We start from the raw sequence: 284,387 nt of genomic DNA on the forward strand, positions 1-284,387 counted from the left end.
ATCGGAGATCCGGGGCTGATCCACAGAGCAGTCTGAGTTGTAGACGGGAGTCTCCGTGTGTACGTTTAGTGATTTTGCTGTTTCCTCTTCATTTATGGCTCTCATATTAAATGAAAACATAACGGATATCTATGGCCGTGAGCTATCAAATGAATTAAAATATGTTTGCGTAATTACTGAAGGCTAAAATATGTTACTAGTTTTAGGTTTTCTCTCTCCACCTTTCTCAGAGTCAATTATTAATCGCCTTGCAGAACAATGAATTTATTTTTGTCGGTTTGCTAAAGAAATTTGGCTCTTATTAATCTTTTCTGCTGGGTCAGTCAATTTATTTGAAACGAAATGTTTGATTCCATATTATGGGCTAGTTTCAACTGTTCGCTGCGTTTCAAGTTTCAAAAGTGCATGTTTTCTACTTCTAGCACATATGGCATTATGCCATAATAAAGAACCAAACATGAGATAATACAGTACCGGTACTCAAGAAGATTTACATCCGAATCTAGACATACGAATGTGCACTTTAAGCCGAATTACGCATTTTAGTACGATTCACGAAATTACGATGTTATTGGAATATCGTGATCTCTTGTTTCTTTTATGACAAAGTGTAAGATCTTTTAATGTTTTACACCTACAAACATATGGGCTTCCTGCGTCATTGTAGCTGCGTAAGCACGGAGACGCCTGTTTCTGGCGCTCTCTGGAAACTACTGAAACGAGCATATTTCTAACAGGTCATGGGAAAATATTGCGAATGGTTGTTTGAAAAGTGTTACTTTCAAAGTAAATTTCCTTTTATGCAAGATGAATTATGAGCGGGAATGACGATGAATTTCTTAAATCGGAGAGCGTTTGACTCTCATTTAAAAATCACTTCTTTGTGGACGTACATTTAGAAAAATTTCGACCTCAGAAGATCAGACATTTATGTCTTTATTAAAAATTTTACTGACACATTTGTGTGATGTAGCTTAAAGTGTCACACGCGCAAAAAGAAATCAACATTATATGTGAAAGCTTAGCTTCTCTTACAGCTTTGTCATCTTCGAGGCCAATATTGTATGTGAAAGCTTTTCTTTTCTTGTAGTAACGCTGTGTATGTTAATTTAAACCATTAACTTTTCCTATTTGTGTGTACGCGCTACTTGACAGTAATATTGCTATTGGCTGACTACATCACGTATCCTACGCTAGAAGATCCGCTGTCATCGGCTGGCGAGATCACTTGACAAGCTATGACTGGCTGCAAAAGCGCATCGCAAACATCGATATCAATGCTTCGGAAAGTAACATGCAGCGTTTGGTGGAATTTAAATTTACACTTTCGTAATACGAAAATATGCAGTGTACATGATGCTGCACATCAAACATCTTTCGAAAACGTGTCCTCTTTTTTTTTTTTTTTTTTTTTTTTTTTTTTTTTTTTTTTTTTTTTTTTTTTTTTTTTTCCTGAATTTGGGTTTCTAAATGTCCTCAAGTTATACGCCGGTGTATGAAACCATAACCATTCAAAGGATTGATAAGTTTTACAGTTCCAAGGAAACGTATACTGTCACATAACATGGAAAAAGTGTATTTGCACCCGGGAGAAAGTGTAATTTGAACTGGGAAATCTGAGAATTTTTTTTTCTTATCCGCGTATACACCCTGAGTAACTGTGTGTACATAAAAAAGTTAATTACCAATATACACTGAAGTGACAAAAGTCATTCGACACCACCTCATATCACGTTGGACCTCCTTGTGCCCAGTGTAGTACAGCATCTTGACATGGAATAGACTCTACAAGTCATTAGAAGTCTCCATGCTGCCCCTATAGCCACCCCAAATTGTGAAAGTGTTTCTGGTGCAGGATTTTGTGCACGAACTGACCTTCCAATAGTGTCCCATAACTGTTTGACGGCATTCATGTGGAATGATCTGGGTGGCCAAATCATTCGTTTGAATTGTCCAGAATGTTCTTCTAATCAGTCACGAACAATTGGGGCCTCGGTGACATAGCACATTGTCATCCGTAAAAATTCCATCGTTGTTTGGGAATGTGAAGTCCGTGAATGGCTGCAGATGGTCTCTGAGCAGCCATAAATAACCATTTCCAATCAATGATTGGCTTAATTGGCCCAGAGGACTCGTGTAAACACAGACACCACCTTGCACCGTGCCTTATTGACAACTTGGATCCCCGACTTTGTGGGCTCTGCGCCACACTCAAACGCTACCATCAGCTCTTTCCAAATGGCCACAGTTAACCAGTCATCTAGGCTCCAACAGAAATACTGGACTTGCATTCAGGAGGACGACGGTTCAATCCTGCGTCCAGCCATCCTGATTTAGGTTTTCCGTGATTTCCCTAAATCTCTTCAGGTAAATGCCGGGATGGTTCCTTTGAAAAGGGCACGGCCGACTTCCTTCCCTAATTCGATGAGACCGATGACCTCGCTGTTTGGTCTCCTCCCCCAACACAACCCAATCCAACAGAAATGATCCCAAGCCCAGGAAAGGTGGTGCAGGCAATATCGTGCTGTTAGCAAAGGCACTCACTTCGATCGTATGCTGCTGTAGCCCATTAACAGAAAATTTTGCTTCACTGTTCTAATGTTTACATTAATCAAACATCCCACACTGATTTCTGCTGTGTTACTTGTCTGTTACCATTGTCAACTGTATATGTATGCCACTGCTCTTGGTTGTTAGGTGAAGGCTGGTGGCCCACTGCATTGTCTGTGGAGAGAGGTAATACCTAAAATTTGGTATTCTTCGCACACTCTTGATGCAGTGGACTGCAGAATATTGAATTTCCTAACGATTTCGAAATGGAGTGTTCCGTGTGTCTAGCCCCAATTACCAATCCATGTTCTAAATCTGTTAATTCCCATTGTGTCGCCGTAATCACCTGAGTACAAATGACAGCTCCATCAATGCACTGCCCTTACGTGGCTCGTATACATGATACTGCTGCCATCTGTATATGTGTATTGCTATCGCATGGCTTTTGTCATCTCAGTGTAGGTGTTGTAAATTAATGTAACAGTATTTATAGAAATGAGAGGATATCACCCAGACTATGGGAAGTCCTTCCCGTGGTAGGCAATCAAGCCAGTGATGAGCATGCAGCAGATAAAGAGGATGAACCAATGGAAAATCCAGGATGGAATGTAACAATATTATGAGAAGGAAAGTTGCTACTCACTATGTAGCAGAGATTATGAGTCACAGATAGGTCTGTCTACGACTCATCATCTCTGCTACATAGTGAGTAGCAACTTCCCTTCCCATAGTATAGATAAAGAAAATGCTGTGAGATCTTAGTTATTGTACAGTGGGCAGGGAGAAAGTTTTAAATGGTACTGTTTTTGCTTTGACTGTAACTGTTTTTATTGTGCTGCTGCAGTTTAAGCATATGGACCATTGTCTAGCCTCTACAAAAATATAATATGACATGTTAAGGAAAACACAGTAGGAGACTGACAGTATGGATAACAAATTTGTGGTTTGTTAACCATAACATATTTATAAGATTTGATGTCATATTACGGCCTAGAAATTTTAAACCTATTTCTATGCTGTAATATGAAATCAAATCATGTAAGTGTGTGAATGTTAACAGACTGCAAATTTGTTATACATAATGTTGTTCAACTGTTTCATTTATCTCAGTATGTTGTCTAATTTCTCTCACATTGTATTAGTCTCGGTCTTCTCGTGGTCCCTCGATGATGATTGTCATCCGGCTGTTAATGAATCTGATGAACTTGGGTCAAATAATGTACACCACACTGCAGTAACTGATTTTCGATCTCTCAATATTTATACTTGTTGAACCAGAACTCCACTGACAAACTTTCACAGTTGGCAGTACGGACCAAAACGTGGGATATAAAATGCACACCTCAAGCTCTGTGAGCAATTTTTCAGTGCAAGAGATGCTTCACAGTAGCAAATATGGCCCTTAAGGTATGCATGATAGAGCAATGTGTCGATAGAGTACATTTGTTGTGAACGAGCCTTAAATTTTTGTTTTGTTTCGTTGGTATGACATCTGTCAAAGATATTTAGTATAAATCAAGTCATGGAACAAACATCATCATATGTTTTCATTGTGTTAACAATGTCAAATTTTGTACTAGAAAGTGATGATTTGCGGAAAGTGTTAATTTTTTGTTTTCATTTGAAAAAAAAGTGCTGCGGAGTCGCATTGAATACTTGTCGAGGCATATGGTGCTCTATCAGAAGCAACATGCAAAAGATGGTCTCAACGGTTCAGAAATAATGATTTTGACGTAAGAAATGAACAACGTGGAAGACCACCAAAAAAGTTTGAAGACGATGAATTGCAAGCAATATTAAATGAAGATGACACTTTGAGTCAGAAGCAAATGGCTGCAATGCAAAATGTTGCACAACAAACAATTTCTGACCGTTTGAAAGCTACGGGAAAGATCCAAAAGTGTGGAAAATGGGTGCCACATGAATTGAATGAAAGACAGATGGAAAACTGAAAAACCATTTGTCAAATTTTGCTTCAAAGACATGAATTGTTACTGGCAATGAAAAATAGATTTATTTTAAGAATCCTAAAGAGGAAAAATCATGTGTTAATCCGGGACAACCATCAACATCGAGTGCAAAACCAGATTGATTCGGCAAGAAGCCAATGCTCTGTGTTTGGTGGGATCAGAAAGGTGTGGTGTATCATGAGCTTCTAAAACCCAGTGAAACTGTGACTACTAATTGCTACAGACAACAAATGATCAATTTGAACTATGCATTGATCGAAAAAAGACCAGAATTGGCCAGAAGACATGGCAAAGTAATTTATTTTTTTACACAACAATGGACCTGCACACAAAACAAAACTGGTTCAGGATACAATCAAAACACTTGGATGGGAGCTGCTACCCCACCCGCCGTATTCACCAGACTTGGCCCCTTCCGACTACCATTTGTTTTCATCAATGGAGCACGCATTGCCTGAGCAACACTTCGATTCCTACAAAGAAGTCGAAAATTGGGTGTCTGATTGGTTTGCTTTAAAAGACGAACATTTCTATTGGCGTGGTGTCCACAAATTGCCAGAAAGGTGGTCAAAGTGTATAGAAAGTAATGGTCAGTACTTTGAATAAAATGTTTTTACTTTCCAATTAAAAATTAGTGTTATTTTCACAAAAAACGCTCATTTCATACTGGTACACCTGATATATTGGAATCCCCCCCCCCCCCCCCCCCATACACACACACAAATATTACCACATCTCAAAACAAAATATGAAAAGTAAAGAGCTTTCAATAGAAGAGATGTACTTCACAGTACTGAAGATGAAAAAGTCCTCATAGCTCTAGAAGCATGCATTTTATAGCCGATGTTTGCTAGACTTTTTTCTTGTTTTGGTCCATGCTACCACATCTGAAAGGTTGTCAGTTGAGATCTGGCTCATGCTGTGTATATTCAATGTTACCTGCAGGGCAGTCATCTCGTCATGAACAGGAGTCTAAATACTTGAACCAAGCTGGCAAGTTACATTAATAAGTACTATATCACGAAGGTCTCTGGTAGCAGACTAACACCTGATCTTATACGATGCAGACGTGACTGCAGATATAGGTACCCAATTACAGACTGCCTACATGATATTGATGTAACGGCTGCTGAACATGTACTAACGTATAAAATAGTGACTTCATGCTGTTGACGTAACAAATGCTAAGAGTAACTAATAATTTACTCGCACGGATATTTACAATTTGACTGTCAGGCATCAACTGACTCTGGGTTTGTTGCCACACCTGTGTATAGATGGGTTTAATGTGAAAATTAACAATTTGTTAGAATAAAGAGCTGTTAATAAGTTTCCTTTAATTTATGTATATGGTCAAAATCTTTTTTGTTTAACAGATTACCGGTTTCGGTCTTTAATGACCATCATCAGATCTGTTTCATAAAAACAGAGCCCTAATGTACTGCAGCCATAGTGGCATTGTCAAATGGTAAATGCGGAATCAGCACCAGTGTAAAACTACTGTTTAAACAGCAGTTTTACTGACAACATGACTCGTGCATGTGATGTGATTTATATGTATTTGATGATGCTGGTGCTGATTCCACATTTAACATTTGACGGTGCCACTATGGCTGCACTAGATTAGGACTCTGTTTTTATGAAACAGATCTGATGATGGTCATTAAAGACAGAAACCGGTAATCTGTTAAACAAAAAAGATTGTGACCATAGACAAAAATTAAAGGAAACTTATTTCATATATGGGTCACTGTTTTTTCGCGACAATGTCGCATCTTGTGAAAGAGCTGTTACATGAGACGCCCTGTTAAACACGCAGGACAGGACAGGTAGTTTAAATTGTGGAAAGGGACCAAAATAAGGGGCTTTCAGTTACACTCGAACATACAACTTTATTATTTGATCAAACATTACAAGAGCCCCAACAAAATTTTATTTTAACACACACAGTTTTAATCTTTGGGACTTAATTACCAGCTTTAATTTAAAAATGGCTGAAGGCCAATAACTTAAAACGCAAGCATAATTCCGAAATTTAAAAGGCAAGCCTTATCTTACAACAGTTCTTTATTTAGGCTGAAAGCCCAACACTTAAAATTAGGCAGAAGGCCTAAAGAATGTTATGCCTTAAGGGCAAAACAACCTTAATTAAAACAAAAATGGCTAGATGCCATACAAGTGCCAACAACAAGAACAAATTTAAAAAAGGTAGTACACCTAAGGGTGCTAAGATGTTTGAGGGTTTGCCTGGAATTCAAACACTAAGACTTGCTTAGGTGAGAAACGCAGTCAATCTAACCATTGTCGATCGGACGACAACCCAACTGACAGGCAGTCAGCGGACCCACCAACAAGATAACGTCCGCTTCATCCGACCAGCACACAACAGGGAGTTCAATGGAACAACGTACAAGGTATTGGTGCCCACAACCAATTATACATCGAGCTGTCAAACTACACACACTACACTGTCCAAGTGACAACACGATGAGGAAAACACACTGCCTGAATTTACGTCAACGACCAGGGAAAGTAACCGGAACATTAGCGGCCACAAGGCAGAAGATTTTGCTGGTGCACTTCAATTCAAATAACCAAATACAGTTAAACTCCACGGAGGGTGGTTAAAATTTGCCAACTTGAAACACACATTGTTGCTCGTGGGAATATCCCAACAGCTGACAACAAACTCCAAACGACACAATTTGAACAGTCGTAACTTGCTGGTCGTGTAAGTCAAAACTCAACTTTCATGTCCAGGATCGATGTGCCATGAACCTCGTAGCAATGGGAACAGCGCCACACACTCCGACACGGCATAGAGACTGCCAGCGGGCCCAGGCCACACTACACTTTGCGGAGATTTCGTCGCTCCACACTAACTGACCAACTGCCCAGGCCCTACAACGGTGAAAGGACCAAGTATACATCTGCCGATGAGATGACCAACTGAACGACCAACCAACAGTTGTCCCGCTCCGATCTCCTTCTGTCGGACAGTTCATGTGTGTCGCCAGTGGTCGGTGAGCACTGGCCGACAATGCCTCACCAGCGCTCCGTCCCCCGACTTCACTGCCACTGCGTCCCGACTGCACTGCTGGTCCATCCTGAACTTATTGCCAGACACATGTTAACCCAGAAATACTATCCATCGCTCCGGAGATGGTACGACAGTGCACTTATCCATACACACTGCTGCTGTTGCTCATGAGCAAGTAAGGCAGGAAGTTAGTGACACCAGAAAATGGAATAAGAAAATGAGGCAGCGGTACAGTAATAGAAGATGACAAACAATAAATGGCATGAATACGAGCTGTGCACGGCTCATACACTATGAATATTAACATAAAATTCAGGAAAATAAAAAAAGAGACAAAAGACACAATAAGCAGTAATACAAATTTGTTTAATGGACATCGATATAACCGGGACATTCATATAACTAGCCTAACGTTCTCCGGACGACATCAAGAGAGAGTGTGGTGCTGGGGTGCAAGACTCGCACGTCCCTCAATCAGTTAACTTGCCCGTTATGTGTAGCAGATCCTCTTCTCTGGTTAATCCTCTACATCAGTCTCCCGACAGCTTCTCTCCGAAGATATGTTGCTGGTTAAGGGAATTTACTAACTACTTTTCTATTCTTGAAATAATTTGTGTACTCGTAGAATACTTTTCAATTCAATCACAATATATTTTCAACGTTCATAAACAATAACTTTGGCAAGCTAACTCATTCTTCGATCATTAGAATCATTTACACTTCTTCAAAATAGCTTACATGTGTCTCGCTTCAGTCATAACTGAGACGTGAAAAGTTTAAAAGTCTGTATTGTCATTCAAGTCCAACACATGAGTGTCCTCAGGAAACTACTTTCAGCTGTCCACTACTATTTTTACAATCATCATATACATTAAAGAACACATAATACTACATAAACTTGTCTTGTTCTTCTTTGCCCATACACGAAACTCTGTGGACTGTACAGCAAGTACTTGTCTGCAGCCGTTCGGCCCCCACGTCCATCTTTTTCCTCGTGGTTGTTCTTTTTTGACCTGCACATACAAATAAACTATTCACAGTCAGCTGATACGTTTCTTGTACTTATATCTAAAATATTGGCTGTTTGAAATGTTGGAAGGCCAAGTGATTCTACAATTACCTCTGAAATTCTTGAAGCACTACACTGGGGTCTCCAATAGCACACCAGAATGTTGTGAGAAAGTGAAATTATGTAATTTGAATAATTAACAAACTGACAAATTCTTTTAACGACTGTAGGCATTTTTGGAAGCAGAAAAAGCAGTGCTGCAAAACTATGGTACTGAATTTTGCGAATAATCTATGTTTAAGACTGGAACTTACCAGAACTTGTAAATTTTTGGAACAAATAACTTTTGACATACAAAATTTTTGGAAAAAATAAAACGTTTGCAGTAAGGAGGCGAATGAGGGCTTTTAAATGAGCTGTGCCAATTTAGAAATAAACTACTGCTTGCCCTGTTTCCAGATGAACCAATTATATTATTGTTATCAGTAATTGAAAATGATGCAGTGAATAACATTTTGGTAATCTTAACAAATAATGAAAACCACATCAGTTGTTCTGTTAAACATTTATTGTGATGCAGGCAGCTGGAAATTCAGAAGACAAAAAGCTGTCAATGATAATCTTTAAAAAAAAATCTCGATGAGCAGTGATATCCTGGCATATTAAGAAACAGCTGTCAGTGGTGTTATCCACAACTGAAGCAGAGTATATGGCCCTGAACTTATCATGTCAGGAGGCTCTGTTGCTTCAAAGATTAGACAGTCAAATATCTCCAAACTTCAAGAAGGATCTCATCAATCTACTGTGTGACAACAAGGCTGCAATTGATTTGTTGAATACTAATGGCTGAAAAATGAGACATCACTTTATGAGAGAAACATTTGAGTCAGACCAAGTAACTGTACAACATGTATCTTAAGACCCAAAAGTGGCACGCTTGATGACAAAACCTTTGGCAAAGCCTTTTCACTACAAATATGGGGGAATTGTGGATAGCATGAGTCACTTAAGCCAATATTAGATTAGATTAGATTAATACTTGTTCCATAGATCATGAATACAACACTTCGTAATGATGTGGAATGTGTCAGGTTAATGAAAGATGTCTGTACAAGATATTACATTACACAAAATATTGCACGACACTAATGTTTAAGTTAGTTTTTTTCCCTCCCTTAATTTATATCTAAAAATTCAACCAATGAGTAGAAGGAGTTGTCATCTAGAAATTCTTTTAATTTATTTTTAAATGTTGGTTGGCTATCTATCAGGCTTTTGATGCTGTTTGGTAGGTGACCAAAGACTTTTGTGGCAGCATAATTTACCCCTTTCTGTGCCAAAGTCAGATTTAACCCTGCATAGTGAAGATCATCCTTTCTCCTGGTGTTGTAGCTATGCACACTGCTATTACTTTTGAACTGGGTTGGATTATTAACAACAAATTTCATAAGTGAATATATATACTGTGAGGATCCCTAGATCCTTAAATAGATGTATGCAGGATGACCGTGGGAGGGCTCCAGCAATTATTCTGATTACACGTTTTTGAGCAAAGAATACTTTCCTACTCAACAATGAATTACCCCAGAATATGATGCCATACGAAAGCAGTGAATGAAAGTAGGCATAGTAAGCTAATTTACTGAGATTCTTATCACCAAAATTTGCAATAACCCTAATAGCATACATAGCTGAACTCAGACGTTTCAGCAGACCATCAATGAGTTGCTTCCAGTTTAACCTCTCATCAATGGACACACCTAAAAATTTTGAAAATCCTACCTTAGCTACAGACTTCTGTTCAAATTCTAAATTTATTACTGGAGTTGTGCCATTTACTATACGGAACTGTATATACTGTGTTTTATCAAAATTTAAAGAGAGTCCGTTTGCTGAGAACCACTTAATAATTTTGTGAAAAACTTCATTTACAATTACATCACTTAGTTCTTGGTTTTTGGATGTTATTACTATACTTGAATCATCAGCAAAAAGAACTAACCTTGCATCTTCATCAATATGGAATGGTAAGTCATTAATGTATATATTGGTATAAAACATTTTTTGTTGTTTTTGAAATGAGGTATAACTGCATAAAATCTTGATTTGAACATTTGTTTTGGTGTAAAATAGGAAAAAAAAAAGATTTCTAATTGAAGTGGCACAAAACAAGAAAAGATTTTCGGAGACTTACAATTTGAGATGTTGAAGGATGTGACAGGTAGTATCAGCTGTACAACAATATCTAGATTTTTAAATAAGAAAGTTGTTTCTGTGGTTCAAAAACAAAGTAATCTGTTTATATATCAAAAGTACAAGATAATAAAAACAAATAAAGAAGAAAGTTAACTAAAAAAACCTTTCAACTTGTGGTCAGTTGAACCTGATGTGCTGCATTAAACTTGTGCATTCAGGTTTACTGTAAGACAGTTTGGGATGCTTCTGCATGAAGTTTTGATAGAAATCTGTACCTGCCAGTCTGTTTTCTGTGTTAAATCTGTGAGTCAGTTTTAAATTTTCTGTCAAATCCAAAGCCAATTTTTTAAATACAATCTTAAGTAGCAGCATTGACCTGTAAAATAAATCTCTCGTGTGTGCTACAAACATTGCTTCACAATTTTCTTCAAATTTTAGTGTGTAATATCCAGCTAGATGTACAGTGATTTTTTACAACTGATTTTAATCTCCTTTACTGTGTAGTTCTAGGAACATCAACATGATTGGCAGCAGTCATTTCAGTTATTTCATCATCTGAAACACTTGAAACCGCTCACTTGATTGCTGTTTTGTATCATTCCCCTTGACTCTCAACATCAGGCTTCTTCTTGAATCTTGGCATTGTGCTTTAAAAACAAAAACAAAAAAGATTTACTTACGTGGGCCGTACTACGCAAACGATGTTGCTCATTAAACATGGCAGAAAAAGAAACCACTTTGAGAAAGTGAGATTTAGTTATTATCATGCAATCTACATTAGACTAATTAACTATTAATACTAATGTGATAATACACTTTAAATGCAAACATTTTATTTCTATAAATGAAACGGTGACTGGTAACAGTAAACTTGTTGTTTCATTTAGTGATAATACACTAAAATCTCGCTGTCTGGTGCCCAGCAATTTAGTCTCTCAGTAATCTGGCCCACATCAGGTACCTAGTTATTCAAGCAGAAATGATGCACACGATAATGACTGATCATGCGCAAGAATGTTAAACAGTGCTAAACCTATTGGAAATTGTGGCTCCCTTTGCAGTTTAGTGTCATGTTTTCTAAAAGGAAACACAATATGGTAGGCCTTAAGCAAGAACCCGAAATGTTGGATAAGTTTACCAGGTTCTTTGCAAGAAGCCATTGCTGCTAAATACAGTGTCAGATGAGCGACTGTTTATGACATCAAAAAGAAACAAAATGGTATTTGACAGTACTCGACGCAAATGGAGAGCGAGTTGGGAAAATGCTAGGTTATGTGAAAGAGAATGAGAAACTCGTTGAAGTTGTCTAAAGTATGAAGAAGTTGTTGCTAAGTGGCTGAATGAGGAAAACGGTGGGATAGACCAAACTTTAACAGATGAAGATATACTTAAAAGTGCGCAGAAAAAGTAATGATGAAAGTGATGAAGAAGACAGCGTAGGAGGAGAGAGCACAAAAATTTCTCACACAGCTGGTGCTGTAGCAGTAGACTTTTTCCTGGTCTACATTACACAACATGCAGCTCTGTTGTCAGTAATTATAAAGCAGTTACGCCCATAAAGCATGCCGCCATCATGTGTCATCATCGAGACAATTGAAAATTTGTGACATATTTCATAGTGAGTTGTACTACAGCATATGTACACACTGACAGATTAGGTTTTCTATGAAAATGAATGTTTCTTTGGATTGAATAAAGCATAGTCCCTAAGTGTTTAAACTAAATTTCAGACCCTCACAACAGTCTGGCGCATCCGCTAAATTGGTACCCGTCTGTGCAAGGAATGACCGGATAGGTGACAGTGTAGTGTATTACTTCTCACCTTTAACGTAAAAACCGAGGCTGAAAATCACACCATTCACTAGCTTTTACGCTCAAAAACAAAATTTGCTTACAACAAGAACTCAACAGCTCAGTCAGCTTCTAGCTAGTGGTGGAGTGATTTCTCCACTTTCTTCTAAGCACTGCACGCCTTGGCTGTTTAGCGACAAAGCCGATGAATGCCAAGTGCTCCAAACTGCCTGCCATTCCCCTACTATTTGTGGTTTTGTAGATATGATTCTAGAGGAGATGTGAGGTTTTTGTTCTGTGGCCTCATTTGTTAAAGAATATTTTGCATCCCTCAGATATAATTACAGACCTCTTAGTTTTTACTCTGTTTGATGTCTAACACCAGAAGTTTATGCTACAGTTTCTTTATCTTAATGTGTGTTCAATACCACCTGCAAATTACTCAGTAAACTATGAATTTATATCAACATTGTACAAAAGAATGTTCTTAGTGGTATGTAATTACTATTTAAAATTCATTTCAGTAACTGTACATGTCACTGTACATATGTGTTTACCACAATCGACAATTGTCGCCATGATATGTCTAGTAAAAGAACCATAAATGTTGGAAGAGGAATTCAGTCAGACGGTTGACATATTTAACCTGACCCAATAAGCATCCAATATTCCATTCTGGCTGACAAAAGCACCATATCACACCAAGACTGTTTGTGCAACATCTGCCCAATTTTGTGGAGAGAGTAGTAACAGTCCTCAATGTTATTTCACTGATGTAAAGGTTGTTTGGTGATTTGAAAGTAATCAAAAATTCACTTGCTGTGATGTAACTATTTGTTCCACTTTTCTCACTATCAGATGGAAGATGTTTGCATAAAAACGTTTTTTAGGTAGTTAGCAGGTAGAGAATATCCACTGTGCGCACTTCAATTTTTGTTTGTGCAGGGGCTATGAGAGAAGCGTGAGCACAGGACATTGGCAAGGTGTGATGCTGTCAAGAGTCTCTCTGGAGGTGGCATTTATACTTTCACGTCGTGGCTTGGCAGTGTTTTGGAAAGTGAAGAGAAAGCAGCTCTGCTTAAAATGTAAACACACAAAAAACAGTTGACAGAAGCTGTGGAAAAATGTCACTATATTATGTACTGTTCTGAGATTCACTTCAGAACTTAGTTACGGCCCATAACTAGGGACAGTATTAAAAAACTCCACTGCGCAAGCTAGTCACTTCCTTCTTGTTGACTCCTTTTGTTTATTCCTTGAAATTTTCATGTATGCATCAGAGAATTCCAACACTGGTAATACTTCAGAGTTCAAGTCATAGTTAATGAATATGACAGAATTGTCAGATGTTTAACTTTAATTAAGCTTAAACTAACCTAGCCATTGGACAATTATAACTGCAGATGCGTGAAATCATAACTACATGCAGTGCACATGTATTGAACGCAAATTCAAAAATTATAAAGTTTGAATGATGACATCCATCTGAAGTAAGATATTTAAATAGGTTATTATTGAACAAAAGTTAATTGTGATTGACGGTGTTAACAATTCACTGTGTTGTCATGTTTGTTCAGTATTTAAACTGTAGTGTTGGAAGTCAAATTAACTGCACAGAACAAACAAATTAAAATGACAAGATTAACATTGTGAGCACCCATGAGACATTATGAAAAGTTGTGAGTTACCACTGCCAACAATGTTTTGAATATTTTCTACTTCAGGATTTAGTATCTTCTATGCCATACCATTGTCTTGTAGGAGAATGAAGTATATTTCTAGACTCTTCACTTAATGCTGGTTGTCGAAACTTGGTAAGTAGGCTTTCAAGGGATAATCGGTGTGTGTCTGCAAGGTTTTTCAACATCATTCAGATCTAATAAGATTTTATAGTGGTGCAAATACTGGCAATGTGTATTAAAATTGTATGTTTTATGAGGCAAAAAACCTTGGTATTTTATGACTAAAATGTTGATGAGTCACAACTGAAGTCAGTCAACTCATACAAGTACCTACAAGATGCGATCAAAAAATACAGTGAATAATTTTGTTAGAAACAAAGTAATTAGCTTACATGGAATTTGATTTAATCTTCTTCAAAGTAGAAGTGCACTTATCCCATAATTGAATCAATGGCTGAAAGTATTTCTGGAAGGCTTCTTTTTCAAGAGCATTCAACTGCTCTGTTCTAGTACTCTCTGTGTCAGGAATGGTGCCAAAACATTTCCTTTAGGCACAGTTGTAATTTTGGGAAGAGCCAAAAATCGTACGGTGCTAAATCTGGTGGATGTGAACAGACAGGGACATTTTTTCTGGTCATAAACTCTTGAATCAAAAGCAAGGTGTGGCACAGTGCATTGTTGTGATGAAAAGGGATTGCTGATGTCTTCCTTTGTACATCGTTTCGTGAACATTGCAATACACCCTTGTAAAGTTTGGCATCTACAATTGTCCCCCTTTGATTGAACCCCGATCACAGTATAGCCTCAATATTGAAAAAAGCAGTGAGCATGACTCTCTTACTCGATTTTGACTGATGTGCCTTTCAGGGTGAGAATAATCAGTGATTTTCCATTAAGAAAAACCATAGACCCAAGTTTCATCTCTAATTACTAGTTTGGGCATGAAGTCTGGATCTAAATGAAGACAATGCATCAGCTCCGTGCAAACTGACACATGATTTTCCATCTGTTCAGCACTCAGAAGTCTTGGAACAATTTTGCATGCACTCAACTCATTTGCAAATTATCAGTTAATAAGCTGTGCAGGGACCTGTACAAGATATTAAGTTCTTCGGTAAGCCCTCAAATAGTTATTTGGCTGTTTGAATGAACAAGTGTTGCTACTTTTTGCACATTTTCTTCCATTTTTGTGGTTACCAAACATCTCATACATTGCTCTTCTTCTACCTACTCACTTCCACTTTTAAATCACTCAAGACGCTTCTAAATAGTCTTCAGAATTGCAGCATTATCGCCTTACACTAATTTCAACAGTTCATGAGTTTTTTTGCAACTTGTTCGAAATCTGTGATGTATGACACACACGGTAAACACAGCCTCACTCTAACATCTCTGACGTGTCTGAATGTGTTCATATGTCACACTGCCTGTCTCAGTGGATTAGGCTATCAGGCAAATTACATCACATGGTTGTAGTTTCAGCAGTTGTTGCCAAAAAATACATTAACTGCATTTTGTTTATTACACCTCATAGGTTTAACAATTCTTAGGATACGAATAGAATGATCACTTAGGCTTAGGCTCAATCATACCTGTGGTAGGTAGCACTCTTTGGTTCATTGGCAGTATCCTGGAACAAAGCAGTCAGTCTATAAAAACTACTTTGTGCAGAGCAGTTACGTGTTGTCCTGGAATATACACTCCTGGAAATTGAAATAAGAACACCGTGAATTCATTGTCCCAGGAAGGGGAAACTTTATTGACACATTCCTGGGGTCAGATACATCACATGATCACACTGACAGAACCACAGGCACATAGACACAGACAACAGAGCATGCACAATGTCGGCACTAGTACAGTGTATATCCACCTTTTGCAGCAATGCAGGCTGCTATTCTCCCATGGAGACGATCGTAGAGATGCTGGATGTAGTCCTGTGGAACGGCTTGCCATGCCATTTCCACCTGGCGCCTCAGTTGGACCAGCGTTCGTGCTGGACGTGCAGACCGCGTGAGACAACGCTTCATCCAGTCCCAAACATGCTCAATGGGGGACAGATCCGGAGATCTTGCTGGCCAGGGTAGTTGACTTACACCTTCTAGAGCACGTTGGGTGGCAGGGGATACATGCGGACGTGCATTGTCCTGTTGGAACAGCAAGTTCCCTTGCCGGTCTAGGAATGGTAGAACGATGGGTTCGATGACGGTTTGGATGTACCGTGCACTATTCATTGTCCCCTCGACGATCACCAAAGGTGTACGGCGAGTGTAGGAGATCGCTCCCCACACCATGATGCCGGGTGTTGGCCCTGTGTGCCTCGGTCGTATGCAGTCCTGATTGTGGCGCTCACCTGCACGGCGCCAAACACGCATACGACCATCATTGGCACCAAGGCAGAAGCGACTCTCATCGCTGAAGACGACACGTCTTCATTCATCCCTCCATTCATGCCTGTCGCGACACCACTGGAGGCGGGCTGCACGATGTTGGGGCATGAGCGGAAGACGGCCTAACGGTGTGCGGACAGTAGCCCAGCTTCATGGAGACGGCTGCGAATGGTCCTCGCCGATACCCCAGGAGCAACAGTGTCCCTAATTTGCTGGGAAGTGGCGGTGCGGTCCCCTATGGCACTGCGTAGGATCCTACGGTCTTGGCGTGCATCCGTGCATCGCTGCGGTCCGGTCCCAGGTCGACAGGCACGTGCACCTTCCGCCGACCACTGGCGACAACATCGATGTACTGTGGAGACCTCACGCCCCACGTGTTGAGCAATTCGGCGGTACGTCCACCCGGCCTCCCGCATGCCCACTATACGCCCTCGCTCAAAGTCCGTCAACTGCACATACGGTTCACGTCCACGCTGTCGCGGCATGCTACCAGTGTTAAAGACTGCGATGGAGCTCCGTATGCCATGGCAAACTGGCTGACACTGACGGCGGCGGTGCACAAATGCTGCGCAGCTAGCGCCATTCGACGGCCAACACTGCGCTTCCTGGTGTGTCCGCTGTGCCGTGCGTGTGATCATTGCTTGTACAGCCCTCTCGCAGTGTCCGGAGCAAGTATGGTGGGTCTGACACAACGGTGTTAATGTGTTCTTTTTTCCATTTCCAGGAGTGTAGCTGAAGTGTGTGGAACTTGCGTCCTTGGAGTCTGTTACTTACAAATCACTTGTGCTTCTTATCTTAGAGAATTCCTGACAGTGAGAGTATATTAATAAATCTGGTATAGTGGAGTAAGAGTGTTCTGTAAAAGTAAACACAGTAGAAGTGGGGCCCAGTCCCTGTTAAATGGTTAAAAATTAACTGGAGATGTGAAATGTGATAGCTTCCAATTGACACAGTTCTAAATACATCCCAGTTTTGTAGTAGTTCTGTGTGTGATAAGTAGGCCTCACTTACCATTAAACGTCAAACAGCATGATAATCACTACGTGGAACACATTTGAATGTGGCATCACCACTTTCAGACTTCTGATGTTTCATGCTCCGACTAGTAGCATATCACTATTTCATTGATTTTTCAAGTTTTTTTTATTTTCATGTTCTCTTTGGTAGTCCCTTTGTGGTGAGCTGAATGGGGAGGTTAATCTGGAATATTCTGCCAACTGAGTGATCATTATAGCACTTGTTCAATTACAGGTCATATTTCCTGTGAGTTTGTATGTTGCTGATTGTTTCTACCTTCAGGGACAGTTTCCCACCACAAGAGAAAGAATATATCCTGAGAATCTATCTGCTACTCCACCCTCTCTGACAAGCCTGTTGGCAGAAAGAATGTAGCCCTGTATTTCTGATGATTTTCATTCAAAATCTGAACAGTTGGTGAGACCGAACTCAGGACCTGAGACTTCTGGATTACTAGTCAAAGACACTACCCCTATCCCACTGTGACCTCGAGATCAAAAGCATCAGCAAAGATGGTGATGTACACAGGGTGGAAACCAGCCTTTGTGATGTTAAAGAGGGCGTGGTAAATGTGGGGTGAGAACATTGTCTTGTAGAATGATGGACTGAGTGCCACTTATACTGTAATCAGTACCGAATATGTTTAACAACTGAATGGCAATCGACTACCGTGCGACTGTTACAAGGAGAATTTGGCCTAAACCTTGTTGATTGGTAAGTACCTAATGTTGCTGAAATCCCCCAAAAAATTTATTTGTATACTAACAACAAATTATGACTAGTAGTAATGTACTTACACTGACAATTACGGGAATTATTTTTCGATTACTTTGTATTGTGTAATGTAGGAGGAAAAAGGTTACGTCAAATAAAGCCACTGCTAATCCTCATTACTCAGCTGCTGTTTGTATCTAATATTTCAAATAAAACATGTCTTTAACTTTACACAGATCAGTATCAGCTGAAAAAGCCAGGAGCTATCTAACACAAATATTAGATGCATAATTTACATTCCTGAATCAGAATATTCTGATAAATTGTAGGAGTGGCTAATGAGGTAGTCTTTTACTTTGTTTTTTGGTTTAGGACTCTTAAATTTCCTTTGTGCTTGCTACTGACCTGTCGCTACAGACTTGTTCACAATAATACAAAATCACAGATAGTAATAAGTAAAATAAGAGAGAAGCAACCACTCATATATAGCAGATCAGTGCGTGGAACACAAACACATAAAAAAAATAAAAATAAAAAAAAAGATCTACACTGTCTTTCGAGCACTAGCTCTTTTTCCAACAAAAGTACACATGTTCACACACACAACCACAGAGATGCCCAAATTGTACTCTCCTGTTTGTTATACAAAAGCCCAGATAGTGATGCATAATCCATATGAAAATTATTCTTACTTCTAACGTTGTAGTTGTGAATTGCAGAGTTCATCCTCAGTCCTCTTCTTTTTAACCACAAATACTGTTGATGAGAATGTGTATTGGTATGCAAGTGTAAGAATCCAAAAGTCTAGTTATCAATTTTAATCAACATTCTTACTGCACACTTTGTAGAATGAATACTGTTTTGACCTAAGCTGTGTTGCTCCAGAATATTGATGGAAGACTATTGAGCAAACATATGCTAACAATTGCATCTGCAGATCAACACAATACGAGAGATTCCTAATTGCACAATGGGAGACAGCTTTTTCGTTAACTTCACCACCCTAGTTTATTATCCATGTGGGTGTCCATTGACTGTATATGTGCAGCCTTGTCCACTGCATGCCCATTGATCTCTGCTTCTGGTACCTGCGAGTCACTTTTATTTCTTTGGAATTTCATGATATGAATCTTTGTGAATTTAAGGGTTAAGCTGTTTGCTATGAAGTTGTTGCGACCCTGTTCCATTGTTGTCTTTGCTGTATTTCAGCCCTTTCTTATTGTATATGTGTCAGCAGCAAACATTGCGGTTTGTAAAAAGTCCTCCAGTGTCCAGTCTGAGTCATGTATGTACATCAACATCAGAAGTGGACCATCCAGCAAACCTTAATGGTTACCATACTTAATGTTTCCTCATTCCAAATTTAATCTAATTCATGTCATATCATACAGCTAAAACTCCATTCATTAAAAGGGAATGTCTTTAATACCATCTCATTTTGTTTCCCAAGTACACAAGAAACTCATTTATCCAGACTTTGTGGGTTTGGATTTGTTCTGGACAACCGAAAATCTGGATAATCCAGACATATTATGCTAAATGCAAAAGCTCTAAATATGTTCTACAATATAAAAATATTTTATTTTGGCATTTAAACTGCATAGCAGTGGTCTCCAAATTAATAGACATTCAGGACCACAAATCCAGTTTTGAATTTCAATGGAGGCCAGATAACATGTTTTCTCAGAAATTAAAGAAGAAAGACATATAAAAAGTATTGTTGTTTGACACAGACACAATTTGTGAGAGATAGAAAATTTATGCTTTGAATCCAGAATTTTTCTTTAACTGTACCTCTAATTTAGTCTGTCGTATGAGTAAAGTATATCATAAATGTTCATAAGTCATGTTACTTCTGTATTTAGAGTGTGTAAATTTCAACAAAGAAAATATTTGTTCACACCTGTCACGGGTAGTGCCAAAAACAGATAACAAACCTCATGCGCAGCCTTTAATCTTGGGGCAGTCTTCTTCTGGCAGAAACTATAAAACTGAACATGGCTGGCTTATTTAAATGTGTGTTTTATGGTGTCATATGGTGCTTACAGATCAGTGACTTCCTCCTGCAGCACTGAGTGAACATCTTCCACTTTGCAAGAAAAGAACCTCTGGAAAATCTGGACCACTTTGGAATGAACATCTAAATCTGAGAACCTGGTAGAGAACTCTTTTTTCTGACCACCAAGAAATTCCATTACAGAAAAGAGTGGAAAATTTCACCAACTGACAATTCGCAAAGTGTGAGAAAATTTTTGTCTAATGTTGTGTAAAAAAGTATCAGTTTCTGTCTGAAAGCTTTAACATATGTCTAAAGGTCTCAGAATGTGGGTTGTTTTTCCAGTTCAAATGGAGAGCAAAATCAGATAAGAGAGCTAGTTTTCATAGCCATTTTTTGTATGATAGTACTTCCAGAAAACTGTTTTTCTGTTTCAAAAATATTTCAAAGATTAGTTGACAAAGATTCTACCTTTCCTAGGAAATACTTGAATTGATACTGCTTCTGTACATAACTGTGAATTAAATTCACAACAAAAATTTCAAACTTCACCAAACAGGACATATTCAGTGCTTTTGCTTTGTAATGAAGAGTAATGTATTGTCTGAGATTTGTTAACACCATTGGCTTCATGTTCCGTGTTTAGTCTTCCAACAAAACCTGCATAATTGCCACACACAGTTCTTCTCCTATCACTTGTAACATATTTCGGCCAATAAAGAGGAAAGTTGTACTTTTCAGCTAAAGTTAATTGTACCTCTTGAAATACATGTTCTCCTTTGTTGTGCCATGCTAGGAAATCAGATCTGTTATTTGTTTACCAACTTTGAGGTCTGTGTTGGTAATAAATGATTTTCTTGTAACTGATTTGATAAACACAGGCAATATCTTCAACTAAATGCACAACTATATTTTCTGAAAGAGTGACTCCTTTACATTGTAGTGTTTTGTTAGGAAACAGTTCTTTGGCTTAATTAAAATACACCTCTTTATGTAATTGCGTTATTTGGCAGCTTCATTGGCCTTTCGTGAACTTGCTTTCATAATAGCTTCACTTCCTGGAACACATTCCCAAAAATGTTTCGTTGAAAACAAATTCAACATTTCAATGCTTTGAGTTCACATTCACATAACTTGTTATCAAATTTATCGAACTGTGCATTGTGCTTCTTTTAGTAGTGGTCGTGAACCTCGTATTCCGTAAGAATAGCAATAAGTTTGTTATAGACAACACCGATTGGTTTGTTTTCATCTCTATAATGAAATATTTTGAGGCCCATGGTGTACGATATTCACTAACCATTTTTCTCTTTTCAGTTTCAGTACATATATTGCACATATTTGAGTGAAAACTCGAAATAACATCACAGCCAGAAAGTCGCTGTCAGCTGCAGAGAGAGTGCTCTCCTGGTGGCGTATCTGTTACTTAAGAAGAAGTGAAGGCAATTATCCGAGAGGCCTCTATAGAGTTTAATGAATGGAAGAATTGTGTGGTACTTAAATCATCTTTTGCTCAAACGCTGTCCAAATTAAATCCCTTCACAGGTTGGATGCAGCAGCCCGCAGATTCTACGAGGGTTGGAACTTAAATAGTGGCAACTATTTATTCACAATTGATACAAAAGAGTTACATGTTTGCATTTGTTACTGTCTTTCAAAGTAGTCACCACGGTTGTGTAGAATCTGTTGCCAGCGATGTGAAAGGCATAGTATTCCATTAGCAGAGCCTGTTCTGTTGATTGTGCGAATGTAGCAGTGTACTGCCTGTTGAATCTCTGGAACAGTTATGAAGTGAATGCCACAAAGTGGTTCTTCCATCTTCAGAAACAAAGTATGGTGGATGGTACAGTACTTCCCAGTCCCATCGACCAAACAGAGCAACCACAGCTTGCACCCGCGCTTTGTCGTGCAAAATGATGGGTGGGCTGTGCAGAAAGTGTCGCCGCTTCTTTTGCAAAGCTGGTCGCAGGTGATACTCCAAAAACGAACAGTAATACTGTGCACTAATGGTCTGCCGTGGAGGAACGTAATGCGTTAGGATAACACCGTCACAGTCGTACATGAGAATCACCATTAACTTTCACAATACTGGGGCTCCGAAGCACTTTCGATTTTTGCGGCGATCCATAATGATGCCATTTTTTGGATTGGCATTTCAGTTTTGGCTCATGTGATGTGGCCCATGTCTCATCCATTGTTACGATACGGCATAAGAAAGCCTCTCCTTCGTGCTCATAGCACTCCATGTGCATCTAAGCAGCGTCGTAACCCATCCATTTATGCATTTCCATCAAGTCATGATGCAATTTTTCACATGCCCAGGTGTTCCCTCAGGATGGGAAGTACAGTTGTATGCGCTAATCCGGTTTCGTGGGTGAGCTCACGAATCGTATGGCATCCATCACTGTCCACTAACCCGGCAATAGCATGTGCACTACTTCTTCAGAGGTGCTAGGAGAACCTGCCCGATGCATGTCTGCCACAGTTTGCTGACCTTCATTGAAGGCTTTTACCCAATGTGCCACTGTTCTGTATGGCAATGCTGATTCCCCGCAATCCTCTTGAAGATGTCGATGACACTCTCGTACTGTACGACCTCTGGCACATACAGTCTTGATCCAACTCCGTTGTTCCTGTTTTGAAAACATAATGACACCGTTACGTTAGACCGTTCACTCACAAGTGACTGTGTTACACTCGACTGTGTGCACGTTGGTTACGTGGGACGGGCGAGTCCATTTGCTCAAAGGTTATGTAGGTATGTCAACAACGTGTGTTATCAGAGACAACAGTAGATTCCATTGCATAGTGTCTCCACAGCAGTGTTGCAACTATTTAAGTTCCAACCTATATATTGTGGAGACCTGTGCTCTATAGTACTGTAGTCTACTCATTACTGAGATTGTGTGTAAGTTTCTTCTATTTCAAACTCATGTGGTGCTTGAGGGTGGCACTGTTGTGTAGACGTTTCACTAACATCAGATCATTGTGTACATTAATGATATCTCATCAGTTACACTGCCGGAAGCAGAGTTCATTTTGTTTGCAGATGACACAAGTATTGCAATAAATAGTATGTCGAGTGTAGTTCTAGAAAGATCTGCTAATGATATTTTCATGGCTATTAATAAATGGTTTAAAGCCAACTCACTGACATTAAACTTCGAAAAGACTCGCTATATGCAATTCAGAACCTGTAAGAGGTTTCCGCCCAGCATATGCATAAAGTACGAAGAAGAGCAGATAGAAGAGGTTGACAGTCTTAAATTCCTGGGATTACTACTTGATAATAAATTCAGTTGGGAGTAGCACATCACAGAACTGCAGAAACACCTTAACAAATCTGTATTTGTAATTCAAGTGTTAGCAGACATAGGCGACATAAAAGTGAAAACTTACAAACTATGCCTACTTTCATTCCATAATGTCATATGTTATAATATTTTGGGGTAACTTTTCAAGTCAAACAAAAGTTTTCAGAGTCCAAAAGCGTGTAATACGTATAATTTGTGGAGTAAATTTACGGACGTCCTGTAGAAACCTCTTCAAAGAACTGGGTATACTAACTACTGCCTCTCAGTATATTTACTCCTTAATGAAATTTGTCCTATATATATATAAATATATATAAATATAACAGAAAGAAACTTCCACATGGGAAAAACACATTAAAAACAAAGATTCCAAGACTTACCAAGCGGGAAAGCGCCGGCAGACAGGCACATGAACAAAACACACAAACACACACACAGAATTTGTCTGCTTGTGTCTGTGTATGTGCGGATGGATATGTGTGTGTGTGTGCGAGTGTACACCTGTCCTTTTTTTCCCCTAAGGGAAGTCTTTCCGCTCCCGGGATTGGAATGACTCCTTACCCTCTCCCTTAAAACCCACATCCTTTCATTTTTCCCTCTCCTTCCCTCTTTCCTGACGAAGCAACTGCCAGTTGCGAAAGCTTGTAATTCTGTGTGTGTGTTTGTGTGTTTTATTCATGTGCCTGTCTGCCGGCGCTTTCCCGCTTGGTAAGTCTTGGAATCTTTGTTTTTAATGTATATATATATATATATATATATATATATATATATATATATATATATATATATATATATATATAAACTTCCACATGGGAAAAATATATTAAAAACAAAGATTCCAAGACTTACCAAGCGGGAAAGCGCCGGCAGACAGGCACATGAACAAAACACACACACAGAATTACTAGCTTTCGCAACCGATGGTTGCTTCTTCAGGAAGGAGAAGGAAAGACGAAAGGATGTGGGTTTTAAGGGAGAGGGTAAGGAGTCATTCCAATCCCGGGAGCGGAAAGACTTCCCTTAGGGGAAGTCTGCTTGTGTCTGTGTATGTGTCTGTGTATGTGCGGATGGATATGTGTGTATGTGTGTGCGAGTGTACACCTGTCCTTTTTTTTCCCCTAAGGGAAGTCTTTCCGCTCCCGGGATTGGAATGACTCCTTACCCTCTCCCTTAAAACCCACATCCTTTCGTCTTTCCCTCTCCTTCCTGAAGAAGCAACCATCGGTTGCGAAAGATAGTAATTCTGTTTGTGTGTTTTGTTCATGTGCCTGTCTGCCGGCGCTTTCCCGCTTGGTAAGTCTTGGAATCTTTGTTATGGGAAAAATATATTAAAAACAAAGATTCCAAGACTTACCAAGCGGGAAAGCGCCGGCAGACAGGCACATGAACAAAACACACAAACACACACACAGAATTACGAGCTTTCGCAACTGGCAGTTGCTTCGTCAGGAAAGAGGGAAGGAGAGGGAAAAATGAAAGATCCTTTCATTTTTCCCTCTCCTTCCCTCTTTCCTGACGAAGCAACTGCCAGTTGCGAAAGCTCGTAATTCTGTGTGTGTGTTTGTGTGTTTTGTTCATGTGCCTGTCTGCCGGCGCTTTCCCGCTTGGTATATATATATATATCCAACAAAAAACTCAGTTCATACATACAATACCAGGAACAAAAATGATCTGCACAAGGACTTAAAAGCACTTACTTTGGTTCAAAAAGGGGTCCACTACTCAGGAATACTCATATTCAATAATTTGCCAGCAAACATAAAAAATTTAGTTACAAATAAAGATCAGTTTAAAAGGAGCCTGAAAGACTTACTAGTGGCCAACTCCTTCTACTCCATTGACGAATTTTTGTGTCATCTGCAAACAAAATGAACTCTGCTTCCGGCAGTGTAACTGATGAGAGATCATTAATGTACACAATGATCTGATGTTAGTGAAACGCCCACACAACAGTGCCACCCTCAAGCACCACATGAGTTTGAAATAGAAGAAACTTACACACAATCTCAGTAATGAGTAGACTACAGTACTATAGAGCACAGGTCTCCACAATATATAGGTTGGAACTTAAATAGTTGCAACACTGCTGTGGAGACACTATGCAATGGAATCTACTGTTGTCTCTGATAACACACGTTGTTGACATACCTACATAACCTTTGAGCAAATGGACTCGCCCGTCCCACGTAACCGACGTGCACACAGTCGAGTGTAACACAGTCACTTGTGAGTGAACGGTCTAACGTAACGGTGTCATTATGTTTTCAAAACAGGAACAATGGAGTTGGATCAAGACTGTATGTGCCAGAGGTCGTACAGTACGAGAGTGTCATCGACAAATGATGTATTGTATATAAAAACGTGACATGTTCCACACCCACGATGATCTCCTCAACACGGATCTATGGAACGAAAATCTAATCTAATCTAATCTAATCTGGAGTTGTTTCTAATTGAAATTCTAGGTAAACCATTAGGTTTTCCAGCAGTACTATTGCCTCTGCATGAGGCATTATTTCTTCAACTGAAATGCCGCTTTTATTGACCACTTTACTGTCCCTGTCATTCTCTGTAGTACAAAGGCCATTCAATAAGGAATGCAACACATTCTTTTTGTCGGCCAGCTTCATTTGAAAAAAAATGCAGAATTTGTTCTGGGACACCGTGGAATATTCATGCTTCGGCCCCTTTAGTTTCATGAAGCTATGATAGGTGGCACCACTGTAAATGCTCCTCAAAATGGCGTTTGTAATGGAGGTGTGTTACAGAGAACTGTCATAGCATTGCAGATATTCATAGGCGCTTGCAGAATGTCTTTGGAGACCTAGCAATGAGCAACAGCACAGTGAATTACTGGGTGAGGCACCTGTCTTCCCCGCAACAGCACAAACAGATCTTACCTTTGCTGCTCAAAACACTTCCCTGGCGGTCTTTGCAGAACTACCTTCCATCGTAAAGTTACTATCTGCATCAGCTGTCTCTGTCACAGATGATAGTGATGGCTCTTCATGCAAATTTGTACTGATATTTTCAAGATTCACGTCTCTCAAAGTATCTCTCCTTCTGTAATCGTGAAACTCTTTTCTAATATGATGTTACTCTCTAGTGATCACATCATACAGAGTTCTGTACAGATTCTCTAATTTCCCTCAAGTGACTACTACCTATCTGTACAACAAGCAGTCTGTTGAAAGAAACTATTCATAAATTGATTTACTGAATGTATTCAAATAGTCCTGTGAATCTAGGACTGTACAGTGTAGAAAAGATATTGGACAATTCCTTAATTTTTGTACACATTCCTTGACATTTTTGTACACATAGATCAGTTTATCAAAAGGCTTGTACACGATATTTTATTTTTCTAAACACTTTACAAATTGTAGTTAGTGCTGCAGTTTTGTTTTTCTAGACACTCCCTTACTGTACAGAAGTAATGCATCACCAAGTAATCCTTCACTGTTGATTTGAAATTGTTTCTGTCTGTTATTATTTTTGTGGATTTCAGTAATGGAGCATATAGGTTGATGCCAGGATGGAGTATGCTTTTCTGTAATAGTGCTGTGTTTGTCTGATGTACATGTACATCATTTATTTGCTTTGGGTGGTAGCTGTGTGCAGATTCGTTACGGGTGATGCATGTACAGCTAGTGTTAAATTTTAATTTTTATTTATTAAAGTTTATAGTATTTAAACAGTATCACATACAGAAATAAATGCAGTCTTGTCAAATTGTTTTCTCCAGTTGCACTTTCTTGCACACTACAGGTTTTGAAATTTAAGTATGTACTTTTTTAATTGTTCAAACATAATTTTTATTTATAATACTGAAAACACATGTCAGGTTCGAAAATGATATTTACATCTGTAATCATTAACCTGAGAGGAACTGTAGGGAGAAAATGTAGTCTATATTATTGTACATTGAACTGCAACATCATCCTCTTCGTGATGAAGTCTCGAACTGTGGAAAATACTGCTGACATGTTCTCAGTATCTGAAAGAAGCAGAAAATCATATTATGTAGCTCAACTCTGAGATACATATATGGCCGGTAAAGCAAGGTTAAAACTTTGTCAATTGCCTTTTTATTTTTTTAAAAAAATAAGTGTTTTTTTCACTCAAAATTGTTCTCTAAGGAATTCTATCAGTTGTTCAAATGCGACAGAAAAATTTTACTTATGAAGCACCAGTAGATGCAGTATCATTCCAAGAAGTGACTAACCTGTAGGCTAATGTTAAGTGCTGTAATTAATTTTATCAGATAAATTAAAGAAAGAAAAAAGGTTGAATATGTGGAAGAAGCCTGTAAACACCAGAATGTTTCCATCAGTTTTGTAATAGTAAGACACACTTCTTGACCTGATTTTGAAGTGCAAAATGCTTCCAGGAGCAGATGTGGATTCTAACCACAATTTATTGATTGTAAAATAGAGACTAAAACTAAGTAATTGGAGATTGCTTGGAAATTAGGGAAATGTGACATGGATAAACTGAAAGAGCCAGAAGTTGTTGAAAGTTTCAAAAGGATGATTAGACCATGATTGACTGAAACATGGGAAGTGTTACAATAGAAGATAAATAGGGAGTTTTGAAAGATGAAACAGAGAAGGTGGCAGAGATTTAAATAGACAAACAACAAGGTCCAATAAAAATCCTTGGAGAACACATGAGATGTTGAATTCAACTGAAGAAAGGAGACAATATAGAAATGAAGCAGGTGAATGGGAATATAGACGAAGCTATGGAATCATACATTTATATGAGAAAGATAGATGCTATCCATAGTAAAATTGAGTACCTGTTTCAAAACATTGTATCCCTAACTTTTCTAGAATGCTGGGTTTTTGCATATAAACATTGTATCCACTAAGAGTGAGGCATGTACAAAGTTATGTTGGCAAACATGTACAATAAGCACCTTCCTTCTTTTGTTACAATGCAGAAACTTCATGGCAATTGAGGAGGAAAGTCATGAGATGCTGTCAGAGTATGTGCAAAGATATAAACAAGGAGTGAAAATGTGAAATTAAGTATAATAAATGGAAGAGGAAGCAGAAGAAATACAAACATTATTCATGGCAACAATATTTGGCTCCCAGTAAAAAAACTGCTGGCTGGAGAAATTCCTGCTGAACAGGTGGGTGAAAATGTTGCGGCTCAATTTAACAAAATCATTGTGTTTAATGGGAGATTAATAAAAAAAATTTCAGCTGAAAGCATGAGGACATCATTTAAAAAACTTATAGATGCTGCAGATCCATATTACAAGATTGTAAGTAATTCGTAAGATAAACAGAATGTATTGCATTGTAACACATAATCAGAGCCTTTATCGCCACCTGAATTATAATTAACATTACCTATAAATACATATTGATTTAATTACAGGATGTATATATAGCAACACTGGTTGCACAAAATTTGTGCAATTAAATTAATGTACGGTTGCTGGATCTCAGCTAACAAAAATGTTTAAAATTTCAAATACATCTTTCTCTATTTCCAGATGATACATGTAAATTCCAGTGTAAAAAACAAGTTTGTAGCATAACATAATGCTGACTGAAGAATTCTGCAATGTAAACTATAACACACAAACAAGACATTTAACTTTGTCATGTACTGAAATAGCTGATATCAAACACAGGGAGACTAAGGCGACCATTTTGCATAGACATTGCACATTTAAGTACTTTCTGAGAAGAAATACAGAATAAATTCAGGTACAGTAGAAAACTTTAAGCATAGTGTATAGAACAGTGCTAAACATCTGCAATTGCTCCAGTCAAAGCTGAAATGTGGAAGAAGGGGTGGGCATGAGAAACATCAAAAGAAACTAGAGGATGATCAGAAGGATTTGATAAGGAACCACACTGAGAAGTTAACAAAACAAGAAAATTACTACTCGTGTATAAGAATGAATAGCACTGTGTCAGTTCCAATTTGAGTGTTAATAAACCTTACTAACTCTTTAAAGAAGACAATCCTATACCACAATGTAGTGAAAGAGTATACAGAGATATTTTCAGGAGGGAATATAATGTATGCTTTGGAGTACCACATTTGGACTGATTTGGTTATTGTGACAGACTATTCCTCCAATTAGTTAAAAGTGAAATGTAACAGAAAGAAACAAAATCGAAGAAGTGAGCAAACTGTTCCATTTTCAGGCAGAAGCAATGTATGCAGTGCTGCAGAATGATACAGAGAAGGCTAACCTATGTTTTCATGTGCACAGACCTCCAACAGCCATTGCACTGTCCTACCCTTAAGCATTCTGTAGTATTCTACCAATATCAGCTGTCAGCCTACAATGGAGCAATACATAATGTTGGTGACAATAAGGTGTGTTTGTGTACGGACTGGAAATGTAGTCAGACAGAGATTGTCAGAAATTACCTCTTGCCTCCTGAGGTATTATAACCTCTGTATTTCCAGTACTAAAATCGTGTGAAGAAAGAACTTTAGTGGGACGGTCATATCAATGTACAGGACAGAACAATAACTGTAATTCCTAATAATATCTTGTGAACTTGAAGTACATTACATCTATGGAGCAAAAATTTCGAATCAGAGAGCACAGATTTTTGCCCTGTGATCGAGATTTAATATTAATTGAGAAAAAACAAGAGGAACCACATTGTGTATGAGCCATTTGACAGGGACCGATAATAGCAGCTGGAAGACCTGACAACTCATTTTTTAATTGTTACATGTAGTCAGCACTATTGATTTGAGCACTTCTGGAAAGTAAATCTGCAAAGATTCAAAATGCAAAATAAAGAATCATGTCTGGGTGAAGATATGCTCAGACTCTCCAATAGTACTTTGGTGCCTCAAGAGTCACAACTACTGACAACCTTGGTACTCTACAAACTTAGCAAAACTTTGTAGAGGTAAAAACATCACAACACGTGATAATTAGTGTGAACATCCTACCCAGACTGTACAGGAACCTACTGCCTGCATTTGTGGAAAAGAAAGCTAATCTGCTAGACACATGCACATATATTTTTGAAAAATATGGCACCTTTTACGAGAACCTAAAGATAAAGTGAAGTGGCAATGTGATGCTTAATCAGTGTAAAACATTCTTTTTCAACAGTGTTTCCAGTCTTCAGTGAATTCTGTTAAATAATGGAAAACTTTAACAAAAAATAATACAAATTGCAAGTATTGTTTCTGTTTAATTATTTTTATACATAATAAGACCAAGAAACAGTATTATGCAAATACTTTCAGTGGCACAGACATTGCAAGCTGCAAAAATTTGCTACTTCCATTAGAGCAAAAAGGTTTTTGCATAGATGTCCAATGATCATCTCTCATACCTTTGCATTTAAAGTTGCAAGTTGTCAAAATTATTGTACATTAATAATTTGGTAGGACATGTTCTGAGGCTTCAAGGGATCACCAATTTAGTATTGGAGGGCAGCGTGGAGGGTAAAAATCGTAGAGGGAGATCAAGAGATGAATACACTAAGCAGATTCAGAAGGATGTAGGCTCTGCAGTAGGTACTGGGAGATGAAGAAGCTTGCACAGGAGAGAGTAGCATGGATAGCTGCATCATACCAATCTCAGAACTGAAGACCATAACAACAAACAACAATAATTTTAACTGAATATCAATTACAGGATAAATATCTGCACACATTTCACTCGTTTACTTGTTTTTCTTCTCTCCTGAAAAATTTACACCTTGAGTGTTACTACATTTTTTGTTAGCAAGTATTCAATTAAAGAGACCTCTGGAGAAAAGGGAAGCAGAATTATAAATGGGAAAAAGTACCACCACGGCTATATCTTAAGAATGTCTTTATTCTATCACACGGCTAGTTTCAGCAGCACACTACCGCCATCCTCAGGCTCCACCACTCCCAAAGAGTATTTGATTTCCTTGGTGCATTTACCGTGGGGTCCTTGTTACTAGCACATGTGGGCTAACTTTCATTGGGAGTCTATTCTCGGCACTGTGTTGACATTCTCCATCGGAGACAAGGAAATCAAATACTCTTTTGGAGTGGTGGGGCCTGAGGATGGCTGTAGTTTGCCGCTGAAACTAGTCGTGTGACAGAATAAAGATACGACTGTGGTGGTACTTTTTCTCGTACATGTCATCAGCTGAAGTCACTTGTCCATGCAGTAAGATGGACATCCAAGCCTTACAAATATTAAGACCTCAGATGGTGAGCCAGTTCTTAATCTAAAGTTGCAGTGGGAATGTTGTCTTAAGACTCCAAAGAAAAATATTATGTTCTTTTCATCTGATTTAAACATGTTCTACCACACTACCCTGTGTGACATCAATCCTCTTGTTTGTGCATCTCAGTCCTGACCTTCAGTGTACTGTCCCTCAGTTTTGGATCATGTCAGGTACTCAGCAGGTGTCTAAAACCAAAAGTAGCCCAAACTTCTGTTGCTGAAAGTTGAGTGCTATTTGGTTCAGAATCAGAATGACATTGATTGCATATAATTGTTGGTGTTTAAACTTTGAAACTAGGACAGATATTTAGGAAGACGAAACTCTTCTAATTGGTCAGGGTTAATCCTGCACAATATGTGACTCACAATATCAATTGTTAATGTCATCTATTGTCAGGATATTACTCGATTCATGCATGAAGAATGCTTTTAACACCATACTATTCTAGTGTCTCTTGCAGATTTTTATGATCTACACAATCGGAGGCCTCAGTTAGATCACAGAAAATCACAGCAGAGTAATTGAGAAGATGCTAACCCACAAATTAGCAAGGATTAGTCTGGTTAAATTATCTGTTGTGTTTTAGAACAGTAGTTCTATATATACTGCTAGAAATAACTTTCTTATGTAGATTTTTTTTCTTCCCCTCATTGTAGTTACGGTGTTGTCTTTGACTTGAACTAAATTAGAATATCAAATAATTCAAAGTTCTTCTGATGGCCTCTTCAATTTCTTTATCTAGTTTAACCAGGTCCGAGCTACTGTTACAAAGTTATTGTCAGGAACATGTTTCAAATTTCTTTTGTATGCTACATTAACGAACAAGTTTCTACATTACTGAACAAGTTTCTACATTACTGAACAAGTTTCTACATTACTGAACAAGTTTCTACATTACTGAACAAGTTTCTCCTCATGGATGACACAGTTACACAGTCTTCCTCTGCAGTGTTCTTTGTAGCAATATTTCAGTCACATTCACCTAGTAAATGAAGGGAGTAGTTGAAGACAAGGATGGACTTCAGAATTTTCTACCACCTCAGGTTGAGTCCTCTGCTGTTAGCACTAAGAACCAAAAAATAAGTCAGCAAACTCTGCCCTGTGCCCCATGATGGACAGCACTCAGCTTACTGTTGCAGTAGTAACCAGTATTTGAGCAGAACATGTTGGATTCAAAGCTTTTCCCAACTGAAATTTTCTAGAGTGGAAGTCATTAGTGAGTCCAAAACAAATTTTTCTTGCAGCTGAGTGTGTGCCATTTTGAAACTTGCTGACAGGTTAAAACTGTGCCAATCCAGAACCATGCCTTTTGTGGGAATAGCCATGACTCAGTTTCACAACTTTATTTTTGTAGTACATCTCTCCAACCATCCTGTCACGAAGTTTCAAATCAGTGGTCACTCTAGTGCAGAGTGAAAATTCATTCTAGAAACAACCCCCTTAGCCAGAGGTGTCTGCCATGGGCTGTACGCTGCCCAAAGCAATTATCAATTTAGCCAAAGAAGTGAGCATCTATCACATGACTGATATAAAAAGAATAAAAATTCTTGAAATTTTTTTTATCAAAATTTGAAACATGGCTGAAGCAGCAACAGTTGAAAATCTTCATGGTAAATGATAACAGCCAAACAGTTGCAGGATAAAGATTTATTGAAATCCTTGACCATGGTTTTGGTATATCTAAATATATCTTTATTAGAAGCAAAAATACACCTGAACAGGCAGCCACCTCCATTAACAAAAAACTTAGCAACATAACTGAGATAGAAGGAAAAAACAAACACTTATAGCTTTAAGTAAACATGAAGATTACCAAAGTATTACAAGCACAAAAACTTTTAGTCACTTACTAAAACCACATCCTGCAGTGGAGATGCATAAAACAATCGTGCCAAAGGTGTTGTCAGTAGTTAAAATTAAAATATCAGCTCCACCTGTACAGCATAATTATGAACAGATGGTCAATGCGAACACGCCATATTATCAGTACCTAGTAAAGTAAGATACAAAGAACACATGCTAGGTAAAAATGGGGAAAATGTGTACAATTCCACATTTGCTGAACATCTTTTGCTCTTACAGCATACGCCACGTAAACTGGATGATGTAGAATTGCTACATGAAGTGAATAAGGATTACAAAGTGGACCTGTTCGAGGAATTAGAAATTTTCAAACATCTATCTCAAATAGATGGATTTATTCGTAATGAACAGGTGCTGTTTAGAAACAAAAATTTTTTGGACAGTTTCAAACCACTTCTTGCTCCAACATAATATAGTCTGGATGACTAGAAGCTAGTTTCTTGTCTGTTGATGCTGGTGAGATGCTCCTTTCCTGTCTTTTTGGTATTTTACGTATTTTTGATTATTATTGCTCACAGGTTTCAATGTATATGTGTGGTTTAAATGATTATGTTATGTTTTTTATTCATGATGACAGATGGTTTTGATTTACTACAACATTTTGTTCGTCTTTGCTAGTATGTACCTAGCCTTTAATCTGCGCGAGATTCTCGCGCATAACACTGGGCCCTCTCTTCTTAGATGTGTTCCTTAGTGCAAGCTTCACGTGCTTGACACTAGGACACAGGCAAATTACTGTTCATATTTTCTATTGTATGTAGGTGTTTTAAATTATTCTGATATGTTAAATGTTTTAAGACAGAGGGTTGGAATTGACACAACCTTTAAAATTTTGATGCGCATGAGTATGTATCTCCGAGTTTTCATGTGCATCAGTGTCTCGCACATACCACAAGTGCCCTCTCTCGGTGAAACTGTATGCCCTAGTGCTTCCACACCCTCTTCATGCTAGTTCACAGGCTAAGTACTGATAATATGGCGTGTTCGCATTGACCATCTCTTCATAACTATGATGTACAGATGGAGGTGATATTTTAATTTTAACTACTGACAACACCTTTGGTATGATTGTTTTATGCATCTCCACTGCAGGATGTGATTTTAGTAAGTGACTAAAAGTTTCTGTGCTTGTAATACTTTGGTAATTTTCATGGTTACTTGAAGCTATAGAAGTTGCTTTTGTTTTTCTTTTTTTTCCTTTTTTTCCCCCCTTCTATCACAGTTATGTTGCTAAGTCTTTTAATTAATGAAGGTATCTTCCTGTTCAGGTGTATTTTTGCTTCTGATGAAGCTATATTTAGATATACCGAAACCGTGGTCATTAATTTCATTAAATGTTTATCGTGCAACGTTTTGGCTGTTATCATTTACCATGAAAATTCTGTATATGTAAAGTTACAATATAAACTGTATATTTTCAGTCTGAAACTGTCACCACATGAGTCTCATTCTTATAGCTGACCAATTCATCAGATGTGCTGGTCTGTTATATTCTGAGTGCTTCAATTGCAGTTGTGAAACTAGAGATTTAGTGACATATAGTGAAATTGATTTATGTAAATACAAATAAATTCTGTGTTATTTCTATACAATAGTGATAAAGAATCTTTTTCACCATATTTCTGGTCACTGCAAGTCGGTAGAAGCTAGAAATCTTCACATGGATTGCAATTACTTCCAATGTCTGCTATTGAACAGAACCATAATTTCATTAAATCAGCTTTCATTTGATATCATATCCACTGCTACAAATTAAAACCACATTTGAACATGAAAGTCTGTGTAATGGGCTTTCGTGAAATCTTTGTGCTTTCATGTGGAATTTCTGTCATAGCAGATGATTGATACAAAGAGATGAGCTTAAATGCAAATCAATTTCTTCATTCAACAGCCCTCAGACTAGCTTCCCATGGGATTCTATCATTGTCAATTCCAGGAATTCCTGAGAAGTTGGGATGCTGTGTATGGTGACATTTTACATTTTACAGGAGTCAGCTATAGGGCAGGATGGCTAATATACAATATGTACAGGAGCCCAGAGCGAACAGTAGGAGTGGAAGAGCAAGAACAAAATGCTCAGATTAAAAATGGTGTAAGACAAGAATGTAGTCTTTCACTCCTACTATTCAGTCTATACATTGAAGAGGCGATGATGGAAATAAAAGAAAGATTCAAGAGTGGAATTAAAATTCGAGGTGACAGGATATCAATGAAAAGATTCACTAATGTCATTGCTATCCTCAGTGAATGTGAAGAAGAATTACAGGATCTGCTGAATGGAATAAACATTCTAATGAGTAACAGTATGGACTGCCAGCAAATCAAAGGAAGACTAAAGTGATCAGAAGTAGCTGAAATGAGAACAACAAGAAACTTAACGTCAGAATTCACGATTGCAACAAAATAACCCATAATGAACAGAGCAGGGAGAACATAAAAAACATACTACCACTGGCAAAAAAGGGCATTCCTGGCCAAGAGAAGTCTGTTAGTATCAAACATAGGCCTTAATTTGAGGAAGAAATTTCAGAGATTTTTAACATTTTTATGCAGCAACAGCAACTGATATTGTTTATATAAGAATATATAGCCTACAGTTGCATGTTAACTTTATCGTTTACCTAGGTTTCAACGTTAGTAATAATGTCTTCTTCAGAACCTGCAAAAAGTTCATATTATAATGCGCTAGTAAATTCTATTAGATATGGTCATCCTACATGGTGCAACATGTAGTACTTCCATAAAATATTATTTAAATGTTTGCCTAAAACAAGCCATGTCCTAAGTCAACTTTATAAAACTTGACACATAACCATAAGGTTTTGTCACTTCTATTAAACAAGCTGTAGCAAATTCACTTTTAGCCCGTTTTATGGGCCTCGTTGTGTTTAATAGAAGTGACAAAACCTTAAGGTTATGCATAAAGTTTTATAAAGTTGACTTAGGACATAGCTTGTTTTAGGCAAACATTTAAATAATATTTCATGTAAGTACCACACATTGCATCCTGTAGGATGGCCATATCTAATATAATTTACTAGCACATTATAATATTAACTTTTTGCAGGTTCTGAAGAAGACGTTATTACTAATATTGAAACCTAGGTAAACGATAAAGTTAACCTGCAACTGTAGGCTGCTGTATATTCTTATATAAATTTCAGAGAATCTATGTCTGGAGCTCAGCATTGTATGATAGTGGGACATGGACTGTGGGAATTGAAGTATTTGAGATGTGCTCCTACAGAAGAATGTTGAAAATTAGGTGAACTGATACAGGAAGGAATGTGGAGGTTCTCTGGAGTATTGGTGTGGAAAGAAATGTACGGAAAACACCTGATGAGAAGATGGGGCAGGATGGTAGGGCGTCTGATAAGAAATCACAGATGTTAAGACATCAAAGAATAACTTCCATGATACTAGAGGGAGCTGTAGAGGGTAAAAACTGTAGAGGAAAACAGAGTATTGGAATACATCAAGCAAATAACTGAGGATGTAGGCTGCAGGTGCTGCTCTGAGATGAAGAGGTTGGCAGAGGAAAGGAATTCATGTCGGGCCACATCAAACCAGTCAGTAGACTGATGACCAAAAAAAGAAAAGGTGGCTCAGTCAAAGCCAGATGTTAAAAAGATTTTACTGCATAATTAATGAAATCAAATCATTCATGACATCAAAAGCAAAATCTATGCCTGAACTCGACAGTGCCAATTTGGTGGCAGATTCAGTATTTTGTTAGATTTTATGGCTCATTTACATGGCTCAAAACACCTTCAAAGTAGAAACATACTTATCAGTACAATGTTTCAATAATAAATGCATTCCAAATGGAACTGAATTATGCAAAGTACAAGTAAATGCAAACTTCTCTTTGTCCTTCTTCCCTATCAACACATTGGCCAAACATAACACTGAAGATGGGATGAAATTTGCAGCAGCCCTACTTTTTGATTCGATGCAATAATTGTAAAGTCAGTTTCAAGATTTTTGAAAAAATATTTAAAATTTGAAACTTCCTGGCAGATTAAAACCGTGTGCCCGACCGAGACTCGAACTCGGGACCTTTGCCTTTTGCGGGCAAGTGCTCTACCAACTGAGCTACCGACGCACGACTCACGCCCGGTACTCACAGCTTTACTTCTGCCAGTATCTCGTCTCTTACCTTCCAAACTTTACAGAAGCTCTCCTGCGAACCTTGCAGAACTAGCACTCCTGAAAGAAAGGATATAGTGGAGACATGGCTTAGCCACAGCCTGGGGGATGTTTCCAGAATGAGATTTTCACTCTGCAGCGGAGTGTGCGCTGATATGAAACTTCCTGGCAGATTAAAACTGTGTGCCCAACCGAGACTCGAACTCGGGACCTTTGCCTTTCGCGGGCAAGTGCTCTACCAACTGAGCCACCGAAGTACGACTCACGCCCGGTACTCACAGCTTTACTTCTGCCAGTACCTCGTCTCCTATCTTCCAAACTTTACAGAAGCTCTCCTGCAAACCTTGCAGAACCAGCACTCCTGAAAAATTTTCTCTTTGTGTGATCCTTTTGCCTATAGTGTAGAAAATTTCCGTATGTAATGCACAGAATTGCAGTCTGACATCCAACTGAAACAAAAATTTGCTCATGTACCTTTGTTGGACCCTTACAAATTATACAAGCTGTCTGAAACCTGAAATTGATACCAGTGAGATTTTTGGGAAATATTTAAGTGTATATCAAAAGGATAGGCAAATGGGAAATGGAGGTAGAGATTTATCAAAGTAGAGAAGCCATTCAAACTCACCGAGGTATGTGAAATTGTTTGGGCAAGACTCAATATCAGGGGTGGGCATAAAATGATAATTGTATCCTTCTGTCGCCTACCAGACTCACCTCCTGATGTAATCAAAAACTTTGAAAAAAACCTGAGTTCACTTGTGCTGTAATCATTGATGGAGACTGTAATCATCCAACACTTAATTGGAAAACTTACAGTTTCACTATGGGTGGGTGTAATAAGACATCCTGTGAAACTTTACTAAATAATGCCTTCTCTGAAAACTACCTAGAACATGTAGTTAGGAACCCCACTCATGATGGAACTACATTCGATCTAACGGCAACCAATAGACCTGACCTCTTCGATGATGTCCACATCTAAATGGGTGTCTGGGTATCAGTGACCATGAAGCAGTTGTGGCAACAATGATTACCAAAGTACAAAGGACACCTAAAAAAAGCAAAAAGATGTATATATGCTGAAAACTAGATAAAAATCAGTAGTGTCATATCTCTGTGAGGAACCTGATACTTTCAGCACAGGGCAGGAGCATGTAGAGGAACTCTGGCTCAAGACCAAAAGAATAGTTGACCTTACACTGGGTAGGTATGTATCCAGTACAACTGCTCATAATGGGAGGGAACCTCCATGGTACACAGCCACTATTAAGAAACAGAGATTACTGCATATAAGTGTAAAACAAAACACAGAGCTATAGATAGAGAGATGCTGAATGAAACATATTTGGCTATCAAGAGAGCAATGTGCGATGCTTTCAATCACTACTGTAGCAGAATATTGACAAGCGATCCTTAATAGAACCAAAGAAATTCTGTTCACATGTAAAGATTCGTAGTGGCACCTAAGTTAGTGTCCAGTCTGTAGTGAATGAGACAGGAACTGAAATTGTGGGTAGCAAAGTAAATGTTCCTTTACAAAGGAAAACCCAGGAGAATTGCCCCAGTTTAATCCTCATACCACTAAAAAGATGAATGAATGAAGTACTAGTGTCAGTGGAGTTGACAAAAAGCTGAAACTGTTAAAACTGAACAAAGCTCTAGGGTCCAATGGAATCACTGTCAGATTCTATACTGAATTTGTGGGTGAGTTAGCCCCTATTCTAACTTTAATCTATTGTATAACCCCTGAACAAAAAACCGTGCCCAGTTCTTGGAAAAAAGGTACAGGTTCACACATCTACAAGAAGGGTAATAGAAGTGATTGTCAAACCTACTGTCCAATATTCTTGACATCAGTTTGTTGTTGAATCTTAGAACATAGTCTGAGCTCAAACATAGTGACGTATTGTAGTGTTTCAAGAATTTATGCGTAAATTCTAGAACCATTCGGCCTTCTACCAACTCAAACACACGATATTTTAAGTAGAAGTGTGAGATAGACGAATCTGGCCTACTGTGCATAGTATGTTTGTGTGTGCAGGTCTAAAAACAGTCACGAGCCAAATGGTGGCTGACAAGTACGTCCATAGTGTTTCATGTGTAGAGAAGAGCCTTTCTATTCTTTGCTGGTTTAGTGAATGTGATGACTGTTAAGAACAAATGAAGAAATGAGATTAGACTTTTAAGTAATTCATGTGTTGGACTTGCTAGAAGCAAGAGATGTTCATATTTTCTGGTGGTTATTAAACCAACCCTGTTGTAAATGTATCCTAATAGAGTCTAATATTTGGTGACTTGGTTGACTCGCACGAGTTCGAATATTTATACGAGAAGTGGTGAATTTGTTTTTTGTGGAAGTTGAAATATACCATGACTGAACTAAAAGTATTCTTCGAGTACCAAATTATTTCAAGAGTAGAGAGAGAGTGTGTGATAAATGCCCTTAACCAGCATTATTATTCAGAGAAGTAGTTTTTGGAGATCGACGTGGCTGGCTATCCAGAGAAGAAGATCGGCTGGGCATACCAAGTAAGTCAACCTATGGGAGAGAGGTGAGAAGTTTGCAAACCAGCTCCACATTGCTTCTTGTTGTCTGAAGTGTTAGAGCATCTTGAACAGAGTGACCTCCTCAATGCCAGTCAGCATGGATTTCAAAAACATTATCATATGAAATCCAACTTGTACTTTTCTCACATGACATACTGAAGGCTTTGGATCAAAACAATCACCCAGGTGCTGTATTTCTTGATTTCTAAAGGCATTTGACTCAGTACCACACTTACAATTATTGTCAAAAGTAAGATCATATGGGGTATCAAATGAAATTTGTGACGATTGAGGATTTCTAGGTTAGGGAGGATGCAAGCAACTTATCTTGGATGGACAGTCATTGTTAGATGTGGAAGTAACTTCATGTGTGTCCCAGGAAAGTGTGTTGGGATCCTTGCTGTTTACGTTGTATATTAATGACCTTCCAGACGATATTAATAGTAAAATCGGGTTTTTTGAAGATGATGTAGTTATCTATAATGAAGTACTATCTGAAAGAAACTGCATAAATATTCAGTCAGATACTGATAAGATTTAAATGGTGCAAAGATTATCAGATTGCCTTAAATGTTCAGAAAAGTAAAATTTTTGTACTTCACAAAAAGAAAAAATATAGTATCTTTTGACTATAATATCAACGAGTCACTGTTGGAATCAGCCAGCCCATACGAATAGCTGGATGTAACACCTGTAGGAATATGAAATGGAATAATCACATAGGTTCAGTTGTGGGTAAAGCAGGTGGTAGGCTTCAGTTTATTTGTAGAATACTGGTGAAGTGCAATAAATCTACAAAGGGAACTTCTTACAAATCTAGTGTGCAACCAGTTCTTGAATATTGCTCAAGTGTGTGGGACCTGAACCACATAGGACAGGGAATATTGAACGTATACGAATAAAGGCAGCACGAATGGTCACAGGTTTGCTTGACCTGTGGGAGAGTGTCACAGACATACTGAACAAACTGAACTAGAAGACTCTTGAAGATAGACCTAAACTATCCCGAGAAAGTTCATTAACAAAGTTTCAAGAACCAGCTTAAAGTGATTGGCCTAGGAATATACTACAGTCCCCTACGTATTGCTCACATAACGATCACGAAGGTTGGATTATAATAATTACTGCACCCACAGAGGCGTTCAAACAGTCACTCTTCCCACATTCCATATGTGAATGGAAAAGGAAGAAACCCTAATAACTGGTAAATGGGACATACTTTCTGCCATGCATCTCACAGTGATTTGCAGTGTGTCGGTGTAGATGTAGATGTAGATACTTGACCAGAGACAAATCTCCTGATATGACATGAGTCACATATGTCAACTTTGGAAGCACACACATCTGTGAACAGTTATTTTCAAGAGTAAAGCACACACAGAGTAAAAATAAAAACTTAACCTCATATGAACACCCTGAACATCGCAACTACATTATCAAACCTGATGATGATACATTAGTTTCCCAGATTAAAAGTCAAATGTTGCATTTATTCAGATTTGTAATTACTTATCAATAAAATTATTAATAAAATCTCATATATAAATTATCAAATTAATCCCATCTTGTCTTTTTAGAATAACTCCGACTGCCCCCAGCTCCCAGCTGCTACCGCCCTCCCCCCCACTTTCCTGTGGATATTATTAGTGTTAAATATATTGATGTGCAGGTAAGCCAAAAGGTTGGACACTTCTGTCCTAGGCTGTGGCTAAGCCATGACTGCACAATATCCTTTCTTTCTGGAGTTGCAGTCCCACTAGGTATGTCCTATGCATAAGAGCTTCTGTGAAGTTTGAAAGATATGAGAACATTAGCTGAAGAATAGCTACGAGGTCAGGTCATGAGTTTTGCTGAACAGCTCAGTCTGTAACAGCCCTGATAATTAAAAAAACAGTCTCGGTCGCAAATTTCTTTTAATCGAAGTGACCGGTTTCAATCCTTAAGGATCATCTTCAGACTCCAGTCAGTTCAGTGTTGTGGATCAGTGCAGCCTGCTCTGTGGAAGTCCACCTGCCATTCTGGAGTCTGAAGATGATCCTTAAGCACTGAAACAGGACACGCGGATTAAAAGAAATTTGCGATCAAGACTATTTTTTAAATTATCTTATTAATATGAGATCACTGATAATGTTTCCAAAAATTTTAGTAACAGCATTGTCTGCAAAAGGCGAGGTCCTGGAACATGATTTTAATCTGCAAGGAAGTTTTGGTATAGGGTTTATCAGGAAGGCATGATGTGGAATAAGTTCAACAGATAAGCCTTGCCGTTCTGCTTGAGTATACTTCTGTGTCTCTATGTTGTATATTTCTTGTTTACAATAAAGCCTTCACCTGAGGTTCCTCTCTGTTCACATACTTGATAACAACAAATATGACATGTTTTAAATTCTATTAGGTATTCACTTTCTTTGTTGCACCATTGATAACCCTACTATATTCCATGTAATGTCTGTTACCCCATTTCCAATTGCTTTAACTTAACTTTGGCCACTAAAGTTCTGAAGTTTATGGTCCCTAAATAAAAAGAAATTGTGCTTCTGAAGTCCACATTATTGTTTATTTAGCCACATATATCTGGATTGGCTCCCCATGAACCCTGCACTTCAGCAAGTGATACAGATAGCCGCACTGTAAGTGCAACCACAGTGAAGGAGTGTCTGTTGAGAGGCCGTACAGATGTGTGGTTCCTGAAGAGGGGCAGCAACAGTTGACTGATCTGGCCTTGTAATGTCAACCAAAACAGCCTCGCTGTGGTGGTATGGCAAACAGCTGAAAGCGAGGGGAAACTAGAGCCACAGTTTTCCCGAGGGAATGCAGCTCTACCATATGGTTAAATGAGGAAGACATCCTCTTGGGTAAAATATTCTGGAGGTAAAATAGTCCCCCACTCAGATATCCAAGCAGAAGCTACTCAGGAGGATCTCATCATGAGGGGAAAGGGTTATAAGTACAAAGTCAGATATGGGTAATGCAGAACTGGGTTTAATAATGAATATGAAAATGGGAATGCATGTAAGCTGTTATGAACAGTATAGTGGACACATTATCGCAGGCAAGATAAACACAAAGCCCACATTAAACACAATAGTACAAGTTTATATGTCAATTAGCTCTGCAGATGATGAAGAGATTGAAGAATTGTATGATGAGATAAAAGAAATTATTCATATAGTTAAGGGAGTTGCAAATTTAACTGTGATGGGGGACTGGAATTCTATAGTAGGAAAAAGAAAAGAAGGAAAAATAGTCAGTGAATATGAACTGGGGAGTAAACGAATGAAATTGGAAGCCCCTGGTAGAATTTTTCACATAGCATAATTTATTCATCACTAACACTTGATTTAAGAATCATGAAAGTAAGTTGTAATCCTGGAAGAGATGTAGAGACTCAGAAGGGTTTCACATTGACCATATAATTGCAAGACACAGATTTTGGAACCATCCTTTAATTGTAAGACATTTCCAGGGGCAGATATGGAGTCTGACCACAATTTATTGGTTATGAACTGTAGATTAAAACTGAACAAATTGAAAAAAAGGTAGGAAATTAAAGAGACGGAACCTGGATAAACTGAAAGAACCAGAGGTTATTGAGAGTTTCAGAGGGAGTGTCAGATAACGGTTGACTGGAACAGGGGAAAGGAATACAACATATGATGAACGGGTATCTTTAAGAGATGAAATAGTGAAGGCAGCAGAGGATCGAATAGGTAGAAAAATAAGGCATGGTAGAAATCCTCGGGTAAGAGAGGAGATACTAAATTTAACCGATGAAAGGAGAAAGTATCAAATCACAGCAAATTAAGCACGTGAAAGGGAATACAAATGTCTAAAAAATGAGGTTGACAGGAAGTGCAAAATGGCTAGAGGACAAATGTAAGGATTAAGAAGCTTATTTTACTAGGGGAAAGACAGATGCCACCTACAGGAAAATTAAAGAAGCCTTTGGAAGCAGCTGTATGAATAACAAGAGCTCAGAAGGAAAATCAGTCCTAAAAAAAGAAGGGAAAGATGGAATAGAGGGTCCATACAAGGGAAATGAACTTGAAGGCAATATTATAGAAATGGAGGAAGACAAATATGAAGAAGAGATGGGAAATATGATATTGCGAGAAGAATTTAATGGAGCACTGAAAGATGTAAGTCGAAACAAGGCCCATAGAGTAGACAACATTCCGTCAGAATTACTGATAGCCTTAGGAGAGCCACCCATGACAAAACTCTTCCACCTGGTGAACGAGATGTAAGGGACAGGCGTAATACTCTCAGATTTCAAGAAGAATGTAATATTTGCAATTCCAAAGAAAGCAGCCGCTGACAGGTGTGAAAATCTGAACTATCAGTTTAATAGTCATGGTTGCAAAATATTAACACAAATTATTTACAGAAGACTGGAAAAACTAGTAGAAACCAACCTCAGTGAAGATCAGTTTTGATTCCAGAGGAATATGGGAATATGTGAAGCAATACTGACCCTACAGCTTGTGTTAGAAGATAGGTTAAGGAAAGGCAAACCAATGTTGACAGTAGACAAAGTTGACTGGAATACTCTGTTTAAAATTCTGAGGTTGACAGGGATAAAATACAGGGAGTGAAAGGCTATTTATATATTTTACACAAAATTATAAGATGGAGTAGGAATTAAAGTTCAGGCAGAAGAAATAAAAACTTTGATGTTTTATAGAGAGCACATTGTGGTCATGCAGGGGTGATCTAGATGCTTGTAAAACAATAAACTGGTAATCAAGCTCGCAGGAATTCTTTTTATTCCATGATTACCAGTTTTGGAGAAACTAAAGCCACCTTCATTGGATCTTAGGGCACATACAGGTTGCATCGAGGCAAACAATGGTGATATTAATAGTAACCTATAACACGCAGGCCTTACAAAATTGTCATAAGTAGCACATGGGCATCCAAAAGAGATGCCTTTATAAATGTTAAGTTTCTCTTGCTCATTGTTTGCCTTGATGTTGTAACCTGTATGTGTCCTAAGATCTGATGATGGCGGCTCTAGTTTCGCCAAAACTGGTAATCATGGAATAAAAAGAATTCCTGTGATCTTGGCTACCAGTTTATTGTTTTAAAAACTTTGAGATTTTCCAGTGACATTGTAATTCTGTGGTTGGTTGATTGGCTGATTTGGAGGAGGGGACAACAGTGAGGTCATCAGTCTAACTGGATTAGGAAGGATGCGAAAGAAAGCTGGCCATGTCCTTTCAAAGGAACCATCCCAGCATTTGCCTGAAGTGATTTAGGGAAATCACAGAAAACCTAAATAGGATGTCTGGACACGGGTTTGAAATATCACCCTCCCGAATGCGAGTCCAGTGTGCTAACAACTGTGCCATCCTGCTAAGTTGTAATTCTTTCATAGATAGCAAAGGACTTGAAAGAGCAACTGAATGGAATGGTCAGTGTCTTAAAAGTAAGATATAAGATTAACGTCAACAAAAGCAAAAAAAGTATAATGAAATGTAGTTGAACTAAGTCAGGTGTTACTGAGGGTATTAGGTTAGGAAATGATACACTTAAAGTAGTAGATGAGTTTTGCTATAACAGGTGATGGCCAAAGTAGAGAGGATATAAAATCAGACTGGCAATGGCAGGAAAAGCATTTCTGAAGGAAAGAAATTTGTTACTATCAAATATAGACTTAAATGTTAGGAAGTCTTCTCTGAAGGTATTTGCCTGGAATGTAGCCACTGATGGAAGTGAAACATGAATGATTAACAGTATAGAGAGGGAGAGAATAGAAGCTTTTGAAATGGGGTGCTATAGAAGAATCATGAAGATTAGATAGTCAGATCACGTAACTAATGTGGAGATACTAAACAGAATTGGGGAGAAGAGGAATTTGTGGCACAACTTGACTAGAAGAAGGGATTGGTTAATAGGACACATTATGAGACATCAGGGGATTACCAATTTAGTATCAGAGAGAAATGTGGAGGTTAAAAATAATAGAGGAAGACCAAGAGACGAATACAGTAGGCAGATTCAGAAAGATATAGGTCATAGTAGACAGAGAGCTGCATGAAATCTGTCTCTGGACTGAAGACCAGAACAACAAAATTTAGATTGAATGTTGGGATCTGCCCCGCAATTGTCACTAAGATGTAACTGAGAGCATTCTCCACAGTTCAACTTCTACATCTGTGTTCTACAAACCACTGTGGTGTGCACGGCAGAGGGTGCTCCGCGCTGTAGCAGTTACGAGGTCTTGTTCCTGTTCCATTCACGTATGGAGAACAGAAAGAATAATTCATGTGAAGCCTCTTAGTCAACTGTAATTAGTCTAAATTTCCCTTCATGATAACTATTGGAGGGATATGTAGGATTTTGTTGTACATTCCTAGGTTTATAACTGGTTCTTAAAACTTTGTAAGCAGCCTATCTCAAGATTGTCAGTATGTCGTCAAGAATCTGCCAATTCTACTACGTCAGCATTACCTTGATGATCTCTCTTGGGTTGAACAAACTTATAACTGTTCGTGATGCCTTTCTTTTTCACATGTTTTATGTCCTCTGTTAGTCTTATATGATAAGTGTCTCAAATGACTGAGCAATATTCAAGGGTGGCCACACGATTGTTTCGTAAGTGATCTCCTTTGTAGACTGAATTTTCCAAGTATTGTACCAATAAATCAAAGTTGGTCATATGCTTTAGCTGTAGCTGAGCCTACATAACCATTCCAGTTCACATCCCTACAAGTAGTTACACTCAGCTATTTGTACAAGTTGACCAGTTTCCCTTAGAAAAGTCACCTTTTGTAAAGTGTGGTGCAGACAAAAGATTCAGAGATCCAGGATTTGTTTCCCAGCTAGACACAGGACCTTTTTCTGTAACTTCTTGCTGCTTTCATATCTGACAATTATGTATTTATGACAAAAAGTGTGAGAGTGCACTACAACTCAGATTCTACATTAAACTGACAGTTCGCGTGTAATTGGCCACCTAAATACATTCAAAGGCCTGAGGAAGGTGAGGACATACTGTCTCCAACAGAACTGTGCCAAGTAAAGCTCTGCAGTGTTCACACTGACCTTCAGTCTTAGAGCAATTTTAATTTACAAAGGAGGATTGGAAAGTAACACAATATAATTTTTTTCTCCCCTAGCATTGAAGCTGGCATGACGGAATTTCATGACAATATAGTTTGAAGTTTGCACTAGGGATGCTATTTTGTTTTCATGTGCAGCTCTTGCAAGAGAAGCCTGAACTATGAAAAAGCGGGGCATGTATGTTACTCTTGTCAGCTTGTAATTTGATATTTGTGGGCCGTAGAGTATAAACTGAGTGAAATTCACAGTGACATGTGTCACATGTATGGGGATGACTATATGGACTGTAGCAATGTCTCTGGGTGGTGTGCATTCTTCCAAGAGGGCTGTGTGAACCTTAGTGATTTGCCACACTCTGAGCGGCTGGTAACATATGCAATGCCGCAGAATGTCGGAGCCATTGAGGCAGAAATTTTGAACTACTGGATTGTGCAACTGCGAACCTTATTGTAGCAGTTCAACATTTTCTGTTGTGCCGTGTATGATATTGTTCATGAGACATTGGAATTTCATAACATTAGTTCTCACTGGGTGCCTAAGAACCTGACAGACAACCACAAGGCTCGGCAGATGATAACAAGCTCATACCGCAGAAGCACATGACATTCTGAAAGGAGTTGTCACTGGTGATGATTCGTCGGCATACCACTACACAGTCAAAACCAAACAGGCCTCTATGGAGTGGAAACATGTTGGCTTCCCTGTGTGCAAAACATTCAGAGAGATTCAGTCTGCTAGGAAATGGTAGTGACAGTGTTGTGGAATATGCGTGGTGTGTTATTGGTAGACTTTGCTGAATGCAAGACCACTGTGAATGCTGCAGCCTACATTAAAACTTTAGTTAAGTTGTGTCGTGCCCTACATGACAAACGCCACAACATTAATAGTGACCGCATTAGACTACTTTGTGATAATGCCCAACCCCATGTTGCTGCTCCTGTTCGTGAGGAAATCGCTAAATTTGCGTGGTAGTTGCTCAAGCATACACCGTACAGTTCAGACTGTGTACAGTCAGACTTTTACCTGTTTAGTCCTATGCAGAAATGCCTGACTGGCCATTGCTTTGCAACACGTGAGGAGGTGAAATCGACAGTCTGCTGTTGGCTGTATTCCAACCAAATGAGCTTCTACAAACAGGGCACATTGAAACTGGTACCATGATGGGAGAAATGTGTTGAGAACGTTAGTGACTATGTACAAAAGTAGGTAAAAGATGTAAGTTCATTTATAATTTATTTTTGTTACCTATTAAACTTCCTGATAATAAAATTATTGTGTGTTACTTTCCGTTGTTCACTTCTACTTTTAACGATATGGGAATATTGTACTGTTATTAGAGTCCATTATCAGAGTCAGTTTTGATGTGAGCGGCAGTCCCTATCTTACCTGTGGCACAAGTATAGCGTACGTAGACACTCTTCCTCGCATCGTGGCAACATTTCTGAAACTTCTCGGCAAAAAATTCTTTTGCTGACTCTGGATCCTTTTTTGGCCCTGGCAGAAAAAGAAAAGAAGAGAATTATTTTTTCTGTCATGACGTGAAAGGTAACTGAGCGTTGCTAAATAAAACACAAAACAGCATCAGTTGCAAAGAATTCATTAATTGTGGATGTGTTTAAGTCACTTGTTCTGTCAACTGAGGTGGGCAGGAAGATTAGTGCCTCACATTCCTTCAAAGAGGAGGTCATTACAGGTGGACTGGACAAGGAAATCAGTTGTGCTCTTTCAAAGGTACTATCCTAACATTCGTTTTTTGTGATCTAGGAAAATCACAAATAATCTAAATTGGAAGGGCCGGACAGAGATTTGGACTGTCATCTCACTACTGTGCCACATTGATCAAAGTGTAAGAGCTGTACACATTTATCACCATGGGTACAGTGCTGAAAACCACTTTAAGAGCACTGTAGCCAAAGTGAAATTCAGAGAAGAAGTTGCAAAATAGAGGTAGGTGACTGCTGGGTGGTTATACACTGAGGTGACATAAGTCACAGGGTACCTCCCAATATTGTGTCAGACTTCCTTTTGCCTGGTGTAGTACAGCATCCCAACATGGCATGGACTCAACAAGTCATTAAGTCATTTGAAGTCCCCTGCAGATAATTGCAAAAGTGTTTCCAGTGCAGGATTTTGTGCACTAGTTGACATCTCGATTATGCCCCATAAATGTTCTATGGGATACATGTTGAGTGATCTGGATGGCCAAATCATCCACTTGATTGTGCAGAATGTTCTTCAAACCAGTTGCAAACACTTGTGGCCTGGTGACATGTTTGGGAGCACGAAGTCCACAAATGGCTACAAACTGTCTCCAAGAATGCAAACATAACCATTTCCAGTCAATGATCCATCCAGCTGGACCAGAGGACCCAGTCCATTCCATGTAAACACAGCCAGCACCATACTGGAGGCACCCTCAGCCTACACAGTGCCTTGTTGACAACTTGGGTCTACAGCTTACAGAGTCTGCCCAACACTCGAACTTACCATCAGATCTTACCAACGGAAATCTAGACTCGTCTTACCGAGCCACAGTTTCCCAGTCATCTGGGCTCCATCGGATATGATCATCAGCTCAGGAGAGGTGCTGTTCGCAAAGGCACTCAAAACAGATACATTCACTGTATGTCCCATATTGATTTCCATGGTTATTGCACACATTGTTGCTTGTCTGTCAACGCTGATAATCTATGCAAATACTGTTGCTCTGACATTACATGAAGGCTACTGTCTGTGGCCAGTGTAATGCCTGAAATCTGGTATTCTTGATACACTCTTGACACTGTGTATCTTTAAATATTAAATTCCTTAACAATTTTGGAAATGGAATGCCCCATGCTTCTATCTCCAATTACCATTCTACATTTGAAGTCTGTTAATTCCCATCAAGCAGTCATAATCACATTGTAAACATTTTCACACAAATCACCTGAATACAAATGACAGCTCCGCCATTGCACTGCCCTTTTATACTTTGTGTACGTGATACTGCTGCCATCTGTATATGGGCATGTCGCTATCCTATTACCTTTGTCACCTCAGTGTTCTAAGTGCTGCAGTGTGGATTGTATGCATCACAATCGTAGATGTGTTCCTTAATCAGTGTGCTTACGGAGTATGCTGAAAAAAATAATAGTTCCACTTTCTGCCACCAGATGAAAATAGGCATTTTAAGCAGTCAGGTAGTTTGTGTGTAGGAAAAGGGCAGAAACAATCAAACTCATGATAATGGTGGTTCTACGGCATGTTTATTAGAATATGACCACAGGTTACAACACGCTATATCTGTAAAGTGGCATCATCAACAGTTGCTCTCAGCATGTCCTGTGTAATCAGAGTGATATGTCATCGTATGTTATCCATCAGATCAGGAAGAATCCAGATACATCCCAGACAGATGTAATCCTTCAGATATTCCCACAACCAGAAGTCACACGGACATAGGTCGGTGGATCTGTAAGGTGGCACATCTAGAAAATGCACAAAGATCGTGCAGTCATTACCGAACATTTCTCAAATAAAATCTTTCACCTGGCAAGCGAAATGGGATGTCACCCCATATTTCATGAAAATAGTGGTGTGGACACCGCAATCTCCTGGCAAAGCTCGGATCATTTGTGCACCAGAAGGTCCTTATTGTGTACAAGTAATGGGCCGGCAAGGTATCTGCATCTACATCTACATTTATACTCCACAAGGCACCCAACGATGTCTGGCGGAGGGCACTTTACGTGCCACTGTCATTACCTCCCTTTCCTGTTCCAGTCGCATATGGTTCGTGGGAAGAACGACTGCCGGAAAGCCTCAGTGCGCACTCGAATCTCTCTAATTTTACATTCGCGATCTTCTCAGGAGGTATAAGTAGGGGGAAGCAATATATTCGATATCTCATCCAGAAACACACCGTCTCGAAACCTGGACAGCAAGCGACACCGCGATGCAGAGCTCCTCTCTTGCAGAGTCTGCTACTCGAGTTTGCTAAACATCTCCATAATACTATCACGCTTACCAAATAACCCTGTGAGGAAACGCGCCGCTCTTCTTTAGATCTTCTCTATCTCCTCTGTCAACCCGACCTGGTACGGATCCCACGCTGATGAGCAACACTCAAGTATAGGTCGAACGAGTGTTTTGTAAGCCACCTCCTTTGTTAATGGACTACATTTTCTAAGGACTCTTCCAATGAATCTCAGCTTGGCACCCGCCTTACCATCAATTAATGTTATATGATTATTCCACTTTAAATCGTTCCATACACATACTCCCAGATATACCCCCTCAAAGAAAAACAGACCGAGAATGGAGGAGCTTTTGAAACCACACAAGTCATATAAGCTGAGTGCAGTGGATTTTTTCATATAATGTGTTGGAGTGGAACCCAAATGTGACATTTCTGTGCATTCACAGCACTGTGCAAAGTAAAATTTGACTCGTCCACCCAAAGAATATTCTCCTGCCACATAGCATCCATTTCCATGCATGCCAAAAAAAAAAAAAAAAAAAAAAAAAAAACAACTTGAAACATCTGCTGCACTCCCAGCTATAGCTACAGCAACATCATCAGCAACTGCCATGGGAATGGACTGCCTCCTTCCTCCTGCTGCACTGCCTAATTCACCTCATTCTTCAAATTTTTTGATCATGTTCTTTCAACCATTTATTGGCAAGGATCCTTTTCACAGCTGTGTTTCTGTTTGGCAATACTTCTACAATGCAGTCTGCTATTGCTGCCATTCAGGTGAAATAACTTTACAAACAGCGCACAATGTTTCCTCTCAATAGCCATTACATTCCATATGGAAAACAACAAACTTTTGAATCCTTTACAATAACAGGTACTTCACCAAAGAAATCAACAGGTGTCAGTTAGCAAGAAACGGCATACTGACGCCAAAACAGGAAAAAATTGACATTCTGACTGCATACTGTGCCATATTTTCACTTGTTGGCAGAAAGTGGAACTATTATTTTTTTCAGCATACTCACTGAGTACACTGTTTACTGAACAAAACTACGATGTTTCAGCATCCTGTAGCACTCAGAAAACCAGAAATTTAATTCTAAACATCTGGCATTGAGGAGAGCAGGGAATCCCCAATCTATTCAACTGCCTGCCAAAGATCACTTGGGGAAAGTGTGAGTACATTGGCAAACAATTCTGGGTTAAGAATATGCTACAAAAAGAGCAATCTAACACTCACTCATTCACTCACTCAGCCGTTGCAAATGAACTCAAACTCTTACCATCCAGTGAGGAAACTGCTGTCCTTTTTCTGCTCAACTCTCCTTGACCACTCCTCAGCTGAGGTGGGGCCAAATATCACAGTTAATCCCCCTGGAGAACAGAGACATAAGATTGCCCATTTCCTTCTAAACAGTTTACCAAATTAGTTATACTGAATGCCCACAAAGGCCTCACAAAGGTCAGCTGGTGCACCAAATTAGGTCCATTCTGCAAATCTCACTGGGGATGTGGAACAAGCACATCATACATTAAGAGGCAGGAGCAGCAACCACAGGCTTAACTTTTTGTTACACAAACAACCAGTTATGACCAGTGCTAAAGTATGAAAATTGCTTTATGGGAAAAGAGCAGCTAATTTGAAAGAAACCTTCCTTTTCTTCTTAAGTTATTGAAATACTGTTTTTATGTACCACTTCATACTTTACTGGCAGAATTAATGTTTTTAATCTTACATTACATTAGTCGTATTCTGTGGATCCTGAGGAAGGAAGTATCTAGAATGTGGATAGAAGTTGCAGATGTACTTTTTGTATGAACTAAGTGAAGGCACTTTTTTGTTTTGTTTTACAAAACTTTTTTAATCAAAAAGATTGGTTGACAGCCCACTTTCCAGTTCTCAAAGCATAAAGAGTTTTTGTTTAGTTAAGATAATACATAATGTTTCACCAAGAACCCACAGCTGAATCAGTCAAGTTGTACATTTTATTTAAGTGAATTATTGTGAAATGATGAAACATAATGAAGTATTATTATTATCACATTGTTACTGCTAATTATCGAATAAGTTACTACATTAATTTAAGACATTCTGTGGAGATGTTCGTCAGTGAAGTAGAAGGAGTTGCTCAGAAGACAGCTCTTTAATTATCTCCTAAACCCTACCACTTTGCCTACAATACACTGAATAAGCTCTGGTATGATGTAGAATACTTGTGTATCCACTTATCTGACTTCTTTCTGTACTACTGTTAAGTCCTTTTGAAGTCTTTGTAAAAATTGTTTTGGTCATAGAGTAAACAGTTTGCATTACTTTTCAGAACAAGTATTGGTAACGACAGCTAATATTAACGGATAAACATATCATATAATAATTGTCAAACTTTGAAGTCTTTTGTAGCTATCTCTCCAGGAAGGTTCATAACTAATTGCAGATATAATTCTTATAAATCCTTCTGGATTCTAAAAATACTATCACTGGAAGTTCAGTTCATCCAAAAAAAATGATTCCAGAAACTCTCCAGAATGAGATTTTCAATCTGCGGCAGAGTGTGCGCTGATATGAAACTTCCTGGCAGATTAAAACTGTGTGCCAGACTGAGACTGAAGCTCAGGACCTTTGCTTTTCACGGGCAAGTGCTCTACTATCTGAGCTACTCGAGCACGACTCACGCTCCGTTCTCAGTGTCTCACTTCTGCCAGTACAGGAGAGCTTCTGTGAACTTTGGAAAGTAGGAGATGAGGTACTGGCAAAAGTGAGACTGTGAGGATAGGGCATGAGTTGTGTTTGGGTAGTTCAGATAGTAGAGCACTTCCCCACAAAAGGAAAAGTTCCCGAGTTTGAGTCTTGGTCCGGCATACAGTTTTAATCTGCCAGGAAGTTTCATTCCAGGAACTGTCAGTGCATGGAAACACCCCAAATTAAATAGTGTTTTTTTTTCATTTTTAAATCACCTACAGCTAAATCATGTAACTGCAAGTGTAGCTGAACTAAAGCATATCATTAATTTAGAGGGTGTGGGATTCCTAAAAATTAAGGTTGTGATTGATCTGTAATATGTAAAATTTGGTACAGTGCCAGAAAAAAAAGTCACAACATCAAAAAATAATTAATGTATAGTAGTCAAATTTCAGGAATACATTTGTCTAGGTAACATATTAAAGTGATTAACATTGCAAGACCACAGGTTAATGTAAACACTAGATAAGCCATTGAAAATGTGAAAAGCTGATACATTAATAATCAGCATCACTGCCATAATGTTGAATACAGGCAGGAAATGTGCACGCATTGTGCTATACAATGCCAGATGTCAGTTAGTGGGATAGAATTCCGTGCCTGTCGCACTTAGTCGGTCAGTACTGGTACGGGTAATGGTAGTTGTCTGATGTCCCATATGAGCTCGATTGGAGACAGATCTGACAATCGAGCAGGCTGAGGCAACATTTCTACAGTAAGTTCAGCTACAACAGCAGTATGTGGGTGAGCATTATTATGCTGAAAAACACCCCCCGGAAATGCAGTTCGTGAACGGCAGCACGACAAGTCAAATCGGCTGACTGAGATACAAATTTGCAGTCAGGGTGTACAGGCTGTCCACGAGAGTGTTCCTGCTGACATATGCACCCTAACCAGAGCACCGGTTGTCCGTCCAGTGTGTCTAGCACACAGACAGGTTGGTTTCAGGCTCTCAACTGTCATCCTCCTAACCTACACATGGCGATCACTAACTTTGAGGCAGAACCAGCTTTCATCAGAAAACACAACAGACCTCCACCTCGTCTTCCAATGAGCTCTCACTCGACACCACCAAAGTCACAAACGGCGGGGTCTGGGGTCGGTGGCACACTTATTACAGGGCGCGTTGCTCAGAGCTGTTGCCGTAGTGCCAAATGCCGCTCAAATTTCTGCTGCACGTTTAGTGGCCATTGGCCAAACACTATGGTCTTCTCTCTCAGAAGTGCTACGTGATCGTCCGAAGCCCTGTCTTCTTGCAACTGTATGTTACAGTGACCACCGCTGCCGGCAGTCATGTACAGGGGCTACGAGGGGCGTTTGTAAAGTCCGTGCAAAAATAAATGTTTGGGGTAAACCTTTTTCATTTTTCGACATAGTCTCCTTTTAGACTTATACACTTCATCCAACACTGTTCCAATTTATTGATTCCTTCTGAATAATAGGAATTGTACAAGTCTGCAAAATAGCTATTAGTTGCTGCAATCACCTCCTTGTTTGAGTAAAATCTTTATCCCGCCAGTCATTTCTTCAAATTGGAGAACAAATAGTAGTCTGAGGGAGCCAAGTCTGGAGAATAGGGGGGATGTGAAACGAGTTGGAATCCTATTTCCATTAATTTTGCGTCCACAACTGCTGAGGTGTGTGCTGGTGCACTGTTGTGGTGGAAAAGGACTTTTTGTGGTCCAATTGCCGTCGTTTTTCTTGCAAATCAATTTTCAAATGGTCCAATAACGATGAATAATTTTCATCTGTAATAGTTCTATCCTTTTCCAGATAGTCAATGAGGATTATCCCTTGCGAATACCAAAAGACAGTCGCCATAACCTTTCTAGCCGAAGGAATGGTCTTCGCCTTTTTTGGTGCAGATTGTCCCTTGGTAACCCATTGTTTAGATTGTTGTTTGATCTCAGGAGTATAGTAATGTATCCATGTTTCATCCACAGTGACAAAACGATGCTTAAAGTCCTGCAGATTCTTCGTGAACAGCTGCAAACCATTCTTGCAACACTTCACACGATTCCATTTTTGGCCAAGCGTGAGCAATCGCGGAACCCATCTTGCGGATAGCTTTCTCGTGTCCAAATGTTTATGCAAAATATTATGTACCCATTCATTCAAGATTCCCACAACACTAGCAATCTCACGCACATTAACTCTTCCGTCATCCATCACCATATCATGGATTTAATCAATGATTTCTGGAGTCGTAACCTCCACAGGGCGTCCAGAACGTTCAGCATCACTTGTGCCAATATAGCCACTCCAAAAATTTTGAAACCACTTACAAACTGTTCTCATCGAAGGTCACTGTAATGTTTATCTAGCTTCTCTTTAGTCTCCTGAGGCGTTTTTCCCTTCATAAAGTAATGTTTAATCACCACACGAAATCCTTTTTCGTCCATTTTTTGACAATCACTCGACTTCCTCAATTCACACGAATGCCAAACACAAAGAAATAGAGCAATATGGCTGAAAGTTGGTGTGCATTCTTTCCAAAGGTGCTACTAACTAAACATGACTTCAATATGCACAATATGCAGCATATGTGCCATCTCTCAAACTTTGCACGGGATTTTCAAACGCCCCTCGTACATTCCTGCCAAATCATTCTACAATATCACAGAAGAAACCTCCAGTTTCTCATAGCCCTTTTACACAACCCTGTTCAAACCCAGTGAGGTGTTGATAATGGCGTCTTTGTCACTGTAGAGACATTCTTCACTGACATCAACTCATCTGTGTCCAGTCTCAAAGGTAACTAACACTCATAACTGTCACAGTGTGTATTTAAAGAAAACCTGATTTGCTGTACTAGCACCACTCTAATGCAATTGGTGTGAAATTTGAACAGACATCATCTTTCAAATGTAGTAACATGCCTGTCAAATTTACTTTATGTTGCAGAACTCCTTCTTGGTGTTGTGATTATTTCTCATCAGTATATTTTCTATTTCTCATGCTTTGTTGATTGAGTCAACTATTTTTGCAGCTAGAGGAGCTCCTTGAGCTGTACTAAATTGTATGTACTAGGTCTTCTCAAAATTTAATAACAATCCATTTGCCTTCAACCACCTGTTCATTTTTTCAAATATTTTGATAGCTGCTTTTTCAGTATCAAGGCTAGTACTGCTTGTTATTCCTATACTTGTATCATGTAGAAAGACAAATTTGGCATTTGCTGACAATGCAACTAGAAGATAATTTGTGTATGTCAGAAACAACAGGGCAATCAAAGTAGAATGCACAGCAGAATTTGAAGAATAAATTGACAGAGTCACAGTCAACAAAAATGTGAGCAGTGTAATACAGGGTGTTTATAAATGAATATTGGAGTTTTAACACTTTATAATATTTATTACATTAAACTTACAGTTATAAATGATATGCCAAATGAAAGAGCAACTCAGACAGTTGTGTTTGGCACCAGTTTGCATGCGCAGTGTGCAACGTTTCCACCACAATCCGCTAGACAGCTTGAACTTTGCTGTACCCAAGCACTGGATAGGTCAGAAGGGGCACAATGACAGGGCTTGCTTTGCATGGCCTCCACGTTCACCCGACCTAACGCCATGCAATTTTTTCCTTTGGGGCTTCATCAAGGATCGTGTGTACATGCCTCAACTACCAGCAGACCTGTCTGAATTAAGAAACTGGATTGAAGCAGTTGCTACAGTCACTGAAGACACGTTTGGGAAGAACGTGGCTATAGACTTGATGTATGCCATGTGACAAATGACATTTATAAGGTTCTCAGTAAAACTGTTTGAGTTGCTCTTTCATTTGACATATCATTTATAACTGTAAGTTTAATATAATAAATATTATAAAGCATTAAACCCCTGATATTCATTTACAAACACCCTGAATTTAATATTTAGCTGTCATTCCTCACAACAAAATCCAAACTGCAAAAATAACTGACAGGAAGATGTACAACACCACATACAACATAGCACTTATATAATTTAGTGGTACACTGTGTCCAAGTGCTTCAAATTCTGAATGCCTGGTACTAAATAATCGACATGGGACCAATGCACTGTGCTTTCTGTAATGCAACTAAGGTATTTTATATGACTCATAAATTGCTTACAGTTTGTCTTGTATGAGGTTATACTACATGGACTAACTACTGATACCTGTCTTTGGCATTTTTTTAGGATTGACCTAAATCTACTGAGTCAAATGTAGTTATAATGATTGTGTGTTTTCGTCAAAAACTCACCTTTATATTCTGGGAAGTAATGAGAAAGATGGTGTTTCTTGATCTTCTCATCAAAAATGTCCACTTTGTTCAGGAAAACAATAACTGAAGTGTAACGAAATGCCGAACACGTGAGCAGCACCTTGAAGAGTGCCAAGCTCTCGCTCACCCGATTCTGTTATAAAAGAAGGCTCTCATTAATCTTCTTACAACCTTTCCTGATAAATCAGATGCTACCAGAAAACAGCAGTTGGGGGTCATGTGGTCTGCAGAACATTATGCTTCTGCAAAATGCCAAAATAATATATAAAATGTATTTATAAGGGTGATTCAAATGAAAGTCTTAAAAGTTTCATAACATTTCAAAAAGTTGTGTGATGGAGTTAATAGGTGGCAGTAGTGTTCCTTTTGGTACAGAAAGTGACCAACAGGTGGCAGAGTGATGCTATAATGCAAGAGAAGGAAGCAGCATCTGCAACAAGATGGCCATGCTGCTGTTAATGTACATCATGATTGAGCAGTGATCTGTGATGCATCTTTTCTATGGTGGAGGTGTCAAATCAATTGAAGTTCATCACAGAATGACAGTGCAGTATGGTGATTTGTGCTTGTTGTTACAGCGAAATAGCCAAAACTTTGAAGATAAGTATTGGGTCAGTGCAGGATATTGCTCACAATGTACTGCACTTCTTTGATGAGGTGTCTTCAAGATGGGTGTCACTTCAGCTGACTGCCGAATTGAAAGACCATCCCGTCGATTCCTGTTAAGAATTTTTGTATCGTTTCCTTGTCAAAGGTGATACATTTCAGGGAAAAATTGTTACAGGTGATGAGAATTAGCTCCACTATCACCAACCAGAAATGAAAAGGTAAAGCAGCAAATGGTGCCACAGCTCATCACCAAAACAAAAAAAATTTCACATTCAATGGTATACTGGAAAAGTCATGTTCATTCTCTTCTGAGATGCAAATGGACTAGTTTTGGTGCATTACAAGGGTAGAGGCACAACGGTAACCAGTATTTCTTATTCAGACATGCTGTAAAATCAATTTTTCCCTGCAATCAGGAGTAAACGACAAGGGTTTTTGACTTCAGGAATATTACTACAGCATGACAACACACATACATCCTCTAAGACAGTTGAGACTATTCAGGAAATTAAATTTGAATGTCTGGTACATTCTTCTTATTCACTAGACTGTGCTGCTAGTGACGTTTGCCTGTTCGGTGTACAGTGAATGGAAGGCAGGCATTTCAGAAGTGGTGAAGAGGTGAAACCAGGAGTGCAGAACTGGGTACACATACGACCAAAAGAATTATTTCATTGTGGTGTCTACACACTTGCAAAGTGGTGGAATACATGCACTCAATGTAGGGGATACTACTAAAAAAGTTTTTTGTTCATTTTTACTACTGAAAATATTATAGCACTTTTAAGGTTTTCATTTGAATCACCCTTGTAATTCATTGAAGCAGACAAAGAAGGATTAGTTAATAATAATAATAATAATAATAATAATAATAATACTATGATGATGATGATAAGATGAAGAAGAAGAGACAGTTAATTAAGTACACAAGACCAGGCACGTATGAGGATGCATCAATAGGAACTCTCACTTTTTCACATTCACTGATAACACTGTGATCTGGACTGAGGGAGAGGACACTGTATGCACATTCTAGCAGAACCTCAACTCTTTATCCCACATTCACATCATCTAATCCTCCTCAGCCTGACAGAAACCTTTTCAATGTCCAAGAATGGTTACGTCAGTACCTCTGTCACATCAGACCCGCTTTGACACCTGCCACTCATTCCACACCAAGAAATCCCTTCAGTCCAGCCTAGCCACATGTCATTGTCGTGTCTACAGTGATGAGCAGTCCCTCTTCAAATATGCAGGGTGTCTCAATCAGACCTTTACAAAACGAAATTACCTTCCTCATCTTGTCCAGAACCAGATCTCCCATGCCTTGTCTCCCCTGGTACTTGCTCTCCCCCACATACTCCTGTTTGACCACATAGGAGCACCACACTTGTAACTCAGTACCACCCCAGGTCTAAGGATGGGAAAAATTGACCAGTTAAAACTGATAACAGTATCTTGTTTTGAGAAACTGGTATTTTTTATGTTTGTTTAGTCTTAATTATAATAGGCCTTCTTCAATTTTTTACAAATAACCGAATATAAAAATCAGCATATCAGTTTTCTATAACAGCACTGCTAAAATTTTTGGTTGAATTTTTTTTAATGGGTAGTGTTAATATGTTAGACTTCCATGATTTGAAATATTGAGTTACTGTAGAAAATGGGAAAACTGATAAGTTCCATATTGATAAAAATGTCTACAGTTAGAACCTTGCACCTGTTGCCTTGTGATAAGCCTATTAGACAGTACACATGCACATCAGTGTGCAAGACTTACATCTACACTATGTGATCGAAAGTATGCGGACATCCGGCTGAAAATGACTTACAAGTTCGTGGTGCCCTCCATCGGCTCCATCAGTGGTGCTGGAATTCAGTCTGGTGATGGCCCACCCTTAGTCTTCACGGAGTGCTGGACTGAGGAGAGGTATCGATGTCAGCCGGTGAGGACTGGCACAAAGTCGGAGTTCCAAAACATCCCAAAGTCAAAGGTGTTCTGTAGAATTCAGATCAGGACTCTGTGCAGGCTACTCCATTACAGGGATGTTATTGTCATGTAACCAATACACCACAGACCGTGCATTATGAAGAGGTGCTCGGTCATGTTGAAAGATGCAATCACCATCCCTGAATTGCTCTTAAACAGTGGGAACCAAGAAGGTGCTTAAAACATCAGTGTAGGCCTATGCTGTGATAGTGCCACATAAAACAAGAAGGGGTGCAAGCCCCCTTCCATGAAAAACACAACCACACCACACCATAACACCACCAGCTCCGGATTTTACTGTTGGCACTACACACACTGAGATGACATTCACCGGTCATTTGCCAAACACACACCCTGCCATCAGACCACCACAATGTGTATCATGATTCATCACTGTACATAACATTTTTTCACTGTTCAATTGTCCAATGTTTACACTCCTTACACCAAGCCAGGTGTCGTTTGGCATTTACCAGCGTGATGTGTGACTTACGAGCGGGCGCTCGACCATGAAACCCAAGTTTTCCCACCTCCCACCTGTCATAGTATTTGCAGTAGATCCTGATGCAGTTTGGAATTACTGTGTGATGGTGTGGATAGATGTCTGCCTACTACACATTACGACCCTCTTCATCTGTCGGTGGTCTCCTTCAGTCAACAGGTGAGGTCGTCCTGTACACTTTTGTGCTGTACGTGTCCCTTCACATTTCCACTTCACTATCACATTGGAAACAGTGGACCTAGAGATGTTTAGGAGTGTGGAAATCTTGTGTACAGACGTATGACACAAGTGACACCCAATCACTTGACCGTGTTTGAAGTCTGTGAGTTCTGCGGAGCCCCCCGTTCTACTCTCTCATGATGTCTAATGACTACTGAGGTAGCTGATATGGCGTACCTAGCAGTAGATGGCAGTACAATGCATCTAATATGAAAAACGTATGTTTTTGGGGGTGTCCGGATACTTTTGATCACATAGTGTACCTGATCTATATGGTAGTTTCTTGTTGGTCATTATGAGACATAATTCATATTGCAGAATAGCACTATACCTGCTATGGAAGTATTTTATGAAGTGTGGTAGCAATGAAGTACAATGCTGCATTTGCTTTAATAGATTGGGATATGCAACAAACTTGTACCTCATACATGGAGAAAACATCCACATTTTTTCCATGGAAGAGAACGTAAATTTTATTGATATATTGATAACTTTATTGATGTATTATAAATTTGGGATAATATTCGAACTCTTAATTTTGTGCTTTCTTCAGGATGATAGTGGTGATGCATGGGAGTCATCAGTTTGTGACCTTTAGCTCTCGCCATTGCCATGCCCATCTCCTTCACCTTCACCATCTTCATTGGAAACAGCAAAACCAATTTCTACCACAGCCAAATCCATATCGATCAACATCTCGTACTCCTTTATCTTAATTAGAATTTTTCAATCTTTCTTGAAGGTATATGAGTGCTACTGGAAGTCCAAAATGTAAAAAAAAAATCAAAAATGGGTTATTTTAGAAACCAGTTATTTCAAGAGCTGGATTAACCTGTAGATGAAAAAACTGGTATAATTGAAAACCAGTTATTTCAGCTATGACCACCATCACTGTCCAGCACTGGAGCATTTGATTCATGCTCTCTGCCAAGGTTTCAACTGCCTCTCATTGTACCCTGAAACGAGATCCTCTCCTCTGTCCTCCCTACCTCTCCCACAGTACACGACCACCTTACCTACGCAATGCCCTTGACCGTCCTTTTAGAGACCTGTCCCTTACACCTTCCCACTATCACCTCCTCCAGTCCTGTCACAGGCATCTCCTACCCCATTGAAGGCAGGGTCACCTGTGAAAGCAGCCAGGTGACCTACCGACTGTGCCACATTCTGCGTGGGCACAGCAACTGACGAGCTGTCTATCCGCATGAGTGGCCACTGCCAACCTGTGGCTGAGAGACAGCTGGAACACCCAGTTTCTGATCATGCCACCCGACACAATGTTCTCTACTCTGACACCTGCTTCACAGGCTGTATGCCCAGATTCCTCCCCAGCTTTTCTGAACTGTGCAGTCGGAAACTCTCCCTTCAATATATCCTACGCTCCCATAACACCCCTGGCCTCAACCTTGTCTAATCCCTGTCCTTCACCTGCCTGTCCCCTTCTCTACTCCAACCCCAGCCCCACATGTGCCTTCTGTCTCACCTGCTGAGTTTTTGGCCTTGTGTGCTGCCTCTCCAGCACAGCCTCCTAACGCTGCACCTAGCAGCCTTATCCTGTGCCTACCCTGTCCTTGTACTCTCCCTCCTCCCCTATCCTGCTATCCCTCCCCACTCCACACGCCTTCTGTGCTCCCTCTACCCAGCCTCTACTGCTGCTCACTGCAGACACAGTCGCAGCCTGGAATTAGTGCCCTAAGACGACAGTGGCCGTGTGTGTGTTTAACTTACGCAGGTATGAATGTGCACACTTTTTTATCTTTGTGTGATGGAGGACTCGGTCTGATAAATGATAATATCTAGAAATTTTTTTAATGTGCCTGTCTGCCACCCTATGCCTCCTGTATATTGTGAGTAGCAGCCTACCCCTTCGAATCACATCTTTGGATCATCCTGGCCTACAGGCAGTCTCACCCAATAGGCTCTGCACGAACCTACAGAATGGGCAACATGGTGAATATGTGGTGCTCCAGAAAGCTGCAGTTTGCTAGTGGTTGGCTCCTACCACTCATCTCTCTGGAATGTCAGTCACAAAGTTATTTATGTCCAAGTGTGCCAGGAGTTTTGTTCTCATAAGCAATTATACAGAATGGATAAGTTTACAAATGCAGATTTAGCCACTAGACATCTTGCATGCATGACTATGGCATCAGATGTCAAAGTAAAATTTTAAAGTGGTTGGCTCCTACCACTCATCTCTCTGGAATGTCAGTCACAAAGTTATTTATGTCCAAGTGTGTCAGAAGTTTTGTTCCCATAAGCAATTATACAGAATGGATAAGTTTACAAATGCAGATTTAGCCACTAGACATCTTGCACGCAAGACTATGGCATCAGATGTCAAAGTAAAATTTTAAAGTGCACTTTTCACATTTCAATTCTGCATTACCATATACACCTACATCTGTACTCAACAAACCACTGTGGACTGCAAAGCACAGAGTCCTTCCCACTTTATTGTGTATTACGTTTTCTTCCTGTCCCATGTCCACATGAAGCAGGGGAAAAATGCTTGCTTGAAAACCTCTGTGTGCACGTACTCAATCTAGTATCATTAGTAAAACTCTCAGATGCCCAGCCAGGTCATGCCATAATTATTCCACAATATTTTGCAAACAGATTCATTGCCATCTTCAGGTGGCCCTGTTGACTTGCTCCACTCCTGTTGGCATCCTATGTAAATTGACCATTACGCCCTCCATCAGTCTGCTACTTTTGCTATCTGTGCCACTGTAGTGGATATTGGCAGTGGTGGGGATAGCATTGCCCTGCTCTGAATATGGTCTCGAGCATCCGAGCTACCACTCCTGGGTGCTGACTTCTCTCCATGGGAACAGTTTTTTTTTTTTTTTTTTTTTTGGCTTGGTACAGGTTTCAACACCTGACCCAGTTGTAGACTACCATGGAACCTAATTTCAATGGCCTCTAATCTTGCAGTCCTAGAAGGAGCAACTCTGTCTAAGGAGTTTGGTGTTGTTGTAATCCATAGTAAGGTCAGAAACTTCCTGGCAGATTAAAATTGTGTGCCAGACTGAGACTCGAACTCGGGATCTTTGCCTTTCGCGGGCAAGTGCTCTACCATCTGAGCTACCAAAGCACGACTCACGCCCGATCCCCACAGCTTTACTTCTGCCAGTATTTCGTCTCCTACCTTCCAAACTTTACAGAAGCTCTCTGCTGCAGATTGAAAATCTCATTCTGGAAACATCCCCCAGGCTGTGGCTAAGCCATGTCTCCGCAGTATCCTTTCTTTCAGGAGTGCTAGTTCTGCAGGGTTTGCAGGAGAGCTTCTGTAAAGTTTGGAAGGTAGGAGACGAGATACTGGCAGAAGTAAAGCTGTGGGGACCGTGCGCGAGTCGTGCTTCGGTAGCTCAAATGGTAGAGCACTTGCCCACGAGTGGCAAAGGTCCCGAGTTTGGGTCTCGGTTGGGCACACAGTTTTAATCTGCCAGGAAGTTTCGTATCAGCGCACACTCTGCTGCAGAGTGAAAATCTCATGCTGGCATAGTAAGGTCAGTTTAATGCTATGGCCGGCTATGGCTGATTTGGTGGTCTGATGTAGTTCAGTGTACCATCTATGCTTAAGCACCTCGTTTCTACTGTGTGTACAGATTCTACACTGTACGCTTTGCTGTACTGGCAGGGAAATTGGTAAACTTCTGATTTGTGAAAGTCTACATCAGCCTTCACTGAGCCTAGTAGTGTCAAGGTATTAGGGAGAGGGCAAAATACACATTTAACATCAAGTCACTCCAAGATCCTGCCAATATTTGTGGGAACATCAGCAGCAGCTCAGAGCGACATAACATTAAATGTATATCACTTAAGCAATCTTCCTCCTCGTGGTATTATGTGATTAAAGAGGCCATTGAAATCAGGGTTCAAGATGATCCAATTAATAAAGGTAGCAACCTACAACTGAGTCTGGTGTGGAACCTCGTGTTGATAAAGACAAATGTTTCTGTACAGAGAGGTCTGCATCTGACAGCAGCAGCTCAGACAGTTGAGACCAGAATTTGGAGCCGGGTGCTGCTACTCCTACAACCACCACTGCCCACTGGAGCACCCACACGGGCAGTGATAGGAGTGGAGTGATGGCTGGGATAATGGCCAACATATACAGGATGCTGCCAGGAGTGGAGCAGCAGTCTTCAGGGGCCAAAATATTGTGGAATAATTACGGCACGACTTGGCCGAACATGCGAGAATTCTACAAATTGGAAATATGCCAAGAAAACATTAGATCACAAATCTAAAACCGTCTTAGTAATGCCTATGGAATCAGTACAAAGAAGGCTTACACATATTTCTATTTTCATTACTTAATACTGTTCCCTAGAATTTTTAAAGTAAGCCTTTATGGAATAGTTGGCATCTGTCTTCGAACATCAGCCAATTCAGGCTTTTCTGCCTTTGCTTAACTCTCTCCTGAGGGTTAAACAGACATGTAAACATATGTGCTCCTCTTCTTTGTATATATTTGACATTCCATGTTAGACCTCCTTAATATAGATCCTACATAGATGAAGATTATTCTATAGTGCATTGTACAAGTGCTTCATAAGCAGACTCCTTTGTGAACTGACTTTTCTTCCAGTGTCCTGTCAGTGGACTGAAAACTGCCACCTGCCTTGCCTATAACGGTTCATATGTTATCGTTCTATTTCATGTCTTCACAAATTCTTACACAAGGGCATTTGTGTGACCTGACTCATTCCAGTTTTGACTTATTGTCATCATAGAACACTAAATTTTCACATTTTATAAAGAAAACAGTTTTGCATTTAAAGTGAGTTGTCAATCTTTGCACCACATTGAAATCTTGTCAACATCTGCTTGAATTTGGGCACCTTCTTGCTAATAGTGCATCAGTATCGGTAGCAGCATCCTCTGCAAAAAGCTTGAGATGACTTTTAATATTTTTTGATAGATCATTAATGCAGAGTATGCACAGCAAGAGTTGCAAACCATTTGCATGAAACACTCTTGTACCTGCTTCTACTTCAGTCAATGTCTCCCTCCAAGACAACATGTTCTGCCCTCCATTCCAAGAAATCCTCACTTCAGTTACAAATTTCATTTGATAGCCCTAGATGATTCTACTTTAATAATAACTGTTGGTGGGATATCAAGTCAAATGCTTTTTGGAAGTCAGGAGATACTGTCTCCTCCTGATTACACTGACCCATGGCTTTCAGGATGTCACGTGAGATAAGCATGAGTTGGCATTTTCATAACCAATGTTTCCAGAAACTGTGCTCAGAGGGAATCATTCTGTTTGAGATATCTCATTACATTTTAACTCAGCATAATAGTGTCCTGTCAAAGGATTTTATTGTACAGGTGGGCCCTGCCATGGGATACTTGTGTTACTCTACGTTATGTACGTTTTGCTATCAGTTCATACACACAGGGTAGCATCCAAAAATTATCTGAGATCAAGCATGGAGAAAAGAGGCAAGAGGGCATTTAATACATATAAATCCCGTAGGCAGATATTGCAGACCATTAACATCATTTTGACTGTATGTATTAATATACTATTTTGGTCAAGGGCAATTGCATTATGGTAAACAATAAGAAGATCGTATACTGATGAGCTTTACAGATATAAGAACAAAATACAAAAGCAATATACAAGTAGGTTTAGAGAGTGGTAGCCTTTAACAAACATTGACACAGTGTTTTTAGGTTCGTAGTTAAATGTTCATTTAAGATGGGGGGAACTAATGAACAAAAGGTAGAGTAGATGCAATTATCTCTCAAGGTCACTTATGGACTGCTGTTAAATTGAACAAGCCACAATTACTCTGTGTTCTGGAGTAGTGAAAAAGTATTTTACTACATTATTTGTGGAAAATACTTGTTATAGTTACGTATGCATCACAACATCTCAGCATGATGTGGTGAATGGAAGCACTTGCCACATGAAAACATGACAAGCTACCAGTAGTAATTAACACAAAAGTGATCCAGAAAGTTCATGCACACCAAATGTAAAGAATAAATAAAAAAATGAAAACCCACTGATGATGGCACAGTGATGCCGAAACATGTTTGGGTACTGAGCAAAACGGTGTTTTGCATAACTGGCGGACCTCACATCCAAAAATTTTTAACTGCAAACACGGTTAATACAAGGAGCTGCATATCCAAAGATGAAATGGTTCTATGTGTTTACTACATGAATGTGAACAGCTTATTATGGTATGGCATGCTGATCTGATGGAAATGTGAGTGTTACAGAACAAGCATTTAAAATTCAAAAATGAGCATTTGGGTCAATGAAAAAGATTATTTTCCAACAATTAAATATGTGACACATCTGGTAAAATATATGTGATACCTATTCACAATAAAGGAACTAGAAATATGAGTGATTTTTATAGAGATGTACATAGCAATGTCCTGTATCATAAAAATATGCTCTATCCATGTAAAATAATGTTCAGTTGAATTGAAAAATTGAAAAATATGCTAGCATTTAACAGTTTGTGTAGCATTAAGGAACACATAAATTGTCTTCATTGAAACAGGTCTGACACTTTGCCCAAGAATGTGTTTACCATGTCTTCCATACGTTTATGCTGCAGTTTTGATTGTTTCAGTGCTGTTGGATACCCAGCAAGCTGCCAAAGTTAGGCTGACAGAAACAGTAACGACTGTGTGAGTGACATTTTGTGTGTGTGTGTGTGTGTGTGTGTGTGTGTGTGTGTGTGTGTGTGTGTGTGTGTGTGTGTGTGTTAAGTTACACACATTTCTTTCCAGGCAATACCATATAGATTATCTGGATTGTACAGATCCTTAAAACTGACTTGTCTGTATTTCTGCACAATATCAACAAAAGATTAAGAAATATGGTCATTATTAGTAGAGCTAGCTTTGTTTCTTACCTGGCCTCGCTCGTTGAGCTGGTTGTATTCACTTATGGCTGATATAAAAATAAATGCGACGCAGTTTTCAAAACAGTGAACCCATTTGGGACGTTCAGACCTCTGCCCTCCTACATCGACAATGCTGGAATACAAACTAGTGCTAATTAATTGCATCACAACAAATCATTTGTATGGTAAAATTTGTTGTATTGAAATGTAAATGAATAGAACAGTCGTGGAAGATCTGTCCTGAAAGCAATGGTAAAGTTTTCTTTTTCAACCTCCAGAGTTGTTGGTGGACAAATTCTTCAGTTCATTTATTCTTTCTTCCACATCTTGTTTTCTGTAAATCCCTTCTAGAAGAACGACCCTCAGAGATGTGGAAAGAGTTGAGTCACACATTAAGAAGCAGAAAGACCATCTGCAGGCAACTATCATTTTTGCTTCTAGTAGCATATTTCAACTAGTGCTTATCTACTGACACTGCTAGTTGTGAGGGTTTCTTCTTGATTACCTTGTACTTGTGTATTAGCAGTTAAGTGGCTCTTTTGGAGAGAGAGGATAAAAAATCACTGTTCCACCTGTTATGCTATTGAGCTGCTGTCTTAATTTAAATTAATCATTTAAGTAGCCTTACACAGAACGCTAACAATTATCTATATATTGGTAAAGTTGAGGCCTGTTTATTGTGAACTTTAGTGTTAATGAAATGTATATCCTGCAAATCCAAATGTTTTGACAGACCATACAAGAAGATACTATGTTGTTTGTCCGCTTTATTTTCAAATGTCAAGGAACTGTGAATTTGCTGCTTGATGTCTTCCAGCAACAAGTTAGGGATTTTTGTACCATAATATAAAATGACTTTCTGAATTCTAACAATTATTTTTACTTCTGGTATTGTGCATATTCCTGAAATACTGTCAGTTGGAATAATGACCAACACAACTGGAAAATGTATATATGTATGTTTTATGCTATGAGGTGTGGCAATAAAGACTTCAGACTAGTTGCTGTGCACATTTCTGACTTCGTTGCTGACAAATGGAAGAGTGGCGAATTAACCTTGGGACTCTCCCTGACACGCATACAAAATTTCACGCTGGTGTGTCAGTTAGACTGTCTGTGAGGCTTCTTAGAAATGGGTTGTGTGACTGGGCTCTGTCAGAATTACGCTACGCCATAAAGTGGAACAACATCAAATTCCTCAAAAAACTTTGAAAAACCACCACAGAAACTTACAATTTGTTGCAACAAGTTGACGGTGCTCAGTGCCTATCTTGTATGCAAGTTTTCGAGTGGGTTAAGAGGTTCAAGGACAGTAGGGAAGATGATTAAGACACTCCGAAAGTGGACCATAAGAGAATGTGGAGAAGATCAGTAGAATTGCTCAAGGAGACTGCCTTGAGAGCATTCAAGCTATTTCAGACCTTTCCTACACCAATAAGGAAACTGTTTGACAGATTTTGCAGGATGATTTGATAATGACAAAGGTTTGTGCTAAAGTGGTGCCACAAATGAGCAAAAGCAACAGTGAGTGAACTGTTGTGGTGACACACTTGAAAATATTGAAAATGACCATGATTAGCTCAGCAAAGTAATTATGTGTGATGAAAAATAGATATTCCAATACTATCCAGAAACTAATCAATAATCTATGGATTGGAAAAGCTCTCAATCCCGTAGTAAGAAGAAAGAGCACATGAGCAAATCAAAATTCAAAGCATTGATGACTGTTTTCTTTGATATCTGAGGGGTTACCTACATTGATTGGGTGCCTGGAGGTCAAACTGGCAATTAAGTTTATTATGTAACTGTTCTGAAAACCCCCGTGAAAGTGTGTAACAGAGGAGACCAAATCTGCAGAAGAATTAATCACAAATTCTTCATCAATACAATGTGCTGGTCCATAATGCTACGTCTGCGAAGAGGTTCTTAGTGAAAAACTACATTCCAGTAATGGAACATCCACTGTATTCACCTGGACTAGCACCACATGACTTCCTCCTCTTCTCAAAACTGAAGTCTGCATTCAAAGAGACCATGTCGGAGTCCACGGATGCAGTGAAGGGAAAAGTGACAAGCTTCCTTTACAGCATAACAATAAAAGAACGTGCAACACTGCTTCCAGCAATGGAAAAGTCACATGGAGCAGTGCAGGTATCCTGGAGGCGACTACACAGTGTAAGTTTTTCCAGTAAAGAATTTATGGCCACACCTCATAATCACAGATTTTGTTTTGCCTACTGGCTACTGGTTTGAGTACACTGTACCAACCTCAGGCCAAGGGCGCCCATACCTATGAGCAAGGGGAGGCTACGACCCCTCCTGTCTCTTAGGAAAAGGAAAAAATATAGTGTATTTACACAGGTTTTTAAGAAGGCCAGACCTGAAAATTTTTTATGCTGCTCACAAGTAATGGGATAGGATGCATATTCTCACAGGATGGCAACGTAGTGAATGAACTGGAAGCGAGGTGTAGCAAAGCCAATGCAGTGAGTGCTCAGCTACGATCTACTCTCTTCTGCAAGAAGGAAGTCAGTACCAAGACTAAGTTATCTGTGCACCGTTCAATCTTTCGACCAACTTTGTTGCATGGGAGTGAAAGCTGGGTGGGTTCAGGTTACCTTATCAACAAGGTTGAGGTTACGGATATGAAAGTAGCTAGGATGATTGCAGGTACTAGTAGATGGGAACAATGGCAGGAGGGTGTCCACAATGAAAAACTGGGAATGAACTCTATAGATGTAGCAGTCAGGATGAACAGGCTTAGATGGTGGGGTCATGCTACACGCATGGGAGAAGAAAGGTTACCCAAGAGACTCATGGGTTCAGCAGTAGAGGGTAGGAGGAGTCAGGGCAGACCAAGGAGAAGGTACCTGGATTCGGTTAAGAATGATTTTGAAGTAATAGGTTTAGCATCAGAAGAGGCACCAATGTTAGCACTGAATAGGGGATCATGGAGGAATTTTATAAGGGGGCTATGCTCCAGACTGAATGCTGAAAGGCATAATCAGTCTTAAATGATGATGATGATCACGAGTCATCATTCATCTTCCAAAACATTAAAAATATATTGTAGGAATCCTCCTGCTTTCTGCTCACTTCCCAAGTAGGTATATCAAATACCTCTCTCTGGGAAGCAAGTGTTAGGGCTGGAAGCCAGGAGACGGCCTGACGATGCTACTGTGTACTGAAACCGGTAGCCAGTAGGCGAAATAAAAATAATTACTAGGAACTAAAACATACATGCTTCTCTAATGTCATGATTGTAAACTCTTATTTTAACCACAAAGGCCATCATAGAGTAAATGTATTGACAAGTAAGTGTAAAAATCCCTAGGCCTCTGAGTAAAATACTGCAGGCTGCTCAGTTATCTACTTTACATAGTATTCTTACTGCATTCTCAATTCGAGTAAATACTTTTTTGACCTTAACTGCATTTCCCACGAGGATTGTACCATAGGTCAGAAATGAGTGGAAATATGTCAGCAATCCTTTCTACAGGTCAACACAATGAGAGAGAATCCTAAGTGGAAAGCAGAATGAACTGAGTTTTTAGGGCTAACTGAGTAGTTGTTAAAAGCAGATTCTCGAAAAAGTGGTTCAGTACGCTATTTCTCAAAACCTTTTGAGAATGGAGGAAGGAGAGAGATGAATCTACAGTTGAGTCATTTGCTTGCTTCCTATTCTATAAATCGGTGTCACCAATACATATTTAATTCTTTCGAGAAATATGCCTCAGCTCATTGAGTTATGTGTTATTCAGATGGGGACATTAAGCTCTATGGACCATTTGGTGCTGTTACAGAGTAGCTGAGTGTTACAGAGTAGCTGACTGCATACTGGTACCATACCACACTCTTTTGCCTCCATTTCACTCTGAACTCAATTGTAACAGGGTAGCCACAACACAAGATCATACAAACATGCATAAAAACTCATCCACAGATACTCTCTCACTCTCACTCACTCTCACTCACTCTCACTCTCACTCTCACTCTCTCACTCACTCACTCTCTCTCTCACTCACACACACACACACACACTCTCTCTCTCTCTCTCTCTCTCTCTCTCTCTCTCTCTCTCTCTCTCTCTCTCTCACACACACACACACACACACACACACACACACACACACTCACACTCTCTATCTCTCTCTCTCTCTCTCTCTCTCTCTCTCTCTCTCTCTCTCTCTCTCTCCATTACCAAACTGGTGATTTCTCAATGTTGCAGGATGTGTCATGTCAACCAAGCACTTCATTTAATCAAGTTGTAACATAAATTTCTTTTCTCTCCAGTTTGATTCAATTTATTTAATTGGTTGTCCAATGTACCCACCTAATCTCCAGCATTCTTCTGTAAAACAACATTTCAAAAGCTTCTAAGCTGTTCTCACCTGAACTTTTCATCACCCCATTTCATTTCTGTATTAGGCTGCTTTCCACAAAATAAAAAATAAAATAGTTTTTAAATTTACATCCAGGATTAACACATTTTCCTTTTTCAGAAAAAAATTCCTTGCTATTACCAGTTTGCATTTTATATCCTCACTACTTCAACCATTATCAGTATTACACAGCTTTTTGGAAAAAAATGAAAAACCAAGACCAAGAAATGCCATCACAAGGAAATTTATTCCACCAATTAGGGAAATGACACTACACAAAATATAAGGATTATAGGCAAGTACACACACTGAGACTGTTTAAATTCAGAACAGAGCAGTGCCACTATGTTCCACATTCAGAGCCACTAGATGTTGTGGCATGGAATCAAAGAGCACCTGAATATGCTGCCAGAGAATACACTACTGTGCAGTTTCTAAGTGCATCCACAAAGCACCATCATCTGTGGCTGCAGGAGGACCTGAACGAACAAGTTGCCAACCAACCATATCCCAGACACATTCAATGGGCGACATGTTAGGCAAATGGGCAGCCAGGGAAACAGTGGTACCCGCCATTATTTGAAGGCTCACACATTCCCCGTTAGATGCGGCTGGGTGTTGTCCTTCTGAAATATGGTATCCACAATGGCTTGCAGGAGGGGCAGTGCCTGGAATGTTTCCTTAGTCTTTATTTCCCTAATGGAGGTGTTACGAATACACCATTGAAACAGTCCGGTAGTCAATCCATAATTTCTCTATCTCACTAAATTTCTTTCTTCTCCTACTTTTTCTTGCAGGCACTGTACAATACTGATGCTGGAAGGGTCCTGCTATTCAGTACCCTTGAACTGTGACACTGCTTCTTCCATGTGGACTTAGATACATTGCATCAAAGATGCGGAAGGAGACTTCCCTTGTTCCCATGGAATAACACACTCGGAGAAGTTGAACTTGGTGTATTTCCTATAATGTACAATTCTAATGTCTCTTAATGGATTGGCTACACGTGCATTACATTCCAGCTAGATGCTATCATCTCATCTGTCTCACATGAGACTCAGAACAATAGCCAGTCGCTGTGGCTGAGTGGTTCTAGGCACTTCAGTCTGGTGCCAAGCTGCTGCTACGGTCGCAGGTTTGAATCCTGCCTCGGGCATGGATGTGTGTGATGTCCTTAGGTTACATAGGTTTAAGTAGTTCTAAGTCTAGGGGACTAATGACCTCAGATGTTAAGTCCCATAGTGCTTAGAGCCATTTTAACGATTTTGAACAATAGTACAGTAAAATCTGAACATCAGTTCTGTGACGATTTCTTTGGTGTCGTGGACATCACGTGTGCTCCGTGTCTTTCTCTCGTGGCCCTACAGAGCAAACAACTCCACCTGGCAGGCAGATGTGCCAGTCCACGGCCAGCATCACCAGTAGCACAGGATCAGTACAATTCTGCCCTGCACAAGCCATCACAAAAGGTCCCGAAAGCGGGTGCTTCCTGCTTCCTGACTACCTTAACCCGTGAACATCTTTTGTTTGCCAATGGATACCAAGGATGTGGAACATCTCATTCTGTGTATGAAATGTTACATCTTATGCCTCAGACTGTAAAACCTCCATGATGTAATGGTAGCTGTACATGTTACTCTCAAGATCCTGTGTTGAAAGATAGGCAATGGCACTCCAAACCACCACACTTGACATGTGTCCACTATGTTTATCAACAATACAGTCTGTCCCATAGTGTTCACCACTGTGACGTCGAACACGTACACATTGTAGGACAAGTCGCAGTGGGACTGCCCCAAAAATACTACGCTTTGCCACTCGGCATGCCAGTCTCGGTGTTCACGTGCCCGTTGAAGTCTGCAGTGTTGTTGGGTTCTGGTCAGTGGAAGTTGACATAATGGCACGTGTTCCACAAGTCCAACCCACAGAAGACAGTGTCAGGAGGACAACACAGACACGTCCGCACCTGTTCCCGTACTCCAGCATCGCGTCAATGCTGTAGATGAGGCTATTCTGTCTGTTATGGCCGAGCAGACGAGATGGTGTTCATCCCGCATTTTGGTCACATTGTGTCGTCTGGTAGCATGTTGGCACTGCATACAGCCCTCTTCTCTCCCTCGGTTCCACATATGCCTCATCGCTGAAGCAGCGTGCACTGTACGACACGTAATGTCACGGAACAACAGACCCAACTCCCGGAGACCGATCATTCTGCCCTGCTCGAAAGCGCTCATGTGCCGATACTCCACCCTGTGATATCAGCAGGCATAGTGGCACTCGGTTACACGTGTCCACTTCATATGATGGCTCCACACTGTGTAATGCTGACCTGTCCAGTCACACAAAAGAGGACACAGTTGGCCCTACGTGCACACCACCTCTCTGTTGTTTAAATCACTTATTATGGCTCCTCTGATCTCCACATCCTCTTCTTGTGGCATGGTGCAAACCATTGCTTCTGAGTGTTCACTTTTTACAAACAGTAGTGTATTTTGCTGCCAAAATAGCATAACTTGTCAACAACTTCCAGTTTCTCAGTCTCTAATTCCCTCACATCCCATTACTTATGTTTTACTTATGTTGAGGTGCATCTTATATCCTTTTTTAAAGGCACTATCCATTCTGATCAACTCATCTTGGAGATTCAGTGCCATCTCTTACAGCACTATAGCGTCATTTGCAAACCTCACAGTTGTTATTTCTTTTTGCTGAACTTTAGTTACCTTTCCTACGTGGTCTATGTGCAACCTGAATAACGCTGGGAACAGGCTACAAACTTGCCCCACTCTCTTCTCAACTACAGGCTCTGTTCCATGTCCCATCCAGTGTCTGTAAAAGTAGTGGAACACTTCTTGTTTCCTGTAGTTCCTGTATTTTATCCTTAATCAATTCATAATTTCATAGAGTGTGTTTCAATTGATTTGTCAAAAGCTTTTCCTTCTAATGAAAACACACTTCTGAAAATAACTAGAGCAATAGCAGCCTTATCTTTTAATAGCCCTTAGTGATCCACGTCTGTATCATACTTGTAACACAAGTTAGACTTATTAAGTAATGATGACCCAAGAGGTGCAAGTACTTTTTAAAAAGAAAAATGTAATTCTTCACCAATGATAAGTAAACTGCCTTAACAGAACATAAACAAGTAACAAAACACTGATGGATGTAACTACAGGAATTGAAAAGATGGACTAAAAACAAGTTGCATGTAGTACTGGATCAAACTAAGAAATAAAAAAGTACATTCATACAAAAAATGTTGGTCTACTTCTTGCACGTAACAGCCATTTTACAGTAATTACTCCTCATCCTTGTGAGTTTTTAACAGTACAGCCAAAGAGAAATTAAACACATACACTAATAAAAGCATACCAGAGTTTCTTTTCGTAGTTCTGGATGGGTATTCGATACTCGATGACACCCGATGTGGGGCTCCTGGACCTGAGGACGTCCTGCTCTGTAGGGATGTAGTCCGGTGCAGACATGACGTCCAGCCTCCTCATGAAACTGGGACAGTGCAAAGCAGTGTTACAAGCAAGTATTTTTCCTTAATTCATGTAACAGCCCTCAAATCAATAAGTATCTTGCACTACACACTTTCAAAAGAAGCCTGTGTTCTTTCTCAGAATTCAAGTTGTCTCCATGCCAAATTTCATTAAAATCGGTTGAGCAGGTTAGTTGTGAAAACAAGTGTTACTTTCACTCTATAATAATAATATTGATAAAACTTTGAATTACAATATCTTTTTCTCTCTGTGATTCAATTTCAATGAAATAAAGCCTATATGATGCTCAAGTTACCTGTAAAAACGCCACAGAATAATTAGTGTGTTCAGGCAGACATATGACAGTTTTAGATAAAATTTTAAATCATGATATATATAGTGTTGTTCAGTAAGACAGACCCAGTTTAATTTATTTGCAGTTCACAACAGTCTACATACTGAAGAAAAGAGAAAGGTCCAGTCTTCTGTTTCTTAATCACTATTTGCATAAACAGCCACTGGGGTGGCTATAGTTGCGTAAACAACCACTAGGGTACTCATGCCAATATGCAGTTGTGAGTGAAATCGCTATGGTGCAGCAGAAGATTTTCTGCATTCTTGAGTGTGCAAGAAGTGAAATGAAATGAAGTGTTGTGTGTTGAGGGCCTCCTATCAGGTAGATTGATGGCTTGGTGCTTGGTGCCTTTAATTGATGCCACTTTGGTGACTTGCTTGTCAATGAGGATGATATGATGATGAAGACAACAACACAATACACAGTCCCCGAGTGGAGGAAATCTCGGACCCAGACCGGTATTAGACCCGGACACCATGCACGGCATTCTGCCTCACTGACCACTCGACTGTGGAGGCAGACTGTAAGAGGTGAGACAGCAGTTACAGTGCAGTGGGCATTTCATCTCCAAGTTGGCACTGAACCCCCAACTATAAAATGCTTAAGCTGTTTGTTCAACCAATTTCAACAAACTGGATGTCTCTCTAAAGGAAAAAGCCAGGACAACCACCTACCTGGACATGTTGGGACAATGGCACTTTCCTCAGCTTTCCAACAAGATGAAGCTGCACCACACTGGCACTGTTACGTCTGAGGACTTTTAAACTGATCCCTTCCTCAGTGATCGACAGGAAGTCGAGATCTGGCTCTACGCTTCTGGCCACCGAGATCTCCTGATCTCACGCCCTGTGATTCTCTTTTGTGGGGCTACAATAAGGAGGTTGTTTATGTTCCATTTCTACCAACAACTCTGGCCAACCTCTATAACCGTGTCACTGCTGTGATGACTGTAACTCAAGCTGTGCTTCTTCACATGTGGGATAAATTTGACTACAGCTTCCGTGTTTGCAGTGCAGCAAATGGGGAACACACTGAACATTTACAGCCTGTTAAAGCATAGGATTTCATGGCTGTTGTCACAGTTTGCAAAAACACCATGTGGAAGGCCATTGGCAATAGTAGCCAAAACAGAGAATTTTGCACATTGATGGAATGGTCACATATCCAGAAGAATGTTATTGATTTATAACTGGTGCTTTTGAAACTTCCACCTTTCATTGGTATGTAGAGTGTTAATGTTCAGTTGATATGTCATGAAGTACAAATCTGTTAAATTGGGTCCATCTTTTTTGTGATCCAATTTTGATTAAATAAAGTTTTTACAGCAGCAACAAGCTATGCTCAGGCTACCTGTGAAAACCTCCTGAAAAATCATCTAGCAGTTTTGAAGCTACAGATATATTATTAGTATAGATCAAGCCTCCAACTAACTGGGCTCAAATTTCACCTGTGGCCCACAGTTGGGGAATATGGTAGATTAATATAGCCCATCAACTGGGCTTTTGGTGGAAATGACACACCACCAGCAGCTTAATGACCACGAGGGGGGGGGGGGGGGGGGGGGGGAGCACATTTTGCTGCTAATGTAGGATGACATCTCATGCAACATGGTCCAAGATGGATAAATTGGGCTGGGCCCAAACCTTGGCCTCTGACATCACCTAGCCTCAATCATTGGGTTTTCCCTGTCTGGGGTCATCTCAGAAGTGAAGTGTATAACTCCCTCGGTGATACAGTTGAAGTGTCCACCCCTGGTAGCTGAGTGGTCGGCTCGACGGAATGTCATACCTAATGGCCCGGGTTTGATTCCCGGCTGGGTCGGAGGTTTTCTCTGCTCAGGGACTGGGTGTTGTGTTGTCCTTATCATCATCATCATCATCATCATCATCATCATCATTTCATCCCCACTGACACGCAAGTTGCCAAAGTGGCATCAACTCGAAAGACTTGCACCAGGAGCCAATGGTAGACCCTAGCCACACAGCATTTCCATGCAGTTGAAGTACTGGAGCAGCAAATTGTACAGTCTTCTCAAGAGATGCAGGACAATCCAGGAAAGTTTTAAAGAATTTGTAACACGTTGCCAGACACAGTACAGTGTTTTATCTATATACAATGATGACACATGAAACAGCCTCTTTAACAGGTACTAGTCTACAGTAAACTGTAACACATAATGAACTGAAATAATATTGTAGTTCTAGTTAAGGTAGGCCATGAGTGATATTTGAGCTCAATAACATGGGGACTTGATCAAAAAGTTTTAATTACAAATACATTTGTACTTAGTTGGACAACACTACATATACACTCCTGGAAATGCAAAAAAGAACACATTGACACCAGTGTGTCAGACCCACCATACTTGCTCCGGACACTGCGAGAGGGCTGTACAAGCAATGATCACACGCACGGCACAGCGGACACACCAGGAACCGCGGTGTTGGCCGTCGAATGGCACTAGCTGCGCAGCATTTGTGCACCGCCGCCGTCAGTGTCAGCCAGTTTGCCGTGGCATACAGAGCTCCATCGCAGACTTTAACCCTGGTAGCATGCCGCGACAGTGTGGACATGAACCGTATGTGCAGTTGACGGACTTTGAGCGAGGGTGTATAGTGGGCATGCGGGAGGCCGGGTGGACGTACCGTCGAATTGCTCAACACGTGGGGCGTGAGGTCTCCACAGTACATCGATGTTGTCGCCAGTGGTCGGCGGAAGGTGCACGTGCCCGTCGACCTGGGACCGGACCGCAGCGACGCACGGATGCACGCCAAGACTGTAGGATCCTACGCAGTGCCGTAGGGGACCGCACCGCCACTTCCCAGCAAATTAGGGACACTGTTGCTCCTGGGGTATCGGCGAGGACCATTCGCAACCGTCTCCATGAAGCTGGGCTACGGTCCCGCACACCGTTAGGCCGTCTTCCGCTCACGCCCCAACATCGTGCAGCCCGCCTCCAGTGGTGTCACGACAGGCGTGAATGGAGGGACGAATGGAGACGTGTCGTCTTCAGCGATGAGAGTCGCTTCTGCCTTGGTGCCAATGATGGTCGTATGCGTGTTTGGCGCCGTGCAGGTGAGTGCCACAATCAGGACTGCATACGACCGAGGCACACAGGGCCAACACCCGGCATCATGGTGTGGGGAGCGATCTCCTACACTGGCCGTACACCTCTGGTAATCGTCGAGGGGACACTGAATAGTGCACGGTACATCCAAACCGTCATCGAACCCATCGTTCTACCATTCCTAGACCGGCAAGGGAACTTGCTGTTCCAACAGGACAATGCACATCCGCATGTATCCCGTGCCACCCAACGTGCTCTACAAGGTGTAAGTCAACTACCCTAGCCAGCAAGATCTCCGGATCTGTCCCCCATTGAGCATGTTTGGGACTGGATGAAGCGTCGTCTCACGCGGTCTGCACGTCCAGCACGAACACTGGTCCAACTGAGGCGCCAGGTGGAAATGGCATGGCAAGCCGTTCCACAGGACTACATCCAGCATCTCTACGATCGTCTCCATGGGAGAATAGCAGCCTGCATTGCTGCGAAAGGTGGATATACACTGTACTAGTGCCGACATTGTGCATGCTCTGTTGCCTGTGTCTATGTGCCTGTGGTTCTGTCAGTGTGATCATGTGATGTATCTGACCCCAGGAATGTGTCAATAAAGTTTCCCCTTCCTGGGACAATGAATTCACGGTGTTCTTATTTCAATTTCCAGGAGTGTAGATATCAGTGACTGCTTGTATCCACACATTCACAATAATTTTTGTAAATGGCTCATTTGTGGACATATACTTATTTTAACATTTTTGTTTTTATTGTCATATATTAAATTCTTGTCAGCTTTTACTTTTAATTATGATGTTCCTTGCATAGATGTGTGTCAAAAAAATGTATACTTCATTTGAACTGTCATAAAAACTTATTTTCATACTTTGCAAGGATAAATGTATGGGGAAAAGTAATTTTATGTTTCCTCTACAGATGGCAGGGAATCATCTGCAAAACCATCAGTCCCAGGAGACTAATCTCAAAATGGTGGATGTATGATTGACCTCTGAAGAACAGATGGAGGTTCTTAAATGAAATACACAATTTGCCAATTGACATTTTCATTCATTTTAAGTTGTGCTCCTTTTGCTGAAACAATTCTATCTTTAAATCCTGGTTCAAATCTAACCTTTCCTGAACCTACTCACAATTTTGTCTTTTGCACAAGCCTTGGAATGAAATAATGTGAGCTGCTTCTCTTCAGAAAGCTTTACACATTACTAATACCAATCTCATATGACCACCGCATTAAAGAATTTCGTGGTGAATGCCGAAACAGTTATCACTTGCCAGCTGAGCAAGGTTGCCCCAATTATTATTTATGAACATCATTCACTGTTTCAAGGAATCAAAGTTTTCTAGTGGACATGTAATTTTTAACCTTGTGAGTATGGGACTGATCCACTTATAAGGTTAAAAATTACATATCTGTGTTTCTGCTTTTGAAAGCTCATACATACAACTGCCATCTTCACTTTAGCAACTGATTGGATTTTGCAGAGCTATATATACAGCTCTAATGCCTTCTGTCTAGGAAAACTTAAAACAGAAATTTAACCTTGTAGGTATGAAAATGATTTTTCCATGACAGTGCATAGTGTGCATACATTTTTTTGATGCAGCCTGTATATCATTTCATGTGAATTAAATATACAAAGAACACTCAATAAGTAATGCAACACTTTTTTCAGAGACAATTTTGGTTAAAAATGCAGAATTTGTTGTGGAACATTATGGAATACTTCCATTTCAGCCCTTGTAGTTTCATGTAGTTCCGATTGGTGGCAGCCCTATACATATCCTTGAAAATAGCATCTGTAACACAGGTGTGTTTCAAGCAGAGAGTTGTCATTGAATTTCTTTTTTTTATGAAACCCAGAGCATGGTAAATATTCATAGGCATTTAACAAAATGTGTACAGAGATCTGCCAGCGAATAAATGCACAATGATTAGTCAGATGAGGCACCTGTCATCATAGATACAAGGTCGCGCATACCTCTCTGATCTCCTACATGGCAGCCGGCCACACACTGCTGTGACTCCTGCAACATTCAAATGTGTGGGCATTCTCAATTGAGGTGATCAGTGGGTCACAATCAAACACCTTGCTGCTCACCTGGATGTGTCTGTTGGTAGTACTGACACACTCATCCACCAGTTGGAGTTCACAAAGGTGTGTGCTCAGTGGGCTCTTCGTTGCCCAATGGAAACCATAAAGACCAATGAAGAACCATATGTGCAAAATTTCTTGTGCATTACAAGGTTGACTGTGGCAATTTTTTGTCAAATGCCATGACAGGTGATGAAACGTGGCTTCATCATTTCGAACTGGGAACAAATCCGCAATTTGTGAAGTGGGGCCACATCACCTCTCCTATGGTACTGCTGCAGTTGAGGCAATGGTATTCAGGCACTCTGGAGTGGTTGTTCTGTTTGATGCCTTCCACATGGTGCAACAATTAACTCTAAAGTGTGTTGCGCCACCTTCAGGAAACTGAAGAAACAACTTCAGTGTGTTCGTTGCCACAAAACTGCAAATGAACTTCTCATTCTCCTTATCAATACAAGGCCTCATACAAATCTGTGCACTTGAGAGGCCTTCATAAAACTTCAATGGACCGACCTTCGTCTTCCACCCTACAGCCCGGGTCTCACACCTTCCAACTTCCACCTGCTTGGCCCAACAAAGTATGCCCTCCATGGGTAGCAGTGTGTGGATGATGGGGAGGTTACTGATGCAGCAAGACATTTGCTCCTGTGTTGACCAGTAGAGTGGTACTGTGCGGGCATACAGGTACTCCCGGTAAGGTGGTAAAGACCATCACATCAAACAGAGATTATGTGGGAAAATAGGATTTTGTAGCCTAAAGAGTGGGGAATAATATGGTGTATTGGAATAATGAATAAAGGCAAGCTGTTTTCAGAAGAAAAAAAATGTTCCATTACTTATTGAATGCTCCTCATGATATACATGGGCAATTCAAAAAGTATCTATCATTGAAGACAAATTTTGTCTTGGTGTTATCATGGTGTGTTGGCACCTAGTAGACAGTGCTACCAGTAAGATGACAGCAATTCACATGTTAGTTTGGCTGTCACTACCATTTCCATAAGCTGTACTACATGTTTTCACTAAGATGATACAAATTATTTGCTCTTTTGCAAAAATGTGTGATGAGATAAAAAGCAAAATATGCTGTTTATGATGTCTCTTTGCCATCAGTGATAACCATTAGATGGCTCAATGAACTAGAACATTATTGAACAATCATTTTTGATTTAGATTGCCGAGGATGCCAGCAGGTGTGTAGATTACAGATGGGGCTCTAACCCCTCTCCAAACCCTGATCAAGCTAGTTAGTCTATACCTTCTACTTTTATACACTATATGATCAAAAGGATCCGGACACACGGCTGAAAATTATTTACAAGTTTGTGGCACCCTCCATCGGTAATGCTGGAATTCAGTATAGTCCTGGCCCACTCTCAGCCTTGATGAGAGCTTCCACTCTCGCAGGCATACATTCAATCAGGTGCTGGAAGGTTTCTTGTGGAATGGCAGCCCATTCTTCACAGAGTGGTTGCACTGAGGAGAGGTATCAGTGTCGGTCGGTGAGGCCTGGAATGAAGTCGGCGTTCCAAAATATCCCAAAGGTGTTCTATAGGATTCATGTCAGGACTCCATGCAAGCCAGTCCATTACAGGGATGTTACTGTCATGCAAATATTCCGCCACAGGCTATGCACTATGAACAGGTTCCCGATCGTGTTGAAAAGTGCAATTGTCATCCCCGAATTGCTCTTAATGGTGGAAAGCAAGAAGGTGCTTAAAACATCAATGCAGGCTTGTGCTGTGATGGTGCCACAAAAAAAACAGGGGGTGGAAGCCCCCTCCATGAAAAACACAAACACACCATGACGCCACCACCTCCAAATCTTACTGTTGGCACTACACACGCTGGCAGATGATGTTCCCTGGGCATTCGCCATATCCACACCCTGCCATTGGATCACCAAATTGTGTACCGTGATTTGTCACTCCACACAACGTTTTTCCACTGTTTGATTGTCCAATGTTTACACTCCTTACACCAAGCGAGGCATTGTTTGACATTTACCAGCATGATGTGTGGCTTATGAGCAGCTGCTCGACAATGAACTCCAAGTTTTCTCACCTCCCACCTAACTGTCACAGTATTTGCAGTGGATCCTGATGCAGTTTGGAGTTCCTATGTGATGGTCTGGATAGATGTCTGCCTATTATACATTATGTCCCTCTTCAACTGTCGGCGGTTTTTGTCAGTCAACAGATGAGGTTCGCCTGTATGCTTTTGTGCTGTACATCCTTCACATTTCCACTTCACTATCACATCGGAAACAATGGACCTAGTGGTGTTTAGGAGTATGGAAACCTCACGTACAGACTTATGACACAAGTGACACCCAATCATCAGACCACACTCGAAGTCCATGAGTTCCGCAGAGCTCCCCATTCTGCTCTCTCACGATGTCTAATGACTACTGAGATCACTAATATGGAGCACCTGCCAGTAGGTGGCAGCACAATGCACCTAATATGAAAGAAGTTTGTTTTTGGGGGTGTCCAGATACTTTTGATCACATAGTGTATGTGTCTATTGGTGGTAGAGAGTACACTCAAAAATAAACTGGCCCAGACCTGCACAGTTGGCAAGGTAGGGGAGGGGACAGTGGTAGTGGTGGACAGCCAGTGAGCAATTGGGAGGTGATATTAGATACTTGAAACCTTTGCACATACACACATCCCACATAACTTGTAAGCTACAGCAAGTGAGTCCACAGACACTCATGTTAACATGTTAGGTCAGTGTGATCAATAATCTGACAAATACAGACACTGAAAGAGAATAGTTCCTCACTAGAGCACCAAGAAAGAAAAAGTCATTTAAACAATGAATCAACAAAAGCAAACTATTCCGATCCTGTGCTGCCACAAGGAAATCTCATGGGGGAAAAAAAAAAAAAGTTGCACAGTGAACATCATCACTAACTCTGATATTGAGAATGTAAAATAAAGAATGTGTCACATGAGAATTGTGTGTCACTCCCACATCAACCTTTTCATTGTTACTTTATAAATACAAAATTTTCTTCTTATTCTTCCTTGTCTGTCCTCCTCACCCTTCTTTATTATCTTTATTGTCTGACTGGAATAGCTAGTGGTTCCTGCAACCCTCTCAGCAACATACTTGACCATGTGATGTACCTGTGACTACTGGTTTTAGTCCAAGTTCTAGAAAGACCTCTGATATTTCATTATAAAACATTTAAACATATTGTTCAACCACAAATTTATGTTATACGAGGGGCATTCGATAAGTAATGCAACACTTTTTTTTTCTCAGCCAATTTCAGTTGAAAAATGTGGAATTCGTTGTGGGACATCAAGGAATATTCCTGCTTCAGCCCCCACAGTTTCATGAAGTTCAAGTAGGTGGTGGCACTATGCATATCCTCCAAAATGGCGTCTGTAACAGAAGCGTGTTCCAAGCAGGGAGCTGTCATTGTGTTTCTTTTGGCAGCAAACCAAAGCATCACAGATATTAATTGGCACTTCTAGAATGTTTACAGAGACAGTCATTGGCTGAGGCATGAGTCATCAACACAATGAGGTCACGCAAACCTGTCTGATCTACCGTGTGCCAGCCATTTGGAACATGTAGACACTCTCATTCAAGGTGATCACTCAAACTCATCACTGCTCGACTGGATGTCTTCACTGGTTGTGCTGATAAACTCATCCATCAGTTGTGGTACTCTCAAAGGTTTGTACACTCTGGGTTTCTCGCCACTTAATAGAAAGCATAAAGAGCAACAAAGGACAATCCGTGTGTGCATGTTTTGACGAACATCATCACAGGTGGCAAAACATTGGTTCATCCCTCCAAACTTGATACAAAACAGCAGTCTATGGAGTGGCACCACATTATCCATCCTTAGAAGAAAAGTTCAAAGCTGCACGCTCTGCCATTAGTCATGGTAATGGTCTTCTAGGACCCTAAAGGGGTTATTCTGCTTGATGTCTTTCATCATAGTGCAACTATCAACTCTGAAGTGTATTGTTCTACCCTCAGAAAACTGAACAAATGACTTCAGCATGTTGGTTTCCACAAAAATGCAAATGAATTTCTTCTCCTCAACAACAATGCAAGGTCTCACACAAGTATGTGCACCAGAGAGGATCTCACAAAACTCCACTGGAGCGTTCTTCCTCATTCACATTACAGCCCGGATCTCACACCTTTATACTTCCATCTGTTAGGCACAATGAAGGATGTACTCCACGGGAAGCAGTACTTCGATGAGGTGGAGGTTATTGATGCAGTACGATGTTGGCTCCAATGTCAAACGGTAGAGTGGTACAATGTGGGCATACAGCCCCTCCCAGTAAAGTGGCATAAGGCTATTGCATTGAACAGAGATTATGCTCAAAAATAGGGTTCTGTGGCCAAAAGGTTGAGAATTAATGTGGTGTATTAGAATCCTCAATAACATCAACCTGCCCTCAGGAAAAAAAAGTGTTGCATTGCTTATTGAAAACCCCTCATACACTGTGCATACTCATCAGTGTATGATGAATAATCACTTACTATTTTGTAGAATCCAAAAGGTACAACTCGTCACGGCGTTTGTAGCAGGCCTGTATACCGCTATCCCTCCACAATTGTTTCACAGCTGCCAACACAGTGGCATTTAGCTCTGTCACCTCCCTCACTTCCAGTTCCATGATCATTTTTGCACATTCCTGTGAATATTTTTGGTATGATAAGACAAGCAAGATAAGGTGAAAAACTTTTCAAAAAGAAAATGGTCATTATTCCGAGGGCAAAGATACACTCACTCCCCTTTGTCTTGTCCAATTAAAGTTAATGAAGTTTCTATTTGGCAAACATGGACGATAAGAAAATTGATTAACATACATGTTACAGAGACCTTTTTAAGAATTATGTGTCTGTGTGTGTGTGGGGGGGGGGGGGGGGGGAGGGTGCTGTGTGGCTCACTGTCTGTGGGGTGTATTTTTCCTTCTTTTCCTGCTGTTGTTTATTTTGTAAGAACTAGCAGGAACTTGTGTTCCTGGCCGGTATAACAGGGCAATATTTTGCCAACTCCAATACATTGCCAGATGAAAGTAGTACTACCTTTATCCTCTCTTCTCAGAGTAGTTTTTTTGTAGTTTGGATCCTTCTGTGCCACCTTTCTATCGATCCAACTTCAGTGAAGACTCCAGGAATGCTTCAGCAAGTTCTCGCTACTGCACTACTAAATAAATAGCCACACTTCTCACAAACAGGGGTATATTTTGCCCAACATTTTTACTATTACTTTTAAAAACACAACTAACGATTGCTACAGTAATACCACTTTCTTGAGTACATTCGAAACATCCATATCTGCATACTGTAGGACCTGAGAGAAAAACACAAATTAACAACTACCACTCTTCAATTGTTGATTATGCCCTTGTTGGTGCGTCGTTTACTCCACGGCTCTCAGATGCATGCACTTGCTGCACCACGGCACAACTAACTCCCGGACAACCGGTGGTTGTTATACCATTTTTACCTGTCCTCTTCTCGCCAGCTCCACCACTGCTCCACATTCACTGCATATGAGAAATGAATACACACAATTTCCCTTTCCCACTACATTTATCCTTATTCAACTTACTCACAAGCATCTCTTGTTGACAGCTTTCCAATGGTATGTTGGGATGTTTACAAGTATCCCAAAACACTACATCTCCTACTTCCCCTCTATGTGATAAATTGCAGTCTATCCTACTACATATTGTAAACAAAGATTCCAAGACTTACCAAGCGGGAAAGCGCCGGTAGATAGGCACAATGAATAAAACACACAAACACACACACAGAATTTCGAGCTTTCGCAACCGGCGGCTGCTTCGTCAGGAAAGAGGAAAGGAAAAGGAAAGATGAAAGGATATGGGTTTTAAGGGAGAGGGTAAGCAGTCATTCCAATCCTGGGAGCGGAAAGACTTACCTTAGGGGGAAAAAAGGATAGGTATATACTCGCGCGCGCGCGCGCGCGCGCACACACACACACACACACACACACACACACATCCATCAATACATGTTTGTGTGTTTTATTCATTGTGCCTATCTACCGGCGCTTTCCCATCTTTGTTTTTAATATGTTTTTCCCATGTGGAAGTTTCTTTCTATTTTATTTACTACTACATATTGTTATTGTTATTCCATTACAGATTTTGTGTGACAAGTAATCTATATGGCGCTGATAGGAAAGTGTAGTGACGCTTCTCTCTCGTTAAAAAGGCAAAAAATGAACAGTTCTTCGTGTAGAGAATGTAAAAAGCGTGTGATGAAGGGTATTCTGTGTATCAAATGCAACTTCTGGTTACACGAAAAGTGCGCGAAAGTAAATCTAAAGTTCGTCAGCAATGATTTTCCGTGGACATGTCATGGTTGTTTACGTGACGAAACGGCCGATCTTGTAAGTGCAGTTGATACAAAAAATGAAATTATAAAGTTACTACGAAGTGACATCATTTCGACCATCAAGAAAGAAAACGATACATTAATACAAGAAAAGAAGTGCTGTGTGTGTAAAAGCCATCAAATGGAAAAGCAAGAAGATCGCGAAAATACGAATGACCGATCATACTTTAAAAACAACATTTCGAGTGTTCTCATTGATGTCTCGCTAAACTCAGTAAGCCAAAAACCGGAAGATAAATATAAATGGAAGGAGGTGACATACAGCAAAAGGAAATACAAGGCGACAGATACGCAACAAAAGGAAAATGACTTTTTAATAATTGGCGATTCGCTGCTGAAGAATATAGCTGTCCCCAATTGCAAGATTGACGTACGACCTGGTATTAGAACGCATCAACTCGCTAAACATTTTAAAAATATGGTAAATGCAAGACAAGATACTACAGAACTAGATTCTGAAACCAGACATAACTATAATGGGGTGTTTATACATGTTGGAACGAATTCTTTAAGGAGCAGCAGTGAGGAAGAAATGGCAAGCGAAACAAGGAACATGATCCGTTCTGCAAGAAACATGTATGCAGGATCTCGTCTGATACTTAGGGGAATCATAAACAGAAGGTCAGTGAGTGAAAAATATATCGACAAAATAAACTGTACTCTTAAAGAGCAATGTGATCGCCTTGGGGCAATTTTTATAGACCCAAATAAATTCCTATGTGAAACCTCACTAGCGAAGGATGGCTTGCATTTAAATAGACTGGGGTCTGTAACATTCAGCAGAATGTTTGCAGATGTCTGCAAAATCATTATATGCAAGGGAAACTAATATGGCCGGAAGGGGGTGAAAAATCATACACTCCAACTGGAAAAGAAAAATATAAGCACCATACAAAAAAAGATGATACTAAAGAATTTGCCCCAGAATACAGCTCACAACATGTAAACCAACAAAATAAAAATTACATAAAAGTACTTCATCAAAATATTCAATATTTTGGTAACAAAAAATTAGAAGCAGAAGTACTCCTGAGTGGAGTAATAGCAGATATATTATGCATAAGTGAACATGGACTAACTGAAAGTAAAATACATAATGTGGCAATAAAGGACTACAAACTAGCTAGTTACTTCAGCAGATCTAAATATAAGTGTGGTGGCGTTTGTATATATATTAAAACAGGTACTCTATCAAAGAATGTAAACAGTGAAGCTGCTACATTTCCCATAGCTAGAGAAAAAGACTTTGAAGTTACTGGTATAGTGGCAGAGGATTTTAGTGTGTTTTGTGTGTACAGTTCACCATGTGGCAATATTAGCATCTTTCTAAAAAAATTGCTAGCTTATTGAGAATGAACATGAAGAGAAATCTTTATATAGGAGACTTCAACATTGACATGGGAAAAGACACAAAAATAAGACAGGATTTTGAAGAATTGTTAATGCAGCATAACACGAAAGTGACAATAACTGCACCAACAAGAGTGACTTCACAAAGTGAAACAATTATTGACAACATAATTACTAATATGTGTAACTATGAGTCACATGTAGTTCAGACAGAAATATCTGATCATCATGGACAACTAATCAACTTTTGCAGAAGTAATGACTCAGTATCAGAACCAAAACAAAAAACCAAAGAAATTAGGATAATCAGTGAACAAAATATCAACATCTTTAGAACAATGTTAAGTAAGGAAACCTGGAGTGAAGCCCTACAGGCCCAGAGTGTAAATGAAAAATATGATGCATTTATTTCAACAATTAAGTACCATTTTAATGTAGCATTTCCCAAAGTAAAGAGACAAGAAAGGCAGCAAGATCAAACACAGTGGATTACCAGTGAAATACTAGAACAGCGAAGGAAGCTTCAGGACATGAGACGGATGGGCGAAGCTGAGAACTATAAAATGTTAAAAAAGAAGTATAGAAAAACAATAAGAGAAGCGAAATTAAGAGCAATTGACACCACTATAGCGAACTCAAAAAACAAGACAAAGGCAACTTGGAATGCAATCAATGCTGAAAGAAAGAAAAAAGATGGGTCAAACAAAGAAGAAGGTATTAGGTCAATTAAAATAGACAACACAGTGGTCACAGATGGTATGGAAATAGCAAACATACTGAATAATAACTATATCAGTGTAGTAGAAAACCTAAAATTGGAAAGAAATAGTCAAAACAGAAGGATATTAAGGTACCAAAAAGATCATGCAGTACTATGTTCTTAAGACCAGTCACAGAAGATGAATTACGGAAAACTATACAGAAACTGAAGTCCAAGAAATCAGCTGGTGATGATGAAATATCAAATCATGTAATAAAGCTGGTATGTGAGGAGATAATAACACCGCTGAAGAACATAGCCAACTGTTCTTTCAGATATGCAATTATTCCTGAAAAACTGAAGATAACGAAGGTAGTGCCAGTGTACAAGAAAGGGTGTAGGGATGATCCCAACAACTACAGACCAGTTTCACTGATATCAGGTTTCTCAAAAATCCTAGAAATGCTTATGTATACCAGATTAGTTAACTATTTGGACAAACATAACATTCTCATGCCCACACAACATGGTTTCAGAAAGGGTAAATCTACAGAATCAGCAATTGTCAATCTAACAGAATACATTTTACAGTCCTTGGATGAGAAAAAGGTTGTCTCTGCAATGTTTCTGGATCTTTCAAAGGCATTTGACTCCATTGACCATGAAATGCTGATACAAAAATGGCATTCGGGGGCAACCAGGTGAATGGATAAAATCATACTTGTGCAACCGCAAGCAGTATGTATCATTAGGAAACTCGTACCAATCAGAAACCAAATCCATCAAATATGGAGTGCTGCAGGGTTCGGTAATGGGGCCATTGTTATTTAATGTATTTGTTAATGATACAGGTGTTGAGGAGGAAGAAAATAAAATATTGTATGCTGATGACATGACAATACTAAATAGTGACCAAAATATGGAACAGCTTGAGAGAAGAGCATACATATTCGCAAATGTCACAGCTCAATGGCTGTTGGAAAATGAACTGGTTATAAATCTAAAAAAGACTATGTATGCAGTGTTTAAAAACAAGGAAAAGGCTGTAGACATGGATTTAGAGGTTGATGGAACAAGACTGGAAGAAGTAGGATCTGCTAGATTCTTAGGTATTCTTGTGGATAATGAACTGAAATGGAAAAAACATATTAATAATGTCTGTAAGAAACTGAGCTCTGTCATATTCTTAATGATGCAGCTGTCACAGTATTCAGACAAGAACCTTCTGTGTACAGTGTATCATGGACTTTTCGAACCATACTTGCAGTATGGAGTGACTGTGTGGGGAAACTCAAACAAACAAGAGACAAAACGAGTGTTCACATTACAAAAAAAAGCAATTAGGACCATTTTAAGAAGAAAAACCTCTGAAACATGCAGAAACTGTTTCATCGTTGTATATATACAAAACAATAATGTACATCACAAAAGGTAGTGAGGGCTGGATTGCAAATGCTAGTGTACACACCCACAATACAAGAAAGAAGAACGAAGTACGGAGCATACCCCACCGACTGGCAATGCTAGAAAAAGGACCCCAGTACTTTGGAATCAGACTACTAAGAAGTCTGCCCAAAACCCTGAAAGATAGTGTACTTCACAATGACTTTCCAAAGAAACTTAAAGACTATCTCATTGAAAAAGAGTTTTACAGTGTTGCAGAATACTTATGCCATTAAATTTGTATATACTGTTACTCATTATCAGTAAGGTAAAAATGTAAGCTAAAGGTGTAGAAAAATAAGTGATAAGAAATGTTAACACTTTGACATGTCCTATATTACACGTTCATTTACTGTACACAATGTAATCTTACAGGATCAAATAAAATTCAATTCAATTCAATTCAATATGTAATTCCTATAATCACACTGAGTAGTTTTCACTACTCACAATTTGTTCCTAGTATACAGGGTTTAAATAGAAACTGTTTACAACATTCCACAATGGTGTAGTGGAAATCAAGATGAATAGTTTAACTCAGGACACTTGTAGTCTATCAAGGCAGGAAACAACCTGAAATCGGCCTACAAAAGCAACCTAAGCTACAGAGCATGGGCCCTACCTCATGTTTTGTATATCGTCTCGCCCCTCTATGCCACTGGCATAGTCGCTCTTAACTGTTTGAAGGTCAATTCTTTTTCTTACTAAAGTTCTAGTTATTGCATTTACAGATAGTAAAATTGATGTTTGTATAAAAAAATTTCCTAAAAATTTTTTGAATGCAATAAAATTAACAATGAAATTATTTTTCATCTCTGGGCTTCTTACTGTGAGACTACTGTGCTTGTGAGGGTTGAGTTAAGATCAAACTGTAAATGTAATTAGTTTTTGCATAATATTTATAAAGGTCTTTTTTCTTTCATTACTTTTATAGGAAAGTGGAAATTATTAATGTTAAGGAAATAAAAAAATTTAATAAAATGACCAACAGAAACTGATAGCATAATAGGATGAGAGTGTATCCAAAATCTTGTGGACCATGCATGTGTTGTAGATTAGGCCAATCTGAGGTTGTTTCCTGGTTTGATAGACCACAAGTCTCATATATAAAAGAGAGCATTGTGGCACAGTGGTTAGCATTCTAGACTCGCATTTGGGAGAACAAGGGTTCAAACAGGCATCCAGCCATCCTGATTTAGGTTTTCCATTATTTCCCTAAATCACTTTAGGCAAATGCCGGAACTGTTCCTTTGAAAGGGCATGGCTGACTTCCTTCCCCACCCTTCCCTATTCCGATGTGACCAATGACCTCATTGTTTGGTTCCTTCCCTCAAATCAACCAACCAACCATCATATATGAAACTAGGGGACCCATGCAAAACTTTAAGAATTTTATAGTTTTAAATAATGACAGTATTTGGAATAAATGTAGTCACTGAGATAATGGCTGTTGTGGAAATGAAGAGACAACATCTTTAAAAATGAACTGAATGATGTGAAATTATAACCATGATTGAAGGTGACAGTGACATATGTTTTTGTCATTTCAGAAAGTATATTTGTGTAGAAAATCAGCTTGTGCAGAAGACAGAGTGCAATGGTGATGGTTATTATCTGTGACAAAGCTGTTTACAAATCATCCCATTAATAAGTACTTCAAAACAAATGAAATGGTATTTGTAATTAGGTAATATGAAAAGGGAGTCTCAAATTCATGATTAATAAGTTAGCTTTGTAAAATATAAGTATGAAACTGGGCATCTATGATGCCCTTTTGCTTATAATAGTTAAAAGTCTCAAGCACACCACCAGCATGCAGTGTCAGAAACCGGTTAAAAAAATCCTCCTAACAATGCCGCATCTGCTCTACACGTATGCTGTTAATTTGTAAGGAGTGGAGATTGTCTCCCAGGAAGGCATCAAGTGAATTTTTATCTGATTTTTTGAATTGGTATATTTTTTGTTTATTCACTAATCACTGTATCTGTTTTGATGTTGCTGTTAGCTCAGGATTATTTGTTGCTAAAAGGTCAGGTGTATTTTCACAACAGTTTGTTATTTGCATGGGCTCAGTTACACTATGTCGGCAACTGCTGTGCAAACACTTTCTCCACGTACATGTACACCATAATTACTCTACCATGCAAACATTGGGGTTACACTCGTCTGGTGAGAGTCCACTTGGGGCCAAATGGCACAATAACCCTGGGTTCGGTGTGGGGCAGCGGTTGGGTGAGTGGACTGCTGTAGCCTGTTGTGGGGCTGTGAACCACTGAGGGCTACAGTGGAGACGAAGCCTTTCCATTGTCTGTAGGTCCTCACTTCCATACAATACAATACCTCCCCCCCCTCCCCTCCCCTCCAATTCCTTCTCCTGATTCTAGGTACATATATGTGGATACACATCAAATCTCTCTGCCCAAAAGTGGAATGTTGTCTGGTGGACTACTGCTCTCATTAATAAAATCCGCAAGGAGACTACTGCAAGTTTGGCGCACTTCCTTCCGCTCCTCTCGGAAGAAGTCTACTGTCTTAAGCTGTCTACACATCGGGACATACTATGCTTGCCCGTTGCTTTCTCTTGCGTAGCACATATGTTGGTGGAATGTCCTCTTCTTTTGGCCCTCCATACTGAGTATAGCCTTCTAGATTCCTCGTCTTTAAGTTTAGCGTACAATTCACCGACAGTTGAACTGTTCCTCAGTTTCCTTTGTGAAAGTGGTTTTTATTTTCAGTTCCAAGGTTTTACTTTCCCCCTGGAGCAGGGAGAGGGTGGTTGTCATTGGGGCCTCTCTTTGTGTTTTCTGAATCTGGGACACATGACCACCCTCCTATGCAAAGACCTTTCTTTTATCCCTGTATTTTTCCAGTTCTCAGATTTGGCCTCTCATTTTATGCCTTCTACTGTGTGTGTTTTTATCTTCCTTGATTTATGGTTTGATCCCTGTAATTAGTTCTGCCCACTTGTCGCAGATGCCTGTATCTTATGATTGTAACTTTTGAATCGTGGACTGGTGAGCCCGCCATTTAGTCCGGTAACCCACATCAGTCAAGCAATCCATCAATCATTTTATTAACTGCTCAAATTGAGCAAACAGTAATTGAAACTGCATTGATGACACTGTTACTTTTTTTCAGCGAAGGCACACGACTTGGAACATTAGCTGAGTGGAACAGATAGAGCACTGAAAAGAAGGTATATAGTGAACATCAACAAAACTAAAATAAAGATAGTTGCAGACAGTGGATTTAAATCAGGTGACACTGGGGGAATTAGGTTAGGAAATGAGATAGTAAAGGTGGTAGATGAAGTTTGGTACCCAAGCAGAATAATCTTTGACAAATGCAAAAGTAAAGAGGATGTAAAATGTAGACTTGCACTAGCAAGAAAACTGTTTGTGAAAAAGAGAAATGTTTTAAATCAAATTAATTTTAATAGGTACAGGGTGTGCAGTGAATAAGCGTTGTTTTCAAAATTAAATATCTCGAAAACTAAGATCAGTAGATGAGTGTGACAAATGGTACATTTATTGTAAATGCTTTAAGAATCTTATACAGAAGTTTCAAAATAGTTCAAAAAGCTGCTAACTGTGGACAGTTTAATCGCAATATCATTGTCATCAGTTATCTGCTATATTATCAGGTCCTTTGCCTCTCTATTTTCTGCAATCCATTGCTTCCTTCTTAAGGCTGCTGTATCTTGTACCATCCATCATGTCATCCAGTATCTAGAATCTCTTTCTTCCTTGCTTCCTTTTCCCTTCTACATAATCTTCTAAAACTGTCTTTATCAGTCCGTCATTCTTTCTTAATATATGCCCAATCCAATTTCTTTTTCTTCTCTTTATTACATCTAGTAACTGTCTTTTACCTCCCACTCTTCTCAGTACCTCTTCATTTTTTACTCTGTCCATCCAACATATTCTTTCCATTTTCTGCCATGTCCAGATCTCAAAAGCCTCCAGCCTTTCTCTGTCTTGTTTCCTCATAGTCCACGTTTCAGCGCCATATAGAAGAACACTCCATACAAGACATTTTATGAGTCTCTTTCTGAGTTCTCTGTCCAGACCGCTGCAGAAGATTCTCCTTTTCTTATAAAACACCTCTTTTGCCATGGCTATCCTTTTTTAATTTCTGTGGTGCACTTCCAGTCAGTGCCTATCCTGCTTCCGAGATACTTAAAATTTTGCACCTCTTCTAGTATTTCTCCACTCAGCATAATTTTTGTTTCCTTATTTCCTCCTAGTGCAAATACTTTTGTTTTATTTGTGTTAATTTCCATTCCATATTTTTTTCTGTTAGTTGCAATGGTGTCCACCAAATCCTGTAATTCTTTTTCCCCTGTGGCTAAAAGGACTGTGTCATCAGCAAATCTCAAACACCCTACTCTTCTTCCTCCAGTTTCTACTCCTTTGTCATCTAATGAGCATTGGTCAATCATATTTTCCAAGTAGAGGTTGAAAAGAGTAGGTGATAAACAGCATCCTTGTCTAACTCCTTTTCCTAGTCTGATCCAGTCTATAGTTTCTCCTCTCACTTTAAATGAAACTTTTTGATTAAGATATAATGATTTTACAAGTCTTCTGGTTTTCCAGTCCACTCTCTTTTCCCTCATTATAGTCGCCAGCTTGTCCCAAACCACATTGTCAAATGCCTTTTCTAGATCGATGAAGCACATATATAGGTCTCTTCCTTTTTCAATAAACCTTTCCCCCGAGATTTGTAGGAGCTCTATTGCATGTCTGGTGCCCGTATTTCATCTAAAGCCAAACTGCTCCTCACCAAGATTCTCCTCCATTACTTTTTCAAGTCTTTTATTAATTATTCTTAACATCACTTTGGCTGCATGTGAAATGAGGCTGATTGTCCTGTGCTTGCTGCATTTCTTGGTTCCTTGTTTTTTCAGTAATAGAATCACTACTGTTGTCAGAAAGTCCTCAGGCCATTCACCACTGTCATATATTTTATTACATAACCTCAATATTTCTCTTATTCCATCGTGGTTCAAGCATTTTAGTATTTCTCTCGGTATTGTATCTGTACCTACCGCTTTGCCATTTTTCATTGCAGCTATGGCAGACTTTACTTCTTCTATTATGATGGTCTGGCCTTTCTCGTCATCACTTACACTGTTGTGTGATTCAAGTTCGAGAGTTTCTGGTTTGCTATTTGTGTCATATAGCTCTTTTATATATTCTTCCCATCTCTGGAGGACATCGTCACGATCTTTGTACATTACATCTTCGTCTTTACTTAAAATTTCCATAATAGCACTTCCTGCTTGACAGTTTAATCGCAATAGGTAGTGCCTATAAATAGTACACCACAGCTCAATGTGATCAGTTTCCATTGAACAAAGTGTTTTTCAGGGTACTGTAATGGCATACATTAGAACACAGGTCTACTTCAACAAGGCACAGTTGTCAAACAACACTTAATGTTCCAAAAGGATCCAATGTGAAAACCATTCACAGGCTATTCACCAAATTGTGACAGACAGGCTGGTGATCTAGCAGAGAATTGTAGCCCCAGACAGACTTTAGTTACTGTGGGGCACATTGAAAGGCACTGTCCACCAGAACCATCGCACTGAGATGAATGAGCTTCAATCAGTAATCTTTGTGGCATCTGAAACCATTTTCGTTGAAACACAACAAGATGTGATGGAAAATTTCACTGTCAATTCATACCACCTCCATTTTGTGAGTGGCTGACATTTCAAAAAAAAATTGTGATGTGATTGGAAAGACTGCTTGCAGAAGATGAGTTTAATTATGTGCACTGATTCTTTATGAGCTGCACAGCATTCAGTACTGTCTTTGAGCAACTTTTTTTTAGCTATTTTGAAACTTATATGTAACTTCTGTATAAAATTCATACAGCTTTCACAATAAAGATACCTTCTCTGAAATCAGAGACTTCTTCATTGGACGTCCTGCATTTTCTCTGTCGGCAATCTGTGTTTAAAGTATAGCCTTATATGGAAGTGAAATGTAGATAGTAGGCCATGTCATTAAGAATAAAATAGAAGCTTGTTACAGAAGAATACTGAAGTTTAAATAGGTATATGAAGTAGCTAACGATGGGTACTGCACTGAGTTGAGGAGTGGATTCGTTGATAGAGTACATCCTGAAGTACTAGGAATGTTAATTTAATAATGAAGTAAAGTGTGGGGAGTAAAAAGTGTAGGAAAGGACAAAGGCTTGAACACAGTAGCAGGGATGTAGGGTGCAGTCGTGCACCCATGATCTATGTGGAGTGTCTTTCACTAGTAATGAAAACGTTCTCAGTCCTGGATTTGAACCTCAACCCTGCTTAAATTTTGAATAAAAATTATGAGCTATGGTGGCCAAAGACTTTTCGCAGAAGAAGTCACCATCGTTCTGCCAACAGCCTTGTCAAAGAGGAAGGAGGAGCCAACAGAGGTTCAGGCACTTTCTTGCTCTTGGGGTCTTGAACTGCTCCTAAATTCTGGAAGAATCAGCACTGATCAAGCATGAAGATGCAGACAGCAATTGAAACCACTGCATTAAATACACGTAATGTATATGCACAGGACACGTGGCTCATATTGGAAAATGTGTCACAATGATCTTTACTTTGGCAAAAGATTCCAGACTAGTACCCCATTCAGATCCCTGGGAAGGGACTACCAATGGGAAAGAGACAGTGAGCAAAAATTGATTAGCCAATGAAAAGGTAATGTTCTACAAATCAAAATGCAGAATGTCAGAAGTCTGAAGTTGGTAGGGAAGCTAGAGATTGAAGCTCAGTCTAGACATAGCGAGAGTCAGTGAAGCAAAATGGAAAGGAGACAAGGATTTCTCATCAGAAGAGTATAGCAGCAGAAAACACTATAATGGGAGTTGAATTCATTATGAAGAGGAAGGTAGGGCAGAAAGTGAGTTAATGTGAACAGTTCAGTGATACAGTTGTTCTCAGAATGAGATTCTCACTCTGCAGTGAAGTGTGCACTGATATGAAACTTCCTGGTGGATTAAAACTGTGTGCCGGACTGAGATTCGAACTTGGGACCTTCACCTTTCACGGGGGCAAGTGCTCTACCATCTGAGCCACCCAAGTACGACTCACGCCCCATCCTCACAGCTTTACTTCTGCCAGAACCTCGTCTCCTACTTTCCAAAATTTCAAACTCTTCAGAATCAACAGCAAACCAGCACCATCAACAATAAAGCAGGTATACATTTCAATGCCACAAGCAGGGGATGAAGAGAGAAAGAAAATATATTGGGCTAATAAACAGATAATTCACTATATAAAGGGAGATGAAAATCTAATAGTCATGGAGGACTGGAATGGAGTGAATGGAAGGAGTACAGGAGAATATGGGCATGGTACTAGGAATGAAAGAGGAGAAAGACTAATTAGGTTCTGCAATAAATTTCAGCTAGTAATAGTGAATACTCCACTCGAGAATCACAAGTGAGGAGGTGTACTTGGAAAACACCAGGAGATACGGGAACAATGCTGTTAGATTACACCATGGTCAGGCAGGCATTTGAAAATCTGATGCTGGATGGTAAGGCACAAGCAGGAGCAGATATAGACTCAGATCACAATTTAGTAATGATTAAGAGTATTCTGAAATTTAAAGAAACTAATCAGGAAGAATCTGGGTGCAAAGAAGTTGGGTATGGAAGTACTAAGGAATGAAGAGATATGCTTGAAGTTCTCTAAGGCTAGAGATGCTACAATAATAAAAGCTCAGTAGGAGAGGAAAATTGGCAATTACAGAAGTTGGAAAGAAAAATTTAGGTACAAGGAAGGTAGCTATGAAGAAACTGCGAGTAACAGAAGAAACATTTCAACTGTCCAATGAAAGAAGGGAGGACAATAATGTGCAGGGAAATTTGGCAATACAGAAACAAAAGTCATTTAGGAATAAAATAAATTGGATGTGCAGCGAAGCTGAGGTGAAGTGCCTGCACGAAAAATGTGAAGATTGGCGGAAGACTGACCCAGCAAACAGAAAGACAAAACCACCTTCAGTGAAATTTAAAGCAACTGTAGTAACATTAAGAGCGCAATTAGGATTCCACTGTTAAATGTGGGAGAGAGTGTGGATAGGTGGAAAGAGTTCATCGAATGTCTCTACAAGAGAGAGGACTTGCCTGATGACATGATAGAAGAAGAAACAGGATTTGGCAGTGAGGAGATAGGGGATCCACGATTAAAATCAGAATTTAAAATAGCTTTAGATGGCTTTGGTGCAAATAACACAAAAGGGATAGATAACATTCCATCAGAATCCCAAAAATCAGTTGGGAAATAGCAACAAAACAGCTATTCACATTGGTGTGTAGAATCCACAAAACTGCTGATATACCATCTGACTTTCAGAAGAATATCATCCACACAATTCCAAAGATAGCAAGAGCCAACAAGTGCAAGAATTATCACGCAATCAGGTTAATGGCATATGCATTCAAGTTGCTGACAAGAATAGTAAATAGAAAACTGGAAAAGAAAATTGAGTATCTGCTAGAAGACAGTCAATTTGGCTTTAGGAAAGATAAAGGCACCAGAGAGGCGGTTTTGGAATTGTAGTTAACAATGGAAGCAATGTTAGTCATCCCTGCTACAGTATATTACCAAATATTTTTGCAATTTCTCTTAAATAAATGCTTTCTTCTACATGACAAAACATTTTGCAAGTTAGAAAACACTGTCTCATCTTTATTGCACATCAGAAATGTCTGTAGAAGAATAATCATTCAAATGATTCTTCATTATATCCACTGTCATTGATCTGAGATCTGGAATAAAATGTTACCCAACACAATTTTTATCCACTTCTTATTTTAACAGACACTGATATGTCAACAGCACCACACTACTGCCTCTGAATAAAGGAATTGCACCGTACGCCGTTTGGATCCCTCGAATCATTTTATTGCTGGCACTAGGTTACTGAAGTGGGATTTGAAAATTACAGAATAAATCTTAATGCTTGCTTCCCTGTATGCTTCTCTTACTGTCTGAATGTTAAAAGATTCCTCTGATTTTAGGGCAAGCAAAATCTGCATATAAATATCAATAACTCTAGTTTCATTAACTGGTCTGAGTATGCAGAGTATTTCCGCAGACGTGAGACTGCTCAATAATGTTTTGAGTAATTAAACACAGTCTGTTCTCCCAGGTGGTAAATGTTTGCGGGAGACAGAGGTAACATTAGGGAATTGTGGACAGCGATCTGAGACTGCTGACAATGTTGTAGTGTGCAGGAAAGTTTAGTCATTGAGAGATTGTAGAGGTATGCAGGATGACTTGGAAAGAATCTTTATTTGTGGGATAAATGGAAGCTTGCTTTAAATGTTTCTTGTCGAACCGGAGATGCTTGAGAGACTGTCCAAAGTAGTGTAAAACCTCCACCTCCAAAAAATAAAATTGGCCTCAAATACAAACTAAATCATATTTGCAGAGAGAGAGAGAGAGAGAGAGAGAGAGAGGGGGGGGGGAGGGGGGGCAGGTGGTGGGGGGAGGGAGAGAGAGTTGTTGTTGTTGTGGTTGTGGTCTTCAGTCCTGAGACTGGTTTGATGCAGCTCTCCATGCTACTCTACCCTGTGCAAGCTTCTTCGTCTCTCAGTACCTACCGCAACCTACATCCTTCTGAATCTGCTTAGTGTATTCATCTCTTGGTCTCCCTCTACGATTTTTACCCTCCACGCTGCCCTCCAATACTAAATTGGTGATCCCTTGATGCCTCAGAACGTGCCCTACCAACCGATCCCTTCTTCTAGTCAAGTTGTGCCACAAACTTCTCTTCTCCCCAATCCTATTCAATACTTCCTCATTAGTTATGTGATCTATCCATCTAATCTTCAGCATTCTTCTGTAGCACCACATTTCAAAAGCTTTTATTCTCTTCTTATCCAAACTATTCATCATCCATGTTTCACTTCCATACATGGCTACACTCCATACAAATACTTTCAGAAATGACTTCCTGACACTTAAATCTATACTCGATGTTAACAAATTTCTCTTCTTCAGAAACACTTTCCTTGCCATTGCCAGTCAACATTTTATATCCTCTCTACTTCAACCATCCTCAGTTATTTTGCTCCCCAAATAGCAAAACTCCTTTACTACTTTAAGTGTCTCATTTCCTAATCTAATTCCCTCAGCATCACCCGACTTCATTCAACTACATTCCATTATCCTCGTTTTGCTTTTATTGATGTTCATCTTATATCCTCCTTTCAAGACACTATCCATTCCGTTCAACTGCTCCTCCAAGTCCTTTGCTGTCTCTGACAGAATTACAATGTCATCGGTGAGAGAGTTAACATAAAATTAATGTAATAGACAGTCAAGTAAGTGGTTGGCCTGTAATTGTCAACAAAGTGACTGATACCATGTAATAGTAAGAGACAGAAATTATGTGTGATCTTACATGCAATTAACTAACACACACACGCACACACGCACACACACACACACACACACACACACACACACACACACACACACACAATATATATATATTTTAACATGAGTGATAATTACAAGTTACCTTTAGTTTGTATCCTTACCTCTGATTTTTTGGACTCATACTGAAGCTCATATAACTGCATTCCCATAATCAGCATCTGAGTAGATGTGATAACATTTTGGCAAATTACTGGCTTAAAAGTTTTCCGTTCATCTTCAGTTAAACCACCTTCTTCAATAATCCTCACTTGCTTCATAAAAGTTGACTTTCCAGATGAACCACATCCTAAAAGCATGATAAAAAAGCTATTTTCATCAGTGGAACTTAGATATGGTATCATCCTATTACAAGAGCAAGACGTAGTGAAGAGGATACAAAAATTCAGCCAATGAAGGTGTGAGAACATAAATTTGGGTTATAAAACTTTAAATTAGACCATGGTCTGTGCACAAATAGCGCATTAAGAATGGATGTTACCCTCCATTCGAGCTGTATCTGTCCAATCATTCAGTGAGACAAGAGCTGGTGAAGTACGGCCAACAAATCCCAAGATATACTATGTAACACACAGTCCGACTTGCACAAAAAATTATTAGTGGTCAGTTACAAATGTCAGTCATCCATTTTCAAGTTTTTTAAAATGAGAATAAAGTTAAAAATAGCACAGCCAAAAAATGGCATAATCACAGGGAGAGAGGTCCGACTGCATGGAGGGTGGCCGAGAACCACCCATTTGAATTTCTGCAGGAGTGCCATGACTGTGTTGGCCTTACGAGGCTTTGAATAGTCATGGAGCAGAATGACCTCAAGGTTGAGATTGCCTGATTGTTTTGATTTGATTACTTGGTGAAGGGTTGTCAAGGTTTGTGAGTAATGCTGGGCATTCACTGTTGTCCCGTGCTGCGGGAAGTGATCCAGAAGGAATGAATTTTTGGTCCCCTTAAAAAGACTCTGAGGGGCAAATGATGCACCTTGGATGACGGTGTCCAACTGTATGTGTGGAATTGGTTAACATCGCAGCCCCAGGAATTTTATGAGACGGCCATTTACCACCTTGTGTCACAGTGGGACAAGTGTTTCAACAGCCAGGGTCAATACTTCTAACATACAGGTACTGGTTTCTGTAATTATACCTCCGACTCCTTTGTTTTTGAACACTCCTTATATGTACCACCTCTGTAGGAATAACAGTGGCAAGATTGGGCAGATTGCTGGGTGCACAGGAGAATTTGAGTAGTCTTTCACTATGTGCAATTGGAACAGGATGAAACCCTAATAGGGTGTAATGGTAAGTACGCTCTGCCGTGCGATTCACAGTGGTTTGCAGAGTATTATAAAGCTGTCCTACAAAGATGAAATACCTTTTTAGAAACAGAGGTCTGCATGTTGTACGCTCCATGTCAGAAAAGCAAGACACCTGGTTATGGAATGCTAAGCAAAGAAGAAATTGTGTTACTTTCTGACAAACATGGGTATATGGTGTAAAATGTAGGAGGTATAATAGAAAAAAACATTCCACATGGGAAAAATATATGAAAAAAAAATGCTGTGACTTACCAAACGGGAAAGTACTGGTAGCTAGACACAATAAAAAACAAACAAACACACAAATATCAAGCTTTTGCAACCCACGGTTGCTTCATCAGGAAAGAGGGAAGGAGAGGGAAAAACAAAAGGATGTGTGGGTTTTAAGGGAGAGGGTAAGGAGTCATTCCAATCTCGGGAGCGGAAAAACTTGACTTAGGGGGGAAAAAGGGACAGGTATACACTAGTGCGCGCGCGCACACCCACCCACCCACCCACCCATACACACACACACACACACACACACACACACACACACACACACACACACACACGCACTCTTATCCATCCGCACATATCCAGACACAGGCAGACATGTCAGGCAGACACAGGCAGATATGTCTGCCTGTGTCTGTATATGTGCGGATGGATAAGTGTGTGTGTGTGTGTGTGTGTGTGTGTGTGTGTGTGTGTGTGTGTGTGTGTGTGATTTTTATAAACATATAAACATACCTTACTAATATTCTAGAAATATCTTTAGACATAAACAAGGGAAAAGAAAAAGCTGACTTTATAGAGATGGATCTAGTCAATGAACCATCTACCAATCCTCAGCTAAACTACTACTACTGGGATTTATAGACTATGAGAAAGTGTTTGACTGTCTCACAATAAAATCTGTGCTGGCAGCACCTGAGAACCAAGAAACAGAACACAACTATGTCTGTTTGCTGGAGAATATGTATGATAAGATTACAGTTTCAGTCTGATTACACTGATATAGTGAAAAGTTCAGGATTGAGAATGAAGTTATGTAAGGTGAGTCCACTTCACCAAAATTGTTTTTTGCAGCCTCAAAACGGGTCTTCAAATCATTAAGTTCAAAGAAAGAATGAATGAGCAGAAATGGATCTTATTGGAAAGACCTTCTACTTGCAGATGACACTGTTCTGAGCACTTCACATCTAGAATGACTTATGCAAAAGGGCATGGGAACCAAACAAACCAAATATGACAGTATGCCAGAAGATCATTTACAATAACACCAAACTAATGTACAAACAATTTGCCAACAGGAAGGTACAAAAGTTTAATGACAGAACTGTAGAAACAGTTGACGAATTTATGTACTTAGAACAAAAGAAAACACCAACCAGATGCAGACTTAAAGAAATAAACAGGAGAGTAAAATTGGCTTTGAATTTATTAGAAAAAACTAATGAAGGTATTCAGAAGTAAATTCTCAATATGTATTTCAACATAAAGTTTACACTCCTGGTACTAAGCTATGAAAGTAAAATAATCATGGTAATGTGCTAATATTATGTTGGATACAAAAAATAAAAATAAAACAAACACAAGGAAGAAAAGAAAGATAAAAGTAGAGGGTATGATGGTGACTGTTATGGAACTTAAATGGACACCAAATGATAGGAGATGGACTAAGAAGGTTCTGTGTCAGATCCTTCATGATAATAAAAGACAGAGAGACTAATGGAAGGTGGCTTGCCAACCTAAAAAAAAAAAAATTCAGGACAGACTTGCATGTGAAAAGTTGAATATCATGACGAATAGACTACCTGGAAGAGATCTCCATCCAGCAGATTAATTAATGATGGTTTAACTGAACCCAAATCAAAAACATAGGTCACAACAGCCAAGGCCTGCAGAATAGTTTAACAGTTTTTAACTTTTCTCGCCTGATATTAAGACTTCGGTAGCTGTGAACTTGTTCAGTTATAGATGTCTTCCAAATGTTGAAACATCTTATGACTATACATCAAATAATGTAAACCACACTGCTGTACTTAGTTTTTGATCTCCTAATTTTTATGTACAATTAATTATCCTTATCCCATGATCATTTTTGGCACAAGCAATAACCTAAGCATATGGGCAGAAGAACACTTACATTCATATACACTATATAACTCAGCTGGTATAAAACACTGAAAGATAAAAAAAGATGGTGCACAACAAAATAATTATCTGATTGGGAGAGAAATCAGCCAGAGTAATGTGTATGGACAGACAAACAAATTATTACATTTTCAGAAAAAGTGGATAATTTATTCAAGAGAAGAAGCTTTAAAATTGTGCAACTCAGTAACATGTTTATCTGGACCTGGGTCTTATGCTAGCAGTTATTCGGCTTGGCATAGATTGATGCGTTGTTGGATGTCATCCTGAGGATATTGTGCCACTTTCTTTCAAACTGGCACATTAGTTCATCAAAATCCATAGTTGGTTGGAGAGCCCTGCCCACAATACTCCAAACGTTCTCATCTGGGGAGAGATCTGGTGACCTTTCTGGCCAAAGTAGGATTTTTCAAGCAGGAAGACAAGCTTCAAATCTCATTGCCTGGAGTATAATTGTCTTCAGTGATGACTCCCACACTGAACTGAGTGCCACTGCCCAGTGAAGACACGTCTGGAGACAACCCTAACAGCAGGGGATACCACCCTGAGTGTCATCCACATAAGACATGAGAACCAGGAGTGATGGACTGGGGTGTCACTCCTTTTCATAGCGGGACCTCTCTGGCTGTCATCCACAACACCCTTACAGCGCAGTGGTTCGTCGATGATATTCTGTACCCCGTTTTGTTGCCCTTCGTGAAAAGCAAACCTGGGTGTACATTTTAGCAAGATAATGTCCGTGCACACATAGTGTGGTGACACAAGGCTTAGGCCCGTCCCACCCCTCATTAAATCGACCAAGACTTATACGAATGATTGTAAGAACAGTTATTATTATTATGCTCTTTAAGTTTGTTTTTGGGTTTTCAGAAATACTGTGGGAAGAAAGTTTATTTACGTTGCAGATAACGTGGAAGACATTGCCCAACGATCACCACGAAAGTTTAGCGGCAAGTGGGCAAGGAATGAAACGAATGCTGCAAACTACCGCGAGCCACGGAAGAGCCTGGGTCGCGAGGGCGTCGAGCTTCCTAGGTCGTTGTTGGACAACGTCAAAGGAAGAGATATTCTGCTTTCTCTTTGTAAAAAGATCGATCGAGTCTTAAAAAGGTTCATGTAAAATGTATAGGTGGGTGACACATTAGGTGGGACGTGATGCCTGTAATACTTCCACAGTTATTAAAAAGTTGTTAAACAGCAAAACCAATAGTTCATCATTTATATAGATAAAAAGAAGTAAAGATATAGGAAAGGAAGAGTTGTGGCATCAGAACGAAAAGTGATACATCACTCAGCAACAAAGAAGGATGGAAACAGTGGTGAAAACAAATCAACCAATAAAATAGTAAGTCTGTAATTAAGCATAAAGCCATGTAACACTGCAATAGCAATAGTTTCTACTGCGTGTCTTCATACTTTCAAACCCTACCATGGCCAGCAAGGTCACTGAATCTGTTCCCAATTGAGAACATGTGGGATATTATGGACAGGGCCCTACAACCAGTTCAGGATATTGACGACGGAGGGACATCTGTCAAATCTGCTAATCAGTGCCGAGCCAAGTAACTGCTTGCATCGGGGCCAGAGGTGGACCAACATATTATTGACTCCCTCAGTTTGTGAAGCTTTAATCAAATCATGCATTTTTTCTGATACTATAATCATTTGCTTGTCTGCACATGTACATCACATCTACTAATTTATGTCCCATTCAGATAATTCCATCATGGTGCAGTTTCTTTTCTTCTATCCATTGATAGTGACTGGGCCAAATATCTCACGAAATAAGCATCAAGCAAAAAAACTACAAAGAACGAAACTTGTCTAGCTATGGTTGGCCCATCTAGATGGCACTGCCATAGGTCAAACGGATATCAACTGCATTTTTTTTAAATAGGAACCCCCATTTTTTATTACATAGTCATGTAGTACGTAAAGAAATAGAAATGTGTTAGTTGGACCACTTTTTTCGCTTTGTGATAGATGGCACTGTAATAGTCAAAAACTTATGACTCACAATTTTAGACGAACAGGTGGTAACAAGTAGGTTTTATAAATTAAAATACAGAATGTAGTTACATTTGAACATTTTATTTCGGTTGTTCCAATGTGATATATGTACCTTTGTGAACTTATCATTTGTGAGAAAGCATGCTGTTGCAGTGTGATTACCTGCAAATACCACATTAATGCAATAAATGCTCAAAATGATGTCCGTCAACCTCAATGCATTTGGCAATACGTGTAACGACATTCCCCTCAACAGCGAGTAGTTCGCCTTCCATAATGTTCACATATACATTGACAATGTGCTGACACATGTTATCAGGTGTTGTCGGTGGATAACGATAGCAAATATCCTTCAACTTCCCCCACAGAAGGAAATCTGGGAACGTCAGATCTGGTGAACATGCGGGCCACGGCATGGAGCTTTGACTACCAATCCACCTGTTATGAAATATGCTGTCCAATACCACATCAACTGCACACGAGCAATGTGCCAGACATCCATCATGTTGGAAGTACATTGCCATTCTGTCATGCAGTGAAACATCTTGCAGTAACATCGGTAGAACATTATGTAGGAAATCAGCATACTTTACACCATTTATATTGCCATCAATAAAATGGGGGCCAATTATCCTTCCTCCCATAATGCTGCACCGTACATTAACCAGCTGAGGTCGCTGATGTTCCACTTGTCACAGCCACAGTAGATTTTCCATTGCCCAATAGTGCATATTATGCCAGTTTACGTTACCGCTGTTGGTGAATGACACTTCGTCACTAAATAGAATGCATGCAAAAAATCTGTCATCAGCCCGTAATTTCTCTTGTGCCCAGTGGCAGAACTGTACATGACATTCAAAGTCATTGCTATGCAATTCCTGGTCCATAGAAATATGGTACATGTGCAATCGACGTCAATGTAGCATTCTCAACACTGACATTTTTGAGATTCCCGATTCTCACGCAATTTGTCTGCTACTGATGTGCAGATTAGCCATGACAGCAGTTAAAACACCTACTTAGGCATCATCATTTGTTGCAGATTGTGGTTGATGTTTCACATGTGGCTGAACACTTTCTGTTTCCTTAAATAATGTAACTATCTGGCGAACGGTCTGGACACTTGGATGATGTCGTCCAGGATACCGAGCAGCATACATAGCACACGCCTTTTTGGCATTTTGATCACACTAGCCATACATCAACACGATATCAACCTTTTCCGCAATTGGTAAACGGTCCATTTTAACACGGGTAATGTATCATGAAGCAAATACCGTCCGCACTGACGGAATGTTATGTGATACCATGTACTTATACATTTGTGACTATTACAGCGCCATCTATCACAAAGCAAAAAAAGTGGTCCAACTAAAACATTCATATTTCTTTACGTACTACACGAATATGTAATTAAAAATGAGGATTCCTATTCTTTTTTAAATGCTGTTGATAACCGTTTGACCTATGGCAGCGCCATCTAGTGGGCCAACCATAGCGCCATCTGGTTTCCCCCTTCAAGCTAGACGAGTTTTGTTCCTTGTAGTTTTTTTGTTTGATGCTTATTTCGTGAGATATTTGGCCCAGTCACGATCAATGGACCACCCTGTAGATTCACACTATTTGGATACTAAATGTACATTTTTGATGGCTAAATCACAAATAAGTTAATATTTTGATAGTTTTAGCACCAACTAACTGACTAATAGTTGTTAGTGCAGACTAATACATATAAATATCCTTGTTTTAATTACTTAGTGTAGCTTGCTCATCTCCACTGACTGACTTTATCACTGTATGACATTCCTGCTTATACACACAACTAAGATTAAAAATCAAAGTTTTTGAAAATACTTTAATTAGAAGATATAGAACAGCCAAAAGAGCAAGCCTATTTACCTATGAGCTATATGATCAGAAAAAAGGCAACGCTATAGGTACTATTTCATGAATATGATTTCTGTTTGTATGGGGATTCTCAAAGCCTGCCAAAAACTTTGGAGGAGGTGAAATTTTTCAAGATGAAGACATTGTAGAGAAAATATGCATTTTTGAAATCAGAAAAATCTGAACTACAGAACTATGTTACTGAATTTTGGGATAATTATTATTTAACATTTGAAGATTTGGAAAATAAAATTTTTGAATATGAATAACTTTTGAAATATGAAGTTTTAAATATGTAATACATTTGCAGAGAAAAGGAGAATGAGGAGTTTCAAAAGAACTAACCCAATTAGAAACAAACAGTTACTTGGTGACTGAAAATTTCGCCTCTGTGTGTCTTGTATGAATCATAAATCATGAATATTCCTTTAAATAAAATGCAAAGTATTTCCAGAAGAATCAAATGTGGTAAGACACAAATACAAAATCAGCTATTTTTGTGTGACTACAATGTACACGCTTTTGAGAAGAAAAAAAATGTATATTAATGTCTGGAATGGTACAAGAACGAGTAAGATGATTCCATCTTGCATTTTTACAAGTTATGCATAGAGTCGGAAAAGGTAAATTACTTGATTCACTCGAGGAGTTGAAAATATTTGCTGCCTAAAGGAAAAACATGGAATCATACCCAGTAGACACGACACATGCAAAATCAGTGGTTTTTATTTAACCCCTCAGAGTCTACTGTAGCAACAAGTAGGCCTTTAGGTTCAGTACACTAAAAGCCAAAAACACTCTCACAGTAGCAACTTATGACATGCCTTATTGTATGATGTGGAAAATACAATCTTCTCATCAGTTTTTCCAAATACTTGGATTATCTTTTAGATACTTCACCTTTGTAGGTCAGTTCTACGCACATCTACACCTATGTCTGTACTCTGCAAACTGCTGGGCATGCACAGCTGTAGGTAGTTCCTATTGCACCACTTATTAGGGTTCCATTCCTATTTGTAGTGTGGAAAGAATGACTGTAACTGCTGTTGAGTGTGCTGTATCTGAAAAAATATGACCAATGCTGATAGGTTGCTAATAACAGCCACAAGGTATTAGTAGAAATTCTGTATTCCATTACACATTTTGGGTGTAGCCCATCATCAGATGAACTGTCAAAATTATTATAAAATCATTAGCACAGAGGTAATCCACACAGTCATAATAAAATATGTAACAGATGACAAGATTCGATATACAAATGGTACATACTAAAATACAAAGGCGATGAAAAGTTTTTTGGTGAAGACAATGTCACATCTAAAAATGCACAATGATAAGACAGTAGTGCCAAGTGATAAACATTATTGCCAATAAACAAGTGAAGGAAATGCTCATCTAAAATTAAGATTAACATTACACACATCAGAGGGCATGAAAACCAGTGGCTCTGCATATGGCCATGAAAGAAATTTTATTACATTTTGTTATTACAAATAAGCCATAACAACTTACATACAAAGGATAAATAGAATACAATGGATAAATACGAAAAGTATCACAATAATGGTTAAAGCACTGTTATACAGGCCACCACCGAGTAGTGGAGAAACCTGCTTTCAAATCATAAAATTTGGATATGTTTTGTGTATAAAGTAGTACAAAGTAATAAAGTGGGGAAGCCAACATAAATTCCCTGTAACATAAATGAATATAACCATATCTCATTTTGCTTATGCACAGGGATGTGCTTAAGCATACCAACTAACGCAGTGCATACATTCAAATTCAATTAAAGTAAATGGGCACTATAGCAAAATGAATCAGTTAAATGAAATAATAATGACACTAAGTACAATAAAAGATGCCAATAAAAGAAAGAGCAGGGTAGATCTTTTATTAAAAGTCCTATAATATTACAGAAAATATTATAAAAATAGACAGTCAATTAAACTGAATTAACCGATGATAATTATGATACAGGTAATGGAGAGATGATAGACTGACCAATAAATCAGGAAATCATGAAAGAAAAATATTAAAAAACCAACGGCTATGACTTTCCACTTGCCCACTGATGACAACTTCCATATCAGACTGATGATACACATAAATTTTCAACTCCTCAAGAATATTGAATTCCCTACCCTTAACTTCAGCATGCAAGACAGCTAAACTATAATTAATGGAGGCAACAGATGACCATTTTCTCTCAAATGATACCCAAGTACACTACTATTTTTGTAGGTGTGTTCCCAAAATCTTGTTACAAAATCTCTCCCTGTATGGCCCTCATAGATGCCATCACAAGAACTATACTTGATTCTGTGAACACCTGAGTTCTTAAACTTGTTAGCTTTATCATCAAGACTATACCACAAAACAAGTCCTAGTTTCTTTTCTGTATGGAAACCCACCTGAACCTTTGCTTTCCTGAAGGTGTGCAGAATCCTGTTACAATAGTTTCATTCACTTGTGTATTGACGATGATGTTTATCACTTGGCACTACTATCCTGTCATTGTAGATCTGTAGATGTGACATTGTTGCATCTAAAGTTTTTTCATCAATTTCATATTTTGGTGTGTATCATTTGTACCTCCTGTATTTTCATGGTTACGTACTTTTGTTTTACAACTTGGTATGGATCACCTTTGTGGTCATGATAGTATGATAATTTTTTAACTGATCATCTAATGATGGGCTACACCCAAAACTTGTAATATAATAAAGAAGTTCAACTAACATCTTGTGACTGTTATTATCAATCTACCAGCATTTGTTATAAGTTTTATAAGTACCAATATGGTCACAAATGTCATATCACTCTTTGCCAGACTTAAAATTTGCTGTATCTGTATTTAGTCTGATCTTGTCTGCACAGTTTCTTGGTGAGCTGTCCATAGCAGGTGACATTATCTTTTTAGATTCATTGCTTGATGCTGTTTCTTGAATCTTCAAACATATTCCAGTTTGGGTTTTTCAATATTTCCTATAGCCATATATGTTACCCTCCATTGTATGTATTCAGCACACCTGTTAGTACTTTTGATATGACTCCCACACACTTGAGCAGTGATTTAGTATGACCCATACAAGTGTTCCATAATCTCTTTTGTAGACACACTCCATTTTCCCAATATTTCCCAAATGAGCCTATATATTTATATGACTTGATTGACTTCAATTGAAACTAATTTATTTTATACTCTTAAGATACTAGACATATGATTCTGCATTTTGTGAAGAGCACAGTTTTACATTTCTGAACACTCATACCAAGTTGCTAACCTTTCCACCACTTTGATATCTTACCAAGGTCTGACAGTATATTTGTGAAGTTTTATTTAGATAGTACTTCATTTTAGATTACTGCATCCTCTCCAAAAATTTTGAAGTAGCTATAGATACTGTCTGCAGGTAATTAATATAAACCATGCACAGACCCAACACATTTCCCTGGGGCATACATGAAGTTACTTTACATATGTGGATAACTCTTACTCCAGTTACAATATTTATTTGATATGCTCATATATTCATATTTTAAAAATAAATATTGGTGCAATACTAAATCAAATGCTGTTTGGAAGTCAAGAAATACTGCATCCACTTGACAGCCTTATGCATGGCTTTCAAGATGCCATAATTATCGGAAAGTCACAAGTTCAGTTTCAGACGATCGATGTTTTCATGTCTGTGCTGGCTGGCATGGGTGAATTTGAGAATTGACAGATCTCATGTGAATCTCAGCTTGGTTTCTTAGTCCACAGAGTTTGGGGTGCAGTAGATGGAGGAACCTAGAATGATGCTGGGTTCATATATTCCAAGTAAGAGTGAAATCAAGTTCCACACTGCCATGTACTGAACAATATAGAAGACCACAGTGAATTGAGCCGGCTTTGTGATTGGATTGAATGTTTCATTGCAGATATAATTCACCACATCATTCTTAAAATAAGGAAATCCACCAGATATGAAAGGAACTTCAGGTGTGTCCCAAGGCAGTACTGTTCATGACGTGTGAAAGTTATCCATTAGATAACTTGGAGTATTTGTAAATGTTGCCATTCCATATGGGGAAGTTGTTATACCATAATTTTATTTCATTAGTATGCTAGGGTGTACAGAGGAGTCATGGAAATTCAAAGGTACAAAAATAACAAAAAAAGAAGGATTAAAATAAGACATGCTGTGGACCATACAGATAAATGAAACAAACAGTGTCAACTTCTACATCTGCATACATACTCAACAGGCCACCATATGGTGCTTGGCAGAGCATTCCTTGCACCACCACCAGTCATTCCATTTCTTTTTTGTATCACAAATGGAATGAGGGAAAAACGACTATCTATATGCCTCTGTATATGACTTAATTACTGTTATCTTTCCTTCACAGTCCATATACAAAATGTATGTATTGTTCTGCTGTCAGCCACAAATGCTGGTTATTTAAATACTCTCAATAGCGCTTCATGCAAAAAGTGCAAAAGGGGGGAAAAAAAGAAAAACAGACAAGTATGAGTAGGGAATTGTGCACGGGGGGTTCATTACAAACTTAATTATGTGTGTAGGTAGTGCATTACAGGTTCTTATGTGTGAGGTTCTGAGTACCAAAACAACATAAATGACCATATCTTTTGATTTCATTGATCTAGAAGCTTAGACCTTTTACACCCCTAAGGGACCATAACCCTTAGTATTTGACATAAATCTCAACTTGATATCTCTACCCACCCTTCAGAAAAAGGGGTCTAGATGGGCAGAGAGAAAGACCCAAAGGTTCTATTTTTACCAGTTGAAGTATGGAATTCTAAAAACATCATCTTCCCTCCAACAATTCCCGTTTGATTTCGCAGAGTATTTCCATAATACTGACAGTTCATTCGAGCCTGCTGGTAACAAACATAGCAGCATATTCCTGAACTGAAGTGGTTGATGGAAGAAAATGGTAACTAACAATTTAGTGGGTATTAGTATGATTGAAGCATCTACTTTTGTTTTTACTATATCATGTGCCGGCTAAAAGTAGTCCAATTTGAACCACTAGAAAGTGTTTGGTGGTTGTATACATTGTTTTGCCTTACTATATTTTTGTCCTTGTCTTTGGACGAAAATTGTGCCATGCCACAATCTCAACGTAGCAGTGGTGTTATCTTATTATCAAATAATGAGATACATATTTAGTGATGATTTTAAGTCCACAGCTGGCGCGCTGCCAAGATTGCGTAAGCTGTTCGGCGGCTTGCGTCAGCCGCCTTAGTAGGCGTAACATGCTGTTGCATCCTTGAGCCCCCGGTTCTAGATGTACCCTTGTCCGGTTCTCAGCTACGCTACAGATCAGTTTGCAAATAAAATATTTATTTATGAAAATATACAGTACAATCGCCAACAAACTTTACGTATTCACATACACCTTTACCTTTTACCCAAATGAATACAGACTCATTTACAGATATTTTCCTCCTGTTACGTGTATACAAAGACAATGAAGAAGGCGACATATATGCTGATTTACCAAAGTCTTTTTTAGCAAGTTCGGCCATATGGTAGGTACGAAAAGCAATAATGTCTCTGTCCACAAAACTTTCAAGTCCAGGAACATTTGGTACTCCTGTACCTCCACGAACAATGGCTACAGTAAACCATCTGTTACCATGACCAAATGAATCATTTATATCTAAACTAAAATTAAGTCTGCAGCTGCAAAAAACAGAAGGGCCGTCCAGCAGGGCTTGAGCAGCGACAGACTTGACTGGAATACGATTCTTCTTGTCTCCAGCTGTTGTAGCAAATTCGATGTTCTCGATGGTCTTGTAGACTGTTTGTTTAGAACGACGGCGATATCTTCTGTACGGCATGTTGGCAGCATCAATGCAGTTGCCTGTGCAGCAGCAGCAGCAGCTCGAATGAGCCGCTGCGCGGCGCTCGCTCGCTTATATAGAAGTCTGACAGAAGATATCGCCGTCGTTCTAAACAGACAGTCTACAAGACCATCGAGAACATCGAATTTGCTACAACAGCTGGAGACAAGAAGAATCGTATTCCAGTCAAGTCTGTCGCTGCTCAAGCCCTGCTGGACGGCCATTCTGTTTTTTGCAGCTGCAGACTTAATTTTAGTTTAGATATAAATGATTCATTTGGTCATGGTAACGGATGGTTTACTGTAGCCATTGTTCGTGGAGGTACAGGAGTACCAAATGTTCCTGGACTTGAAAGTTTTGTGGACAGAGACATTATTGCTTTTCGTACCTACCATATGGCCGAACTTGCTAATAAAGACTTTGGTAAATCAGCATATATGTCGCCTTCTTCATTGTCTTTGTATACACGTAACAGGAGGAAAATATCTGTAAATGAGTCTGTATTCATTTGGGTAAAAGGTAAAGGAGTTTGTGAATATGTAAAGTTTGTTGGTGATTGTACTGTATATTTTCATAAATAAATATTTTATTTGCAAACTGATCTGTAGCGTAGCTGAGAACCGGACAAGGGTACATCTAGAACCGGGGGCTCAAGGATGCAACAGCATGTTACGCCTACTAAGGCGGCTGACGCAAGCCGCCGAACAGCTTACGCAATCTTGGCAGCGCGCCAGCGGCGGACTTAGCGCACAGTACTGTTGACAGCGATGCAGACCATCGTTATGCGCTTGGGAATACATCAGATGTTCAAGTGTGGATTAGCATTATATTGTCACCAACATAATTTTGAGGAATTCTTTAATGTTAGGAGTGTCAAAATGTAGTGTAATGCAATATATATCAATAAACACCTGCGAGGTTGCTACAGTCACTATTTTGTTTTATCTTGTCATGATAGAAAAACCTATAACAAATGCATTTGGGGGTTAGCACTCTTTTTGCTTTAAAGCACTGTGCGTTAGCACTGTTTTTCTCCTGTGTTATTTCTCTACAGATGTCAGTGCGTATTTATTTTTAGGAAGGAGCAAAACCTACATCCACTAGAAGATAAATAGGAAGTGGTCACGGCCCACACCAGATAGACCACAACACTCCCGAAAAAGGGAAAGAAGTATTATTAAACACATAGGAAACAAATAAGAAATAAAGGCAGGAATTATGAGAGCTAATGGGGAAAGCACTTCCCAGTCCCTCTGTTGGAGAAATTGAAGTAGGAAGAAATAATGTCACATATTAAGAATGAAAATTTCAATGGCTCCTTGAATCTGGCTGATTTTGACCAAAAAAATCATATTTATTATGTTTTATGAAAGAATATCCTGTGAAAAGTACAACAAACTTCTCATAGACTAAGTTCTATCAATATAGATGGACAATTGCAGCATGTGTGCAGAACATATTTTATGGTAGTCCATGTTCTTCCATGTAATAGAGAGCATTTGAACAACATATGAACCCTCCTACTATCAGGATTTATTTGACTCATTGAGTACCACTGGGTTCATACAGATCCCCAAGTAATTTACACCGAATATATTGGCAGTATTTTAATGGAGTAATATAAAAACATGCATTACAGTTGTTCACTGAAATAGTAATGATTGTGTTTTCAAAAACATTACATTCAAGAGACTAAAAGAAATTTAGAGTGGGGTCGAAAGACCACAGAGGTACTCAGCACAAAAAATAGATAAATAAATAAAAATGAATAAATGTGTTGTAAATATAAAACTGAACAAAACGTCATTGGATACAACCAACTCAGAGAGTGGAAAACACTATTTTGAGAAAAAAAGCTTTGAAACAAGGGAGACATGATTTTCCAATGTTTTTGTGAAATCATATTGATCTCAGTGGTACTAGTAAGGGTATAGCAACAACTGATGAAAAAAACCTAACAATGGCTATAAAAATAAGCGGGAAATAATATTTTCACTGTTACAGGTGCTTTGTGTATCAGCTGTTTTGCACAACATTCATCATTATAGTTTCAAAATTTTCACATTCAAGAAACAAACAAATGCTTTAAGTTAGGGTGGCACCCAGTGCAAAAACCATGAATAAATTCTAATGTGTAGTGAATATAAAACTGAACATAATATCATTGGATACAATTGACTTCGAGACAGACAGTCATATATTTTTAGGGCAAGAAAACTTTGAAAACAAGAGAGAGATGATTTTCCAATATGCTTTTGGGACCTTATTGACCCATGGTGCGAGTAGGGTTAAAACTACCTGCAAGCAAGATCACGAAAGCACAGTTTTCACAGCAGAACACAGCATTTTCTTTCTCATATTCAGTTTTAACAGGAAACCTTTACACTGTCCTTTAAAAAACATGCCCAAAAGAACAGACACCATATATATATATAATTAAGGTGATGATGGCCAGTGATCCTCTCAGTGCAGTTGCATACGAAGTTTGAACTCTTGTGTGAATCGGCAAGAGGCCACCAGTGCAGACCTGAGGACCGGAAGCCAGCTGAACCTCCACATCCCTGATCAGGGAGTCCGCATACAAAGCCTTGCAATGCTGATCGGTGCACGTAAAATCGCATCGACAGCTGAGACCCTGGAAGTCTGTGACCCAGGAACGATACGATTGACCATGCTGTTTATCAGACTGGTGGAACTCCAGCTGAGAGGTGACCACATGGTAGAGTTGGGAATAATAGACTCCTGGAAATGGAAAAAAGAACACATTGACACCGGTGTGTCAGACCCACCATACTTGCTCCGGACACTGCGAGAGGGCTGTACAAGCAATGATCACACGCACGGCACAGCGGACACACCAGGAACCGCGGTGTTGGCCGTCGAATGGCGCTAGCTGCGCAGCATTTGTGCACCACCGCCGTCAGTGTCAGCCAGTTTGCCGTGGCATACGGAGCTCCATCGCAGTGTTTAACACTGGTAGCATGCCGCGACAGCGTGGACGTGAACCGTACGTGCAGTTGACGGACTTTGAGCGAGGGCGTATAGTGGGCATGCAGGAGGCCGGGTGGACGTACCGCCGAATTGCTCAACACATGGGGCGTGAGGTCTCCACAGTACATCGATGTTGTCGCCAGTGGTCGGCGGAAGGTGCACGTGCCCGTCGACCTGGGACCGGACCGCAGCGACGCACGGATGCACGCCAAGACCGTAGGATCCTACGCAGTGCCGTAGGGGACCGCACCGCCACTTCCCAGCAAATTAGGGACACTGTTGCTCCTGGGGTATCGGCGAGGACCATTCGCAACCGTCTCCATGAAGCTGGGCTACGGTGGTCCCGCACACCGTTAGGCCGTCTTCCGCTCACGCCCCAACATCGTGCAGCCCGCCTCCAGTGGTGTCGCGACAGGCGTGAATGGAGGGACGAATGGAAACGTGTCGTCTTCAGCGATGAGAGTCGCTTCTGCCTTGGTGCCAATGATGGTCGTATGCGTGTTTGGCGCCGTGCAGGTGAGCGCCACAATCAGGACTGCATACGACCGAGGCACACAGGGCCAACACCCGGCATCATGGTGTGGGGAGCGATCTCATACACTGGCCGTACACCTGTGGTGATCGTTGAGGGAACACTGAATAGTGCACGGTACATCCAAACCGTCATCGAACCCATCGTTCTACCATTCCTAGACCGGCAAGGGAACTTGCTGTTCCAACAGGACAATGCACGTCCGCATGTATCCCGTGCCACCCAACGTGCTCTAGAAGGTGTAAGTCAACTACCCTGGCCAGCAAGATCTCCGGATCTGTCCCCCATTGAGCATGTTTGGGACTGGCTGAAGCGTCGTCTCACGCGGTCTGCACGTCCAGCACGAACGCTGGTCCAACTGAGGCGCCAGGTGGAAATGGCATGGCAAGCCGTTCCACAGGACTACATCCAGCACCTCTACGATCGTCTCCATGGGAGAATAGCAGCCTGCATTGCTGCGAAAGGTGGATATACACTGTACTAGTGCCGACATTGTGCATGCTCTGTAGCCTGTGTCTATGTGCCTGTGGTTCTGTCAGTGTGATCATGTGATGTATCTGACCCAAGGAATGTGTCATTAAAGTTTCCCCTTCCTGGGACAATGAATTCACGGTGTTCTTATTTCAATTTCCAGGAGTGTAGTTTGTCAGCAAAAGGCATATCTCCTGGAAAGAGAGAGCGCAGTATCGGACAACGGTGCTAACTTGCAGAGACAAAAGAACGTGTCTGGGGAGACCCGAGACAAAAATAACAACCGCTGCAGGAGTCATCCGTGACTTGAAAAGCCGTGAAATGTTGTTTCAGACGATGTATGTTTCCCAGTCTTCTTTAGCGTCATTAAATGTGGGTAATGACAAAGTTCGTGGGAAAGCATGGAACACCCGAAGACTTGGAAGCTGTTGTGGTAGTGCGACCTTTGCATCAACTTTGTCCATTAGCAACTGCAGCGACTGCTGTAAGATGCCTAAGTGGAGCTGCTGCTGCCGTTGCTCCAGAAGAGACCAAATTCGCCTCCACGCTTACAACTACCACCGTGTAGCTCGTTGCCAAACTGTTGTAACCACGGCCGGAACGGTCGAGGGGTCGCCACTGACGAAAGCGTGGCAGGACCGAACAGGAGAGGCCCGAGAACAAACAAAACGGATGAACGGGAAAGGATGGACACAAACAACACTTGACAACCGAGCAAGACACTAGAGAATAACAACACACAAGAAGCAATGGGGTGACAAGCGAAAATCTCACAAAACCAACAACATCCACTCAAACACGGAATAAGCACAGTGAACGTGATGTCTGTAGGCGAGATATTGAGAGACTCTCACGAATATCATACTGCCTCACTGAATGAGAGGCAGGCACTTAAATACATGACACGGTACGTCACTATTGGCCACGGCAATTGTGAACACCATATCACCAGTTCGGTGGATTTAATTTGGCAATTGAAATCTTTGGTCTTTCAGATTTTTTAGTGTGTTTTGATGGTGTATCTCTGTTTACAATAGTCCCTCTAGAAGGATCTCTTAGTTTGATTAGTGAAAAACTGGATGAAGGATTGGTGAACTTTTATCATCATGTACTGAGATCCACGTATTTTTCACTTAACGGCAATATTTTTGAACAGAATGATGGTGAAACGTGGGAGTTAGGGAAGGCAGGAATAGGTGTGCCTAATCAGTTACCATTGGTTGCACAGTAAACACATACACTTCATTTAACAAAATAATTTTTTTAAATAATCATTTTTTTAAGAAAACATTGACTGCAACACAAGCTACATTGACAGCTGAAGGCACTATTAAGAAATAATTCAAATTATTTGTCGGCTGAAGGCCACAAGCAATATTTCAGAACAATTAGCGGCTGAAGGCCTGAATTATAAGTGAGGAAGACAACTACATGTTGAAACTACCAAAATAATTTTTAAAAAATCATTAAAAAAGCTGACTGTAACACAAGCTACACTGATGGCTGAAGGCTTTACTAAGAAGAATTCAAATTACTTGTCGGCTGAAGGCCACAAGCAATAGAAATAATTTAAACAAAATATTATTTTGAAACAATTGTCACAATTTAGCCAAATAAAAAAAAGAAGTGATCCACAGACAGTGCTCTAAGGATCGACCTGAGGAAAGTCTTACAGCTGCGTAAGCGGTGAGACAGGCAGCGAAGAGTTATGCTCACCTAACAGGATTGCAACTCACACTAGGGACAGTTTAACGACAACCGTCTTACTAAATACACGTAACAACAGATAACGATGGAATAATTGAGGTCAGGGCAAAGTGACAGACAGCACTGAGTTAGCAGCATTCGGCTTTTAAAACACTGAAAGGCAGAAGGAACCACTTCACAAATGCGGTGCGCAGACAGAGTTACAATAACTGCTCATTGAAACATACTAGATACACACGGACCCACAAAAACAATTCCACCAACAACTCAAACAGTGCTAAAACCAGTCACTGTGGAACAACAAGGACGAACCACAAGTCGACACACAGAGGACCCAGAAGCGGTCGAAGACCAAATACACGTCGTCAGAAGAGACGACCGACCAACCAATGGTCGCTCTTGATCAAATCAGGCAACGGAAAGGTGCCAGTATGAATCGTCGACTGACATCTAATCGCCATGAGGTCACTTCCACAGACAGACACACACACACACACACACACACACACACACACACACACACACACACACACACACACACAAGTGAAGGTTGCACTACCTGAATATAACGATCCATTCAACTTAAACTCGCTGAATCCGGACTGCGACGTGGTCGTGCACTCTCGCGACCACATCCTCCCATCGGGCAGTCCACGTATCGCCAGTTGTCACAGCTAGTACTCGCGCTGTGCTGACCTCAATGGTGCTCCGTCCTAAGCCAATTGCCTGAAATCCGGAAATACTAGAGGTCGCTGCAAAGATAGTACCACAGTACTTGCTATCGATAAGTACTGGTGCTGCCACTGACGGACAGAAAAAGCGAGCAAACGTAGCAGCGCCAGTGAACAGTCTTAGAAAACCAGAGGTGACAATCCCAATACACGACGCCAAGATGTCAATGGCACCAAGGCGATCTGGAGCACGGCTCAGACGGAGTGGCTGTGGCTAGTCCTCTATCACCCATAGTCGCCAATTTACTTATGGAGGACTACATGGATATGGCACTATGGACTTCGGCCTTTGCAGCCAACGAACTCTTGGAGGTATGTAGATGACACATTTTTCATCTGTCGACATGGGCGTGATGCACTCAACACATTTTTGAACCATTTCAAATGTATTCATCCCAGCATCAAATTTACCACGGATTGAAAGTGATGGGATGCTTCCATTCTTGGACGTTATGGTTTACAAAAAACCAGTTGGTATTCTGGGAGATAGTGTTCACCGAAAGCCAGCGCACACTGATCGGTATCTGCATGCAAAGAGTTGTCATCCACCACACCATCGCAATGGCGTCCTTAGCACTCGGGTACGCAGGGCATATGCCATTTCTGTCGCGGACACCTTAACCCAAGAACTTTCACATTTGATGGCTGTTTTTAAGGAAAATGGATACTCCGAGAAGGAGATTCGTCGGGCTATGAAGTTTGGACCATCACCAGAGGTGTACGACAAGGAGCATAGATCGGTGGCCTTTATTCTTTACTCTGGGGGGGGGGGGGGGGCATATCGTTTAAGATTGGAAGAATTTTAAGGCGCTTGAACATAAGAGTATATTCCGTCCACCTTCCAAGATTACGGTACTACTCGCCTCTGTGAAAGATGATTTGGAGGTTAGGAAGCCTGATGTTTACAAAATTCCGCGTCGGAATGTCAAGTCTTACATCGGTCTTTCGATTCGCCCAGTTCATGACGTCAGGTACGTGAAACATCGCCGTCATAACAAGGCTACAGCAGCTGGAAAAATCGGCGGTAGCAGAACGTTGCTTAAGCGAGGGACACAGTCTCAAATTTGACGAAACTGTGATAGTTGCCAACACTTCTGGTTTCTGGAACAGTGTTTATGAAGAGGCAATTGGAATTAAGTTGGCAGATAATTTGATTAATAGAGACAATGGGTTTCCTGTTAGCAGGACGTGGGGCCCTGCATTGTCCCACATCATTATTTGGTGTGGCCAGTTCGAGTGTTCCAAAAACCGTCTCTGAGTGCGATATATCGTTGCCGCCAGTGTTCTACTAAGGGTGGTGTCACCTGTCCAGTCTTGGAGGGCTGCAACCGTGATGGACGGCACATGCCCTGTGTACCATACAGAGGCGGAGCCTGGTGTAGGATCCTTTACACCTCCCACAAGCTCGATCCCCCACATCCCCTTGTCTCTCCCATCCTCGCCCGTCCCAGTCGCTGCTGCGCCTGTATTCTTGCACCCCACCTGCTCTCCATCTTCACACCCTCCGTACCGTTTCCCAAGGTGGCTTCCGCCAACTCCCTCTACCTGATGATGTCCTTGTCCCGTCCATCTACCCCTCCTACCAACTGTGACTCTCCCCTCCCATTCCTCCCCTTTTCCCCCAGGACTCCCTCCTCACCTTCCTTTTCCCCCCTCCTCTCTCCCACATCTTCCACCCCTCTCCCGGGGCTTCCAACCCCTCCCCTCTCTCCTCCCCCCTGCTCTCCTTTCTTTCTCCCACTCGCTCCACCCCCTCCTTCTACCTCTCCCTTTGACCTGGAGGCAGGCCCCCTCCCCCATTCGTCAGTGTGAGTGCTTTGCCAATGATCGTCGCCAGTGTTTTCCGTGCGTCTGTGTCTCTCCGTTTGTGTACAGTGTCTTCATCAGTATTTTCTACTACGTTCGCGTCTCCACCTGGATGTCTACGTCTGTTCAACGGGCGCCACCCTTCATGTACAGTGCTTTCCGTTGAACGACTTCTGATTTCTTGTGCAGTGTTCGTCATGTGTCTACCATGCTTTTGTTTTCTATGTCTTCCATGTATATATGGTGTGTCTTTTGGCCGTATGTAGGCTGCTGGGGTGTGTCTTTTGGCCGTATGTAGGCTGCTGCTGGCCCGTCGCAGCTGAGGCACGAAATAACAATAAAGGAAAAAAAGGCGTGGCGTCAGTTCTCAGCGGGACTCATCAGCAGAAGCAGCATTCTCCTGAAGATGGCGAGCTGTTAGATCGCCGAAATACTAAATCGAGTTGATTTTAGGATCCGGCAGCGAATCCGAAGAGAGTTCCAAGACTTATTACGCCGGGAAAGCTTACGAAGTCATATATGAAACTCCGTTTTTACCTTAACTACTGTGGTTAGTACAACTAACGGACCATTACTTTTCACTTAAAAGCTTGTTGTAAAAACCCTCAATAAACTGTTGATTACGGCGTAGCTGTGTACTCAAGCGCGTCACTGATAAAAATTCCCACCGACACAAACAACCTCGTCTTCGCTCGTACACGCAATTACAACACAATACGCAACGGTAATTGCGAGCTACTGCCGCTGCTTGGGTTCCCTCTGACGTGGGCGGCGCGGCTCGCTGCTGCGCATACAGCTCGTGAAAACCACCGTGTATTCTGGTGTCCGTGCCTTGCAGCACGGAGGCGGATGTGGGCGGCACACCGCTCTCACTGCCGTTTTAAAAACTTCCCAGACGGTCCAGTCGCTACTGCTCGACCACGCAGCCCCTCAGTTGACATCACTACTATGCCTACACCCCGTACTGTTCCTCCCCCCTAGGAAAAATTCCTGGCCGTACTGGGAATCGAACCCAGGTCCTCTGCACGGCAGCCGGGCACGCTGACTACTCAGCTGCTGAGGCGGACTAATAGAGATTAACTGATAAACAGACGCATAGCCGAGTTACTTCACACTAGAAAGCAACGAAAACACATTTAGCTCAGCGAACACCAAAAATGGTCGAATAATTGAAAAACATCGTCCAGTCGCAAATTTTTGTGCAGTAGTAGGACGGAGTGCCGTCAACAACATACTAAACATCCCCACAGGTGGGGTATAAGTGATGGGAGGGCGTTTAAATATCACCTTTTTAGGTTTCCCTCGAATAACTCAAATACTTCGGCTTCTACCGAAAATGTTTTCTGGTACAAAATTGCACCGGATTAAATTCCCTACAAAAAAAGTCCTACTCATTTTTCCTCTGGTGGTAATAGCTTCTGCATTGCGGGTGATGGAAAAATCGCAGATTATTACAAAATAGTGTTTTAATGGTACAAAATGAATGTTATCGTTAAATGAATTGGGATAAGAATATACATAAATGGTTGGACCACGTCTCAAGCCAGTAGACGCTTATTAAGATATAAATTGTGTTCTTGGGGTGTAATAGGATGGAACGGAGGCTGGCGGAGGATAGAAACATTATGGAAGGAAGGTCGTCACATTATGGACAAGCTCTTCCCTCTTCCATAGGTCTGTGAACTGAAGTTCGAGCAGATGATTTCCCACTCTATCTACGTTACAAGAAGCAGCTACGGGTTGTTTCATAAAGTTGTACCAACCCTCCATAGTGCGCCTTAAGAATCAACGGCGATGCAGTGCACAGACGTGCTCGGAGAGTAGTTATTTTCCACAAAGTTCTTTGACACTGCATGGAATACAAACATGACTTACTAATAACACTAACGCAAGAAACGGATATGGACAGAGTCTACGTAACTCTACACTGCGACATCTACATCTACATGCATACTCTGCAAGCCACCATCTGGTGCGTGGCCGAGGGTACCCTGTACCACTGCTGGGCGTTTCCTTTCCTGTTCCAGTCGCAGACAGAGCGAGGGAAAAATGACAATCTATATGCCTCCGTATGAGCCTTAATTTCTCTTCGTGGGCGTTATGCGAAATGTATGTTGGCGGTAGTACGATAGTTATGCTCTCAGCCTCAAAAGCCGGTCCTCAGCTTTCCTTCAAAAGGACGTCGCTTTTCCTCCTGGGATTCCCATTTGAGTTCCCGATGCATCTTTGCAACACTCGCGTCTTCTTGAACCTACTGGTAGCAAATCTGCTGCCCGCCTCTGAATTGCTTCGAAGTCTCCCTTAATCCGACCTCGTGCGGATCCCAAACACTCGAGCAGGACTCAAAAATAGGTCACGCCACTGTGGTCCCCTTTACAGACGAATCACACTTTCCTAAAATTCTCCCTACTACGGTCCTCATACGTTCGTCTGATTTCATATTGCTTTGCAACGTTACGTCCAAATATTTAAACGACGTGAATGTCTCAAGCAGGACACTACTAACACTTTATCCGAACATTAAGGGTTTGTTTTTCGAACTCATCCGCTTTAACTTAAATTTTCCTACATTTAGAGCCAGATTTCATTCATCACACCAACTACAACTTTTGTCTAAGTAATCCTGTATCCTCCTACATCTTTCCGCACACCATAGCAGAAAATCCTAAGAAATTTTGGTCCTATGTCAAAGCGGTAGGTGGATCAAAACAAAATGTCCAGACACTCTGTGACCAAAATGGTACTGAAACAGAGGATGACAGACTAAAGGCCGAAATACTAAATGTCTTCTTCCAAAGCTGTTTCACAGAGGAAGACTGCACTGTAGTTCCTTCTCTAGATTGTCGCACAGATGACAAAATGGTAGATATCGAAATAGACGACAGAGGGGTAGAGAAACAATTAAAATCGCTCAAAAGAGGAAAGGCCGCTGGACCTGATGGGATACCAATTCGATTTTACACAGAGTACGCGAAGGAACTTGCCCCCCTTCTTGCAGCTGTGTACCGTAGGTCTCTAGAAGAGCGAAGCGTTCCAAAGGATTGGAAAAGGGCACAGGTCATCCCCGTTTTCAAGAAGGGACGTCGAACAGATGTGCAGAACTATAGACCTATATCTCTAACGTCGATCCGTTGTAGAATTTTGGAACACATATGATCGAGTATAATGACTTTTCTGGAGACAAGAAATCTAGTCTGTAGGAATCAGCATGGGTTTCGAAAAAGACGGTCGTGTGAAACCCAGCTCGCGCTATTCGTTCACGAGACTCAGAGGGCCTTAGACACGGGTTCACAGGTAGATGCCGTGTTTCTTGACTTCCGCAAGGCGTTTGACACAGTTCCCCACAGTCATTTAATGAACAAAGTAAGAGCATACGGACTGTCAGACCAATTGTGTGATTGGATTGAAGAGTTCCTCGATAACAGAACGCAGCATGTCATTCTCAATGGAGAGAAGTCTTCCGAAGTAAGAGTGATTTCAGGTGTGCCGCAGGGGAGTGTCATAGGACCGTTGCTATTCACAATATACATAAATGACCTTGTGGATGACATCGGAAGTTCACTGAGGCTTTTTGCAGATGATTCTGTGATGTATCGAGAGGTTGCAACAATGAAAAATTGTACTGAAATGCAGGAGGGTCTTCAGCGAATTGACGCATGGTGCAGGGAATGGCAATTGAATCTCAATGTAGACAAGTGTAACGTGATGCGAATACATAGAAAGATAGATCCCTTATCATTTAGCTACAAAATAGCAGGTCAGCAACTGGAAGCAGTTAATTCCATAAATTATTTGGGAGTACGCATTAGGAGTGATTTAAAATGGAATGATCATATAAAGTTGATTGTCGGTAAATCAGATGCCAGACTGAGATTCATTGGAAGAATCCTAAGGGAATGCAGTGTATTGCTCCCCCCTATGTATATCTCGCGAAGAGACCATGAGGATATAATCAGAGAGATTAGAGCCCGCACATAAGCATACCTACAATCCTTCTTTCCATGAACAATACTAGACTGGAATAGAAGGGAGAACCGATAGAGGTACTCAGGGTACCCTCCGCCACATACCGTCAGGTGGCTTGCGGAGTATGGATGTAGATGTAGATGTAGATAAAAAAAAAAGAGTGGCCGAGCGGTTCTAGGCGCTACCGTCTGGAACTGCGCGATCACTACGGTCGCAGGTTCGAATCCTGCCTCGGGCATGGATGTGTGTGACGTCCTTAGGTTAGTTAGGTTTAAGTAGTTCTAAGTTCTAGAGGACTGGCGACCTCAGATATTAAGTCCCACAGTGCTCAGAGCCATTTGAACCACAGACATACTGAGTTCTACCCCTGATGAAGACTCTACCAACCACAGACATACTGAGTTCTATTACTTAAAAAGTCTTTGAGTCACTCACATATGCGGGATCCTATTCCGTATGCTCGTACCTTCATTAAAAGCCTGCGTTGGGTACCGTACAAATGGTTTTCAGAAATCCAGAAATATGGAATCTGGCTGTTGGCCTTCATGCATAGTTCGCAGTATATCGTGTGAGTAAAGGGCAAGCTGAGTTTCAGGCGAGCGCTGCTTTCTAAACGCGTGCTCATTCGTGGACATAAACTTTTCAGTCTCTAGGAAATTATTATATTCGAACTCGCAATATGTTCTGCAATTCTGCAGCAAACCGCTGTTAATGATATTGACCAATAATTTTATGGGTCTGCTCTTTTATGCCGGCCTTTGTGGCCGAGCGGTTCTAGGCGCTCCAGTCGGGAACCGCGCGACGGCTGCGGTCGCAGGTTCGAATCCTGCCTCGGGCGCGGATGTGTATGATGTCCTAAGATTAGTTGGGTTTAAGTAGTTCTAAGTTCTAGGGGACTGATGACCTCAGATGTTAAGTCCCATAGTGCTCAGAGCCATTTGAATTTTGTCCTTTTATCACTCTTATACACAGCAGTTATCTTGGGTTCTTTTTTTTCCCATCGGCTTGGGACTTTGCTCTGGCCAATCGATTCGCGATACATGCAAGCGGTCTAAAAGGTCAAACTCAGCACACTTTCACTTCGTAATGCCGAATTCGGATTCCATCCGGATCTTGCATCTCGTTTCTTTTCAACTCTTTCAGTTTCTCTCCGCCAGAGATACCCATTACTACGTCGTCCACATGGGGCTCTATGCGACGGCATAACAGCGGGTTGTTCGTACAATTCTCCTTCGTGTACAATTTCTCTAACGCGGAATTTAAAAACTTCTGTTTTCGTTCTGCCGTCTTCAACTGCCACAACTGATTAGTCAGCGAGTGAATGTATGGAAGCGTTAGACCCGCTTAGCGATTTTACATAGGACTAGAATTTTCTCTGGTTCTCGGCCAAATCTTCATCTACATATACATGATTACTCTGCAATCTCGAATAGCGCGCAGGAAAAGCGAACAATGAAATCTTCTGTGCGAGCTCTGATTTCTCTTCTTTTATTATGATGACCATGTCACCCTCCGTGGGTGGGTACCAACAAAATATTTTCACCTTCTGACGAGAAGGGTGTTGACTGAAATTTCGTGAGAAGATTCTGCCGCAACGAAAAACGCCTTTATTTTAATGACTGCCACCCCAACTCACGTACTCGTAACATACCCGTCGCGCTCTCTCCCTTATTTCGCGATAGTACCAAACTAGCTGACCTCCTTTGAACTCTTTCGATGTCTTCCGTCTATCCCATCTGATGCAGATCGCACGCCGTGGTTTACCCACAACATTATCTATGCACTCGTTTCTACTTACGTTACTCTAAGGCATGTTGGTGGTAGTTGTGTGCCTGGCGCATAGATCTTTTCTCAGTCGAACGAATCTCTACTAACTTTTACCGCTTGTTATTTGCGCGTTCTCTTTTGAATCGAGAGTAACAGCATATGCTTCCTCAGCATTTTTGCCGGCCGCGGTGGTCTCGCGGTTCTAGGCGCACAGTCCGGAACCGTGCGACTGCTACGGTCGCAGGTTCGAATCCTGCCTCGGGCATGGATGTGTGTGATGTCCTTAGGTTAGTTAGGTTTAAGTAGTTCTAAGTTCTAGGGGACTGATGACAACAGCTGTTAAGTCCCATAGTTCTCAGAGCCATTTGAACCATTTTTTTCCTCAGCATTTTCCGAATTTCGCTGCTAACCCACCGTGGGTCTTTTCCGTCCTTAATCCACTTACTAGGCACATACACTGAAGCGCCAAAGAAACTGGTAAAGGCAAGCGTATGCAAATAGATATTTAATCAGGCAGAATACGGCGCTGCGGTTGGCAACACCTATGGAAGACATCTAGTGTGGCGAAGTTGTTACATCGGGTACTGCTGCTACAATGGCAGGTTATCAAGATTTAAGTGAGTTTGAATGTGGTGTTATAGTCGGCACACGAGCGATGAGAAACATCTCTGAGGTAGCGATGAAGTGGGGATTTTCCCATACGGTCATTTTACGAGTGTACCGTGAATATCAGAAATCCGGTAAAATATCAAATCTCTGAAATCGCTGCGGCCAGAAGAAGATCCTGCAAGAACGGGACCAACGACGACTGAAGAGAAACGTTCAGCGTGACAGAAGTGCAAGCCTTCCGCAAATTGCTGCAGATTTCAGTGCAGGGCTATCAACAAGTGTCAGCGTGCGAACCATTCAACGAAACATCATCGATATGGGCTTTCGGAGCCGAAGACCCACTCGTTGACGACTGCACGACACACAGCTTTACGCCTCGCCTGGGCCGTCAACACCGATACTGGACTGTTGATGACTGGAAACATGTTGCCTAGTCGGACGAGTCTCGTTTCAAATTGTATCGAGCGGATGGACGTGTACGGGTATGGAGATAACCTCATGAATCCATGTAACCTGCATGTCAATAGGATACTGTTCAAGCTTGTTAAGGCTCTGTAATTGTGTGGGGCGTGTGCAGTTGGAGTGATATGAGGCCCCTGATACGTCTAGATATGCTTCTGACAGATGACACGTACGGAAGTATCCTGTCTGATCACTTGCATCCCCTCGTACTCTTACGGCTTTATGGACAGCCGTGCAGGATTCATGGTGTCAACTCCGGTACTTCTGCGTGCTCGCGGAGACCCTACACGATATTAGGCAGGTGTACCAGTTTCTTTGTCTCTTCAGTGGACTTGTGCAGATAATGATTTTCAGTTTGTTTAAACTTTGCTCCATCATGCTGAAACTAAATGATTGCAATTCATTATCTAAATGAGATACTAACAACTGCTTATCTGCTCTTACTAGTACAAACGCTCTCCTAGTCTTCTTGACTAATTTATTAACTTTCATAACCATAGTCGGCATTCTATACTGTCGCCTACGATAAGGTCCAGCTCGTTAGTAGCTACAAGGTCTAAGATACGTCCATTTTGTGTATGGGTTGCCGAACTATATGCTCAAGGCAGTTTTAGAAAAACGTGTTTAAAAGTACTTCTCACGACTGTCTGCCTGGACTTCCTGCAATGAGTCAATGGACGTCCGAGTCAGTACTCGGTAGGCGTAATTGATACACAGTCTTGCCATTGGGCATTTGTAGCATTCTTCCGGAAAAGGAAGTTTCCCCACCAGGACTGCTCCTCGCTGTTCCTTTTCCAGACAGATTATAGCCGGCCGCGGTGGTCTCGCGGTTCTAGGCGCGCAGTCCGGAACCGTGCGACTGCTACGGTCGCAGGTTCGAATCCTGCCTCGGGCATGGATGTGTGTGATGTCCTCAGGTTAGTTAGTTTTAAGTAGTTCTAAGTTCTAGGGGACTAATGACCACAGCAGTTGAGTCCCATAGTGCTCAGAGCCATTTGAACCTTTTTTTTTTTTTTTTTTTTTTTTTTTTTGACAGATTATACTTCCCCAACATTTCCTGACCAGTTCTCTTACCTGAGTAGACAATGTAACTTCACTGAATTCGGATTTATATAGTGAAGGCATTTTCACTTTATTAACCGGGTATTTATATGCAGTTGTTCAGTGAGCTATTGTGTAAAGAAGTTCAATAGCTGAAGCTGTCAACCGCCTGCAACATTGAAGAGCGTATTCTAAATGTAACTCGCTGTCAATATGTATCCGACAATATCGATTTCATTGCCTCGATTATCACTGGCTGGAATACTTTTCACAGCATGAGAGGTATGAACTGCAACACCCCAGCCTCATCCCTCCCAACATCTGAAGAAGCCTAGGGGGCTGAGTAGTCTCTCTCTGCAACAGAAGAGGTCACCTAGGTACACTACTGGCCATTAAAATTGCTACACCACGAAGATGACGTGCTACAGACTAGAAATTTGGTCGACAGGAAGAAGTTGCTATGATATGCAAATGATTAGCTTTTCAGAACATTCACACAAGATTGGCGCCGGTGGCGACACCGACGACGTGCTGACATGAGGAAAGTTTCCAACCGATTTCGCAGACACAAACAGCAGTTGACCGGCGTTGCTTGGTGAAACGTTGTTGTGATGCCTCGTGTAAGGAGCAGAAATGGGTACCATCACGTTTCCGACTTTGATAAAAGTCGGATTGTAGCCTATCCCGATTGCGGTTTATCGTATCGCGACATTGCTGCTCGCGTTGGTCGAAATCCAATGACTGTTCGCAGAATGTGGAGTCGGTGGGTTCAGGAGGGTAATACGGAACGCCGTGCTGGATCCCAACGGCCTCGTATCACTAGCAGTCAAGATGACAGGCATCTAATCCGCACGGCTTTAACGGATCGTGCAGCCACGTCTCGATCCCTGAGTCAACAGATCGGGACGTTTGTAGGACAACCATCTGCACGAACAGTTCGATGACGTTTGCAGCAGCATGGACTATCAGCTCAGAGACCATGGCTGCGGTTACCCTTGGCGCTACATAACAGACAGGAGTGCCTTCGATGGTGTACTGGACGACGAACCTGGGTGCATTAATGGCAAAACGTCATTTCTTCAGATGAATCCAGGTTCTGTTTACAGCATCGTGATGTCGCATCCGTGTTTGGCGACATCGCGGTGAACGCATATTGGAAGCGTGTATTCGTCATTGCCATACTGGCGTATCTCCTGGCGTGATGGTATGAGGTGCCATTGGTTACACGTCTCGGTCACCTCTCGTTCGCATTGACGGCACTTTGAACAGTGGACGTTACATTTCGGATGTGTTACGACTCGTGGCTCCACCCTTCATTCGATCCCTGCGAAACCCTACATTTCAGCAGGATAATGCACGACGCATGTTGCAGGTCCTGTAAGGGCCTTTCTGGATACAGAAAATGTTCGACTGCTGCCCTGGCCAGCATATTCTCCAGATCTCTCACCAATTGAAAACGTCTGGTCAATGGTGGCCGAGCAACTGGCTCGTCACAATACACCAGTCACTACTCTTGATGAACTGTGGTATCGTGTTGAAGCTGCATGGGCAGATGTACCTGTACACGCAATACGAGCTACGTTTGACTCAGTTCCCAGGTATTTCAAGGCCGTTATTACGGCCAGAGGTGGTTGTTCTGGGTACTGATTTCCCAGGATATATGCACCGAAAGTGTGTGAAAATGTAATCACATGTCAGTTCTAGTATAATATATTTGTCCAATGAATATCCGTTTATCATCTGCATTTCTTCTTGGTGTAGCAATTTTAATGGCCATTAGTGTATTATGGAACTACAGATACTCCGGCATAAGTCACAGCAGATTACTATTCGGGACTTCAACACTATAGTCCCGTTCTATCACACACATTCAAACCCACCTTGCAAAATACACTGTGCATGTGTGGTAATTGGCTCCACTCAGTCCACTCTACAACAGCCAGTAATTCCCGAATGGAGAACATTTACGCATTCTACTTGTAAGACAAATACTGGCGAGAGAACTGCAGGAACTTTCTCGTCATTCATCAATTCACCACCAAATGAGTACAATACAATTACGCTGCCAACTATAGTCGGCATCAAGGTGCCACATTGACCAGTCCAATGCCTTTCCCACCAACACTGCAAAGCTCACTGGGAACAAAATGGCTCTAAGCGCTATGGGACTTGACATCTGAGATCATCTGTCCGGTGGAATTAGAACTAGTCGGCATTAAGGTGCCACATTGACCAGTCCAATGCCTTTCCCACCAACACTGCAAAGCTCACTGGGAACAAAATGGCTCTAAGCGCTATGGGACTTGACATCTGAGATCATCTTTCCGGTGGAGTTAGAACTAGTCGGCATCAAGGTGCCACATTGACCAGTCCAATGCCTTTCCCACCAACACTGCAAAGCTCACTGGGAACAAAATGGCTCTAAGCACTATGGGACTTAACATCTGAGATCATCTGTCCGGTGGAATTAGAAGTAGTCGGCATCAAGGTGCCACATTGACCAGTCCAATGCCTTTCCCACCAACACTACAAAGCTCACAGGGAACAAAATGGCTCTAAGCGCTATGGGACTTAACATCTGAGATCATCTGTCTGGTGGAATTAGAACTAGTCAGCATCAAGGTGCCACATTGACCAGTCCAATGCCTTTCCCACCAACACTACAAAGCTCACAGGGAACAAAATGGCTCTAAGCGCTATGGGACTTAACATCTGAGATCATCTGTCTGGTGGAATTAGAACTAGTCAGCATCAAGGTGCCACATTGACCAGTCCAATGCCTTTCCCACCAACACTGCAAAGCTCACTGGGAACAAAATGGCTCTAAGCGCTATGGGACTTGACATCTGAGATCATCTGTCCGGTGGAATTAGAACTAGTCGGCATTAAGGTGCCACATTGACCAGTCCAATGCCTTTCCCACCAACACTGCAAAGCTCACTGGGAACAAAATGGCTCTAAGCGCTATGGGACTTGACATCTGAGATCATCTTTCCGGTGGAGTTAGAACTAGTCGGCATCAAGGTGCCACATTGACCAGTCCAATGCCTTTCCCACCAACACTGCAAAGCTCACTGGGAACAAAATGGCTCTAAGCACTATGGGACTTAACATCTGAGATCATCTGTCCGGTGGAATTAGAAGTAGTCGGCATCAAGGTGCCACATTGACCAGTCCAATGCCTTTCCCACCAACACTACAAAGCTCACAGGGAACAAAATGGCTCTAAGCGCTATGGGACTTAACATCTGAGATCATCTGTCTGGTGGAATTAGAACTAGTCAGCATCAAGGTGCCACATTGACCAGTCCAATGCCTTTCCCACCAACACTGCAAAGCTCACTGGGAACAAAATGGCTCTTAGCGCTATGGGACTTAACATCTGAGATCATCTGTCCGGTGGAATTAGAACTAGTCGGCATCAAGGTGCCACATTGACCAGTCCAATGCCTTTCCCACCAACACTGCAAAGCTCACTGGGAACAAAATGGCTCTAAGCACTATGGGACTTAACATCTGAGATCATCTGTCCGGTGGAATTAGAACTAGTCGGCATCAAGGTGCCACATTGACCAGTCCAATGCCTTTCCCACCAACACTGCAAAGCTCACTGGGAACAAAATGGCTCTAAGCGCTATGGGACTTGACATCTGAGATCATCTTTCCGGTGGAGTTAGAACTAGTCGGCATCAAGGTGCCACATTGACCAGTCCAATGCCTTTCCCACCAACACTGCAAAGCTCACTGGGAACAAAATGGCTCTAAGCGCTATGGGATTTGACATCTGAGATCATCTGTCCGGTGGAATTAGAACTAGTCGGCATTAAGGTGCCACATTGACCAGTCCAATGCCTTTCCCACCAACACTGCAAAGCTCACTGGGATCAAAATGGCTCTAAGCGCTATGGGACTTGACATCTGAGATCATCTGTCCGGTGGAATTAGAACTAGTCGGCATCAAGGTGCCACATTGACCAGTCCAATGCCTTTCCCACCAACACTGCAAAGCTCACTGGGAACAAAATGGCTCTAAGCGCTATGGGACTTGACATCTGAGATCATCTGTCCGGTGGAATTAGAACTAGTCGGCATCAAGGTGCCACATTGACCAGTCCAATGCCTTTCCCACCAACACTGCAAAGCTCACTGGGAACAAAATGGCTCTAAGCGCTATGGGACTTGACATCTGAGATCATCTGTCCGGTGGAATTAGAACTAGTCGGCATTAAGGTGCCACATTGACCAGTCCAATGCCTTTCCCACCAACACTGCAAAGCTCACTGGGAACAAAATGGCTCTAAGCGCTATGGGACTTAACATCTGAGATCATCTGTCCGGTGGAATTAGAACTAGTCGGCATCAAGGTGCCACATTGACCAGTCCAATGCCTTTCCCACCAACACTGCAAAGCTCACTGGGAACAAAATGGCTCTAAGCGCTATGGGACTTGACATCTGAGATCATCTGCCAGGTGGAATTAGAACTAGTCGGCATCAAGGTGCCACATTGACCAGTCCAATGCCTTTCCCACCAACACTGCAAAGCTCACTGGGAACAAAATGGCTCTAAGCGCTATGGGACTTGACATCTGAGATCATCTGTCAGGTGGAATTAGAACTACTTAAACGTAACAAACCTAAGGACATCACACACATCAATGCCCGAGGCAGGATTCGAACCTGTGACCGTAGCAGCAGTGCGGTTTGTATTATTGGATTTCAGCTACTTTGCATGTGAGATATTTGTCATTAAAGAAAAGGACAGCCAACGAGCTGTAGTTTGTAAAGACGCTAAGCATCACAGCGCGAGAGTAAAGAGATGAAATATTGCCTACACCAAGACGCGCGTCCAGCGTTTAAATACTCTAAATAAACACTATGACCCGCTGGGTACAGATATTTAAAATCATTGCTGCAGCGCTTGATAGCAAGAAGCTGCGAAACAGAAGAAAAAACAATCTATCTTTTGTTAAGAAATATTCTAGAGACTTCACTATTTCTTGTACTTTTGGTCGCCGACATGTTAAGACGTACTATATAGCATTGCTATAAAGTTGTATTTTTATTTTGTGTAAAACTATGTGAAACGACGAACAAACATTTCGGTAACTCGGGTGAGGATACACTGTACTTACGCACACGCAAGGACGTTTAATTTTGAGAAGGAGCGGACTGACAAAGCACCCATTATTGGACTGCGCCATGTACAAAAGAAATATCAGATGTAAGTCATGCATTTACTGTGTATTTGTCAATGTCTAGAAGTTTAAAGTCAATTTGTTCAAGATATACTAATATTTTACAATGCAATAATTTTCTTCATATTCTTTTCTTTCAGTAACCTATAACGATGTTCAAATATATATGAGCTTTGATACAGGTTCGCTCTTTATCGCGGTGTCTCGATTGCATTTGGGAGACCACTAATGTGTTCAACTTCCGATCTGTTAATCTTTTTCTTACTAAATTCCACTAATTTGCTTTCATTTCCCTTTCTATATTCAAATAGGTCCCTTAGGTATTTCTGATTGCGTGAAGGCAATCCGGGTCAAAAGGTCAATTAAAAAAAAAACCTTCGCATAATCAATCCGTACGTCTTCTGAACACAATTGAGAACCGCCGCATCGGTGATCCATTAATAATCTCTCTCTCTTTTTAAGTCGTAGTAAAAAACGGCCACACAGGATAGCCGTTAGTACGCAATCTGGTGTTAACTGTTAGGTTGCATTTTGCCAGTAAATATTACCCAGCATCACTATTATTAGTTACTACTATTTCTTACACAGTATAAGCAACTTATCACCAGAAGTTCCACACTGAAGCGCCTACAACCGCTCGGCCACAGCGGCCGGCGTCACTGGCAACATCAAACTTACAAATAAACACTTCTCATCCATTGTTTATGGGATCACATTTTAGTCAAAGCTCACTTAACGACTGCACATAAGTCCTCATTTAATAAACTGAAAACGTCTTCACTGCATAAACACGGCCTCAGTGAAATTGTTTTGTCTCCTCATGTAAGAGAACTGGACAGGAAATGCTGGGAAGATATCGTCTGTCAGTGAAGTGACATACAAAGAGCGCTCGTGCAGGAGGAAGTTGCATTTCCAGGAAGAACGCTAGAGTTGCCGTACCGTGCGGGGTGACTAAGAATCAATTTCCCTCTAGCAGTGTACAGCAGTGTGCAAAAATTTACGCAGATGCGCCTTTCTTGTGTTAGTATTGCTAGTAACTCGTATCTGCATTCCATGTAGTGTAACGAACTTTGTAGAAAATAAACACCCTGTGGTGGTGTCTGAGCACTGCATCGCCAGTGATTGATAAAGCGCGCTGCGGAGTGTGGGTATAGCTTTGTGAAAAACCATGTAGTTGCCTCTTCTGACATAGTGGGACAGATAGAGCAGGGAATCACCTTCTTGCTCTTCATTTTGCAGACCTGTGAGGGAGGGAAGTGCGTGACCAAAATCTGGCGGTCTACCTTCCCTCACCTTTCTGCCCTCCACTAGCAGCCGCCCGTGGTGGCAGAGTGGTTCTAGGCGCTTCAGTCCGGAACCGCGCGACTGCTACGGTCGCAGGTTCGAATCCTGCCTCGGGCATGGATGTGTGTACTGTCCTTAGGTTTAAGTAGTTCTAAGTTCTAGGGGACTGATGACCTCAGATGTCAGGTCCTACAGTGCTCAGAGCCATTTGAACCTCCACCAGCCCCCATTCAACGCTGTTACACACCCAGGACACAATTGGCACAATTTATCCTTTAATACGGCGCTACGGCTTTTAGACGTGTTTCTTAAACCACTCAATAGTAAACAGTAATGTTATACTGCTAGAACAATATTTTCAATAATCTGCGATATTTCCTGTTCCATGCAACACAGAAACTACCGTATTTACGCGAATCTAATTCGCCATCGAATGTAAGGCGCACCCCAATTTTAAAAATTAAAATTGCGGAGCCAGTCAAGCATCAAAGTTTCAGTCATCCGTACTTTCTCTTGATTCCGAACAATGACGTCATCAGGAAATATCTTTTCATTTTTTGGAGTCTTTGGGATTGTTTTTTAAAAAAGGGAGAAGTTTGCTCCCATCTGCTGTGATTGCCAGCATTACTGTTACGTGCTGTTTTTCACAGCCAGAAATTTCGATGGTAACAAATGGTTCAAATGGCTCTAAGCACTATGGGACTCAACAAATGGTTAAAATGGCTCTGAGCACTATGGGACTTAACATCTGAGGTCATCAGTCCCCTAGAACTTAGAACTACTTAAACCTAGCCAACCTGAGGACATCACACACATCCATGCCAGAGGCAGGATTCGAACCTGCGATCGTAGCGGTCGCGCGGCTCCAGATTAGTGCCTAGAACCGTTCGGCCAATGCGGCCGGCGAGACTCAACATCTGAGGTCATCAGTTTCCTAGACTTAGAACTACGTAAACCTAATTGACCTAAGTACATCACACACATCCATGCCCGAGGCAGGATTCGAACTTGCGACCGCAGCAGCCGCTTGGTTCCATACTGAAGCGCCTATAACCGCTAGACTACAGCGGCCGACTTGTTGGTAACTTATTTTGCACTCTTCTCGTCAGTCTTGTAATTACGTGGCACATCACATCAGATTGGAGTCCCATCAGCGTTGCCTATTTGGCCCATCGAAAAAGTCTTCTCTTTCCGAAGTGTGATAACATACGCCTGAAATTCTTAGTTTCTTCTCAAAATCTTGTGGAAGCTTTTGGCATATTGTTGTACGGCGTCGCAGAGATAAGACCGCTCGTTTAATAAAGCGATAAATCCGTCCCCTGCTAGCCTTAAACTCTTGCTTTGGTGTATTAAGAACTGCAGCCACCTCTTTTGCTTTTTTTTTATTATGCTGTCACTGCTTAAAGGCATCTCATTCTTCTTCCTTTCACGAACGAATTCCAAAACATTTACTTCATCAGGATGTCTTCCTTTGCGAGGTCCAGAGAATTTCTTTCTAGCAGCGGTAGTTGCAAACAATCCCAGTTTCTGTTTCTTCCATAAGAGAACGTTACTCTCAGTTACATTGAACTCTCTTCCTGCCCTTCTGTTACCATATTTTTCAGTATAAAGAATTACTTTACTCTTGAAAGCAGCATCATGCGGTATTCTTCTCTGCTTGTATTCCATTCCGTGACTACCTAATGACCGACCGGTGTGGCCGTGCGGTACTAGGCGCTTCAGTCTGGAACCGCGCTGCTGCTACGGTCGCAGGTTCGAATCCTGCCTCGGGCATGGATGTGTGTGATGTCCTTAGGTTAGTTAGGTTTCAGTAGTTCTGAGTTCTAGGAGACTGATGACCTCAGATGTTAAGTCTCGTAGTGCTCAGAGCCATTTGAATCATTTGAACTACCTAATTCAAACACAATGCGAAGTACCTTAGTAGGCCAACAAGAATGAAACGAGTTTGAGAAGTACAACAATGCTTCGTAATGTACTGGAGAGTACCTAAATTTCAAAGAGCAAATAAAAAAAATCGACTGTTCTATTTGATCCGCCGACTAAAGAAAATTTCCTCTCGGAGCAGTAATGGATTTTGATCTGACCCCTGCGAATAGAGTTCAGAACAGGAAATGTATAACAGCTCTTTTAATTCCATAACCTCTTACCCGATTTACGCCTTCCTTTCTTTAATTCACACATACCGTGTCACTATTTTCTTGTTAGAGTTTACTAAATGTTTTGCTACTTCGGATCACATGGGGTAAGAAATACCGGTGAACGATTCAAGTTTGTACTCGAATCTAATGCACCATCGAATCTTACGCACACCCCAATTTTGAGTACTTCTTGTGGTAAAAAAAAGTGCACACTAGATTCGCGTAAATATGGTATTACTCCTAGAGGAAAAATGACTAGAACACTTTTTGTAGGCACCTCATGCAGTTCAATTTTGTGTCGGGAAATATTTACACTAGAAGGTACGCCACGCGGAGTGACCGCGTGGTTTGAGGCGTCATGTCACGGAATGCGCGGCCCCTCCCGACGGAGGTTCGAGTCCTCCCTCAGGCATACATGTGTGTGTTGTTCTTAGCATAAGTTAGTATAACTTAGTTTAAGTAGTGTGTAGGTCTAGGGACCGATGACCTAAGGAGTTTGGTCGCTTAGGAATTCACACACATTTGAAAATTTTTAACTAGAACCTGCGTTTTCGAGTTACGCCCACGCTCACACCTCAGCGGTCAGTATTTTTGGTATATTGTCCATGACACTCCCTCCTACCGCTGTAGTACGTGATTTTTCCCGGTAACTTTCTTCCATTGACTGGACTGACTATACCTGTTAGCCGACCATTGTGACCGAGCGGTTCTAGTCGCTTCAGTCTGGAACCGTGCGACCGCTACGGTCGCAGGTTCGAATCCTGCCACGGGCATGGATGTGTGTGGTGTCCTTAGGTTAGTTAGGTTTAAGTAGTTCTAAGTTCTAGGGGACTGATGACCTCAGCTGTTAAGTCCCAAGAAGGCAACCGTCCAAATTTGTCGGTACTGCAGGGCTTGGATAGAAATGAAAGTGACGGAAGTAGGAGCACCAGACGGTGACGTGTTAACAAAAAAAAATGGCGTCCTTGCTGCGGGTCGGTCGACACGAGAGCAATTTATGTTTAGCGTAGCTTCCAGGAAGCTCTGACGCAGCGGAAATCCGGGAGTCGTGGAGTGGATTCCCTATGCGAAAGCTCTTTTATTCTTTTCAGTTTTTACGTTATGTAAGCTGCAAATAAAACGAAATAATGATCAATATACTGTACTAGCTGACACACCCGGTGTTGCTCTGGTCAGAAGATATGGCATGGGGGAAGGCATGAGTACAATTATAGACATGGGATGCTTACAGACGTATACATCATAAAGGATGTTACGAACACAGTCATCCTGATACTGAGGTAGTTTAGTCGCGGTGCACGGTAGTGGATGAGTGTGCTGGGCAAAAATCCGCGAAATATTGAGCAATAAATACTGTACTCTTACATAAAGCTAAATAATATATGACTTGAACGGCCTTGCTGTGCTGGTACTGCGAACAGCGGAAAGCAAGGGGAAACTACAGCTGTAATTTTTCCCGAGGGCATGCAGCTTTACTGTATGATTAAAAGATGATGGCATCCTCTTGGGTAAAATATTCCGGAGGTAAAATAGTCCCCCATTCGGATCTCCGGGCGGGGACTACTCAAGAGGATGTCGTTATCAGGAGAAAGAAAACTGGCGTTCTGCGGATCGGAGCGTGGAATGTCAAATCACTTAATCGGGCAGGTAGGTTAGAAAATTTAAAAAGGGAAATGGATAGGTTAAAGTTAGATATCGTGGGAATTAGTGAAGTTCGGTGGCAGGAGGAACAAGACTTCTGGTCAGGTGACTACAGGGTTACAAACATAAAATCAAATAGGGGTAATGCAGGAGTAGGTTTAATAATGAATAGAAAAACAGGAATGCGAGTAAGCTACTACAAACAGCATAGTGAACACATTATTGTGGCCAAGATAGATACGAAGCCCACACCTACTACAGTAGTACAAGTTTATATGCCAACTAGCTCTGCAGATGACGAAGAAATTGAAGAAATGTATGATGAAATAAAAGAAATTATTCAGATACTGAAGGGTGATGATAATTTAATAGTCATGAGTGACTAGAATTCGGTAGTAGGAAAAGGCTGAGAAGGATACGTAGTAGGTGAATATGGATTGGGGAAAAGAAATGAAAGAAGAAGCCGCCTTGTAGAATTTTGCACATAGCACAACTTAATCATAGCTAACACTTGATTCAAGAATCATAAAAGAAGGCTGTATACATGGAAGAAGTCTGGAGATACTGACAGGTGTCAGATAGATTATACAATGTTAAGACAGAGATTTAGGAACCAGGTTTTAAGTTGTAAGACATTTCCAGGGTCAGGTGTGGACTCTGACCACAATCTATTGGTTATGAACTGTAGATTAAAACTGAAGAAACTGCAAAAACGTGGGAATTTAAGGAGATGGGACCTGGATAAACTGACTAAACCAGAGGTTGTACAGAGTGGCAGGGAGAGCATAAGGGAGCAATTGACAGGAATGGGGGAAAGAAGTACAGTAGAAGAAGAATGGGTAGCTCTGAGGGATGAAGTAGTGAAGGCAGCAGAGGATCAAGTACGTAAGAAGACGAGGGCTGCTAGAAATCCTTGGGTAACAGAAGAAATATTGAATTTAATTGATGAAAGGAGAAAATATAAAAATGCAGTAATGAAGCAAGCAAAAAGGAATACAAACGTCTCAAAAATGAGATCGACAGGAAGTGCAAAATGGCTAAGCAGGGATGGCTAGAGGACAAATGTAAGGATGTAGAGGCTTATCTCACTAGGGGTAAGATAGATACTCCCTACAGGAAAATTAAAGAGACCTTTGGAGATAAGAGAACCACTTCTATGAACATCAAGAGCTTAGATGGAAACCCAGTTCTAAGCAAAGAAGGGAAAGCAGAAAGGTGAAAGGAGTATATAGAGGGTCTATACAAGGGCGATGTACTTGAGGACAATATTATGGAAAAGGAAGACGACGTACATGAAGATGAAATGGGAGATACGATACTGCGTGAAGAGTTTGACAGATCACTGAAAGACCTGAGTCGAAACAAGACTCCGGGAGTAGACAACATTCCATTGCAACTACTGACAGCCTTGGGAGAGCCAGTCCTGACAGAACTCTACCATTTGGTGAGCAAGATGTATGAGACAGGCGAAATTCCCTCAGACTTCAAGAAGAATATAATAATTCCAATCAGGTGTTGACAGATGTGAAAATTACCGAACTATCAGTTTAATAAGTCACAGCTGCAAAATACTAACGCGAATTCTTTACAGACGAATGGAAAAACTAGTAGAAGCCGACATCGGGGAAGATCAGTTTGGATTCCGTAGAAATGTTGGAACACGCGAGGCAATACTGACCCTACGACTTATCTTAGAAGCTAGATTAAGGAAGGGCAAACCTACGTTTCTAGCATTTGTAGACTTAGAGAAAGTTTTTGACAATGTTGACTGGAATACTCTCTTTCAAATTCTAAAGGTGGCAGGGGTAAAATACAAAGAGCGAAAGGCTATTTACAATTTGTACAGAAACCAGATGGCAGTTATAAGAGTCGAGGGACACGAAAGGGAAGCAGTGGTTGGAAAGGGAGTGAGACAGGGTTGTAGTCTCTCCCCGATGTTATTCAATCTGTATATTGAGCAAGCAGTGAAGGAAACAAAAGGAAAATTCGGAGTAGGTATTAAAATCCATGGAGAAGAAATAAAAACTTTGAGGTTTGCCGATGACATCGTAATTCTGTCAGAGACAGCAAAGGACTTGGAAGAGCAGTTGAACGGAATGGACAGTGTCTTGAAACGAGGGTATAAGATGAACATCAACAAAATCAAAACGACGATAATGGAATGTAGTCGAATTAAGTCGACTGATGCTGAGGGAATTAGATTAGGAAATGAGACACTTAAAGTAGTAAAGGAGTTTTGCTATTTGGGGAGCAAAATAACTGATGATGGTCGAAGTAGAGAGGATATAAAATGTGGACTGGCAATGGCAAGGAAAGCGTTTCTGAAGAAGAGAAATTCGTTAACATCGAGCATAGATTTAAGTGTCAGGAAGTCGTTTCTGAAAGTATTTGTATGGAGTGTAGCCATGTATGGAAGTGAAACATGGACGATAAATAGTTTGGACAAGAAGAGAATAGAAGCTTTCGAAATGTGGTGCTACAAAAGAATGCTGAAGATTAGATGGGTGGATCACATAACTAATGAGGAAGTATTGAATAGGATTGGGGAGAAGAGAAGTTTGAGGCACAACTTTACCAGAAGAAGGGATCGGTTGGTAGGACATGTTCTGAGGCATCAAAGGATCACCAATTTTGCATTGGAGGGCAGCGTGGAGGGTAAAAAACGTAGAGGGAGACCAAGAGATGAATAGACTAAGCAGATTCAGAAGGATGTAGGTTGCAGTAGGTACTGGGAGATGAAGAAGCTTGCACAGGATAGAGTAGCATGGAGAGTTGCATCAAACCAGTCTCAGGACTGAAGACCACAACAACAACAACAACATGAACTTTACCGTATATGGGCAAATGTTTTTATCGTTTCATTCACGGTGGACGTGTTTCATCCATACTGTGGTGGGTGGAAGTGGATGATTTTGGTTGGCAGATATCTCAATATACACTCCTGGAAATGGAAAAAAGAACACATTGACACCGGTGTGTCAGACCCACCATACTTGCTCCGGACACTGCGAGAGGGCTGTACAAGCAATGATCACACGCACGGCACAGCGGACACACCAGGAACCGCGGTGTTGGCCGTCGAATGGCGCTAGCTGCACAGCATTTGTGCACCGCCGCCGTCAGTGTCAGCCAGTTTGCCGTGGCATACGGAGCTCCATCGCAGTCTTTAACACTGCTAGCATGCCGCGACAGCGTGGACGTGAACCGTATGTGCAGTTGACGGACTTTGAGCAAGGGCGTATAGTGGGCATGCGGGAGGCCGGGTGGACGTACCGCCGAATTGCTCAACACGTGGGGCGTGAGGTCTCCACAGTACATCGATGTTGTCGCCAGTGGTCGGCGGAAGGTGCACGTGCCCGTCGACCTGGGACCGGACCGCAGCGACGCACGGATGCACGCCAAGACCGTAGGATCCTACGCAGTGCCGTAGGGGACCGCACCGCCACTTCCCAGCAAATTAGGGACACTGTTGCTCCTGGGGTATCGGCGAGGACCATTCGCAACCGTCTCCATGAAGCTGGGCTACGGTCCCGCACACCGTTAGGCCGTCTTCCGCTCACGCCCCAACATCGTGCAGCCCGCCTCCAGTGGTGTCGCGACAGGCGTGAATGGAGGGACGAATGGAGACGTGTCGTCTTCAGCGATGAGAGTCGCTTCTGCCTTGGTGCCAATGATGGTCGTATGCGTGTTTGGCGCCGTGCAGGTGAGCGCCACAATCAGGACTGCATACGACCGAGGCACACAGGGCCAACACCCGGCATCATGGTGTGGGGAGCGATCTCCTACACTGGCCGTACACCTCTGGTGATCGTCGAGGGGACACTGGATAGTGCACGGTACATCCAAACCGTCATCGAACCCGTCGTTCTACCATTCCTAGACCGGCAAGGGAACTTGCTGTTCCAACAGGACAATGCACGTCCGCAAGTATCCCGTGCCACCCAACGTGCTCTAGAAGGTGTAAGTCAACTGCCCTGGCCAGCAAGATCTCCGGATCTGTCCCCCATTGAGCATGTTTGGGACTGGATGAAGCATCGTCTCACGCGGTCTGCACGTCCAGCACGAACGCTGGTCCAACTGAGGCGCCAGGTGGAAATGGCATGGCAAGCCGTTCCACAGGATTACATCCAGCATCTCTACGATCGTCTCCATGGGAGAATAGTAGCCTGCGAAAGGTGGATATACACTGTACTAGTGCCGACATTGTGCATGCTCTGTTGCCTGTGTCTATGTGCCTGTGGTTCTGTCAGTGTGATCATGTGATGTATCTGACCCCAGGAATGTGTCAATAAAGTTTCACCTTCCTGGGACAATGAAATCACGGTGTTCGTATTTCAATTTCCAGGAGTGTAATATGCGACGTGGAACACTTAGTTCACTTAGGAAAAGTCATGTTCTCTATGACCTTTCAACATTACGGTATTAGTGAATATACTCGCTTATGCAATCCTCATGCATACCGGCATTAGCATTACGTTGCACAGACGTATTTAACCCTGGTAACACCAAGGTACCAATGCTAGGTTTGTAATATTGTCTTAACATAACAGTATTTAAATGAAGTTGGGAAGTAATGGAAGTTACTTTATTTTATTAGGCTTTGACTTTCATTGCATATACATAAGTATAATATCTTGTTTTCACAATACTTGTTTATAGACTATATTTGCAGTGACACGAAAACGCTCTAAATTGTGAAAAGTGTTACACTCACAAAGAATGAGCGAAATGTTTATCCGAAATCATTGTAGTGTACCGTTTGATTGTTCATTTATTAGTTACGAGTATTTTTGACTCTATCAGGACTATTTTCTTTATGTCTCTGTTGATCGTCGGTAAAGTGTGATTGACGAAAACTCACTGATGAATTTGATACTACACATCGTTTTTAAAGTCTCAATGACGAAGCAGTACAAGCATCGTATTATGTCGGACGAATGAAATGATGAACAAATTTTCAAATGTACGGTTATGTTAGTAGTTTACAGAGTTACAGCTTTTTCCAAGACTAATAATTGCTCTATGTTTCGCGGATTTTGCTCGCCACACTCAAACACTGCCGCACACTGCGACCAAACATCCTTACTAACACATGAGACCAAAGGCTATCTACCACCACAACCACATCGACATCTACATGGGCACTCTGCAAATCACACTTAAGTGCACGGCCATCGAGCCACCTTCACAATAATTCTCTGTTATTCCATTCTGGAATAGCGAGCGGAAAAAACGAACACTTATATCTTTCCGTGCGATCTCTGATTTTCCCTATTTTATTACAATGATCCTTTCTCTCTATGTCGGCCCGCTCGGAGGAGAAAGCTGGTGACAGAAATTTCGTGAAAAGATGCAGGTGCAACGAAGAACGTCTTTGTTTTGCTGATGTGTACCCAAAATCCCGTATCGTGTCAGTGACATTCTATTGCCTATTTCGGGATAATACGAAACGTACTGTTATCCTTTGAACTTTTTCGATGTACTCCGTTAATCCTGACTGGGTAAGGATCTCAGACCGCCCAGTAATACTCCAGAAGAGGGCGGACAAGCTAGTGTAGGTGTAAGTAGGCTGTTTAGGTTTTTTTTTTATTGGTAACGCCGCCGCCACGTAGCGCTCTGTGTAAAAATCACTGGCTGTGCCGTGTGCAGTCTGTGGCTGGTTTGCATTGTTGTCTGCCATTGTAGTGTTGGGCAGCGGCAGCTGGATGCTAACAGCGCGTAGCGTTGCGCAGTTGGAGGTGAGCCGCCAGCAGTGGTGGACGTGGGGAGAGAGATGGCGGAGTTTTGAAATTTGTAAGAATTGGTGTCACGAACTGATATATATATATATATATATATATATATATTATGACTATTAAGGTAAATACATTGTTTGTTCTGTATTAAAATCTTTCATTTGCTAACTATGCCTATCAGTAGTTAGTGGCTTCAGTAGTTTGAATCTTTTATTTAGCTGGCAGTAGTGGCGCTCGCTGTATTGCAGTAGCTTGAGTAACGAAGATTTTTGTGAGGTAAGTGATTTGTGAAACGTATAGGTTAATGTTAGTCAGGGCCATTCTTTCGTAGGGATTTTTGGAAGTCGGATTGCGTTGCGCTAAAAATATTGTGTGTCAGCTTAAGCACAGTCGTGTATAATTTTTCAAAGGGGACGTTACATAGGCAGTCTCTTTAGTAGTTCTGTTACATTTTCTAAGTGTTTTTCCAATAAAACGCATGAAACGTCCTGCTAAACCTGCAGGACAGGACAGTAGTTTAAATTGTGGAAAGGGGCTAAAATAAGGGGCTGTCAGTTTCACTCGAACATACAACTTTATTATTTGACCAAACATTACAAGAGCCCAAAAAAATTTTTTTTTTAAACACACAGCTTTAATCTTTGGATCTTAATTACCGGCTGAAAGCCACTTTAATTTAAAAACGGCTGAAGGCCAATAACTTAAAACGCAAGCATAATCAGAAATTTAAAAGGCATTTCAATTTAAAAACTGTGAAGGCCAATATCTTAAAACGCAAGCATAATCAGAATTTTAAAAGGCAAGCCATATTTTAAAACAGTTCATTATTTATGCTGAAGATTTTCAGAGCAAACAATTTGAATTCAAATTCAGCTGAAAGCCGAAAACGTAAGGCTAAACAACATTAAGAATTTAAAAAAAACACAAGGCCTTACGTAAAACAGTTCTTAATTAGGCAAAACTTAAGCAAAACAGAGATTTAAAAGGCAAAGGCTTATCTTAAAACAGTTCCTTAGTTACGCTGAACGTCCAAAGAATCAGATGCTTCAAGAGCAAGCAAGTTAAAATTCAAATCAGCTGAAGCCCTAACACTTAAAACTCTATATCATTATTTTTTAATACCAAAAGCCTTACGTGAAACAGTTCTTTAACTTAGGCTGAAGGCCTTAAGACCAAAACAACTCAAACTCAAAATGGGCTGAGGGTCCCACACTTAAAAGTCAACAACATTAAAAATTTTAAAATGCCAAAGTCCTTACGTGAAACAGTTCCTTGAATTAGGCTAAAGGCCTTAAGAATCTTGCGCCTTAAGAGCAAAACCATAATTTAAAAAATCAGCTACAAGCCATACAAGTACAAACAACAAGAACAAATAAAAAATAAGGCAGTACACCCAAGGGCATTCAGATGTTCGAGGGTCAGCCTGGGATTCAAACACTAATACTCGCCTAGGTGAGACAGGCAGTCGGGCCAACCATTCACGAATCGACGACAACCCAACCAACCGACAGTCAACGGACCCACCGACAAGGTAACTTCCACTTCACCCGACCAGGGCACAACAGGGAGTTCAACGGAACAACGTAGAAGATGTTGGCGCCAACAACCAATCATATATTGGGCTGACAAACCATGCTGGACAGCAACAACACGATAAGGAAACTACACTGCCTGAAATTTACATCAACGGCCAGGGCAGGTAACCGGAACATTAATGGCCACAAGGCAGAAGATTCTGCTGGTGCAGTTCAATTCAAATAACTAAATACAGTGAAACTCCAGCAGAAAGTGGCTAGAACTTTCCAACTTGAAAACTACGTTTTTGCTCGCGGGAATATCCCAACAGCCGACAACGAACTCCAAAATGGCTCTGAGCACTATGGGACTCAACATCTGAGGTCATCAGTCCCCTAGAACGTAGAACTACTTAAACCTAACTGACCTAAGGACATCACACGCATCCATGCCCGAGGCAGGATTCGAACCTGCGACGATAGCGGTCGCCCAGCTCCAGACTGAAGCGCGTAGAACCGCTCGGCCACATCGGCCTGCCAACGGTCTCCAAACGGCACAATGTGAACAGTCTTGACTTGCTGGTAGATTACTTCGAAACTCAACTTTCGTGCCCAGGGTCGGTGAGCCACACACTCCGACACCGCGTAGAGACTGCCAGCGGCCCCACCCAAACTATGTCCAGCGGAGAATTCCTCGCTGTTCCGCGCCAACTGACCGACTCGTCGCACACCGCCCCAGGTCGAAGATAGTCCAAGGTGCGAATATCGATACGCACCGCTGGTGCCACCCGCGGAAGGAGAGGATAATAGCATAATCGCGATAACTGCGGGAGATTAAACGCGCAATCGCAGCGAAGGGTTAATCCAGCGCATGGCATGAGCCAACCACGACCCAACGCAGTCTTTGGATTTCCTTCCCCACAACATTCTATGTGTGTTCATTTCAATTTAAATTGTTTGTAATTGTAATTCGTGGGTGTTTAGTTGAATTTACGGCCTTTACATTTGATTGATTTTTCGTGTGACCGAAGTTTAACGGATGACCTCAGACTTTTCATTACTTAGGATCAACTGCCAATTTACGCAGCATACAGATATCTTTTCTAAATCGTTTTGCAGTTTCTTTTCACCTTCTGATTACTTCACTAGTACGAAACGACAGCATCATCTCAAAACTACCTAAGACGGCTGCTCAGATTGTCTCCGACATCGTTTATGTAGATACAGAACAGCAGAGGGCCTGCAACACTACCGTGGAGAACGCCAGAAATAACTTCTGTTTTACTCTATGACTTTCCATCAGTTACAACGAACTGTGGCCTCTATGACAGGAAATCACGACTCCCATCACCTAACTGAGACGGTATTCCACAAGCACGCAAGCATAAGCCGTTTTGTACAGTGCAGTGTCATAAGCCTTTAGGAAATCTAGAAATACGGAATCAATTTGAATGTCGATAGAGTATCAACCAAAAAACCAACATGGTTCGTGCTATGTGTTTCTTCCAGGAGAAGTGCATTAACGCTAAGTAATACGTACCACATTACTACAGAACACAGGTAAACCAATACTGTGAGGGTTTTTAGTGTGGAATTCCCGTGGAGATGTGCGTAGAGGGTTAGTTTGTCGTACCAATTGTTGTGGGTTCGAGCCCTGGACATGCCAGTTTTTGTCCTGCAGTACGTGCGAAACTGTTAGATGACTGTTCCGAGTTTACAGATCCACAACAGTGCTCCCATCTAGCTGTCAATTATTATTGTTATTATTAGTATTGATATTTCTGCACGTGGGACACAATTGTTTCTTTATTCTTCTGTGCCGATTGTCTATGTTTATTCATTGAAAGTAAAAATATGTTCTATATATTTGATGTTTCCAACAAAACGCATCGAAAGCGGACTGCCAACAGAACACTGCTATAAATTCCGAATAGTCCTTTTATATGTGAGGTACACGTTGTACCACATAACAGTTTCCCATGTATCACAATTCAAAAACTAGTGAGAGCAGCACTCAAACCTGGAATCCGTTTTACACTACGTGATCAAAAGTATCCTGACACCTGGCTGAAAATGACTTACAAATTCGTGACTCCCTCCATCGGTAATGCTGGAATTCAGTATAGCGTTGGCCCACCCTTAGCCTTGATGACAGCTTCCACTCTCGCAGGCATACGTTCAATCAGGTGCTGGAAGGTTTATTGGGGAATTTGCAGTCCATTCTTCACGGAGTGCTCCACTCGCGAGAGGTATCGATGTCGGTCGGTGAGGCCTGGCACGAAATCGGCGTTCCAAAACATCCCAAAGGTGTTATACAGTATTCAGGTCAGGACTCTGTGGAGGCCAGTCCATTACAGGGATTTTATTGTCGTGTAACCACTCCGCCACAGGCCGTACCTTATGAACAGCTGCTTGACTGTGTTGAAAGATGCAATCGCCATCCCCGAGTTGCTCTTCAACAGTGGGAAGTAAGACGGTGCTTAAAACATCAATACTGGCCTGTGCTGTCATAGTGTAACGCAAAACAAGGGTGGAAGCCCCCTCCATGAAAAACACGACTAAACGAGAACACCACCGGCTCCACTACACACGCTGGCAGGTGACGTTCACGGGTATTCGCCAAACCCACACCCTGCCATCGGATCGCCACATTGTGTACCGCGATTCGTCACTCCACACAACGTTTTTCCTACTGTTCAATCGTCGAATGTTTACGCTCCTTACACCAGGCGAGGCGTCGTTTGGCATTTACCGGCGTGATGTGTGGCTTATAAACAGCAGCTCCACCATGAAATACAAGTTTTCTCAAGTCCCACCTAACTGTCATAGTACTTGCAGCGAATCCTGATGCAGTTTGGAATTCCAGTGTGATGGACTGCATATATGTCTGCCTATTACACATTACGGACCCTCTTCAACTGTCGGCGGTCTCTGACAGACACCGGCCGCGGTGGCCGAGCGGTTCTAGGCGCTTCAGTTCTAAGTCTAGGGGACTGATGACCTGAGATGTTAATTTCAAATGGTTCAAATAACTCTGAGCAGTATGGGACTTGACATCTGAGGTCATCAGTCCCCTAGAACTTAGAATTACTTAAACGTAACTAACCTAAGGACATCACAAACATCCATGCCCGAGGCAGGATTCGAACCTGCGACCGTAGCAGTCGTGCGGTTCCGGACTGAAGCGCCTAGAACCGCTCGGCCACCGCTGCCGGCTCAGATTTTAAGTCCCACAATGCTTAGAGCAATGTGAGCCATTTTCTGTCAAACGAGGTCGGCCTGTACGCTTTTGTGCTGTACGTGTCCTTTCACGTTTCCACTTCGCTGTCACACCGGAAATAGTGGTACTAGGGATGTTTAGGAGTGTGGAAATCTCGCGTACAGACGTATGGCACAAGTAGCACCCAATCACCTGCCCACGTTCGAAGTCCGTGAGTTCCGCGGAGCGCCCCATTCTGCTCTCTCACGATCTCTAATGTCTACTGAGGTCGCTGATATGGAGTACCTGGCAGTAGGTGGCAGTACAATGCACATAATATGAAAAACGTATGTTTTGATTTGGGGGGGGGGGTGTCTGGATAGTTTTGATCACATAGTATATGACTAACGCTCTACCGACACCCCCACGGCTGCTCCAGCCGATAGCCGCTCACACTTAGTGCTTTTCTTGTGCTCAATAGTTCATGTGCTACGTATTGCCGCCAGGCATGTTCTCTTGTACAGCGACACGTAGCACAAATTATATGGGAGATTTGATTGATACTCTGTCGATGTACAACATTTGGTATCTATGTGCCTGCTTAATATCAGAAGGTTTGGGCATAAGCCACAATTATACAGGATTTTTGAAGATGTATTGCCCCCGAAACCATTGCAATAGTGCCACCCTGCAATCTCTGTTCTTATGGTTAGGCAAAGAACTTGAACGAAATGCTTCAAAACTGCTCTTATCTCAACGTAGGGGAGAGAAAGAAATCACACCCCTTGAAAAATGCCTCAAAATACGTTCCATTGTACACCACCAAGTATACTCGCCAACATTTGGCGAAATCATTCGTTATGAGTGGTTTGCTGCCAAATTGTGCGATGAGAGAGAAACTTTTATGAATGTAAACCAAGGTTTTTTTCTGTAGAAGTTTTGAAACAACCGTGTAATTGTAATAATGTGGTTTTTCCAACGTGTGCAAGATGCCGAGAAAATTATTGTTTCCGCTGTTTTTACAATACTTATCATCGCAGAACGTGTAAATCATCAACTGTAAAATACTTAAAGTATCTAATTTTACAGTCGAAGTTCTCGTGTATGCCTGTAATTTATTTGCCATTCGAAGTGTTTCTTTACCTTGCCTTTTCACGCTTTTTATGAAAATATTAATTAATAGAATTATAGAATAATAGAATTAATTAATAAAATACTTATTCGTGAAACGCTCACAGACTCCAAGTCAACAGTAAAGTTTCAGGGTGAAATAAGGAAGGCATTCAACATAAAAACTGGTGTAAGGCAAGGTGATGGCTTGTCTCCACTCCTCTTTAACTGCGCACTAGAGAAAATAGCAAGAGCATGGAAACAAAAACTAAAAGAAGAGAAGCTATCACCAATCAGACTGAGGTATTGAAATTCATTGTTTGGCATTTGCGGATGATTTTGCCATTCTTTCTGAAAACCTAAAAAATGCTGGAATACGAATCAATCTCTTAGAAGAAATAGCCAACAAAGCAGGTTTAAGAATACCTGCAGAAAAAAACATAATTTATGACAAACATAAAAAAATGCCCCTAAATCCCGAGCAATAGATATTGGTCACATAAAGAGGGTAAATAAATTTAAATATCTGGCAGAAATTATCCAATAAAATGGCTTAGAAAAATTCACTATAGCAGAAAGAGTGCACAAAATGGAGAGAGCTTATGGAATAACTAGGAACGTCTACAACAACATGTGTCTGTCTAAAAGTTTGAAGATACATTACTACAACACAGTAGTAAAAACAGAATGTCTTTATGCAAGTGAATGTAAGTACTGAACTAAAATTACACAAACGTGAAGTCCTAGAAAGAAAAATCATTCGAAAAATACTTGGGCCACCACAAAATACAGAGATATGGAAATTAAGAAGCATGAAGAAATTTATCGCAACATAGAGAACATAAATGAAACACTACGAAAGAGGCGACTGCTATTTTTTGGACACTTATAGAGAATGAACAGCAATAGGTTAACCAAACAGATTTTTAAATGTCTTTGGGAGAGGAAGTCAATAATAGACTGGATTGAATAAGTTAAGAAAGATTTGGAAAGAAATAACATAAGTGAAAAAGATGCAACAGAGTGTTTCAAGAGGAAATTGTTAAAAATGGAAAGATTCCAAGGCAGGAGGGAGAAGAAGACAGGGTCAAAATGGTCCGATGAGAGATAAGGATACATAGTGAAAAGATGAAAGAATACTGGAGGAACAAAAAAGAAGGAAGCATTGAAATTGGTGCGTGGTCCTAACATGACCCAAACAAAGAAAGAAAGAAGAAGAATACTCTGAGGTGGCAAAATTCATAGCATAGCGATATGCACATACCAGGCGTACTGGTATGAAATGAGCGTTAAGATACAAATGTGTCGATAGGGAACATTTGTTGTGAACGAGCCTTAATTTTTTTTGTTTGGTTGGTATGACATCTGTCAAAGGTATTTAGTATACATCAAGTCATGGAACAAACAACATCTTATGTTTTCATCGTGTTAAAAATATAGTATTTTGTACCAGAAAGTGATGATTTGCGGATAGCATTAATTTTTTATTTTCATTTGAAAAAAAGTGGTGCAGAGTCGCATCGAATGCTTGTCGAGGCATATGGTGATCATGCTCTATCAGAAGCAAGATGCAAAAGATGGTTTCAACGGTTCAGAAATAATGATTTTGATGTAAGAAATGAAGAACTTGGAAGACCACCATAAAAGTTCGAAGACGCCGAATTGCATGCAATATTGGATGAAGATGATACTTTGAGTCAGAATCAAATGGCAGCAATGCTCAGTGTTGCAAAACAAACAATTTCTGACCGTTTGAAAGCTATAGGAAAGATCCAAAAGTGTGGAAAATGGGTGCCACATGAATTGAATGAAAGACAGATGGAAGCCCAAAAAACCATTTGTCAAATTTTGCTTCAAAGACGTGAAAGAAAATCAACTTTGCACAGAATTGTTACTGGCGAATAAAAATTGATTTATTTTAAGAAAAATCATGGGTTAATCCGGGACAAACATCAACATCGACTGCAAAACCAGATCGAATCGGCAAGAAGACAATGCTTTGTGTTTGGTGGGATCAGAAAGATGTGGTGTATCATGAGGTTCTAAAACACGGTGAAACTGTAAATACTAATCGCTGCAGACAACAAATGACCAATTTGAACTATGCATTCATCGAAAAAAGACCAGAATGGGCCAGAAGACATGGCAAAGTAATTTTTTACACGACAATGCACCTGCACACAAAACAAAACTGGTTCAGGATACAATCAAAACACTTGGCGGGGAGCTGCTGTGGCCGTGCGGTTCTAGGCGCTATAGACGGACAAGTGTAATGTAGGCTGTCTCTTTAGTGAGTTTGTCGCATCTTCTAAGTGTCCTGCCAACAAAGGGCAGTCTTTCTTTCGCCTTCCTCACAACATTATCTATATGTTCTTTCCAATTTAAGTTGCTCGTAATTGTAAATCCTAGATATTTAATTGAATTGACAGCCCTTAGGTTTGTGCGATTTATCGTATACCCAAAATTTATCGGAGTTCATTTAGTACCCATGTGGATGACCTCGCACTTTTCTTTGTTTAGTGCCAATTGCCACTTTTCGCACCATTCAGAAATTCTCTCTAGATAATTTTGTAATTGGAATCGATCGTCTGATGATTTTACTAAGCGGTAAATTACAGCATCATCTGCAAACAATCTAAGGTGGCTGCTCAGATTATCACCTAGATCATTTACGTAAATCAGGAACAGCAGACACTACCTTGTGGAACGCTAGATATCACTTCTGATCTACTCGACGATTTACCGTCTATCACTACGAACTGTGACGTCTCTGAGAGGAAATTACGAATCCAGTCACACAACTGAGACGATACTCCGTATGCAAGCAGTTTCATTAAAACTCGCTTGTGAGGAACGGTATCAAAAGCCTTCTGGAAATCTAGGAATATGGAATCGATGTGAGATCCCACGTCGATAGCACTCATTACTTCATGGGAATACTGTGTTGCACAAGAACGATATTTTCTGAGTCCGTGTTGGTTATGTATCAATAAGTCATTTTCGTCAAGGTGATTCATAATGTTCGGGTACAGTATATGCTCCAAAATCCTAATGCTAACCGAGGTCAGTGATACAGGCCTGTAATTCAATGCGTTACTCCTTTTTCCTTTCTTGATTATTGGTGTGACCTGTGCTACTTTAGGAACAGATCTTTCGTCAAGTGAGCGATTGTATATGATTTTTAAGAAAGGCGCTATTGTGTCTGCATACTCTGAAAGAAACCTGACTGGTATACCATCTGGACCTGAAGACTTGCCTTTCTTAAGTGATTTGAGTTGTTTCGCAACATCTAAGATATCTACTTTTATGTCACTCATGCTAACAGCTGTTCTGGTTTCGAATTTTGGAATATTTAGTTCGTCTTCTTTCGTGAAGTAATTACGGAAAACTGTATTTAGTAATTCCGCTTTAGTAGCACCATCATCGGTAACATTTCCATCGCTATCGCACAGTGACGGTATTGACTGTTTTTTGCCACTGGTGTACTTCACATACGGACAGAATCTCTTTGGATTTTCTACCATATTCTGAGACAATGTTTCATTGTGGAAACTATTAAAAGCATCTCTCATTGACGTCCGCACTAAATTTCGTACTTCCGTGACACATAGCCAGTCTTGGGGATTTTGCGTTCTTCTGAATTTGGCATGTTTTTTTTTTTCGTTGCTTCTGCAACAGTGTTCTGACATGTTTTGTGTAACATAGTGGATCAGTCCCGTCTCTTATTAACTTATTCGCTATGAATCTATCTATTGCTGACGATACTGTATCTTTGAATTTGAGCCATATCTGGTCCGCGCTTACATAATTAGCTTGGAAGGAATGGAGACCCTATCTTAGGAAGCGAAATTTTATCTGTTGTTTTAAATAGAAATATTTTACGTTTATTTTTAGTGGTTATGGTTGAAATGGTTTTGAGCCTCGCTGCAATGACCTTGTGTTCACTAATCCCTGTATCCGTCATGTCGCTCTCTATTACATCAGGATTATTTGTGGCTAAGAGGTCAAGTGTGTTTTCGCAACCAATTGTTCGCGCTTGGTTCGAAGAACATTGTGAACAGTGCGAGCGAATGATTTAACCACAGGTGGCCCAACATGAGTGTCATCGAATATTTATGAGACATGATCGATAGGTCAGTTCGTGCAGAAAATCCTGCACCGGCAACACTTTCGCAGTTAAGGAGGGCTATAGAGGCAGATTGGATCAGTATTTCTGCAGTGCGCTGCTGTACTATAGCGGGCACAAGGGCGTCCGACACCATATTAGGTGGTAACCCACGACTATTGTCACCTACGTATATACTGAGCATTATTCCAGTTTATTTGCAATGTAAGTGCTGTTCAAGTTGAAAAAGAAGCAAAAGAAATGCTTGGAGTCGAACCCACGAACCTCGGAGTACCGGTCTGTGCTCTTTCCACTGCCCCAACCCCTTCCGGGAAACTGTGCTAACATAAATGACTAATGCGTTGAGCGACACGTCCAAAAATGCTTGCCATCTGGAGGTCCCCCCTGTGACACTATAATTTCTGACCAGGCCCTGCATATATCACAAAGTAATCGGTGTTGGCGAGCAAGCGTGGTTCGTTTGTAAGTTGAAAGTTGTGGCGGGAAGTGGTATCCATTCCTACGCATCGACGACAGCGCTCGCGCCCTCGCAGAAAGAGGCACAGCTGTAGCGGAATGATTAAAAGCAGTACGTCGAACATGTTGCTGTTGTTGTCTTCAGTCCAGAGACTGGTCTGATGCAGCTCTCCCTGCTACTCTATCCTGTGCAAGCTTCTTCATCCCCCAGTACTTACTGCAGCCTACATCCCTCTGAATCTGTTTAGTGTATTCACCTCTTGGCCTCCCTCTATGGTTTTTACCCTCCACGCTGACTTTCAGTACTAAATTGGTGATCCCTTGATGCCTCAAAACATGTCCTACCAACCGGTATTCTTGTCAAGTTGTGCCACAAATTCCTCTTCTCCCCAATTCTTTTCAATACCTCCTCATTAGTTATGTTATCTACCCATCTAATCTTCAGCATTCTTCTGTAGTACCACATTTCGAAAGCTTCTATTGTCTTCTTGTCTAAACTATTTATCGCGCATGTTTCACTTCCATACATGGCTACACTCCATACAAATACTTTCAGAAAAGACTTCCTGACACTTAAATCTATACTCGATGCCAACGTTTCTTTTCTTCAGAAACGCATTCCTTGCCATTGCCAGTCTACATTTTATATCCTCTCTACTTCGACCATCACCAGTCAGTCTGCTCCCCAAATAGCAACTCATTTACTGCTTTTTGCGTCTCATTTCCTAATCTAATTCCATCAGCACCACCCGACTTAATTCGACTATATTCCTTTATCCTTTTGTTGATGTTCATCTTATATCCCCCTTTCAAGACACTGTCCATTCCGTTCAACTGCTCTTCCAAGTCCTTTGCTGTCTTTGACAGCATTACGATGTCATCGGCAAACTTCAAAGTTTTTATTTCTTCTCAATGGATTTTAATTCCTACTCCGAATTTTTCTTTTCTTTCCTTTACTGCTTGCTCAATATACAGATACAATAACATCGGGGAGAGGCTACAACCATGTCTCACTCCCTTACCAACCACTGCTTTCCTTTCATGTCCCTCGACTCTTATAACTGCCATCTGGTTTCTGTACAAATTGTAAATAGCCTTTCGCTGCCTGTATTTTACCCCTGTCACCTTCAGAATTTGAAAGAGAGTATTCCCGTCAACATTGTCAAAACCTTTCTGTAAGTCCACAAATGCTAGAAACATAGGTTCACCTTTCCTTAATCTATCAAATAGTTCAAATGGATCTGAGCACTATGTGGCCTAACATCTGAGGTCATCAGTCCCATAGATTTAGAACTACTTAAACCTAACTAACCTAAGGACTTCACACACATCCATGCCCGAGGCAGGATTCGAACTTGCGACCGTAGTAGTCGCGCGGTTCCGTACTGAAGTGCGTAGAACCGCTCGGTTACCGAGGCCGGCTTTAATCACTCTTCTAAGATACGTCGTAGGGTCAGTATTACCTCAAGTGTTCCAACATTTCTACGGAATGCAACGTGATCTTCCTCGAGGTCGGTTTCTACCAGTTTTTCCATTCGCCTGTAAAGAATTCGTGTTAGTATTTTGTTTCGACTTGGGTCATTCAGTGCTCTGTCAAACTCTTCATGCATTACCCTATCCCCCATTTCATCTTCATGTACGTCGTCTTCCATTTTCTTATGTCCAACATATAGTTGTAAAATTTTAAAATAATATCCTCGGAAATTCTCAAATCTCGGACGTTTTTTCAACCCGCACAGCACAAAAATAAACGATGACCATCCGGGCTATTGCCGGACGTGTGATAAGCTTTTAGCCGAGGAGCAACGGAAACGACCAGTTGTGGGAAGCGAGACACAGTGCAGGAACAAAACGCCAGGGGCACTCACTTGCGGGTTTAGACAAGGGGGTCGCTCGGACTTAAGCCCCAGATCAGCGCTGCTTCGCGTTGGGGTAGTGGGATGGGGCCACGCAGAGGCGCGATGGGTAGCAGGCTGGCGTGGCTGCGGGGGCCGGAAGAGGCTTCCGAGACGGGACTCTGACATTTGCAACAGGATTCACAACCACTCTGAGCTAACTGTTGTATTTGGTTGGTGCATAAGCTCGTCGTGTTTTTCCATAATTTTAATAAACACGACAGATTCACGTAATAGAGACTTTAGTCACCAATAACACAGGTCTGCGACATAAAAATTGTTAGAAATTTTTTAAGTGATTTTTATAGTGTGATTCTTCAACTTCTTCAGGCGTATTTCTTGCCCGAACAGTCCACGGGTGTACTGCCGGTGCATAGTGTCCAACGGGCACAATATTTCGGCGATCAGACAGTTCGCCAGCGCACCTGACGATGGCGACATGTCTGATCGCCGAAATATTCTGCCCGTTGGACACTATGGACCGGCAGTACACCAGTGGACTGTTCGAGATTTTTATAGTGTTTTCAACGCTGATTTCGGGAAAAACAGTGAAAAAATGCCATCACGTACAGATATTTCACAAACTGCTTCTCTAGTTTTAGCTTTTTTCGATATTTCAGCACTCTATTGTATTTTAATTATAGTTTTTAGGTTCTCCATAAACTGTTATTGAGCCGTTTTTATACTAGATATACATAAAATAAAGAGTAATTAGGAGAAATCAGCAATATTTTCGTGTCAGTGGCTGTCTGTCGTGCTGCCTCTTCCCCCGCCATCACCGAGCAATAAGCTTCTGCTGTTGTCCTTCGGTTCACAGTACCTCTCCACTCTGCGCTGTTCACGTGTTGTTGTTGCTGGTGCTTTAAAGTAGTGACTGTTTTTTTGTGTTGTGAAGTTGTGTTATGGACAATGGCTACAGGAGGATGTATATGGTTCAAATGGCTCTGAGCACTATGGGACTTAACTTCTTTGGTCATCAGTCCTCTAGAACTTAGAACTACTTAAACCTAACTAACCTAAGGACATCACACACATCCATGGGCGTGGCAGGATTCGAACCTGCGAGCGTAGCGGTCGCGCGATTCCAGACAGTAGCGCCTAGAACCGCTCGGCCACCCCGGCCAGCGAGAATGTATAAACTCGCCATATTGCTTCTGCCATATTTGTGGTAACTATACCGTTAAAAAGCGACAAAGAAACATTTCCGATTTTGTTGAAAAAGTATATTTCGGCTATTGGTATGAAGTTAGGCGATCAAGATAAGCCTTGGGCCCCACACAAAGTTTGTTCAATGTATATTGAAGAACTGAGGCAATGCTTGCAACGTAAAAAGCAGTCCTTACGTTTTGGAATACCAATTGTTTGGAGGGAGCCCAAAAATCATAAGCGCCCGGCCATTCGCCCCGTTCCTCATGGACCTGAAGTACCAATACCATCTCCTCCAGATTCTTCGGATGATACAGATGATCAAGATCCATTGGCTCAGCAAGGTGATAGTGAAGAAGACAGAGTATGCTACGAACCTGGCACAACCGATCCCATTCCATTCTCACAATCTGAACTGAACGATTTAGTAAGAGATCTAGGCCTTCCTAAAGAAGCGGCAGACGTTTTAGGATCTAGATTGAAAGATAAACATATGTTGGCTTCTGGTACATTCTTTTCTTGGGAAAAGGAGTTTGTATCTTTCTTCTGTCAAGAAGGTGACCTGGTGTTTTGCAGTGATGTTCCTCGACTTATGGCACGTTTCAAAATAGAATATGCTACTGATGAGTGGAGACTTTTTATTGATTCTTCAAAAAAAAAAAAATGCCTCTGAGCACTATGGGACTTAACTGTTAAGGTCATCAAACGTAACTAATCTAAGGACATCACACACAGCCATGCCCGAGGCAGGATACGAACCTGCGACCGTAGCGGGCGCGCGGTTCCATACTGTAGCGCGTAGAACCGCTCGGCCACCCCGGCCGGCTATTGATTCTTCAGAAAGAAAAACCAGTACTTCTGCACAATGGCAATAAGTATGCTTCTACACCAGTTGCACACTCGAATGTTACGAATACCTTGAACTGGTTTTAAGCAAACTCTGCTATTCAGACCACAAATGGATACTGTGTGGTGATTTAAAAGTGATTTCAATGCTGCTTGGCCAACAAAGTGGCCATACAAACTTCCCTTGCTTTCTCAGTGAATGGTACAGTAGACACAGAAAGCAACGCTACATAAAAAAGCTCGGCCCTTGAGAAAAACCTTACAGGTAAGGGATAAAAATGTTGTGAGGAAAAGCCTCGTGGATCTCAAAAAGGTGTTACTTCCACCACTTGACATTAAGTTAGTGCTGATGAAACAAATTGTTAAGGCATTGCAAAAAGAAGGGGAGTGCTTCAGATATCTCTGTGGACAGTTTCCTCGTTTATCCGAGGCAAAGCTAAAGGAAGGAATCTCTGTCGGACCAGACATTAGAATAACAACAGATCCCAGCTTTGTGGACAAATGGAAACAAAAGAAAAGGCAGCATGGACATCTTTTAAATTAGTTGTTGTCGGTTTCCTAGAAAATAAAAGAGATCCAAACTACAAGAGAATCGTCGCAGACATGCTTGTCAACTTTAAGAAGCTGAGCTGTAACATGAGCATTGTTCAAATGGCTCTGAGCACTATGGGACTTAACTTCTGAAGTCATCAGTCCCCTAGAACTTAGAACTACTTAAACCTAACTAACCTAAGGACATCATACACATCCATGCCCGAGGCAGGATTCGAACCTGCGACCGCAGCGGTCGCTGCGGCTCCAGACTGAAGCGCCTAGAACCGGTTGGTCACACCGGCCGGCTAACATGAGCATTAAAGTTCACTTTCTCCACTCACATCTTGGCTACTTCCCTGCAAACCTTGGTGATGTAAGTGAAAAGCAGGGCGAAAGATTCCACCAAGACATCAAAGAAATGGAAAGAAGATATCAAGGAAGATGGAACGTCAACATGATAGATGACTACTGCTGGATGATAAAAAGAGATGATCCTCAACGAGTCCACAGTCGGAAAAGCAATAAAAAAAGCTTCGACAGAAGGCGAAAGCGTTATTAAAAGGACTTATGAGCTTAAAGAGAAATGGAAGTGTACTGGAAATGTAGTTTAGAACATGATTTATAAATAAATTAAAATTTTATATCGTTGGAAAAAACAGGATAAATTGCTTAAATTTTGTTATTATTCGCAAAAATACTCCCTTTTTTGTGAGAAAACCTGAAGTGATAGAAAAAATAGATTGCATTTTTGAAATCAGCGCTGAACAGTATACAAAGGCCAGTTATCAAATTTCAAACAACTTTCAAAAAATATTTTTCTGCAGATTTGTGTAATACGAGGGGGAGTCAAATGAAAACCTTAAATTTGTAATAACAAATCGAAATTTCGCGCCATTATCCTGTAAGTTGGTAAGCGTGCTACAAACAGCGTGCAGAATGGCCTGTAGGTGTCAGCATAGTGCAGATGCACATATACCATCCCAGTATCAGTATAAAGATGGCCGCACCAGGGAAGAACAGCGTTCTGTTATTCGGTTTTTGCGTAGTGAAAGTGTGAAACCTATTGAAATTCATCGACGAATGAAGGTTCAGTACGGTGATGCAGGTTTGTCACAGCAGCAAGTCTGCGAATGGAGTAGGAAGTTCGCAAATGGTGTGACTTCAGTGGAAGATGCTCCTCGTCCAGGTCAGGCACATCGAGTTGTGACTCCACAGAACATTGCAGCAGTTGAAGCCATATTGAAGGAAAACCACCGAGTGACACTGAATGACACTGCAGCATGTTTACAGATTAGTCATGGGTCATCACACCACATTGTGCATGATGTGCTCCAGTTTCACAAAGTGGCTGCAAGATGGGTGCCGCGTCAGCTGACTTCTGAAATGATAGAACGACGTGTTGACGTTTGTGAAGAACTTTTTCGGCTCTTTGAACGAGAAGGTGATGGCTTCCGTGCAAGAATCGTTACTGGGGACGAAACCTGAGTTCACTTCCACCAACCGGAAACGAAGAGAGAGAGCAAGGAATGGCGCCATTCCTCATCACCAAAACCAAAGAAGTTTCGAAAAGAATCATCAGCAGGGAAGGTTATGCTGACTCTCTTTTGGGACGAAAAATGCGTCATTTGGAGCATTACATGCCTGTCACCAGTGCATCATACACAGATCTTCTAAAAAATCATCTTTTTTGACCTTCAATCAAATCAAAGCGACGTGGATTGCTGTCAGCAGGTGTCCTTTTACAACGTGACAATGCAAGGCCTTACACTGCACATACAACAGTTGCAACAATCATAGACCTGCATTTTGAGTGTCTTTCTTATCACGATACTCAGCAGACCTTGCCCCAAGTGATTTCCATATGTTTGGACCACTAAAAGACGCAGTGCGAGGAAGGAATTTCCGTTCTGACGAAGAGGTACGCCACGCGGTGCACGAGTGGTTGCGCAGACTACCAAAAGAATTTTTTTTCTAAAGGAATTTATGCACTTTGTAAGCACTGGAGGACTTGCATTGAGCGTGGGGGAGATTATGTTGAAAAGTGATTCAGCTTTGTACCACTTCTGCGCAATAAATAATATTTTATTTTTTTTAAATTTAAGGTTTTCATTTGACCCACCCCCGTATATCCTCTTTCTCTATTCACAACAGTCAACGCTGGAGTCTCTTCCCGACCCCACGACAGTAGGAATGACGTGGTTCTGAGGCGAAGAAATCGTCGAGACGTGTTCGGAGCGCGTTTTCACCCTGAAACGAACTTCCCTGAAAGTTGTTCAAATGGTTCAAATGACTCTAAGCACTATGGGACTCAACATCTTAGGTCATCAGTCCTCTAGAACTTAGATCTACTTAAACCTAACTAACCTTAGGACATCACGCACACCCATGCCCGAGGCAGGACTCGAACCTGCGACCGTAGCAGCCCCGCGGTTCCGGACTGTAGCGCCAGAACCGCACGGCCACCGCGGCCGGCCTGAAAGTTGTCCGATGAAGAGTGGGAAAGGTGAAAATCAGAGGGTATAAAGATCAGGCGAATGTGATGGGTGCGGAATGACTTCCAAACCCAACTCCGGTACAGCGTTTTATGTCAGTGTAGCAGAATGCGGGGGGCGTTGTCGGCCAGTTGCATCACTCCACTGTCTTCCTTGCAGTTGTTCTTGTCCTGTGTCTGCAAGACGTTTCAGTTGTTAACAATAAGACAATGTCAGCAGTGGTGGTTAAACCTCGGGGAAGCAATTCGTAGTACGTTGCTCCGCCACTGTTCCAGCAGACGAGTAACATTGTCTTTTGTGGATTGCGCGCAGGTCTTTTCACGGGGAAATTGCTGCTTAGTTTGGCCTCAACCATTCTTAGCTGTACATATGGCCACCCGCTGTCTTAGAGCATGCGTTACCCAAACACCCCATTTTTGAATATTCCCGATTACATGGAAGAAAATAAATGTCGTGTGACTTGGGCCTCCCGTCGGGTAGACCGTTCGCCTGGTGCAAGTCTTTCGAGTTGACGCCACTTTGGCGGCTTGCGCGTCGATGGGGATGAAATGATGATGATTAGGACAACACAACACCCAGTTCCTGAGTGGGGAAAAATTTCAGACCAGTCGGGAATCGAACCCGGGCCCTTAAAATCGACATTCTGTCGCGCTGACCACTTTTGTTGGTCGTTGCGGACGTCACATGACATCCGTTAAAGTTCGTTTGTTGATCCTTCAACTCAGCTTTTTTATTACAGAGGCCAACTGGCTCTCGGACAGAACACGCTCAGCTACCGGGGGCGGACGATTAAGTGGAAATGTCACATGATGGTGGAATTACCACAGCGAGTGTAGTGACGTGCACCATTGTGGATTAATGCATTTAATCGATCTTCATCGAACCCCGGAGGTCTTTCTGAACGTGGAGAGTCACTGATGTCAAAATGATCCTGCTTAAAACTTGAAAACCATTTTCTTGCCGTGCTCTGTTCAGTGACGTTATCCTCATCCACGGTGCAAACGTTTCTGGCTGCCTCCGCTGCTGTCATCACTTTGCTGAACTCAAACAGTATGTCGCAAATGTTCCGATTTTTCTACTTGGCACTCCGTTTTCTAGCGTCCGCAGTTCCACTATCTCCAGACCACAAAATGTAAACGCAAATATCAACAGTGAACTACAAATAAAAGTGACAATCGACAAATAAACCCATAGCATTTTAAAGATTAAAAACCGTCTTGATCGCAACTTTTTATTTTTATTGGAATGGCCGGTTTCGATTCTATTTAAGAACCATTTCCAGACTCCAGAACGGTGGGTGGAGTCCGTGGTGCAAGTTGCGCCCGACCCTCGACGCTGGAATACCTGCTCAAAATAAAATAAAAAGTTGCGATCAAACTGTTAATAATCTTCAAATTTTAATTTTAAAGATCGGTGATAACGTTTTCAAAAATTTTGAACCCATAGTAGTCAGAATACCAACATGCTAAACAAAAATGCTGCGAAATAATACACGAACAGAACGGGACTGCATCCAGCCACTCCACAGCAGAACGCCTTCTGGAAGTGATTTTCTAGGAAAACACATTCGTCTAAAATGCACAGAAAATTCTGGTACAATGTTTTACAGCTATCAACATGTTCATTCAATCTTGCTACAAGAAGTTGCAGATGCGTACGTAAAATTCATTATACGCGATGCTGCAGGTTATGGGAAGCGAAGCGATGGTGGTAGATATCACTCGTCTAGTGCATTTCGCTAGATACAGGAAGGGGAGCTTAATATATCGCCGGACCCTCTGCTACCAAAGACATCAATTGTATTGCCTTTTCTTTTTGTTGGAGATGAGGCGTATCCATTGTTGAGGCATTTTATTAATCTTAAAGTCGACTTGCTGTAGTCCCGGGGAAGCAACATTTCAACAAATGCCATTTCAGACCAAGACGATTAATTGAATGTACCTTCTTGTTAATGTGCGCTAAGTGGAGCATATTTTGGAAACCAATAGAAACTTCACCGCAATTTGCTAGCGATATTGAGAAACGTACATGTGTTTCGCACAATACTATCATTGACCTAGAAGGATCCCCGAGTGTCGAATGAATAACGTGCAGTAGAAATCGAGCACTTATCAAACAGAGTGAAATTTCAACGGAGCATCCGATGAAGCTGTGCAAATAAAAGACGTTATTGCAAACTTTTTGTCACAGAGGTTTTTCATGTGTTTGTCATTGATGCTATACAACTCGCATTTTAAGAGAATGAACAGAGCATTAGGTTAAGGAAATGTGTTCTGTAATTGTGGTGTGTAATTCAGCTACCACCTCTTCACATAACTTGTCCAAAATTAATCAGCTGTAACGATTTCTTTTTCGCTAGTCCCATAAAGGACGCGGAGGAAAAACAGCTGATATCATGGCATCCACTGATGCCGTTTTCTCAACACTACATTAAAGGAAACATAAGCGCCAGCATCAGCACAGGGTGATTCGAAAAGAAAGAACGGATATGAGTTGTTTATTACAGACAAACAGGAACACATGGCGCACGTCACTAGTTAGATGAAGGGACAGAGCTGTACGTTCGCATAAGCACTGTACCATGTACTAAACATGAGCACCTTGAGTTGCTCGAGAAACATTGAAACGATAGTCCACTCCACACACGAATCAACAAGCCCCTATTAATAGAATCAACAGCTTCAACATTCCATTATTCAGCTCTTGAAGAGTAGCTGCCGTAGGTGTCACAAAGACTAACTTAGAAAAAAAATCGCTAGGTGTGATGTCAGGTGACCTGGGAGGCCAAAAACAGTGAACAAGATCTTGTTGTCCATTCTTCCAGTCCAATGTTGTGGAATTATGTTTAGATAACGCCACATTTCAAGGCGAAAGTGAGACGGGACGCCGCCATACATGTTGTTGTTGTTGTTGTGGTTTTCAGTCCAGAGACTGGTTTGATGCAGCTCTCCTTGCTACTCTATCCTGTGCAATGTTCTTCATCTCCCAGTAGCTATTGCAATCTACGTCCTTCTGAATCTGCTTAATGTATTCATCTCTTGGTCTCCCTCTACGATTTTTACCCTCCACGCTGCCCTCCAATACTAAATTGGTGATCCATTGATGCCTCAGAATGTGTCCTACCAACCGATCCCTTCTTCTAGTCAAGTGTGCCACAAATTTCTCTTCTCTCCAATCCTATTCAATACCTCCTCATTAGTTATGAGATCTACCCATCTAATCTTCAGCATTCTTCTGTAGCACCACATTTCAAAAGCTTCTATTCTCTTCTTGTCTAAACTATTTATCGTCCACCTTTCACTTCCATACATGGCTACATGCAAATACTTTCAGAAACGATTTCCTGACACTTAAATCTATACTCGATGCCAACAAAGTTCTCTTCTTCAGAAACGCTTTTCTTGCCATTGCCAGTCTACATTTTATATCAGTTATTTTGTTCCCCAAATAGCAAAACTCCTTCACTACTTTAAGTGCCTCATTTCCTAATCTAATTCCTTCAGCATCACCTGATTTAATTCGACTACATTCCATTATCCAAGTTTTGGTAATATCCTCCTTTCAAGACACTGTCCATTCCGCTCAGCTGCTCTTCCAGGTCCTTTGCTGTCTCTGACAGAATTACAATGTCATGGCGAAGCTCTAAGTTTTCATTTCTTCTCCATGGATTTTAATTCCTACTCCGAACTTTTCTTTTGTTTCCTTTACTGCTTGCTCAACATACAGATTGAATAACATCGGGGAAAGGCTACAACCCTGTCTCACTCCCTTCCCATCGACTGCTTCCGCTCGACTCTTATAACTGCCATGTGGTTTCTGTACAAATTGTAAATAGCTTTTCGCTTCCTGTATTTTCCCCCTGCCACCTTCAGAATTTGAAAGAGAGTATTCTAGTCAAAATTGTCAAAAGCGTTCTCGAAGTCTACAAATGCTAGAAACTTAGGTTTGCCTTTCCTTAATCTATTTTCTAAGATAAGTCGTGGGGTCAGTATTGCTTCACGTGTTCCAACATTTCTACCGAATCCAAACTGATCTTCCCCGAGGTCGGCCTCTACCAGTTTTTCCGTTCGCCCGTACAGTTTTTCCGTTCGTCCGTAAAGAATTCGTGTAAGTATTTTGCAGCCGTGGCTTATTAAACTGATAGTTCGTTAATTTTCACATCTGTCAAGACCAGTTTTCTTTGGGATTGGAATTATTATATTGAATTTTGGCGTCATACATAAAAATGAAATAATTGGGATCTTCCTGAAGTTGAGGAAACAAACAATTTTTGTTGCATGTCCAGGCATGACATACCTGTCACCATTTCCTCCGCAAAAAGGTACATAAACTTTGTGACCAGAAAGAGCACGAAGCACATTCAGTTTCGCCGTGTCTCTTACATTATTGACCACGACCCCAGGATTTTGTGACTCCCAAATTCTTACATTATAGTGGTTTACTTTATCCGATTACATTATGGCGGTTACTTTGCCCGAGAGATGAAACATGCCGGGAACCGATTAACTAGACGATTGTTACCTGTTATCTTCATTGATACTGGCAAGACGTCGGTCCCAGGAGTCCAAGGGTTCCGAGAAAGTTTTAATTTCAAGTGTGAAGCCGGATAACAAATGGCGTAAGAAATATTGTTTTCGTGTGATACAAACTGGCAACGGCCTTACCGCAGTGGATACACCGGTTCCCGTGAGATCACGGTTAAGCTCTGTCGGGCTTGGCCGGCACTTGGATGGGTGACCATCCAGACCGCCATGCGCTGTTGCGATTTTTCGGGGTGCTCTCAGCCTCGAGAGGCCAATTGAGGAGCTACTAGACTGATTAGTAGCGGTTCGGTCAAGAATACCATCGTAACGACCGGGAGAGCGGTGTGCTGACCACACGCCCCTCCTATCCTCATCTGAGGACGACACGGCGGTCGGATGGTCCCGGTAGGCCACTTGCGGCCTGAAGACGGAGTGAGTGATGCAAACTGTAAATTCACAGTTGTCTGATTCGTTTCCTTTGCGTGTACTGTGAAATCATCCTTCTTGCCAAATTTCACGATTCTACGTCAAGTGGAATTGCTCTATAGGTTTAATGTATGAGTTTCCGAGTAGCAAAATGTTCGACATAAATGGTCGTATCTTTTGACTACATTGGCGTATAAGCGTAACATTTTTACGTCACCAAAGAACCATAGACCTGTTGTTGTGGTCTTCAGTCCTGAGACTGGTTTGATGCAGCTCTCCATGCTACTCTATCCTGTGCAAGCTTCTTCATCTCCCAGTACCTACTGCAACCTACATCCTTCTGAATCTGCTTAATGTATTCATCTCTTGGTCTCCCTCTACGATTTTTACCCTCCACGCTGCCCTCCAATGCTAAATTTGTGATCCCTTGATGCCTCAAAACATGTCCTACCAACCGGTCCCTTCTTTTTGTCAAGTTGTGCCACAAACTCCTCTTCTCCCCAATTCTATTCAATACCTCCTCATTAGTTATGTGATCTACCCATCTAATCTTCAGCATTCTTCTCTAGCATCACATTTCAAAAGCTTCTATTCTCTTCTTGTCCAAACTATTTATCGTCCATGTTTCACTTCCATACATGGCTACACTCCATACAAATACTTTCAGAAACGACTTCATGACACTTAAATCTATGCTCGATGTTAACAAATTTCTCTTCTTCAGAAACGCTTTCCTTGCCATTGCCAGTCTACATTTTATAACCTCTCTACTTCGACCATCATCAGTTATTTTATTCCCTAAATAGCAAAACTCCTTTACTACTTTAAGTGTCTCATTTCCTAATCTAATTCCCTCAGCATCACCCGATTTACGTTTCTGAGAAAAAAGGACCTTAACCGACGGACGGTCAGACACACAATCTGATAACAAATGCCAAGTTTTTTCGTGTGATATAATTATTTGTTAATAATTTTCGGATTTTTTTCCCTTTGGTTGTATTGCGAAATCTTACTTCTTGGCAAATTTCAATGGGAGCGACCGCGTAGATTTTGATGACTGAGTTTGACAGTACCAAAATATATGACACAAATGGTCGTGTCTTTTGACTGCATTGACTCAGACGCTAACGTTGATTATACCGCCAAAGAATCATAGACCTTAGAATGTGACCAAAATTTCAAATTGATTCATCTGCCTATTACAAAAAAAAAAAGTCTTAACAGACAATCTGGTAACAAATGGCAAAATTGTTTTTCGTGTGCTATAATTATAAATTACATGATTATAAATCACATAATTATAGATTTTGGAGAAACATTACGACAGATTTGGAGAAACATAGGAAAAAATCAAAAAATATAGGATTAATTTTCATAGATCTAGAAAAAGCGTATGATACTGTTCCAAGGAAATTACTTTGGAGAGCACTACATATGACAAACATAAACCCTTCCTTAATTAAAATAATACAACAGATGTATAAAGATAACTTTGCCAAGTGAAAGTTGCTAATAAACTTTCACAGAAATTTAGAACAAGCAAAGGCCTTTTACAGGGCTGTCCCATGTCACCATCATTATATAAAACCTATATAGATACTAGCCTTGGTCTCGTAAATGTAATAGTATGGGATTAGAAATAAGAGATGGAGTTTACCTACATCATTTATTGTTTGCTGATGGTCAAGTAGTCATAGCACAAGATAGGGATGATGCTAACTATATGTGCAATCAACTAGCAGTAGCATGCAAAACTTGGGGTTTGAATTTTAATTAACAAAACACAGAATTAGTATGTGGTATAAATTTCAGAGTGATTCGCCCACAAGTTCCTAAGAAAAAAGAGCCGTGCGGGGTAGCAACGAGCAGTCAAAGGCGCCTTGTCACGGTTCGCTCGGCTCCCCCTGTAGGACGTTCGAGGCCTCCCTCGGGCATAGCCTTGTGTGTTGCCATTAAGGTAAGTCAGTTTAAGTGAGATTAACCCTTAAGCCGTCGGCACACGGACCGTGCAACCGAGCGTTGAGTTTCTGACGTCATAGCGTGGAATGGCACCTTCGGGAGTCTTTCCGAACGTGCAGAGCAATGTCCAGCAGGCTGTTCCAGCTCGTCGGCTCCGTTGTGAGCTGCGGAGCGCTCCCTGCTCCAGGGAGCCGTGCCGCTCGCTGCGACCATTCAAGTGGGCCAGCACGTGGCACGGCTGGCTGGGGCAGGCGACAAGGCAAGCGGTTTGATGTGCCAGCTGCGTCTTACAAGATGGACAACCTCGTACTATTAGCTGCTAAGACGTGGAGGCAAGCTACACCGGGGAATACCATGTTCAGGGAATAAAAAGGAAACAACTGTTTTACAAGAAATTGCGTACTAAATTTATTGGACCTCTGTAGCTTGACATTTTCCTTTCATTATAAGGTCGGAAATATCAGGCATCGAAGTGTTCGCAGCGTTAATTTGGAGGATGGCATTCATTGTTGCATCCTGAAGACACGATCGTTCCTTAATTTTTACTCTTTTCATTGCTGAGAAATGCTGCTCACGACAATCAGATTCAAACATGCACATCATCTGAGTGGCATTGTTGTGAAGCTTGGGAAATGAGTTTTGCTGTAATGAGCGATACCATAGCGACGAATCCAACGTGTTGTAGTACCTCTCTTTCAACAAAATTGAATTTTGCAAATCAATAATCTCCAATTTAAGAGACGATGACAAGTGATCGGGGGAAACTGGAAAAGGAGTGCTGAACACCGTAAGTTCAATTTCCAAACTAGTTAGGTCTCGGAATCGTGGCTGACCGGAGTGGCCGAGCGGTTCTAGGCGCTACAGTCTGGAACCGCGCGACCGATACGGTCGCAGGTTCGAATCCTGCCGCGGGCATGGATGTGTGTGATGTCCTTAGGTTAGTTAGTAGTTCTAAGTTCTAGGGGACTGATGACCTCAGCAGTTAAGTCCCACAGTGCTCAGAGACATTTGACCCATTCTTTTTTTTCGGAATCGTGTTTCAAACGACGTGGTGAGCTGCTTTAACTTTACTTGGTAATCGCCGAAAGTAGTACTTTCAGGTAGTTTTAAAGAAGCAAAACGATTGAAGAACGTTAAATGTCCATTACTCATTTGCCTCTCAAATAAACGTGACTTTTCCATGAACGCTTTGATTTGGTCGTGCGTGTCAACGATTAGCTACCCTTTGCCCTGCAATGACAGATTTAAATTATTCAGATGCATAGTTATATCCATTTTATATCTTTCAGACAACGCATTTCTTCCCCTTTCATTTCGAGAAGAAGGGATATTTCCTCACGAATGCAAAGAAAACACCAAGAACTTTTCCCCCACTCAGCCAACGAACTGTACAGTGGTAAGGTATATCCCCATACTCCGCTTCCATATCTTTCAGGAATCCTTTGAATTGGCGATGATTCATACCGTGAGGCCGCACAAAATTCACACACTTCACGACATCTTCCATGACGCCACCTAGCTCTACTGTTTCAGCACACAGTGCCTCTTGGTGAATAAAACAATGAAGAGTCAAAATGTTTTTCCGAATTCCTCCCTGAGTTTATTTTTCAAACGAGAAGCAAAACCTTGGTGACACCCGATCATTTTTGGTGCACCGTCTGTCATTACAGAATGGAGCTTATCCCACGGCAAATTCTTATTGTCCATTGATTCACAAACAGCTTCAAAAATGTCACGTCCCGTTGCGATGTAATCGACTGGTACCACATCCAATAGTTCTTCAGTTACTTACAGCTCCATGTCGACATCACGCACAAAGACTGCAAGCTGAGCACAGTCCGATATGTCGGTGCTTTCGTCAAGCGCTAGCGAAAATGCAACAAAGCTCTCCGCCTTTTTCCTGAGCTGTGTCTCTAAATTCGCTGCCATGTCCAGGATTCGACGAGACATTGTATTCTTCGACAGGCAAACCCCTTCAATTGCCTACACCCCCCTTGGAAACAAACATTCTGCAACTGCTACCATGCACGATTCTACGAGTGGTCCTACCGAAAACGGCTTGCCACTCACCGCAATGATGTGAGAAAACTCTGTAGCTTGCTCTAATTGCAGATTCAGTAGTGTTTTTTCCGGTCTCATTCACCTGAAAATTATAAACGCATTACAGAACACGAACTATGTTGCATGTTTTGATACCCTCCGTATTACGAAACCGTTTTTAAACTTACTTCTACTGGTATATCGTTCTTAAGCCTGGCTACGAGTTCTCTGCGTGCAACGCCTTCTACCTGATCGTAGTGCGCTGCGTGAAGACGTGTATAATGTCGTTGTATATTGTATCTCTTCACAGAATTAAATACTTTATGACATACAAGACACTGCAGACGACCATATCTCTCAATGAATAGAAAGGATCCTCCAATAGAGGTACAGGGCTCCTTCGGCTAGTCATAGCTGTCATTGAACACGGATTATTGCGTCAGTTGTGGCTGCATGCGGCCAGAGGGCAGTGAGTTCGCTTTCCCCCTCCACGCGGGCTCCGAGCTGCCTCAGTGATCGCTCCAGAGCGCTCCGGCTCCCTGGAGCTCGGTTGGAACAGCCTGCTAGCATGTCAGATATTCTGAGGCTGCGTCTGAGCGTTGACCAATGAGACGGCACAACGCCACCTACGTCACACACACGCCATCTCCCTTCAGTGCAGAGTTTTGAGGCGCCATATTGGCATTCATTTCAGGCCTATACATATATATGCCGTTTCTGGGCACCATCAAATTTAGGACCCCTGGAAAACCTTTGACAGTATGCTATTTGAAGGCAGCGACACACTGAAGATCCACCCAAAACGCATTGTTCTTGGTACAATTTGCTATAATTAAATTTCAATTAGTAACATATCTACGATAAACGTTTTCAGCAAGTGCTAAGATGGTATGAGAGAGTATCCAGTTGTAAAGACAAACTTAAGTTTCTTGTGTGTCAATACGTACACATGTAAATGTAATTTGCCGGCCGCGGTGGTCTAGCAGTTCAGGCGCTCAGTCCGGAACCGCGGGACTGCTACGGTCGCAGGTTCGAATCCTTCCTCGGCCATTGATGTGTGTGATGTCCTTAGGTTAGTTAGGTTTAAGTAGTTCTAAGTTCTAGGGGACTGATGACCGCAGATGTTAAGTCCCATAGTGCTCAGAGCCATTTGAACCATTTTTTTTTGTAAATGTAATTTAATTTCATGATATGTCTGTATTAGCCCTACACTAAATAAAAATAAATAATAAATAAATAAATAGAGTATCCTTAGCGCGATTTTGGGTCAGCAAAGTGAGTAGCGTCACTTATGTGTATGAAGTGGCATGTGTGGACAGTGGTTCGCGACTCGACAGATCCAAATTTTTTCCCTACCATTTTTGTTTTTATTAAGTTCTGATACTTCATTATTAGTTTAATATAAGTATATACTATTGTATTTGATGTTATTTAAATATAAATTCACCTTTTTCTGAGGGTGTCTTTGTTCGATTGGCTTAATCTATAGGACAGATTGCGGTAGTTGTATAAAAATATTTTGCTCCTTTTTCTTTTAATCTTCGTAATTTACATGTTGCAAAGATTCTGCTACTGGGTAGGAACAGTGATCAAGTAAGGCTGACCTTGGGGTTTTACTAATGCCCGGTCCACACACAACGATCTGTCTGCGCAGACATCGGCGCAGATGTCTGTACGTGCAAAAGATCGCTGCAAATGTGGTGTGTTCACACGACACAAACCACAATCTACTACTCGCCCGCCATCTGTCAACGTAGAAAATAAATTTCAGTGACAAGCGACTACACTCCCCGTAAACGTCAAAAATTTAATTCAGTTATTTTGAAATATAGAAATGGAGGAAGTTCTGTTGTGGTCTGTGTTCGCAACTTGTGTTGCAAAAACCATTAAGACCAACCGCAGGAAACAGAGAAAGAGGTCAAAATGGTGTAGACAGTGGCTGCTAAAGCGAAAGCAGTTTTCTCACGTAAATTAACTGCGGGAGTTGCGGGGCGAACCTGTTATGTTTTACATTACCTCGTTGTTCCATTTCCTCTCACACTGACACTCCAATTTCAACTACAATTGTAATCCTGCTTGGTCTTGGCGTTTCTTGATCACTAAGAAAGCCAAGCAGAGCAAAATACCATAACGTTGTCAGGTATACTTGATCAACTCCTACATCGGATCTTCTAGAGTTCTGAACTTTGGATAACTCTTTTCTGTACACAGTTTGCTGACAGACTTAATTTACTTGACTTACCTTCATGAACTCATCCTTCAGGACAGCGTAAATAGCTTCACATGTGTTGGGTATTATTTCACTCAACGCTTGTTTAGATATTGCAGCTGAAAATTCCAAATCCTTGTAGCTCCTTCTTGTTGCTAGGAATCTTAATGTTACCGCCAGCCGTTCATGAGGAGAAATTGCCCTTCTCAAACAAGTATTTTTTCTCATAATATGAGGGGTTACAAGCTTTAAGAGATAATTATAAGTTTCGACATCCATCCGCAAATAATTTCGCCAGTTCGCAACGAATTTATTTTTTTATTACCGTTTCTCTCTGTTTGCTGGGGCGTCAACTGCCCGCAATTTTGTAATTAGAGCATTGTATGCTGCTGTCTTTTTGTCTCGGTCACTATATTCTTTACTTTTAATCTTCCACAAACATGGGTGGTTTCTATATATTTCAATGAACTCACTTACAAACTCTCGAGAACACTGACGAGAATCAGCCATTTTAATGCCCTGTGCGCACATATACAAACACTAGACTGAGCAAACAGCTGTTTCGCGCAAATTTGCGGCGATCTCCTGTCCACACTCTCCAACTTGTCTGCGCAGATGTTGTTTGAACCCACAGATTTGAGAGGTTTCGCTCAAACCTCCAACTCCAACTTCCAGGTTTGCACACACCTCAGGTTGGTGCAAATCTTCTGTCCACACACAGCGATCTGTCTGCGCAGATGTGATGTGCGCAGACAGATCGTTGCTTGTGGACGGGCCTTTAAATGTACGAATGATGAAATAATATTTATCTTATGTGGAGAAGTATTGCAAATTTGTATCGCACTGTTTGTAATGGAACTTTTATAAGTCTGTGTCCTTTTTGACTGGACATGGTACTTTTCTTTTCGTGGACGATGGAGGAAATATGCGTTTTAATAGAGCTAATGTGGGAATTTTACGCGCGCCCGTTTCGTAAACAGTGTGATTTACAAACTAGAAACATCGCACAACTGCCGCTGGAGTTAATTGTGATCGCGTATACCAGGTTGGGGCCCACGTACCGTGTGCACAAGTCTGAGCGTTGAGCACCACGATGAACTTAGCACATTCAACGTTGACGTTCGACAGCACGGCCCGTGTGCCGACGGCTTTAGCTTACAATATCGTGTGAGAGATGTGGCGTGCCGACCTGGCCAAACAGCACCTAGACGTATCAGAGACGTGGTACGTTTACCACGCCGAACAAGCGCATGTCGTGGGAGAGACGTCGTCGGTCAACCGCGCCAAATGTAAACAGAATTTCTGTGACACGTTGCGGACCTCATCGAGAACACGAGGCATACATGAAGTGTTCTTCGCCGCATTCGGACCTGCCGACATTACAAGAATACCTTCACAATGTTCCCGACGTGTAGCAAACGTGTTCACGAGGAAAGGGAGACACGTGGTGGCACAGCCAACAATGATTTTGCAGGATATTCTGACAGCGGCAGTGACAGTGGTAGAGACGTTTTACCTCCTGTACAAAAACGGTGTAAGCGGCTGGTGAGTGAAGATGATACTGTCGAAGAAGAGCAAACCTACCAGCAACAGAGTCGTGGATGTGGCAAAAGGAAGACAATGAACCAACAACCTGGACGTATACGGAAATTCCCGGAATAAAGGAAACAGCTTTACAGCACGTGAGTACAAACATAAGAGAATTAGACGTTTTCTATGTAATATTTAATGCGAGGTGCGTTCAAGTTCTAAGGCCTCCGATTTTTTTCTAATTAACTACTCACCCGAAATCGATGAAACTGGCGTTACTTCTCGACGTAATCGCCCTTCAGCCGTACACATTTTTCACAACGCTGACGCCATGATTCCATGGCAGCGGCGAAGGCTTCTTTAGGAGTCTGTTTTGACCACTGGAAAATCGCTGAGGCAATAGCAGCACGGCTGGTGAATGTGCGGCCACGGAGAGTGTCTTTCATTGTTGGAAAAAGCCAAAAGTCACTAGCAGCCAGGTCAGGTGAGTAGGGAGAATGAGGGATCAGTTCAAAGTTGTTATCACGAAGAAACTGTTGCGTAACGTTAGCTCGATGTGCGGGCGCGTTGTCTTGGTGAAACAGCACACGCGCAGCCCTTCCCGGGCGTTTTTGTTGCAGTGCAGGAAGGAATTTGTTCTTCAAAACATTTTCGTAGGATGCACCTGTTACCGTAGTGCCCCCTTTGGAACGCAATGGGTAAGGATTACGCCCTCGCTGTCCCAGAACATGGACACCATCATTTTTTCAGCACTGGCTGTTAACCGAAATTTTTTTGGTGGCAGTGAATCTGTGTGCTTCCATTGAGCTGACTGGCGCTTTGTTTCTGGATTGAAAAATGGCATCCACGTCTCATCATTTGTCACAACCGACGAAAAGAAAGTCCCATTCGTGCTGTTGTTGCGCGTCAACATTGCTCGGCAACATGCCACACGGGCAGCCGTGTGGTCGTCCGTCAGCATTTGTGGCACCCACCTGGATGACACTTTTCGCATTTTCAGGTCGTCATGCAGGATTGTGTGCACAGAACCCACAGAAACGACAACCCTGGAGGCGATCTGTTCAACAGTCATTCGGCGATCCCCCAAAACAATCCTCTCCACTTTCTCGATCATGTCGTCAGACCGGCTTGTGCGAGCCCGAGGTTGTTTCGGTTTGTTGTCACACAATGTTCTTCCTTCATTAAACTGTCCCAGCCACGAACGCACTTTCGACACATCCATAACTCCATCACCACATGTCTCCTTCGACTGTCGATGAATTTCAATTGGTTTCACACCACGCAAATTCAGAAAACGAATGATTGCACGCTGTTCAAGTAAGGAAAACGTCGCCATTTTAAGTATTTAAAACAGTTCTCATTCTCGCCGCTGGCGGTAAAATTCCATCTGCCGTATGGTGCTGCCATCTCTGGGACGTATTGGCAATGAACGCGGCCTCATTTTAAAACAATGCGCATGTTTCTATCTCTTTCCAGTCTGGAGAAAAAAAATCGGAGTCCTTAGAACTTAAAAGAATGCACCTTGTAGTACATTTTGGGAAAACATCGTAACTGAGATGAGTAGATATGCACAAGACTTACTCAACAATGAACTGAAGAGACGAAAAATAGACCAAAAGTGGTCTCCTATCGGCTGTAATTAAATAAAAATATACATTGCGCTATGTGTAATCATGGCTGAAGTGAGGAAACCGTCGATTCATATGTATTGGTCAAGGAGGGCCGTTATAGAAACACCAATATTTAGAAAGAGGATGCCATTCAGGAGACTTCTGCACATAAGTACATTTCTGCACATAGCGAATAACAGTTTAGCCAACAACAGAGATAAGCTGTACAAACTAAGGCCAGTCATAGATATGTTCAAAAATTTAAGGAAGTGTACACAATGCAAGAGAATATTGCCATTGATGAATCATTAAAGAGCGAGGTTTGGTACTAAAATTTATAAATTGTGTGTCTCAAGCTCAAGATATGGCTATGATTTTAAGATATACATGGGCAGTGACAAACGTGATGCTAGTTCTAGAACTATCACAGTCGGTATTACACAAAGGGCATACTCTATATTTAGATAACTGGTTTTCATAACCGAAACTTTTCAAAACACTCCACACCAATAAAGCTAATGTCATTGGAACAGTGCGCTCGAACAGAAAAATATATGCCCACAGACCTCCTGAAGGCAAAAGTAAAGAAGGGAGAATATACAGTGAGCAGTTGTAATGGGATATTTGCTCTAAAATGGACAGATAAACGAGACGTTTACATGCTTTCCACAAAACAATCAAAAGAAGAAACAATTGCCACAGACACAACTCTCTGGAATGCATCGTGGAATCCGAAATGTGTCAACGAATACAATAGAGACACGATTGGAATTGATCACCAAAATCAGATGCTCGTATGCTTCCCTGTGATGAGAAAATGTATAAAAGGATACCGCAAGTTTTCTTTTATCTGTTTTTATGTTACTTTATTTAACACGTACATTTTGTATTACAAAATACATTACGGTAAACGACAGAGCTAAGCAGAATATAGGATTCACACTGCAGGGATCATTGTTGAAAATTCCAGCTTTACCGGAATACATTAGGAAGGGACGATTAGCATCCGACGATATAGCACAAAGACTGCACGAGCAACATCGGGCACATTTTCTCAAACATATTGATCCAACACCATCAAAAGTAAATCCTGCGAGAGCTTGTGTAGTGCGCAGAAAGCGTAAACGACGCGGCGAAACAACGTGGGAATGCAAAAAGTGCAGGGTTGCATTACGTGTGCCAGATTGTTTTGTTTCGTGTACACGCCATTGTGAAGAGGTAGCGTTTGCCAAGGTACTAACGTCCCAGAATGTTTTGTACAAAATATTAAGCAGTCTAAGATCATTCCATTGTTGTGAATATTATTGTTAAGATGTATTCCATTAATGTATATTTGCTTATAAAGGGAAATAAAACGCTTGTGGATATATCGTTGCGTTTGAGACAATGAATGTTTCGTTTCCAATGGGCAACTAGTCGTCATTATTTATGATACATGTAGAAGTGTCACGTTACTGGTGTCTCACAAACGTACTTACGAATCCCGGGGGCGTCTGCACGATTTCGGACGCCACCAGGTGTCGTGCACCGCAGCCTCAGCGTGTGTAAGCGCCGGGAATCGTAAGGCGCATCAGTACCTTGCAGCCACTTACGGAACTTAAACCGTAAGGCAAAGGATTAAGTAGTGTGTAAGACAAGGGACCGATGACCTCAGCAGGTTGTTCCCATAGGAACTTACCACCTACCTACCTACCCTGAGATAAAGAGTTTTGAGCAGTTGGATGGACAGACAGAATGACAACAAAGTGATCCAATAAGGGTCACGTTTTTACCGGCTGAGGTACGGAACCCCATGCTCCCCACAGCCGCAGGCGAATGCTGCCCGAACGCAGCCGGGTCACTCGAACGCTGTGGTCGTCGCTTCCTTCAGCGACGCCGTATTTGCAGCGTCACCGCACTGAGGCGACTCGTCATATGATACCTCCTAATATCGTGTCGGACATCCTTTTTGGCCGGGGTAGATGACGATGTTTGGTTGGTGGGGTGCTTAACTGCTCGGTCATCAGCGCCCGTACAAAGTCCCAATTTTTACACAGTCCAATTTTTACACAATACAATCCAGGCAATGTCAAGAAAGATGATGATGAAGAAATGAAGAGAACAACACAAACACCCAGTCCCCAGGCAGATAAAATCTCCATCCCAGCCGGGAATCGAACCCGGGACCCTTGCCCAGTGCAGAGCAGCAAGTCGACGTGGCATGGACTCAATAACTCGTTGGAACTCCCCTGCAGAAATATTGAGCCATGCTGTCTCTATAGATGTCCATAACTGCAGGATTTTTTGCACGAACTGACCTATCAATGAAGTCCCATAAATGTTCCACGAGATTCATATGGTGGTGGTGGTTAGTGTTTAACGTCCCGTCGACAACGAGTTCATTAGAGACGGAGCGCAAGCTCGGGTTAGGGAAGGATTGGGAAGGAAATCGGCCGTGCCCTATCAAAGGAACCATCCCGGAATTTGCCTGAAACGATTTAGGAAAATCACGGAAAAACTAAATCAGGATGGCCGGAGACGGGATTGAACCGTACTCCTACCGAATGCGAGTCCAGTATGCTAACCTCTGCGCCACCTCGCTCGGTCAGATTCATATCGAGCCAAACCATTTTTTCGACTTGCCCAGAACATTCTTCAAAGCAGCCTGGCGCTGCAGTCGTGGACTGTGCACCTGGTCCCGGCGGAGGTTCGAGTCCTCCCTCGGGCATGGGTGTGTGTGTTTGTCCTTAGGCTAATTTAGGTTAAGTAGTGTGTAAGCTTAGGGACTGATGACCTTAGCAGTTAAGAACCACAAGATTTCACACACATTTTGAACATTTGAACAAAGTAGCCTGGTGACATGCCGCACTTTCGAGCACAAAAATTCCATAGTTGTTTGGAAATATGGACGCCACGGATGGCAACAAATGGTGTCCAGGGTCAGAACATAACCATTCCAGTTATTTTTCGGATTAGTTGGACGAGAAGAGTCAGTCCATTCCGTGTAAACATAGTTCACACCATTATGGAGCCACCACAAGCTTGCACGGTGCCTTGTCGACAAGTTGGGTCCACAGCATGGTGGGGTCTCCGGTACAGTCAGACCCTACAACCCTACAATCAGCTCTTATCAACTGAAATCGGGACTCATCAGATCAGGCCAAGGTTTTCCAGTACTCTAAGTCCAACTGATGTGGTCATGAGCCCAGAAGAGGCGCTGCAGGCGATGTCATGCAGTTAGCAAAGGCACTCGCGTCTGTCGCCTGCTGCCATACTCCATTAACGTCCAATTTCCAGCACTATCGTAACGGATATATTCGTCGTATCGGCACGTCCCACATTGAGTTCCGCGGTTATGTCAGCAGTATTGCCTGTCTGTTAGCACTGACAACTCTACACTAATACTGCTGATACCTACATGTACATCTATACTCCGCAAGCCACCTGACGGAGGGTACCTTGAGTACCTCTATCGGTTCTCCCTTCTATTCAGTCTCGTATTGTTCGTGGAAAGAAGGATTGTCGGTATGCCTCCGTGTGGGATCTAATCTCTGTGATTTTATCCTCATGGTCTCTTCGCGAGATATACATACGAGGAAGCAATATACTGCTTGATTCCTCGGTGAAGGTATGTTCTCCCATCAATAAAAGCCCATACCGAGATACTGAGCGTCGCTCTTGCAGAGTCCTCCACTCGAGTCTATCTATCATCTCCGTAACGCTTTCGCGATTACTAAATGATCCTGTAACGAAGCACGCTGCTCTCCGTTGGATCTTCTCTATCTCTTCTATCAACCCTATCTGGTACGGATCCCACACTGGTGAGCAGTATTCGAGCAGTGGGCGAACAAGTGTACTGTAACCTACTTGCCGGCCGGGGTGGCCGAGTGGTTCTAGGCGCTACAGTTTGGAACCGCGCAACTGCTGCGGTCGCAGGTCCGAATGCTGCCTCTGTCATGGATGTGTGTGATGTTCTTAGGTTAGTTACGTTTAAGTAGTTCTAAGTTCTAGGGGACTGATGACCTCAGAAGTTAAGTCCCATAGTGCTCAGAGCCATTTGAACCATTTTTTTGTAACCTACTTCAAGTTTTTCGGCCTGTATTTCCTTAGGATTTTTCCAATGAATCTTGGTCGTTAATGGGGGTAGGACGTCAAACGGGCCGACTTGGAACAGGAGAGGCACCATAGGACATTTTAATTTCCACTGTCTATATTTTTACAAATAAATCCATAAAACTTTGTCAGCATGACCAGGAAGGATTCAGAATTCACAGTCATAGCAGTGGAAGTTCGAAAACATAACGAAGTAATTATTTTTACGTGTGAAATTTCATCATTTTTTTTTCACTTACTAATGGCAGCATGTGTTGCTATAGGTACACTTTTCTTCATAAGTAAGAGAGATGGTTCGATGAATTTTGCACAGCATACAGATCATAGTTACAGGTGTATGAAACTCTAGAATTTTCAAAAACTATTACAAACTGTGGTAAAAATTGAGGTAATTAACTACAAAATTTGTGTTTTTTCTAAACATGAAGTTTAAAATACAACAGATCATACGTTTCTTCATAAGTTAATTAAATTCTAGAGTTTTATACACCTGTAAGTATGGTATGTGTGCTGTGCAAAATTCATCGAAGAATCTCTCTAACTTATGAAGAAAAGTGTACCTATAGCAACAAATGCAGCCATTAGTAAGTGAAAAATGATGAAATTTCACGTGTAAAAAAATTTATTTTGCTATGTTTTCGAACTTCCACTGCAATGAGTGTGAATCCTGAACCCTTCCTGGTGATGCTGACAAAGTTTTATGAATTAATTTGTAAAAGTATAGACAGTGGAAATTAAAATGTCATGAGATGCCTCTTCTGCTCCAAGTCGGACCGTTTGACGTCCTATTCCCCTTAAGTGAAAACCGTCGGCCACAGCCTTGTCCGCTGTGAGAGGTAATGCCTGAAATCTGGTATTCTCGACACTCTCTTGTCACTGTGGATCTCGGAATATCGAATTCCGAAATGGGATGCCCAATGCGTCTAGCTCCAACTACCCATCGTCGGATCTTTCCACACGAATCGCCAGCTCCGCCGATGCACTCTGTGTACACGATAGTGGCCCAACGTCCCTGTGTGCATGTCGCTATCCCGCGGCCTCAGTCAGCTCACCTAGCAGTAGCGTCTTGACGTCGCGGGCTCGCAGGCGGCGGTAGAGCTCTCGCTCGCGCTGCACCTCGATGCTGAGACGCCGGTTGGCCAGGAAGACGCTGAGCGCGTCGCGGTAGCAGCAGCCGTCGTCGTCCATGCCGCGCTCACTGCCTCTGCCCCGGGAGGCTTCGGCTCGCCAGAAGACGACGCAGGACGTTCGCCGACCGCTTCCTCGAGCGTGCCTTCCGCCGAACCTCACTTCCCTGCAGCCTTAGATCACACGTACATATAGGCGGCGCACTTCCCTGTCTCTCGACATCGGGGTCAAGTGAAAAGCCGACTTTCTACACAGTAGCGCCAAAGAAACTCGTCCAGCCATGCAAATCCAAATACAGAGATGCGAGGCTTATCCCAAAAGTAAGGTCTGTTTATTTCTGCTATGAACATTTAGCTATTTTTCGACATAATCACCATTTCTGTCGACGCATTTTTGTAGACGCTATGGCTGCTTTTGTATGCCCACGTCATACCAGCTCACCGCCATGCCGTTCAGAAAGTTCGCATCATTGAAGGTGAATCGCAAGACACTTAAAGAAAAGCACTGGAAACAGTGCAGAAATGAAGAATAAAGAACTGCTGGTAGGGACGTGGTGAGGCACTGGAGGCTGGAGAGGAGGGAAAAAGAGGGGAGGAAGGTGCATTGGGGGGTTGGCAGGAAGAGGAGAAAATGGGGCGGGAGGGGCAACAAGAGTCAGGAGATGGACAGGGTGGGAGATGAAAAGGGAAGACAAGACAGGAAGGAGAGCAGAGACACTGAAGGGGAGCACAGGAGAGGGAGGGAGTGTAGGAGGGGGAAAGCCACTCGAAAGATGGGCGGGGGAAATGAGGGCTAAAGAGGAGGCAGGAGGAAGGTAGGAGCAGTAGAAGCTCATCATCCGGGAGGGGTAGGTGTTGGAAGTTGCGTTGGGAAAGAAGGTGGAGGGTGTGAAGATGGAGAGAGGGTGGGACACAACGGTAAAGGCGCAGCAATGGGCTGGGGATGGAGAGGAAGGGGGACACTAGGGGGTGAGGGGTACCATGGCGGCGTACAATATACAGGGTGCAGACGTGGAAAAGGAGAGGATGTGTGTGGGGGACGGAAGGCAGATACACAAGGTGAGGCGGAGTGCATGATGTTCTAGGGTTTGGAGGGTCTTATAGAACATGGGAGGGGCGGAAATCGAAGACGCTGGCGTAACAAAGGATGGGGGCGAATCGAGGATTTGTAGGTATGAAGGATGGTGCAAGGATGCAGTCCCCATGTCCGACCAGACAGGAGATTCAGGAGGCAGTGTCTGTGTTGGATTGTAAGGAGATGGGGGGTCCAGGTGAGGTGGCGGTCGAGGGTGAGACCGAGGTATTTGAGGGTAGGCGGATAGGATGGCCATAAATGGTTAGGTAGAAATCATGGAAGGAGCGGCTGATGCAGCCTATGATCATAGCCTGTGTCTTGGAGGGGGTGATCCGAAGGAGCTACTGGTTGTACCAAGTGGTGAACTGGTCAAGGTGGGTTTGGAGAGTACGTTGGAACCTCTGAAGGGTAGGATAAAGGGCTCGGAAGGCGGTGTCATCAGCAAATTGGAGGAGATGAACAGGCGGGGCAGGTTTGACCATATCAGCAGTGTACAGGAGAGGCGAAAGTACGGAGCCTTGGGTCATGCAGGCAGAGGGATAGAAAGTACGGGAGTTTGAAGAGGAATCCAGGATGCCAGACACAATCGTAGGCGTTCTGGAGGTCAAGGGAAACAAAGATAGCAAAGCGACAAGAGCTAAGTTGGAGGAAAAGAAGATTGGTAAAGTTAAGGGAGCTGGCGCACGACAGCGCTATACATGGCGAGATTTGTAGTCTGAAATAGTGGTGGGGATAGGGTGAAATTGTGGGGTGGTCAACCCAACCAACCGCCCGATATAAAAAGTTGGTCGGTGCTTGGTCAACAGTGCTACAAACAACCCGTTTGTTGGTTGGTTGATTGGTGCGCGTGTGTAGGAATCCTCAGTAGCGCAGAGAGATTGCAACCAATGCGGTCTTCCGAGGAATGGCCGTAGTTTTGGCGTGGGACGTGACATTTCTATCACTCGAACATTTAGTGCTGCATTTGCTGCAGTGGCGAGTTTCCGATTAGTAGGGCAACGAAACATTCTTCTCTTACGGCTAATCACTTTCGAGTCTTTAGGAAACCTTCGAAAGTAAACTAGAGGCGTTAGGCGATGTGATAAAGCATGCGTGTGAACTACACAACTATTTGTCTGTGATTTCGCAATTAGCGGAAGATGCATGAGTTACTGATGAGCTACAGGTATAAGAAATGCGTAAGAAACAACTTCGCATTGCAGTGCGTGGGTGCTAGAATTTAACGCACACTTTCTCAGTGAGAAATAGATTCGTCATCAAAAATAACTTCGACATCTCCCTTGGGATGTCATATTTACTTCGCGCCCGTCATTGACATCTTTCCGTTGTAGTTTTAACGCTGCTGCCCCACTCACAGCGACGTATCTGCCGCCAGGCAGTGCGATATGTCCGTAGATCGTATCAATGTGGGCAAACCGCGAATTGCAGCGATCAATCGTTGATTGCTCGTAATCCCACTATAATCTGGAAGAACAATCTGAAGCTCGCAGTGCGAAATCACTGCAATTGGTCGCCCACATAGAACTCGCCATACACGAGCGATTTGCCACGCAATTTCAATTAATATTCTTATTCTACGTTCATTGAGTATTAGGAACGCCACTGCGTCGAGGAGTTCTGCTACGGATAATGAATTGCTATGTTTACCAGCAGTCGCAGTAGATCTCCATATCTCCACGAACACTTGCAAAAAATAAATTTATAAAAATAGTAATCGTAATTTATTAAACTTGTTTCGAAACGCTTTATAGAATATTGTACATTCTTCACTAACACCAAGTGGGCTTTGTAATGCTTACGAATGCCGTAATACAGCACTTTATTGGTTTATTCTTTTTTCATTCATAAATCTTATAGAGTAATTTCGAGTATACACACAGTTTGTTTTGCAGTCTCTACAGAAATGTCGCCAATAGCAGCATTGCTAGTTACCAGTATTATTACAGAATGACATAACATTACGTTGACATTCTGATTTAAATGTTTAAGACATTCTAATTTAAAAATTTAGGGAAAGCCCATTCTATAGCCACAGTTTCATTTCATATGATATAACTCTCCCTCGTACAATTTACGAGAAAAGTATAGACACCGGCAGTAGTCATTCTCTTCATGATAATCTTAAACTGTGCTCTACCTATAAATTAAACAGGAATTGAGGACTCTTAAGATACCGCACATTTACGAAATGCAAGATTGAGATATGTACACAGTACACTTGGGATCAATGAAACATTTTATGTATTCTGTAACGTAGCTTTACTTCCCAAGAAAAACAGTCCATTACGGGTTTAATAAATCTCAATTCTCGTTTTTTTTCATGTCTTAGTCGACATATGAGGATCTATTGGCACTGTAGCTAAGCATAGAAATTTACTTTCCACATCAGAACCTCACGAGACGGAAACATAGCGCTCGAAATTCTGCTTGAAATTGCCACGTAGATCGCTCGTCTGTGGTGGAGTCGAAGTGAGCGACCCCTGGAGCGACTAATATTGCACGAGATATCGCTGGTCGATGGTGCGTAGAACTTTTGTTACCGCGGCCCATTAAACTGTTCGTACCGTTTTATAGAACAGTAATGTTGATTTGCTTGCAGTGTTGTTAATAAATTGGTGAGAGTACTGTTATATTAAAATATATCAAGTGTAATAATTTATTTGCATTAAATTTGCACATTAAGATACAATTAAAAGCTAATATTTTGAGTGATTAGCAAAATTAATATATCTGGGATTCTATGCATTGGGCGACAGGGGGCATGTAATGAACGCTAATGTAGGAACAAAGTCTGATATATATTGAAATTTAGTATGTGCAGTAAAGACATGTTTATGTAAGTTAATTATTATGTGCCATATTGTGGACAAACACGAATTCATGTATTGTGCTATCTTTTCCCCAACCAAGTCGGTGATAACAACAGAAGGAAAACAGGAACGAACGAAGAATACAGTCGTCCGAAGCTAAAAGCCGAAACTAGAAAAAGCTACGTACACTGGACGACACGTAAGTTTTAAAACATCAATCCAAATCTGTAAATGAGTGCTCATTAAACGTTGCTTTCTCTGCCTGATAACAGATTCAATCGCTTGCATTTTGTTTTCAAATTCTTCAAACCTAGCGAAAATAAATTTTTTGCACAATGGCGTTGTGAGGAAAGATTGCAATACAGCATTTATTTCATAGCGTTTCGTGTATTTTAGTATTGTTGCGCATAGTTCTAGTTTTTGTGTCAGAATGTTCATGAATTGTGTGTGCTGTAGTTATATACGTAAGTTTGGTTTGTTTAATTCTTCGGGGTACGGATATAGTAAAGACGAAGTAGTTCACCCAGATCAGTGAAGGATAAACGAAGTTGCGCACGTCAACAGAAGCTATATGTATGGGTGAAATAAATAGCTACGTATCTGACAAATAAATGGAAATGCCGAATGGCTAGGGCCTCCCCGCGGGTAGACCGTTCGTCCGGTGCAAGTCTTTAGAGTTGACGCCACTTCGGCGACTTGCGTGTCTAAGAGGATGAAATGATGATAAGGACAACGCAACACCTACTCCCTGAGCGGAGAAAATCTCCAACCCACCCGGGAATTGAACCCGCGCCGTTAGGTATGACATTCTATCGCGCTGACCACTCTTTTTTTTTTTTTTTTTTTTTTTTTTTTTTTTTTTAAAATCTCATTTTGTTCGTTATTGTTCGTTTCAATTGTTCGTGGCGGACGTCACCTGACGCCCATTGAAGTTCGTTACTGAACCAGTCACTCAGTTTTTTTATTACAGAGGGCAGCTAACCCTCTGACCGAACACGCTGAGCTACCGTGCCGGCAATCACTCAGCTACTAGGGGAGTATGACAAACAGATGAAGATATCCGAGACGAAAGAGAAATTAGATGAAATTCCAGACAATATAATGCGGCTAGTAAGGAGTCATTGTAAACTGAAACTTGATAAAGTAGTGCAGTGGTATGTGATACGATTGCTAGGTGTCCAGCTTTAGCCGGACGTGTCCTGCTTTTTATGGTTCGGCTAAATATACACAACTGCAGTCTGTCCGGATTTTGTTAGGCTTCTTAGCGGTGAGAACGCTCAACTAAGTCCTATTCCGAGCTAATGACGTAAGCGCGACATATAAGGAGGGAAAAGGAGATATACTATAAGGATATATAGTCATACTGGCCAATGCTTTGTTTTTGCCCAATGTTTTTCTTCGTAGGCCGTACAAACCTAACACAAAATGTCACAACCACAGCATGCGCAAAGCAAACGAGGCAAGGTAGAATGTTCAAGTCAACCGATCGGCCGCCACAATCACCAAAGTTAAAAAATATTTTTTTCTTTTCCGTTAGAAAAATAGATAACTTTATAGGTTGTTTACCGTCTTTTTTGTCAATAGATTATGCTAGGAAGAAGATTGTGCGCTCACAAGGGAGACTCCCCATCGCACCCCCTCAAATTTAGGGGTAAGAGGGCTGAACACAGATCAAGCATGGAAACAGGAATAAAGTGTACTGGACTGCGAAATAAATAAATAAAAACAGTGAACTGTTCAAGAACAAGAAATGGAATATAGAGCAGGCGTGGTAGCCTGTACGGTAGCTCAGAATGTGCGCTTTTAAGGTTTTCTGCCCTCTGTAATAAAAAGCTGAGTGTATGGATCAACGAGTGCCATGCGGGCTAGACGTGTTCAAATCTCCTTCGTGCCAACGTTTCCTTCTTCTTTTGTTTTTCGCTGTTCGCTATATTTAAATGTGTGCCTGTGTCGTGATGTAACGTCCCTTTTCAAATGCGAGGTGTACGGTAGGGACAGATGATCCAGACAACTACTCTGTTAGCGCACAAAAAGGCCGCCCCGATAGCTGAGTGGTCAGCGCGATGGAATGCCGTGCAAAGGGGCTCGGGTACGATTCCCGGCTGGGTCGGAGATTTTCTCCGCTCAGAGACTGGGTGTTGTTTTATCATCATCATCATCTCCCATCGACGCGCAAGTCGTCGAAGTGGGGTCAACTCGAAAGATTTACACCAGGCGACCGGTCTACCCGACGGGAGGCCTAGCCACACGACTTTTATTTTCAGCAGCCAAAAGGAAGTGGCTTTCAAATGGGAACCGCAAACGTTTGATGACAAGGCGACTAGTCAGCTGAATCCTCCACCGGAAAACACATCTTGTGTATCATACGCGATATTAGTGGAGTACGTGTGTCATATGATAGGAATCTCTTACCGCGCACCTGGTTAGTGATTGAGATATGCCTCCTTACCCCATTTAGGTATTCATATGAATGTGAAAATGATCATTCCCAAGGAAATGATGAAATCATAATAATTTGTCACGTAAGCCGCAACAAATGAACGCAACAGTTTCAAAGTCACGCAGTTTCTTTATGCTCTGTCAAAACATAAGTTTTTCACGTTGTGGAAGTTTTGACTCTTGAATTCCTTTGTTGTAACATAGTTCACTCCCGTTTATGTGTTGTTTTCATTTGTGTGAGACGTATGGTATTTCATGTGCACTCACTATTCATCACGTTTATCTGCGACAGTAACGTATTCTTACCACATGGCTCATTTTCTAATGCATAGTATGACAAATGTCGAGACTACAGAAAGAGAACAAATATTTCAATGACGGACCGACAGTTCATATGACGTGAAAAAAAGAAAAGAACATAATCAGCACGAGGGAGTTGGGAATATGGCTCGCTCGTTTCGTAGTCCCGCACAAAGACCCCTTAACCACGACGCCGCGGTTGTCTTTGGTTCCTCTTCGTTGTAGTTCTTGTTTCCGGACCGTTCACTGTTTCAATTTGGCCTTTTTTCACAGCTTAGTACACCTTCTTCCTGTTTTCATGCTTGATCTATGTTCCACTGGATCATCTTACGACTAAACCTTATGGGGCCGCGATGGGGAGTTCCAACTACTGAGCCGGCGAGATTTTACGTGTCTGGTGGATGTGGAGCGCCTACCGTAATACTGTCAGCTGAAGGTGCTTGCTTAGGCAACTGCATTTCAGGTGCCACTGCTCGCAACTTGTCTTCACGGTCACTACACCGATGAATAGGGAAACGAAAGTATTCATTCACTGATTGTCAAAACTTTGCAAGTGGATTTTCGCGGAAAAAATTTCAACCGTCTTCAATTGTCTGCCAACTGAGGTTAAAGCTGTACGATTTGACTTTTTGTCGGTGGAAATATGGCAACATAAAATGATAAAAAATAAAACATTTACAGCTAAACTAACAAGGTGAAATATATTGGTGGAAAAAAAATCGCAACACCGAAAATAGTTAATGCAGAGTAATGAAGTTTCGGGAGTACGTTTATCTAGGCAACATATTTAACTTATTAACATTTCAAGATTACAGGTTAATACGCCATTGCAAATGTGAAATGCTGGTGCATTAAATATGAGTGGAGATGCGTCGCGTGGTTTCCCTTGTTAGTTTCTATCGTAATTTACAGATTATAAGGCCATTTACAGCTTTTATTTTTTATCACGTTTAAGGTTGACATCGCAAAAAATTGACAGTAATTGATTACTAATAAACGACTGAAAATACCCAACCGGCTATTTCTATTTAATATAGATAGTCTGGCTTTTAGGGAACCATGTCAGGCTAAATATAACTTCGCGGCCGATTTTTATTTTTAAACCTTTGAGAATCATTGTGGAGTAGTAATAGGTCACTGACAAGATAGTGCAAATTATCATATTTTAAGAATGTATTAGTTGGCTTGTTAATTTATTAAATCAAGTTGTACATATCATAAACTGGCACAAGAGTTTCATTTTCTGGTGTATGTTCCGTCACCCACTGATCTGCTGTTCATGATTATGAAGTTGAGTTACAATATTGTGGACAGAAATTATTTGTTCTAGATTTATTTATTGTTCCTTTACATCTTTTCTGTACATGGGTACAATTCGATATTATCAAGTCAGTTTGTAATGATAGTGTCACTAGAAGACTATGTTTTCGATGATTTTAGAGAGTATAGTCATACAACAGAATAAGATCATGTAGTACCTTACAAGTTTACAACATTAAATACTGTATGTAGTAAAGAATTCTACATCGCATAGGCTATAATACAATAACATGACAGTACAAGAACAAGACATTGCTAATGAGACAACTATATACATAGGCCATAATATGGTAGTGAAGAAGTGTAGTGTATAAAAATAAAGAGTTCATGAGTATAATACATAACAGAATGTGGAACTGTATAATTAATGTGCAAAAACAAAACTGAGGCAAGATAGACCTCTATTAGCAGGGAAAACACTTTACAAGTAGTTACCACGTCAGGGCCTATGTGATACAGTTGTCTCAGTACTGTCTTATTCTTGTATTGTCATATTTTTATAGTATCTTACTCTTGCATTGTAGCCTCTGTGTTTAGAATTTTTAGTTGTATACCTACACTGCTTCATGTTGAAAACTTATAATGTATCCAATGACTTTACTGTTATTTATTGACCTTGACCTTAAGTGCATTTACTGATAGTTTAGTGTGCTAAATACGTTTGCTGCCCCTTTATATCTGTAGAGTATCGTCATCTCTTAAGTAATTTCCAGTAAAAAACTTCTGAACCACTGTTTACATAGTCGCGAGTAGGCCTAATTTTTCGTACACGTATTTTCATTGTTTTCCGGTAACTTAATTGTCTTTCTGTCACTAAAATAGATTTGTACCATGAGTGTAAAGTGCCTGACGTGCCGTAGGATCGTTAGCTCCGGGGTCTGGTGTGATGGATGTAGTAACTTTTTTCATTGGGGCGACTGTAGTGGCGTGGGAATTGGGAAAATGAGCGAGACTCATCAGTGGTTCTGTAGGCTATGCAGTAGAGATAGGAAGATTGTGGAACAGGAGGGGAAAATTGCTGCCCTTCAGGCTGAGTTAGATGAGGCTAGGCGAGAACTGGGCAGGTTAAGGGGGGAGAAGGGTAAACAGGGGTGGGAAGTGGCAACAGGCATGAGGAACAGGCCAAGAAATTCTTCTGACCGCTTTGTTATTAATGTACAAAATAGGTTTGACCTGTTGCCTCAGTCAGAAACTGATGAGCCTCTCACAGAAGTAGATGTACACAGGGCTCAACAAGCTTTCAGCAGCAAATTGATTAGAATGTAGGGAAGTCTGCAAAGAGAAAGAAAGTCTTGTTGCTAGGTAGTTCGCATGCTAGGGGTGTGGGCCAACTTCTGCAGGATGAATTAGGGTTGGATTACCAGGTCACAAGTTTTTTCAAACCTAGTGCTGAACTTGGGCAGGTTACAGAGGATTTAGGTTCACTATGTAAAGGTTTTACTAAGGAAGACACCGTGGTTATTGTGGGTGGGCCGGGCAACAGTATTGACAGAGATCCGGGGTACAGCATAGAGTGTGACCTGGCAAAGATTGCATCGGCATCGAATCATACCAGTGTTGGGTTTGTGTCGGTTCTGGAGCGCCACGACCGACCTCATTTGACCTCTTCTGTCAGGAGAGTTAATTTGGAGTTGGAGCGGCTACTTGGATCTGGTGCGGGGTCACACATTGGTGTGGTTCGTGTTGATTCACTCTGTAGGTGGGACTATACTAGACATGGCCTACACCTCAACAGGAAAGGGAAGGGTAAACTGGCTGGGCTGATAGCAGGAAATTTAAAGGGGGGAGGAACTACATCTCATGGTGGAAACTCTTTTTTAGTGTAAGATCAGTGTCCAGTGGGAAACTCAGCCATGCAAGTACTAAAGATGTCAAAAAAGTTCAAGATAGTTGCAAAAGTAAAATGAAAAATGTTAGTATATTTCATCAAAATATTGGGGGATTGAACAATAAAATTGATGAGCTTCTGCTTTGTTTAGAAGATATAGAAACTGAGAATGTAATAGATGTACTATGCCTGTCTGAGCATCACATTGTCACTGATATGCAAAAGGTTAGCATCAATGGGTACAAATTAGCTGCACATGTAAGTAGAGATAATATGATGAGAGGAGGAGTTGCCATATATGTCAAAAGCTTCCACAGTGCAAAAAATTTAGAAACTAAAAAATTTTGTGTAGAGCAACATATGGAAGCATGTGCCACTGAACTTAAACTAAAGGATGGCACTTTCATAATTGTAACAGTGTATAGGTCCCCCTCAGGGAATTTCCAGCTATTTCTGGAAAACTTGGATGCTTTGTTGTGCTATCTGTCAGACAGGGGGAAGCAAATTATCATTTGTGGGGATTTCAATGTTGATTCCCTGAAAGAGTGTAATAGGAAGAATGACCTTTTAGTATTACTCAGTTCTTTCAATTTGAGCTCCGTCATTGATTTTCCTACTCGGATAACAAAGAACAGCAGTACATTGATAGATAACTTTTTTATAGACCAAGATAAGTTTAAGGACATAAATGCTTATCCTGTTGAGAATGGTCTTTCAGATCATAGTGCACAGCTTGTTACAGTACATGACATAGCTCCATGCAGTATAATAAATCAGACTTTCAAAGCAGTGCGTTCAATTAACAATATAAATATTGCAAACTTTAGGGAAAGCCTACAGCAGCTAGACTGGGATGAAGTGTATAAGGAACCCGATGCAAACTTGAAATATAACTTATTTCACAATACATTTTTAAGGGTATTTGAAAATTGTTTTCCCAAGAAAATAGTTAAACATAATTCCAAGAAAACATATAAAAAACCTTGGCTAACTAAAGGAATAAGAATATCTTGCAACCTCAAAAGAGAACTGTATCTAACAGCAAGATGGAGTACTGACCCCGAAATTGTTCAATATTATAAAAACTATTGTGCGGTACTAAGAAAAGTTATTAAAAAGTCCAGAAGCATGTGTATCATGTCTGAGATCAGTAACTCTGATAATAAAATTAAAGCAATTTGGAATATTATTGAAAGGGAAACAGGGCAACCAAGAGCACAGGAAGACTTTAGTGCAATAAAATTGAATGACAAGTGCACTAACAAACAATCAGAAATTGAAAATATTTTGAATAATCATTTTTTAAATGTTGTGGAGAAAATAGGATCTAGATCTTCACTAGAAGAGGCAAGGCTATTAATAGAAGAGGCCATACCTGCACAGTTTGAAACAGCTGTAATTCCACCAACCTCTCCCTCTGAAATCAGTAAAATAATAAACTCACTGAAAAGTAAAAGCTCTTACGGAATTGATGGCATTTCCAGCAAAGTACTTAAAGCTTGTTCCCCACAGATAAGTAGAATTCTCAGCCACGTATGTAATAGCTCTTTGGAGCAGGGTGTTTTCCCTGATAGACTGAAATATGCCATTGTAAAACCATTGCATAAAAAGGGGGATATGTCGGATGTCAACAACTACCGCCCAATCTCTCTTCTGACAGCTCTATCAAAAATTTTTGAGAAAGTAATGTATTCAAGAGTAGCCTCCCATATTTGTAAAAATAAAGTACTAACAAAATGTCAGTTTGGTTTTCAGAAAGGCTTTTCAACAGAAAATGCTATATATGCTTTCACTGATCAAATATTAAATGCTCTGAATAACCGGACATCACCCATTGGTATTTTTTGTGATCTCTCAAAGGCCTTTGATTGTGTAAATCATGGAATTCTTTTAGATAAGCTAAATCATTATGGTTTGAGTGGGGCAGTGCACAAATGGTTTAATTCATACTTAACTGGAAGAATGCAGAAAGTTGAAATAAGTGGTTCGTGTAATGTTAAAACAGCTGATTCCTCAAACTGGGGTGCTATCAAGCACGGGGTCCCACAGGGTTCGGTCTTAGGTCCTTTACTGTTCTTGCTATACATTAATGACTTACCATTCCACATTGATGAAGATGCAAAGTTAGTTCTTTTTGCTGATGATACAAGTATAGTAATAACATCCAAAAACCAAGAACTAAGTGATGTAATTGTAAATGATGTTTTTCACAAAATTATTAAGTGGTTCTCAGCAAACGGACTCTCTTTAAATTTTGATAAAACACAGTATATACAGTTCCGTACAGTAAATGGCAAAACTCCAGTAATAAATATAGAATTTGAACAGAAGTCTGTAGCTAAGGTAGAATTTTCAAAATTTTTAGGTGTGTCCATTGATGAGAGGTTAAACTGGAAGCAACACATTGATGGTCTGCTGAAACGTCTGAGTTCAGCTACGTATGCTATTAGGGTTATTGCAAATTTTGGTGATAAGAATCTCAGTAAATTAGCTTACTATGCCTACTTTCATTCACTGCTTTCGTATGGCATCATATTCTGGGGTAATTCATCGTTGAGTAGAAAAGTATTCATTGCACAAAAACGTGTAATCAGAATAATTGCTGGAGCCCACCCACGGTCATCCTGCAGACATCTATTTAAGGATCTAGGGATCCTCACAGTAACCTCACAGTATATATATTCCCTTATGAAATTTGTTGATAATAATCCAACCCAATTCAAAAGTAATAGCAGTGTGCATACCTATAACACCAGGAGAAAGGATGATCTTCACTATGCAGGGTTAAATCTGACTTTGGCACAGAAAGGGGTAAATTATGCTGCCACAAAAGTCTTTGGGCACCTACCAAACAGCATCAAAAGCCTGACAGATAGCCAACTAACATTTAAAAATAAATTAAAAGAATTTCTAGATGACAACTCCTTCTACTCATTGGCTGAATTTTTAGATATAAAGTAAGTTAAAAAAAAAAAAAAAAAAAAAAAAAAAAAACTTAATCATTAGTGTCATGCAATATTTTGTGTAATGTAATTTCTTGTACAGACATCTTTTATTAACCTGACACGTTCCACATCATTACGAAGTGTCGTATTCATGATCTATGGAACAAGTATTAATCTAATCTAATCTAATCTATAGTACCAGCATTATTGTATAATTCTGAATTGTCCCAAGCTCACTTAAAACTTGTTTGGTAATATACGCTTTCACCAAATGATGTACACTGCTAAGTGAAACAGAATATTCCATCTGGCTGCTATTCATTTTAAATGAAGCATTTCTAGTCTTACAATATCATTGACTACCATCTTTCAGTGTGTTTCTGTGAAGTTTCCATGCACAATTTAATGTTTAACCCATTCAAATAAGCAAGATTGTTTATTATCTGTCTCCAAATGTATTTGGATTCCAGCTTCTACTCCTAAGCACAACATAGAGTACATATGTTGCAACATTTGATTGTGTGACTTAGTCCTATGGAGTATGTTACTGCATTTTATTCTGTCGAGAGGTTTAGCCTTGGTAAGTTTTTAAGTCTGTACAAGTCAGCTACTGAAACAATGGGCAATGTGGAATACCTCCACTTGCTACAATTCCACTCATTAAATATATTTTTCTTTTGCTGTTTTCTACTATACATGTAATGCATATACTATGAATACAAAAAATTGTTAAATCCTTATCCATGCTGTATTTCTTTAAACTTTATTATTCAGTCTAAGTTATCAGATGACTGATAATAATCATATAACCAGTTTTTAAGGAAACATTTTCTTTGATGAAATGTTGTAAATTTATGATAATTCACAAAAACCATGTGCTTTTCAAAATTTGACCCAGTTAATAATTAATTGTTCTAAAATTCACATAAATTGAAGTCTTCATTCTCCTTTCCAATGAATATTGTATTTTTCCAGAAATTGTATGTTTAAAAAATTATTGTATTCTGGGATATTTGTATCTTAAAATATAATTGTGTCAAAATTCAGGTGTTATCGACTTGTAGCCCCAATTTTTCTGGTTCCAAAAATGTAGAACTTTCCTAGAATAACATGCTAGTTTATAAAATATTGCAATTAGAAAATTTAACTTCCCAGAAAATTCTTGACAGTCTTTGGAAACCCCAGTGCACATTAAAACTTTCACTTCATAAAATAGTATGTATCGTTTTAGCATTTTTTAATACAGCTTTTAGTTAATCAACATGACTTCACTTCTTAATGTCCTTTCATTTTTTAAATTTTGCTTCCTGTTATATTATTATTCAAGATGTAATTATTGAGTATTTAACCGTTTTGTAATTTTTGTACCGTGTCAGTCAGATGTAGGTGAACATTTGGTCACTGTGTCACGAGAAAGCTTTAAAATCAGTACCACCTTCATGTTATTGAGTGTGTTCGTTCATATATTCAGTCATTGGTCAGTATTCAGTGAGCAAAGTTACTGCTTTGTTAATTGTCTGTGTTGCCACTTGCACCATTTTGTTTGTGAGCTGTTGACCAGAATAATATTAACTGTCAAAGTTGTCAACTAAAAGCAGATCTTCATATGTCTAAAGCAACAAGTACATATGAACTAAGCTAGTGAGCCCATTTGTGTTGTGTGGTGCGTTATGTCATTATTTACATATGAAAGAACGTGTTAACTAGCTGAAGAATAACAGTGAAGATGAATACACATGAGACTTAAAAACAAGTCAGCAACTTTGCAAGGGGATACTGAACATTACAATAAAAAAAAGTAGAAGGGTAACACGAATAGTCGCAAGGTCACAAAACAGCATCACAAACACTCTGAATAAACGTAACTGAGAGACACTTGAAGACAGATGCCAAATGTCATGCGGAAGCATACCAAAAGAGTTTTGAGAACCAGTATTAAGTATCCAGGGATATACTGCAGCCCCTTTCTGTATTGCTCACACCTATATTACTAAACAACTATCCTGGAACACGACACAAGTTGTAGGTTGCCGGTCTAACAGCTTCCAGTAGCAACAAAAATTTGATGTTTGATATATTGCATCATTACTGACTGAATCTGAAAATTTGAAATGTTGTCATAATCTACACCTCAGGAGCTATTATTAACTGTTAAAGGTTTTAATACACAGAGACAAGTATTAGAGTTAGAAACAGTTCGTTTGTCTTGAGGATTTATAACTGATGGCGTGCATATATCTGGACTTGATTCATCCAGTATCTGAGAATTATAAGCCCTTCCAGCAAACTTTAAACATAATTTCAAACCTTTACGCACTTTTTCTCAATTATACCTAACATAAAATGATCAAAGGAAAGAAGTTTATTGTTTCCCACATTTTCCCTGTTCATACAGTCAAACTTTGGCACCAGGTATATGTTTTAATTTATTACTTCTTACTTCTGTTCACAATACACTTTGTAAACAATATCTACATATACAACTGAATGTACCTGCAAAACTATATCACTGTAAGACACACACTTCACAAACATTTAGATATATGAAAAACTGGATTTTGTTTAAAACAGGGTGCAAATTACCCAGACTGTGTTCATCCAGTGTTTCAGAATGAAGTGCACTTAGTGAGATCTAAGCATAATATCAAACAGTTTCTAAACTTTTTCTCATTTACATTCTTTACGTCAAATATTCATCACAATAACTCATTTCTAAAGTAATCAGGAATTTGAAGCTGTTTTGTACATGGAGTTTGATTCCTTAAAGAATTGTGAGGTAACTGATAAGCACTGTGAAGACAAGATTAGACTAATAACAGCTGACACAAAGGCTTTTGTGCATAACTTTTCCCATGCTCCACTTGGCAGTGGATTGGGAAGAAACCACAATCCTTGGTACAATGAGGAACACTAAGAGCTCTCTGCTGTGCATTTTTCAGAGGTTTAGAGACTATGGACGTAGACATAAATGTATAAGAGATTTGCTGTATCAGATATTGTCTACGGGATGACCTGATAATGGCAATCTAGCACTGCATAAAATATAAAAGAACTGCAATGTAAGTGTAATTTATTCATAAAGAAGTGAATAATTTGTGATTTTTAAGCATACTTTTTATTTTAGTTATTTTTAGGACAGTTGTATACAATGTGATCCTTATTTTCTTTGAACTCCCAGCAATTTGGCTATTTCTCCATTTGCAGGCCGTTGCTTATCCAGGGCCCACTAGGATGCTCACAGTAATCATATGCAACATATTATTTCTTTCACATTGTTACAGTGTTTCATAAGAAATCTTGGTCCCAGGTGAAAGAAGTGACGTGTCCAAAAGAAAAAATAATAACAATAATAATAATAATAATAATAATAATCTTGGACCACCTGAGGAGTTAACGCTTGTTAGATTGAGTAAGAGTAGGCCCTGCTGCAAAAACATAAGGCAGCTCAATGGGGGTATGACTAAACTGCAGCTGTGGCCTGATCAACCAATAGTAGGCTGGTGTGGTTCAACAACCTTACCTAAAGAGCTCTATGTTCTCAACAATACCCCAACTGTAGCTGATGAAGAACTGCTAAACAAATATTACTGTTGTTGTCATGTGAGCCAAGGTTTCAATATTAGTTTCCTGTTTACAAATTATATTGCTAATATTTATTGTGAGTAAGATTCAACTTTTAATGGCAGTGAATTAATAAGTTTTTTAGTGGGCATCTGTGATGAGACAATACTTCCAAGTCCAATGTGAAAGCAGCTGTTTCTTAATGCTTTTTAAGAACAACTTTTTAAAGCAACTGAACTGTCTCTAAGGAGGACCTCAATTCAGACAGCTAATTTCTCATAAAAGATGATATCTAAGCTAAAACACTCAATTGAAACCAATAAAAGATATGAGATCTGTTCAAAAAGTTCTAGAACATCTGTAATTTTGTGCCTATGGTGTGTTGGAGCGAAATGCATTTGACATCCCTGCCTGTGTTCAATGTGTAACTGCTGGAAGTCTCATTCTTGTATGTCTGTTAGTTGTTGTTCAATGCTAGCGTAGAACTTTTTGTTGCACTGTTTGCAAATTTTGAGATAGCAGAGGAGCAATACTTCTGCATAAAATTTTGCTTGAAAGTCAAGAAAACCTTTACAGGGACACGCGAAATGGTGATGAGTGATTAAGCCAAGAATAGTTCACATGATTTTACGAATGATTCACATGGTTTAAAAATGACCAGACCCGTGATGCTCATGTCAGGAACGTCTGTGAAATTGTGAGTGCCAATCGAAAACTGACTATGCAAGAGATTGCAAAAGAATGTAATATTTCAGTTTGATCATGTCATGAAATCTTGTCACAGCATCTTGGAATGCATCATTTTGCCACGGCTCATGAGTCAGGACCAGAAAGACGTTCTTGGATCGCACAAATGAGAACGAGATTTCCCTTGAGAGAAGCATAACTGGTGATGAGATGTAGGTCTACAGTTACGATGTTGAGACCAATGTTCAGTCTTCACAATGTGTCGGTAAAGGTTCTCCAGGACCAAAATAAGCTCGTCAGGTGAAGTCAGTTCAAATGTCAAAACCATGATGATAGTTTGATAGTTTTCTTTGATTCTGAACAATTAGTTCATCATTCAGTCATGCCACAGGGACAAACTATTAATCGATGGTACTATTGGGACGTGTTGCGATGCATGCGAGAAAATGTGAACAACCCAAAATGTGACAAGACAATTCGTGGCCCTTATATCACGATAATTCATGGCTCTTGCATCAAGGTAACGTGCCCACACATTCATCTTTGTTGGTGTGTGACTATTGCACAAAAACTGAAGTCACTTTGTTGCCTCAACCTTTGTACTCTCTAGATCTGGCCCCTGTAGAGTTTTTTATTTCCAGTGTTGAAAGATCCAAGATTTGCAATGATAGATGAGATAAAATTCACAGAGGGACGCTTCTCATGATCCAGCTAGAGGTTTACCAAGACTACTTCTGGAAGTGGAAACAACATTGGTAGCAGTGTATCAATTGTGAAGGAGAGTGTTTCGAAGGAGACCGTGCACGAGAAGTAAAAAGTAAGCACAGAAAAATTTTGTGGAGAAAGTTAAGAATTTTTTGAACAGACCTCATACATCAATCACTTTGCAAATGAACTGCATTGACATCATATGATTACAGATTTGTATCCCCCTCTCCAACCCCCAAATCGAGTGTTGTTATTTATCACAATGAATGATCCGTCTAAATACAAAATATGTTGAACAAATTTTCTTGTTCCTTTTTCAGCTTGTTATCCAGCTACACCCAAGGAATTTTACTCGCTATTTTAATTACTTTGTGGCCATTAATATCTACTTCTGGATCAAGGCCTTTTTAGTTCATTTGAAATTGCATAATATGGGTCTTTGTGAGATTAGGACTCAAACTGTTAGTTGTAAATGACTTTTACGTCTGTTCAGCTGTTGTATTAATTTTAAAAGTGTGCCTTTGATCAGTATACTAGTGTCATCACCAAATGTTACAATTTTTGAGCTGCCCATTAACATCATTCAAAAATCATTTATATGGGTTAACAGCAAGAGTAGGTACACTATCGTCAGTTGTGAGAACCACGTGTTATGTTCGTCCATTCTGAGGTTAACTTCATGACAGCGACACTGTCTGTCACTTAGATGCACTGCTTTGTATTATGAATTAATACTCCATCCATGTCAGAGAGATGTCATTAATACCATTACTTTTTAATTAGTCAGGTTGAATTTTGTGGTTAACACCTTTGACAAACTCGCATATTATAGCAACCCAATAATTTTTCTTGTTTAGGTCCTCAAGGATTTCATTCACACATAGTAAGGAACAAACTTCCACAAACAGGGGCTACTGCAGCTTCCCTAGCCAAAAGTGTACTATTACCCATTTTAAATTGAACATATTTACTTGAGTCACTTTCCTTCTAAACTTGCTACTTACCTTGTCCACAGCAGTTACTGTATTAGCCATTATGGATGGCACACAGGCATGCAAAAACTTCATGTAATCATTTGTAGGTTTCCTTACACACACACACACACACACACACACACACACAGAGAGAGAGAGAGAGAGAGAGAGAGAGAGAGAGAGAGAGAGAGAACCACAATCACCTCTGTGGCCAAAAATCTGTAAGCAAGAGGAAGTAATATGATTCTTACTCACCATATAACAGCAGCTTTTGGAATGTTTCAAATTACCCTGTGGTGCGTAATGTCTTTCTTCTATGTCATCCATTAGGGACTATTTCTCGTTTCCCCAACTACCTTGCACTGACTGAAGTATATGTAAGAACTGTACAGCTCTTCTCTGAAGCTTCTAATCTCTTATGTTAACACAGCTTGGTACAACCCCAGACAGGCGAATAAATACACAACACAGATCAGATGAGATTTTTGTAAGAGAACTGTTTTGTGTATGAATTACATATCCATTTATCTTTATGTGGTCACCCTACCTTACTTTCCACTACATCCCAGGTAACTGACAAACATAGCCTGCATCTTCATCTAAATCTATATCCTGCAAACCACTTTGAAGTGCATGGCAAAGGATATGTCTCACTGTATCAGTTACTAGAGTTTTTTCCCGTTCCACTCACATATGGGGTACAGAAAGAATAATTGTTTACATGCCTCTGTGCTTGCTGTAATTAATCTAATCTTGTCCTCAATCCCTATTTGAGTGATACATAGGAGTTTGTAGTATATTCCTAGAATCCCCAGTTTAAGCCAGTCCTTGAAACTTTGTTAGAAGGCTTTCTTGGGATAGTTTATCTTCAAGAGTTTGCCAGTTCAGTTTCTTCAACATTTCTGTGAGGTTCTCTCCCAGGTCAAGGAAACCTGTGGTTATTCATGCTACCCTTCTCTGTATATGTTCAATATCCCCTATTAGTCCTATTTTGGTAATGTTCCCCCACACTTTAGCAATATTCCAGAATGGGTTGCACAAGTGATTTGTAAGCCATCTCCTTTGATTTCATTTCCCCAGTACTCTACTGACGAACTGAAGTTTACAACCTGCTTTACCCACAACTGAGCCTAGGTGTTCATTCCATTTCATATTCCTACAAAGTGTTACACCCAGGTATTTGTATGAGTTGGCCCATTCCAGCTCTGATTTGTCCAATACATAAGAAGGGCGACAAACTGAAATGTGACAACTATTGAGGAATCGCCCTGCTTAACGTCTGCTATAAGATCCTGTCCAATTGCCTCATACATAGAATTCAGCCAGTGGCAGAATCGGTGATTGGGGAGTACCAGGGAGGTTTCCAGCCAGGACGGTCAACAGTAGATCACATCTTCAGTCTCCAGCAGCTAACTGAGAAACTGTGTGAATATGGTAAAGATTTGCATATTTTATTCGTTGATTTTAAGAAGGCCTATGATTGCATACGTTGCAAGAGCCTGCTCAACTGTTTAATGGAGTTTGGCATAGCAGAGAAACTCATCAATCTGATGAAGATCTGTCTGAATGAAACACGTGCAAAGGTGAAGATGGGAAATCGTGTAACTGAGGAATTTGAAATTGTAACAGGACTCAGGCAAGGAGATGGGTTGCCCCTATCCTGTTCAAATTTGCCCTCGAGAAGATCGTACGCGAGATCTTCCAGGAGAACGAAGGGATTGAAATTGAAGGAAAGAGACTGGCATACTTAGCCTATGCAGACGACATCTGTTTACTCTCTAGGTCGGAAGAGGAGTTGGAGCAAATGACCACAGCACTAAAGGAGGCTGCCAGCAAATTTGGGCTAAACATAAACGAAGCCAAAACAGAGTACCTCGTTATGACACGTGGTCATTGTCAGACTGCTGATCATCTACAATCACTGCAGGTTGGGGACCATTCCTACAAGAGAGTGCAAGAATTCAAATACCTAGGGGCACTTTTCACTGAGAACTCACCATGTGAAGCAGAGATCAATGCCAGAATACAAGCAGGAAACCAATCTTACCACAGCCTAGCACAATTGCTTCGGTCCAAATCTCTCTCCAGACAGTTCAAGATGCGACTGTACAAAACCTTGATCCAGCCTGTTGTTCTATATGGCTGTGAGACATGGAGTATCCAGAAACAGGACTTCCATAAGCTCCTTGTTTTTGAGAGAAAAGTTCTTCGGAAGATCTTCGGTCCGGTTCTGGATGCAGATATAGGGGAATGGAGGATCAGATACAACCGAGAGCTTGAGGAACTATACCAGCAGCCCAACATACCAGGAGCTGTCAAAGCCAAACGAATGCAGTGAGCTGGCCATGTGGCCCGGATGGAGGATCACAGATGGCCTCAGAAGCTCCTGGATTTCACACCTACAGGAAAGAGACCGCCAGGGAGACCCAAGAAGCGTTGGAGGGTTGGACTCCATGAAGATTTAAAACAAATGTCAATAGATGTGGACGAATGGCGGATAGCAGCAATGGACAGAATACAGTGGAGGAGGAAACTTGTAGATGCGTGCGGTCCACTGGGCCTGATCACGTTGTAGTTGTAGTAGTAGGCCCATTCCAGCAGTGACTCACTGATATTATAGACATAGGATACTACATTTTTTTGTTTTGTGAAGTAGCCAGTTTTGTATTTCTGAACATTTAAAGCAAGTTGCCAATCTTTGCACCACTTTGAAATATTATCAAGATCTGAGTGAATATGCATACAGCTTCTTTCAGATAATACTTCATTACAGATAACTACATTATCTGCAAAAAATCTGAAGCCACTACTAATACTGTCCACAATGTCATTAATGTACAACATGAACCAGGAGGGGTCCCAACAGACTTCTCTGGGGCACAACCAAAGTTACTTCTACGCCTGATGATGACTCTCCATACTTTCGACAATAAGTGTAGATATGCTACTGAGTAACATGCTTTTCGGAACTCAAGAAATGGTGCACTTACCTGACTGCCTTGATCCAAAGCATTCACACCGTTAGTAATCGTGTGATTAATGATGTTAATTTTTTCTACCTTTGTCCTCTGTAACAAGTGCAGAACATATGCAGCTCTGTCCCCTTTTGTAACAATCTTCTTACATTGCTGTATCTGACTGTCGTTAGCAAATAAAACTTGCTGTTGTTATTTATGATCTGATTTAAATTCATTGGCATTTGACAACTGGCTTGCTGAGTTACTCCCACAGCAACACATCAGTGCTGTACTAGCATTGTTGGCACCCATTACGTCACCATTTCCACTGTGCAAAGCATTGCTCCCCACCAGTTCTGAAGTAGGAAACATATTCGGATGTGAAAATGTCAACTGCTTCAAGGAAAAAACATAACTTGTGCCCTACTGAAAGCTAAGCAAAAACATTTTAGATGAATTTAAGAATTTTTAGATGATATTTATAGGAATACTTTAAAACTTCTTACTTGTTACCTGATGTATGGTGCATGAGAAACCATGTGCTGTGATCGTGTTTCAAATCTGAAGAGTTTGTCCACACAGGGAGCACCCTATCCTTCAGCAGGACAACACCACACCACACCACACATAAGGGCAGCAGCATCTGCAACAATCTGATGACTTGGGTTCACTGCCATCTTCCATACAGTCCTGATTTCGCTCCATCTGATTTTCACCTGTTTCCAAAAGCACACCTTTGAGGACTTCACTTTGATAATAACAAAGCTGTGATAATGACAAAGCGGTGTAAGCAGAGTTGATGTTGTGTCTCCATCAAAACGTCAAACAGTTTACAGTGCAGTCTCAACAAAAGGTTTCTCATTGGGAAAAATGTGTTCCTCGCCAGTGTGACTATTGAGAAATCAATATGCAGTCAAGAAGAATGAGGATTTTGAATGTTAATGATATTTGTTTTACTTAAAAACCTGTAACAGTTTTCACATAAAAATGTGGACATATTACTTTTCAGCCCGCTGTCACACATCGTAGATGTATGTTCGCCACAAGCCACTGTATGGTGTATGGCAAGGGATACCTCCTGTCATTACTACTCATTTCCTTTTCTGTTCCACTCACAAAACAGAGCAAGGCAAAAATGACTGTCTATATGTGTCTGCGCAAGCCCTAATTTCTATCTTATTTAACGCGAAATGGACACTGGCAGCATTTCTTTTGCATTCAGCTTGAAATGCTGGTTCTCTTAAGTTTTCTCAATAGTGTTCCTTGAAAAGAATGTCACCTGCCCTTCAGGAGCTCCCATTTGAGTTTTTAAAGCATCTCCATAATACTGAACATGTTGATTGAACATAACAGTAACAAATGCAGCAACCTACCTTTGGCTTTAGTGTGTTCTTTTATCCGACCTGGTGAGGATCCCAAATACTTGAGTGATATTCAAGAAGAGGTCACACTAGTGTTCTATATGTTATCTCTTTTACAGATGAACCACAGTTTCCTAAAATTCTGCCAATGAATCAAAGTTAACCATTCACTCTCATTGCTGCACTTGTTCCATTTCATATTACTTTGCAATGTTACACCTGTGTATTTAATCAACTTAACTGTATCAAGCAGCAGGCTGCTAATGCTGTATTAGAACATTATGGGGTTGTTTTTCCTATTCATCTGTATTATGATTTACAGCAAACTGCCATTCATTACACCAATTACAAATTTTGTCTAAGTCATCTTGAATCCTCCTACAGTCACTCAAAGATGATAGTTTCCCATATAGCACAGCATTTTCAGAAAACTGCCGCAGATTGCTGCTCACCCTATCCACCATATTGTTTATGTACATAGAGAATAGTAGCGGACCTATCAAATTACCTTGAGGCACTTTTGACGACACCCTTGTCTCTGATGAACACTCGCTGTTGAGGACAACATACTGGATTCCATTACTTAAGAAGTCTTCAAGCCACTCACATATCTGGGACCGTAGTGTGTATGCTTGTTCCTTTGATAACAGCCTGCACTGGGGCACCATGTGAAGCATTTTTTGGAAATCTGGAAGTGTGGAATCTGTCTGTTACCCTACATCCATGGTTTGCAAGATATCATATATTAAAGGGGAGGCTGAGTTTTGCGTTAACAATGCTTTCTAAAACTGTGATAATTTGTAGACAGAAGCTTTTCTGTCTAAAGGGAATATATTTGAAATGAGAATACATTCAAGAATTCTGCAGCAAACTGATGCTAAGGACACTAGCCTTTAATGTTGCGAGTCTGTTTTTTTATCGTCCTTATACACAGGAGTCACTCGCATTTATTTTATTTTAGTTTTTTTTTTTTGCCCCCATTTGCTTGGGATTTTGCACTGGGTGAGAACTTCGTGATAAATGCGAGCTAAGTAAGGGGGCAATGCCATAAGGTACACTTTGTAAAACAAATTGGGATGTCAGTTACACCTGACAACTAATTTGTTTCAACTCTTTCAGTTGCTTCTCTATGCCAGATGTGCCTAATACTATGTCCTCCATACGGGAGGCTGTACAATGGTCAAATGACAGTGTTATAGATCTTATAATTACAGGATTCTCCGGGAAATGTCTCAGGGAAAAATGTAATTATAAGATCTATAAGATCACTTACGGTACAAGACTTTCCCATTATGCCAATGCCGGAGTGCTATTCCAATGCCGGAGAGCTCTGGCAGCAGTCACAATGTAATGGAAAATAAGCAGAAAATGTGGATTGAAGTTTTTCTTGGGGAGGGCACTCAAATTGGGTAGTTCGTGCAGCAATATTAACGATAATGCTGTGGTGGTGCAATGGTTAACATTTCTGCCTAGCAAGCAAGAAGACCTGGATTCAAGTCCTGGCTGCAGCAAAAATTTTAATTAATTTCTTATGTTTCATTCATTATCGTAAATGATAGTGTGTTTGTACAGTCATCCTGCATGAATGATTTCTTAAACATGAAATTTAAAACTTCAGCTTTACTTTTATTATCTTCTGTTGCCACACCAAACTGGTCAACGAGTGACTGGATAGAAGCCTATGACCCTCTTAGCAAGTTTACATAGTACAAGAATTTTCTTGGGTTCTCAGCAAGATTTTGCTGAGGTATGATAGTGATAGTTGTACGCTTCGTGCATCGATCTTTTTACAGATGAATGAATATCTACTAACTTTTGCCTGTCGTCATTTACTTGTTCTATTTTGAACTGCCAGTGTATACTGTGGACATTAATTTTATATTTCCTGCTGTTACTTTTCCTCCAGACAGTTTTTCCATTGAGAATGAGCTACAAAGATCTGTTCACTGAGAAACCTTCAAAGAAATTTCACAGAAAGGAATGGAGGGAGGTAGGTAGGTTAAGGTATAACATCTAGTCAAGAATGAGATCATTAGAGATGGAAGATTTTCTGAGACTCCATACTTTTCTTTCCCAGGTGGCGTTGTGGAAGTTTAGTGAAGGCTTTCCAGTCAATTATCATTTGTTGGGGATTACCACTACAGTGTGGACACTTTGTGTCAGGCAGCAATTCTAGAAGTGGATCACATTCAGGATATTGCTTCTTAATTCTCATCATGTCAATGTTCGTCAGTTTTTTTGCACTATATCTCCATGACTTTACTACATTTCTTCAGCTATTTTTATCGGACACATGCAGTCTCTCAACGGATTTCTCCTAGTGGAACACAAATTTGAAATTTTTCTGTTTAGGTAACTCTGTTTACTGGGTGACTGGCCACATCTTTCTAATTCTCAATCCAAAGACAGGTTGACAGCAATTATTCTCTACTCTTCTCTGTTCCCCACCAGACTGCTCATATCCTTATTTTAGTCTGCTTGTACCTCTGATAGCAGTATCCCTCTCTTTACTCGAATCATTCCTTCCATTACACTAACTGAAAATTACAGTGTCAGTAGAGATGGCCAGTTAATTGGTATTTTCATTTCTGTTCTGTTGGTAACGGGTCTTTTTCACTTAGTCTTCTGAGAATTCCTTTATTTGTGAGCTCTGCAGTCCACAAAATTTTTACCATCGTGCTCAGGTACCGCACGTCAAACATGTACTGAATATTAAAAGTTCGAATTTATAGTGGTCGAAAGGATGGAAGTTTCCACATTTGAATCAGGTAGGGTAATCAGATTCCCCAAATAAAATTCATGTGCACACTGCTCTTAATTTCACTCAAAAATGGAATAGTGCCTTAAAAGTGTGGTGCAAGAGCCCAGACACTTAAAGTGTTCCTTCCCGTCGGCTTTCTTCAGCAAGCTGGACAGGAGATAATTTGACAGTAGGAGACCAGTACAGAGGGGTAGGTGCTTGAACATCTCCTTGTCAAGATACACAGCCTCGGTGAAAGCCATAAAATGTAAATAATGACAATAATAAAACATATATAGACTCTGTATGAAAAGAACCATCTGAAGATTCACAGGAATCAAAATCCCACAGTGTATAATTTCGCTAAAGTCATTTTGTGACTACGTGGCATTTCATACACATGAGGTGGATCAAAAAGTAATGCCTCTGCGTCATTAAAAAAATTTAAAAATAAACATGTAACACTGGAATTACAACAGATCATAGCCTGAACTGTCCTCTACACAATACTACTATTCAACACAATCACCATGCATTTGTACACATTTGCACCATCATTGAACCCAAGCATAAAAACCAGTTTGGAAAAATTATTTTGCTTCTTGGCCCATTTTTCTCTGAATGATTTCAAAGCTGTCAGTTAGGAACTCTAATGCATCTGTCTCCTCATATCACTCCATTAGCACATCTTTGACTGGCATCTTTGACAGATGTTGGCTGGCCACAGTAAGGTTTATCTGCAATGTCTGTTTCTCAATTACCAAACTTCTACATCCAATGCTTTGCACTTTGCTGATGTCCATTGCTGCATCCACATACACTATTTCATAATGAGGTTAAAACAGCTTTAAAATTGCGGGTTGTGAAGCAAAACCCTGAATTTTTCCAAACTGGTTTTGATGCTCGAGTTCAGTGATGGTGCAAATAAAAATGCAAGGTGACTATGTTCAATGGTAATATTGTGTGGAAGACAGTTCATACTATGATGTGTGTTAATTCAACTGTTATATGTTCATTGTTCATTTTTTTATGATTCAAGGAATTACTTTTGATCCATCATCATACATTCACTTTAATTACCACAATTATGGCCATTTCCATTCTAATAGATAATATCAAGATATACTGTACTAGAAAGTGGAAAAAGGCTCCTCTGTGCCGATGTCCACAGACAAATTCTACAATACGGGGGCGAGTCAAATGAAATTCTTGAATTTGTAACAACAAATCGAAATTTCGCGCCGTTATCCTTAAGTTGGTAAGTGTGCTACAAAAAGCGTGCAGAATGGCCTGTAGGTGGCAGCATAGTGCAGAGGCACACATACCGTCGCAGTGTCAGTATAATGATGGCTGCCCCACTTGCGACTTGCACCAGGGAAGAACAGCATTCTGTTATTCGGTTTATGCATAGTGAAGGTGTGAAACCTATTGAAATTCATCGACGAATGAAGGTTCAGTACGGTGATGCATGTTTGTCACAGCAACAAGGCTACGAGTGGAGTAGGAAGTTCGCAAATGGTGTGACTTCAGTGGAAGATGCTCCTCGTCCAGGTCAGGAACAATGAGTTGTGACTCCACAGGACATTGCAGCAGTTGAAGCCATAGTGAACAAAAACTGCCGAGTGACATTGCAGGATGTTTACAGTTTAGTCATGGGTCAGCACACCACATTGTGCATGAAGAGCTCCAGTTTCACAAAGTGTCTGCAAGATGGGTGCCACGGCAACTGACTCCTGAAATGAGAGACGTGTTGATGCTTGTGAAGAACTTCTTCGGCACTTTGAACGAGAAGATGATGGCTTCTTTGCAAGAATCGTTACTGGGGATGAAACAGTTGCAACAATCACAGACCTGCATTTTGAGTGTCTTCCTCATCCAACATACTCACCAGACCTTGCCCCAAGGGATTTCCATATGTCTGGGCCACTCAGAGACACAATGGGAGGAAAGAAGTACCGTTCTGATGAAGAGGTACGCCATGCATTGCACGAGTGGTTGCACAGACTACCAAAATAATTTTTTTTCTAAAGGAATTTATGCACTTTGTAAGCACTGGAGGACTTGCATTGAGCATGGGGGAGATTATGTTGAAAAATAATACAGCTTTGTACCACTTCCGCACAATAAATAACATTTAAAAAAATATTTAAGGTTTTCATTTGACTCACACTCTTAGTTCATAATGACGTGCCAGATTCCAGTGTTGACATGCAGTGGCTGGCTGACAATAGTGTGCACATGCTAAAGATGTTGCTACAGAATACAGTGTCCTCATTTGCATCAAATATTGTAGTGTTGTTTCTGTGAGTTACTTGGTGTTTCTTTGGTGCCATCATCTATCTGCTTTATTTTGTGATAGTTCTATGATCAGGGATAGATGGCTGTAAAACTAACTACAAAAAATTTTCAAAATTTTGTGCTCAGAACAAATAAGTTGTCCATGATCAAAATGAAAGGAATGGAGGGAGAGAGATAGATAGAGTAATTTTGTGAGAAATATATATAATGTGTAATATAAGTATCAGTAAAACATACTCATAAATTTGCAGGAATTTCTATTATTGATTTCTATAGCGCATATATTTTCACACATCTTTCAGACGTTTGGAGATGTTCACTTTATACATAGATATTCTGTGATTTGGGTTCTCAGTTTTTAACTGAAAACCATTTTTAATAACATTATTTTTACAATTCTGCAATTAACACTATTTTACATAGTTGCAACTTGTTAAAACTGGTACATAATATGTAAATAAAAATTGATCAAAATTCTATATATACATAGGCATCTTGGCAAATTACATGCACTCTAAAAGGAAAGAAAAACAATTCATACAGAATATATAAAACATCAATTACTGTTCACTCTTCACAGTGTGAACAAGTGTTTCTTTGTTACATTTCATCACATTATTTTCATAATACACAAAAATTCCCTTTTTACACCCACTTACAACGAGAAGAGACTAACTGGCTTTCACAATGAGAAATAGCATTAAGAATATAGACAAAAAGAACAATATGCTCTAGAAATTTTACAATGTACAAGGCTGCATTTTTCCTGCCTCTTTCAGAAATACATGTGGACTTCACTCACACAAACAATAATAACTGAGACCAAAACAAGAATTCAGTAATAATTGTAGTAACAATAATGCTCCATCCATTTTCTTTCATATTTTTAGATACCTCTAAGCACGGAACCTGGTTACAAAATTGTTCTAAATCCTCTTTAGCGTCACTCTAAAAACTGGCACACCAATTCGATTTCACTACAGTGGTGTTACAAAACAGGGACGATTACTGCTTATATTGATACTGATGATACAGTTTAAATCAGATCAATTTCCTTAATGGCCCACAAAAGATCCTGAATAGTGCAACACATGCAGTAGATCTCGCACAGTGGTAAAATAGTGATGTTCACAAGTTTTCCAGTATGAATGACACAATTATTTTTTCCCTCTCCACTGATTTTATTTTAACATTCCCAGTAAGTGCAGACTGCCACATTACCATCCTAAAAACAAGAAGAACTTTTGACAAGTATTCTCAGAACTTTGATCCGTTTCCATGAACTAGCTTGCATGAATTCGACACCATTGACAGGATGCTGGTATGACCGGAATTACACTTGCTTCAGAGCAAAATAATCCAGTTTGTGTTTGTTACATCCCATAAACAAGCTGTCCCAATTCCTAGATATTCAATTTATATCTTTGGACAGAAGTGTTATTGAGATGAAATAACCAAAAGCTGAAAGTATGGTCCAGGGTGTGACAATGCACACACATTGGTACCAGTGTCTAAGGCCAAATTTTCATTTAATCATTAAGACACTACTCAACACAAAGATGATATATGACATCGGCTGAGCTGAGGGTCAAAATTGAAAACATCAAACAGTCAGTGCTGCTACATGAACTTATCAGAAGTAATGCTCAGCTTCTTAATGAGACAAACATAAAAGTTGCAATTATCTCATCTTAAATAAAGTGGAAAACAATTTTTAACAGAAAAATACACATCAAATCAATTATAAATGCAATTGTTACAGCATAACTCTGTTCTTATGTCTTTCTGTGGCTAAAAAGCTAAACATCTCACTACCCAAAACTGAAAGATGGCAGAACCTTTGTGTATCTACAAGATTACTCCACTCATTTCTTGCATTACTGGAAGAAATGTCAATATTGTTTCTTCCAGGTGGGTCCTCATTTCAATTCTGTGCAAGAAATTACAAAGCCACAATGTTACATGAGCACACAGCTATGTGACCTCCAAAACAAAAGAAACATAAGAAAAAATAAGTAAGATAAAGAGAAGGCCAGTGTGTGTTACTTTGTGATAGACTGTAGATGATCACATATGTTCAGCAGTGAAACAGCTCTTCAAAAATGCCTGCTGTCCTCTACATACCTGTCCAAGAGCTGATCTGAAACTCACGTGAGGAGGTACAGTACAGGCAAGCACGGTTACAAACCCTCATATCCACTCACATAACAGAATGAAGCTTTTAACACACAGCTCTTTGCTGTCTGACAGCATCAGTGTGTACTCGTAGACAATCACATGCCTCATGGTGACCTCACATACATATGTGCTGAAGTTCAGCTACTGTATTTACTGAAAAAAATGTTGCATACTGTGAGGTTCTCTTGCTTGAAGCAGCATAGCTAACACTGGTAAAAATAAAGCCTTCCCTTTAGTCTTAATTACGTACTTTTGAACAAATTTGTTTTTCCATCCATAATGGCCATCTGAGAAAACAAAAGGAAAAAAATGCTCCACATCATTACTCTGGAGCAATTATAAAAAAATTTACACCAATAATCAGCAGACCAACTGAGTGTGCCAATAACAACACTGCAAACAACAACTGAGATTTACTTGGTTTCCATATTATGCAGAAAATTTTCAAAAGCCAGAAGAATTTTCTTGACTGACATGCGCGCGCGCGCGCACACACACACACACACACACACACACACACACATTACTGCACTCCTATACAGCTGTGGACTGACTATGTGCATAAAGTTATGCTTCTGGAAAAAAGCATCACATCTGATAGCTAATCGACGTTCTCATCTTCTACTTATTCAGTTCATTCTGTTCTGTCACATGCATTGTCCAAAATGTTTTTAAAGTGATTAATTTGTAGCCTTTCTTATAAAATGGCTCCTTCATAAGTACGACAATCTCTGTTTCGATATGCCACATACATGTCTACGGTGTGGGTGTTATGTTATACATAAATGATGATACAAATTATTCTCAGAGAATTGGTAAACGTCAAAATAGCTGCAGACTGCAGACACATGTGATATCATCATCAAAATGTAAATTTTCAGACTTGGAGGAAAGAGAGGACAAGAAGAAAGAGTTGTTGACCAACAACTCTTGACAGTTTACTGGGTAGGTAATAATAATATAGGTGTTCAAATAATTGATGATTTTTAAATGGGGGAACAAAATAAAGGCCAGCGCAAACAATGGTGAATGGTAAATGGCTGTAAGTGTGTGTGTTTAGTCCAATGGTAAATAGGAAGCACAGGAAGAACAAAACACACTGCTTATTACTTTCTAAACATATGCTGTAACTCAGTGGAATGCTCTATCAAGCTAAATAAAAAGAAATAAAAATAAACAACTTAATTAAAGAGTTTATGAGCAACCAGTCAGGACAGGTCAGAAGCTGGGCTCGAGTAGGCTCACTCCTCCTCACCACCGAACCGTATCTTGAGCCCAGTTTCGGAGCAACCCCTCATCCCATTGGGCACCTGCTCATTTCTTTCCTTCCTTCCTCAGTTTTGTTTCCTTGCCCAGTGCCAAGAAAAAGCAATTCTATCTTTCAATTGCAGAAATATATGGATTGCTTCTAAATGCTGGCCCTGATCCTTTCAGATGATTTGGCTTACTAATCATCTTTCCTCACACTTAGGCCAGATTTTTTATACTCCTCATAACATGGGTCAACCGCTGACATACACAATCTGTTTTCCTAGACAAGAATCATTGTTTTTTTTTTTAAAAAAATAAGCTATTTATCTCAAAAAGCAAACATGAGGAAGATGTCCACTTGCATTTCAGGTAAAATATTCATTAAAAAAGTTACATGAGAAGATGTTGTGGACTGGCCCTCTCTGATTTTCTTCGTACATACAGGATCTGAAGGTCACTGCCTGAACAACATCAGATAGATTTCTGAATACTCTTAAGTATTATTCTATAACATTTTGAACAGAGCTACCTGTAGCTCTGTGCATAGAAAAATAGACTTCTAATTGTGAAGTTGGTGAATGTATTCTATTTGCTGATTGTATCCCTACTTGTAGCAACTTTTATATTTTTATTTAAATTCTATGGTTACTATTAATATGGAATGTGCAATAAAAATATTCAATGAGAGTACAAAAAATAACATACTTCCATATTTAACTGCAAATTACACAGGAATGAGAGTATTCACAGTCATTCAAAATTTGGTACAAAAAAAGTGAAACATTAAAATAAAAAAGATATATACTTCTAGAGACAGATAGAGCATATATATTTAACAATATTTCACATTATTATACCAAATTTTAATTATTACAAAAGCTCAAATTTTTATGCAATTAGCAATTAAAAATAAAAATCTATTTCTGTTATTAATTGTGACTGAAATGATGTAACTCAGTATTTCAATCTGACAATAAATTTACATCCAAATTATATATATCCAGTTAGAACAGAACCAGCAACTTCACCACTACAAGGCCAGTTAAGTTACACACTGAGCAAGAGGTGACTCAGTCTAAATGTTTTATATTTAACAGTGCTCAGAAATCTTCAGTCAGTTTTTCAACTGTTTTGGAAAATACATTTTATTGCTTGGGAAATTGATATGTGGGCACTGGCCTTCAAACCCACAAAATCTAGGAGGGTCAGTGCATAAAGGCCTCTTGTAAGACTGCACCAGGGTATATTTTCTTATGCCAACTGCCACCTGATGATGCTTATTTTCTCTCCGAATTAAAGTTTAAAAGTGGAGTGCACCAAACAAGACGTTACAAAATACTGATACATCACTGACAAGAATAATGGAGGAACAATGTACATACTAAACTGTGAACACAGATTTTTACTACCATAAGCAGTTACTGCACGTGTGTATGAAAACTGTAATCTCAGCAGGTCCTTCACACCCAATATATATATATATCACTGTAGCAATAGCAACAACACTGTACACAAAAACTAGAGTGCTGCTCTACAACATAAAAAATAAAGTCAAATTGCCTTATTAAGACTATGTTTGCAACTCATAATCCATCAAAACGTTGCCACTATTTACTTGTACGGCGAAATGAAGAGGGAGAGGCTAGAACAGGGAGGAAAAAATGAAATACTGACAAATTGTTACACCAGTCACTCAGACCACAAAATTCACACCAGTGACACAAAATAACACGTTAATAACAAAAGCTACCCAGCACATCCCACACCAATTTCAACACACGTCCGACTGACAAAATCTTATTTGTATCTGATATGCTTATTGTCTGTCTTCACTCATAAAAGTAAGTTATTCTAACAATAAACTCTTAATATATTAATGTTGTATGTTAATGTTCTACATATGCATACAACTCATTTCAAGTGATAGTGTACAATGACTAGAAATATTTTGTGCAAGACAAAGATAAAGTAATATTAGTTTAAAATATTACTGGCAGGGTTTACACAAAGCTTTAAAATAAAGTCAAACTAATAATATATAAGATGCATACGCTGCGTCTGCTCTATTGTGGAAGCCCACTTTTCACCTTAGAAAGACTTTCCCAGCTGTGATAGAAGTGCTGCATATGCTTTACAGCTAGTTTGTCATGTGGATACAACTAAAAGTCGTGGATACTAACACAGTGGCAGATAAACCTAGTACATTAAACTACATGAGGTAAAGACCAAGTCTAATGCCGAATGATCGCCAAATGTGGTCTTTCATTTACAAACACAAGTAGTTTAGGGAAAGAACTATAACAGTTAAAACACAAATACTGCCCGTGACAGAGCACTGCCTCCCAGGATACTACAGAACAGTTACAAACTACAGAGCACGTTCATGACAAATATACCTGAGATGCTATATAGCACAAATAGACTATCATGGTTCATTTCCGTCTACAATTAAACTGAATGACTCTCAAATTTTGCTGCAGTTTTTAAATAGTGATTGACTTCAAAGATCCCCAATGTTGAGACACACAATAAATGCAGAAGTTCTCAAATCAAAGGTCAAATCAGTCCACAGAGGATAAATTGGAGATTATCGAAACGACAGTTGTCGCTGGAACTTCACTGATCACATGGAGGAGTCATTTGGATATCGTGAACAGACAATTGTCCCTAAGAAAATAAAATAGCAAGCAGGAGATCTATAGGAAGCATCCTTACACTCTTAGCTTAAAAGCAGTTATAGTGTGTAGAGTGAACTGGGGGAATGCTGCGTGTTCACTCGAAGCTCTATGATCAAAATGGGAGGTAACATGTTACATTAAATTAGTGGCATTAATTGTAGTGTTAGCCTCTTCTCCTGACTGCATGAAGAATCTGAGATAATAAATTTTTTTTTTTGCATCCCTAGCAACTTTGACATATAAGGAGAATTAATGATGTCCTAAAATAATGATCTTCACATGAAAGAACATTCAACATGACAAAAATGCCAAAAAAATTAATTAAGTAACAGTTACAACTTGAAGAGGCACTAAAACACTGAGAAGTTAGGAAATTTTGAATTCAGGTTAGATAGTTATTTGTCAGGCAAAGTATATATATCTGAGACCTACAATTGCCTCAATCTGCAATGAAATATATACAGTATAATTTAGAACACAGATGCCAAACAGTGACAACTTCCAATCAGAAGGGAGAGTAATGTACAAGTTTTGGTCCAAAAAATCAGTGAAATAACAACACACTTCACTGAAAAGGAGCTAAACAACATGAAAAAACAAGGTTTCTCTGAGTCACACATTAATAACCAAAATAACCAGAACTCCCAAAATTTTTTGTGCCTCAATTTACAACAGGACTGCAGCAAACTAAAACACTTGGAGACTTTAAACTGTGCAAACTTACTGGCCTTAGGCATGAAATGGTGTGTTTTTAAATAAAAAGCCTACTCAACAACTGATAGCAAGACAGATAACATATCTGTACATAAATATATATATATATATCTATCTATCTCAAAAAACTGGACTACAACAACAAGATAGTCAGCAACATGATGCAATGTATGCATCACAAATTAGTGAAAAAGTGTTACAATCACTGCTCCCCTAAAGGGGACGTCTCACAAATTGATGAATAAGAAATGGAGAAGCTTCTCACAATGGAGCAAAATGATGTGACCATTATTACATTTTTATACAATTCCATTCTTTTCCTGTAACAAAATAACAACTCTGAAACCTTAAAAAGTTGCATCAGTCTTAACTTATTCAGCAGCAAACTTAACTGCCACTCTCACACATTTGCGACTCTAGGCTCTCTATCAAAGTGACAACAGGACACGAGCCACAGCACTCAGTACAAACAAACTGCAGCTGACACGAAAGCGTATTTCTGAATTCTGCCCTACTGCGCCTAAGTTGCATTTATTTAGAATTGCCTCTGTCCTAACCTGAAAAGTCTCACCAGCATGAGGTCTGTCAGTTAATATTTGTTACGAAAAGCAAAATGCACATTTCTTGTGCCAACGTCAATTGCAGCTCGGATTGGAAACCGAAAACATGGCGACCTGGGCAGAGTTCAGTGTCTTGACACCTGAATCACAGATAAACATAGACAGTACCACTTTCGAACCACAACCGTCATTAGATTGGCAGACAGCGTAATTTAAATTTAATGTATCCTTAAGTAAAATATATAGCTTACAGCAGCTGCTATGATTTACAATTATTCTGTAGCAATCATTTACAGTAACAAATACAGTAATATATATTAAATGGAAGCCTTTTAAACCAGCCAATAAGTAAAAGGATTGAACTGCAGCTTTACACTTACTTTTTAACAAAATGTATGGCAAGCAAATACAGTGGAACACAAAATCATTAAAATCCTCAATACAAAACATTCTTACAATAAGAAAATTTCTTATTATGAAATTAGTAAAATGTGGAAGCGAATTCCCTGTCTTCCAAATAAATTTGATGTACACAGGTGATAAATACTACTTTGACATGATGAAAATAACAATTTAAAAAAATATTAAATCGTTAAAGATCTCTGTGTAATGGTACATAATAACCATTGCACCTCATTATTCATTTTGTGACCTCAGAAAGATACAATAATAATAAAACAAGTAAAATGGTACAATGTCAGGGGTGAAAAACAAATTACAAAACACTACGAATAAAAATATAATACCAGCAACCAAAACATTCAATGTGCAACCATAACTGGCAGCATAGGCGAAAAACTGACTATGTAAATACTTAGCAGCACTAACAATGAAAGTAAGCGAATACAGTAGGAACAGTTTCCCAGTCACAATTTAAGGGGCTCCAAAGGGAAGACAATACTTTCTCTGGTGGCTCCACTTTTCGCCCTACCTTCATTTTGCACCTCAGAAATTGAAAACAATGATTGTATAAAATCAGCATTCACAATTAACAGTCAATCACAAATACTGAAAGAATTCAGCTTTACATTGGCCTGACAACTACATATTTGATGACTATAAACATCAGCTGTTCAGTTAAATAATATTTAAAACAGGTAATTCTCACTCTAATTTATCTCAACCTTCTTTGCCCACACACACCACACACACACACACACACACACACACACACACACACACACACACACACACACACACACAGAGAGAGAGAGAGAGAGAGAGAGAGAGAGAGAGAGAGAGAAAAGTTGGGGGCTTAGAGCATTCCTTGACATATTGCACAAAACCCTTTGCTGCATAAGACTTCTGCAGCTCCCTGAGCAGTTTCTGTCATCTACATATCACATAAATCAAGTAGGTACAGAAGAACTGAAAAATAGCAAAGACCAGGAGAAAAGCACAACAAATTATTTAATATGGAGTGTGCATATTTCCCACACCCTGCCCACTTCCGAGAGGAGTGAAGTAACGAGCCCCAGGTGTACTAAACAGCTGCTACAGCTCTCTTAGATCATTAAGACACACCAGGTTATAAGATCGTAAAAGTGGCACATTTCACAGGACCTCCTCTCGTAAGTTGTGTACTGTGGGATATGAAAAAAGGGCCTCTGGAGAAAAAGCAATGTGATGTAGCTACAGCCTTACTGCCAGTCATTCATCACATAAAACTCAGTTTAAAATACTCACTTCCGAGACATGCTACACTCACTGCTACTCTGCTTTTTGTTACAAAGTAGCATTACCTGCAGTGCAAACAATCATTCCACATTCAAACGGACACACGGAGTGGGAACACCGTCCGTATCTCTATCGCCCTGTAGCTTCTCGGTGCAAATACATGTTACATTATTCATAAAAAAAATAAACTGGAGCTCATTGTCAATATACAAAATATCTTCGACCGGTGCTCGCTCTCGACATACAAAATACTCGCCCACCTGGCAAAACTTGCAGAGCTACAGTCGGCTACTCATATTCACTACTGGCAGCACAGCGATTACACAAACATGTTCGGTTCTTCTGACTAAACAGTTTCTCAGAATAAAATAAATTGTCTGGTAGTGAGTCAAGATACTGATAACTTGGACACACAGTTTTTAAACTAGTGCAGAAAATCAACTCAGAAGTTACAGAAATCGAGTACAAAAAAACGTAACTGACTGCTACGGGTACAGCAGTGTACACGTGATATACAAAGTGGATAAAAATGCAAAAGCTTTAAAAAAATCTACCTCCCATACCGGCAGCACACGTACTGACCTACGTACCCGCTTCACAGAAAAAGGCAACTACCGATTATTTATTTTTCACCTTACCGCAACACAGTGAATACTAAAATGTCGGTCCTCGAGTCCACTAGTACAAGTGATACATTCTACGGTAATGCAGTAATGACACATTTTTCTGATACTCCTTTACGCCAAACTGTCAGACTGATTGACTCTGTAACACATTAAACACATCTGTCCTCAGCCGGGAAGTGTCTTCACGTGGCCGTAGTCTCACACCGTCGAGGAGGCACCGTAATCGAATGCGTCCGATGTCTGCGAGTGTTCAGAACTGAGACGGCGGTGTCAGACTGCCAGTAGAGGGAAACTGACAGACTAAATTCGGTATCGGAAACTGGTGTGGTGCATGACTGCAGGTAGCTCACAGAGCTCCCGCCACGTAGCTCGGTGAGGGGGAGGGCAGAGGTCACCGCGCGGTGGCACCTGGTCCCCCTCCACTGTCTGCCACTCGTCTCTGCGAAATTTGGTCCAGGTCCGGTATCACTTGCAGGATGGCACTTTCCTGTGGGCTGTTCAGTTTGAGACTCCTGCAATACAGAAATGTTGACCTCATTAGAGAGAGAGGGGGGGGGGGGACGGAGATTGTTCAAATGGCTCTGAGCACTATGGGACTTAACATCTATGGTCATCAGTCCCCTAGAACTTAGAACTACTTAAACCTAACTAACCTAAGGACATTACCCAACACCCAACCATCACGAGGCAGAGAAAATCCCTGACCCCGCCTGGAATCGAACCCGCGCGTGGGAAGCGAGAACGCTACCGCACGACCACGAGATGCGGGCAAGGGAGAGAGGGAGAAGAGAGAGAGAGAGAGAGAGAGAGAGAGAGAGAGAGAGAGAGAGAGAGAGAGAGAGAGTGTAGGGGGCAGAAGCATTATATCATAATATTATGCATAAGTAAGTCTATCATTCAAATTAGGAGATACAACTGTTGACCTGTACTTAATTTCAAGGAGCGAAAAAATTTAGTTGTTTCAATTAACACATATAAAAATACACATTTTCTTAGCTTTCACAACTATTAATTTCTTCCTTGTGGAGGAGAGGGGTGACAGGCTAGGAAATGCTAAAATGGAAGGCTAGCTCACTCAGAAAATAGGAGATAAATACTGTGTCAGCTTAAGTCCTCAATGATGACAGAGTAAGAAGTAAAGATGGATTAAGCAAAGAGGAATCAATAGTGCAGTTAATGACTAGCAGGGGAAAGAGACAGGAAAATAATTACTTTATATATAATAAATAATATAAGATATACAACAACTTATTATAAAGAAGTGTGTCTACAACACTATAAAAGTGTATCTAAAAACAAAGATGATGTAACTTACCAAACGAAAGAGTTGGTATGTCAATAGACAGACAAACAAACACAAAAACACAAACAAAATTCAAGCTTTCACAACCAACAGTTGCTTCATCAGGAAAGAGGGAAGGAGAGGGAAAGAAGAAAGGGTGTGGTTTTTAAGGGAGAGGGAAAGGAGTCATTCCAATCCCGTGAGCGGAAAGACTTACCTTAAGGGGGAAAAAGGACAGGTGTACACTCGCGCGCACGCGCACGCACGCACGCACACACACACACATATATATATATATATATATATATATATATATATATATATATATATATATATACAGCTCTCCCTTAAAACCCACATCCTTTCTTCTTTCCTCTCCTTCCCTCTTTCCTGATGAAGCAACCCTTGGTTGCGAAAGCTTGAATTTTGTTTGTGTGTCTATTGATATACCAACACTTTCGTTTGGTAAGTTACATCATCTTTGTTTTTAGATACATTTTTCCCAAGTGGAATGTTTCCCTCTATTGCATTTACACTATAAAAGTGTACGCATAGCACTCCCATTCCTACTTTAGGGTGTTCAAGAATGATACAACCTGTTGGAAGAGTGCTTCTTGCTTGCTGTGGATATGATCCTCTTTTTGATTGACAAAGAAACTGGTTATAGATTCCAGTTCACAGTATTCATTATCACCTAGCAGTTATGTCGAGTTCCGGAAGATAGTGCATGTGGTACCTACAGCCAAACGTGCTATACCTAAAGTGCCGACACTGGAAAAGTTAATTGATTAATCGATGTGTGAGCTGCACATTGTTTCGGTTCCACAAAATCTGTGCACACCTATCTTGCCAGCCAGGCCTCTCGGCAGGTTAGTGCTTGTGTGACACAAACTGAAGATGCTGACACTGGACAAACAGGTAGCTTTCTGTCAGTGGTTTGTGTTCGCTGCAATGCCACACAAAGTAGAACTCTACACTCCATTTGGATTTGGCGAGATGCAGTTCCACTTCTACAGATATGTGACAACGCAGACTTCACACATCTATGTGAAGACACGAACTTCACACATCTATGTGAAGACACAGACTTCACACATCTGGACTATGGATTATCCATGTCAGGTGTACGAGTCACCTCTGCACACACAAAAAGTGGGTGTCTGTTGTATATGGAGCAACAATTGTAAAAACTACACCTGAAAACTGGCAATGGTGCACATTGTTTCAGCAGGATACTGTTAGGTCACATACACCTGACAACGCTGTCACTTTCCTGGACAGTGATTAAATGATTTTGAAGGGGTTGTGGCCCCCTCCACTTAATTTATCCTGTCTCGATCTTGCCGTGTCTCTTGAGGACCCTGCAGCAATGCTGCTCACAAAAATCCTCAAAAGAGCAGAAAGAAATCGAACGAGGTGTTTTCGCTATTCCTCAACAAACATAAGAATGTGCAACATCCAACTACGTTATGTGAACATTATAATGGAAGGCCACTTTCTACTGTTTCTTTGACTACATTACTTTTCCATAAGGTTGCCTTATTTTCTGAACACCCCATATAATAATGTTGTGATAGTGCCACGACATTTAACAGTGCCGCCACGACAGTACGCACAAACGGCGATAGAGGCGCTCCGCAAATCAGATGAGCGCGGGAGCGCCACCTAGCTACGAACGGCACCGGCCGCATGTCACGGCACAGCAGTCGAATACGAGAGACTGAGTTGTAATCATGTGATCAGCTATTGTTTCTAAGAGAGAGTGTGAAAATCCACGCAATTATTGTGATTAAAGGTTATAACACTTTTTGGCGACGAGGATGGGATATTTTCACCGCGTTGTGGATTTGCGTGTTCGTGACGGGGCAGACATGGAACAGCTTATGCAAGCGCTCATTGAACAACAAACACAGCTGACGGCAGCGATTCAGGCGTTGTCGACGTCGCTTACTCATCGTCTGTCTTCCTCTTCTCCGCCTCCATTCCCTCCTTACGACGAGGCCGCTGAAGACTGGGAGAATTATGAGAAGCGTTTGCGGCAGCACTTCTTGGCTTTCGGCGTTGTCGACGCTCCTATGTGTAAGTCGTTATTTCTATCTTGGATTTCCCCTCGGGTCTATCAGCTGCTATCTCAGTTAGCCCCTCTGCGGGAACCAGCCTCCCTGTCCTTCCAAGAAATGTGTGACTTATTGTCTGCCTATTATCGAACAAACACCCACGTCGTTGCCGCCCGCGTGGCGTTCTACCGGTGTCGTAAACAGCCCCATCAATCTTACCGGGCTTGGGCGGCGGAACTACATGGCCTGAGTAGGAAATGTCAGTTTGTCACGGACACTCATCACGAGTCTTATGCGGATTCAATGGTTAGGGATGCTATTCTACGGCTTGCTCCTGATAAAGAAGTTCGGCAACGTGCCCTACAACTGCCAAACCCGTCGTTGTCGGAAGTTCTAAGCATCGCTCAATCCTTTGAAGTGTCTCACGCTGCTGGCGCGCAAATAGACGCGTGGTGTGATGTAGGCGCTGTACAGTCAACTCTCGACAAGGACAATTTGCCTGTTGCACAGGAGAACGAAGATGTGGCGGCGGTTCACTCGCGTAAACAACGTCGCGTTGGGCCGCAACGCTCGCAGCGAAACCAGCAACCACAGAAGCCGGTTCGTTCCGCGCTTCCTTCTTGCCCCCGTTGTTTCGTACAGCACGACAGGGCAGCGTGTCCAAAACGTTGGGCCACGTGTAATTCATGTAGGAAAAAAGGCCACATTGCTTCTGTGTGTCAGTCCCATAAAGTTCCTGTCGACGAGGACGAGGCGTCGGACATGGATGTTCACTGTGTGCTTTCTCAAACAAATAAGTTGTTTGTTACTGTTCGTGTTCTGAATAAAGACATCCGCATGCAAGTGGACACTGGCTCTGCAGTAACTCTCATTAATTCTCGCACGTATTTGGCGTTGGGCTCCCCTCCTTTGTCTCCAGTTACGCGCAATCTGAGGACTTATAATCAGCAGAAAATTCCTATCATGGGCCAGTTTGATGCTTCCACTGCCTACAAGTCTGTTGTTCGGCCCCTCACGTTTTATGTGGTGGATCATGCGGGCACTGAAAACCTGTTCGGTTATGATGCTTTCCAGTTGTTTGGGTTCTCCATTGATGATGATGTGCACCTCATATCTGAGGACATTCCGTATCAACAGCTTGATGGATTGTGTTGTGAATTTTCGTCCGTGTTCTCTGCTGGTCTGGGTTGCGCCAAGGATTTTGCAGCCCACATTACTCTTAAACCTACGGCTCGCCCTAAGTTTTTCCGGGCACGCCCTATTCCAGTGGCGTTGCGTGCACCTGTCAAGGCTGAGCTAGACAGGTTAACAGCTTCAGGGATTCTCCTTCCGGTTACCTCCAGCGAATGGGCATCGCCGATCGTGGTGGTTTCTAAACCAAACGGGAGTCTGCGATTGTGTGGTGACTTTAAAGCCACTGTCAACGCTCAGAGCGTCATTGACACTTATCCTCTTCCTCGTCCTGAGGAGTTGTTTACCAAGCTCGCTGGGGGCCAGTTCTTTTCCAAACTTGACTTATCGGAGGCGTACCATCAGTTGCCGTTGGACGCTCCTTCCAAGGAATTTCTCGTTATCAACACTCCTTGTGGGTTGTATCAGTACCAGCGATTACCATTTGGCGTCGCTAGCGCACCGGCCATTTTTCAGCGGTTTTTGGAACAGCTCACGGCTTCCGTTCCCGGCTGCATAAACTATCTGGATGACATTGTTGTCACGGGAGCCTCCACTGCGGAGCACCTTCGTAATTTACGTTCACTGTTTCGGGTTTTGCATTCGGCTGGGTTGAGGTGCAATCTGGACAAGTCACAGTTCTTCCAACCCTCCATTGAGTATCTTGGTTTCCAGTTGTCCCGTGAGGGCATACGCCCTCTCCGTGAGCACGTTGCGGCCATTAACGCTCTACCCCGGCCGTCTACGGTCAAAGAACTTCAGGCGTTTCTAGGCAAGATTGCTTATTATCACAAATTCATTCCATCCGCAGCAGCGGTAGCTTATCCTCTGCATCAGCTGTTACGCAAAAACGTCCCCTTCTGTTGGTCCGACGGGTGTGAGCAGGCTTTTGTCCGCCTGAAGGCTCATTTGCAGTCGGCGCCTTGTCTTGCCACATTCCGTCCGGGTCAGCACTTGGTTCTGGCGACTGACGCGTCACAGTATGGCCTAGGGGCTGTTCTCGCCCATCGGTATGAGGATGGGTCGGAACGACCCATTGCCTATGCTTCCAAGACCCTCAACGAGGCGCAACGGCGTTACTCTCAAATCGAAAGGGAGGCGCTCGCTATCATTTATGCTCTAAAAAAGTTCAGCGTTTTTTTGTATGGTTCTAAGTTTCACCTCATCACCGACCACAAACCGCTGGTCTCTCTGTTCAGCCCCTCGGCGTCACTTCCGGATAAGGCAGCTCACCGCCTGCAACGTTGGGCCTTATACTTGTCTCGTTTTCATTATGAGATTCACTATCGCCCAACGGCCCAGCACGCAAACGCGGATGCATTGTCGCGATTGCCGATGGGCCCCGACCCTGTTTTCGATCGCGATGAACTCCTCTGTTTCCACATTGATGAGGAAGAACGTCGTGCAGTCGAGGGCTTTCCACTTACAGGTTCGCAGGTCGCGTCAGCTACTGCGCGGGACCCGGTCCTGCGTCGGGTGATCGGTTTTGTTCAACGAGGTTGGCCAGACAGGACCGGGGGCCGGGCATCGGATCCCCTTCGCAACTACCATGCCTTGCGCCTTCGTCTGTCTGTTCGTGATGGTGTTGTTCTTCTGGCCACGGATGGCGCATCTCCACGGGTCGTGGTGCCAGCCTCTCTTCGCAAAGATGTTCTCAAACTGTTGCACGGAGGCCATTGGGGTATTTCTCGGACTAAGTCCCTGGCCCGCAGGCACGTTTATTGGCCCGGAATTGATTCGGACATCGCCCATATGGTTGCTGCATGTGGCCAGTGTGCTCAACAACTGGCGGCACCTCGTACAATGCCCTCTCCGTGGCCTGATCCAGCTCAGCCATGGGAACGGGTGCACGCCGACTTTGCTGGCCCCTTCCTCGGTACTTATTGGCTACTGTTGATTGACGCCTTCTCGAAGTTTCCATTTGTTGTTAGATGTCCATCACCCACCACTGCGGCGACGACGCTGGCTTTGTCCAAAATCTTTGCGCTAGAAGGTCTTCCATCCACGATCGTCACGGACAATGGCCCTCAGTTCTCTTCGCAGGCCTTCCGTGATTTTTGTACTGGACAAGGGATTCATCATGTTACCGCACCTCCCTTCCATCCGCAATCGAATGGGGAGGTCGAGCGCCTTGTCCGCACTTTCAAATGCCAGATGAAAAAATTCCTTAGTGATTTTTCCACAGATGACGCCCTGCTGCAATTTCTGAGTTCTTATCGCTTCACGCCTCTGGGTGATCGCAGCCCTGCTGAACTCTTGCATGGCCGCCAACCGCGCACTCTACTGCACCTGCTTCACCCTGTCAGGCCTTGTACTGTGTCCCCTAGTGCGGGAAAATACTCGGTGGGCGCCGACGTGTGGGCACGAGGGTATGGATCTCGCCCTAAATGGATTCCAGGGGTGGTCAAGGCTCTTCGTGGCCGCCGGCTTTGTGAAATCCGTACGGGCGACGGCACGGTTGTTCGCCATTACGACCAGATGCGCCCACGAGTGGTGGCCCCGCCTGTGCCACCGCCCCATCCTTCGCCTCCACCAGCTCGAGACGCCAGTCCTGTCGCTGCTGCCGATCTACCGTCCGTGTTGATGCAGCCGCCGTCGCTGCCGCTTCCAAGTACTCCGGAACCGGCCCCAGTCGCGACGCCGCCTTCTCCGGGACCCATCTCGCTGGAGCACACTCCCAGGTCAATGACACCTATGGATGCTGCTCCGGAGTTTTCACCCATCATCTCATCCAGGAGGCACGTTCCTCGCACGAGCTTCCGTCCTGGACATTTTCGACCATACTCCCGTGTCTCTGCGCGGGATCTCCTCGGGGCCTCACAAGAGGCCATGGATGTCTCTGCGCTGTCCATGTCTCCAAGGAAGTGAGTGTTTATTTTTTTCAAGGGGGGAAAAGTGTTGTGATAGTGCCACGACATTTAACAGTGCCGCCACGACAGTACGCACAAACGGCGATAGAGGCGCTCCGCAAATCAGATGAGCGCGGGAGCGCCACCTAGCTACGAACGGCACCGGCCGCATGTCACGGCACAGCAGTCGAATACGAGAGACTGAGTTGTAATCATGTGATCAGCTATTGTTTCTAAGAGAGAGTGTGAAAATCCACGCAATTATTGTGATTAAAGGTTATAACAAATAAAGACCGACGCACTAACTTACGGGCATAAATATTAATCACTATACTGACTAGGACAGTAAAATACATGCGTTATGTGACCTCTCTTTATATAGTAACTGTGTTAGATGAGAGAAGTATATTGGTTATCTTACAAATATGGAATACAAGTAATACAGTACCCTGCAAATCCAGAATAAATAAGACGGAAGAAAAAACTGCAGTCCTAGATAACTCTTGACAAATTCCTAATGACATATCACTGTTTACAGCAAAAGTGAAGTGTAATACAATCTGCCAAACAGTTCAAAGACTACATTACCCTGTGGATTGGGATGATGTGTTATTACTATTTCTCTGCATAGCAAAGACTTTGAATGACTGGGTAAGGAAAAATAAGTTAATCTATTGCTGACACCATTGCAGAATTACTGGAAAACTTCTGGAATGCATCACAGTCATCAAACACCTGACAGAAATCCCCGCAAAGCAATGTGTGGTGGGATGAATACATGAAAATCAGTAGTAGAAATAAAGTAATGGGAAGTCTGGGATAGAATAACTGAAATAGGATAGATTCCTACTCACAACAAAAAGGAGACTTTGAGTTCAGTGTGCTGCATACTGCCCTATTTCATAGTATTGTTACAATCAGTATTAGTGTATGACATGAGAGGACTTGTTGAAGGAATTTTGGATAAGTCCCATCTATCCGTTAAAGAAACAATTTAGAAGACTACAGTCTGTAGTGTTGCAGTGTTTGTAGACCAATGAGAAGGACTGAGGGGGGAATGAAAGGGTTTGTTACAAGGACTGCCCCCACAAAAAGAAGCGTAACAACACAGGAAATGGCAATGTTGGAATAAAGGAGATGCTGTTCTGTGAATTTCTGTTGTGGAAATAATTCTGCAAGTTATTTAAAGACCAAATATTGAATTTTGGCTGAAACTGTCTCCAAACAAGATTTATGAGAAAGGGACAAGACATTAGGCCATTGCCCTCTCACTCCATATGCAAAGAGGCTATTGTTGATAGACAATACACACACTTCCACACGGTATACTTATGTAGCTGCAGATATGCACACTAGAGTTCTGTGAACGCATTTAAAGAAATGTCATATACTTTACTCAGCACTTTTGCTGGTCTTATCCTTCACACTGTTACCAGATAAGGTCAGATGCTTCACTTCTGGTGAGCCCTCAGACTGCCAACAAAGAACATGTAAGCATCAGAATTATGATTGCTTCATCATAGCAGGAGGGGGGAGGGAGGGGGGGGGGGGGGAAGTACACTAGAAAAGTAGACAGAGGTGGGAATTTTGTGTTGTACCCATATGTGGACCAAGTTCATTTCTCTACTGACTGTATGCCTCACATAACTCATTCCTGAGAACTAAGATGGAAGACCAGAGAGCAGGCAGATAGAATCAATATAGCAGGAAGTTTCCGAATATAGTCAAAAATACACACATCAAAAAAAGTGTTGCATCACGTCAGTTCCACGAGTTCCGGAACCTGTACAGAAAATTGGGATAGAGATCAACATAAACATCATTTCTGCCCTTTTTATTGCTGCACCACCATACAGCAAGACCTCCAAAGGTGGTGGTCCAGATTGCTGTACACACCAGTACCCCAATACTCAGAAGCACATCCTCTTCCATTGAAGCATGCCTGTATTCGTCGTGGCATACTATCCACAAGTTCATCGAGGTACTGTCAGTCCATATTGTCCCACTCCTCAACGGCAATTCGGTGTATAACCCTCAGGGTGGTTGGTGGGTCACATCGTCCATAAACAACCCTTTTCAATCTATCTTAGCCATGTTTGATCGGGTTCATGTCTGGAGAACATGCTGGCCACTCTAGTCAAGCGATGTCGTTATCCCGAAGGAAGTCATTCACATGTGAATGATGGGGGTGCGAACTGTCGTCCATGAAGATGAATGCCTCGCCAATATGCTGCTGATACGGCTGCACTATTGGTCAGAGGATAGCATTCATGTATCGTACAGCCATTACGGCGCCTTCCGTGGCCATCAGCAGTGTACGTCAGCCACACATAATGCCACCCCAAAACAGCAGGGAACCTCCACCTTGCTGCACTCACTGGACAGTGTGTCTAAGGCATTCAGCCTGACCAGGTTGCCTCCAAACATGTCTGACAATAGTCCGGTTGAAGGTGTATGTGACACTCATCGGTTAAGAGAATGTGATGTCAATCCTGAGCAATCCATTCGGCATGTTGCTAGGCCAATCTGTATTGCACTGCATGGTGTCGTGGTTGCAACAATGGAGCTTGCCATGGACATCAGGAGTGAAGTTGCGCATCATGCAGTCTATTGCGCACAGTTTGAGTTGTAACACTGTGGCTGCACGAAAAGTATTATTCAACATGGTGGCATTGCTGTCACGGTTCCTCTGAGCCATAATCCGTAGGTACCGGTCATCCACTGCAGTAGTAGCCCTTGCATGGCCTGACCGAGGCATGTCATCGACAGTTCCTGTCTCTCTGTATCTCCTCCATGCCCAAACAACATCACTTTTGTTCACTCTGAGACATCTGGATACTTCCCTTGTTGAGAGCCCTTCGTGGCACAAAGTAACAATGCAGACATGATCGAAACTCGTTATTGACCATTTAGGCATGGTTAACTACAGACAGCATGAGCCATATACCTCCTCCCTGGTAGAATGACTGGAACTGATCGGCTGTTGGACTCCCTCCGTCGCAGTTTTAGTGACATCTCTGAACAGTAAAGGGACTGTGTCTGTGATATAATATCCACAGTCGATGTCTATCTTCAGGAGTTCTGGGAACCAGGGTGATGCAAAACTTTTTTTGATGTGTGTATATCAAAGAATAAATTTATTTCTTGCAAAAAAATTCACAAATCATGTAAAATGTCAGTGATATTACACAGATGTCTACATTTTCATGTGTTTCATCAACTACAAAAAGACTCTCAGGCCATTCTGTGCCCAGTAATATATAGGTCAATTTTGATGAAATTTGTACAGTATATATCTAAAGTGACTTGGCTGAATTTCTGTTATGTTTCAGCTCCATCTGAAGCTCACTGTATATACTACAGCTACTATTTTCAATACTGGACACATGATTAAAAAATCCTCGAGTTTACCAACCATTGTACCTGACCTAATAGAGCTAGGATCCTGCAACTTGCCATCTCAGCACAACGCCTTGCACAGAACATATAAATGAAAATCAGAAAGCAATGCTATTTGACATCAAATATCTTAATTTCAACACCAATAATTTTATAATAATTTACACCACATTACAGAGCACGTTTAAGTCTGTTAGAAACATCTATTTTAATTTTGGTATAAAGTCAGTAGAAGTATAAAAATTTGTCTTAAATTTTGCGTTTTTAACAGTATCTTTAAATGTTGTTTGTTAATTTCATGGCTAATAAAATTTATGTTCGTATTTCCTTTTTTAAAACATGTCTGTTGCATTGTTGCCTTATAGGTTTACTGTTGTACTAAATTATACTAAACAAAGAGTTCGAAATTACAAGACAGGCTACTACCATGCATTACAGTGACTTGAAAAATGAAAGAATATCAATTAACTCTTTACAGCTTTGAAAAGAATTCTGTATGTCATTTAACAAAATCTGTAAAGAACTAAAACTTATAATTTTTTTCTTCAGACAAAAAACAGCTGCGTAACTGACAAAGTGGTTTCTGTTCAGATGAAGATGCTCAGATATGCTTTTGATCTTTGTCTCTCCCGATCTCTACAGCACTGACATCCCTGCTAGCCTTGGCAGTCACTATCTCACTACACACGTAGCGGGCCTTTCATACAGGACAAATGCCACCTCATTAGAGAGATCTCCTTAGCAATGAAGTGCCCACTAACAAATTTTCCTTTTTTGTCATCAGTCCAAAGAATGGTTAGGTACAGATCTCCACTCTTGTCCACCCTGTTCAAGTCTTGTTTTGTATAGCTACTGCATTCTACCTCCACCTGAATGCATATTGTAGTAAAATATTAGTCCCTCTCCATAATTTTTACCACCAATATTTATTCCTCGATCCCTCAGGATGCGTCGTATCAACCGACCCCTTCTTTTAGAGACATTGTGCCATTCCTCTGCTCTCAAATTTGATTCAATATCTCTTCATTAATTATCTGATCTACTCATCTAATCTTCATCATCCTTCCACACTTCTATTCTCCTCTCATCCCTACTATCCATCACCCACTTTTCACATCTATGTAGCACTAGAAACCAAACAAATACTTCCAAAAAAAAAGTTCTAAATATTCAAATTTATTCAGTAGAACCTGAAGGCCAAGTGCAAAATTTCATAGGTTGTTCGTGGATATTTTCTGAGTATTTTGATGTAAGGAACCCTTCATTACTGGTGCTTTGTTACACAATAAACTGCACCGCTACAAAGATCACTGCAAGACAGTGCAAATGTCGACAGTATGCACTGTCTGTCTTGTTTAGAAACAATCTTGTTCCATTTACTCACCGTACTAGTTGTTAGCAGACAGTAGTGGCCACTTTACTCTTCGCCCTCGAGCTCGCATTCAGTACCGTTCAATCCTGTCTTCGGCCTGTTTATCCACCAACATCAGTTGTACACAAACAGCAGTGTCGACCAGTTTATCGATGAAGAATCAGCCATTATGTACCTCACACGATGTAAGAACAGCCTGATAACGCGATGTCGACCTACTCCCGGAGTGACGGCAACCACATCACAGTACTTTTGCATTATTCTGTTTGTTTTGTACATTTCTGTTACTGCATATTACAGGCTTTTTTGCTTTGCTATGGTATTTTCACCAAAGCAAAGGCAATTGGCTTAATAAACTGAGTAAATCTAATTACTTTATTACTCCGTAATATTTCAACTTAGACCACAGGTCCTTTACAGCGAAAAAACTCAAAAATATCCCTGAACAATGTCTGAAATATTGTCGGTGGGGTTCAGGTACACACTGTATTCGCCGTTAACGTATTCCTCAATTTCACGGAAGCTTTTCTCACTATTCCTAAGAGGTAGGTGTGAGCCAGATTCATTCTGTTTTATAACTAACAGTAAGGCTCACAAAACAGCAGCAACACCCTGACAGCTTTTAAACTGGACAGAACCTCACCCTCTGGGCCGCCGTGGCGGTGTCCGTCAGCGGCCTTCCTGCGCCCCGTAGCGGCGCTCTGCTGGGTCTGTTGCCGGTAGTGCTGCGGCTGCGGCTCGGCATACGAATCGGGGCGAGGGTACTTGGCGGCCGAGCCAGGGGTTACCTGGTACCTGAACACAACCACTCCTTCACCAACCACAGCCTGCCGAGGGCAGAATAATCGGTAATGCGTCAGACAGCGGCACGGACACACTCACAAACTGCTACTGGCTACAACCGGTACAATCAATAACAAGAGAAGTACAGCATGCAAATGTGGAAACATTCTTTAAAAAAGAGCGCAGGAAAAATGTACGGGTTTTTCTACAGAATTCCTCTGCTTTGAGAATGAATTTAACAATCAGTAAGCCGAGTGACTTCCTTCATTGTGTGTATTCCTCTCAACTTCTCCATGCTTTTCAATAAAGTGTATTAGGGCAAAAGGCATTTCAAAAAGAATGAACCAGTTTCAACCATTTATATTTGTTGACGGACACAACCTATGAAACAAGGACAAACTGCAAAATACTCATAAAACTTTAAAAGTTTCTTTCTACAATTTGCTACATTATTACAATTACTCTTATGATTTAATAAAAAATATTCTACCTCACAACATGGCTAACATTCTGTGGAGGAAATTTCTGTTGATAAGAATGGATGTGGCACAGAGTTTTAGAGAAACACCATTACATGCTGGTCTGTAACTCTATTGTCAGCAGTTCGTGGGCTTGCGTCTGCCCTGCTGACTCTTAATTGCAGGACCCCAGGTTTGATTTGTAGCCTGGTCGGTGATTTTCTCCACTCGGGAGTGGGTGCGTGTGTCATCCTTGTCGTCATTTCACCACTGTCGACATGCAAATCGCCGAAGTAGCGTCAGATAATGAGACTTGCACCACGTGGCCGAACTCTGCATAAGGGGACTCCTGGCCAAATACACCGTGTGCATATTTTGTTTTGCGAATCTAACACATTTATACCCTCTGTCCAAAGCCAATTGTCTCCACTTCACAGGGGCTTTCTGTGTGCTACATTTACACATCTCTGAGTCAATGATTGTAATCCAGCAGACTTTTTGTCAGTGTTTAGAGGTTGCACCATCTGCGGCGATAAACATTTTATGTCAGATGCAGGATGTCTGTGTGAGAGTAAGAGTCTGACGCCACACTTCTAATGTAAGAGCCAAGAGAATTTGGCAAGTTTTTCAGTGGAGCCACTGAGAACTTGCAGTTTCAAATATGTCTCTATGGTGAATGTGAAGATGACTTTTTGTCTTCGAACTGTAGTAACTACAATCAGTGATGGTTTTTCCTGCTGGTAATAAAAGGAAGCGTGTCAATATTTGTCAACACTCTCTTACAGGAGACAAAACACTTGAGATTTTTATCACTGTTCATTTTCTCTGATGAGGCAATATTTCTTATTTAATGTAAAGATAACCAGCATAACATGCATGTATAAGGATCACAGAAACCTCTATACACTGTTGAATGTGAAATAAATTAAGTAAGAATGTTTTGTGCCATTTGTTATGGAATGATGCGTAGCAAAATCTTTCTGCGGACAACACGGTGACAAGCATGAGCTATGTTGAAATTCCACTGACACGTTTGTTTCCACAACTTTAGGAGGAATCTAATAATTTCATATTCCAATACGACATCAACACAGAGCAGTCATTGTTGTACAGGGCACAAGGGACTCTGAGACACTGCTCTACATTCTTGACCTCTTAAGATCCTAGTTACATAAATGAGCTCAAAGAGGGAAAACAGCTGCAGTGGCTTCTTTCAGTGCAGAGACCTTATATTGTGCGTACTGCAAATTTAGTTATTGTCTACGTGTTGTTCACAGAGTTAGTGGTGGACACATACAGCATTTGTAATAATAAAGCAAAAAACTTATGGTTTTGTAGATATTTTGCAATTTGTCCCAGTCCTGTAGCACGTTTCCATCAATAAATCAAAATCGTTAAAATCATACTTTATAGAACAACCTGTATATTTTCCCAGAATTATTTTATCACATCTCATTACTACAGTGTTATATTAGAGGTGGCATCTTACACAAAGCTGTTAAAAATGGGAAGAGACTCATACATCAGCTTTATGTCTTCAACTGCAGCATTATGTAATCAAAATCAGACATTACTTTACAGACTTTCTCAGAGCTCTTTTACATTATTTCTTTATGGCCCATTCTGTTTGGATGTTTGTCTTTATGTTCCCCATGTATTACGCCTTTTCTTTCTGCATGGTTCTCAGTACACTGTTCCCTCTTATATCTCCCCCCCCCCCCCCCCCATACTTCTTATTCCTCCTGCCAAATAATTTCCCATGGGACAATCTCTTCTCCATCACCAGCCCTCAGGCTACCATTTCCTGGTTTACCCTACCACTGTAAACAAGGTCTCGGAATGTAAGCAAATGAGGTGCATTTACTCCAGAGAAGGGTTTCAAGAAAAAGTTAGAACAATTTTCCATCTCCTTTATGTGCCTTTACACTAATCAGTGCCTCGCTTATTAACTCTTTGACTGCTGTGGACACGTTAATGCGCGACGCTGGTACTGCCTTGGGTGCTCAGAATGTATTTACGAATGCCTTTGATTCTTCTGTCAGGTGCTATAGATGTGAGAACATCATCATCTCCTGCCCACGCCTTTGTGCTCTCGACGTATAAAGGCAGGGTGCTGCTCAGGTCTCTCCACGAGGCACTTAGTGGCCAAGTAGCCACATTTCTGCCCTGAGTGCTCAGCAGCTTTCCACTGTTCAGTCTGTGTACGTTTGCTGCTGTGATTTTATTTGTGTTGCTGTTTTCATCTTTATTTTTAACTGAGAAAACGGCATGCTGTTGTGGTCGCACAGAGGGAAGAACTCGTGAAGATGGTGATGGCAATTATAACTGGTACTGGCACCACAAGATAAACGAAACTGAAGTGTAATATCAGAGATCTCTACATAAAGACCATTGCAGTAGTGTTGCTGGAGACACTAGTGGGTAAGCTGGTATAATTTCATGTAGCTGTAATGCATTCTAAAGGTTGTAAATAAACAAAATATCTTGACACAAACTGAAACAATTAAAACATTCAGTTACTTGGCAATTACTTCTTGTCCCAAATTTTGACAAAAGCTGAGCATCCAACACATAAATTCGCAAATATTAGCATGTGCAACACTACAGTCTTCTTTTCTGATGCAGCATTAAATGCTGTTAAAAGAAGCATATTACAATAAAAAATAAAAAAAATTGTATAGTTACTTCTATATCCCAGTAGATAAAAAAGTTTTGAGTATTAATCAAATGGCTATATACACATTTCTTTGTATGCTATCATTTGCAAAAAACCTCATTTGGATACCTTGAACAGTTTATGAAATACAACGGGTGTTAAGACTACTTGTTTACGGTATGTCAGACGGATATATACACACACACTTATTTGCATGCAATTGCATAAGAAACCTCATTTCAATACCCTGAACAGTTTATGAAATATAATGGGTGTTAAGGCCACATTACACATTGTGTACGTACAGAACACTGGGTGCAAATGCACGCACCCTCCAATAGATAAAAACCAATATCTTGAGAATTGTGATACATACTGCTCTGTTATCTTATTTAAATAAAGTTTCAAAATATTAGCTACACTTCACATACAGCAATCATTGTCCTAAAATACATGCAATGTCTACGTAATACGCTTTTATCTCAGCAAAAATCGTAACATTCCATACAATGCTGTATTTAACTGGATGCTGCATAGTAACTAAGATGAATAACAAAAGGAAACACATGTAACATCTTGGCTGTGCCTCACCTGAGCTCTGGAAAGTAAGTGAAATGAAGAATCCTCAACACAATAGAACCAATGGTGACATAGTACTGGTACAAGAAACTCAATCTATTTCTATTATGTAGTTTTCTGCAGCAGATACCAATTTTAAATAAAACATTTTGTTAGTGAACTGTATTTTGTAGTAACAAGCTGAAAACATTAAAAATACCACACACATCTAAATTCCTGCTCTAAGCAACACAGCTAAACTCGCAGCAGTCAAGTATCTACTGCGGCAGCCCGCCCGGTTAGCAGTGCGGTCTAACGCACTGCTTTCCAGGCGGCACGAATCCACCCGACAGATTAGTGTCGGGGTCCGGTATGCCAGGCACTCTGTGGATGGTTTTTAAGGCGGTTTTCCATCCACCTCGGCGAATGTGAGATGGTTCCCCTTATTCTGCCTCAGTTGCACTATGTCGGCGATTGCTACACAAACACTTTCTCCATGTACGCGTACACCATGATTACTCTATCACGAAAACATTTGGGGTTACACTCATATGGAAAACATTTGGGGTTACACTCATATTCCTTGGGGGTCCACTGGGAGCTGAACCACACAATAACCCTGGGTTCGATGTGGGGCAACGGTGGGGCGAGTTGACTGCACTGTAGTCTGTTGTGGTGTTGTGAACCACCGAGGGCTATGGCGGGAATGAAGGCTCTCCCCAGTTTCATACAATACAATACATACTGCGGCACACTTAACATTTAAAAGACCCTCAAGTGTGTTGGTGACTGACACACTGTCAACTGATGTGTTAAGTTCTGACCTACTGAAGTGAGTTTTGGAGCTTTAGATGTGTTTCTTGCAATTTGCATGCAAAACGTACTGCACAATGCACTGCTAAGTACCTTTATGCATACTCAAAATTAGAATGTAGTAAGCAGAAGAATTAAACTACAGTAAACATGATACAAACAGAAAGGAGTGGGGCAGTCACTATGTAACACTGACAGAACACATCCATACCTCTGGTTATGAAACTGTTTAGACTATAGTTATAACCAAGTTTCTAATTAAGCACATGTGCAGACAGTTGTCTTAAGCAATGACAATGAAAACAGAGCAACTGACATGTCGAAATTCTATACATTAGTATGAGGATCATTTCAAAAATAATACACCCTTTTTCTACATATTTCTTTGTTTCACAGCATGTTTTTATAACGCTTGTACATAATTTCCCCACTCTCCAGGACTGATTTCTACCAGCTTTACTACTCTGTCCAATATAAAATCTGGAGTCATCTGTCGAATTTCTCAGGAAATAGTAGCAACAGCTGTTCCACATAAGTAAAACAACATTCACACAAAAGCTGTTAAAATTTTTGGAATAAGCTGAAGACTAATAGATTTTTCTTGTTGCTGCAGAAACTGTGAGGTGATACTTCCTAGGCATATTTATACTGCTTTTTGCTTAAGACACTAGTGGGATTTTGTAAATACTACATACAGGTGGGCAACTAGATTCATCCTTCCCATATTTTTATGAAAGGCGTGTGACACTGTACCACAGTGTCAAGTGATAACAGATATGTGAAGATGTTTTACAGGATGTTGAATGTTTGACAGAAGTAAAATTAACATCAAATGCCCCAAGGAAGGAAAATAGGACCATCAGTTTTATTAAAATACATAAATTACTTAAATTAGTTGGTCAATGGTGCTGTTGCTGGCAGAGACACATTGTTGGTTGATAACAAAGAGAAAGAACTAGATAGTGCCCAATTGTAAGACCACTGGTAAACTTGTGCAGCCTGTAACACGATTTAAATGTCTCAGGATAACAGTACGTAGTGATACAAAGTGGGATGAGTGTGTGGAATTGATAGCGCAAAGGGTAAACTGAAGATTTGTTGGAAGAATTCTGGTATGGTGCATCAGTAGAGAAAGGTGCACATCTGGCTGTTTTAGAGTACTGTTCCCACATCTGGAACCCTATCGAAGAGGCACGACAGCAGATGCCAACTTATTTCACAAATGTGTTGCTAGGATTGTAACAGATCAGTAGAACCCACATGAAATTGTAGCAGAGGAAACAAACTAGATACTTCACAAAAGAGGCAATACTCTTGCCATGATGCCCTGTTCAGTAACTTTGGAAAATCTATATTCAAGGAAGACTGCGAAACAAGACTGAAGTATATCTCGTGTAACATTCACAAGCACACGATCAGAAATATTAGTTTGTATAAACACACCAGAGAAAATAATCATTTTTTGTAACGGGATAAGTACAAAATACTCACCAAGCACTGGTAGCAGAACACATATATTAAGGCATTTAAATTTGCAAGCTTTCAGAGCCAGTGTCTCCATCTTATGGCAGAAAAGTTGAAGGAGAAGGAAAAAGATTGGTGAGGTTTATGAAATGGGGAGAGTTCAGAAAAAACACACAAACTGCAGTGTCAGGGGAGACTTATTGAATGGAATGAGACCCAAAGATTCCATTTCGATCCTTCTGCCAGAAGAAGGAACCACTGGTTCTGAAAGTTTGCAAATGTAAATACCTTTATTCGTGTTTTCTCTTGCTGCGACTTGCTGAGTAGATTTTTTTTATCCATCCAATTACAGTGTGTATAAACAGCAACTTATTTCTCACTCTATCTGCTAACAGAGAGGGAAAAGAAGTTTGATGACAACTGGTGCACAGCTGTTGGGAAATTTTTAAATGAAATGATTCTGCTTTTGTCTATTAAAACATTATTTATTGCAATTGAAATTTTGACATGAGATCATTTGCAAGTTCTCTGGGATGTTGTAATCCAGCCAATAATATGAGGGTTGGAACTTTAATAGTGGCAACTATTTATTTACAGTTTGTATAAAATAGATATGTGTTTCAAAGTTTTACTGACCTCAGAGTAGTCACCTGCATTGTGTATAACCCATTGCCAGCAATGTGGAAGTCGTAGGATACTCTTAGCACTGCCAGTTGTGTTGACAGTTCGAGTGGCGCAGTCTATTGCCCGATGAATTTGTAACAGTGTTTCCTTCAGTTTAGAAATCGAGTTGAACTTACAAGGGCTTAAGTCAGGGGAGTGCAGAAGGTGGTATAGCACTTAGCAGCCCCATCAGTCAAACAAATCTGTAACAGCTTGCACTGTACGTGTTTGAGCACTGTCCTGCAAAATGATGGTCAGGTCCTGCAGAAAGTGTCATCACTTCTGTCTCCAATCTGGTTGCAGGTTGTGTTCCAAAAATGAACAGCATAGAGACAGAAGTGGTGACACTTTCTGCAGGACATGACCATCATTTGCAGGACAACACTCAAGCACGTACAGTGCAAGCTGTTACTGATTTGTTTCACTGATGGGGCTGCTAAGTGCTATACCACCTACTGCACTCCCCTGACTTAAGCCCTCATAAGTTCAACTTGATTTCTAAACTGAAAGAAACACTTCACGGCATTCGCTTCAGAATTGCTACAAATTGGTCAGGCAACAGACTGCGCCGCACGAACTGTCAACACAACTGGCACTACTAAGAGTATCCTACGACTTCCACATCACTGGCAACGGGTTATACGCAATGCTCGTGACCACTTTGAAGGTCAGTAAAACTTTGAAATCCATATCTGTTTTGTATGAGCTGTAAATAAATAGTTGCCACAATTAAAGTTACAACCCTTGTATAAAGGTGTGGCATGCTGTGTAAGAGCAGTTGCATGAGGTGGTGTGAACTTTTCTGCTATTCCATATATCATAGATGTTATAGAGCTGGTGAAATAATAATGTAAACACTTAGGTTTAAATTTCATGTAGTAAGTGTGGTAAGTGGATCACAAAAGTGGCAAAGATGTAAATATATGATGAGACGTACTTCAGATTGATACAAGGCACCCACACACTGCACAATTGCAAATGAAGTATACATGTAGATATAATGAAATACAGACAACACACCACCAATCAACTCAGAACAGGTTTTGCACATTTTTCTGTAACGCTTCTTGGTGAAGTCGCGATAATAAACTGCTGTTGCATTTTTCCCCAACAGCAACTAACCACCTCTTGCTGGCTGTTAGTGAAGAAAATTGGTTGCTTCATCTTTCAGTGAAATCTCAGATTCTCTTTCACTCTGTTGGAAAACTGGGCTTTTCCACTCAATGGACCACCACTTAAATTACTTTTTTTGAAATCTCATTAACTGACATCTCACTGAATGATTTGTTGTCTATTGGTGAACATGCCAGGATCTTTGGCCAAGAGTGGTTTACAGATTTTTCTGATGTCTTGCCAGCACAAGTAGCTCTGTCAAACTGTCACCCCAAACCACTGGCAATGGAAGGTGAATCTTTGACAATGCTAGTCACTCATGCTGGTGAAAAGCCATAAAAACTATTAAATGACCATTGGCTTCAGATCCCAACACGAGCATCAAGAGACGACGTGCCAAGAAGAGCTTCAATAGATGCATCAAACTGACTGGCTACTACAGATAAAAGAAAAAAAAGCTCCACTATCAACTCTATCTTTTGTTGGACTGCTTCTACTTCTCTAGATAGTTACACAGTGAGGTCTTCCTGTGCAGAAATATTTCTTGTGGTTAAATTGTTATGCAGACTTTAGATCACTGACAATTGTGGAAAATTTGTGGTTACAGGAAATTTCTCATATGTAATTTCTGAAAATTTTCACAATGTGTATGTGACAAACTTCACATACTTTTCTCGCCTGTCAATGTTGGCCTTCTTGACAACCTATGCATTATTTATGAAATAACCCTCCAATTTGCATAAATTGGTACAGACTGAGCGTGAGCTAAAATTGGATGGGGAAGGGATAGTAAACTGGCCCTAACTTTTCAGAGGAAACATCTTGGCACGTGTCTCGAGTAATTTACAGAAAATGTCGAAACAGGAAATCTGGATTGACGGGTCTGAATCCCGTGACCAGTGTCTAAAAAGCGGTCCACTTCACTCAGGATGAGGTTCTGTGACAGGTCTTAGCAAACTGATGCCATATGTCACACTGAGAACAGAATTATTGAGATGTTTCCTAGAAGATTGTACACAGATCCTGATATCAGCAGCCTAGCACCAGAAACTAAACAGTTAAAATCTCTATCCAAGCAAAATAGATTTCCTGAGAAGCAGATATACAGTGTTTCAGAATTTATGCTGATGGAAGCATGCAAAGGTAACCTAAGCCGTCAGATGTGTGCTTTTGTTGCTACGGGAAGACGTATATGAAAAACTATGAAACAAGTTCAAAAACTATAATATTAATATTGTGTTTCACTGACAGGCCGACAGAGAGACAGAGAGAGAGAGAGAGAGAGAGAGAGAGAGAGAGAGAGAGAGAGAGAGATCCTGCACTTTGCTAAAGAAAGCCAAACATTCATGAAATCCCATTACACTGTGAAAAGCTTTCACTGATCAGACTGTTTATGCTTTCCACACTCCTCGTTATGAATTTCACTATCGTATGAGTTGACAACAAACCAATAAATCTGCACTGGTAGAAAGACAACTTAAATGTGGAACACTGAACGAAATGTGATCAAAGACAGCTGAGACACCCCATACTTAATCTTATGGAAATTCCTTAAGTTGGCAGAGCTATCTTCCGTTTGTACTAATTTGGTAAAACAGGGCACAACATGTCATACGAAGAAATTAAGTAGTGCACTGTCCCACATGAACACTGAAATTTATAAACAAACAGTTTCAGATGTCAAGTACCTATTTTCAGATTTCCTATAAGGCAAAATGTAAGGCTACTGACAGTATTATTGACTTCTACAAAAAATTAGCTTATAGAGTCAAACTGGTAAAAAGCTTACAGAGATTTTACAAAGAATTTATAGTCTAAACAAGTATCTAAAATCATGCTCATAACAACATCAAAATGTAGGGTTTAAAACAGTATACACTACAATTAAAGATTTAATCTCAGCAAAATGGTAATAAATTGCTGACGCCCTTTTCGTTTGTCATCTTCAGCTCAGACATAACACAGACAAACATCTGTCGAAATCCACATTGTGAATGGCTTATGTGATATTTTACTTTTGTTGCTAATAAATTTCAATTTACAAATACGACTATATATTACACACTACATTCTGAGCCTTGCCGTTACTCTGTATCACTGTGGAAAATATATCTACCATCTGATTTCGACAGGCAGCTAGGCAGACAGTCAGGACCGGTCCGAGAAGATTTTTCCACACAAGCGACTTATCTTTTGGTGTCCTTTTCCCGTGTACACTTTCACCCACTTTGGCGCCAGGGCCCAAAGCGTGCAGCTCGTCACTCGGGCCGTAAACTGACCCTAAGGACAGTAAATATAATCTGGCAGCACACTCGACAAGAATACAGCAGAGCCTACATCGACGAGACAAAACTCGAAATGTCTGACAGGCGACAATGAACTGTAAAGTTTCCAACGGTGTACAGACTAACCTCACGGCATACGGAACTTAGGGAAGCAGACCAGTGACTAAGAGAGGGCTAGTGGCGAGAACGTTACGATTCGTTTACATACCCAGCAGGTTCCTGCTCGTTACTCGAGGACACGCAGTGCACCATGGGCATGCCAGATACGTCCGTGCCACTCGAGGACGCGACGGCGACGCCCTGTCCGGGGCAGGGTGATGCCAGCCCTTCCGTAGTGGTGTCGGCGGCAGACGGCTGGGGGCCGGAGGACGGGCTGTGGGTCGTAGTGTCCGGGGGCGGGCCCGGTCCTCCCGACAGCAGCAGCAGCGTGGGTGCGGGAGCCGGCTGCAGCTGGCCGCTCCCACACGGGGGCGACGAGCGCACCGCACCCTGGCACGACGCTCCTGCCGTCTGCGTCGAAACCTGCGACCGCACGGAGGGAAACTTCTGTCACCGTCTGTGTGGGTGACACTAACTAGATGGCACATTTCTGTGGTAATAGAATGTTTAAGAATGATGACAAAAATACAGGGGTTTCCGTTTTCAATAGCATTCCTAGTTTCATTGGCTAAGAAGACACAAAAATTTATTTTTATAATGAATCACTAACAGATTCATATGTAAACTTTGAGGCTGCTGCCACACAGGGGGAAAAGTAATCTATTTTTTGGAAAAATGTGTGTGAGAAAAGTAATAAGACTGGTTTTTTATCTACCAAAGCTATTATATTTCCCAAACAACAATATTGTCCCCTCCACAGTAGGTCCCTCCGGTGGAATGGTTGTTCCCAGTCTTGTTAACAGGCCTCAACTGCTAGGGCCTTCAACATGCCTGTCACATTCTTTCGAATGTTCTCCATAGTCCAAAAATTACATCCACTTAAGAAGTTTTCCCATTTCAGGAAAAGAAAAAATTAACTAGGACTCAGATCAGATGAATAAGAGGCTGTGGAATAACAGACATGCTTTTTGAGGTCAAAAATTCCGTGTCGGAAGTGGCTGCGTGACCTAGGATGTTGTCTGGATGCGGCATCTACTTTTCTGCAATGTCCAGTCTCACTTAATTTACCCATTTCGTGAGATTTTAAAGGGCATCTTGTCAAGGTTTAACAGGTTGCTCATCATCCTTATTGTTAAATGTCAGTCTGATCTCACAAGAGCACACACACATTCTGTCTGTTTTCAAGCTGGAGGTCTCCCTGAGCGACGTTCATCTTCGACATGTTCTCGGCCTTCCAAAACTGATTTGTGCCAGAAAAAAACTTGTGCTCCTGAAAAGGAATATTCCCATAGGCCTGCTTCAACTTTGCAAAGGTCGCACTTAAGCACTTCCCAAGTCTCACAAAACTCGAGTGCATAACATCGCTCTAAATTCTCCTGTTTCATTTTCGTAACATACAACAGAAGCATAGCTTTACTAACGGCATTTCCAAAAATCACAAAATGGCTGCACAGAGCTGAAACTCAAACAGAGCATCTGGAAGGGTTGAACACACCAGTACACACAAGCAGAACAACACAGCGTTGCCAGATTGCTCGCAGTGTTTGTCAATCTCATTACTTTTCTCACACACTTCATATGTCTTCACATTTCTTTTTGCATTATTTTAAAATGGTAAACAGTTGGGTAGAATACATTTAAATCAGCAATTAATACGTACCATAAATGACACCATATTATACAGATTGTGCATGCTTCACAATGTTACAAAGTAGACAAATGTAGTTTGTAGACAATATCACGTCTTCTCAGTATAATAACTAAAGCCTTTGGTTGTGACATGTAGAATCTTGGATGACATGAGGTTTGTTAAAATAGTGTGGTTGGTTCTGGTATTCCTTGAAACTATGTAAATCTATTTATTTTTTGCCTCACAAACGGACTTTCCTTTACTTTTTAAAAAATTAATTTTTCGTACAATCCTAATAATCATTTAATTTTGTTGCAGCAGTCCATTTACATTTTAAGATGGCATAGAGGTTTTCTTCCACAGTATAAGAGGGAGGAAGAGAGAGAATTAAAGGTATACAAAGCAATATTGTGACCACAAAAACAAATTATAACCAACATACTACTACAATCCTCCAGTTTAAGGCAAAACTAATCAGCCACACAGAACTAGTACAAAGTAACACGCGAAAACTAAATATTTGTGACCCGGCAAAATCCGAGTCGAACGACACTCTGCCGTCAGGGAGAGAACTCCACTCGATACTGCCAAGTTTTTAGGCACTCACCGACTGCTTCGTGGCAGGTGCCGGCGGGCGTGGCTGGAAGGTGACCGTCTGTGGCTGCGACTGTTGCTGGCCCGCCACTTGCAGCTGCCCGCGGCTGGACGCCACCATCGTCGTCTGCTGCTGCACTATCGTCGTGTTGTGCTGTACCACTGTGGCGCTGCACTGCTGCGCCTGCGACTGCGGCACCTGCTGCTGCGGCTGCTGGTGGTGCTGTGCGTGCACTGTACCCGCCTGCTGCGCCTGCGTCTGCTGTACTGTCGCACACTGCAGGAACTCTGGCCTCACCTGCGGCTGTGTTGTCGTCTGGAACGTCACCTGTCGAAACGCACAGTAAGTAACACGTTGCGGTATGGTCTCGGCGTTTGGACGGTAAGACTTTTCTGGTACATTCCCGAAGAAACTACATCTTGATAGGAATGTAAATGTGCCAACATTGCACTGCGAGGATGACGGGAGCACAGGTTATAGTAACTTGCTTCAAACGAGAGGCTATGGATGAATGTAGATTTGTCCCAATACACACTGCTGGTGAAAAGCTCTCAGATCTCTTGCAAGCTGGCAGTCTCAGAAAAACTGTCCATCAAAATGGGTACAGTAAAGCCCCATTTAAAGTCGTGTTGAAGGAAAGAACAGATGTAGCAAATCGGGGAGGAGATAAAACTCATTTTTTCCCTACCTGTGGCAACTCTCAGCTAAGACTACACAGTTACTTGGTGAAGGCCATGTGAAAAACAATTTCCACCCAGCACTGAAGATAAAAGGTATTCCATCTCTACAAAGTAGCTGCACATTTGTTTTGGAAAACACTAAGTTTCTGTGCCCAGTCAATGGCTATTAGGAAAGGACTGTGAAGAAATCTATAGAAACAGAGGCCCACAAGACTATTTCCCAAAGGGATGAAAATTACTGACTTAATTCAGTGCAGAATCCCACGTTAGTGGCTATATATTGACAGTTCGCTCCTCAGTAGACAACGATGCAGATCGAGAGTGCCCGAAGAGAGATTTGAATGCAGACACGAGCCCCTGGCCCCTACCTTCCTTTATTGCTTCACCCACCTTGCCCCTATCCCTCACACCAACTGCACAAGAGCAGGGCATGCTCAGAACTAGACGGAGAGGGCACCCGTCATCACAAGTGATTATGTCTGTAACATCTCAACATTTCGTCAGACTATGACAAGTGTGACACTTGTCAAAACATCAGGGTGACTTGGCACTGCCACACAGTTGGAGGCCCTGAGAAGTTTCAACCTAAAAATTGAGACTATTGATAATCAGTTACGGTGTGTGTATTTTTATTGGCTAATTTTTGATACAAGCCAAACTAAATTATCCTCCTCATACTGTGGTCCAACCTTTGCCGACTCCCTATTTGGAGAAATTACAGCTGCAGTCTGCTGTGGACTGGGAGCCATCTCAACGAGTGAAATGGCAAAACTGAAAGCAGCATAAGACAGTTGCTACTGCGTAGATGTGGCGGACAGCCACTGAAGGGGAAACAGCAGACCACAGTCTCTCGATTTTTCCAATTCAGGAATGGGTGCCCAAGTCACCAGTGGGTACAGGTCATTCATCTGATTTCTATAACAGCTGTGACAAACAAATGAATGGCTATGTGATGGGCATTTACAGAGCACTAAATATTATAATGACTTAATAACAAAAATTGGCATTTTTACCTTTGAATTTACTCACAGTTAGTGGATAAGTAATTAACAAGAGTAAAACTTTTATCTTTTTATATAGCTGCTGAAGTACATTTACATTTTACAATCAAACAATTTTCTTTCATGTGGAATTTCCAGGCAAAAATGGCGTCATCTTTGTTTTACTAGCTTCACTCTGCTGAAGATAGAAAGATTATGTTTAAGAATAACCCCAGAGCCAATTACACGCAATATCCTTTTGTCCAGGAGTACTAGTTTCATACATCATAACGCCTGACTGTAAGTTGAGGAAGAGAGGATACTGGATAGGAATGGCTTAACCACAATCTAGGAGTTGCTTGCACAGTGAAGAGCATCTGTGAAGTTTGTAAAATATTAGAGTGGTTCTGGCAGAAATGAAGCTGTGGGGACGGGTTGTGCCTGGATAGCTCAGTCAGTAGAATATTGCCTTTACAAGGCACACAACTTTAGACAGATTGGTTGTGGTGAATTTTTTGTCGGTGTGGTTAGAATAACAAAAATCTGGAAAAGGTGTAGAAGATGCAACCATCAGGAGTCTAAAAAATTTGATAATAAATCTGAAATGGAACTCTGCGTAAACCAACCCCTCAAATAACAAAATTAGCGTGCTTAGGCAAGTGCCAGATGAAACAAGGATAAAGAAATAAAAATGCTCACACAAATCAGAGGCTGAAAACCAGGGACCAATATTTCAGCCCAGCTTTTGAAGTCCCCACTTCATTACCTGCAATTTGAATGAATTTTTTGCATAGATGTTCCCTTTAGAATGAAAATAAGCTGTACAAAATCTGAGCTCAGGATACAAAAGATTCAGTTCAGACAGAAAATTGTTGTGGGAGCTGAGGTGTAACAGTGAGCTTTGGCTTCAAACGATGTGTTATATTTTGGTCTTTCAATCCGAAGAATGACATCCATGATTTTTATAAGGAATATGGAACCCACTTTCTGTGTGTGGAATTTTTGTTTCCTTTGTAAATGTACTATATGTTGGGGTGAATGCAGCATACCTGTGAAACAGGGCAGTGGACGGTGATATTATGGCGCACTGTGGCACTTGCTGCAGCAAGCGATTATTCAATGTCGCTTACGTCCCACATAGCAGATACCCTTTGGTTCACAGGACCCCCAGGAGTTGGAGACTTTGCTGTTGATGTCTCGAGGACGAAAAGTCAACTGTCGGTTGACAGCCAGGGTATACGAGAGATGTTGTCAGAGGCTAATGTCGTATAACTGTCCCTTGTAAGCAAGTGTAAAAATGCAATGTACTCATTGTCTCATTGTAAAGGGTATTGCACCCACATATTGCAAAGAAGAAGAGTCCCAAATTACTTGGTAACAGCTGATCTTTTCAGGCTGACACAGACATCACAACGAAGGAAAAGGAGTCTGAATCCAAGATACCAGGACCACAGTACTTCTGCAACAGTATCCATGTGCAAGAAGGTAAAGTTTATAAGCTACAGTGACCTTAAATATACGCCCAAATGGACTGTTACAGGCTCCTACTGAGAGCCTTATAAAATATTAAATATTTCTGATTTGAGATCAAAATTTTGTACAGCTTAGTTTTACTCTGTAAGGAATATCTGTGTAAAATTTTATTTTCATTGTAAATGGTCACATGGAACCCACTGGTCCACTCCATGTGGAATGACTCTACAGCAAAAATGTGTAAATGTGTAGATGTTTGGAAGTGGCAATCTTCACAATGAAATACATAAGTAGCAGCTTTGAAGGCAAAACTAACTTTATCACACACTTAAAAAATTTGCTAAGCATGCTGCTGTGCTGAATTAACACGCCAGCACGGTGTAGGGGGCAACATAAGCACTGAACAAATAGGTGCAATTCCAATCAGGGGGGCAACATTGTTTCATCAAAACATTTCTGTGCAATGTCTACGATTTTCCAGGCTGAAATTTCAAATTTTCCTGAACAAATTTTTCTTTATGTGAAAGCAAGTTTTGCTCAACTAGTTTTCATGGCCACAAATTAAAAAAATTGAGTTATCACATCGTTCATCAGAGATTATTCCAAATTCCACTAGGATTTGCTGTTTTATCAACCATTCTTGTTCATTATAAGGTCGTGACATCCCTGTATACCGCTTTTTTAGTGTCACCTCTCAGCATTCTGTGTCACTGTATGATAACCTCAAGTATATATATGATAAAACCTCACAGGAACATTCTCCAATCTGTTGTCACTGGAACGTAATATCAATGGTAATTGATAGAAACAACACATTGTGTTTCAAACCTGATCTCTCCACACACTCCATAGTCACTGTTAACTTGAAGCACAACAGTATGAGAAACTCTGCAAAGTACTTCTTTGCAAAGAAATACCGTGCAAAGAACTGACACTAAATATTTAATGCTGATCTACAAGACATGTGTTCTGATATATAGCTGATAAACATTTTTGTACAATTAAAATACCACCTTTGTTTCTGTGTGAATGATAATTCACAAATAGGTAACAAATTTTCAGGGAAATTCACACTATGTGTCCCTAAATATTGTACAACGGGAAATGGCCCCAGAGCAGAAAACCTACACAGAGTAACAAAGATTCCCGAGATTGACAGGCAAATCAGAAGTAGCGACAAACGTTACAACAATTCAGTGCCCTTCTTTACCTTTTCTTACATGCCTCCATAATCGATTGTTTCTGAAGCAGAGCAGATTTGTAACAAAATGACTCAGAACATTTCTTTCTATCAGTGGCCAGCTCGACATCCCACAAAATCTCCCAGAACCCAATGCTCTTTCACAATTCCCCGATATTTCTCGATCTTTCCAAATAAATTCAGTTTCCCTCAGAATTCCATGTTTGCTAATTCCACAGACAAGTTGCCACCCTGTTAAATGGTGACTGTGAAAACCAATTCTCTATCCCCTTTATGTAGCACACCTCTTAAGGAAACTTGTAGTCCAAATAAATACCGCGCACTTTTAATGACGGCAGACGGCCAGACGTACCTGGTGGTGCTGTGTGGGGCTGACGCCAGCCGCCACCAGTGGGCTGAGCTGTCCACTGAAGGCATTTCCGTTGACCAGGAACTGCGGGGGAGCCGGCGACAAGAACTTGCCAGCAGTCGCCTGGGCGCCGACACCCGCCTGGCCTACTCCGGTCGCTCGAATGACCAGACCACCGGCGGTCGCCCCGGCAAAAGGCTGTGGTGGCAGCACTCCCTGTGTAATTACAAAGCAGTCTGTTAACGAGGTCTTCATCAAAAACAGGCTTTAAGGAATCCAGCTGTAGCATTATGTGGCATGTATATTAACTGCCTCAGATTTTAAAGTAACTGTTTTCTTTTGCAGAAGGTAGAATGTCACATAAGTGAAGATTTCCAGAAGTGTCTTATGTCAAGTTTCACCAAATGCCCAAACTGCTACAAATCTTTAGATAGCATGCTGTGAAGGTACAGAAACATACCATTAATTGCTTTTAAGTTCCGATAATGCAAAAAAATTGAGTTTTAAAATTTTAGGTGTGATACAATACTCTGTTTTTCCAAGGATTACACCCAAAAAATATAAAATAGGAGTTCAATTTGGCATTAAAAGATTATTTTTTCCATTTTTAACTCTGGAGAAGATTAATGCCAAATTTAAGCACCGTCACGCATTGGATGAATGTGGCTTGCACCAGGGACGTTTGAAAGCCTCGATGACCACTGAGACCGTGGCAAAAATTTGCAACGCCTTACCGAACAAACGTCGATTGAGTGCACTCGAGCTTACCGACACTGTAAATGTCCTGATCGACAGATAATGTGCCCCTTAACTGATGATACAAAAGTGCTCTAGTGAACATAGCTCTTCACCTGCATTGTTAGATGCACAAGATTGATGCACTGTCACAACAATAGGTGACGAAAGGTGAAAGCACAAAAAAGGAAGCAAATATGGTATCATCTGCATGAAGTAATGTCTTTTTGCTAAATTCAGATGGGCAGAACCATCATTAACTATGAGACAAACTGAAGGCTGCTTTCCGAGGCAAACATCCGTATCTCGCAAAGAAGAAAATTCCAGTTCATTACAACAACGCACATCCACCAGTTTTGGATTATTGCTGTGAAACTGCATAATCTTCACCTGAAAATTGTATTTAGCTCTTGCAATTACCTTGTTCCCAAAGCTGAAGAAATAACCTGAGGGACAAAGATCACATGAAATGAAGCCGAGACACATATTTATTTCACACAGATAAATCTTATCTTCATGTAAAGACAAACTGCCTGAGTACACTTATTACTTGCTTTTGTATTACTAGAGCCGTTCTGTCAACAGGGGCATTTGCCAATATCTACATCTACATCGATACTCTGCAAATCACATTCAAGTGCCTGGCAGAGGGTTCATCGAACCACCTTCACAATTTTCTATTATTCCAATCTCGTATAGCTCGCAGAAAGAATGAACATCTATATCTTTCGTACGAGCTCTGATTTCCCTTATTTTATTTTGGTGATCGTTCCTCCGTACATAGGTTGGTGTCAACAAAATATTTTCGCATTCGAAGGAGAAAGTTGGTGATTGGAATTCCGTGAGAGGATTTCAACGAAAAACACCTTTCCAGCTCAAATCCTGTATCATTTCTGTGATACTCTCTCCAATATTTTGCAATATTACAAAACGTTCTACCTTTCTTTGAACTTTTTTGATGTACTCTGTCAGTCCTATCTTGTAAAGGTCCCACACCACGCGAGGACAGACAAGCATAGTGTGTTACATTTTCTAAATGTCATGCCAATAAAATGCAGCCTTTGGTTAGCCTTCCCCGCAGCATTTTCTATGCGTTCTTTCCAATTTAAGTTGTTCGTAATTGTAATACCTAAGAATTTAGTTGAATTTACAGCTTTTAAATTAGATGGCAACTCATTCAGTGCTAAGCAGTCTACACAGTGCATCCATCATATGAAAGGTACTCACAAAATTTTATGTATCCCCTAAAAAAAATGTTGTATAATTATTATTTATTTTGTTTGGGGCAGATCTACAGTCCAGATACACACTGAAAAGCCAGGAACACAGTATGTAGCACATTGATACATGAGCTGAAACAAGACTGTGTAGTGTATCGATAAAAGTAAAATACTGTGCAGTAGTGTGTGTATCCCATAGGAAACAAACCATGCGCTGTCGTTGGGAGTGTACGGTAACAGTCAGAGGTGTACAAATTCTCCTCTAAGTCTGCCTGCCCCTACCTCTGCCACATCCACTAAAACAGCTCAAGCTGCCGCAACGAAGACACAAGCATACGTGTGTACTGAAGCACAGTGGTCAAAGCAGGCCAGTTTGGGTTTCCGTAAGCCCAGCGAGCTTTACAGGACCCATTCAGGCTGGCACGCCTAACAACAGCTCGTGCTGCCAATCCGACGTGACTACAGAATAGCCAGGTATATGTTTGCGTAAGTAGTTTCACTGCAGCTCACTTTTCATAAAAGTGGGAGCAGAAAACTGAACAAATTGGACTTAAAGGAGATACAAGAGAAAATAAGAATGTCACAAAACAGAGCTCAAGTCCAGCAGGGAAAAGTTTTTGTGTGATTATGAGACAGCTTCAAACACACCAGTATGTGCCTCACAATGCAAACTGAGCACTCATTTTGGAACGTCGAGTATGTTATAACATGTTTGTAAATTTGACCAGCAGTTCCCTCACTCCATAAATATTTTGATGACCGACAAGTGAGTGGAAATGTATGCTAAGTACTTGAGCCATTTATCAGTACAGGGTGTCCCACCCAAATCTCCCTGATTTCAAAGACACAGGGAAAAAAAAAACACAGTAGATACAACAATGAAAAATGCACCGCAATGTAGGGCATCTCAAAGAATTTATTTATTTATCATCAATACACCGCTACATACGAACCATTTGTAGAACGAAGAATATCGAGTCTATATTCAATTTCTTGCCAAGTTCTTTGTAACATTTCTTCTGTTATTGTTGCAATCGCATTAGTGATACGATGTCGCAATGTAGGAATATCATCCACTTTGGTCGCATACACACGGTCCTTCAAGAGTCCCCATATGAAGAATTCAAGCGGCTTAATGTCGGGTGAGCGTGCTGTCCAGGCAATGGGTCCTCCGCATGCAATCCAACAATTGGGAAATTTCCTATCCAGGAACTTGTGAACAGCCATTGGTCAATGCGGAGGAGCTCCATCTTGTTGAAAAATGATATTAGGTTGCCTGTCTTGTACCTGAGGGTACACGAACTGCTCCAACATGCCCAGATACAATGACCCATTCACTGTTTGTTCTGCGAAGAAGAACGGCCTAACAATCCTGTCGTGCATTAGCCCGCACCAGATGTTTAGTTTACGGCTACCACAAACATGTTCAAACTGAGCGAGGTGGCGTAGTGGTTAGCACACTGGCCTCGCATTCGAGAGGATCACGGTTCAATCCCACGTACGGCCATCCTGATTTAGATTTTCTGTGTTTTCCCTAAATCACTCCAGGCATGTGCCAGGGTGGTTCCACTGAAAGGGCACGGCTGACTTCCTTCCCCACCTTCCCTAATCCAATGAGACCAATGACCTCGCTGTTTGGTCTCTTCCTCCAAACAATCCAAAAAACAAATGTGTTCAATGACAACGTGCGGATTTTGCAAACCCCAAATCCGAACATTATGCCTATTAACCCTTCTTAATAGATGAAAGGTTACCTTGTCTGAGAATAAACATCTTTCTAGGAAGTTGGCATCCATATCAATATGCTGCAGCACATCTGCAGAAAATTGTTGTCAGTGTGGTTTGTTGTTTGGCAGAAGATGTTACACAATTTGCACTTTGTAAGCACACATATGAAGACGCAGGCGATCTACACGATGCGATGTTGATTGAGGTACATCAAGTTGCCTAGATGCTTGATGAATTGATTTATGTGAGCTTCTGAGAAATGTATGTCTGATGTCCTCCCTTGTTTCTTTTAAAACTCTGTAAAGTGCACTGTCAGAATGTCTCAGAACTCTTCCTGTTGCCAGAAACTTCCTATACCATTCTTATTCCTTAATTGTTTTCTCATCAAGTGGACCACACTCATACAAACAACGATAATTTCTTTGCACGGTCATTGGCGATTTTGTTTCTGCAAACCACACTACTGCTTGCACACGCTATTGTAGATTCGCCACTTTCACCTCATGCAACCATGCTGCACTCTGGCGACGGTACTAAATTCTTTGAGATGCTCTAAATTTTAGTGCATTTTTCATTGTCATATCTACATTGGTTTTTCTCTCCTGCGTCCTTGAAATCAGCGAGGTTTGAGTAGGACATCTTGTATACAGGCTTTCTAAATTTTCATCAATGCTGATAGAAATGTTATTCAACATCGTGCATGACATTTAGGACATGACAAGGCCTGCTGGGTTCTGAAACTTTAAAAGCCAGCCAACCTAGGCAGCAGTGGAATTGTTGAAACTGTATAGGACCAATCCAGGAGTTCTTTACCTGGCTTAATAACTGTAGACAGATGCTGTGTGCATCACTATGGCCTCTGAGGCAAAGGAGCAGAGCAAGCAGTTGAATTATGTGGATTCACCAACATCAAGAAAGATGAAGACCTGACCACCATCAGGCACAGTAAAGGTCGAATGTTTTTGGGACTGTCTCAGCGTAGTGCCAACATTATGCTCATTAATGAGAAACTGTCACAGGGATATACAACCAAAATCTTCTCACAAAGCTACAGGAGGACAATACGAAGGTATCACGAGAACAATCAGGAGATGATTATTGAGGTTGAATCGTGGTGGATACTCAAACTTAGGAAAAAAAAAATTCCCTCAGATATCCAGGTGGGAGAAGGCAGAAGGTGTCAAGGAGCTCCTGATAAATTAATGGTGAGTGGCAAAAGGTGGTTGGGAGAGGTAGCATAACACAATATGAGCTTTCTTTCCTCTCTGCTGAGCTATATATACCAGCCATAATCAGTAGTTTAACCGCATCGATAATTTATGTCAGATAATATTTATATGATTAACTCACTTTGAGATATTAGGTGTTATAAAATTTGTGATTTCCAAAACTAAATAAAATTCAATTTCAATACTGGGTTAAAAATACAGAAACCCCATAGATTTTATGAAATTGCAGAATGAGAGGTACTGGCATAATGAAGCTGTGAGGGCGGGTTGTGAGTTGCGCTTGGATAGCTCAGATGGTAGAGCACTTGCCCACAAAAGGCAAAGGTCCCAAGTTTGAGTCTTGGTCCGGCACACAGTTTTAACTTGCCAGGAAGTTTTATGAAATTCCTTAAATTCCCTGATGCTTTCAGGTCAACTGTAATTCTCTGAGAATTCCAGGTTTTCCAGAAGAATGTTTTTTGAGCAGGAATGCAGCCTTCTACAACTGAAACCACCACAGAGCACTCTGTTCCTCAGCAAAATGTGTGGTACTGAAGTGTGAGTTTTATGGTCATATCTTGACAATTATGACTCTCCCTCATATAGCACTTAGCCTTCGATAATGGTGACGAGTGTAGTCCTAAACTTTTGATGAATGCTGGAAGACACCAATAACCAGATCACATAAATTGTCTCGATAAGTGACAATGATCTACATTTTGGGAACTAATAGTCTGAGAGGAATAATCACACAGACGCTGTCATTCCTTCTCATTCCGCACGACAAGTCTCCCCAGACCCGAGGTTCTGGGTGACTTTCCCGAAAACTACCCCTTTTTTCTAAAGAGTGTCACAACTAAATTGACACATTCAAACACAAATTCACTTCCCGTAATGTCACAGTGTAAAGTGACTCCTACTGCACAAACAAGTGAATGAAATTGACAACGCAACTTCTCTAACTGTGTAAGTGAGTAATTTGTTTGTCCCACGTCAGCACTGACCTGCAGCTGGACTCCGGCATCAGGCAACAGGGCGGCGGTGCCGTCAGCGGCCATCACCATGCCGCCCAGACCCGGCACGATGAACTGCTGGAAGGCCGGCTGGAAGTTCTGCACCACACTGACAGGCTGCAGCAGGTTGATAGGTGACGGCTGCGGCTGTGGCGGTGGCGGAGGTGGGGGCTGCGCCGCCTGAGGGCCGGCAGGCGGCTGCTGCCCAGCAGCTGCACTCGCAGGCGCGTGCGAGTGTGAGGGCGGAGCACCGCCCACCACGATCTGCGCAGGTGCGCCACCCTTCCCCGGCACGATCGTCAGCATCGCCCCGGGCTGGTACCCCTGGAAATATATATGCCGCTTTTGCACAGAGTGCACGACCTGTAACTACGGCACGTCTAGACTCGCTACTTTTCTGTATTAGTACACTGTGTGGGGGACAACACAAAACAGTAGTGAGGTAAAATGCCTGGGCATTTGTAAGTTAGGGGAAATGTCCAGGATCAATGCCTGGGCAAATACACAATATTCATAAATGCCCAGGCATTCAACGCATCTTAAGGGCTGACTGATAAGTGAAACTTATTAAAAAATTTTAAACTGATATTTTGTATATGAAAAGGTATTTTACAGCACTGCTTCCGTACTGTTTGGGTAACCAAGTTGAAAAAGCTCCTTGAGGGTTAGGGGACTGTAAACGTAAATATATATTTCTAATGAGGTTAATTCCTGGGGCAGTGCATAATAACAAATAAAAGAAAACAATACTCAAGTTTAAAAGTAATTTTTGATATAAAACATAGTTTATATTAGGTAGGTAGCCTGTAGGTATTATTTTTACTTATACTATACTACTGCAAAAATATTAGAGCAAAAAAGTTATCCATAACGATTTTAATTAGGCCTGAGTCATGTACCAATTCCAACTGTCCAAGAATCAATTCTCTAGGAATCGACTAGTCTCAGAATTGAACAATTCCAGCATCTATGGCGCTGGTTCTTTGTTTTGTCACTACATCTGACAATAAAGCTCTTTTTTCACTGATAACAGTTCAAAATTTAAGAATACATTCATTACCAATAAATGCATACCAGCTGCTTAATACATTCAGTTATATTTTTGTTATCAATAACCATTCTTCAGTAATATTCCGAAAGTTTACATGGATTATATACTGTGTTGCATTCCAACAAAGTGATGAGCTACGGGCAATACTTTTTTTAATAAGTGTGTGTGTGTGTGTGTGTGTGTGTGTGTGTGTGTGTGTGTGTGTGTGTGTGAGAGAGAGAGAGAGAAATAGATAGGAATAACACTGGTAAAAATAGAAAGGACATTGTAAATGAAAAGCAGCTATCAGTAACACACACCCTTCCTTGATACAGCATGGGGTGGGGGTGGGGGGCGATAACACCATGTTTCTCTCTTCTTTCCTTTTGTTATTAGTAAAAAAGACTATGAATGACAAAAGTATGTTAACACGTAAACATTTACTTACTTGTAATATCAAGATTATCATCCCATCCCGTATTTTAATTGGTAAATTATGCATTCTAGCAGTACAAACTTTAAAAAGTACGTTTTTTTATGAGTGCTTAGATTCTGAGCATTTAAAACTGCTTTGGGCCAATTCCCAGGCAAGTGCCCATTTATAAATGACCTGCCCACAAGGCATTTGTCTAGCTCACATCACTAGGTAGTAGTGTTAACCACAATGGTTTAACCATTAGATAGTTGTTCGGAAATAAACTGATGACATAAAGCTGTGCAGTGAGCCGAGGGTAAATTATTTTTCTACAACTAGGTTTCAAACTAAGGCTCAAAACCTAAAATTCTTTATCATTATACATCAACTGTGAATTTGCTTTTGTGGTGCAACTAAATAAACAAATTTCTTTTTATTCAAATGATTCAATTTAATTTATATATTTACCTTAAAAAGGGTCCTTAACTGTTACACACACCTACTTCAAGCTTAATATCTTCTCATGAATATACCATAGAAGTTTGTTAATTCAGTAATATAAAGTTCTTAGTGCATGCAGTACCTCAGGAACACTGTACTAAAGTTCACACTCAAGATTTCCATGGCCATAACCACTATTCCACCACTATGAGACAGAATGGGACTGCTATTCTGTGCAATATGAACCTCTTCACCCAGGAAGAGGCCCACACAGCTGCCAGTAAACATAGTATGAATGACCATACAATATAACTTGTTCACAAGGAACACTACATGTGAGAGTCCCACTGGCAAGTGGATGAGCCGAGATGGATTAATAATACCGCATGGCCACAGTCAAACTTTTCCTTGAACAAATCTCGAGCCTATCACTTCAGATTAAAGGGTACTTGTTGAGAGGCCAGTTCTGCAGGACCAGCTCAGCGACTCACTAAAAAGCAAGACACATGCACCAGTTTCCCAATAAGTACTGACACTCATGGATACTGCTTCTTCCTGCACGCATCTCACAAGAATAGCATACAAATTTGCACTCGCACGGATGCTTACTTATGATTATTATTTGCACACCATTTGCGACCTGGACAGGGCCTGGGGAACTGGGGCAAGCAGGGTCAAGAGGTAGATCATTTTTTTTTCTTTTTTTTAATAAGCTACTGACCCTGAGAAACATAAGGTGTCAAACAGCCGCTCAGAGCTGAAACACACCACGGAGAACTTAATATTTTCCAGTTTAACACTCAGTTTCTTAATCTCCATTCTCCATCGCCCTCCTTTCTCCTAACTTCTAGAGACACAATTTCATGTTGTGTTGAACCTGAGCAGTCAGTCATTGCCCACTCCATCTCTCTGACCAAGGCTCGTACTCGATCTCAAGCATATACCTTTTAACCTCATAGCTGTGAGTATGATAGAACAACTGAAATTCAGGATCCCTGTTTCACTAGCACAGAAATACCTTTCTCCTACACACAGGTCAAAAGTAGCCGGTTACTCACTGGTATGACACCCTTTTAACAGTGAGCTATTGGCAGTGATTGGTGAGCATATTACACCTCAGAGCTGGTAGTGAAATGGGTGGAGGGTTGACATCATAGGTGCTGCATCTCCACCATTCTGTCACCAAAGTCCACTCCTGCGCAACACTCAACACAGAACAGCGTCTCTTTTTCTAACATATGCTGCGCAAATCTCATTCCCTTTCCAATTAAATATTCCCAAAGAATCTGTGAACACGCACAGATCTCTGATTCATCTCACTCCACATATTTGAAATCTTTTTAATGCATTTCTCAGCCTCCAGTCTTATAACTAGTACCACATCCAGTTTTGACTGTTTCGAAAATCGTCATCAGATGATTTGATTTAAAGAGATGAGGAGGGTGGAGATAACAAGACACTGGAAAACTAAATTACAGAATTAAACTAACGTTTACACACAACTACACATGCCTGAATACATTACATAATTACTCACAAAATTACAGCTGTACAAGGCAGGAATTATCATATCTGCATTCATAGTGAATTTTGTTTTATGGGAATTAGGCCTTGGTCTAAGGCATATTTCTATTAATAATATTTTGTCTCGTAATGCTGGAGATGTTGTTGCACCAGTTTGGTTTCCTGAGATTGTTTCAAGTTTTAAACTGCTGTCCGAGACTTTGAAGCCTGTGATGATGTCTCCAGCATTAAAGATGAAACATAAGGTAAAGAAATATCTCTTGGGCCACAGCCTAATGTAAACATATTTCTATAAAAAAACATTTTGAAGACGGCTTAGTGTTCCCCTACGGCAGTTGTCTAGTCTGTGTAAATTCCACGTTTTCTCTGATTTTAGCTTTGATAGTGGCCAGTTACTAGCCAAAATATGGATCTGCTCTAATGAAGCTAAAATGGAAACAACAACTGATTGCTGCTCTTTACCATTTTGAAACAACAAAAACACCCAATTTTGTGAACAGTCCAAATACCTGCAGCTGTTGCTGCTGCTGCTGTTGCTGTTGCTGTTGCTGCTGCTGCGCAACATGCAGCATTGACGCGACAGTCTGCGGAGGCACCTTGCGTCTCTTGCCGCCGGCCTTGCGTTGAGGGAGCGTAGCCTGCGCGCTGACGGCGTGGTGACCGTGGTGCACGGAAGCGACCGACGTGGCGACGCGGTGGTGCTGGTGCTGGTGGTGCTGTTGCTGCTGGTGGTGGTGGCCGTGCTGCGGCAGGTGCTGCTGGGCCGCAGGCGCGGGAGCAGGCGCAGCGGCCGCTGCCGCCTGGTGGGGCTGGAACAGGTCGGCAGCCGAGGTGGGCTGCTGCAGGACGCCGCCCGCGGCCGCCACGAGGTGCGGGATCTGCACTGCCGTCGTGCCATCCACCGCCACCACGCCCGGCTGCAGCAGCAGTGGTGCCGGCAGTGCATTCACCAGCACCGTCGCCGGAACTCCGACCGCAGTAGGGATCACCTGTAGGAATGTAAGTGAGCTTCTGTTTTAAACTAGCACTATACGGAAAGTCCCCTAAGTGATAAAGTGAACACTGGAGTGCCCAAATCAAGTTTGTTAAAAAAAGATCTCGAAATCAGTACTTTGTATTTCTTCTCCACATAATCACTATTCATATATCTTAAGTAGCTGACAGATAGTCTCCACATAAAATTCTGCTCTCTGAGATTTAAGCCTGGCGGCATCTCGAGTTTTTGTCAAAGTCTTTGAAGTCAAACCATGTTTTTGCACAGAAATCGAACCTGGGCTGTACTGCACTCAATCAAAAAATCCTGTTAAAATAGGGCAACAGTTGCCCTGTTTGCAAGGCAGAGTGTGACTGAGGCCTTTTGTGTCAAAACACAATAGTAATCGAGAGGCTGTGTCATTTGTTTTGTACGATCTTTTACATTTTCGTAGCCTCACAGCCAGTTTCATTATTTGTTCTCCTTCTGTATCTAAAATCCGCACGAGATATTCCTTTTGCAACCCAAAACACAATAACTGTAACATTTCTTGCTGACAGAAGTGGCATCACTTCTCCTGAGGTTGTATGACCTGACACCAGTGCGTAAGAATAGGAAACCCACGGTTTGGGAACAGTTTCTATTTTGTTCAGCAGGTATTCTCATTCAGTAATCATAACCAAAACGACTCATAAGTGTGCTTTTTCCTACTGCTGTAACTTTCTCTTTGTAAACGACTAGTTAAAATCGCTGTGAACAAAAATGGCACCACAGAGTGCGGGTTAGAGTCAATTACAATTCGAATCTTCGACGGAAAAAACATGTAGCAGAAGTTAGAGCGAATTGCGTGGCGGATGGAGATCTACTGTGACAGCTGGCAAATGTACAGAGGCGTGTGTTGAGATTAGCAGTGATGAGGCTACTATCTGAGCAGAAAATTCTGTGTATTTCACTGGGCTGCAGATATAACTAATTTATGTCAAATACTTTGCAAAGTGAGGCCCACTATTCAATAACTGATGATCTGGAGTCCAGGACTGTTGGAATCTGCTCGATCGGGCCCTGTCTCTCATTTCAAAGTCGAAGTTACTTAATAGTACAGACCAGGATAGTTTCAAAATGCTAGTTTTGGAAGTGAGACATGTGTACCAGTCTCCAAAGAAGTAGTGCTGTGTGAATAGCAATGTGCCAAGGAGGCGTTCTTGCAGGAATCACTGGCAACCAATAGAAGCTTCTGTTGAAGAAACACACTAAGCTACAACATGCCTTCACAAGAATAACTGCTGTACGCACTTCCCCTTTTTGCAGTTTACTCCTCCCCCTTTCAATGTCTAACCCCATCCCCCTGCTTATCGATCCCTTTTGCTTTCATTTGCAGTGAATACATTGTTGTACTGTGCCTTCAGCTTGTGAATTAAAGTCCGAGTACCCACTCACAGGCAGTGAGAGATGGCACTAGCGGCAACCTGACAATGTACTTGCCATTTACATTCTTGGACTTAAAGCTGTATTGCTGGGCCGTCTGCACGGCCACTGCTATGTGCTTTGCCACTCTAGGCAAGAACTGAAAAATGACACCCTCTCTTTTTACTACTATCACCCTTCCCCCACCACCAGCAGCATCCAATGGCAGAACAATGCAAATGTTCTGTTATACCGTCGCAGAAGAAGCTGAGTAGTACAGTGTAGTGGTTATGATAATAGACTGTTGCACAGAGAGTCGTGAGTTCAAAACTCACCTGAACAGTAAAATTTTAATTTCTGTTTTCGGTTCGAGTACATTCTAGAAGCATCACAAATGGCAAGAATCCTTGTACTGGAATGTTCTGTAGCTGTATGTATACTGTATGTGTTCTGGCCGGAGGCAGTCCACTCCGTGCTCTTGTATGTGCAAGTGCTGAATAAACGATAGTTAAGTGAAGTTAGTGTCCATCACTTATCTAATTAACCATCTTCTACATGACATTATTCTGGTGGAGATGCTGGGTATTGGAACTTACGATAAGGAACATTACTGACGACACAGTGGCCCCCATCAGGCCAGGACAGAGCCGCCGTTTACGTGGCGAGAAACCCAAGTTCGAGCCATATTCAACAGATCGCAATCTACCGGAGACAGAAGAAGATGACGATGTTACGATTACAACTATGTGTGTCTACATGAGACAGCCTTTCGGTTTCTCTGGTGACGATGGCCAAGATCTAAACAAGTGCCTGAAGGGATATGAGCCTATAGCCAAAATTAACAAATGGGATGACACCGTGTGTTTGGCTAACATATTTTTCTACTTGGAGAGCACTGCCAAGCAATGATATGAGAACAACGAGGAGAAGTTCACAAGCTGGGAACTATTACAGATGGAAACACACAAGTATTTCGGCGAAACACAATGACAGAAGTGCAAGGCTGAAGATAAATTAAAGTGTAGGGCACAGTGTCCAGGAGAAATGACAGCATCCTGCATACACATACGTACATACATACATACAAGACGTAAAATAGCAGATCCTAGAATGAAGGCGGAAGATAAGGTTGCATGTCTCATGAAGGGTGTTGGTGAGACATGCATCAAGCCCTACTCCTGAAGGAGAATTAACCGCAAGAAGTTTGAACAGCTTCCAAACGTCATATCGATGTCTGTGATGGAAGAAGGAACTGATTTCATAAGTGTTCTTCTTCATATAGTGAGAGAGGAAGTTCAGAAGACACTTGGATTTCATGGTGAGCAAAAAACTGAGTTGTTTCAAGAGGTCATAAGCGACGAAGTGGAACAGACATTGAACCCAATCTCTCACCCTTCATTTTCCTTTAAAACAGTAACAAAGTCGAGACTCAGGCGAAGTTACGTTCCTACAATGCCGCATGAAGAACCTGTTTGGGCACCAAGCAAGACTGACGTCTGGAGGACTCAGAATAACCAACCAGGATGTTTCCAATGCGACGACCGGGACATGTGGTGCACTATTGTCGAGAAAGGCAGTGGATATATGATGACGCCCATGCCAGAAGACAGTAGACCGATCTTAGCTGATGCCAACTCTGGGACGATGAAGATGACCAAGAAGGTGTGGGTGCAGGACGACGTAGGTCACCATCACCGCAAGAGGACGCTCCCCAACATGCCGATCAAGGTCTCCATCACCATTTAGAAGCTCCAGCCGATCACCTAGCCGCCGCAACCTGGAAAACTAAAGGGTGCGACATTCCTTGGAGGTGAGGCAACTGAAGAGAAAAATCCTCCTCCGTCGCTCACTACAAAAATGATAGAAACTACGTCAATATCCTCATGGATCGCCAACCAGCCCAAGCTCTTGTGTACTCTGAAGCACCATATTCAGTCATTTCGGAGAACCAGTTACAGAAAACCGTATTCGTCGACAACAAAACATCTCTGCTGAAGGTGGCTAATGATAAATATGTAAAACCTAAAGGAAGATGTGTCATTTGTGTGGGTATAAGTGGCCATACACAGCCCTTAGAATTCGTCGTCTTACAAGAGTGTAGTCATTACGTCATTCTTGGATGGGACTTTTTGAAAGATTCTCAGGCAATTATAGATAGTGGTCACTCGAAGATTATGCTAGATGAGATGAGACACTGTGAACAGGAAGATGGGCATCCGAGTGTGTGCAGACTAAGTGTGCTGGATGAAGTGACCATTCCTGCTGTCAGCGCTTGAAAGGTAACTGCCGTGTGTCATGCTATCCATCAACCCGTGGATCCTGTAGTGGAATGTAAAAGAAGCATACCGCTGCAAAATAACTTAAGTCATCCCAGTCTGTCATCTCGTTTAAGAATGGATTCAGTGAATTATGGATAGTTAACTGTTGCCAAGAACTGCAGATCCTTCCAAGACACATGTGCATAGCAAAGACTGGAGCCATTAACTGCAGAACAGCTGAGTGTCATAGAAACCTCCTATGCTGAGTCTGTGGGCGAAATTAGCGCTGCTACTACGAGACAAGATCTACTAGGTCGACTACCACCAGATTTCACTAAGGAACAACAGAAGATGCAACTTGCCGTTCTTGAAGAGTTCTCTGAATGCTTCAATTCACAGGTGAAGAGCCAATTAAACAGATCGACGCTGAAGCACCAGGTTAGCAATGGAGACCATCAACCAATAAACCAGAGAGTGTACCATGTGTCAGCAATGGAACGTCGAATAATTCACGACGAGGTAGAGAAAATTATGAAGAATGACATCATTCAGCCTTCGAAAAGCCCATGCTCGTCACCAGTGGTTCTCGTCAGGAAGAAGGATGGCACTTGGTGCTTTTGTGTTGATTACAGGAAGCTTAATAATATAACTAAAAAGGACATTTACCCCTTCCACAAATTGACGATACACTAGATTGTCTGAAGGGGGCTAAGTTTTTCTCAACCATGGACATGTACTCAGGATACTGGCATATCGAAGTAGATGAGGCTGATTGTGAGAAAATTGCATTTATCACCTCTGAGGGCCTGTATGAGTTTAAGGTAATGCTATTTGGTTTGTGTAATGCACCAGCAACTTTTGAACGGATGATGGATAATCTTCTAAGTCACTTGAAGTGGATGATGTGTCTTTGTTATTCAGATGACATTATACTGTCCTCAGACACATTTGATGAGGGCCGGTCTTAGGTGTCTCCAACAAGCTCCACTGAAACTTAATCCAAGAAAGTGTCTCTTCGGAGCAAAATAAATCAAAATACTTGGACACCTTGTGTCAAACGAATGTGTGTGGCCAGACCCAGAAAAGGTGAGATCTATAACGTAATTTCCTATTCCTTAGAGTATTAGAGATGTGGAAGCATGCTCGGGTTATGTTCTTATTACCGTCGTTTTATCAAAGACTTTCGTATCAAAGCCAGGCCACTCCAAGAGTTGTTAAAAGTCGATGCTAAATTTATCTGGGGTGGTGCTCAACAAGAGTCTTTCGATGTGCTGCGAAAAGCTTTGCCAACTGACCCTCTACTTGGTCTGTACGATGAGAGAGCACCTACAGAACTACACACGAATGCCAGTGGGTATGGGATCGGTGCTGTTCTGGTGCAGATTTTGGATGGAAAAGAGAAGGTTATAGCCTATGCTTCTAGGACACTTACTAAAGCCGAGAGAAACTACTCAACTACATAAAGAGAATGTATTGCAGTGATGTGGGGCATTTGCAAATTGTGACAGTATCTCTATGGATGGCCATTCACAGTTGTTACAGATCGTTATTCACTTTGTTGGTTGACAGGTCTTAAGGATCCAACAGGACGACTTGCCAGGTGCAAGACCATCAAGACTTTGGTGAAGATAGCGATTGTCTTGCTGCACTCCAGGATCTCTCTGCTGAGCAGAAGGACGCCAAGATTTCTCAAATTATGCTTGCCTTAAATCGGTCAGAGGGTGTGAAAGGACAATTTAAGGTAGTTAATGGATTACTTTGCAACAAAAACTTTAATATGTTTGGAAAGAGGTGACTACCAGTGATTCCTAAACACATGCACTTAGATGTTCTACAGAAATTCCATGACACACCTGAGGCCAGACATTTAGGATTTATTAAGAACAAGGTAGGATCTGCAAGAGATTTTTCTGGCCAGGTTTATTTAGGAGTGTCCGTCACTACGTGTTACACTGTCGAGAGTGCCAGAGGAGAAAGGCAGTTCCTCAGAAACCACCTGGCCGACTCATACCAATTCCACCAGCTGAAACGCTTTTCCAGCGTGTTGGGATTGACCTCCTCAGACTCTGCTAGTGGTAATAGATGGATTATTGTTTGCACTTATTATCTGACATGTTGTGCCATTACAAAAGCCATGAAAACAGCCGAAGCATTCGAGGTAGCCAAATTCATCGCAGAAGACATTTTATTAAAGCAGGTGCCCCAAGGTCATTAATTACGGATCGAGGGAAAGTTTTTCAATCAAATATTGTGACATAGATAAACTGTCGGTGCAACATTACTCATCACATGATGACTGCCTACCATCCGCAAACTAATGGGCTTACTGAATGCCTTAATAAGAACTTGGTCGACACGCTATCAATGTTCGTCAATGTTGAGTAGAGCAATTGGGATGAGGTACTACCTTTCGTGACATTTGCCTACAACACTGCCATACAAGACACCACAGGATTTACGCAATTTTTCCTGGTGCATGGGCGTGAGGTGACTACGACGATGGATGCTGTGTTTCCGTTACATCCTGATGACATGGACGATGACTACATCGGCCAGGTGTTAACCAGAGCTGAGGAAGCTTGGCAGTTAGCTCGACTCCGCACGCTGCAGGCTCAAGAAAACGATTACTGAAGGTATTATGCGAGCCACCGCCCTGTTGTTTACCAGCCTGGTGACCTCGTCTGGATCTTCCCTCCTGTTCGGAAGGTTGGTCTCTCTGAGAAGCTCCACAGGCGCTACTTTGGACCTTATAAGGTTATAAGACAGTTGTCTGATGTTACTTCTGAAGTTGAAGATTTTGACCCCGACACAATACAACGAAAGATCAGAGATACGGTCCACGTCCTTCAAATTAAGCCGTATAAGGATCTTGCAACCCAAGGTAAATAGGAAGCTATAGCAACAGGCAACAAGTGGAAAGGTGATGAAGAATGAAGCGGCAAGGGAAAATCTATGAAAATCACCACCAGGGCAAACATCAGTCATCGGGAGTCGGAGTATGCAGGACCAATGACTAGTTCCCGGACTAAGAGGACATAACACCGAGACGCTGTTCTCTTAAGGAGGGAGCAATGTCGCAGCAAAAGCTGAGTAGCACAGTCACCATAGTGTAGTTTTTATGGTACTAGACTATGGCATGGAGGGTCGTGAGTTCAAAACTCACCTGAACTGTAAAATTTTAATTTCTGTATTCGTTTCGAGTACAGTCTAGAAGTATCCACAAATGGCAAGAGTCATTGTACTGGAAAATTCTGTAGCTGTATATATACCGTATGTGTTCTGGTCGGAGGCAGTTCGCTCTGTGCTCTTGTATGTGCAAGCGCTGAATAAACCTTCATTAAGTGAAGTTAGTGTTCGTCATTCATCTACTTTCACCCTCTTCTACATGACAATATTTTTAATAAACATTAAGGTAAGATGACTAGATGTCCTCATTTTCTGGGGACAGTCCCCAGTTTTTGAAATTTCTTACAATAATTGAAACAGGAAGAATGTGCTGGACTGAATATATTTGTGCAACCAAACTTGGCATCAGTTACTTATTATTTTATTCAGTTCCAAGAAAGTGGACCAATAATGGTGTGGAACTATTTTCTGGAGGGAATTAATTTTTCCTCGAGTTCAGAAATCATGCTATACAGATGGGTGGATATGCTGAAGCCTCAACCTAGGTCATCTCAATAATTGTGATCTTATTTAGTTTATGTTTTATTGAAATATTTCTAGAATAAGAAATAAATCTCATCTCCTTATTTTTGAGGTAGGAAGATACAATGTGTTTATTTTTGTCAAACTAGGTTAACGGCTTATTAAGAAAGTGTTTTATGTGCTTTTGAAAATAATTAAATACTTTAATTTTTCCTTTTTTCATTTCCTCTTTTTTTTTAAATCTGAAATTAACATGCCCCCTCCCATTTGCACCCCCTACACTAGATGGCCACCTATTGTATCCTAATGGCAGATGCTGCCCCAGCCATCTGTTGATGGTGGACAGGCAAGGCTACTGCCCAAACCAAACACACAATTCACAATGCTAATTAGGACACCAATTTTTCAAATGGCACCATTCTCAAACCCAGTGACTGTTGCTTCCCTGTGCACTTCGAGATAGAAAATTTTGTGTCGAACACAGTGAAGTGTCGGAAATTTCAATTTTGGACAGGGCAAACCCCTGATAGCAGAATTGTGTGCAAAGGGTCTGTTCAAAAGTCCTGAAGGTGCTTCCAGAGTAACACTGGCACCAGGAAATTACCTCATGTAGATTTGGTAATAAAAGTTTTACTAACTTATTTTTTGTTGTCTCCTGCAGTGAAATGACACTAACTTCTAGGACATTTTTGTAAATAATTCTGGTTGGCTAGCAATTAATAATTTTTGCCGAAATGTGTACAGTAGTCAGTTCCATTTCTCTAGTCAGTACATTTATAACCATTAGGGGACATAACAGTACCTGAGTGACAGCACCACTAGACATGCTGGTGAGAACTGGCTTTCCCATAACGGCCCCAGTGTTGGCCACCAACAGCTGCCCGCCACAGCTCGACACCAGGATGTGGCCCGGAGTCAGCTGCTGCTGTTGCTGCTGCTGCTGCTGCTGCTGCTGTTGCTGTTGCTGCTGCTGCTGCTGCTGTTGTTGCTGCTGCTGACTCAGCTGCTGTTGTTGATGCTGCTGTTGCTGAGACTGGTGTGCCTGCTGGTGCTGTTGCTGTGCCAGTTGTTGTTGTTGTTGTTGTTGCTGCTGCTGCTGCTGCTGGTGGTGGTGGTGTTGCTGGCTGAGCTGAAGCTGTAGTTGTTGTTGACTGAGGAGCTGCTGCTGTTGTTGCTGACTGAGTAGCTGCTGCTGCGGTTGTTGGTGATGCTGTTGTTGTTGTTGTTGTTGCTGCTGCTGTTGCTGTTGGTGTTGATGTTTTACCTGCTGTGGCACCTGTGATACAGGCATTTTCTGCTGCAAAGGAAAACAATGCAATTATTTAAAAGTAGTAGGTAGAAGCTAATGGCTTGCTCACAGACTGTACTCACATTCATATAGTGGAGCCAACATTTGAAAGTTAATTAATTATTTATTTAAAATTTTTTCTACTTTCTATATCATTTCTACTGCTTAACTTTTAAAATAATTGAGAAACTCAATCCTGCTCCGAACTTTACATTGCAAGGTTCATATAAATGATAGTAAATCCCATTTCTTTCTGACACAATTGTGTGTTGTAGCACACTCATTGCAAGTAGGTCCGAAAGAGGAGTAAGTCACCATGTCTGCTTGTATCTGTGTATGTGCGGATGGATGTGTGTGTGTGTGTGTGTGTGTGTGTGTGTGTGTGTGTGTGTGTGCGCGCGCGCGCGCGCTAGTGTATACCTGTCCTTTTTTCCCCCTAAGGTAAGTCTTTCCGCTCCCAGGATTGTAATGACTCCTTACCCTCTCCCTTAAAACCCACATCCTTTCGTCTTTCCCTCTCCTTCCCTCTTTCCTGAAGAAGCAACTGTTGGTTGCGAAAACTTGAATTTTGTGTGTATGTTTGTGTGTCTATCAACATGCCAGCACTTTCGTTTGGTAAGACACATCATCTTTGTTTTTAGATATATTTTTCCCACGTGGAATGTTTCACTCTATTATATTCATACAATCGATAAACCAACGTGCGCTTGATACTAGGCACTTTGTGAAACAAGGTTTTTTTCCTCAAGAATATGAATTTGTGTCCCCCCTCCCTTCCAAATTGCCTCCTGGGCCTGCTGCTCACGCGTGACTTTGGTGGCTTGGGTGTACCAGTAAAATTTTTCCGGGTAGCACCTGACAGCTTACTGCTACTGCTAATACAGCTAACAGCCACACTTCTGTAGCCAAAAGCAGGAGAAGGTACTACACAAACACGACTCGAGCCTGCTCGTAACTGCTTAAATGAATCTAATGTAAACAGTTGTGACGTCACACTCATCGGACACGATTTGTTGCTATGAAGCACTGCACTGTCTTCCTACAGCCTTTGACACATTTTTCTGTTGGCAGATGTGTATGAGCATTGCGTTTTTTTAATTGGGCATTTCCTTTGCAATTTAAGTTTTTTTTTCTCTCATTCATGTTTCATTGCTCCAGTATTATTGGCAGTAGTGGGATACAGTAATATCCTTTGTTAAGAGTATCGGTTCTTACCAGTCAAAATTACAAAAATTTAATTAAAAACTAAAACAACGAAAAATTCCTGGAATTTTAAAAGATTCCCGGGTTTCTTCCCGGTTTTCTCCCGGATGAAAAAATTCCCGGGTTTATCCCTGATCTCCCGGTTGTCCCAGGTCGTATACACCCTGCATGACAATGCACTGAGCCACACCTGCTCAATCAATGACTACCTGGTGCAGCATGGATTCACAGCGCTTCCCCGCCCCCCTAACAGCACTCAGAGGACAGCACCAAAAGACTGCAGTGGAAGTTGAGTGGCTTTGACACACTGCCTGCAGGATATTCTGGTATACAACTTGTAGGGCAGCTTTCAAGAGTGGAAAACTATGCAGAAGTGTGTCAACATCCGAGAGTACTATTATGAATAATTTTAATTGTTTGTAGAGATATCTTCAAAATAAGTTTTCTCAAATTTGGACTCGATTGCTTTTTGAACAAACACTGTGAGAACATAATGCCACGAGAAAGAAATGCCGAGTGAAATTGACAGAGTAACAGTCCTGACCTGTATGGAGCTGACGACACTCTGCACCATCTCCAGGGGCGACTTGGCCTGTGCGTGGCCCTGCCCAGAGGACGCTGCCGACTGCTGGTGCGGTGTGTCTGCCGTCGTCACCGACACAGTCGCAGTGTGCGCCCGTGGTCCACAAGACCCCGCCACCACTGACGTCACGGTATTACTCCCGACAGTACGGCCTGATGCCATTGTTGTTACTGTGATGTGTGGTGTTCTTCTATGGTGCTGTTGCGGCTGTGACACTTGCTGTTGCTGTTGTGGTTGTGGTTGTTGCGGTGGTGCCTGTTGCTGTTGCTGTTGTTGCAACTGCTGCTGCTGCTGCTGCTGCTGTTGTTGCAACTGTTGCTGTTGCTGCTGTTGTTGATGCAGTTGCTGCTGCTGTTGCTGCAGTTGATGCTGCTGCTGCTGTTGCAGTTGTTGCTGCTGCAGTTGTTGTTGTTGTTGTTGTTGTTGTTGCTGCTGCTGCTGCTGCTGTTGTTGTTGCTGCTGCTGCTGCTGACATCTATACTGGGCACTGTTGGCTGGAGGACTAGGGGCCTGCACCGGAGTCACAGGAGATGACGATGAAATCAGCAGGGCGTCGGAGTTGGGCGAAGGTTCGGGCTGTGCGAGGTAGCACGGGCCTGCCGCGCCTTCCACAGGTGAACCGTTGCTGGTGCTCACTGTGCCACCCTGTACACCAAAGTCGCGATAAATCAACACCATAGCTACAATGATTTTCTGCAAATTATTTCAGACCTGTATAACTACAGAGAGCAAACCTTTTGAAACACCACGACACATAGAAATCAGGTGAGGACAGTCTTTGGAAAATGAAGAGATGGAAGTTTAAAATTTCATAAACGAAATTCTAGAATGTTTTTGTCTTTCAGTTGAAAAGGTTACATGGCACTAGAGCAATGACTTAGTTCTGAAATTAGGTTTCACTGTAGGTGATATAAGGGCATGCTTGACTTTTGTGTGCTGCACCAGACCGACAAGAAGCTTCTACTTCACAGTAGTGAGTACACTGTGATGAAATTTCATGACATTAAAACTGTGTGGAGGACTGTGACAAACTGAGAGCCACATCTCTCGTGTACCGGCTGAGCTACACAGACTACTCAAGCTATCACTTTCTTGCCTCCTGAAGTAGAGATGTACTACAGTGATTAGAAGATGGCTTCTCATAAATAATATATGACGACACTAACTGTGACACAAATGTCTCAAATTTGAAATACTTGCAGAATCAGATAGTAGTAAAGGTGGTAGCAAGGCTTAGTACTATCGTGAAAGGTACAATAAAAATTTACAAATGAAACATACCAATTTGTGAAGCAGTTTTAATAGATATCTCGTATCTCTCCTGAACTGTGTCCCTGAATTTGCTCAGTGTGTCAACACAATATTATTATTATTATTATTAGAGTACTTTGCGTGTTATTTAAGACTTGATGAGGTTTACACCTCAAACCACATAATAATAATAATAATAATAATAATAATAAATAGTACTATATGGTTTGAGGTGTAATAATAATAATAATAATAATAATAATAATAATAATAATAAATAATACTGCAGTTATAAGAATCGAGGGATATGAAAGGGAAGCAGTGGTTGGGAAGGAGTAAGACAGGGTTGTAGCCTCTCCCCGATGTTATTCAATCTGTATATTGAGCAAGCAGTAAAGGAAACAAAAGAAAAATTTGGAGTAGGTATTAAAATCCATGGAGAAGAAATAAAAACTTTGAGGTTCGCTGATGACATTGTAATTCTGTCAGACACAGCAAAGGACTTGGAAAAGCAGTTGAATGGAATGGACAGTGTCTTGAAAGGAGTATACAAGATGAACATCAACAAAACAAAACAAGGATAATGGAATGTAGTCGAATAAAGTCGGGTGATGCTGAGGGAATTAGATTAGGAAATGAGACGCTTGAAGTAGTAAAGGAGTTTTGCTATTTGGGGAGCAAAATAACTGATGATGGTCGAAGTAGAGAGGATGTAAAATGTTGACTGGCAATGGCAAGGAAAGCGTTTCTGAAGAAGAGAAATTTGTTAAGTGTCAGGAAGTCATTTCTGAAAGTATTTGTATGGAGTGTAGCCATGTATGGAAGTGAAACATGGACGATAAATAGTTTGGACAAGAAGAGAATAGAAGCTTTCGAAATGTGGTGCTACAGAAGAATGCTGAAGATTAGATGGGTAGATCACAAAACTATTAAGGAAGTATTGAATAGGATTGGGGAGAAGAGAAGTTTGTGGCACAACTTGATGAGAAGAAGGGATCGGACGGTAGGACATGTTCTGAGGCATCAAGGGATCACCAATTTAGTATTGGAGGGCAGCGTGGAGGGTAAAAATCGTAGAGGGAGACCAAGAGATGAATACACTTAGAAGATTCAGAAGGATGTAGGTTGCAGTAGGTACTGGGAGATGAAGAAGCTTGCACAGGATAGAGTAGCATGGAGAGCTGCATCAAACCAGTCTCAGGACTGAAGACCACAACAACAACAAAATAGTACTAATAATCTTCATCACCATTCATTCCCAGTATTGAGCAAATACCTACTCCTCACCTTATGCCTTCCTCAATTTCTCAAAGGCAGATATTCTAACAAGTTAAGAGGGAATAAATTTTTCAGAACCCTCAGAACATGCTAATGCCATTTCGTTGGTGCATTCAAACCAAGTGAACATACAAGTTTTAAATAACTAACCTTTCTACCAGTTACCAAGACTGCATTACCTGTGTGCATCAAATAAAATGCAGAGTAGCAGACATCTCGGTGAAGATTCTCGGCTTCTTTTTCAGAATGAGTGATCGAGATTAGAATCTCTAAAAAAGAACTGATGGCAATGGAAGTTTGATTTAAGTAAAATGTCTTACAGAGGATTTTTTTTTAAACACGACTGCCACTTTTGATGGAAAAATTATTTACTCTTCAACCTGGCAAATGTTATTTTGTAACTATTCTAAATCATTTTGTGAATCATTAATTAAATACACAATTGCAGAGGCATACACGAGATAATCTCCAAAGCACTACAGAATTGAATAGGTAATCACAATTAGGTGAGTATTAAGCAAAATTCAGAAAATGACAATTGTGCACAGAACAATTATCTATCATTAGGACTGAATGTAACCCAGATTCTAGCAGGAGATATGAAGGTGCATTTTTTTAAATCTGGATAAAACACAAGTCACCAAATGCAGACACACATTTATGAAATAGGCAAAAGATTGTGAACTAAATGAAAAGACACAAGCACTTATACACCAAATATAAACAATCACCCAATTCCAAGTTAAATCCACTGGGGAGCTATTTGAAACTTAAGTTGCACAAGCTGATGACCACTCATCCCCGAGAAGATAACAGAGAATGGCAGAAAGGGCTAGTAAACACAATATCCCAAGTGGAATGATATTAGGGTCAACGTAAAAAGATCCAACCTGGACAATGACAACAACATATACTGATATGAAAAGAAAACGTAAGTTATAGCATCTAGGTGATGCCATTTGCTGAAGAAAGAGCCAGGAAGATGAAGATAGCCATCGGACATACCAGAAAACATACAAATTCAAATCCCTATGTTATGAGCACAAATGCACACTAGAGTTCCACAGCGACACCTGCATATTTGTACTCACTGCCAAAAATAGAAGGCATAAAAAAAAGGAGGGAAATTTGGAAGGGAGATTCTGGGGATGCAGAAAGTAACAGCAGAGGAGTATTCGTATCACCTTAGATCAAACAAGTCACTGTATGAAAAGATCACACTGAGGACAGAATAACATGTGCATCTGGATTCAGGAAAATGTTAGATCAGTACAAAAGAAATAGGAAACAGATATTGGATCAGAGTAAAAGCAATGAGAGTGGAGGAATTATCCAATAAGGAAGCAAGAACAACATGAAGAGTATTTTCAAAACAAGAGTGAACAAAAATTTCAGGACTGAAGGTATACTGGCGAAAGAGAAAAGAAGATAAGTGGTGGCAATTGTTCAATCACAGTACACCAAACTGAACAGACCAAATAAATAAATAAAAATGACTAACAATTATGCAATATGAAGTAACTGATAGTTGCCAAAGCTATAAGACATAGGAGGCAAATGAATCGATTTGTCTGACTGCGTAAATTATTTAGTGTCAATGTAATGACGGAGCCACTTCAGCCAGACAGAAACTGTTCCACAAATAAATTCTGTTTAACTGCTTCACACTGTGTACCAATGTGTCAGTGTAATTTACTTATTACATTTCAATCTACACAATAAATACATTAACAGCCCCCAGACTTCAGTGAGAACCTCTGGTATCCCTACAACAAGTCATTTAAAACTCTATGTAATGGATAGATAATATGAGCAATTCAGTCGCAATGAGGTTAACATCTATTCACAAGATATGTATGTGAAGTGCAGTTCCTCGTAGTGAGTCCCTTCAAAATAAATTTATTGCAGCTCACTTTTGTTCTATGGAGGTAAGTCCATTTATGTAGCTGCCAGGTGAGAAACAGTTGTACTGTTTCCAATGGCACTGTAGATTCTCTGTACCCCTTTCTTTGCCTCCTTTCTGGGCGCTTCATTAAAATGTTTCTTATGATTTTCAGTATTTTCCAGAATGAAATTCCAAATTTCTCTGCAGCCATTTTTATGGTATGGGTGAGTAAGTTTTACTCAGTTTTCATCTTCCAAATGAATTTCTTTGAGTTGTCACGTAAATTATTATGGGAATATTCCTAATCCAGCTAGAATTTACAGTTTTATCAACAATTCTGTAAGTTGTACACTCTTATAACTTAGTCAGCTGACAGTCTAGAGGTATAGTGCATGTCCAAAAACTGAGAGAACACAGAATCGAATCTTATCCAGGGCACAGAAATTTTCAGTCTGCATTTAATCTAGCCTTCATCTCTCAAAAATGTGAGGAGTCGCCAGGAATGACACGTAATTCAGTAGCCATTTTAAACAGTAGGTTCCCTTTCCCTGGTCGGATTACTACAGTAAATCAAATTCGGGACATGAAGCCACTGACTGGCATCCTGTTGAAAGACTTGCACCCAGTCACTGAGCCACACGAAGTGCCAATTATCTGTCACCATTCCAAGTCACAGTGTGATAACCTCTCATAAATGAGAAATCCTAAACAGAAACACACAACAAAATGATGACTTGTTAGTAGCACCAACAGGTCATGTTTCAAACTGGACATTCTTCACACCATATGGTCAGTTTTCTTGAAGCCTAACACTGTGAGAGTGTTGGACAAAAATACTACTTTGCAATAAAATTAGAAAAAAGAACTGAAGCCTGATCCTCAAAGCAAGTGTAGTCTAATATGAATTTGTATTCAAAATTTTTGCAGAAATAAAAACCATCCTTCGTTTTTGTTTGAAACAAATTTACAGCTATGTGACAAATTGTGATAGGAACATCACACTCAGAATCGAACAATGAGAAACAGCTCAGAACAGGAAAACTTGAGGATAATAATGAAGATTCCCGAGACCGGCAAGTGAGTAAGTTTGCCCCAATTCAAAGCACACTTTCACCTTTTCTTACACAAAACCACAACCACTTCTTCCCAAAATAGATTTCTATACGATTTGTAATAAAATGAGTCATAACATTTACTTCTGCCACAAACAGTTCAATTCCGTCTCGTGCATTTAACAATTTCCTGGGATTTCCAAAATGCATTCAATAAATTTAACATTCACCAGAATTAATAAATTTCTCACGTGTTTCGGACAAGTCACCGCCACGCTCTTTAACTGACACTGACAGTTACCACTGTAATGACAGTCCGGTAAGAAAGCGTACCTGAATAGGACCGCGGATGTCCACAGATTGCTGGGAGGAGCGTGAGGGGCACTGTTGCTGACGGCCCTCTCCGAACGTGGAGGAGGTGACCGGGCTGTCGTCCGCAGGGTGTGCCGCGGTCGTGGCCGTAGGTGCCGGCGCCAGCTGCAGCTGGAACTGATGCGCCTGCGCCTGTGCCTGGTAGGCAGCCGCCGCCTGGCCTGGCCCGTGCCCGTGGCTGTGGCAGCCCTGGCACTGCTCCTGCAGGCCCGCCACCGTCACCGCCGGCACCGGCGCTGCCACACTCGAGTCCGCCGCCACACTCACCTGCAGCTGGTACTGCCGGGCCACCGTCTGCGCCTGCGCCTGTGCCGGTGCCTGCACCTACAGACCGGAGACCGAGTTACCCATTGCTGCAGTACGTAGGGGTGAGTACTCGCTTCCTAAAGTTTACCAAACAATGTGTCGAGGCACGGTGCCTCGTATAACAAAAGAATGCCGATGTTTTAGTGCCATACATGGGAGATTTACAAACAGTAAAACTGTGACTCGTACACGAAAGTTGAGTTCTAGATTATAGTTCAAGTGTATTTAATTGAAATTGATCAATTATGTGTATAAATTTAAAAGAATACGTCTTTCGCAAATAGAACAGAGTTCTAAAATGAAATATTAGTGCCGGCCGGTGTGGCCCAGCAGTTCTAGGTGCTTCAGTCTGGAACCGCGCGACCTCTACAGTCGCAGGTTCGAATCCTGCCTCGGGCACGGATGTGTGTGATGTCCTTAGGTTAGTTAGGTTTAAGTAGTTCTGAGTTCTAGGGGACTGATGCCTCACATGTTAAGTCCCATAGTGGTCAGAGCCATTTGAACGATTTTTTTGAAATATTTGTGTCAAATATTATCACTAAGCACCAAACTGGTAAGATTTACAGCCCTGTGTCATGCAAAAGTTACTAGGCCCATAAATTTTACAGGCTACTACATTTAATTTACTGCAAAACACTGCAATGTTGCTTTAATGGGTTTGGCCAACGTTTAACAGTTTACAGGGGTTGGGGGAAGAGACCAAACAGTGAGGTCATCCGTCTATCGGATTAAGAAAGGATAGGGAACGAAGTTGGCCGTGCCCTATCGAAGGAACCGTCCTATCACTTGTTTGGAGCAATTTAGGTAAATCACGGAAAACCTACATCAGAATGGCCGGACACGGAATTGAACTGTCGTCATCCCGAATCTGAGTCCTGTGCGCTAACCACTGCACCACCTTGCTCAGTCTTGCTACAGGTAACATGCTTTCAGCAGGATAGTGCTACAAATGGTTCAAATGGCTCTGAGTACTATGGGACTTAACATCTGTGGTCACCAGTCCCCTAGAACTTAGAACTACTTAAACCTAACTAACCTAAGGACATCACCCACATCCATGCCCGAGGCAGGATACAAACCTGCGACCGTAGCAGTCGCGCGGTGCTAGTGCTATAGCTCATACAACAAACAACACTGTGGCTTTCTTCAACCACTGATGTCATGGACAGGTGATCTTCATCTCCCATTTCTTGTGCTTCCCTTTAAGGACATAGTTCACAAAACTCCCTCTTACACTGTTCATAGACTGCAGAAAGAAACTGAGCGATATGTAATTACATTTCCACAACAAACATAAAAACGTGCAACTGCATAATGGGCACCTTGTCAACAGCTACTACGGCTTCATACTTCATCGTTTTTCCCATAACGATGCATTATTTTCTAAACACTCCGACCTTACAGGTTACTAGGTTGTATGTCTGAAAATTCCTCACAGTTATGTTCTACCCCGCGAATACACAACATACAAATTTGTCTATTAACAACCGATACTGGGGAATTACCCAAACTTCTGTCACTCTCCACTACAGGTCGAGCACTACCTACAATTCTTTGGCACGTCAGTTCACCATCTAGCTACACACTCGTCTGTCACGGCCAATGTTATAATGTGATAGTGATGTCAGAGAGGGACGAACTGTCTGTGCTGACACCTATCCACTAATCTGTTGAAATGTAACAAAGTCAAATCACAAAACTGGTAGTGATGTCAGAGAGGGACCAACTGTCTGTGCTGACACCTATCCACTAATAATGTTGTAATGTAACAAAGTCAAATCACAAAACTGGTTTTTTTTTTTTTTTTTTTGATGTGGGGGGCGGCTTTGAACATTTTTTAACTGTTTTTGGTCCACATTTCAAAGCTAGCTAAATAACACATGCAGATATAATGTATTTCTGACATATATTTTACAGAAAATATATTACAATTTTCTTAGTGAGTGATACAAATCAAACACACTTGTCACAAAGAAGTATACCTGGACTGGTGCGCTGAGCTGAGGCCCAGAACTGGTGTTGGTGTAGCCCTTCGGCAGGAGGACGTTGCTAGCCAGTGGAACTCCTACCACAACCTGCTTCATAAAATTGCACAAGCTGTATTAAAAGGGAAAATTCTCAGTTAAGCAACTACTATCTACAGTTAATTAAAATCCATTTCTGTACAGTGTAGTTTACAGTGGACTGCAACAGACACAATTGAAGTCATCGCAACAGAGAGAACAATTCATCCTCCAGTTTGCTAAAATGTGAACAAAAATGCTGAAATATCACAAATTATGAGACACAAAATGAAAGAAAAAAATATTTTCAGCAGTTGTAGGAACAGGATGCAGACAAAGAAGCTTCCCCACAATTTTCCAGCATTTGCCATGTAATGACTCACACTTTAGCCACACTATTTCAAATTTCTTTCACACTTTTCCTGAGGCTACACAGCCAACCTGCCAGCTTCACACACTTGCCATAGTTGGACTACTGTCACTGTTGCTCAATGGTCCGAGTAAATCAGTCCATCTGCTCTGCAGGCATGTCTCAGATCTGATGACAGCTAATGTACAAAGGCATAATGATACTGAAGATTTTACAAATGAGTTAACTTATATTAATAAAATTTAATTTTCTTACAATACACTGAAAAATTTTGTGCTCCTTATAGATGTGGCAGTTATAATAAAATTGGTAAATCTAATGTGTTTTGCTGCATACAATAAATTGAAGCATTTGTGACAGTCAGCCTGTGCCATTTTTATAATCTGAAGTCACTGGCTATCTATCTGCCTGTAATCCAAATCGTTCATTTGACTCTTCCTGGAACTCCGTTGTTTAGTCAACAGTGCAAAATTTCACACAGTACACAAATCAGGCGTAAAAATTAATTCAAAGAACTGTAGATGTTCTTTGTTCACAGAAAAGAAGTAAGGTATAGAGGCTGTGGAAAGTGAACTGAAGAAAACGGATGGAGTGTCGATTTTCAGGATTATGTTGCTGACAATCCTGAAGAGGAAGGAAAATTCATCATACACAGGGAGGAAGCAGGCCTGACAAGGTGAGTGCCAGCATATAGAAGAATGCAGAGGACGAAACACACCTACCCAAAATTATATAACCTATGGAAATGGCACAGTAGTAGTTTGGGTATTGAAGGATTTGCTGCAGGGAGAGATGGCTCAATATTTTTTTAAAAATAATGGAGATAGTATTAGTAGTGAGGACACTGTTTATTTGGCATGGAATAGTATTTGTGGGAGACTGCCAGTAAATTTAGATCTATGAGGAATGCTTAAAATTTTGTATTGTACACTGGACTTCTCTTCTGTTCAAGTACCTCTTTGATTGAAAACAGACAAAAAGTGCTTTGTGATGAAAAAAGCAAATAATGGGCAATACTTGTCTAGGAACTGGACAGTTACCAGAAGTTAACATTACTTTACTCCCATCACGTTTCGTGGATCCAGTGAAAAGTGCTCCTTCAGTTGTAGAAATAAACTGAGAATGTACATTTTAATTCAGGACAACAGTATGAACTGGCTTACTATTATGAAACTTAACAAATTAAACTTTAATAAGAGTTTCTGTGAATACAGTTTTCATGGAGCAGAAGTTGCTCAACACGATATCCTCAAATCAGTCATGAACTCCACCACATTGACTAAAAGACATTTAGTATTCTCTGGTAGGTCATTCAATAAATAGGTGCTCAATAGATCTGTCTCTCTTATGCTTTATACTTTTGTTTTTATGAAAGAGAATTACTGTTAAACACAAAGAATGCTGCGAACCATCTGCTGAAGTACCAAGTTTTTTGATGATGCCTCTGCAGGATGCACTATGATTAACACTAAGTAATTATATATTTTAAACATAACTCACATTTTTGTCACTGAAGGCCATGGACTGAAGCTTTCTGGTAGAGACAGTACTTCTTGACTTTCTGAAGACATTTGACTCAGTATCACATCAGTGGTTCTTTAAAAAAGTACCATCATATGGGGTATCAAATGAAATTTGTCACTGTACCGAAGATCGGTGGGGAGGATGTGTCATACATTAATTACGATTTACAGTTGCTGACAGATGTAGGAGTAACTTCAGGTGTAGCTCAGGGAATGGAGTTGATACATAAATATTCAGTCAGATATTACTAAGATTTAAAAATAGAATAAAGATTGGCAATGTGCTTTAAATGTTAGAAACATAAAGCAAAGCATTTCACAAAAATATAATGGCATCTGACTACAATAGCAATGAGTCAAAGCAGGAGTTAGTCAACTCATCCAAATACCTGGATGTAACTATGTGTAGGCTCACAGGTAAAGTGCTTGCCGGAATTCAGTTAATTAGTGTAGGATACTGGGAAAGAAGCAATCACTCTATAAAAGAGACTGCTTACAAATCACTCGTGAATCCCATTCCAAATAGGACTAACAGGGCCGCAGAAATGGCCACAGATTTGTGTGATTCACAGAAGAGCATAAAGGATATGCTAACTTGGGTACTGAATGTATATAGAGCTGGGCAGCACAAATAGTTGCAAGTTTACACAGGAAAGCATCTCGGAAATGTTGAAGAGACCTAAACTCGCAAACAACTGAAGATAGATCCACTTACAAAATTTCTAGACCTGTTATTAAGTGAGAAGTGTAGGAAATATTAGTCAGACTGTAAGAATTGTGAATATCACACTCTTTTCAGCAATTTGCACAGTTTAGATGCAAATTAATTCTAGTTCATAGGTTTTGTGACTAAAGCTGAGATCTATATGTGGTCCCAAAAATTTTACACTGTCTACTTCTACATCTACACACATGCTCCACAAGCCAAACCCGCCTCTGTAGCGGAGATCGTTAATGCACATTGGTGCGGAGGTGCTCAACCGGGGTAAGCTAGTTCAAACCCTGGCGGTGGAAAAACTGCCAGTATTTGGTCGACAAGATGAGGAGAGGTGGTGGCGTACAGTTCCTGACAACCAAACTACGTGCCACTGTCCCAGTTTGAATACCAGACCTCTCCGAGGTGTCTCACGATGTCAGAGCAATTCTCAAATGCCAGCTCCATTTTATATCACTTAGCAATGTTGTGCCCACATATTTAAACAACACGACTAGTCTAGCCAGACATTACTTCTATTACTTAAGAAGTCTTCGACCCATTCACATAACCGGGAATTTATTCCGTACGCTCGTACCTACCCAAACGGTTTGAAGTGCGGCACTGAATCAAATGCTTTCCGGAATCTAGAATATGGAATCTGTCACTTGCTCTTCATCTGTAGTTCACAGCATATCGTGTAAGAAAAGGGCAAGCTGAGTTTTGCATGACTGATGCTTTGTAAAACCATTCTGATTCATGGACATAAGTTTCTTGGTCTCAGGAAAATTTATTGTGTTCTAACCGAGAATATGTTGAAGGATTCTGCAGCAAACCAATGTTTGAGATA

General features: G+C 41.1%; 2 protein-coding genes, 1 long non-coding RNA gene and 1 other non-coding gene across 4 annotated transcripts in view; 1 reads left to right on the forward strand and 3 right to left on the reverse strand.

Moving 5' to 3' along the window:
* Positions 1-27,322: 27,322 nt before the first annotated feature.
* On the reverse strand, positions 27,323-184,605 carry LOC126293278 (guanine nucleotide-binding protein subunit alpha-14-like). The gene is made up of 8 exons (XM_049986401.1): positions 184,442-184,605; positions 102,501-102,685; positions 86,561-86,715; positions 76,406-76,540; positions 68,661-68,784; positions 58,430-58,583; positions 48,890-48,997; positions 27,323-27,666 (listed from the first exon to the last, which is right to left on the reverse strand). Exons 1-8 carry the CDS (start codon positions 184,575-184,577, stop codon positions 27,584-27,586), a joined length of 1,080 nt encoding a protein of 359 aa, XP_049842358.1. The 5' UTR covers positions 184,578-184,605; the 3' UTR covers positions 27,323-27,583.
* On the reverse strand, positions 37,770-37,844 carry Trnal-caa (transfer RNA leucine (anticodon CAA)). The gene has a single exon. It is a non-coding gene; the product is annotated as a tRNA-Leu (tRNA).
* A 6,813-nt stretch (positions 184,606-191,418) lies between the features above and the next one.
* Positions 191,419-198,276, forward strand: LOC126293279 (uncharacterized). The gene is made up of 2 exons (XR_007552260.1): positions 191,419-193,086; positions 197,430-198,276. It is a non-coding gene; the product is annotated as an uncharacterized LOC126293279 (long non-coding RNA).
* Positions 198,277-212,759: 14,483 nt separating this feature from the next.
* Positions 212,760-284,387, reverse strand: part of LOC126293593 (histone-lysine N-methyltransferase 2D-like) — a 435,002-nt gene continuing 363,374 nt past the window's right edge. The window contains exons 9-18 of the mRNA XM_049986869.1: positions 280,930-281,022; positions 278,603-278,965; positions 272,765-273,448; positions 270,532-271,026; positions 261,956-262,435; positions 258,028-258,378; positions 252,136-252,348; positions 247,462-247,776; positions 245,334-245,647; positions 212,760-222,715 (exon numbers count right to left, since the gene is read on the reverse strand). Coding sequence (XP_049842826.1) covers positions 222,595-222,715; positions 245,334-245,647; positions 247,462-247,776; positions 252,136-252,348; positions 258,028-258,378; positions 261,956-262,435; positions 270,532-271,026; positions 272,765-273,448; positions 278,603-278,965; positions 280,930-281,022 — 3,429 coding nt within the window. The 3' untranslated portion in view covers positions 212,760-222,594. The remainder of the gene's footprint in view (positions 222,716-245,333; positions 245,648-247,461; positions 247,777-252,135; positions 252,349-258,027; positions 258,379-261,955; positions 262,436-270,531; positions 271,027-272,764; positions 273,449-278,602; positions 278,966-280,929; positions 281,023-284,387) is intronic.

This window comes from Schistocerca gregaria, chromosome 10 (genome assembly GCF_023897955.1).
Source record: "Schistocerca gregaria isolate iqSchGreg1 chromosome 10, iqSchGreg1.2, whole genome shotgun sequence".
NCBI classification, from domain to species: domain Eukaryota; kingdom Metazoa; phylum Arthropoda; class Insecta; order Orthoptera; family Acrididae; genus Schistocerca; species Schistocerca gregaria.

What these genes read in the sequence shown, in the direction of transcription:
- LOC126293278 (XM_049986401.1), bottom strand. Translation starts at nt 184,577, where the DNA reads ATGGACGACGACGGCTGCTGCTACCGCGACGCGCTCAGCGTCTTCCTG. An exon ending in CTTTTGGATTCTACAAAATA is followed by an intron (nt 76,541 to 86,560) that starts GTAAGTGATTAT and finishes GCACTGTCCCAG; the next exon opens with TTTCATGAGGAGGCTGGACG. An exon ending in AACTACGAAAAGAAACTCTG is followed by an intron (nt 68,785 to 76,405) that starts GTATGCTTTTAT and finishes TTTGTATTCCAG; the next exon opens with CATTGTCGATGTAGGAGGGC.